This window comes from Lycorma delicatula, chromosome 9 (assembly GCF_047948215.1).
Source record: "Lycorma delicatula isolate Av1 chromosome 9, ASM4794821v1, whole genome shotgun sequence".
Taxonomy (NCBI): Eukaryota; Metazoa; Arthropoda; class Insecta; order Hemiptera; family Fulgoridae; genus Lycorma; species Lycorma delicatula.
Genome location: NC_134463.1, coordinates 79,459,199 through 79,719,029, shown reverse-complemented (window position 1 = coordinate 79,719,029; position 259,831 = coordinate 79,459,199). Strand labels below are relative to the sequence as shown.

The 259,831-nt window shown below is 30.1% G+C and overlaps 2 protein-coding genes and 1 non-coding gene across 4 annotated transcripts; 2 read left to right on the top strand and 1 right to left on the bottom strand.

Annotated features, from left to right (window-relative positions):
- Positions 1–62,850: 62,850 nt before the first annotated feature.
- On the bottom strand, positions 62,851–206,864 carry LOC142330105 (lipase 3-like). 2 transcript variants are annotated; one of them, XM_075375168.1, is made up of 8 exons: positions 206,436–206,864; positions 92,788–93,031; positions 75,395–75,509; positions 72,458–72,695; positions 68,841–69,005; positions 67,315–67,399; positions 65,572–65,714; positions 62,851–63,218 (listed from the first exon to the last, which is right to left on the bottom strand). In XM_075375168.1, the coding sequence occupies exons 1-8, from the start codon at positions 206,847–206,849 to the stop codon at positions 63,066–63,068; spliced, it is 1,557 nt and encodes a 518-aa protein (XP_075231283.1). In that variant the 5' UTR covers positions 206,850–206,864; the 3' UTR covers positions 62,851–63,065. The 2 variants fall into 2 exon arrangements, with proteins under 2 accessions (XP_075231283.1, XP_075231284.1); XM_075375169.1 differs by lacking the exon at positions 65,572–65,714.
- TRNAK-CUU (transfer RNA lysine (anticodon CUU)) lies at positions 103,479–103,551 on the top strand. Its single transcript has one exon. It is a non-coding gene; the product is annotated as a tRNA-Lys (tRNA).
- Positions 206,865–215,505: 8,641 nt separating the features above from the next.
- LOC142329987 (luc7-like protein 3) lies at positions 215,506–248,031 on the top strand. Its single transcript, XM_075374981.1, has 10 exons — positions 215,506–215,626; positions 217,426–217,671; positions 221,198–221,407; positions 223,203–223,364; positions 225,413–225,564; positions 225,845–225,985; positions 227,853–227,920; positions 229,654–229,844; positions 242,760–242,938; positions 246,975–248,031. The coding sequence occupies exons 1-8, from the start codon at positions 215,522–215,524 to the stop codon at positions 229,698–229,700; spliced, it is 1,131 nt and encodes a 376-aa protein (XP_075231096.1). The 5' UTR covers positions 215,506–215,521; the 3' UTR covers positions 229,701–229,844; positions 242,760–242,938; positions 246,975–248,031.
- Positions 248,032–259,831: the final 11,800 nt, after the last annotated feature.

Here is a 259,831-nt window from a genome sequence, read left to right as displayed (position 1 = left end):
TGTTTATTTATAAACATATTAAATAAATAATTTTCATTTTACTTTTTATATATTTTTTTACGTTTTACATTTCCCAGGTTGTGCAGTATAATTGATATCATAAAAAAAAGGGGAGTAGCTAATTATATAGAACAGAACTAATATTTTCCTTTTTTTTTATCAAAATGTTGATAAATAAAAAAATCTCATGTAGACATTACTTCCTTGTACGACTATTAAATTACATATGCACATATTTTTTTTTTTTTGTTATGTAAAGTACATAAAATTTTATTTCATTATAACGTCTGATATTTTATCATGTTTTTTTTAAATTTTTATTATTGAATTATTATTGCAATTTTATTTACAGTCAGAGATTAACAATTATTAATAAATCAATACATTTAAATTAAAAAAAGGTAAAAAAAAAAAATGGAGATGAAGTCGGATTCGAACCGATCTGCCTTCCCCTTGTAAGATCCAAAATTTCATTAATTAAATTTTATTTGTCTGTAACTCTGGAACTAATGAAAATAAGTATCACTTATGATATATCGTTGAAAAGCTCTCAATGAGGGCTTATTATTGCAGTTAAGAAAATCCAAAATCCAAAATGATTTTGGGATTTTTTTAGACAATTTTGGACCTGTCAATTTCAATCAAAATGAGATGTGCACATCTACATGTTACAGCAGTCCTAAATCCAAAATTTCAACATCCTACGGCTAATCGTTTTTCAGTTATGCCGTACGTATAGACGTCACGCCGAAACTACTCAAAATGGATTCAGGAATGGTCAGAATGGATATTTCCGTTGAAATATGGAAACCGAAATTTTTTGCGATCACAATACTTCCTTTACTTTGTTCAAGGAAGTAAAAATGGTGATAAATTCTGTTGGTGTCTGATTTAATATCACGGGATTAGATCATAAATCTTTAAACTGAAAATAGCCATTCTAAGCATGAGGTATTATTCAGTTTGGAATCGGTGTATCAAAGAGTAGGAAAATAGAAGAAGTTATCATGGATCATACCGTAGCTTTAACTAAACTTAGGAAAGATTAAATAATTTGATTTTTCAGTTTTTAAAAATATAAAGATTTTGGATTGTAAAACGTTTCTTCAAAATGAGTCCCAAATTTAAAAAAATAAATAAATAAATAAATAAAATTTAGTTGAAATTTTTTATTTTTTCAAAATGTTTTGTTAACTTGTTTGCCGTTTAATTTTGGAGTGTCGGTATTCCGTTGAGAAATATTCGAAAGGGTTACATATATTTTATATTTAATCAACAAATCGCAACAGTTAACTAGTAGAATATAATAATTTATAATTATAATAAATATTTTATCACTCCGAGACCTAGTAATCCATTTCCCGAGAAAGTTTAGCAATGCCATAGTTGATATTTTTACTTCATGATTTACTTTTATTAATAGCTTTTTATTTATGAATAATTAATTACTTAAGCTCATCAGAAAAATCTAAACAGTTTTAAGTTAGAAAAAATTATTCAGTTATATATTTATTTTTCCAGCAACTACAGACTTAAATCAAACTACATCCCAACCCCGTAAGGGGAAGACACCAACCTTGTGACGTTACCGGTCGCCACACCACCCCTTCCAATCCGAGTCCTGAGGGGGTTTACTGGAGGTCGTCTTTAGAACCTCTAACTGATTAAATCTCACAGTAATCAGCCAGGCCTCGGTCGGGATGACACCGATGTAAATGCCTCGGTAGACATTTGCATCAGTAAAATACAAATTAAATTTTGTCTTCACGTAGGCCTCAAATGGACATCTTCACATCCAACCTAACATGATTCCCTCAAACTAACTAACCGAGATGACGGAAGCGCGAACCCCGCGCTTAGTCTAACTTCAAACACGCCGTTCGTGACTGTGAATGTTTCAGAAAACAAAAAGTTGAAAGTAAATCAGTGCTACACCCACACCAATCAAAATTGTGTTTTACGCAACATAGAAATCCAGATCTACACTCAAATAAGTCAACCGAATTAGGTCACCTAACAAGGCAAACGTAACCTCATTCCGGTCCGCGCAGGAGCCGCTATTCAGTTTTGTATTTATTATTGCAGCAACTACAGATTTAAATCGAACTACAGTTACCTTTCTTTTTAATTTGATAAAAAATTAATTTTGTTTGGGCGTATGAAATATGCCAAAAAAATCTGGGAAAAAAGGTGCTAACATTATTTTTTAAATAGTCGCAACTACTTTTTCTGTTTAGCCTATGGAACCACCGTCAGATATTTCTACAAAGGATGAATGAGGATGATTTGTATAAATGAAAATGAAGTGTAGTCTTGTGCGGTCTCAGGTCGACCATTCCTAAGATATGCGGTTACTTAAAACCCAGCCACCAAATAACATCGGTATCCACGATCTAATAGTCAAAACCGTATTAAAGTAACTGCCTTTATTAGGATTTGAAACAGTCGCACCTAGATTAAATTTTCTAACAGTTTCCAAAAAATTAAAAATAATTACCAATATTAAATAAATCATGTTCACATAAAGATCCTGATATCTCATTTAACACCGCCGTTGGTGGCAGATTAGAGAATGCTCACTAGATATAATGGATACCGAGGAAATAAAATACCCGAGGTGAACTAAAATCAGGGCCGCTGCCTCGCAATAACTAGTAACAAGGAGAAATCTCCAAAGGATAGGGGAAGGAAACTCGTACAAAAAATAACTTTTGTTCCCTTGTTTGGAGGCTTTGCGTCAGACCAACAATCCTGTACACTTTTTTTTTGTTTAGCCTCCGGAACCACCGTAAGGTATTACTTCACAGGATGAATGAGGATGATGTGTATGAATGTAAATTCAAGTCTAGTCTTGTACAGTCATAGGTCAACCATTCCTGAGATATGTGGTTAATTGAAATCTAGCCACCAAAGAACACTGGCATACGCGGTCTAGTATTCAAATTCGTATAAAAGTGACTGCCGTTACTACAGTTTGAACCTTAAAAGTCTCGACTTCAAAATCAACTGATTTGCGATGACGAGTTTACCACTAAATCAATCCGGTGAATTAGGCCAATAATTCGACCAAATAAAAAGTTACTCGTTTCAAAACCAATAAATAAACCTTGGAACTGACTGCCTTATTAGGAAACAAACCGGAATTGAAATATGGATGGCGGAAAATATCAATAATAAAACTGGATATAATAGTGGAAGAATAGAAGGAGATGCCACTCGAGAATAAGATGAATGGATGAGGTTCTTGGAAGAATGGGTATGGGAGGTTACATGAAAATAACGATGGAAAGGGAACGTTAAGAAAGGATTAGCGATGGAGTCCAAGGCTCGCACTGGGCTGTGTTACCAAAAAAGTAGAAGAAAAAATAAAAGTTATTCTTAACTGTTACTGAAATAAAGTGTAAAATCAAGATTACGCTTAGAAATCGTTTAAAAAAAATTTTTTTAAAAGCTAAACATAGATGGTTATTTTGAGTATTAAGAAGACGTCATTAATAAATATTTCGGAAAAGTATATTTAAAAAAAAGGGTTAATAAATAAATGAAAAAAAAAATTATTTGAGGATAAAGAATACCTCTCTAGAGATCCAAAGAAGCTGATAACTTACGGTAAAATTTTAACGATGGTGAAATCATGACATTCACCTTCCCGCGGTAGAGAGAGAGCAACGGCTGTTTTTATAGCATGTTGTTTTGTGAAGGGGGCAAACGAAAGAAGGGACCGAGTATCTTCCGGGATAAGAAGATCCCCTCTACCGAGTGCTAACAGCTTCTTTGAGGGTGGATGAGGGGTAGAGATTAGAGCACTCTATTGTCCTTGGGTCCTAAAATCCATAATTGGTCAACGATATTAGAATGCAGAAGGCAACGGGAAACCACTGCATTAAATATTCTGAAGGATATTCCTTTCAGTTCACATGGCTTGGCTCTGTTCAATCGAAGCTGGCTACGTGGATCGCCAACCTTCCCTTTAGGAGAAGGCGCTTAAAAGAAGAAGAAAGAATACCTGCAAAGGTTACAAATCGGGTATTCTTGACAAGGAAGAATAAAAGTTAAAAAGTATAAACAACTATTGTCATTTTAGGGGAATCTAAGTAGAAAATTTAGTTTAAAAATATCTAAACCACTGAAAACCTTCAACTCAGACTACCTACCGTGACCTAAGTTACGTAGATGACTAAAGATAAACTATCATGCGTAGATTGGATAAGATAAAAATGTATCTCAAGAAAGATAGAGATAGTATGAATCTTAAACCAATCAAAGGTATACTCCCTTCCAATAAACAAAGAAATGAGATATTCTTAACGTTTTTATGACTGAGAAATTTATTACTAGTCTCCTCTGCTATTCAACACTGAAGTTTCTGCATCACTATTGATGAAGTAAGTTTCCTCTTTATTTCTATTATTGCAGACGCAGAGTGAGAGCGACTTAAAACCGTACCGCTACAGACCAAACATAATTGTAACATTTTATGAATGAAATGAAAACGTAAATTAAATTAGACTTTAAATTTATGTTAGCAAAAGTTAACATATTTGACAAATTTTTGTAAAAATGTTACTGGAATTGTAATAAGATGGGGCTTGTCGTATGCTAAACATGTGAAACTTTTTTCACATTCAACCTTTGTCGTATTGAGTAAATATGAAGTTTTTCTTAACGTTTAGGTGGACATCTTTTTTATCCCCTACTTAGTACCTGTGAAATCTATCTCCGCCTTCCTGCGTGCCGAAAGGGATTTGTAATTCAAAACATTCTTACTATTGACTCAGAGGGTGGAAAAAATGGGGTTTCGAAGAACAAAAATATCATACTTTCCTTAATAGGCAGATTATCGAATCGGTTTAATCGATAGTCCTTTAAACATTACCTAAAATTTTTGTCTGAAACAATTTTTAATATAATCAACCCTTACGGCAAGGGAATACTCTGCGGAATGAATTGCTTGACTGCAAACCCGGAGGTAAAACAACGCAAAAAAAAAATTTGTTCTTTATAAAATTCTTACTGCAGAAAAAAACGTGATTTTAAAAATATAATAATTTTTCCCATTCTTAGTCTTTTCAGTAATGAGATAGGACAATTTCGGATAAGGAAGGTTTTACTGCAATCCTAACTAAAAAATCTACGAAGCAATGTAGTGCGCAAAGTCAAGTGTAGGGATAAGGAGTTATGTGACATGACCGTATCGCACAAGAATTTAGCAAATTTTCCGCACGGTGTAGTTGTCTTGCAAGCCTAGCTAGAGTTTCTCAGCAAACTTAAAAGATTTATATTTTATTCCCTATTTGCAGTTTTTATTTTATACGTATATATAAAAATGAATGTTTGTCCCATACGCGTTCTTATACTATTCATCCGACTACTATGAAATGTTGGTGAGTTGTACGCACGCCCGCTAAGGTTTTTGAATTAGTTTGGACCCGCTTGGTGGCGCTGGGGGTCGAAATATTTCGAAAAATTGTATTTATGGTCCGATTTGGCTCATATTTAGAATATATATTAGTTTCATGAGAAGAAAAATTGTTGCAAATACTATACCCGCTAGGTGGCGCCGGTGTCTAGATATTTACGAAACAAACAATCAAATATACAAATAGATTTTCTTCTCCTATATATATAAAAGGCAATGTTCGTATTTATGTCCGCTATAGACTAAAAATCTACTAGATCGATTTACGCGCGGGGAAAATGGAAATAGAGGATAAGGGGGGAGGGAGAAAGGGGAAAATGGAAAAGGGGAAATAGGGAAAAGGTGAAAAAGGGATAAAGTGAAAAATTAAATTTTGTGAAGTTCCGTAATGTTCAGTTTTATCAAATTTTCAATTGTGTTTATTTAATCTATATTATATTGAATATATATATATATATATATATATATATATATATATATATATATATATATATAGCAATATTGAAACATTGCCGGGTCTGCTAGTTATTTATAATATTTTTATATAACATACAGAATGTTCAATAGTACGGCAACCTTTAAGTAACGTTTCAACAATTAGAAATAAAAAAATAACATTTAGCAAACCCTCCTATTTTTTCTATTTTTTATTTACTATTTTCAATGATTTATTTTTCTCATGCCATTAGCGAGGATAAGAATACATTTTAATGAACATTGATAGACAAAACTTCGAAGATAAAAATCTTTAATAAGACAGCTCTAATTAGAATAATAGTCATATAATCCTTTCTCACGGCTAGTTTTTAAAGTGGTCTTCCTTTCTTTTTCCTGTTTAGCCTCCGGTAACTACCGTTTAGATAATTCTTCAGAGGATGAATGAGGATGATATGTATGAGTGTAAATGAAGTGTAGTCTTGTACATTCTCAGTTCGACCATTCCTGAGATGTGTGGTTAATGAAACCAACCACCAAAGAACACCGGTATCCACGATCTAGTATTCAAATCCGTGTAAAAATAACTGGCTTTACTAGGACTTGAACGCTGTAACTCTCGACTTCCAAATCAGCTGATTTGGGAAGACGCGTTAACCACTACACCAACCCGGTGGGTTTTCTAAAGTGGTCTACGTAGCTCTTAAATAACTGTTCATTGCGTTCGCCCGTCCTTACACGGGTGGATGGTGTTGATGAAGTGCGGGGACTCTCGAGCCCCTGAGCTAAAAGTCTGAGTCAATGCGGGGCCGTCCCTCCGCGGGTGTCCCTGTTAGAGGCGAAGCACAAAGGTCCGAGTCTCAGTTGCTGGATGATGGAGGCCGGGAACAACATAGTCGGGCCTGGCGTTTCCCTCGTCTGGCGACTAGAGGCAAAGGCACCTCCGGGACCGTGTTCATGCTTAATTGGGGGTCTGGTTCCGGGAGGTAGGGGGGAAAAAATAACTGTTCACCAGTGACACATTTAAAAGAATAAAATTTATCGAATGCTCTTAACTAAAAGTATTTTTATTAGAATATTTTTCGGTACGAGATAATTTCTTAGGGTTCAACTTTTGAAATTAACTATGACAAATACTAAATGACCGCCATTTTGGTTAGGGCTATCATTTTTTCCCCATCTCCTTTATAATTGACTGTGGCATTTCAAATTTTATAGTTAGACTGGATGTAAACTTGGGAATGTGGGATCTGAAACCAAAAAATAGATCGGTTTTGAGGTAAGAACATTTGCTGAACTTTATTTTTCTGTTTGATTGAAAAAATATTTAAGGGAACCCGAACCTTGAAATAACTTATTTTTTTCCATTTTTTGTTTATCTAATTTGCTCACCAGTTTTTTTTTTAATTTAATATATAATTTGTAGATATTACGTTGTTATTTGCCACAAAAAAAATTTTAACATAATAAAATGATTGTTTTCAACTCTTACAACTTATAATTTTTTTAGAAATTTCAATACTGAAATCTTTGATTTGAATTGAGCAAGAAAGATAATTTGTTTTTCGGCCGGGATGTATTTTTTTCATTTTAAGAGTAGCATTACTGCCATTTTTGTCTTGCGCTTCTCTACAGTGTAATTGAGGTTTGTTGATTATGTTGTGATTCTCATTTCTGTTTTTGTCAAACGTTTTCTATTGTATTTCCGTAAATTTACTTTTTCAGGATATAAGAGACATTTCCTCAAAAACCACTAAAGATAATAAGATGAAATTTTCAGGATACTATAATCAGGTTAATACAACCTAAGACAAAAAAAACTTTAGATAAAAGTCAGAATGAATGATTTTATAGTCCATTCAATGGTGAAAATTCCGAGTAGCGGAACAAATCATAATAAAAATTTTTAAAGACTATTTGAATGAATATAATAAAACTCTTAGGTCACAATATTCAAAAGGATTCCTAGCCACGTGGGAATTCTAGGTAATGAAAGTGCAAATTTCTAAAGAGGCTTAAGGAACCTCTAAAAGGTTTCTTAAACCTAAAGAGGCCTGTAATCAACCCAGAAATTGCCCAGAAATATCCGTCAATTTTTGGGCAATGATAACGAAGTTTTAGACCGGATGTTGCTGTTTTTGCTTCGGGCTGGTCTTATATCTTAAATTTAATATTGTGGCGTGTAGTTTTTGTTTTGGTAAAGTTTTTTAGTATGTTTGTTTTATTTTTTATTTTTCTGTTTCCGTCAGTTTTTTTTTATTCTGTTATTCGAGAAGGGGCCCTTTACACCCCCTCTCGAATTTTGTAAAGTTTTATTTTTTGTTGAATTTTATGTATTTTTATTTTTGTTTTGTTATATTACGCTTATTTTAATTCTTTATGAACGCTTTTATTCCGGGCGATGATAACACGAAAGGGTTTTTTGCCCTTAAAAAAACAATATTCAAAAAGGAATGAAAAAACACTAGTGAAAATTTAATAGTAATTTAATATAGTAATACTAGTATTACAGTACTGAAGAAGAAGACCCGGAAGAAGGCACTTCCGGGTACTGAAGGCAGTACCCGGAAGAAGAAGTTCTTCCGGGTTCCCTTAAGAATTTATATATGTATTTATATATATATTTTTTATTCAACTTTTGAAAGTAACTATGACAAATATTAAATAACCGGCATTTTGGTTAGGGTTGTCCAATATTTCTTACATCAGTTCTTTTTTTCAATTCCCTTTATAATTAATTAATTGTCACAATTCTACTCTTTCCATTTAAAATTTTATAGTTAGACCGAATGGAAGCTTAGGAATGTGGAATCTGAAACAAAAAAATAGATCGTTTTTGAGGTAAGAGCGTTTACTCAATTTCTAGTATACGAGGTGTTAACCAAAAGTTCGGGGAATTTGAATTTCGCACGCGAACCAGTGCTGGTACGACCTGCTGCAGCTAGATGTGGCTAACAGTACTCTTTGTGAATCAGTGTTCTAACAGCTGTGACGGTGAGAGGCTGCATTGTTGACTTTCATGCGGTTGTGTAACGTTGTGTTTTACTGCTTCGGCGAAGTTCTAAGTGACAGATTTTAAAGAGCAAAGAACCTGCTTCAAATTTTGCTTCATGCTTAAAAAAAAATTGGTGCAGAAACCCATCGCATGCTTATGGAAGCATTTAGTGACAATGCTATGAGTAAAAGTAAAACTTTTTTGTAATGCTAACGATTCAAAGATGGACGAACGACAGTCGATGACGATGAGTGTTCAGGAAGACCATCAACAAGCGCAACACCGGAAAACATCGCGAAAGTGCGAGAGGCTATTGTTGCAGATCATAGACAATCCATGATGTTTGTGCAGTCGTACAAATGTCTTATGGGTCGGTGCAACGCATCTTGTGGGAAGAAATGAACATGAGACGCATTGCTGCAAAATTCGTACCGAGATTGTTGAACAGCGACCAAAAATAAAATCGCGTAGCTATCTGTATCTGTATTGAAAAATTCAGCAAGGGATGACCCTAATTTCATCTCCAACATCATAACCGGTGATGAGACATGGGTGTACGGGTATGACACTGAAACTAAGCAGCAGTCGTCGCAGTGGAAGTCGCCAAGATCACCGCGGCCAAAAAAAGCACGCCAAGTTCGCAGCAACGTGAAGTCCATGATGATTGTTTTTTTCGACGTCAAAGGCATTATCCATAAGGAATTTGTTCCTCTTGGTCAAACTGTCAATGGGATGTTCTATTGTGGAGTTTTGAAGCGGTTACGTGAAAGCATTAGGCGCAAACGTTCAGATCTGCGGGGTAACAACAGCTGGGTTCTGCACCATGACAACGCGCCCACTAGCCGTTCAGAATTTCTTGGCTTCCAAAAAGACGGTAGTGATTCCCCCCACCCACCCTATTCGCCTGACCTTGCCCCGTGCGACTTTTTTCTCTTTCCAAAAATAAAATTTCAATTGAAAGGCCGTCGTTTTAACACAATTGAGGAGATTCAGGAAGAAATGCAGAACGTGCTTCGAACACTTACACCTGCAGACTTCCAGGGATGCATGAAATCATGGGAAACGCTGGGATCACTGTATCAATGCCCAAGGGGATTACTTTGAAGGAGACAGTGGAAATTATAAGTTACGGTAAGCTATTTTATTTTTATGGTAAAATTCCCCGAACTTTTGGGTAGCACCTCTTTTATGTATTCTAGTATAGATTTATTACTAAATTTATAGTATTATATATTTTTAAGATAAAACACTATTCTACGCGTTTGAATGATATAGCTAGGCCAATCCTGTCATTGTATTTGCTTTGACCTGATGCGCAGAAATGTCATCATATACAATTGTTGCGTAACTTTCAAGATGCTCGGTATTATTTCATTCCCAAAGTGGGAATTTTATATTACCGATGTTTTCAACTCTTCATCCATATCCTGACTCCTAGATTTTAACTATTCTTTTATAAAAAATAAATTTAATGTTTTTATTACATTTCACCCACACATAATATTTACAAAATTTGGAAAATCTACGTACAATTAAACCGAAAAAAATGCTTCATGTTTTGTTTGTTTTTGTCTCTTTATATATATAAACAGACAAAAATTAATATTAATAACTTCTTATCTAGGTAAGTTCCTGAATCTACAATTGATAAACACAAATTTTACACAGTCTTTAAACAATATACCATAAACAAATAAAGTACACGTATTTCAAAATTTTAAAATCGCGGGCATTTTGCTATCAAATTTGTTAAAAAAAAACAGTTTTTTCTTTTAAGAAATGTTAATTCATCTTTTAAGAAAAAAATTAAATTTTTGGTCTTTTTTCTTTCCTTGTAATTATTTTCCAAATATCTTTCACAAAAAACGCTCAGAGATTTCTTACTAGCCGATTATCTCTTCTTGCAATATTAAATTTTCATTCAGAATATTAATGAAAATAATGGAAAAGTAACAGATACCTCTGTTACATCAAAAGTCTAAAAGAAAAATCTACATATATTAGTTCTATTATTCTTTCGTTCAACATCAGAAATGTACATATTTATTTAGACACTATCTCTTACTGTGTAACACTGAGATAGTATGCACAGTTGTATGTGTGTGTGTGTAACAGAATAACAGATAGTTCGTTCCTAAATAAATATTAATTTTTAATTTAATAATATCAGATAATTTAGAAATAAATCGTTTACATAAAAATAACTATTAATTTTCAATAAAATTGGAACATTAAAGATGGCTACCTATTGTAAATCTATCTTAAATACATCTTCAGAAAAGTATAGATAACAGAAGAGCGTGGAAGTAAAAAAAGATAATTACATATTTTTATTTTATAAATTTATATTTACGAAAGGTCAGGTAGGTGTAGATAGTATCTGCAGTAAATTTTAGTCTTTTAAAATTCATTTTCGTTATTATATATATATACAAAACTATACAGAACTACTTTATGTTGCTAATCAAAAATAATTTACGAAAAAACTAATTATACCGTTAGTCTACTATAATTATATAAGAATAATTCTCTTATACTGTGATAGAGATTCGACTTGAAAAATTATGTATCTGTTACAGATTATCATCTATCTATATGTTATGTTATTTAAATAATTTTAACAGGTAATACCGCTTAACTGAGATGAAGATGGAGTTAACAATGATGAAATTTTTATTAATTAAAATAAATAAAGTAATAAAATACAGTGATTATATTATTGTGTTTTAATAAAGTTAATATCGTTTTAGATGTAAAGACAGGGTAGCCACGTAGGACATATTTTCTAATAAGAGATAATCTTCATTAATACGTGAGTCCTAGATCACAAATATCTACGACGAAGAAACACTACTGATCCTTCTGCCCGTGAATCAGTTGTCAAGATATTATTTTTCAGATAGAATGTAGAATGTGATAATATTTTCACCCGATTATCTTGGCGAGATACGAAGTAAATAAGTAAAATTTACTTTTTTTACGTTGATTACTGCCCTTCCTTAACTATATACTTTTATCATTTGTTGACGCGTTTCGGGACCACTCCATTGTCAAAACTTATTGTATTGGTACTTTTAAATTTCTGTTAATCTTAATACAGCGTTTAGTCAACGCTCTTTCCTATATTTGACGTCATTCCTTATCTGGCCTTATTCTTGTTTATTTGTTATTTATGATTTTACTTATATTTTAATTTGATTTATCTATTTCCTGTTTTAAATAAATTGAGATTTTTGAAAAGAACCGCTTGATTATTTATCTGTTTATTTATGATCGTTTTATTATTACTTTTTAATTTTAAGATTTCTAGATATTCTAATATGTTCATTCTTCTTCTTTTAAAACATTTGAAAATTAATTTCATTAAATCTTCCATTTTCATAGGAGTATGTCCTTCTTTTATTAATTGCGTTGCGTAACTAGAATTTTTTTAAAAAATTTTTATAAGATCTCATGTGCTCGTTAATTTATTTTATTCATAATCACAATCATAATTTTAATTTTCTTCCTGTTTAACCAATTTATGTTGCATTGCATTTACATTTTATTTTGTATATACCACTACTGTTGTATGTATCTTTTTCCTATATTACTATTAAAACTCTGTTTTAAGGTATTATTTATATTTATAGCCAGTTTTACATTATATTTACTAAAGAATTATTTAATCAGGTAAATTTCTTTACCAGTAAATGTTAATTTACACTATTTAAAGGGTTCTTTAACGTTAGTTGTTTTTATTTTCATTTAATTTATTTATATTTTTATTCATTTTTCTGATCATTTAATTTTTGTGTGTTTAGATTCAGGGTTATTTAATTGAGTTATTTAATTTTTAAATGAAGGTTTCTCACTTTTTTTTACTCGTTTTAAATCTATACTTATTTTTTAAATGAATTTTTAATTATGGTCTAACGTTGATGGTCAGTCTCGTGCCAACCGTCAATGACTTAACGTGTGTTAATACAATCTCGGTATATATAATGTTATTAAAAGTTCAAATATTATAATAAGATTAATTTATAATATAAAATAATAAAGACTTTATTTAATTGAACCAGCAAAACCAAAGATTTTGAATAATTAAACCTCACCAAGGTAATAAACCAAGGCGGCAATTATTCGTCATCCAATATGCTATATAGTAGTAGCAGTAGTAACATAAATGAATATATTATTCTGATCAGTACATAATTATACATGATATAGATCATATCTTTATAAGATAAATTATTAATATAAAAACAAGTTATAAGAAAAAAATCCATATTAATAATTTAAATAGATTAATATATTAAATATAAAAAGGTAGCTAGCTAATAAACAATTCACAATTCAAAAGACTTATAAAAATTATTTTGTGCACATATTTATATACACGTTGTACGGGGATTTAGAAAAACGAAGGTTGTTTTATTTTTTTATATATATTTTTTAATTATTATTATTTAAAAATTCTTCGACGAATATTTTTTCCATAAAAGAAAATCTTTTAGTTCTATTTTAATTGAATTGGTGATAAGATTTTTCAAATAATTGAATAATTTATTAAAAATGATGACGGAAACATATTAAGGCCCTTTCTCGTAAGCCGAACTATTATGTTGATATATATGAAATATCTACCTTTTTTTGGTTTTTGGAGGGGAAGGATACTTTTGAAAATTTTGTTTTTCATAAATATAAACACAATAACAAACAAATCATTTATAATTTTATCATCGCAGGCAAAATGCAACTTCTAATCAAGAGAACGGTCGTATACTTAAATGAAACTTGGGTGCATACACATTATACGGTAAATAAGTGCTGGAAAAAAGACGATGTATGAGGTGTTTTTGTTAATAGTATTGCCGATGACCGTTTAATTGTGGCTCATGTGGGTGGGGGAACATGGGATTCATAGACGGTGCTTTTTTAATGTACGATTTCAAGAGTAAAACAGAAGATTACCTCATAAGCAGATGAACAATGAAAACTTTTTGAAGTAAATCAAGTAAAGCAAGTTATTCCAGGACTTCCGACAAATATTATTTCAGTCATAGATAACGCACCTACCATAACAAAGAAATAAACCTCCTTCATCCAATTCATTGAAAAAAGAAATTCAAGAATGGCTCCAAAAAAAATTAAATTAACTACAACCCAGATCTAACAAAAAAAGAATGTTTAGAAATTGTCAAACTATACTGCCCAGAATCGCAATATGAATTAGATTAAATACTAAATAACAAAGGAATTACAGTGCTTAGATTGCCACCTTACCACCCAAATTTTAACCCGATTTAACTTGTTTGTAATCTAGTTTTAAAAAATTCGAGAACGCAATATATTCCACATACCATTAATAGAACTGAGAGGGTTATATTAAATGAAATTTCTTCAATTGCTGTAGAAGACTGGAAAAAATTAGTCTCGAAAGTTCAGAAGATAATAGATTATTACTGGAAAACAGATGCATTAACGGAAAATGCCATTGAAAGCATAATGTAGGGATGGACGGTGATGTGATATCAGGTAGTGAAAACAAATTTGAAATTAATTTCGGTGGAAGTGTAACTGACTCAAGCTCAGAAATCGTGGGTTGTTGTCATATCACAGAAAACAGTTCTACGGAAACCACAGACGAAACTAGTTAAGGACTGCATTAAGGTAGTATTGATCGTTTAATTGTAATATAAACGTCGTTTAATTAATATAAAAATATTTTTTTTATTTTGTAACTATATCCAACTTGTTGCGATTTGGTAGGCCTTTATGTCCAAATTATTACTATCAGCTTTGAGTATAACGCCGTGAATTATGATACCGTTTTAGTGATAACGTTTACCTAATTAAATAATTGTAAATTTACAGGTAAGATTTATTTAATTTATGAATACAGAAATGTAAATTAATATTTTAATTGTGTTATTACCGTAATCAGAAAGAAATTACAGGTTCTAAACAATACAGTAACCTATTTTAAACGGACAATATTTCTTATTTAGAACGGATTGACAAGAACGTCATTTTGTTCAGTAGGACTAAGACCAGGCTGTACTGTTGCGTTAATCTCCCTCCATCTCTGTCTTTCTTTCTTTTTCCTGTTTATCCTCCGGTAATTACCGTTCAGATATTACTTCAGAGGATGAATGAGGATGATATGCATGAGTGTAATCTTGTATAGTCTCAGTTCGACCATTCTTGAGATGTGTGGTTAATTGAAAAGAATATCGGTATCCACTATCTAGTATTCAAATCCTTATAAAAATAACTGACTTTACTAGGATTTAAACGCTGGAACTCTCGACTGCCAAATCAGCTGATTTGGGAAGACGCGTTCACCACTAGACCAACACGGTGGGTTCCTCCATCTCTGCCTATAGCCAAGCAAAACAACAGTTTTGCTTGGCTACAGACAGAGAACTGTTTCGGTCCTCCACGAATATGAACTTCGCCTTGTCGACTTGTACATTTGTTGTTAACAGTTTAATTTACAATTTACTCGTAATTTACAGTTTCAGCAGGAAGACCCACATCATAACAGAAGATATTATACGAGCTCTGTTCAGAAAATGACCGAACATTTTTAATTACGCGCCAACGGAGATATTTAGTGATGTGCGGTTGGCAGCATTGTGTTTCGCAAAACCTCCTCTGTAATCACACTTCTAGGAGTGTTAATATCTCGTTTAGTTTTCGTATTATTGTTATTTGAGTATAACGTGTTTAAGTATTAGTAGCGATTTTTGTAATATGCGATTTTCGGGAGCAACTATACAACGTAAAATTTTGCGTAAAACTGGGAAAATATTCAAATAAACGTTTCAACTTTTGAAACAAGCTTACGGAGATGATGCTCTGAGTCGTGCACAGTGTTACGAATGTTTTTCGAGATTTAAAAGCGGTCGTCAGTCAATTGAAGATGACCCTCGACCAGGAAGGCCTTCGACTTTAACTGATGACACCCACGTTCAGAAAATCAACGATATAGTGCGTGCAAATCGCCGATTTACTGTCAGAGAACTTGCAGAAGAGATTAGCAGGCTATTACATTTTAATTGGAAAATTGAAATGAATCGAGTTGCAGCAAAGTTTATTCCTCGTTTGATGACCGAACAGCAGAAAGAACATCGAGTGGACGTTTGTCGGCAACTTCTTAACACGCCAATGACGATGAGACATTCAGGCAAAGGATCAAAACGGGAGGCGAAAGCTGGGTTTACGGCTACGACATCGAGACAAAATTTTAATCATTACAGTGGATTGGCAAAGGAAGCATGTCAGTCTCGATCCAGTGTCAAAGTGATGCTCCCTGTTTTTTTCGATTTTAATGGAATTGTGCATTTTGAATTCTTGCCTTAAGGTGAAACAGTGAACCGGGTGTACTATCACGGCAATTTACAACGGTTACGTGAAAGAATCCGCAAAAGGAGACCAGAGTTGTAGCGAGGCAACTCATGGTTCTTTCACCACGACAATGCGCCCGCCCGCACACACGGCTTTGTCAATTCATCAATTTTGTGCCAAAAATCAGATGACTGCCCTCCCTAATCCTCTCTACTCGCCAGATCTCGCTCCTTGCTTTATTTCTGAAAATACAAATTTTTATAAATATAAATTTCTGATCTTGCTCGTTTCTTATTTCTGAAATTAAAATCACTGATGAAAGGGCGCCTTTTTGAGACTATTGATGACATTAAAGCAAATTCGTCACGGACCTTAAAGTCAATTTCAAATGAAGCTATCCAGGACTGCTTCGCGAAGTGGAAACACCGCTAGGAAAAGTATGTGAATAGTGGATGGAACTTTAATGGGATAATGACAAAATTAATAATAAAGATTAAAAAAAATAAAGTTCGGTTATTTTCTGAACAGACTTCGTATAGTAAAATCAACCTACAATTCATAGAACTGCTTCCATCCTAGAACCTCATATTGCAAATTTCCAATTACAACGAAAATGCTACATACCTTACTATATATTTTTTTCATTTACAGTTAAACAAATAGATAAATCTTTTATTGTAATCGGTACACAGTAATACGTAGTATAGATCACGTTGATGTAATTTAACTGGTTTTATTTTTTATTTTTACTTCCTTGTACGAAGTAAAGGAAGTATTGTGATCGCGAAAAATGTCGGTTTTCAGATTTCAACGGAGATATCCATTGTCACCATCCCTGAATCCATTTTGGATAGTTCGGCGTGACGTCTGTACGTAAGTATCTCGCATAAGTCAAAAACGATTAGTTGTAGGATGTTGAAATTTTTTATTTAGGACTGTTGTAATATCTACTTGTGCACCTCCCCTTTTGATTGCAATCGACTGAACTAAAAGTGTCCAAAAAAGCCCAAAATCAAAAAAGTTTGAATTATGGCTTTTTTTAAGTGCAATAAATAGCCCTCATTGAGAGTTTTTACGATATATCATAAGTGGCAATTATTTTCATTGGTTCCAAAGTTATAGCCGAATAAAACTTTAATTAATGAAATATTTGGATCTTATAAGGGGAAGGCACATCGGTTCAAATACGACTTCATCTCCTTTTCTTTTTTTTTTTAATTTAAATATATTGATTTATTAATAATTATTAACCTCATATTGTAAAAATAAATTTACAATAAATAATTATTCAATAATAATAAAAAAAAAAAAATGAAAAAATCTGATGTGGACACCTCATGATTTCCCTTTATGCCTTTTAAATTACATATACACATTTTTTTAAACATGAAACGAACATAAAATTTTATTTCACTAATAACTTCTGATTTTTTTTATTATTATTACTGAATTATTATTTATTGTATTTTTTTTTACAATCAGTGGTTAATAATTATTAATAAATCAATATAATTAAATTTAAAAAAAATAGAAAAAAAATAAATGAATTCTGATTCAAACCAATGTGCGATTTTTATTTAAGATCCAAATATTTCATTAAGATCTTATTTGGCCATAACTCTGGAACCAATGAAAATAAGTACCACTTATCATATATCATTGAATAGCTTTCAATGAGGGCTTATTACTGCAGTTAGGAAAAAGTCCAAAATCCAAATTTATTTAGAGGTCTGAAAATACTCATTTTTGTTCCAGTCGATTGCAATCAAAAGGGGAGGTGCACAACTAGATGTTACAACAGTCCTAAATACAAACGTTCAACATCCTACGGCTAATCGTTTTTGAGTTATGACGTCACACCGCAACTAGTCAAAATGGATACAGGGATGGTCAAATTAGATATTTCCGTTAAAATCTGAAAACCAAAATTTTTCGCGATCACAATACTTCATTTACTTCGTACAAGGAAGTAAAAATGTGTATACATAATGTTTTTTTTTAATGATTACCACAAACCCTTTCCAAGCGATAAATCAAGAGTATAAAAACATCAACATATTAATATAATTTTAAATAAAATTTAAATAATTTTAATATTACTGCCGCGAGCTGTTATAGGGAATTTAACCGTTCAACAGTAATCAATTATTGGTTCCGGTCACGATTAATAGAAAAAATTGAAATTGTTTTTTTAATAGTAAAATCTATTTTTTTGACATATTTCCTCCTGTTAGATTTATGTAACACTATTAGTTGATGTTAAAAATAATAATAATAAAAAAACATTTCTCTGATAGATTAGTATAATAAAAACCTGATTTATGGGCCTCTACCAAGTACTTCCTTGGGTAAATTAGTTTCGTTTATCTATTATTTTTAATTCAAAAGCAACTCATTTGCAAATTTTCAAGGTCTTTAATCAACTTTATTTTTTATCAACCATTTGACAGCAGTGTATTGTCGTACTCCATAATTATTTTGATATGGTAATCTCTAAATATTAAAATATTTATTACAGCCTACATTTAAAAATTAATGATTATAAATTCTAATCTTTGTTGATTTTTGCCTAATACACTTCCTTTAATAACTAAAATTAATTAAACTTAAATTTGGATACCTGACCTTGATAATTTTACTATAAAATTTTGATTAATTTTATTACTCTTAATTAGAATATTGTACTAGAAAAACTCATTTCAAGATCCATTATTATTTGTTCTTTTGCCTTTCCTCTAATGGATAAACTTAAATGAAGTTTCAATGTGAAGATGTAGGGAAGGAAGCATTCTTACATTTATAATTTCTTTTCATATTTACAGCAACCTTTTTTTTTTCCTGTTTAGCCTCCCGTAATTACCGTTCAGATATTACTTCAGAGGATGATTTGTATGAGTAAAAATGAAGCGTAGACTTGTACAGTCTCAGTTCGACCATTCCTGAGACGTGTGGTTAATCGAAACACAACTACCAAAGAACACCGGTATCCACGATCTAGTATTCAAATCCGTATAAAAATAACTGACTTTACTACGACTTGAACGCTGGAACTCTTGACTTCCAAATCAGCTGATTTAAGAAGACGCGTTCACCACTAGACCAACCCGGTGAGAAATATTTACAGCAACCTGATGTTTTAGATAGCAACTTTTTTGGTACTCCATGAAGTAATGTGATTTGAATTGTATGTAAATTAGATTACAACTATATAAAGTTTATAGACGATTGGACACGAGACAAATATTTCCCAAACTTAGTTTAGCCATTCCTAAGAATTACAACCATCCTATGCCGGGTTAACTAGAGAAAGTGAAGGGGTTTCTCTATGATTTCATATAAGAACCAACTAGCTTTTTACGTATCAGCATGTCAAACTATAAGACTTTTTTTGGTACTTACGTGTTAACGCCACCGCAGCTACAGCTTTATTTAAAAACAAAGTAGTCAATCGGATTTTGGTGGAAAATGAACAGTCTCTTTATTAATTTTAATAAATGGTTATTTATATTTATTTATTTTATTAACCAAACTTAATCTACGCTCGCTTTGCTCGCTAACCTTGACTAATTAGCAGGAGTGTTTTGATTATTTAAATAATAAATAATTGCAATAATTACTGAATTTATTAAATAAATACTCAAAAAATTACTTTGTTAATTAGTCAAGGTTAGCGAGCGAAGCGAGTGTAGGTTAAGTTTGGTTAAATTATATTTATAAAATAAATAAATATAAATAACCATTTATTAAAATTAACAAAGAGACTGTTCATCTTCCACCAAAATCCGATTGTCTACTTAGTTTTTAAATAAAGCTGTAGCTGCGGTGGCGTTAATACGTAAGTACCCTTTTTTTTTACTATTTTGATTATTTTTGAAAAGTACTTTCTCAATGAACCAAATTTGAACCACTAGGCCTACATCTTAATTTTTACTAGCACTGTCAAATTTTGCCATTACAAATACGTTGAAGTAAAAAGGTGAAATGAGGAGTTAATAAGCTGCACTGTTTCAACCTAAATTTGTAATAGATTTTTTATGTAAGTGTTTCCAGCTGATTTGTTTCATTTACAATAAGTAACATATATCATTATATTTAACAATAGAAATTAACCTTATAGAAATTAATTAGTAGGGTTAATTTCTATTGAGAAAATAACATCAGTTGATGTAGCCGTTTAATCTGTTGTGTTGTTAATTATTTGTTATTAGCAATATTTTTGCACTGTTTAAAGTTCGTTATTGTATATATTATGAATATAAAATCCAATAAAATTGTTCATGTAGCGCGTTTTGCCTCGTTTTATTGTTTTTTTTTTTTTTTTTTTTGGTTAGAGTCCGGAACTACTACAAGAAATTACTTCAGAGTACGATATTTATGAATGTAAATGAAGTGCAGTCTTGTGCAGGTCTCAGGTCAACCATTCCTGAGTGTATGGTTAATTGAAACCCAACTACTAAAGAACACCGGTATCCACGATCTAGTATTCAAATCCATATAAAAGTAACTGCCTTTACTAGGATTTTAAACCTTAGAACTCTTGTCTTCGAAATCAGCTGATTTGCGATGACGCGTTCGCCACTAGACCAACCCGGTGGGTTAAAATTGTCGTTTTATTGGTAACACGATTTTTCCGTCATTGTAAGTTTGAATGCTTATAACTCGATAAGGAACGGATCAACAGAAAAACGGGTTTCGCCATTAATTTTCCTGTAAAATTTTAAATCGAAATCATATATCATACTTCCTTCCACCTTCTCGTTTAAAAAAAAAATTAACTTTGATTCAATACGGTGGTTCCAAGATGGCGGAAAAAATTAAAAACTTATCATAATGTAGATTTTTTAACTTTGTAGAACCCCACTTCTTTCTGCCTTCAAATACCTATACATATATATATTTATATTATAAATATATAATATAAAATATATATATTTCAATTTAAAGTTCACTGGGTACCAATTTTCATATATTGCTTGGAAAATTTTCCTATGATCAAAATTCTGAAAATAGTTTCCTAATAAACATTTTTTCAAATTTTATTTCCTTCAGTTATTTTCTCCTGAATTTTTTTACCAAAATTTATTCTGAACATTTACTTTATCACCAAGTTTGTGAAGGTCTAAGGTGCCATAAAAGTTTTCAAAATATTTTCCTATAGAAATTATTGTAAAATATTGCAGCCTAGTAATACTTTCCATATTATTATTATTATTTTTTTTTATAAAGAACTGATTTTCATCAAGAAGAGGAAACTGGCAAATATCAAAATTTAATCCAATTTAACATATAGGTTACATTTATTTAATAAGGATTAAAATAATATCATCAAGCAATTTTATATTAGGTTCAAAAGTTCCTGTACAATTTTTGAACCTGACATAAAAATGAGTAACGGAATTTATTCAGTGTTTTTAACTGCCTGGGTTAGTTTAGTGGTTAAACTTGTCAATGCAACATTAGCTGATTTTCAAAGTCAAGAGTTTTTAGGTTCGAGTCCTTGTAAAGGCAGTTGCTTTTACCGGTTTAGTTACCGGTACATTTACACTTACACTGCACTACATCTGCAGCCACTTCAAGCTTGACAAGCTGGTAGCATTAATTTTATTTACCTATTTACACAAACACACATCCAAACTTGGCAGTAGCTGAAAAACTGGTTGGAGAAAATAACATTCAGTGTTTTTATGAAGTAGAACTAATCAGACTTTTCAACTTACAGAAGTTCACCGCAGAATTGAAGTTGATATTAATTTTTAAAATCAACTAATGAGAAATTATTAATTTATGTCAGTTCAATGAAGTTATTATTACTAATAAATAAATATATTATATAATACTATTACCAACATGTCACAGCACCTTGGTAAGCAACATCTCAGTCAGTTTTTATAATTTATAATAATTAAAAAGATAAAATCTAGCAAGAAAATTATCTCTTCAGACTGAATTGTGTTTCCTTTTTTGAACTAAAAATAGCTTGAAAATTAAAAAATGATGGATGCAACTTAATCTTCAGAACAAAGAACAAAACAAAACAGATTATTTTGCACAGAACACAATCAAATTCAATTCCCATGAAATATTCAAATTAATTAGCTTTGATAACACATTGTTCTATATTATAGAAATGTGATGTACAGTCGCCACCAAGTAACGGTGGTGAGCTTGAAGTGGCGACGATTACTACCCAACATAGTTGCATCATGTTTATGCTATTCAGGTTTAACCATGTTTATGATTAGTTGTCTCTTATGATTAACAAACACACAACAATATTCTAAATTAACAGATACAATTTAAATTTTACACAATTTGTAATAAAATTCTAACTATAGGATTTCTAACTCGAGAAAATTGCCTGTAATAACATCAGTTGATTCTAGAATGAAAAACAGCAACACTAGTCTGAAGATGGCTGGAAAAGTGACTGAAAATATACGTTGGTAGAAATTTTTAAAAGTCTCATCTCATAAAAATGAATATGACTAAGAATTTATGCCAATATGAATAGAAAGTTAGTTTCAGTAGAGTTATAGAAGTATGGTTGTACTAGGTCTTTGTTAAGAAACTTCTAAATCAAAGGCAGAAAAGAATTCCTTGATCAGGAGATTACTCATATTTTGGTAGTAAAATTATGACATTCTATAAAACATAGACTGCCTATATAATGAACATTATTTATATCAAAGAAAGTATCACTAGTTATTTTTCAGGTACTTTACATGCTATACAGGTATAAGAAAAATTGGGAAGGATAGTGAAAAAACAAAAAAAATTATGGCATAGTAATGTGTGAAAAAATAAAAGGATGAAACATAATTTTTTTATTTAGTAGACACTTTCTAGGCCTACATATTCTAAATAAGAAACCCACTCTGATCAGCAGATATCCATTTTAGGGAAAGAAATAAACAACTTTTATCTTAACGGCTTTTTAATTAATCTACAATTTAAATAAAGATGAAGGAAGTTTCAATTTATTATTCATAGACTAAATGATAGTAGTGAGTATATGTAATATTAATAATCAATGTCATTTATGCAAAATGTTTTTTTTAATTTAATTTTAATATCTTTTTAAATGAAATTAAGTACTTCAGTAACCTCTTAATCTCTGTAAAGCAGACATTTGTTCAAAAAACTGAAATTTAATATTTATGAAAGAATATTACCTTTTAATGGTATTAAAGTTAAATAAAACTACTTTAATTTCCATTAAAATAAAACAGATTGACCTTGAAAAAGTTCATCAAATAAAAAATTAATGTTGTCATTTTTCACGACTGCTCAAAAATGAAGTGCAATTTATTTAGGGTGTATTTATGTAGTATGTTCCACCATAACAGCTCAACGGCTGTACCAATTTTGGGGTATGACCCCACATTGGAATTCTTATGTTATCAGGATTGTCATAGGCCAAATAAATATGTGTATATATCTATATATATATATATATATGTTTAAAAAATTATACGATTTTTTGACGGGCAGTTTGTTCGATCATGTAATCATGTTCTTTCTTCTTGCTCTTATTTGTTGTAGCTTCTTCTTACTTATTGTTTATAAACATTTAAGAAATAAAATCATATGATTTTTTTCAGATAATTTTAATTTGTCTAAATATATTTTTTATGCTGTAGAAGTAACAGGCATTAAGGTTGTCTAATGATTAAATTCTCACCTGGTCTTACATCAATAAGAAAATTTTGTCCTTTGATGACAATTTTTAAATGCAGTCGGCAGCCTCTAATAGTAATTATGCTATATTAAAGAGCTATGAATAGTAATTATCCTATATTAAAGAGCAGAAGTGTCATAGGCTATATATACAGAGCGCTTCATTTTAATCGCCTCAGACGATTTTCTCGTAAGCTATGCACAATACAAAAAAATTATCTAAACAAAAGTTATTCAAATTAGAGGGGGACACCTTATGTTGACCTTGGATTTGATCTTTACCCTATTTTAAGGTTAACAGGTTTTTTTCAAATGAAAGGACCATTTTTTTATCCCACCTATAAAAAGAAAAAAAATATTTTACATTGGAATATGTGATCACACATATGAACTTGGAACTTTTTTGAAGGTCATACAGTTAACCATCACAGATAGTGTTAACGGGTGCTGCATTCTTTTTGCAGATATTTACAGTCACTGGTTTCTAAGTTGCGAGAAGAGGATTGCTATCTGGTACTGTCTTGAATCAGCAAATTTTTTTAATCACATACCGTATATGATTAACTTCCAAACCAAATTTATTGTCATATGACCTTCAAAAAAGTATCAAATTCATATGTTTGACCACATTTTCCAATGTAAAATTTTCTGTTCTTTTCATTGGTGGGGTCAGAAACAAGTCATTCTATTTAAAAAATTTGTGTTAACCTTGAAATAAGGTCAAGTTCAAAGTCAAATTCAAGGTCACCTGAGGTTTTTCCTCCAATCTGAATAACTTTTGTGTAGGTCAGTTTTTTGTATTGTGCGTAGTTTACAAGAAAATCACCTGGGGTGATTAAAATGAAACACCTTAATAAATAAATTTAAAAATGTTATACTATATACAAAATTATCCACCCTCTTTAATTATCTTATATTAAGGAGCAATGTGTTTTTTTTCAGTCATGTGTTTTAATTATGAAATTTTAATTACAGATAAATATTAAATCTCTTGTTCCTCTTTATAGCTAAACTGCTGATCTGTAGAAAACTATAGAACTATAGAAAACTATACTACTATAGAAAATGCTATATAATAAATATATACGAGTATATAGAATATCTGTTTGATATAGTAAATATAACAAAGTAAGAAACATTTTTTTACAAGTAATAAATAAAAAAAAATAATATATCTTTATTTTTAGGTTCTTTAATAAAGCGTTTATAACCTGTCACTTTCCAGTTAAAAACTTTTTTAATTTTCCCTTTTTAAACCTAACGTAATAATCAACATGATGTAAGAAATATATGAAAACAATTGGATATTAATTATATTTTTATAAATGATTAAATATCAACCAGGAAACAGATCACATCACGTGTTTGAAAACTCATAATAGAAATTTTTTTATTACCTGATTCTGTTAGTAATCATTAAAGAACTAGTCAGAATTACTGTATACAATAAACTAATTGATGTACCAGATAATTGGATGAGTGTTACATTTTAATGTTTTTGTATGTGAATTTGAAATTAAATCTAGGAAGAAATCTAGAATCTTATCTAGAAGGAAATTGCTTGAATAACTCTCATGTCACAGTTTTCTTCCTCATATGATTTTTACTTCCTTGTACAAACTAAAGGAAGTATTGTGATCGCGAAAAATTATGGTTTTCAGATTGCAAATATCCATTTTGACTATCCCTGAATCCATTTTGACTAGTTTCGTCATGTCTGTACGTTATGTATATACATATGTATCTCGCATTAACTCAAAAACAATTAGCCATAGGATGGTGAAATTTTGGATTTAGGACTGTTGTAACGTCTAGTAGTGCACCTCCCCTTTTGATTGCAGTTGACTTGATAAAAAGTGTCAAAAAAAGCCCAAAATCCAAAAAGATTTTGGACTGCTGTAATAAGCTCTCATTAAGAGTTTTTCAATGATATATCGTAAGTGGTACTTATTTTCAGTGGTTCCAGAGTTATACCCAAATAAGATTTTAATTAACGAGATATTTGGATCTTACAAGGGGAAGATATAACAGTTCAAATCAGACTTCATCACCTCCGATTGTAAAAAAAAATTACAATATATAATTAAGTTATTAATGAAATAGAATTTTATGTTCTTTTCATTTTAAAAAAAATGTGTAAATGTAATTTAATAGGCGTACATGAAAGTCATGTGCTGTTTCCATCAGATTTATTTAGAAATAATTAATATGGATTTCAATTATACCCAAATTACATAACAGTATCTCTCAGACGTATGCTGTTAATTATGTAATTTGAAAAAATAAAGTCTGTAAAGGTTAAACATGATTTTAGGGAACTTCTGCAAACCCTGACTAGATATCGCCAGCCTCTGTGACACAAGCGGCAGTGTCTAGGCCTTTCATCTGGAGATCCTGGGTTCAAATCCCGGTTAGGCATGCCATTTTCCCATGATACACTGACATCCATCTCATCCTCTGAAGCAGTATCTAATAGTGTCAATCAATTGTACATGTACATGTTACCGAGTGGGAGTTTTTTTTACAAAGGGGAAGGGTCGCCAGTAGATACGGCAGGTGTCATAAATTATAAAACGTTTTCTAGTTTTCATCATTAAATGTTTAAAAAAATCTTAAAACCATTTGTAATTATATGATTTTTATTATATTTTGCCTTATGCTGTAATAAAATAATCTATCATTTTTTTTATTGGTTGCAAATTTAAATAAGCAATAAAATTCCAACTTCTGTACTACAAGATACTTATCAATTCTCAAAAGTTTGCAATAATCATATAACATATTAAATTGTTTTATTTTAACGCTTTGAAAAGTGTACTTTATTTCAGTGATAAGTGTAAATTTTTAAATTTACATTTAATATTATGTTGTGTTAATAACAACATTAAAGAATTTGGTTACCAAAAATGCTTTCCAACTGGGTTACTACATTTATGTTATTTTATAAGAAAAATGAAATGATTGTATTATAAAAATAATGGTCACATCCTTAATGTTTGGAACTGAAAGATATTTTGCAATCAACCAATTGCAAACTGACCAATGAAAAAGCTGTATAAAGTATTACTTTGCCAACCTTTTGCATGACAGATTTTTCAGCATGTAAAAAGATACAAAGATTAGAGCCCAGAACCTTCTGGATGAAAGGCAGAAATGCTATTAATAACTGTGGAGTTCAATGAAGTGGAAAAAATATAACAAAGAAAAAGGCACACTTTCTGAAAATAAATACACGTAGAAATGTGTAGTTTAAATTGCCTTGTTTTCTAATTACTTTCTTTCTTTTTCCTGTTTATCGTCCAGGAATTTACCGTTGAGGTATACTTCAGAGGATGATAGGTATGAATGTAAATGAAGTGCAGTCTTGTACAGTCTGTGTAGTTAATTGAAACTGAACCACCAAAGAACACTGGTATCCACAATTTAGTACTAATCATAGTGAAGAACAAGCTGAATTGTTTGGTGTTACTTTATGTATCAGTTTTAATGGAAGAGAAACAAACAGTCTTTGCTGAAAACAATGTCCACTTCACAAAACAAGACAAAGAAACTGTTGTCGTAAAACTATAAACAATAGTTCAGTATACAAGAAGGTTCTTATAATGATTCCGTTGCAGTTTTTAATGAATTACAAAACCTAAAATTTTCTTTTGTGTGTTAATACGGCTTCTGCAAAGTAAAAGTGTATTTTTAAATATATTTAATTCTTTTAAAAAAAATAATTTATTTCATTCTCTATCGTGAAATAAAAATTTTCCATTAAAATTAATAAATTGTTAAAGTTACCATAGTAATCGTTAAGATTAAACATATTGTTGAAATTATCATATCATAATATGGAAAACATTGTTCATTAATCAAAGATTTATTAAAGTAAAGACATAATTTTCATAACAATATTAGTCAGTATTTATTTCAATAATTTCTTATGGTGAAATTTCTAATTCTCATAACATCATGAGGTAAGTCAATGTTGAATTTTTAACGTATAAATCTTTTTTTAGAAAATCAAATTATTAGGTAATTAGAATAAGTTTTTCATTAATATGCCGAGATAAATTTTCAAATAAATACTATTGTAATAATCTTAGAATTTGCAAAACTCTATTGCGCTCTATGTGAACTGGTGAAAAATTTAAAAACCTTATTAACATAATGTTAAATAAAAAACTTAGGTGTTTTAGTTAGATGTGTGTCTAATATTTGGTCAACCTCATCTTGTTTAATTGTCTATTTGTAGTTGATATAAAATATAAAGATAAACTATCAGCAATTGATTATTATCTGAAAGCTCAGTTTGAACAAGTTGTTTATTAGTAGTACATTTTTAATAGTAATCAAAAAATTCTGTAAAAACATAAATTATTTCAAACAGTCTTATGAATGAATTCATAATATTTGCTTTATAAAAAAAAAAAAAATAATGAAGGGTAATAAAAAATTCTCAGTTTTAGAGTAATAGGCAAAAAATTTTTCAGTCTTTGGTTTAAATGTGTATATCACATCTTTCATATTTTTGACAGTTACATTCTTCATCACTCTCTTCATCGTACGTTGGATAGCCAAAAATTATTTCCTTGTACCACTGTCACTGTAATCATTCATCAGCAAGTTGTTCACCATCCCAATTTTCATCATACAGGAAGATTGTCGATGTGATTTTTCTTCTCACTACTGGTTGCATGACCAATAGAGACTTTTCTAACAGAATTTTATTAAAATTAATGTTTCCTTATTCCTTAATGAAACATTGTTTTTCTTCAAGTTGATAGTCCCTCAAGCATTAACTATAATAAATTTTTGATTTCTAACAGACTTTGTTAATTATTAATCTTTTTCCCTTTTAAAGTTCTTTTGACCTTACTGATAGTCAATAATTTAGTAATATATATTTAATCCTTTAGTTTTAGAAATATTTAATCTTTATCAAGTTACTTTATTTGTCCAATTGTTCTGTAGCATTCAAAATACCCTTCTATGGTCAAGATTATTTTTTTTCTGTAAAATTATTTCTTCCTTGCTAAGAAAAACCACCATCAGCAGGAAAGAAGCTATGGCCACACACAGGGATATTATATTAGGAACAATTTTGTTGTGATGAAATGTGTCCTGTAAATTCTAATAACAAAGAAGGATTTGCACATAGCAATAATCTGTTTTGAAAAGGATTAAACACGGTTTGAATGGTACCTGTCAAATTTAAAAAAAATATTTTCTTAATTGTTCAGGCTGACAACTTCAGTCAAATATTAACAAAATAAGGACAGCAATTAATCTGTATTCAATAAACTACTCTCTAAAAGGTATCATATATTTTTTTTATAAAATTAAAACTTTTTGTATGCAATCTCTTTCTTTTCGGTCATCACCTTTTATGAATTTCATTTTCTACATCCATTTAAGAAATATACAATATGTATGTTACTAATAGTCTTTTTATTTTGTTGTCTGTTAGGAAGAGCTACAAAAGTTATTAAATACAAGCTATATAAAATATCATTCATCATAATTAATTGAATGAAGACAGTTAATTTTACTTTCGGTTCAAAACTAAAGGAAAATGTAAAATCTAAAGTTTCAAAATTGTTTCAGATTTGCTTTATGGCTTCATTTTGAAGGATTCTTTAGTCTGACTTACTTTAGAAACAAACATTACACAACGGAACACAATTTCAACACATAAACCGGATCAGAAAATCTGTGTGTAAGTAATTAACAAATTCCGTAACTTAACAAGTAAAATAAATTCAACTAACTCCATGCATATATATATAAATAAAACCATATGAAAAAATAAACCTAAATATAAATTGTTGGAAATTATTTCGCAACATTTTAATGAAGTTACTACATGATATGAATTATAAAAAATAACAGTTAAATCTTTGTTTACAAATAGACATGTAATATCTATTTCTAACCAAAACTAAAAATAATAGTTACAGTAATTAATTTGGATTCATTGATAGTTAAATTTCTATTACCTAAAAAAAAAAGATAATGAACTACGTATTGCAAAGAAAAACCTAACTATGTGTATATGTATCAAATACAAGGTATTTTAGCTTCAAACATTTGGTAGCACTTTTTTGTGTAAAAATAATCAAATTAATAGATATAAATATATTTTCCAGTGAAAGGCAGTTTTTAATATGTCAAGAATCGTCAGACTTTTTAGTGTCACCATGTAAATGTCGTCGTACACAAGGTCTAGTTCATTGATCATGTTTGGAAAGATGACTGACAGTTTCTGTTTCTTCAGCTTCTGAAGTCTGTTTCTATCCATACTGTGTTAAAAGTGGTCAAACATATAGTCTGTTTACCTCTTATTTTATTTGGATGTGTATTTGGATGCTAATAAAAAGTAAGTAGAAGTACTTGTATTAATTAAAATTAAAGTAAAATTGTAATTTTTATATTTACATACCTCGTTTAATATAAAAAAAAAAACATTTTTATACGTTCTGAAATTTTCATAATTTTTTTTACCTTTAACTGCTCAAAACCAATAATGGAATTAAAATGTAAATTAATAGATTAAATTTCACAAATCCTAGTTGAAAGTAATTGTTTATACTGTAAAACTACTCATTTAAATACAAATTACAAAAGGCACACTAATTAATGACAAACTGTGATATACAAAAATGTTTTGAATATTTATGTTTAAGCAATTAAAATAAGTGAATATTTAATATTAGTGGTATTTTTTAACACATTTACAAATGTTCATTATTATCCCTGAATTGATAATAAATAATTCTGATTAAATTAATTTCCTTAATCTACTCCAAGCGGATGAAAAGGTTAAATCTGAAATAGGTTTATTTATTTTTCAGTGAAATAGAGTTAGTTTATAAGGCTTTTGACAATTACTTATAAGAGGGGGCTACAAAAAGTCTAGATTTTTTCCAAAATACTATGCATTATTTCTAGATATAAGAAAGGCTTTCGATTCTGTTGATCACAGACTCCTTCTAAAAAACTAAGAATTGCTAGTTTCAGAGGAATCTGTAGAGGCTGGTTTGCTAGCTTTTTGTCAGGTAGGACCCAGCAAGTTAGAGGTAGCAATTTTTTGAATAACAAATTCCGCATCTGTGATTTTCCTCAGGCCTCTACGCTTTCAGCAAAGCTCTTTTTAGTATACGTTAAAGATTTATGAGGTGTTCTAAACGGTGCTATCACACATTTGCAGATGACACAGCTTTAAGCTTCAGGGCAAACGATAAAAGTGAACTTCGTAAGATGATCCATGATGATTTCCAGAGGATTAGCGTGTGTTTTGAGTTCAACTCTTTGCAGCTGAATACAGTTGAAAAGCTCTTTTGCAGTACTCTTTTGCAGTTGAAAAGCTTGTAATTGGATCATTGAAACTGATCACATGAAATACTTGGGAATACCCGTCGATTCTGGACTTAACATGGGCAGCTCACATACAAAAATTAAAGAAAGAACTGGTATATGCGTGACGAAGATATACGTATATTTTATAAGGTCTCAAAAATCTTTTTTATCAAAATTGGATAAAAACAACAAAATTACTGTCGGTGGTTACAACCTACGATCATTTGGGAACATCATACCACCAAGTCCAAGTAAAGAGATATTTGTAGGTTTTACCTTTACATAGCTCATCGACATTACAACACTATACCTGATGGAATAAAGAATGTTACTTTTACAAAATTTAAATATATTATTAAAAGATAGCTTTTAGGAAAAGATAATCAGGAAGGTTTATTTTTTTTAAGCTGACATTGTCTTTTCTATACAGATATATATTCTTTTTTATTTTTTGAAAATCCTAATACTTTTTGAACACATTAACCGGTGTGTTAATTGATATAATATTATAAATTGAATAAATTAAATTAACACCAAAACACAGTTGAAGAATCAATTTATTAAACCTTCAAAGGTATTTTCGCAAACCACTCGTATCATCAGTTGATGACATTATGGCGATGTTGTGATTAAATGAGCAAATGAAAATATATATAATTTGTTGAGTAATAACCATAAAAATCAGCTGGATATGAGTTATGTGAATAGTTGTAATTTACTGGGGCTTTAATCAAAATATCGTCTTCAAAAGCTACTTGTTGGATGATCATTTTATGCGTCGAATTTATAAATGTAGTATTTTTCTAAGAAGTTAATTTTTTTATTGTTACCACGTGTTTCTAAAATTTCTAAGTCGGTATAGTACGATTATGTTGTAGCAGATGGTCAGCTATATAATGGTGGACCCAGAGGTTAAACAAAAAAAAAAAGAGAGCTTTATCCCACCGGGTTGATCTAGTAGTGAACATATCTTTCCCATATCAGCTGATTTGGAAGTCAAGAGTTCCAGCATTCAAGTTCTTGTAAAGGCAGGTAGATAGTGGATACTGGTGATCTTTGGTGGTTGGGAATCAATTAACCATACTATTCAGGAATTGTTATACTGAGACGGTACAAGACTACACTTCATTTACACTCATCATACATATCATACTCCGACGTAATAGCTAAATGGCAATTCCCGGAGGCTAAACAGGAAAAACAAAAAAAAAATGGTCAGCTGTATTAGAATTGCCTCTCTTCTGAAATATATTAGTAACGATTTATTATTATTCTGCTGTAATGTTGTAAAGCCATTGGAAACTGCTATTTGTTTTATCATATTTGTTTTGTTTTTAGTTTATCTGGGTTATTATTGTTTGTTTATTGCAACAGTCTAAAAATTAAATTTTTATACAAGCCAATTTTTTATGATCATGGATGATTAGATTCCTCGTGTATAGAGGTGTGATTTATGGTTGATTTCCTGTAAACAACTTTTTCTTTAATGTTTCAATTTATTTCAATTTCAATGCCCAAAAAGTATGTATTTTCCTGTTAATTTCCACTTCAAACTTGAATTTTAAGTCTCTGTTATAGTGTAAGTATATTTAAAATAGTCATATGTTGTCATTTTTCATTGGATTGTATATGATCAATATATCGTCCACATGTCTAATCCAGATTAATATTTGATACTTGTTCGAAATATCAATAATTGCAATGTTTTCAAAATGTTGTAAGAAAATTTCAGACGTGATTGCAGATATAGTTGAACCCATTCATGGGCAACCCTTTTGTTTTAAGCAAAAATTAATTTTTTACTTTATACTTTTTATTTAAAAACATTGAAACAAATAAAATAAATGAAATTTATGATGGCATTTTAGAGTGTTAAAATGCTGTAAACTTCTATTGTATTCAATTCTGATGTTAACAAGGTTTATTGGCATACGTTGGTGTTAATTCTTGAGTAAGTAATAATTATAAGTATTATTTCACTTATTTTGTCATAGACAGGTCAGTGCCTTTATATTATATAGTTTTTTTTATTCATTTATTGCAATCAAAATATTGTGATTGTAACTCCCACACTTATTTTTTTCTCGGGAGTACCTAATGTCTCTTCCTCATTAAAAGAAACTGTAACAACAAATTGTGTCGGACCTAGATATAGAAACTCTAATAATAAGAAACTTTTACTAGTTTTTAAGTACAATTAATGAGGACAAATAATGAATAAATAAATAAAATTTTTCCAGGAAACTGTTTGTGGAAGAAGTGGGTAAATATTAGAGACAACTGAATAAAATACCATAAGAAATAACTGACTAAAAAAACTGGTTTTGGTGCAACTAAACAACACAAAAATTTGTATTACGAGGAAACTACAGATTATAAGAAAACTATCGGCTTATCGATCAACTAAATCCAGCATTCCCGATGATGCAGGTATGTAGTAAGGATTATTTTCATGATAAGTTTAATTGTGATGTGTTAAATTAGGCTGACCAAATATACTGGAATTAAATACTTGTCTGTGTTTTGGGAATGTGTAACCTAGATACTGATTTTTCCTGTCGGAATTTATTTACTATAGAGTATTAGTCGTTTAATTATTATTAATAGTTCTAATAATTTGGTTATACTAGTTAAATTCCAATAGGATAGATATTTAATTTTATAAACATTATTATAGTGTACCAGCAGAATGTAACCGGGCTATTAAGCTGATAGATAATGAAAATGATTGTACTTCTTCCTTGGGACGACTAATCCAATATTTAATTATTTTTTTGTTGATTTTGGAAAAAATGAAACAGCTACTGTATTAATTCCGTCTTACTTATATAGTACATGTTTTTTTCTTTGACTATATTAGAAACGTAGTTAAATTATAAGCTAAGATTTTTCTTTAGTTAACTTTTGTACTGTACCTGCTTGAGGCATGCTTATCAAGCCGTACAAAGGAATAGTCTTTTATAACAGTTATTTAATAATTTTCTGTTACAGATTAGTCTACAGTAAATCATGTTGTTGCTGTTGTTAGCTTGTAGAAAGAAACAACGGACTGAAAAAAGAGGAAAAGAATATCTTGTGAATTAAGCAAAAAATACCTGGCCAGTATTGATTACTCACTAGACCAGGGCCAAAGCAGAATAATCAATTTCTTTAATGGAATTGTGCACCTATGGTGGATACATTTTTGGAACCCTATATAATAAAAATGTGGTTAAATCTCAACGAAATACACCGTTCAATCTCTACAAAAAACTTTAGTTCCTTGGCCACAGTATCCTGTTGCATCCTACAGCATCATACCGTCACCAAACTGTGGGAAATTCATCAACATAAAGTACATGGAGAAATCAAGAGTATTTTACAACCAGCCTACACACATGTCACAACACTACACAGAATGTTTATCAAATTGATAATCAACGTGATATATCACTCAATTGTTTTGCAATACAACGAAATGGTTGACACATTTATCGAGGTATGTAGTTAGCGCTACCTAGCTGGTTTATAACAAACATGCGGAAAAGATGACTCTGCCCAAGCGGTTGCTGGTACTTAAGAGATTCTTGATTGCATTGCTATAGAGGTTTGTTCCATAGACTGTTTTTTTATTACTGTTTTCAATATTTCAGTTTATTTTAATTTTTTATATTTCTTTTGCTTATATTTTTAATTAAATTGTAGCATATATTGTTTAGAATTTAACATCATTGGAAGAATAGAAAATAATTCTTGTATAATTCTGTGTAAGAATGATCCTTATTTTATTTTGTTTCCTTTTTCTCCGCTCAAATACAATCATCATGATCCTCGAAGTATGTAACACTACCTGAATACGCCGAACAACACTGCTAACAATAGATACTGTAGATAAAGAAACATCATTGTTCCAACTTGCAGAATCATAACGAACCACGATTCTAATTTGCCCCATATATACATTTTGACTTTATATTTAGAGTAAATCAATAAGGCCTCAACCAATTATCAAATTTTCAAATGCTTTAGATACAGTGCTAAGCATGCATAGTTTTCAATAAAAGTGATTTAGTAGTTTTGGAGGTTTTCAAGCGACAGAATTTTGCACACAAGTTTACAAAATAACACATAATAAGGAACCACAATTTAAATGAATTGTATTTTTGTTCTCCTCATACCTAAAAACGTAAAGAAAATTTACTCCCCCTATGCAACCGAAAATAATACTGTACTTTTGTTTGAAAAGTCAGTAAAAATGAACAGTAATGATAGTTTAATTATTTATTATTCATTAATGCATTTTCTTATATTTTTCTAATGATATTTTAATTCAACACGATAAATGTGCCACTTCTATTAAAGTACAGATCGATTAATAACTTTCAAAACACCTATTATGTAAATGACCATTAACAAAAAGTTTCATTCATAATGAAACAAGTCAACGCACAGAGCACAGCGAACGGTGCACAAGGTAGTACAATTAATTCCATCACTTGCATCAGTCCACTTAGCAAAACTGTTTGCTATTGGAGTACAAGCCTATACATAAAGTTTAAAAAGTTGATTATTAGTCATCAAAATATAGAAATATGAATATTATGTAGATTAAACCCATTCCAAATATTTATTATTTTTAGATCTAAACTCCAAAATTGAATAGCAGCAAAAATATCTCCTTGTAAGTTATACATCTGTGTATACCCACTAAGGTTCAACACAACATATCTGGAGAATATGAAATGTTCAACTAAAATTAATTTTTCTAAATGTCATCATACTTGGTGGCACAGCTGTCATAGCCATAGTGTCATAGCTGTTTCCATCCACTTCCGTCCCAAACTTTCTCCTTTATCCCCTTGCAGTTTCTAAAATGAACCATTTTGAGGTAAGAAAATTGAAAAAATCTTCTTTTTAAGAGTTCAAAACTCGTAATAGTAAAATTTTCATTAATTCAAACCCCAACATCTGAAATCAATTCAAATGAAATTCTCTTCCACATGGTAGTTACGACTTAAAATTTTAATAGCATCAGTTTCCTATATGTAGAAGTCACTCAGTCTATTAAGACCCAAGTAAATAATTAAAATAGACACCAACTATATACAAACTGAATCTAATCCCTCCTGCTTTAACTGTTTTTCTCGACATGTTGAGTTAAAAAATCAGTTTGAAACGATAACACATTGCTCATTTTTGTACTACATACAATACTGTGAATCAAATAAGAAGAAACAATAAAAATTAACCAATAGGGCATACTGCTTAAAATTATAATTAAAATATTTCTATAAAAATATTATATTATTTTTTTCAATTTAAAACATCATGTCTACGATTAATAAAAAGGTCAAATCTTAAAATTCTTGGTAAATCTAATGTAAATGACATTCAAAATTACATCTTGAAATGGATTTAATTTAACTAATTTAAAATGTTTAATTTAAGAAATTAAATCTTTTTTTTAAAGTTTCAGTTTAGTTTTAAGTTTATTTTTACAAATAGAATATCAATTACTCTACAGTTCGAGAAGTAAATAAGACTGTAAAACTACCCTTCTACAATTTGCTCTTAATGATATATTAAATTAACAGAAATATTTTAAGAGTAGTAAACCTCTTCACCTTTACATTTCATTAAGCGGGATCGTTTTAGAATTGGGATTAGAAATTGTTACCTCAGGCTAACCAACAAATCAGTAATAATATCCATTTCTATTAAGACTTGTTTTGTCCATACATTTACTTTACACTTTTTCTGTCTTCTGTCAACCAATATTTTTGAAAGAGCAAACTTTTTTTTTTACATTTTACTATTACTGGATTTTTTTAAATCGAACTATATATTATTAACACATCTGTAATTTTTTGAAATTTGAATTTTATTTATTTTATTTTTTTAATTTCATAACATGATATTTACATTGAATAACTTAAGCTATCATAATATTTGCAGATGGAATTGATGTATTATTGAACGATCACTCATTGCGGTTAAGTGGAAAAAAGAAAGTTATAATAAAAAAAAAAATTTAATTTTACCAAAGAAAATAATATTTGAAAAAAAAACATTGTAAGGTAAAAATTTATTACATATAAAATTAATAAAATTAATCAATTAACATAGAAGTGTAATTTAAGAAGAATAAGGGAAATTTAGGAATGAAAAAAATAGACACCCTTTTCAAGGAAGCAAAAGAATAATAAAAAGATGATTGTGCAACAATGCATTAAAAAAAAAATTTATTATATTTTTATGGTATACATATTTTAAATCACTTTACAAAATTAATATATAAATAAAATTAATTCCAATTTTTTAAATCATTATATATATATATATTTTACTTTTCAGATTTTATGGCAAATGTTAACCAATATTAGTCACGTTAATGACAACGATATGCTATGGATGTTAAAACTACCATGTTAGAATAAAAGGTAAGCAAGATCAATACATTTCTGCAGGTACTGGACTATCTTCAAATTATAGATACCTTTTTAGTGTACTTGATTATTAGATATAACTACAAGGTAAATATCAAAATAATTCAAAAAAAAAAAATTACAAACGAAGTTGAAAACGTAATGCACGTCAATCATAACTAGCAAATGAAAGGAATTTTTTTGTAACATTACATTATGCAATGAGCCTATAATGATAGCCATTAATCCTTTGTAACTCTTGCGAAGTTTGACACTCGTTTGGGTTAGTGCTTTCACATTAACCTCTTCTAGCTAACTACTAAATCGGATTAAAATCAATACAAAAAAAGAGATACATTAAACAATATTTGCTTCTTTAGAGGAGTATGTTTCAGTTGGTTGAACACGTGTAAAAAAAGGTAAGCTGCCTTGTCACGATAAGTTTCAGAAGCTGTTCACAATGTTTTTTCTGCAAGTTTGTTCTTTCCTGTGAGTTTGCATGACATCTACTGTGATAAGGTTGCCTAGTTGTGGAGTAATGTGTTCTATTAGCTCTTTCAATGTGCCTATCTACGTGGAGATGCTTGCCGCCTAATGCAGTAGTAATTTTGACGATTTCAAAACAAGCATATTGTCAGTCATGGTAGCAAATGACAGAAAATGAGTGGTCTTAGATCAGAAGTTTTGAAATGTTAGCGGTAGGGGAAAACCTACAACACAGCAGAACCTGTTGCTTTATGCGATATTTTATTTTCCTGATATGATCCCTGTATGTATACATTTCAGTCATCCCTCGTAATTTAGAATCTAATGTAATCTTTTAGATGAAGTTTTCTCAAATAACAGGAAAATATTTGCAATTAATACATCATTTAAATACATTATTATAAACCGATTATAATATATTAATATATCTTTAATTAATTGAAGATAGTTACTGTTGACCAGAGATGGCAGTCATAACTATCAAAGGTAATCAACAAACAGAAATTACATTGTTTTGAAACTAACAAAAAATTTTGTTAGGCTGCTCTGATTGCATTTAATACAATGTGTAATGCGCACTTAATACTGTGACTGGTAATGCACTTAATATTTGTGCAATATGCACTTAATACTGTAACTGACAAATAGGTAAAAGCGGCACTATTAGAGCAATGTTTAACTTGAGTTACCTTTCAGATGGCCGGTAAACTGGTCTGAAATCCTATCTTTGAGTGTAATAAAAAATGTAATCTTCTTAGATTTATTTATTTAATATGTTTATTACTTTAAAAGAGTTAAATGGACGATATGCCTCTAATACAGCTTTAACTGTACATGGTGTTAAACAACATTTTAGCATTGTCAGAAAAAAATTAGGAAAGAAATCTTAGCAGTTTTCAGGAGTCAAATTACGGTACCCATTACAACAGGTAGCTTTTTATGAAATCTACCTGAAAATATAAATAGTTGGTTTTTTAATTTTCTTTCATAATTTATCTGTGTAAAATAACTACAAACCTAGTTCTGAATATAAACCGAAGTGAAGAGAAAATCAAATTTTTTATTTCAGGTCTCACTCCGATATCAACCGTAAATGAAAAAATACTATCACATTCTAGGATTATACTTAATAAATATAATATAATTATTATAATGTTCATAATGTTATTTTTTTTAATTACTGACAGAATTATTATGCACTGGTTTTGTACACGGAATAAATTTTCAAAAACAAATTCAAAAGATAAAGAAACATGCTCATTCCTGTTTCAGATGGTACAAACATTATAAAAACAATGTACTGTTCAAAATTTAGCGATAAGCAGTTAGATTGTGCATTGATGAATTATATATATATATATATATATTTCTTTACTAAAATAGATTGCAATTGTTTATGGAATACAGAATTATACATAGTATAATCATAAGAATTGAAAAAACTGTAGTGTTTACATTGTCTGAAATATTAGTCGAGCAACAAATTAACAATATTTGTCATCGAATTTGAAAAATAAAACCATGGAGAAAGTGGATGGAAATAATCTTCTAGAATTAGTAATGCTTCAGAACAAGATGAAGTGACAGTTTTATAAAAGCGATGACCATCTAAAATTTTTCTTTTTCTATTTTATATAAGATTCATAGTTCATAAACAAATTATTCTGTACTAATAATTTTTTTTCTGATATGTTTTTTCTTTCAGAAATGTTAAGATAGCATAAGACAAATCGATTTGGATTGAGTTTAATTCTACCAACAAAATGTTATGTATTTGATGGTAAATGAATACGGTTCCAATAAAAATCAATTAGAAATCTTCATTGATAAGCAGTATGTGTATAGTTAGGAGGTTGGTAGAAGGCGGGAAATAGAAGATGACGAATCCTCAGTTTTGCCAACGTTTGAAATATTTGTTTATTGAAAACACTGAGACAACAATAAAAAAGTTTCATTCATCAATAGTAGGCAGCAGTTTAGTTAGCAGACAGTAGTACGTGGAAAATAGAAGATAGCATAAAATATTTGTTAATTGACAACACTGTGAGTCAACAATAAAAAATCTTCATTCATCAAAAGTAGGCAGCACTTAAGTAGGTAGTAAGCAGTAAAGTAGATATGTGATGTAAGTGAGGTAGTAGGCAGGAAATAGAAGATGAAACATAAAATATTTGTTAATTGACAACACTAAAAAAAAGCGTCATTCTTCAGTAGTAGACAGCAGTTAAGTAGGCAGTAGGCAGTGGTAGGCAGGAAATAGAAGATGAAACATAAAATATTTGTTAATTGACAACACTAAAAAAAGCTTCATTCTTCAGTAGTAGACAGCAGTTAGGCAGTGGTAGGCAGGAAATAGAAGATGGCAATAAAAAATATTTGAAATATTTGTTAATTGACAACTATGTGAGACAACAATAAAAAAGCTTCATTCAACAATAGTAGGCAGCAGTTAAGTAGGCAGTAGGCAGTAGTAGACGGGAAATAAAAGATGACAACAAAAAATATTTGAAATATTTAATTGACAGCACTGTGAGACAACAATAAAAATGCTTCATTCATCAATAGTAGGCAGTAGTAGTAGATGAGAAATAGAAGATGACGAATCCTCAGTTTTGCCAACCTTTGAAATATTCGTTAATTGAAAACTCTGAGACCAAAGGGAGTTTCCCACAGTGAAAACAGAAATTCCAAGGTGGCCGACACTGTGTATGCAGTACCTGTGCCCTTGAGGTTATGTTAACGCAGCAGTAGTGTCTTGGTAGGTTAGAACCGAACTAGATGAAGACATTAGCAGCGGTATGCAGGGTACACTTAAAACATATAAAATTCATTGCTGATAAACAATAGACTCTATACTAATAATGTTTTCCTGATTTCTTTTTTTTCAGACCTCTGATGCTAACAAATATTCTTACTTAATATCCATATAATACACTCTATACTAATAAAGTTTTCCTGATTTCTTTTTTTTCAGACCTCTGATGCTAACAAATATTCTTACTTAATATTCATATAATACCTTATATTAATATTTAATCATTAACATTTGTCATACTGTAATAGTTATGACGGACTACAAACAAGTTACCTCTGAAGAGAAACTCAGTCCATCAGATCAGACAATATTTCCCATTCACAAAGAACATGTAATGATAAAAAAAAGGGCAAATAACACACTTGTATTCTTACAACAAATGCTACAACACACAAAAACCTAGTTCATGAGTTCGGAGTCAAGATTATGTACAGTTAATGCTAACGGTTAAGGAGAAAAGTAGTAGATCCTGTAAAACATTAACTGCATCAGGGATTTGTGTAACATAGACACCTTGACCTGTCCTGTCCTGTCCTGTCTAGTCCTGACCTGTCCTATCATGACTAGGACCAGGTTCAGGTTCTGACCCAACATTATCTTAGGTAATATTTAGTCAGCACTAATGTACTGGGTTTTATTATGGGTAACATAAGGGATGGGTAATTTGGGCAGAGGTAGGGGTGAATTGAACATTTGATCAGCATAAGGATATATAGGGTTTTGGTATGAGTTAGCTAATAGGTGTTTAAGGAGTAGCAGGAGATGAAGTGTGTAAAACAAAGTTGTGATCGGTGTTATGTATAAACAAGTTTTTGATGTAGTTAATGTATTTGCAGCATTTGCTGCTTTTCAACTGACCCGTCAGTGTTAAACGTGTGCCGGTTACCTTGATTACAGCACTGTATGTCCTAATTTCACATTTGTTTGTTTTATCCGATTGCTTCGTCTGAATTTGTATACAATAACAATTGTAACAAACTAGGTCTAATAATTGCTCATCAATATGCGCATCCCCTTTTGGTCAAAACTGACAATTTTCTCTTGTATTTCACTTACATCTACTTTCTTGACTCTGAACAATTATCATCCACTATACTTTTTATACTACTTTTGTACACACGTTGATAGTTTCACATACCAACAATTAGTGATAGAATCAGTAAGTAAACGGGAAATATCACCGCGTACCCTTATCCGAATGTATATTATATACATTATTATCAAAAACTAGAATTATAAAAAAAAAAATAATCACTCAAAAAATAAGTCAATTCCAGAAATATTGTAACATCTTTAATTGTTACAGAATTTTAATTGTAATATCTCTTGGTATTTGATTGATCTAAAATTGAAGAATTCAATTTTGTTAGGTAACTATTTGTCTGTAGTCCATTATAATTATTACAGTTAAACGGTTACAAATTGAATATGGAAATAAAACATCTTTGACACACATCATCCAAGTAACAGTAAAAACATCAAAAATACAGTATCAAGATATCATAACGTTTTTCAGCATCAGGGGTTACCCGGCCATAACACTGATAATCTACACCTAGATTGGTTCTAACCCAACACAGAGCTAGAGTCACCAATCTAATTTTTTTAAAATACTAAATCCTTATACCAATCTAGTTTATTTTTTCATGTTTTAACGAATATCTCAAAAGTTTGAAAAACTGTGGAACACAATCTTCTATTTCGCCCTTGAACAACTACTTCAACTTGAAATGTTTAAAAAAAATTTATGTAAATTGTTACATTATTAAAAAAAAAAGATTACATTGTTAAAAAAAAGAAATCGTTACATAACAAAAAAAAAAATTGCTTTTTACTACTTTCATCATATTTGAAATAGTTACAAAGAAAATTTGCATAATTCATTAAAGAAATTTAAATAGAAAATACTACCATCAAAAGAAATTTTATGTAAAAAAAAAAAAAAATTGCTGCCTACTGCTGTCATCATATTCAAATAGTTACAAAGAAATTTTAAATTAAATGAATACAAAAATTTGAAAAAAGTGAACTACAGTCAAAAGAAATTGTTACATAACTAAAAAAAAAAAAAAAAAAAAAAAAAAAAAAAAAAAAAAAAAAATTACAAACAAAAAATTGCTTCCTACATACATCATATTGAAATAGTTACAAAGTAAATTGACATAAATATGATTACAAAAAACTGAAATAGAGATAACTGCAGTCAAAAGAAATCGTTATATAAAAAAAAAGTAACAAAAAAAAATTGCTTTTTACTACTTTCATCAGATTGAAATAGTTACAAAGAAATTTTACATAATTCATTAAAGAAATTTAAATAGAAAATACTACCATCAAAATAAATTTTTATGTAAAAAAAAAAATTTACAAAAAAAAAAATTGCTGCCTACCATCAAAAGAAATTATGTAAAAAAAAAAATTCATTACAAAAATAAAAATTGCTGCCTACTCCTGTCGTCATATTCAAATAGTTGATTCAAGATAAAACTACAGTCAAAAGAAATAACTAAAAAAAAATTACCTAGCAAATAAATTGTTACCTACAACATATACATCATATTGAAATAGTAGCAAAGAAAATTGACATAAATGATTACAAAAAATTGAAAAAGAAACTACAGTCAAAAGAAATCATTACATAAATAAAAAAATTGCTCTTTACTATGTCATATTGAAATAGTTACAGAAAAAATTTACATACTTCATTAAAGAAATTGAATAGAAAATACTAAACAAAAAAGAACAAAAAAAGAAATTTTTACGTAAAAAAAACTTACAAAAAAAATTGCTGCCTACTACTTTCATCATATTGAAATAGTTACAAAGAAAATTGATTACAATAATTCATTAAAAAAAATTGTAAAAGAAAAAACTACCATCAAAAGAATTCTTTACGTAAAAAAAAAAAAAAAATTGCTGCCTACTAGTCATATTGAAATAATTACAAAGAAAATATACATAAATCATTATAAAAAATTTAAAAAGAAACACTACAGTCAAATGTAATAAAAAAAATTAAAAGAAAAAACTACCATCAAAAGAAATTTTAGAGTTGAATGAAACAAAAAAAAAAAGTAATAAAAAAAAAATTAAAAAAAAAAACTACCATCAAAAGAAATTTGTAAGTTGAATGTAACAAAAAAAAAAAAAAAAAAAAAAAGTATACTACCGTCAAAAGAAATCTTTACGTAAAAAAAAATTACAAGAAAAAAGCTATCATCAAAAGAAATTTTACAGTTGAATGTAACAAAAAAAAAAAAAAAAAAAAAAAAAATATACTACCGTCAAAAGAAATCTTTACATTAAAAAAAAAAGATTACAAGAAATATTTACGTAAAAAAAATTACAAGAAAAAAGCTATCATCAAAAGAAATTTTACAGTTGAATGTAACAAAAAAAAAAAAAAATTACATAAAAACAATTGCTGCCTACTACTTTCATCATATCATCATTTTAAGAAGAAAATTTAAAAAGTTTGCAAAACTGTGGGTACGCCATCTTGTATTTCACGCTTGAACCAACTACTTTATATTGAAATTGTTACATACTTAACAAAAAAAAAATTGTTATATAATTATAAAAAAATACACACATGCTCATCACATTCAAATTGTTTTTTTATTATTATATATTTCTTAATATTATTGTTACACCATAAATAACAGAAAGAAGTTCACTCAACATAGACATAAAGATCAACTAAAAGTTCAATCTTAATAAGTATAACTGCTACTTTTTATTAAATAATATATACTACCTTTTTTGATTCGTTTTTACATCTCCAAACTTCCATACTCTTTTATTTGTTAAATTCTTCCTTATTTTAAGAGGATATTTCATTAATTCTGTTTTTCTAACATTACTCCTTTTCATCCATTAGTCTTCTTCCTTGAAATCGCAATTTCAAGATATGTACAGAATATCTGCTAATTGCCAGGGATTCACTTCTGGGGTGCCAGAATTACATTATGGTGTTATTTATTTAAACATTAAGTATTCATTGCTATCTTATCTCTTAATAAAGATACTTCCTTTAATGGTGTGTGACAAGACACACCTATTGTTTGGACATATCCTTCAATAACGAGCAAGTCCTGTATCACTGACACATTTCTTTACATTTAGCAGACAGAAAGCAGTATCTAAAAATGACAATTCATTTCAGTACCAATTTATTTGGAAAGGTTAGTAGCTATATGATATTGATACTCTATAATTTGATACAAACTTGTACAATTTTAATGAATAAAACATGTAATCCTGTAAGAATAAATAAATATATATTTGTTTACTGGTAAGGTATGAAACGAGCTACACAATTACAACAATTAATAGTATATTAACACAAATTAATACTGCACAATTTAGCTGGCACTATATCGCCAAGGATAGACCACCTCCATATCGTGGCCTTATGAAGAAAATCCTAGGATATGCCTGCAGTAGTCTTCCTCTTCCAGCCAATTCTATCATGTCCTAATCTCTTTGTTTCCATACACATTTTACACCCAACATACTGTATAATTTGTTCATTATTCCCTAGTATTGGTTATTCCCTCTTGTATTGTTTCCTTCAACTACGCCCTCTATTATGGTGTGCAACAAACTGTTATGCCATAGTACATGTCCTATCTGTGTATCTTGCCTTTTCTTTGATAATGCCCTGCTTCATAATCAGGGCACCTCGTCAATCCTTTGTAACACTTCTTCATTGGTTATTTTCAAATTTCTTATTGAATGCTAATTTTGCCAATTTTATTTTGCTAATTATGTAATTCAAGATTCACCCATCTAATGTAATTCTGCTTCCAAGATTATCATCTTTTGTATCACACCTGCTCACTACCATTATATTTAAGTAGTATTTATCAGTAACTATTATCGGCAAAAGTTTCCCCCCACCACTAGCAATTGTCATGTATAGAAGATAGTTTGGAGGGCACTACTGTTTGTATAAACAGAAAATAAATATAATCAGATGAATAAACACGGCACAAATACATAGGATGATCGATTTATCGTGCCAAATGTTTTTCAAACTGGTAAAATGAAGGGTAGTAATTTTTTTAAAACTGTAAATAATCTGATACAAAATGTAAAATTCAAAACCGCTCCACTGGAATAACAATCTGTAGGAAGTTTTATGTATGATAATGGTAAACTCTTATCCATATATTTTACATGGAAAGATGAACCACTTTATATAAATATGTATTTAAAAACATAAGCGCATAATATTTCCAAACCATCTTTTGTTAAATTAACGTATTGTTATTATGCGTTTGTCATATTAAAAAAGTTAGTCTTAAATTACAGGAAATTTTTTTGATTTCTAACAATTTAATTCATCTAACAACCGTAAAATCAGCAGGCTACACCACAAGTGAAAATCATACATAAGTTCCAGATCATAGAATGGGTAAAATATTGACTTCTTAAGCTCACCCCATGTATGGTGGAACTCATCTTCTGAAATATCCTCCAAGACCCTCGACACAGTTTTTTGGACATCTTGTGGTGTTTGAAAATGGTGACCCTTGACCGCCATTTTGACTCTTGGAAATAGAAAAAAGTCGCATGGAGCTATATCTGGTGAATAAGGTGGCTGTGGTAGTACTGAAATTTGTTTTGAGGTTAAAAATTGCTGTACTAACAGAGCAGTATGGGTTGGCGCATTATCGTGATGCAGAATCCAATTATCAGCAATGTGGCACGGACACGAAGAACTCGTTTACGAAGTCTTTCTAAAATTTTGTTTCTAAAATTTCCAGGAGGCACCCACTCTTTATGAACAATTCCCTTGGAATCGAAGAAGCACACAAGCGAGCTTTTTTTGGTCTGGGTGATTCCTTTGAGCACCATTGCGAACTTTGACGTTTTGTCTCTGGATCGTATTGAAAAAACCAACCTTCATCACCAGTGATAACACGGCTCAACAAATCTGGATACCAAGATCTTTAAACGAACCGTTTATTGATGTTGAGTTCTTTTGTAATAATTTTCACGGATAATCTTCGATCTGATCGTACGATTTCACGCACCCTGGTCAAGTTGAGATCTGGTCGTGAGGTTGATGTTCGTCCACCACGGTCTTCATCTTCAACATTCGTTCTGCCTTCACTAAAAATTTTATGCCACCGAAAAGCTTGAGCTCTTGACATAACCTCCTCTCCAAAAGCCTTCTGAAGCTTACCATAATTTGTCGCGTTTTCACCCGATTTAACACAAAAAGAAATGGCATACTGTTGTGCAATACTGAGAGACACAAACACGTGTTCACTTATTACAGCACAACTCACGACTGAGCAGTTGCATCAATGTGCCGCTTGGACTAGAAGTAGCTTATAGACCAAGGTCAAAGATGGTGTGCCTACGCAAGCTGCAGGGTTGCCACATCTTGCAAAGAAAAATCAGTCTCAAATATATATAAACTATATAAAACACCGAATACAAACATAAAAAAAGTTGATTTGTTTATGAAACTTGAAAAATGGTTTTTAATTTTCATCAGGGAAAATATATAATATTTTAATAAGTGTGCATTTGCACTGGTTCTCAACAGAAAGAAAAACATTAATTTTTTACTTTGTATTACTTGTATTGTATTACTTAAGATCAGAAGAATAATTATATCAGGAGAATATTGTTTGACAATATCAGAGAAGTAATGAACTAAAATATAAGAATGTTTTGCAATTTATAAAAAGATCAGGCATGTATGTCTCAGTGTATATGTTGTTCTTGTGAGGGTCTATTTTTCAGTCACTCTTTAGTTAACTTTAACGTAGATAAATTAAACAGAAATTAAACTATAACATCCAAAAATAATACGATTCTAAATTATAATCATCAATTAATATTAAATAATCAGATGTTTCACCAAATCTATTACATTTATATATATATATCAATACATTTAAATTAAAAAAAAAAATTAAAAAAGAAGAGATTAAGTTGATTCGAATCGATGTGCCTTTCCTTAAATACAACTCATGATATCGTAGAAAATCTCTCAATGAGGGCTTATTACTGCAGTTAAAATCTAGACTTTTTTTGAATTTGGGCTTTTTTGGACAATTTTGGTTAAGTCAATTGCAGTCAAAAGAGGAAGTGCACAACTAGATGTTAAACAGTCCTAAATCCAAAATTTCACATACTACAACAAATCGTTTTTGAATGCAAGATACATATATACATTCATACATACAGACATCATGCTGAAACTAGTCTAAATGGATATTTCCATTGAAATCTGAAAACCGACATTTTTCGCAATCACAATACTTGCTTTACTTCATACAAGTAATTAAAAACAATTAAATGATGGTAAAAATAATCTTAAATTAAGTAGAGTGAGAATAAACGAATTACACTTTCAACCATGATCTATAATAAAGTACAAACAGCGAAGTGAGTGAAAGAAAATCTATTTATGATTTTTTCACTCAAAATCTTAATTTTATGATGACACATCTATAGATTATCACTAAATTTAATGTAAATGTATAAATATTTATTCACTGAACACAAACTTCAGGTAATTGAGACAAATTAGCTAGAAAATCATAAATAATTGATAGAAAATTCTATGTAATGAAATTTTGTATGCCTTTTTTTTACCATTTGTTACTTAAATTATTTGAAGTTTTTGTTTAATAAAAGCATTTAACATCATTTAAAAATATTTAAAATCCTTGAAGAATTTAAGATAGATCGCAAGACAATAGACATTATAAAAAAAATCAAACACAAAATCGAAGTGAAATTCTTAGGGTAACTTTCAGAACCATTCAAAATTAAAACTGGTGTAAGACAAGGAGATGGATTGTCTCTAATCCTCTTTAATTGTGCCCTTAAAAAGTTATAAGAGAATGGAGAAAGAACCTAAAAAAGTTAAAACATATATTATGTTAATTCATAAATACTAACATTTTGACCTTCACAAATGATATTGTAATTTTTGCAAGAGATATAGATGAGGTTAAAATGGAAATTCAAAAACTAAGCAAATGCACAAACAAAATTATCTTCAAATTTCTTATGGAAAAACTAACTGGTTTTTCAATGACAAAGAGAACAGAGGTCAAACCCTTAAATTTTCCAACAACAAAGAAATGAGTCGAATTCAAAAATTTAAATATTAGGGATTCAAAAATGAAAAATAGAGTACAAATCACAAAGAACATTTAAAATAAAACACCCCTGTTATATAACTCCAAATTGAGGCACTATAAAACTGTAGTCCTACCAGAAGCACTGCATGGGGTAAAATGTCTTTAATCTTTTTCTGAAAAAAGAAAAACAAAAGTAGAAAAAAGGATTTTAAGAAAAATTTATGAGCCAAAATATGAAGAAGGAATTTATAAATTAAAAAGTGAGAAATTTATGAACATACAGAAAAAATAGGGGACTTAATCTGAAAAAGATTACAGTTTTATGGACGTTATGAAGAATGAACAACCAAAGAATGACAAAACAAATATTTAATTTCTACATAAACAGAGCCACAAAGACCAACTGGTTTAAAGAAATAGAAACAGAAATAAAAACATTAAACATTTCTAAGAATCTGTGTAATGACAGAAATAAATTTGGAAGAGTGATTCGAGAATCAAGTTTCCAGAGAGAAAGAAGAAGAAGGGTATAAACCTGAATAGATGGATGGAAGAAAGGTGACAACAACAGAGCAAAAGAATAAACACCTTTTGGGAAAAGAAAAAGAAGTCAAAACTATGTAAATGTGATCTATAGTGGTGGAACAAAAAGAAAAAAGCAATTAACTGCATTATGTATGAAAAATAACCTTTCAATGGATATTCATGTTTACATGTAATGCAACAAACTTTTATTCTCAGTAGTACCTTGGGAAAAAGTTAATGTTATTGACTGGCACACAATTAGTTAGCAAACACCACTATAACCAAATGGTTGTAGGTGAACTGATATGAGAAACTCTTGAAAATGGCAAACTGTTCTTAAGCATCACATGCCAAACACACTATGTGGAGTAAGAAGTGAAGCGATTTTCGCAAGCCTTTTTCACAAATATGAATTTTCTGTAGCATATCAAAAAGCTAAGCTCACCAAAATGGATGTGATACTCATCTATATAAATATAATACCTCAAAATAATTATTTTCGAAACAAACAACACCAACTTTTATTTTTATATCTATTTTCTGTATTTTACGTTCTTGATTTCTTGATCAGATCACCAAATATTAACCCTCTGCACTTCTTTTGAGGTTATGTCAAAGACAGGGTGTATACGACAAAAGTAGCAAACATCCACGAGTTGCGTGAGAGTGTTTGGAGTGTCATTTCAACCATCACATCAGCTGGATATTCTTCATGACTGGTGGGGCACATGTGAAAGTGATGTGCTGTGATTTTTTTTTATAACTTCATAGACAGGCTTTAATTTAATTTTTGTTTCACGTTGATATGTGTCAATTTCTAGGAGAAAAAAGAATATTTTTTAGGAGATAAGAATAGGGGATTACTTTTCCCTTCTTTTATAATTATACTCAAAAAGTAAAAGTAAATATTCTTATGTAATGCTAATGTGATATGACACCATATATACACCAATTTGAGTTTATAACATTTTATTATAAAAGATACTTTAAATATGTCATCCAAAGATATAAAAAATGAATTCTATTGTTAAAAAAAAATTACGATTAATCCATTTTTAAAATAATGTAATGAGAATATGTAAAATTAAGTAGGACGAGAAATTCCATTTTACGAGGGATATCTCTAAAGTAAAAACCGCTGAGAAATTTCTCTTCTTAATGTTGGCGAACCTTATCATTCATGGCCATGTACACACTGCATTGTTTGTAAGTTGTCGCGTTGTAGTATCTTTGATTACGTGTAAGTTATTACATTATAAAATAAATAGGAAAATCGATGTTGCCGCCGACTGTGAAGTACGTGGGGTCATACGTTTTTTACACCATCAAAACGTTAAGCCGGCTGAAATTCATAGGCAGTAGGTTTCTGTGTACGGTGATAATGTAATAAATGAAAGAAACGTCCGAAAAGAGTGGGAAAGGTTTAGAAAAAACAGGATTAATGTGCATGATGAAGAACGTTCGGGGGAGGACCTCGATAATCACTGAGGTCTTGTCGAAACGCGTCGATAATGAAATGAGAAAATATCGTCGCTCAACGATTTCCGATCTGACCCTTCTTTATCCTGATGCTTCAAGGGCTGTTATTGTTCGTATTGTTCATGACCATTTAGGCTTAAGAAAGGTTTGTGCACGTTGGGTGCCGCACGTCTTAACGGAACGTCACAAAAACATCCGAATGTGATTTACTTTGGAATTTTTGATGCGCTACACAGAAAAAGGTGATGAGTTCCTTAATTCAATTGTTACCGGCGATAAAACATGGATTTCGTATTACACGCCAGAAAGAAAACGGCAGTCTAGTTAATGGCGTCATCCTCAATCACTAACCAGACCAACAAAGGTCAAGCCACAGCAATTTGAGTGGAAACTGACGGCCACAATCTTTTGGAATCGGTATGACATACTGCTGATTTGATTTCATGTTACGTGGAACGACTATAAATTCAGAAGCATAGTGCAAAACTCTACGTAAGTTACGGCGCGCTATTCAAAATCGACGACGTGGGTGGCTGACCGACCGCGTCGTCCGACACCTGATTTACTGAGAACATTTGGATGGAAAATTTACGATCACCCACCATATAGTCCGGACTTAGCTCCTTCTGATTACTATTTGTTTGGGAGATTAAAAAAATGTTTGAGTGGTAAGCGATTCGCAGGTGACGATGAACTTAAAAATCAGTGGCTAAATGGACTAGCGGCAGAAGAATACGACGAGGATATATTGAAGTTGGTGTATTGCTACGATAAATCTCTTAATTCATATGTTGATTATATAAAGAAGTATTATAAGGTATGTAGGTTAATGGGCTGAGCTAAACTACAGACAGAATACATGAAAATATTCAGAGTAAAAAACAAAAAAATTGACATTAAAATGCTTCACTGGAACATCATATTTTGAACTTGAGGAAAGAATCTCAATACTAATCTTAGGTATATTGTTAATATGCTAATCTAAAATCTCAATTTAATTGTTTCGATACCAATTGTCATTGGTAATGCAGTTATTATTTCCTAAGAGAACCAACTGCCAATGTTCAATTAGGAAATTGGGTAAAATGGAGTTTGCTCAACTCTTATAACTCGATACTATAAATTAACTTACTGTAATATTTTCATAATTCCTATTTTTTATAATTTTTTTTAAGTTAATATATTTTTCTCAATTTGACTGAGTGAGGATCACATGAAGCAAGATTTTAGATTTATCTCTCTTTTTTTAGGCATATTCTTTCCTGGTCTCAATAATTCATTCTTTCGCTTTGTTTTTGCCTTCTTTCTTCTGACCAGATGTTAGTTTCTTTTTTCTCCTTCTCTTAGAAACCTTTAAAATCTTATATCAGTTTTCTGAATGTTGTTTTATCTTGTAATATTTTCTTAGATAAACTTCTGTGGACCATTTATTTTCATTATTTTTGTTGTAAATATAGTTGAAAATTTGTTCTATAAACTTGTTATCATGATTTCTCATAAGATGGGCAAAGAATTTGGTTCTTTTATTGAAAGAACCTTCCTTCTTTTTCCTGTTTAGCCTCCAGTAACTACCGTTTAGATAATACTTCAGAGGATGAATGAGGATGATATGTATGAGTGTAAATGAAGTGTAGTCTTGTACATTCTCAGTTCGACCTGAAAGAACCTGACATTTACTAAGTTTCACTGGATTTTTTAAATATCTTTATTACTTCTGAATTTGTTTATGCATTTGCATCTATTTTTGTTGGTCCTAGAATTTTTTTCAAGATTTGAATATTTTTTGTTTTAATTTTTACAAACATATATTTTTTAACAAAATTAAATATCTACAACCTGTCCCCTCAGAACAGTGAATAGATGTGTTGAATGTTTATAACTGATTTGAAGGCTAGAAAGTCTAACAGCAATTAATATCTGTATATAATATTTTATTCCGGGTGGTATCTATAACAATTGCTGATAGATGATAATGAAATGAATTTTTTTAGCAAGTGAAAAAATAATACCATATCTGGTCAAGACTTGAACACCAGAAGCTCTGAATAAGAGACAGAGATGCTAAAATTCCTGCCACAGACATATGCATAAACGCAGAAAAAGTGAAATTCCCACATCAGTTTTACATTTTTTATTAACCTAATTGTAAACATTTAATAATTTTCAAGGCCAGCATTTTGCTGCATTTAAGATATGTTCAAATTAAATTAAATAAAAACATAATATTCAGTCTTGGCATTTTACATTAATTTTATCCATAACTATTTGTTAAAATATATCTGAAGCACATATAAGATTGTAATAATAGTAGCATATAAAAAAAGAAAAATTATATCAATATGTGTACAAAAGTATTTCATTAAGTATTGTGGTAAATTTATATTCTCGTTTGATCAAATAATGTTTTTAAACTGGCTTTTTTTTACAAATTCGGGAAACAAATAAATAAGTAAAAAAGTAAGTAAAAATGTCAGAATTTAAAACATTAAAAATGTTAACGTAGAAAAACAATAACATCAAATGGCAAGTGTAAAATAACAAGTTTTTACAAATAACAAGGGTAAAATAAATTACAGTTAAATTTTTATTACAACTATATATATATATATATATATTAAGTAAATTTATAACATATCAAAACAAATACAAAATATGCATAATTTGTGTGAAGGTTATTTTTAAACGTTACGATTTAAGTCAATAGTAGTAATAAAATCTAAAAAAAACACTAATAATAATATTAGTAATATATTTAACGTAGTTTTATGAAGCTTGAGGAAGAGGAGGTAAAGAAGATTTTTGAGGAGGACATCGCAAGAGGTCTGAGTAAAAAAGATAAGGTAGAAAATGTAGAAGAAGAATGGGAGAATGTTAAAAAGGAAATTCTTAAATCAGCAGAAGCAAACTTAGGCGGAATAAAGAGAGCTAGTAGAAAACCTTGGGTTTCAGACGATATATTGCAGCTGATGGATGAACGTGGAAAATATAGGAATGCTAGTGATGAAGAAAGTAAAAGGAACTATCGGCAATTAAGAAATGCTATAAACACGAAGTGCAAACTGGCGAAAGAAGAGTGGATTAAAGAAAAGTGTTCAGAAGTGGAAAGAGAAATGAACATTGGTAAAATAGACGGAGCATACAGGAAAGTTAAGGAAAATTTTGGGGTACATAAATTAAAATCTAATAATGTGTTAAAGAAAGATGTGTTAACCAATATATAACACGAAAGGTAAAGTCGATAGATGGGTGGAATATATTGAAGAGTTATACGGAAGAAATGAATTAGAAAATGGTGTTATAGAGGAAGTTGAGGAGGATGAAATGGGAGGAACAATACTGATATCTGAATTTAAGAGAGCATTAAAAGATTTAAATGGCAGAAAGGCTCCTGGAATAGACGGAATACCTGTAGAATTACTGCGCAGTGCAGGTGAGGAAGCGATTGATAGATTATACAAACTGGTGTGTAATATTTATGAAAAAGGGGAATTTCCGTCAGACTTCAAAAAAAAGTGTTATAGTCATGATACCAAAGAAAGCAGGGGCAGATAAATGTGAAGAATACAGAACAATTAGTTTAACTAGTCATGCATCAAAAATGTTAACTAGAATTCTATACAGAAGAATTAAGAGGAGAGTGGAAGAAGTGTTAGGAGAAGACCGATTTGGTTTTAGGAAAAGTATAGGGACAAGGGAAGCAATTTTAGGCCTCAGATTAATAGTAGAAGGAAGATTAAAGAAAAACAAACCAACATACTTGGCGTTTATAGACCTAGAAAAGGCATTCGATAACATAGACTGGAATAAAATGTTCAGCATTTTTAAAAAATTAGGGTTCAAATACAGAGATAGAAGAACAATTGCTAACATGTACAGGAACCAAACAGCAACAGTAACAATTGAAGAACATAAGAAAGAAGCCGTAATAAGAAAGGGAGTCCGACAAGGATGTTCCCTATCTCCGTTACTTTTTAATCTTTACATGGAACTAGCAGTTAATGATGTTAAACAACAATGTAGATTCGGAGTAACAGTACAAGGTGAAAAGATAAAGATGCTACGATTTGCTAATGATATAGTAATTCTAGCCGAGAGTAAAAAGGATTTAGAAGAAACAATGAACGGCATAGATGAAGTCCTACGCAAGAACTATCACATGAAAATAAACAAGAAGAAAACAAAAGTAATGAAATGTAGTAGAAATAACAAAGATGGCCCACTGAATGTGAAAATAGGAGGAGAAAAGATTATGGAGGTAGAAAAATTTTGTTATTTGGGAAGTAGAATTACTAAAGATGGACGAAGCAGGAGCGATATAACATGCTGAATAGCACAAGGGAAACGAGCCTTCAGTAAGAAATATTATTTGTTTACGTCAAAAATTAATTTAAATGTCAGGAAAAGATTTTTGAAAGTATATGTTTGGAGTATCACTTTATATGGAAGTGAAACTTTTACAATCGGAGTATCTGAGAAGAAAAGATTAGAAGCTTTTGAAATGTGGTGCTATAGGAGAATGTTAAAAATCAGATGGGTGGATAAAGTGACAAATGAAGAGGTATTGCGACAAATAGATGAAGAAAGAAGCATTTGGAAAAATATAGTTAAAAGAAGAGACAGACTTGTAGGCCACATACTAAGGCATCCTGGAATAGTCGCTTTAATATTGGAAGGACAGGTGGAAGGAAAAAATTGTGTAGGCAGGCCACGTTTGGAATATGTAAAACAAATTGTTAGGGATGTAGGATGTAGAGGGTATACTGAAATGAAACGACTAGCACTAGATAGGGAATCTTGGAGAGCTGCATCAAACCAGTCAAATGACTGAAGACAAAAAAAAAAAAAATTTTTTGCAATTATTCTAACCACATATACAGAGTGTATCACGAAGTTGACTTTCATAATCTATTCTACTCGTGAAAATAATGGAAAAAGTTCATATAAATATATGTCCTAAAATGATTCGTTTGCGAGTACGGCTAGTGAAAGATTTCGCTCGAATTTCAGCTACCCCGGTGAAATGAGATCGTACTGAAATTTTTAGGACGTTATTTAAGGAGCAGAATTAGTGATTATTTATAATTATGGCTCTGATAAATCTAATAAAATAGGTCCCAAAACCATATCTGCAGTACTTTTTTAAAAATCTGTGGGGGGGAAATCAATAAATTGGAGTAAAAACCCTATTTTTTATGTTTGATCTACAATAACTTTGTTAAATGGGTAATAAAAACACAAAACTTGTAGAGAATTTCATTTTAAACAATATAGTTTAATATAAGTTGGATAAAACAAAGAAAGTTAAAAAATTAAAATTTTTATAGAAGCAGTACGTTACTACATTTATCAGAAAAGTACTTATTCTATGTAAACAAAAACCAAATTCTTATTTGGCGATTTGAAAAATTGTTAAAAACACAATTTACCGTTAAAAATTTCTGTTAGAAGATTAAAACAAAAAACTGAAAATTACACAACAATTTCGATAATTATTTTATCGAAGTAATTTTTATTTAATGACAAAAATACAATAAATTATTTGAAAAATTATTATTTAAAAGTTGGCAAAAAAATAACAACATAACAACAGCTGGTCAACAATGAAAAAAATATGGTATTAGTATTTAAATCATTCTGTAAGGTACATTAATCATACTGTGAACCTTGTGTACTTAGCGAAGATTTTCTTTGAATTTTAGTTTGAAAGTGATCGGTTTGCCATTGAAATAATGTCGTACTTAATTACAACAGAGGAATACGCTGATATGATATTCATTTTGGGTGTGTGTAATGGTAATACTACAGTGGAATGTGAAATACATTTTCCGAATCGCAGGATTTCAGATCCCAAAACAATTAGCGCGACTTTATGCGATCTTCCAAAAACAGGTTCGCTACCTAGTATTCGTACCGGCTACGAACGATCTGTGCCACACCACGTTGTTATTGATGAAATTATTAACGATGCAGTTCACTCCAGGCATTAGTACACGACGTCTTTCTAAGCGGATCGGAGTTTCGCATAACGATGGTTTGGAAGACAATTAAACAAAATAAGTTTTATTCTTATCATAAACAACTAGTTCAAGTTCACCCAGGAAACGGTCGTTTCGTTTAGAGTTTTGCAAATGGAGGAATAAAAATCTACAACTCTACAAGTATGTTTCGTTTATCGAGGGGTTAAATTTCACTATAGATGGCGTCAACAACTTACGCAATTAGCATATATGGGCAGAAGTAAATCCTCATGAAACGGTGGAAGGCAATTTTCAACACCGATTTAGCGTCAATGTACGATGCGGCATTCTTCACAATCAGCTTTTTGGACCATTCCATATTACCGGGCCGCTTAAATGCTGAATTGTACTTGCACTTTCTTCAAAGAAAAATTGCCGCAGCTGCATGATGGATGTTCCTCTCTAAATTATACTTCCAGCACAATGGTGCTCCGGAATTTCCGATACATAAGCCTTTACGGCTCGGTCGTTCGGCGCGAGGCTGGATCTTTCTCGGAAAGATCCGAACAAGTGACCAATTCGTCATGTTACAGCGGTGGGAGTACTGGTCGGAAATAGCGTGGGGGAATGTACTATTTAAAGGCCCGCAATGTTTGCTGCGTGCAGTATGAATTTTCCTAATCCACCGGGTTGGTCTAGTGGTGAACGCGTCTTCCCAAATCAGCTGATTTGGAAGCCGAGAGTTCCAGCGTTCAAGTCCTTGTAAAGCCAGTTATTTTTACACGGATTTGAATACTAGATCATGGATACCGGTGTTCTTTGGTGGTTGGGTTTCAATTAACCACACATCTCAGGAATGGTCGAACTGAGAATGTACAAGACTACACTTCATTTACACTCATACATATCATCCTCATTCATCCTCTGAAGTATTATCTAAACGGTAGTTACCGGAGGCTAAACAGAAAAATGAGAAAGTGAAAGAAAGTATGAATTTTCCTGAACATAACTACTTAGGCCCTGGAAACCCGATTGAAACAGGCCCCCGGTCGACATCGATGATCAGATCGCGCTTGAGCACGACCTCAGATACGAGTCGGCCACAGACATCATCATATATACATATCGTATACTGATAGACAGGCCATCGGTGATTTTGCTGGGGATTTCGATCGGACTGGGAATTGCACAGCCTTGTTGATGCCGCAGGTATTTCCATCAAGTACAGTATAAAATCAATTACTGGAATACTATATCCACAAATGTCAGGAAGTCGGACTGCAGATGTCGAGATGGCTGACGGACCTCCTGCAGCGAAGGTAGCAAAAACCGATTCTATAGGCACATCCCACAACGCCGGGGCATCAGGAACGGACTTTATACACCGTCCAATTTCCAATTTTAAAAAGGGAAGCTGGTTTTCAACCATCATCGTTTTATGTGGACATGCGGACACCAGTTAAAACATATCAACGGTAAGATCCAGTGGACGACGGCCGTACCTGCAGCCGATAAAACACCGGCTAAGCCTGCCGCCTATTAAAGCCGTTGGCTACGTAACCACACCATTCGCATTCATCCCAGTGGACATCGTACCTTAGTACCTTTCGAAGAACATCGGAAGTGAAAGTGGTAAAGTGCAGTGTAACGCCAGTAGGCTTTCGGTTACAGTTTATAACAAATAGTGCTCGGTTAAGTAATGCTAATAGTGAACAATTTTTATTATGTAGTTTAGCTTATGGGCTGTGTAACAAATACCAGGGCGTTAATTGTAAGTACACTTATACGATTGACAATCCTATGCAGCCTACTGAAGGAGATTTGCACAATCCTTGTGACGAGGTACCTAACTGGTATGGCAGTACAGCTACAGGAGCGTCAATCGATTATTCCAGTACACCCTGTTCTTTTATTAATCAAATACCCTTAAGACAGTATTATGTACAGCATTATTACAACAAGGCTGGCCAGGATACATTACCCTGTTTGAGTGAAAACTGCTCTTCCTGAAAAATGGATCGGTCGTGGAGATCCACAATTCTGGCCACCAAGATCACCTGATCTAACACCTAGGATTTTTGTCTAGAAATGGATGTAAAATATTCTATGAAAAACAAAAATACATTCTCTTGAGGAATTAATTGTCTTGTCTGAATAATTATGGATATGGTTAGTAACTTAAGGACAGCCCTAAAGAACAAAAAAGAGCAACAGAAGCACGCCAAGAAATGTTTTGAAAATGGTGGGTTCATTTTTGAACATTTCTTATAAACTGGGTACGTATAATGCACTTTGGTCTGTGTACTGTTTCTAAATAAAATGAGAATTTTTCTAACTTTTCTTTGTTTTATTCAAGTTGTCTTACACCATTTTGTTCAGAATTAATTCTCTACAATTTTTGTTTAAAAGTTTTACATGTTCATTACTCATTTAACAAAGTTAGTATACATCAAACATAAAATAAAAACAGGGCTTTTACCCCAATTAATTGGCTTTCACTCCAGATTTCTCAAGAACTACTGCAGATATGGTTCTGCATTCCTATTTTATTTGATTTTTCAGATCAAAAACCATAAGAAATCATTAATTCTGCACCTTAATTAACATCCTAAAAATTTCAGTAAACCTCATTTACTGTAGTAGCTGAAATCTGAGCGAAATCTTTCACTAGCCCTAACTCACAAAAAGAGCATTTTAGGACATACGTACATTTGATTTTTTCCATTATTTTCAAGAATAGAGTAGGTTATGAAAGTCACGGGAGTAATTCCCTGATGCACTTAGTACACATTAAAATAAATCATTAGCAATGAACAAAAAATGTTATGTTAGTTTTTCAAATTTAAATTTATTTTCTTTATTATATGGTACGTAATAAAATTCTGTTGTAATGTTAGTCTTTTATATATTAATCTTTTTTAGTATGTATTTAAAAACCCATTTACCCATTGTTAAGCTCTTTTTAATGACAGAAAATTTTCAAAATTAGTTGGGAAACATGTAAGTAAATTAAATAAACTGGAAGTACCTCATACAATTAATTCTTAAGTATTAAGAATTAATTCAATTAAGTATTATCAATTAATTCTTTACTTAATTAATTAATTAAGTAAATACATTTTTTTGGATAATAAATCATATTTTAAAAATAAAACAGTCATTAATCTATAAGCTAATCCTGGTCATCTTTATACACAACTAGCTGATATACCAATACTTTTCTAAACATCCCCTTTAAGAATAACAGTGCCAAATTTGAACTAATTTTTTATTTTCCATTTAAGGTAATTCATATCTGTACTACAATTTTAAATTCTTTTAAATATGTTAGAAATACCTACAGAAATGATGGAGATCTTTCTTATCTTGTTTCACTCTTTTAGGGGTAGTTTAAAGAGATTTTTTTCGGGAGTTACATTCAGAATTTTACTCTATATCATAATTGGATTGGTAAATATAGGAATTAAAAAATCCACTTTTTAATCGAATTTTTCTCCTTTCAGTCAACTTCAACCTTCTAGTTGTACAATTCATAAGTAAAACTAAATTAATTTTTATAGAATGTTAGAATTATTATCTGTGGTGAATTTCATATATCACAACGTCAGAAAATATATTGAAGTTAATAAATCTACAATCCTGATTTTCTCCATTTTTTTTTTTTTTTTTTTTTTTTTTTTTTTTTTTTTTTTTTTTTTTTTTTGTTTGAGGGTGAAAAAAATTTTTGTTGCCATTTTTTTTTTTGTTGCCTGGGCGTTAAAATCGCCCGAAATTTTATTAATAAAAGGGTAAAATAACTCAAAAATAATAAAGTTTAGGTGTAAAAGTAATATTAATCATATAACAAAAATTTGTTAAAACAAGCCAAGAAGGCAAAATAAAACTCAAAACTAATACCACAGATGAAGTCGTTAAAATAATCGAATAAAGAAACTATATAAAACTTACCTAGTTCCGATGGGTTGTGCAAACGGTTCCCTCCCGGCTAGTAAAATTAAATACATAGAACCAACAAAATCAAAATTGAAAGTAAGGGTTAAAAATTATTAAAAAACTCTTCTAACAGTAAAATATATATGATAATATTACATTTTTTGCAGTAACCTGGTACTGTGCAAAAAGAGAAACATCCGGTCCAAAATTCCGATTAAATGAATTTAACAACATTTTGATGAATTTAACAAAACACTTTACTTAGATAAGTTTTGGGCTCTTATCCAAAGAACAGTAGGAACTTTAAATGAATTAGATATTTTACTTAATAGGAAAGTTATAACAACATTTTGTTTTTTCGAAAAAGCCTTCCATTTCCACCCCCATGGGCTAATTTTGCTCATTAACAAACTTGGCCAAGATTTTGGGTTGTTATATTATAAATTTGAAAGTGATTAGCGGAAAATTACAGCAGTTGTCGTGTCCACAAGAAAGTGAAAGTGAAATATATATATAAATTTTTGAACTGACAGTGGTTTTGGGGTCTGGGGGATGTGAAACGCGAAGATATGTCAAAATTTTCCAGATTTCGAATCATGGTACCCATTACAATAGGTAGTTTTCTAATGAAATCTAGCTAAAAAATATCCAAAGTTTTTAATGAAATAAAATTATTGTACAAGATATCTCCCTTATGCATGATCTTAGGAGAAATTCATAATTTTACAGTAAATACTCCTTCAGCGTTAAATAAGGAAGGAATATTATTCTTAACTTTAGTTTAACTACGCAAAGGAAACAACTAGTTCTAGTTCTTTTGGTTTCAGCAAATTACATTTCTTTTTATTTTAATCCATTTGATTTTAAAATAATTTTTACTTACTTTCCCTGAAAGATTTCTTACAATTGATAAAATTATTTCCGTTGCAGCATATATTCAATGATTATATTGCAGCATATATAGAATGATTGCTTTATTTAGTAACTACTTATAAAGTGTAATCAATCATTCTATAGATGATTTTCTTTAATTAAATGTAAACTTACTTTGAAACAAAGACAATAGGTAATCTGGGAAGGGAAATAATAAATGTTTCTGAAATAGATGTTGAAAATAAGATAAATTTTGAAATGACAAGGTTTGAAGACAAGTAATAGAAATAAATTTATTTAATTTTGTTAAATGATTAACTAGTTTTTTGGTCATACCTTAAGACATATTGGTTTAATTAATTTGTTAATGGAGGATCATATTTGTTAATCAAGCATCATTTGTTAATGGATTAATCATTGTTAATAGAGAATGGAAAAAATAAAAACATTAGAGGAAGAAAAATATTTTTATATGTAAAAAAGATAGTGTGGTAAATATGTTTAGATTACTAAGATTAGTACAGAACAAAAGAGAATGGAGAAAGCATCCAACCAGTCAAGAAATACTGCCAAGTATAGTGCATTTTTCTTGATTAAGGGAACACAGAAAGCTGTGTCTCTTGATTATAGTGACTTGTACCTTATTATATCCATTGATTATCAAGGAAGGATATGTAGGTAATTAAAACCGAACAACAGAATGGTGAATAGGGTGTTGAGAAGCAAGTTAAATGAAAAATAAGTTATGACTAAAGAAAATAGTCTATTTTTTTTAATTTTCATAAGTATTTGATTTACTTTGATGTTTGCGTTCAGTAAATAGCACTGATACATGGATAATAAAAAAATTTAAGAAATAACTTCCCTCCATATTGCAAAATGTAATAAAGTTTACAGAGTATTTGACAACATTATATTATTATTAAAATAAAATAAAGATTTTTAAAAGAAATTAAAAATTTTTAATTTATAAAATAAAAATTATGAGGATTTGAAAATGTGATTCAAATTTTTAAACTTAACCTAAATATAAAGTGAAGAATTAAAAAAATTACTGAAATATTCTTTATCTTAAAAAATTCACATAAATCTTTATTTGCTTAATGCTGTATAAAGTATTAATTAAATATACCTAAATACTAACAAAACATTTCACACATAAAAATAAAGTAATAATATTAACATAATAGTCATCACAATTTCGTTCAGTATATTTATATCTTTGTATATACAGAATACAACATAAATATTCACCTGATTTATAAAATACACACACTTTATTCACTCTTTTCTAATACTGCCAGTACTCTTTTATAAACAAGTTCTTTAGCATCAACAGCGAATAAATAATCCATGTGATTAAACGATTCATGAGGTACTCTGTACATTTCAACAACGTTTTTTAATTTGCTTGTTAATTTTGAAATATCCTAAAACAGACAAAAATTTTAATAATGATAAGAAAATATTAAAATGAATATGAGTTTAAATTAGAAATAATTAAATAGCATACCTTCATACTACCTTGCTTCTTTTTATTAATTATTTTTTCTAATTTTAAGTAGCATCAATAGCCATGATCATTAGTTACTGATATTGATGACTACAGGAAATGGGTTTATTAAATGTGCCTTTGGTCAACATTCTACCTAATTCACACCTATTATATTAATTTCCTTTATTTTTCTTTCTAATAAATTTCAGGTGGTCTTTATGAAGCCATAAGGTTATAAAAATTAAAGTTATCTTATCCACGATTCTATAATTGCTTAATAAAAAATTTACACTTCAAAGTAAACCAGGTTTCCTTATGGTTGGACTTTGACAAAAACTATCATTTTTCACAATCTAGAGGCAGTCTGTTGTTAATAATAAATGTTTACATAATCTTAGAAGCAGCAAGGGCAAAATTTTGTAGTTCTACTAGCTGTGAAAGCAATACCAACAATTTTTTTACACAACCACCTTCAAATTCAATTATTAGTTCATAAGTTATCCATCAGAAAGTATGATGTCTTCTAAAGGTCAAGTTTATTTATATTCATTTAAATAGGTATTTTATGATAAATTACATTAAATAATATAATTTTAATATATTACAGTGATATCAAAAATGAGATAATATGGCTTGAATTTATTTCAACTAAATATTGGAATTATATGTCTACAAACAATTAAAGTGTAATTTGTTACACTCTAATAATTAAAGTAAGCAAGACAATTTTTTTTTCGAGTATTCAATGAAACTTTGATGATCAAAAAATTTGAAAAATGACAATTTTATAAACAAGTGAAGTATTATAATAATAAATTTCCATAAAATTTTGTTTGGCACTGTTTCCCTATCACAGAATATATACTGTTGTTATTTTTACATACTTCTAAATATACCACTTGATACTGAATTTTCTGATTTCAACAGAATTTGAAACTTCAACATTGGAATAAATATCAAAACTTTACAATGCTACTGTAATTAGAAATGTAAAGTGACAGAAATAGAAATACAACATGTAGAAGTAAAATACTCCTCGTAAAATATTAACTGCTGCTTCTAGGTAAACTCCTTTAATTCATTTGGTAAACTACAATTCTGGAAAAAACGTATTTATTACCACTTTGTAAATCTATACAGGTTCAGATTAGATTCAGAAAATTTATTAAATATTTAAGAGATCCATACATAGTTTAAATATCTAAATGTTAGATTAAATAAAATTAAAACGCTATAAACAATGATCATGCAAAACTTACATTACATGCCCCGTGTAAACAAATAAAAAATCTGCATGGTCAGCAGATAGTTGTTAATTATTATACCATAACCTGAAGATATTTTCATAATTGGCCCAAGAATTAAATTTAAAAATAACCTTAATATAGACAAATAATTTCACAACATTATTATTAAATAAAAGTGAACATGAATAAAAAAAACACTTATTTGCACAAAATATTTACATGTTTAAGTCAATTCTGCACAAATATATGCATGTATACATCAAGGGGTTAAAAAATAGATGGTACCAAACATTTTTAAATAAATATTTTAGCTCTATTATGTAAGTGTCATTTCATTAGTAAGTATGTTAGGCCAAAATATTCTATCTAGATACACAATCAGTGATTATGTTATCATATTTCTTATTATTATCAGTGATCTATGGAGAGTAAACAAATCAGGAGATATCTACATAACCCAAGAAAATAAATTTATTACAGATTACTAATTCGTTAATAACAACTGATGGTTCTGAATAAGAGAATAATTCTGATGAAAATATTTGAGCTAAACCATTGAAATTACTTGAGGCCATAATATAATATATAAAAAGAAACTTTAATATATTTTAATACTTAATAATTCATTTTAAAATAGCTTTGATTTTATTGTCAATAGTAAAATAATTTATAAGAATCTACTCACAAAAAATACAAAAAGGTTGAAAATGAAAAAAAATAAATAAAAATAAAATGTTGAAGTAAAAGTAGGAAAATAAAACCTCTTCAACAGTGGTAGTCAGTGATGTTAATCAGAATCACTAGAAACAATGTTACTATCAATACATATGTTATTACAATAAGGTTATTTTTGGCAGCATCTAAACTTTTCTTTTCAGTTATAAATGACAAGTCAGTGTTTTATTTTACTCTAATTTCTAATTAATTTATTGTAGTCTCATTGTATAGCACAATAATCTGTTTAATTCCATTCTAAATGAAGTCTACCAGATACAAGTGAGGTCTATGATAAACTGAAAATATTTATGAATCAAAACTTACAACTTTATCTGCAAGCCAGTCATTATCACTGTAGAATAGAGCTATAGGTGCTGTTATTTTACTTAAGTGGTATGCTGGGGGTTTAGCATCATTGTACAACTTTAAATTAGTCCAATAACCATAGTCGAACCACCTAAAGTCACCTGTAAAATAATTTTTTTTAAATAATTAACAGAGATGAAGCTAAAAATAATAACTGAAGGGAAATTGCTGAACAGAACTACAGACAATATCCCACTCCCCAAATAGATCACATCAACAAGGATGAACCAGCAATTCAGGTCATTCATACTCAGTTAACATGTTCCCAATAAGTGAAAAAGGAATCAAGGAAGAGGAGTGAATAGTCAGAAAACATATTATACCGACAGAAAACTACATCTTGGGACAAACTATCCTGAAGATTAGATTGCATTTTCCCTTTCAGGGATGGGTGCCTGTTCCACTTAAAACTCTTCAGGATGGGGTACCATTACCAAAATAGAGCAGCACACAATTTAACAGTTTTCTGTTGACCTGCTGCAACAGAATCCTTGTTTCCTCTAGAGATTAAAGATCCATGTAAGAACAGGTCAAGCTTCCCAAAGGAACATACTCACTTATACCTGGAATTGTGTAATATGTGGAAATATCTAAATAAACAGTACACTGTCCATGTAGTCTCCCAAGCAGAGGCTTATCATAGCACTTAATCTGACAAATATCAACTGTAACTACATCCATCATTTGATTATCTTAAAATTTTAATTTTTTTCATATATTTAAAAGACTGAAACTAAATTTAAGACTTCTGACTCAAATAACAATTTTTACATGGTTTATTTCTGTAGATATTTGGCCAATAGCTTATCTACAATGATTTCAATTGTGTATCAAGATACAGCGTGATATTTTGTACTTTAAAAGTGATTCCCTCCTCTACGAACTTCTCAAGTATTTTGTTACATTTTTTATTTCTATAAAACAAATTCAAGTAGCTCTAAATAATATTTCAAACTTTTTCTGGATATTATTAAAATTTAACATGATTAAGCCATTTAGCTTCTTTTACCAAAGGAGGACTTAAGTGTTTAACCAAATAAAATTTAAAAAAAAACATATGTATACTTATCTGTAATCTTATACATTACAATGAAGTCACAATTTTTTTGTTCAAAAGCTTCTTAATTTTGATATTGTAATAAAAGGTGCTCAATATTATTGAATATTTGTTTAATAATAGACTAGTCCATTATTTTGATTTGCATGTTTATTTATATATTGGTATAGCGCAACTGATTTTAACAAAACCTAGTGTGATAAATTTATTATAACTGACTGAAATTTAGTATGTTCTTAAATTAAAATATTTACTGTGGCCCCCCACCAAATTAATGAAAAAACTAATTGGCATTTATCATATAAAATCCACTTTAAAAATTAATATGACAAAGATTAAAGTGATCAAAATTTGTTCCCTAGAACATTTGTGAAAATATGTTTTGTTGGGAACTCCTACCACCTTCTTCAGGTAAAACATTTTTATGTGAATTACATGCTCAAAATACATAGAAGCAAAAAAATTCAAACAATAATAATAAAGGCATTTATAGCAACCTTAACTTTTGTATAAAATATTCCAGCTGGAAAATTCAGTTCAATCTAAACAAAACAGCATAAAAAAAGCAATATCAGTATGTGTACCGTGACAATGAAGTCTTTTGTCTAAGCTATATTAAGCATTAACATTAATTTTAAATTTACCTGTTTGTATACTCTGCCCATAATGCATTAAACTGTTAGTAGATGTACCGGCTGGTAAATGACCAAATATGACTGGAAGCATTGTCTATAAAATAACAGAACAAACAATTAAAATAAAAAAATAAATTAACAGAACATAAAAAGGTGTATTTGTGAATTGTAAAGAACAAACAAACTTTATTGCTAGCTCAACCTTTGAGTGCGCAATAATATCTCACAAAACATCTCTTCCACCTTGTTTAAAATACATCACTTTTTGTTTATTTATGCATCTTAGTTATTATTATGTAAGTATAATTTAATGAAAAGTATAATCTCAGTTTGTGTGTTGCATAGTTATGAAACAAGGATGTTAGGAAAAGAAGAGAAGAATAATTTTGAAACTTTTATGATGCGAATATGGGGGAAGGTGGAGGGAATAAACTAGGTGGATTACGTTAGAAATGATGAGATGCTTAGCAGAATTACCATAGAACACTACTAGATACTTATATATGTTTGGAGAAGGGAAAGGATTATTGAAAACAGCTCTTGACAGTATAACTAAAGGGGAGAAGGAAGAGATTAAAGCTAACAGGCAAAATTAAGAATAAATGGTATAAAATTCATTGAATAAATTTGGAATAAAGGGGCAGAAATGTTTCATGCTACTGCTGAAAAAAAAATCAAAATACCCAGCTGGATTATCAACAACCAGTAATGGGTCATCAGAGAAAAAAGAGAGCTATTTTTTTCAAAAAAAAAATTACCAAATAAAATTCAAGATAATCCTGTTTTGTGGAGAAAGATAATTTTGTATTCACATCAATGTTAAATATGGTAGCTGTTGTTAAAGGAATTATTTCAGCTAAAGAAATAGTAATTTTATGATTCTAACTAGTGCTACTGGTAACAATGGGATAAGTACACGATAATGTAACTAAGTAACAAGTTGATTTTGTATTATATTCATCTTCCATGTTAAAATACATGCAAAAGTAGTCTGAGTTCATATACACATATATATATATAAAACTATGTATCTCTGTTCCCAAGTCTATGACCTTTTACAAGTAGTCATCCCCTAATTGTTTGAATTACCAAGATTTAACTATGATTCGCTTTCAAAATACAGTTTCCTATCAAAGTAGGAAGCACCATTTCAGACAACTTCTCATCTGATGTCCATTTCACATACATCCGAATTATTCACATTTCTTTGTGGTCATCGTTTAAGTCAGAGATCTAATAATTTTTTATATTTTATTTGTCGATATAATCAGTTGTTTATACACTCTAGAAATACCCCATGAAAAGGATTGTTTTTGTACACTTTTAAATAGTGGTAATTCATAAACGAACAGAATAATTCGCTCTGGTTACAAAAATTATAGAATACTGTGTAAGACTGAGATATAATAGAAACATAAAAATGTTTAAAAAAAAAAATGAATACATTAAATTACAATTTTCACTTCTATTAAAACTTTGAAACATCATTTTCTAATAATAATATTATTCTTTACTGGATATTTTATTTCACTTACCCTGTTTAACTGATCCGAATCATAACCAGCAATTAAAAATAACACATTAGAACAAATTAAAGATGTTACTGCTTGCTCTTTGCATAATTGTCTACCGAGTGCAGTAACTAAAGATCCCATATCAGCAGGAATAAATTCATGCATTCCAGCAGTATTCATCATATTCTATAAATAAAAATATATTATTCATATGTAAAATATATTATTAAAAAATTAGTAAGATTATAGTAAACTGATATAATATTCAAAATACAAATAACACATTAAAGTTTTCATTTTTCTCTTATGAGAAAAAGGTTGAGTGTATTATAATGAAGAATCTGAAAAAGCATTTTATCATATTAGATAATAAAAAATAGAAATCAACAGAGTTTTTAGAATTTACTGGGGGAAAAAAATAATTTACTGAGCATTAAGATAAAAATAATTTTCAATAAGAAATGCAATGAATGTGTTTGAGTAGTATGTTTTTACATACATGTTTAACATACATACATACATATTTTTACATACATACATGTTTTAACATTTATGCTCCTAAAGAATGGCTATACTAATATTCATGGAACACATTTGAAACAATTCTTCTCATCCTTGTAAAGAGGGACTGAGTATGTGATAATTTGAAAATAACAAAATGACAGACAGTAGGTGCCACTCTTTGAGTTTGTAAAACCAAAATTGTTTGATATCAAGTGAAATATCAAAATAAAAGTACCTGAAAAATGGATTTAAAAAAAATACATACCATATTATAAAATTGCTTAAAAATGAATGTTATGAATAAAATTGGTTATAAAAACTATAATGAAAAAAAATTATTTCAAATAAACATAATAATAACAGAAATAATTAAAATTAATATGAAAATTAGATATCTTAAACAATAACAACTGATGAAAATATTGACAAAATAAAGGAAATTGTGGTCATTAATTGTTGAATCACTATTAGAGAAGTTACTGATGACATGGGAATCTTTTATGGCTCATGTGAAACAATTATGACTGACATTTTGGGAGTAAAATAAGTAGGTGCAAAATTTTCTGAGTCATTGCTTAAAAGTTATTCAAATAATAACCATTGTTAAAACATGGTTGTAAGGTTATGATATTGAAATGAAGGTCCAATCATCCCAATGGAAGCTTCCTCAAAAACCGATCGAAAAAACACCAAGTTCTTTCTGAATGTTAAAGTTCTCCTTACTGTTTTTTTTTCAATTTTAATGGTGAAGTACATTATGAATTCTTAGCAAAAGGTTGTACAGTCAAAAAAACAGTATTACTTTGTAGTTTTTTCAGCCAATTCTTGGATTTTACACCATGATAACACTCCAAGTCATACTTCACTAATAACTTATTATTTAGCGAAGAATAACACTGTACTAATGCTGCAGCTTCTATATTCTCCAGAATGGCATCCTGCAACTTTTTCTTGTTTCCACTGATTTAGAGAACTTAAAAAGACAACGATTTATGAAATAAAGAAAAAAAAATCACTAAATGAAGTTAAGGCTATACCAAAAGTTTCTTTTCACAATTTTTTTGAGAATTGAAAGAAATGCTGGGATACAATGTCACATCTCTTTAGACTACTTTGAAGGGAACATCACTATATAAGAATAAGTAATTATTTTTTATAAAAATTAAAATTTTCTATTATTTTTTTATTTCACTTTGTCTATTAATTAAAATGTGAAAAAATTGATGTAAATTTTACATAATGAAAACATTAGTTTTAAAAAACTATATCATTAATCGCAGGCTTAAAATTATAATCTACAAAAATTTAGTTAAGCAATCATATTAAAAAAATAATAATAAACTTTAAAATTCAGAAAACCTTCAATATTAGAAATTAACAATAACAAATTTAGAATCAAAACTCTTGAAAAATTACCTTATCTCAAAAATACAATTTATATTTTAATTTTTCCAGACTAGAAGGAATAGGATGCAGTTTGGATAATTAAATTTTTAATAATCCAGAAATAGCATACACCCTACTTTTAATAAATGCAAAGTATAAATTCATAAAATTAGGTGAAATCATTTTTAATGTAGGAATTTATAATTTATCTAAACTTTAGTACAATATAATCAATTATGATAAATATCATCAATAAAAATAAGGATTTTTTTTTTCTGTGACCACCATCAGGTACTGCTTCAAAGGATGAGATGAATGACTTGTAGTGTGTGTGTGAAAATGCCATGCCTGACCGGGATTCGAACCCGGGATCTCCGGATGAAAAGTTGAGATGCTACCAATCGCATCACAGAAGCCGGCAATAAATAAAAATAAGGATTAGACTCTTATATCATCCCTCATATTTCTTTAAACAAAGAAATTCTTTCAATGTTCTATCATGATAAAACGGCTTATGCTTATATGTTACCCAAGTATCTAACTAATGGGTTTAAAAGCCATGGCCTAATTTACTGTGGAGTAAATATGGTAATTTTTCAATTTGAAAAAGATTAAATTCACATTTATTTCATAATACTGTATCAACTTGAAATTAAAAAACAAACAAAATGATAAAAAAGGGTGTTGTAAAAAAATTAATAACGTTCATTCTTATTTAAAACAATTTGATGTCAAATCACTTTGAGTAACCTATATGTCTAAGTGAACAGGATCTGAATAAGTAGTATTATAGTGAAATAAAAAATATTAATGATAATAAAATAAGTGAACAAATAAGATCTAAAAATGAGAGCTGGATTAAAGAAATAAGATTATTAATAAATTCAAAATTATTAAGTTCCATAGTTCTTAGTTCCACCAACATATTGTCTTAATAATAATAATTTTGATAAATTATAATCAATTTTAATTTGTGACTTAAGAAAAATGATTCAGTATAACAAAAGGGAAAAATTTATATTTATTCACTTGAAGAAGAAGTCACATTGTAAAAACATTAGTGAAAAAGAAAAGCAGCAACTTCGTTTAATTACCTATGCATCTCTATTTTACCGCTACAATACATTCAGTATCGGATTCAGCCTCTATTGGACCCAAGACCAAATTTTAATTTAGGGGCCATTTTTATAATTTGTGGACATCTTCAAACAAAAATTAAGCAGTAGTTGGAAAATTCCCTTTTTGGCATTAGAAAAAATGAACAGGTCGCCTTCTTATATTTTTATTTGATTTTTAAAAAGAAGAAACAGACTTTATCATTTTTGCATTTTTTTTTTTAATTTTAAAGGTATTACTTATTTTTTATATTTAAAGAAATACCATGTTAACCTCCAAGGAGGAAGGAACCATGGCTCCCTTTGGATTTGCCAGTGGCACTAATCTGGTTTTATTACTTTGCCAGTTATTATGAACATTTATTTGTATTATTTAAAAATAATAACTTAATATTCTATATAATTAAAGACAATAATTTTTTTTTATTATTTTTTTTTTCCCTGTATTGAAGCTGGGCACCTCCAAATTACAGGACCTACACATTTGTCTATTTATGGTTCAGAGTCAAATGGTTAATCCAGCCCAGGATATATTTCAATAAATTATTTAACATAAATTAAAATAAATAAACAACTGGTTTAAATTAAACTAATTTTTTAGTGACCATTTATTAATAATTTAATAATACTTACACTAATTGGTCCATATAACATTCTAAAAACTGGTGATTTAATATTTGACATAAAAGCTACTGGAGATAAATTAACAACTAAGTTCAGTTTATTGTTATATTGTGGTCTAACAGATAGCAGCGCATACATCATTGTGGTACCCATTGAATGACCAACATAATATATTTTCTCTTGTTGTGTCTTATTTAACACGTAATCTATAGCTGCTGGTAAATCATAAACACCCATCTCATGCCAACTGAAATAATATACAATAAATAAATATACAAGTATTTAAGATAAGTAAGGTACATAAACGAAGCTTTCTTTCTAGTTAAAATATACTCTATTTTTTATATATATTTTATAAAAAGACCTTACATATATTTTTCCTCTTAAAATTTTACACATTGTCTCATAAAGATTCATTATACATCAAAACAGAGAGAATAAGTTTTTTTAAAATTATAATCCAGCTGAAGGCAATTTAATTTCTCCGTAATGTCTTTGAAAACTAATAAAATATTAATTTTTTTAGATAAGTCTTATAAAGCTTCCCTGATAATTTTAGATTTATTTTGTAGAAATATGGAAACAAATGAAAATAAAAGGAAAAGAATTTTTCTTGTGAGACACAGTTATGAATACAAATAGATTGACTAAAATTTACTTTAAAAATTACATACATTTCCTTACTGAGAAGAAACTGTATATGTAATTCATTGTTTCAAAACAAAAAGAGAAATATTAAATTTATTGCCAACTCATTTTTATCTGTTTTTTTCATCATGACAAGTGTAAACAATGATGCACATAAGCAACAATCAGAATTGTTTTCAATGAGCAGAATAATTCTTTTTACAGTAGTCTGAGGTGAAAAAAATTAAATATTACATTTGCATTCTGGTGGGCTTAGAAAGCCAATGTTCATCATTATTTTTGTTTCAGAGTAGAAAAAAATTGTGATGCCTTTATTCATTACATTTTATAGTATGCTACACCAAGGGTATTTGTTATTTTTCAGAATGATTATCATATTTTTGTGTATGATTAGTGTCTCATATAATTTCAACTTATTTTTTCGTCCATTTCTCAACAGAGTTTGAAGAATAAAAATTATGAACTAAAGCCAAAAATGTAACATAATTTTTAATATTGTTTGTCATTCAAATATTCTCTACTTCATTTTATTTAGTTCCTATGTTTTAATTTCATTATCTTTTTTTGCTAATTCTAAATCTTCTTCAATCTTATTACCTTATTTATGTAGTCTATTAAAAATTTCTTCGTTTTAAAATTGTTATCTTGTTTTATTTAAAGATTTTCCTGTAACATTAAGATTATTTAACTTTTTAGCTTTCCTATTTTCTATATATCACTACCAAACAGAAACAAAAATACATATTTATTTTTCTTTTGTATTTTTTTGAACCTGGTAAGCTTATTTCTGTCTGAAATCCTCTTTGTTTGAAATAAATCTTTGTTTATAATTTTGTTTTCTTTTTTTACTTTTTATTATCTTCATATAATTTTTCTATATATGAATTAATTAATAATTAACAACAAATTAACACTGTGATGTAATGGTAATAAATAATAATTATAGTAAACCTTGTAATTAGATCATTAGATACAAGGAGAAGCTAAAGTATAATGCAATGTAATGAATATAAAGGGAGTACAAAATGTTGCATAAAATGACAGCTGCTGCCATCTTGTAGTTTCACTCCTCTACTACTAAAATTCCAAAACTCATTTGCTCACCCTTTCACATTTTCTATCAGTTGCCATTATTATGGAGTCGAGTAGCCTGTTATGACAATGTGTCTAAAACAATATGCAGTAACTGAATTTTTTCACAAAAAAGTGAATGCTAATGAAATTCATTGTGTTCTTAAAGCTGTTTACAGTGAATAGGTGGGAAATAAGTTTTGTGCATAAGAGGTTGATAAAACAAATATTGAAGATAAACCTCGCAGTAGTTGACCAGTTTCTGTGACTAAAGAGAAGCATCTAAAGGAGGTGGATGAATTGATTCAGAATGACTGTTGCATCATATAACAACACAATACCACACAGACAAGCATAATAAAAGAACAAGTAGATCACATTATTGTACAACTGGGCTACTGTAAAATTGTTCGTTGTGGGTGCCTCACAAGCTCATAGAAAAGAACAAACAACAATGAAAGGAATGTTGCTAACAGCTTTGAAACATTATCATAGCAAGGGAACTAACTTCCTTTTCAATACTGTCATGTGAGATGAAACTTGGATGCATGATTACGATCCAGAAAAAAAGTGTAAGAGTATGGAATACTAATACTATAATTTGATCAATCAAAAAAATTCAAAACACAACCATCTGAAAACAGAATTCTCTTGAAAGTATAATCTAATTCTCTACAATAAACAGAAATGTTAAAACATTTTAGGAGATGTGTGTGTGTATGTGTGTGTGTGTGTGTGTGTGTCATCTTTGACAATCCATGGAAGCGATAATTCTGCAGCATGATAATGTTCAACCATACACACTGAATGCAACTACTGTGGCTTTTGTGAAGTTATAATCTGAATCTATTCCACACCCCCATACATACCAGATATGGGACCTTATAATTTTCACTTTTTTCCACAATTAAAGAGGAATATTAAAGGTATTCATTTCACCAAGGAGGATGAAGTAAAGGTTATAGTGAGGTTATGGATCTAGAAAGACTGCCAACAATCTAACATAGTAAGAAAACTGGGTCACTATTAGGGCAAATATGTAGCTGTAAGGGATGACTACATATAAGTTTTTGTAGCAAAAAAAATGTTCTTTTATGCCATATTCTTTTCATTTGAGTATCTCTTTTCATTTGCAAGTTATGAGCAAATGTGCATTTCATATCAGCCTCCCTGTGTAAATAAATAATTGAACTTTCCACTTATAGAAAATATAAATTATTATGGTACCTGAATTTCCAGAAATCTTTTGATCTCGTTGACATGTTAACATGATTTTTTGAGTAGCTTGTACCTCTAGAATTACCAATCCATACATCATAACCTTGATCTGCTAATAGGAAAGCTGTAATAAGAAATTAAATGTGATTATAATTTATTTTATAATATTTAAAAATGTAGTTGAGTTGTATGATGATAAAGACGATTTTAGATATATTTGATGCAGCTGCCAGTCAAGAGTATCTGTGGGTAACTTCATTTGTTTTTTCATGAAAAAAAAATGCATACATACATACAAGTTGACTGAAATGCTAGGAGTGCTGGTCTGAGCATATGCATTTGTTACCAAATGCCCATATATCCTTTTGAACTTAAACTTTAATACGTTCCAATAATATTAAAATGAAGTATAAAAAGTTAAGATAATGCATTATTGCATACACCTGTTACTGACTTGTTTATAATGCATATGACATGTTTATAATACAATAAATGTTTAATACATTTTTATTGTTCAGCCATTAAAATAACAATAGTGTTTATTTAAACTAGCATTGCTCCCATTTCCATTCTCTGTTGAAGTACCTACATGTACTTAGAACATATTATACCTCCTATATATCAGCCCACTATTCAAATATACTTTTTTTTTAATTTAATAAGCATCCTCAGGCATATCACACACGTATTTTAATAAGGAGGATGGTATGGATGAAATTATGTGTGAAAATATGGCATAAATTTGCCCAGAATTAAATCTGAAACTGACTGACTGATCTACTATGTAATAATCTAACACATACAATACATGTTACAAAAGCATAGTTTTTACATGACATTCTAACAGAATTTACATATCAACTACAACAAGATAACAAACACAAACAACTTAAGTCGATTAATGACTTGCTTTCTATATTTCTTCCTATGCGAGCAAACTGCATTTCCAAGAAGCACAGAGATTTATTTAATAGCATGACAAATTACAGATATATATATTTATTAAAAAATTATTTCATTTGTCAATAAATAGAAATGTTCTTCCAGAAAATATTTCAAAGAAATCATGTAGTTCCTGTTTCAGGGACGCAACACTTATATTAGTGATGAAGAAGCTACATAATACCTACAAGAATAAGTCAAAGTATATGTCACAGTTAAAAAAAGTCAACTTTTAATTTACTATAGTCAAAAATAAAATTATACAACAAAAAATAAAAATTGTTATTTGAGAAAAAATTTACTCTTTTGATATATATATATATATATATATATATATATATATATATATATATATTGCATAGATGAGATTTGTTTTTTTTAGTTGGTTGTAATCAGATGATATAATTATATTCAATTTTTCAGTTTATTTTTGTAACTGTATTGAGACTAATTAGCATAATTACACAAAGCAAAACAAAAATATTTTTTTTTACATTTCAAAAATAATGAAAAAAATAATAAGAATATTGCTGTCTTCTATTAAAAATTTGGTGCATAAGTTTACAAAATTACATTACCAGCCCATCAACATTTTTCTATACGGTGAACATAAAATTTGAAATTACTCGAGGCACTGAAAATATTCTGCAATTAATTAGGCCTAGAAGTTGCACTATAAAAAACAAACAACTTGTCTAGACATTAATAAAGAACTCTCAAACGTCAACCAGAAATGATTTCATTAGGCTGAAAATCTTCAGAACAAGTTTCTAAAAGATACTAAAGGAACTGACATTTCATTGTTATTGGCCATAATTACTTAATGCACTCCTTGAAGATGATTTTGATAAAAAGACAGAGTTTTATGAAGAATCTGAGTTTTCTGAAGTGTATTCTTATTTTTCTAGTTCAGTGATATGATCTAATAAAGCATGCTTCAACTGAATTTCCTAGTAAGCTGTTTTCACTTTGTTTATTGGTTGATGAAAATCTTTCGCTTATTATGGAGAAGAAACTTAATGTACCTGGAATTCATGTGTGGTGTAGGAATATTAAAAAAAAATAGTATTTTTTTGTACCTTTTCGTGTTTGAGTATTAACCTTATTTGTTTAAGGTAAGTATAAAAAGGTGATTTTCTAGCTATTTAACACACATTTGGTACCAAGATGAAGCACCTACTCATTACGGCCTTCAAGTTACAGTTACAGACTATCTCAATCAAACTTTTTCTGAATGGATAGAACACTAAGGAATAGCTAAACTGATGTAATTTGATACTTCACAATATTTTATTCTTGGGAATAGTCAAAGGCATGGTATTTTCTTAAAATCCAAATGATCAGAACATCAAGCTGTTCGTTGATAAATCAAATGAATTTATAAACCAAAGACAAAGATTTATTGAACAAATAATGTTATTCAATGTTTAAATGTGGCCAATAGTGTATAAAGACAAGGAAAAAATTTTGAATCTAATTTTGTTGTATATAGAACAATTTACTAACAACAAACTTCATTAACTTTTTCTTACTAGTAACTGGGAAAATTAACTTTTAGCTACAAGTTTAATGAATAGTTAGGAAAGCTATAATTGACTTGTAGTAAATACTCATCAGCGTGTAGCAAAAGGAATGAATAAATAAATAATTAGAAAATAAAAGCAAACATAAACTAATACGTGAAAACTGAGAAGTCATTTGTCATTTTACTATACCTAATGAAAATGAAAACAACTTAATTTAAAAGTAACATCATAGTGCAACGGTACCAACATCTCTTAGAAATTAAACGTACAATGTGTAGTATAACAATGAAAATGCATTTTACAATAAACTGCAACGGATCTAATAATTACACAGCTTATAGAGATATAATCATAATTCTATTGTTATTGTTTTACAATAGAAAATAAAATAACAATAACAAAAATACAGGTCAATGTTTTTAGTTTATATAATAGGAATATATGTGCTAAATTACATTAAGAAAAAACTGAAATGTTGCTATTATTTTGTTTATATTTTCTTTAATGAATACCTTTAACTCATTCCATTGTTTTACTGATCACAAATTATATATTATTTTGTTTAAAATTATTTTCTACCTAACTTATGAATATTACACAACAATATAAATTAAATTATTACAATAAAATAATAACATATTAGTGATTTCCATTAATTTACATTAAAAAAAGTCTGTACACAGTACACAACTGCAGCAGTTGGGTTAACATTAAACAATAACTAACAGTAAGTAAAATAAAAATGATAAATTACAAACTTCTATAACGTTGTTGTAACTAGTTTATCATTCTGCAAACAGTATGACTAACTTTATAAATAATCTAAGTTAACAGTTAGGGGTAGGGATGAATAAAGTAATTAATCATTAAAAGAAAAAAATACTTTTGGCAACCCCATCCATCAATCATCAGTAGCAACATACAAATGAGATACATTATTAATTTTCTTTAAAGATTTTAGACAATTATTGTATTTACACAAAAATCAGAACATGATGATAATCATTGCAAAATTTATTTTATGTGAACTTCATGATAACCCAATTATGCTTAGCATTCTTGCTTATAAAGGGTATATTATCAGCTCGTGCAAGATAAAGATGAAGATGACCTTGGCATGTTTTGGGGTTCAACTAAGACTTTTTTTTAGCCTCCGAGAGACTATCGTTAGGTATTGCTATAGAGGATGAGATGAAATGAAAATGACATGCCTGACAGGGATTCGAACCCGGGACTACAAGATGAAAGGCCGAGGCGCTACCACTCGCGCCACAGAGGCCGGCGAGCTTTAAGGCTTTGTTGAGAGCTCAACAGAATTTAGGTTAAATTAATGATGTTTACTGTAATATATTAAATACTAGGAAATGACGGGCCTACTGCCCCCCCCCCCCCAATGAAAATTGCTTGGAGGACGCCGTTTTCTTCGTTTAGTCGTATGTGTGCGCGCGCGTGTTCGTGTGAGATTGTGTTAGTTGCCAGGCTAGCTGCTACTCCTTACTCTGCTGCTATTGGTGCGGACCACGTGATGCACCGGATGGCTGAGCGCAGCCAACTCTCTCCCGCTCCCTGTGCTCTCTTAATCTTTCTTTCCTTCAGTACATTGTAACGTACTTTTGAATAAGTCGTGAAATAAAGAATTATTTTTTTTACCGCTAAATATTAACAAATAATCCCTTTCTTTTATTAATAAGTTTGAATAATAATTATACAAATAATTAATTTAATAACTTTTTAGGAAAACTTTATCTTTGATTTAAATTTAATAATATATTATAAATAAATAAATAATAATTACCTAATAAATTGTAATTCATACAGTATAAATAAAATAATAAATTATTATAAATTACAATAAATAAATAAAGTTAATAAATAAATAAAAATACAAATGCAAGATATAAATAAAAATAATCTACGTCTAGAAATTAAATTAAATAATCTGTAAATTAATTGGCAACGAACTGCTTCCAGCCCGTAAAATTTTGCCGTTTTTCTTGAGTTATGATTTGTTTAACACATAAAGCGCTTCATTCAAAATAAAGAGCACTAGTAGCAGGCCAGAGTCGGCTGTACGCAGTCGCCCGGCACACCACGTGGTCCGCTCTGCGCCAATAGCAGACAAAATAAAAATGTGAATATATAAAAAACTTTTTGTGAGCATCGTCCTTTTTTATTGGAGAGAATAAAATTATAAAGAGTGGACAAAGTAATACATATATCATGAATTGCTTTTTTTAATCTAATTTTTTTATAGTAAATAAGGTATCAGAAAGGAAAACGAAAAAAAAAATAGTTTTATAGAAACTTACGTAAGATTAGGATTTTTTGATGTTCTGAGAAAAGCAGTCATAATTTTGAAGCTGAATACTTTATAAAAAAATTGTTACACAGATTGTCTGATAGAAAAGAACCTTAATGTACGAGTAATACTGAATAAAAAAAAAAACGCGTTGAAAACCTATTAAAACAAAAGTTTTTATATAAGTGGTTCTTTTATTTCCATCTGCGCCATTATCTACCGAATTATGTTTGAATAATGTAATCCGTTTTAAGGAAGCTTGACAAACGAGCTTGTTGTAAACAGATATAGTATTTTACATCATTGAAATCTCATACTTTCGGCTAATTTTTCTTCACTTTAAATATATATATACCACAAGCTCCCTTGATTAAGAATATATTTATAGTATTTACTAGATCAGGATGCACTTTACAAATGATAGAATTAAAAATTAAATTTGATAAAACGTTTTTAATTTACATCCTGAGGATTCTTTTTAGCAACAAAATTCAAACGATGAGTACTAAACCAAATAAAGGGTTAAACGTAACGTTTGTTAAGGGGTAAAAAAAAAATCGTTTTTTTGGAATTTCTTCTCAGATTATTTTTCAATATTTTCTGAGTCGTCTGATATGATTCATAACAGTAAAATAAAAATAAATTTTGTATGATTTTTAAAAAAAATTTGTCATAGCAGTTTTGTAAACAACGTCGCTTTACCATTAACAACTGTTCTTACTCATACAAAATTTCTCACCCGGTATCTGTTCTTCAAGCTATAAAGTCAATATTCCAAAGTTTATCTAACGAAGATTTGTTGAAAAAATATCTCCGTGGACAGACGCAGAACTCCGACGAGTCTCTTAAACACATAATTTGGAACCGGTTGCCAAAAATATTTTAGCGGGAAAGGAAACACTTGGAGTACATGATGCAGTGTCAACATTTAATAATGGAAAGTATTAAAGCAAGTGTGAAGTTGAATTGAATTGTTCAACAGACTGAATTGTTGTAAATTAACAGCTGATAAGTAACAAATATCAACTGATATTAACACTGGAAGTTAATTTTTATTTAGAAAGTAATATCAGTATGTGACCGTTTAATTTGTTGTTGTCTTGTTAATTATTGTTTATTATTATCAGTAGCACTATTTAAAGTTCATTATTGTATACAGTATGAATGTAAAATGCAATAAAATTGTTTATGCAGCGCGTTTTACCTCGTTTTATTGTTAATACGATTTTTCCGTCATTGCAATTTTGAACGGTTATAACTCGATAACGATGCTTATAACTCATTGTTTTTCTTGTAAAATTTTGAATCTAAGTCGTATCAGATAGATCCACCTTCTTATTTTAAGAAATTAAGTTTGATTCAATATGGCGGACCAAAATTAAAAATCCACCATAATGCAGATTTTTTTTAACTACGTAAAACTCCATTTCTTTTTGCCTCCAAATACCTGTCAGAAATACAGTATAAAGCTGTTTCCATACTTCATTTCCCGGTATATTAATTCTATAATACAATCTTAACGGATTTTTAATAATTCACTATGGTATTTATACGATTGAACTAGTAAATAAATAGTACAAAACATTTTAGAGTTTAGTTTTTCCTTGAGAAATATCTGGGATAAAGTAAAATACAAAATAATAATAAAACCTATTTCAAAACAATCGCAGTAACACCTACAACAAAATTTTTAAAAAATCAACCTCAAATTAAAACTACCACAACTTTTAACTACGATTTCAAAAACTTTACTTTACTAAAATAACTGGAAAAGTATTATATTTTACTTTTTGACCGATTACTTTAAAGTCTACTTTATTACCGATTAATATCTTATATTTTTATTAATTTAAAACCGCTTACCGTAAGAAAAAAGCCGCTCGTAAGAAACGTACTGGTGAAATCGGCGTATCGATAAAAATACGAAAATTAATGCAAAAAATGATGTAAAAAGGTTGTTACTGACTGTCTGTTAAGACTGGGATGTCCGAGAAATCCCCATATCCCTAGGTAAATATATGTTGAAGATTTAGAACATATTTTGAACATTTACATAAATTTGAACTAACAAATTATTTATCCCGTAGGGCTGTGTGTGCTTAGATGTTGCGGTGCAAAGAACAGAGCTGCAGACCTCTAAATCCATCTCGACAAGTTGCGAAGCATCTCCAATGCATAGTTATAATTCGATATGCTTCCTTGATACTGCTATGCAATTCTTCATTTGTTATCGATCGATGTTAAATAAAATACGCCTTAATTATTCCCCAAAATAAATTGTCGGGTATGGTAAGGTCGGGGCTTCTTGGTGACCTCTGAAAATCAAAAGAAGATGAAATAGTTAACCCCGGCCAACAGCCTAGAAACTGTTCATTTAGGAAATCGTGCATTCCAAAAGCAGAATAAGCTGAAACCCCATCTTGCCGTATCCAGATACCGCGTCCGTTTTCCATACTTCCCTCAAAGCCGCAGTATTAATATCCTTTTTAAAATTTGAAAAATAAGAATCACCATTCACATACTTATCAAACAAAAAAATTCAAACAAAAAACAAGTATCGTCGTGTCACCCAGATCATGTGGTAAACTCCTTTTCGGCAAATGCACAAAATGAGGGTTCTCCTTAGCTCAGAAAATCATATTCCTGGTTGTTGAACTGCAAATTGCATATTCATCAGCTGTTCAATGATTCCGTCTGATAAATCATTCATAAAAGTTGGTTGAAACGGTTTCATAATTAAATCTCATGATCATTCACCTTGACAATAGAGTTATAAACAGCAGTAAACAGATTATTTCTTTAAAACCGAATATCAAGTGACTTTCAAAACAGTAGCAACATGCTAATTGGAAGGAAGATACAGGGACTTCTCGGTTAAGGTATAGCTCACACAAGAGCTAACTAAGATCGTGTATTAAACATTTTAATTAGGAAAAATAATTTAAAAACATACGATCACGAGCTAGAAGTAGAAAAAAAGGCTGTTCAATTCTACATTTTGACTCTTTGAACGCGGCGCCGAATAACTAACCTGAAATTTATTAAATTTTCATTTGGTATCATCTTAAAAAAGTTGAAATTTAAATACATTCTTTTGGCAAGTTTTAAAATCTATTTTATTATAAATTATCATCGCAGATTCAGTATTTTACAAAATTTAGTCGAAATGATTTCATACGCAAGTCTTTTTTAAATACGATCATGTGTTGTTGAACGTGGTATATTAATTTCATTTTATACGTACTAAGTTTACAACGAATATTTCTTTGTTTGGGGACACGGAGACTTAATGGACATAAACTTTTTTTATTTTTATTATTTTTTTTTTCTTTACAGTGTTTTGAAAATAAGATAGGGAATGTAGAAAAAATGACATTAAAAGACTCCTTACCGCGCGTAAACTAAGGTTCTCTGGAATGTGGTATTATCTGATTCCAATTAATTTTCTTGAATTTACACGTGACAACATTTCGAATTAACTTTATTAAGCATGGCTCGTTGGTATTAATACATTAATTATTTATATAATAGTTTCCGCTTGCCAACAATCTTTAATAGTAATGTTCGAGCGCTTTCGGATTATTAATCCATCCTCAGAAACAATGATGTGTTATACATTATAATTATTTATTTCACGTATCATTAATTATATAAAATTGAATTTTATAAAAATATAAAAATAACAATGATCGTCAAAAGGTAAAATAAAGTTAACGTTATCCGTCATGTAAGTATGAAGGTTTCAATAGTTATGAATAGATAACAATTAAGATCTTCATACTGACATGACGGTTATCGTTAACTTTATTTTACGTTTTGACGATCAATTGTTATATTTATAATTTTGGTTTTAAAATTCAATTTAGTATAATTAATGATATGTGAAGTAAATAATTATAATGTACAGAGTGATTTTTTAGTCCTGTTACCCAATTGTTAATGTCTGGTAATTTTTTTCTAAGAAAGGGAAATTTTGTTTTGAGAAACGAAGTTGGTAGCGCTACTCAACCGGTATAGATACGGCAGTGTGAGTTGATTCTCCTTGAACTGTGTAAACTTTTTGCCGTTTCCGGTCGTGTTACGAACAGAATGTCTTTTACCATAGAACAACGAGTTTTCATTCTTGAACAATATTTTGCTACGAAATCGTACAAGTGTAAAAGAATCATTTCAAATTAAATTTGTTTGTGTTCCTCCGGCAGAAAAAATTTCAATTTATAGGCTAGCAAACCGATTTCGAGAGACAGGTAGTGTTTGCGACAGAAAACGTAGTGGTCGACCGACTCGCTTGACAGATGAAGTTTTAGAGAATGTGAAAACAAGATTGCTCAATTCTCCTCGGAAAAGTTTACGAAAACTTTCCACGCAAGTCGGTTTGTCAAATTCGAGTGTTCAGAAAACCGCAAAAAAAATTGAAATTGTATCCGTATCGCGTACGATTAGTCCAAGCGCTTCAGCCTCCAGTTTTAAACAAGCGATTACAATATTGCCGTCGGTTTAGATCTCTCGTAAATGAAAACGGAATCGAATTTTTAAGCACAGTGTTCTTTAGCGATGAAGCTTGGATCCATCTCGATGGTTATGTGAACAGTCAAAACTGTCGAATTTGGGCGGTTGAAAATCCTAACGTTTTACAAGACAAATCTTTGCATTCTAAAAAAATTGGTGTGTGGTGTGTGATATCTCGTCATCGTATAGTCGGACCCATATTCTTCGAACAGACAGTAAATGGTGAAGTATACAGGAATATTGTGCGCCAATTTTTGTCCCTCCTGGTACCTCAAGAACGTATTGCTGGTTTCAGCAAGACGGCGCTACATGCCACACGTCTCGAGAAACCGTGGATTTTCTGCAAGAGTTCTTTGATGATCGAATAATAAGCAAGGGCTTATGGCCTCCAAGGTCCCCAGACCTCACACCTCCTGACGACGTTTTGTGGGGTTATATTAAGTCAGAGGCCTTCAAAATCGGTGATGTGGAAGAACCGTGAAAAAATTACGAAAAACTTTGAAACAAATTCTGTAAGATCAAAAAACTTACGGCCTAGACAACATAATGATATAGATCAAGCACTGTTAAAATTATTTAAATACCACAAGACTAGTAACATCCTTATTAGCGGCCCTAAGGCGAACGATTTTTCAGAAAAATTCGGAAATTAAATTATTTCTGAAATTCGGAAATATTTGAAATAATTAAATTATTATTACTATATTCCAATACCCGTATAGATGGCATATTAAAGTAATACCACTAAGCTACCTAAACATCGGTTATTATGACTATCGATTATAATGAGTTAAAATCGTCGGTCCTTGGAGGTCACTATAAATAATATTTACTGTATATATATATATATATATATATATATATATATATATATATATGTGTGTGTGTGTGTGTGGATGTGTGACATTTTAAATAAACATTTAAAAAATTTGTAATTCAGTTACCGACACAATCCGTACCTGGTTAAAATTTTAATGTTCATGACTCACGTTTAATTTATCAAAATCGAAACGAGAGATAAATATTTTGACACCTTAAGTTAATGCTAAATATAATACAACTCTTTATAATAATATTTCAAAACACGCTGTAATGATCTACAAACCGCATGACTTTAAGCAAGCAACCTCAGTTAGACACGATAAATTAGCTAATACGAAATGTTCAAATTCAGCATACATATGACGAAACTTTTTCTTTGTTTTTATATGGAATGAGATAAAACCAGAAGGTACGGCGTTAATGTTTATATATAATTATTTAGAATAAATTCTGAAATTCTGTCATTTATAAACCACACCTATTACGTGATACTAGGATCACCCGAATTGAATCTTGAAAATCACGAACGACATTAAATCTACGTAACTTTATTTATGAATTAGAGCTTTTGTATGTTTTTCGCTTGAAACTTAGCGGAATGATTATTTTATTAATGTATTTACTACACTTTGAGGAATGTTTTATGCAGTTTAGAAAAATTTTAACCGAGTGGGAGACAATACATAAACTGAGATAGCGTATTGTATTTACACAAAGTCATTTTTTGTTAATTATTTTTTTGAGTTACTAACTAAATCACATTCTTTTAGTGTTAACTATACAATCAAATGAAATTTAGAAAAGAATGATTTTTGTATTTCATTTATCACGATTGGATAAAATGTTTTCAAGAACATAAAATTCTTATTTTATAAATAATTAATGAATTTTAATAATTTTTTACAACATTTTATATTTCCGCTAAGATTATCGTAATTGATTAAAATATTATGTTCTGCCCTTCCTAGCATTGTCACTGTAACATTCATAGTTAGCGCGTTTCGGAGTACCTCCATTCTTTTTAACACTTGTAACATACATTCAAATCAATGAAATTTAGATCACGTTTTATTCTGTTTTCAAAATGTTTATCCTTTGCAGAAGTGGTTCCCAAACTTTTCCGAGTTGCGGTGTTTTCCATGGCGCCCTAACCTAAGTAGCACTATGACTATTCGTAAATAAGAGATAAAAATAAATTAAAATCGTGTATCTTCATTAGTTTTTTACTTTTATTACGAGTAAAATGAAATTAATAATTATAAATGTCTTGGTTCAATTAATTATGAAGGTTTTACAATATTTCTCGGCGCCCCTGTGAAGAGGCCGCGGCGCACAGTTTGGGAACCACTGCTTTACAGGATTAGGAGGAATGTTGGTGAACCATCCCTACCAAGATATGATCAGGTGACGTATACAGTATTAAAAATTATTCTTTTTTTATTGTTAATTTAATTTATGAGGATGTGAAAAGTTAAAAAATTGCCTGATTTCACTTCCTTAATCAATTGAATTTATTAATCAGTTTGAACAAATCAGTCGTAATTTTGTTCGCAATAAAAGGCTTAATATTTTATCTAATATAACATAGTTCGAGAAAAAAACTAATATTTATGAAGCTACTAAAAATTAAAAGATTTAAATGGCCGCCATTTTGGAATTTGAAGGTAAAATTTAATTTTTTTAAAAATATTTTATAGATGTTGTTGAGTACGTATACACCAAATTTCATTAAAATATTTTAATCTATTCTTAATATAACATTTTTATTGAAAAAAAGACAAAATGCGACAGGGAAAATGAAACGAGATAGAACATTTTTCCATCCGAATTTTTAATTTATTCTGACGTCATGAATCAGTCACCTCTTAAGTTTAGCCAACAATTATCGGGAGACTCTATATATCTAAAATAAACAAATAGAGAAACATTACTGAGATTGAAAAAAAGAAGAAAATTATACTGTTTACATTTTTGTTAGTAGGCAAAAGTGTAAATTTTGTTAATGAATTCAGCGTAATCTTAACTAGAAGATTCCCTTTTAACAAATTAACTGTTTTAAGTTTATATATACGCATTACTTAAATATAATATACTTTTTCGGAATATATAAGTATTCCGAAAAAGATTTATGCGTAGGCCTCTCCAAGAAATTTCTTTAAGTAATTAAACATTGCATAATGAAGGCTAAATTGACGCGTAATTGGTACACATTAAAGGATCATTTTCTGCATAGCGATATTTTTAGCGGACTAATTCACCAACTGAAATAGATGGCTACATAGTACCTACAGATTAAATTGAAGAATTGCGGTAATTTTCTTGTTTTATAAATTATATTTATTCAGAGTGATTCACGAAGAACGTAACAAACTTTCAGGACATGTTCTACTGATAAAAAAAGTACTTTCGTACAAACATAGTTTCGGAAACGCTTCGTTAGCAAGTGTCGGCTGACAAAATATTTCGCCTGATCTCTGCACCTTGATGTAAAATTAAGCCAGACTGTAATTTTTGGGACTCAGATTAAGAAATAAATTTATTGGTTTTATATGAAATTTGATCTTAAAAATAAAAAATAAAAAAAATAGGTCCGAGAACTGTATTATTAGTATTTTTTTCAGAAATCTTGGGTAAAAGACAAAAGATTAGGGGTCGGAAAACACAATATTTTATTTTTGGCGTAAAATAACTTTGTTAAATGGATAAGATTAATAATAGAAGGAAGATTACAGAAAAAACCAAAATGCATGGCATTTATAGACTTAGAAAAAGCATTTGATAACGTAGACTGGAATAAAGTATTCATCATTTAAAAAAAATTAGGGTTCAAGTATAGAAATATAAGAACAACTGCTAACATTCACAGGAACCACACTGCAACCGTAATAATCGAAGAACATAAGAAAGAAGCGGAAATGAAAAAGGGGTCCGACAAGGATGTTCCCTATCCCCGTTACTTGTTAATCTTTACACAGAACTAGCAGTTAATGATGTTAAAGAACAATTTAGACCCAAAGTAACAGTGCAAGGTGAAAAGATAAAGATGCTCCGATTTGCTGATAATACAGTAATTCTTGCAGAGAGTAAAAAAGATTTAGAAGAAACAATGAACGGCATAGATGAAGTCCTACGCAAGAACTATCGCATGAAAATAAACAAGAACAAAACGAAAGTAGTGAAATGTAGTAGAAATAATGTAGATGGACCGCTAAATATAAAAATAGGAAGAGAAAGATTAGAAAGGTAAAAGAATTCTGTTATTTGGGAAGTAGAATTACTAAAGATGGACGAAGCAGGAGCGATATAAAATGCCGAATAGTACAAGCGAAACGAGCTTTCAGACAGAAATATAATTTTCTTACACAAAACATTAATTTAACATCAGTAAAACATTTTTGAAAGTATACGTTTGGAGTGTAGCTTTATATGCAAATGAAACTTGTACGATCGGAGTACCAGTGAAGAAAAGATTAGAAGCTTTTGAAATGCGGTGCTATAGGAGAATGTTAAAAATCAGATGGATGGATAAAGTAACAAATGAAGAGGTGTTGCGGCAAATCGATGAAAAAAGAAGCATTTGAAAAAATATAGTTAAAAGAAGAGGCAGACTTATAGGCCACACATAAGGCATCCTGGAATAGTCGCTTTGATATTGGAGAAACAGGTAGATAGAAAAAATTGTGCAAGCAGGCAACGTTTGGAATATGTAAAACAAATTGTTAGAGATTAAGGATGTAGGGGGTATACCGAAATGAAACGACTGACACTAGATAAGGAATCTTGGAGAGCAGCATCAAACCAGTCAAATGACTGAAGACAAAAAAAATGAAGACAAAAAATGGATAATGAATATACAAAGTTTTTGAAGAAAACTTGCACAGAATTTGATTCTGAGTAAAATTGTATGAATAAAGTACACAAAAACTAAATGCAAACGTAAAAATTTCCAAGTTTATTAAAAACAAAATATGTTAAAATAAATTGCCTGATTTTAATAAAATAAAAAAAAAAAACAACAAAAAACAATTTACAAAACAAGAAAATTAACGGAAAAATTTACAGCCAACAGATTACTCCCAACGGTTAAACTTGAGTCATCGGCTTCTAGACAATGCTGATAAGGTAAATTCAATTTTATTTACTGGTGAAGCCACTTTTACCAAAATCAGACTCCTCAATTCTAAAAACAGTAATTTATGAAGTGAAGACAATAACATGGTACTGTAATAATCTATATAAGAAACTAGTATATATTAACATAGATTTCACATTAGTGTTTGGTGTGGCATTATTTATGACAAAATTCTGGGACCATTTGTTTTGAATGAAAATCTAACGGGAGATGCAAGTTCATTTCTTGAAAAATAATTTGCCGGCTCTTTTGGAGGATGTACCTTTACAAACTAGATTGGAAACGATGTTGTCACGCCACATTTTTCTTTAATAGTTAAAAATCACTTGAATGCTAATTTCTTAAACTGGATTGGACACGGTGGACCAATCTCGATTGGCCACCACGATCAACTGACTTAACACCACTAGATTACTTCATTTAGGGCCAAATGAAAACGATAGTAAACCAACAAAACATTGATACTAGAAAGAGTTACTCATTAAAATACGAAATGCTATTTAATTTATCCGATCCTGCTATTGATGAAACGATCCTGTGATGATACGGAAAGCCACCGGAAATATTTAAGTCGGGCGGAGTGCTGTGAAGTTTTGAAGGAGGGAATTTTGAAACAATTATTGTTACTGAGGTTTGTTATTCTGTTACCATATATCATTTCATGCATGCTATTTTTTTGTTTTGCAATATTAAGAATAATGTTTATTAGATACAGAAAGAATAATACTATTTTTCTGTCTATTTTTTTCTGTTTTGCTTCAATAAAAAATTGATTTTTAAAAGATTTTATTTACATTTTATTGGCTGTATTTACATTATTTTTCTCAGATTTAAATTCTCTACATGTTTTTTACTAAATCTTCTGTATTTATTAGTCGTTAAGAAAGCTATTGTACTACAAACCTAAAAAAAAACTTGTTTTTCGACACAGAAGTTTATGTTTCACGTCAGTATCTTAAAAACTACTGGAGTTATAGTTTTGAGACCTGTTTTATCCTATTTCTCAGCTCAAATTACGTAAGAAACGACCAAATTTACTCCTTAATTTCCGTCCTAAAAATTACATTAAGGCTTCTTTTTATCAGAAGAGCTGAAGTCCGGGCGAAATCTTTTGCTAGCCGTAACTCGAAAACAAACCGTTTCCAGACCTATGCGTATATGAATGAACGTTTTAAAATATTTTCACCAGTAAAACATGTCCTGAAAGTTTCCTCTCTCTCTCACTCTCTCTCGCTCTCCCCTAGGAAACTCTCCGTATGTCAATAAGCAGCCGCTTCTTTACCTGATTAAAAAATCAAATGTTAAATTTCTCACATTTTTACGCTTAGAATACATTTTACTAAAAAATAACTACTAGAAAAAGGATTACTTCCCTACCGTTTTCGTAAACTTTACTCTTTCAGGCATGATTTTAATAAATAAGTTCAACAGACCTTAATAAAATTTGGTTTAATTTTAAATAGTTTTCTCTTTCTCAAATGGAACAGGAAAAGTCCTCCTTCGAACAGGGTTCCATTTTCGTTTGATAAAATCTTTTTTATTATTTATTAACTGAAGGTGAATTTTAAAGAAAAAGTCCGACCAATGAAAATTAAAGTATGTAATTTTACATAAGTTTCATGTAACCATTTTTTGAAATTTCAAGATGAGGCTTTCTTTCTCAACTTGCGTGAATAAATTTTTTTATTCACTCATTATGGATGTATTTTATCGCTTAGATTCTTTTTATTTTTTCCTAATTGCGATCTGTTCAATTAGTGACACGACCCGATGAGATGAGTATGATATGTATGATATATAAATGAGGTGTAGTTTTATACACACTAAGGCCGACCATTTCTGGGTCATGTGGTTGATTGAAATTCAACTACCAAAGTACAACCTGTTTTTCCGCTGTCTAGTATTCAAATGCGTATAAAAGTAACTAACCTTTATTAAGATTTGAACCTCAGAACCTTCAACTTGAAAAATCAGCTGTTAAACAACTGATTTACGAGGACATATTAACTACGAGACCATCCCGGTTGGCTAAATTCTTTTCACGTGAAACGTCTTTACAGTCATCACCGAGTACCAGAACAGAAATCTGTAGCGTAACGAAAAGGTCTATATCGTCCTGCCTTAATAACTCCCTAACTATTAGTCTCATTTATAACTTACATGGTCAACTCACCCATACGACTTCGAATTTTACGACTGGCGAGCAGGGATTCCAGCGCAGATTGCCCAAAACTGGCGTTCTCACTTATTTCCATTCAGCGTAGCTCATGATTTAGACGTGATGCGCGGTGATTCGTGTGTTTCTGTTTAGAATTTGTCGAGATAGATCTATTTAAGTAATAATAAGTGTATTTTGGATAATATGTGTAAAAAATTAAAGTAAACATGTAAAAAAGTAAACATGTAAAAATTCAATATGCCAGCCTCAGCCCGGACAAAAGCCAGCCGGAAATATAAATTACGCATATGGTTGGAAAAGGAAGGTTATGGGCCACCCACATGTACCCCCAATGTCCGGTACCGAGCGAGCGAGACTGTTTCGGTAGCGTCATAAAGCTGGCACAGCGCGCTCGGTGAACGACGCCGAAGGCGCGAGTATCCCTGCTTATTATGCATTATGTCTCTTACTTCTCATATCTCAGACCGATGTTGAAAAAAATTATCGTCGAATATTAGTCGAAATAGATATCATATACCATTTAGCGCCTGTTTTATGTTAAAATTAAATTTAATAAGCAGTCAATGTCTCGTTTTTATTTCAATCCGATACACTAAAAGTGACTCGCTGACAAACAGACCGACCAATTTATCTGTACAGTTGATTAAATGAAGGAACTAAAGTTTCCCACTGTAGAGTTCCAGTTTTGTTCAAAAAATACGATGGTGACTGTCATTTAACTCTACAGATAAGTTGGTCGGTCTGTAGCTCGGAGGAACATCATCCAAGGTCTGTAACGTTTCACGTTAAATAAACGACCGTGCGCCTCGACACAACCCCACCCGATTTTTTATAACATTGTTTTCTATGAAAACAAAAATACAAAAAAGAATTTTTACTATTTTTAATTGTTGAAAGAAAGAATAAATGTTTCAATTGCAATGAAAGTTGTTAAAATTGACACCAGAGAATTAGCTTAAATACTTAAATAAATATGTTTTTTAATTAACATACCGAGACTTTTATTTGGTCCCATAAGAACAAAGACACTGGAACTACATAATATGCAGTGTTGTAAAAATATTACACGTCTTTTCTTCACTGGTTCCGTTACATTACTTTTCTTCATACCGTTAGTATTAGTATTTTTATTTGATCTGCTGCTTCCAGGAATTCTAAATATTGTTAATAAATACCCATCTTCAGTAACAACTTGATGAGTTTCAACATTGTAACCGTATTTTGATATTATCTCGGGCTGAAACAAAAAAAAAAAAATAATAATAATTTTACACAAAGATAAGCACAAAAAAAAAGATAAGTCCATATCTAAAAATATTTATTCCATATCTACAGATACGTCCGCAAAAGATATTTACTGCCATATAAGAAAAACCAGTAATTTTATATGGTACTGAAAAATGATCAGTCTCGATCTCGATAAATTAATCAAGTTCGAAAGAAGCGTAAAATCCATGGTCGAGGTAACCTCTCAAAGATATAAAAATCAAGCAAGACCTGCATGGAGATAAGGAAAAGAAAATTAAATTTCTTGGGCATATTATCAGGATGGGCCTGATTAAATAAACAAAATTTGACAAGTTGTGGAACACGAAAAGGAAATCAAATTATCTGCAATAGATGGAACAATACGTCCAAAGGATAGGCTTGAAAGAAGAGGATTACTGCGAAAAAGATAATTTTCGAAGAATAATTTACAAGATAAAAAAGTTCTTGTGGCAGAAAAAAGGATGACAGGGACATAATGGATAGATGAGCAAAGACGAAGCTATGTCGAAAAAATGAAAAGAGAAAAGAAGCTGAATAGAAGTGATATTTGTTGGTCTTTTTCCATGAAAAATAAATTGTACACAAATATCGATGATTAAATTTCATAATTTTTAGAAACTAAACAATCTTTTTTCATTCCATAAAATAATAATAAGCGATGAATTAATTTTCAAGAATTACGTAACCTCCTGTTATTACGTCAGAGAACATTACAGCAATAAAATTTTAATAACCTATTTTAGAACAATTTGCTAGTAAATTTAACCAACTTCCAATCTTTTAATTTTGAGAACAAAAGAATTAAACACTAAATCAATAAATAAATATCTTACTTATACTGCTACATTATAATACATTATACAGGTCAACTTGGGGATAAGTCGGTGTAAAACTCCATATTTAAAAAAGTATATAAGAAATGCCCACCACTGTCCCTCGATGAAAATATAGAATTAAGTTGACATAAAAAATAAATAGAAACGCCTAAGTATCATATTAATGAATAAAAATATAAAATATTAATAAAACTAAATATATGAGAATCCTATCCTACTAAACGGTATTTGTATGTGTGTCTATGTGTGCGACCCTTAGCTCAGCACCGAAATGGGTGCCGATCACTAGCGGAAAATCCTGATTCTTTAGTACATGTCTCGTGATGGTCAGGTTATATTATTATATATCGATATACCATCTATATATCGATATAAATACGAAATATATATCGAAGTTTCGGGAAAATTTAGTACTTTTTAACCGGATACGAATTTTCGGACGAAAATCGCAAATATCTCAAAAACGTCGGTCCTAGCGCTCTGAAAAATCGTTTCAACCGCCCAAGACGACACCTCAACAGCTTCCAGTGGGACCCATCGGATGATAATATTTTCAAGTGCCCCGGGGCGCTGTTCGGAAATTGTGGAGGAGGGTGCGATGGGTTGCCACCGTAATATCTCGGCAACCGCTCGTCCGATTTTCACGATTCAAACGGCATATGTATCAGCAGGTCGAACACTAACAGTTTAATGCCGTGGTTTCCAAACTTTTCCGAGTCGCGGCGCCCTTTTCAAATTAAATTTTTAGATGACGCCCTACCCTAAGTAAAATTGAGACTACTCGTACGTAAAAGATAAAAATAAATGTCTTGGTTCAATTAACTATGAAGCTTTTACAATATTTCGCGGCGCCCCTGTGAAGAGGCCACGGTCTCCGGGGCGCCGCGGCGCACACTTTGGGAATCACTGGTTTAACGCATCGGGTACATTCTTGATCGACCGTAACTTATTTGCCTGGAAATTAGATTGTTTAGCCCTATGTTTTGATTGCACTCACCCACCGTAAAACGTACCCATCCGATCTTTAGCTAAATACGCTCAAACCTGTGTGCTAGCGCACCTCTAAAGTACAAACTTATGAAGACTAAAAAGTAGAAAATAAAAAATATATAAAAAACCTCCACTCGTATATTAAATGTATTAAAAAGTACAAAATAAAAATTATGTAAAAAAATTTTTAAAACCACTCTTAAATTAAACGCACTAAAACATCAAAAATAATTTTAGAATGGTATTACAGAATGGATTTGACAACAAGTTTTGATGGTGATATGTAAGATTATGTGAAAGTCAGAGCTTCAAATTAAAAAATTTATTTTTGCTAATTTTTTCTTACGAGTGAAGAACTGTCTAAAGAGTGGGGTGCAAACACGCATAAGAAGAAATTGGCAGAAATATCAAATTGTTAATCTGAAGCTATGACTTTCACCTAATCTTACATATCATCATCAAAGCTTGTAAAATCGATTCTTAAATACCGTTCTAAAATTATTTTTTTACCCTTTAGTGCATTTAATTTAAAAGTGTTGTTTTAAAAATCTATTTTACATATTTTTTATTTATTTATGCGATTGTTTTTCTTCATGAAATAATGAACTATAGCCAAAACATAGGTACTGGAAAGTAGCGGTAACTAGAGGAAAATCCCAATTCGTTAGTACCAATTTCTAGAGTTAAAATTCTAATTTAACTTACGTTATATCAATTTTAATTATAAAAAAGAAATAATATTTTTACACAACTGATAATCAATTTTGGACACCTATTTATCCCATTCCGAGACGCCGCCCGCCAGGGCATCCTGCCCGGAGGGCCTGCAGCTAGTAATAAATAAAAAAAATAAGATCTCTCTAAATTAAAAGGGGCTGAAAGAAATTATTTGACCAATTATTATTTGTGTTAATCGAATTCAGAAAATTCTGATTGTTTTTTTTTTAAAATTACTATTATACAAAAACTCAACCACAGAACAATTTTGTGTCGCTAATAGAAAATATTTTAATTCTATTTTAAATAAATTAGTGGAAAGATCTTATAAATTAGTCAATAATTTATTAAAAAAGAAGACAACAGCAGAATATTATAAGATCTATTTTGTAGACTGAAATCATTTCCTAAGTTAAAATAACGTAAAAATAACAGTTAATTGGTCTGATTTAATTACGATTGATGCAAAAGTGTGTGTGAGTACACACGTACATAACAAGATTCTATTATTTTGGTCTCAGGGGATTTCAAAATGTATTGAAATAAAAAAAGTAAAAAAAAAACAGTGGTCCAATTTTTACCGATAGTATTTTTCCTCAATTTTGCGTTATAACAGATTGGAAAGTAAATCTATAACATTTTAAAAAAAAGGAAATTTTTAAAATTAATAAACTATGTAGAATAGAATGTTAGCATAGATAAATTGAAAGAAGAACATATTTTCATTTATTACAAGTCATCAAAAACTTAAATATTTAAATTTAGGGCTTACAATGAATGAAGAAAGTAATCTTCAATTATTCATATTAAATAAGAGACAAAAGATTACAATAAAAATAAATATTTAATATTACAGTGAAACTTAATTTAGCACTCCTAAATATCAAACCTCCCACTCAATATATAATAAAATAAACAAACCTACAGAACAAAAGTTACAAGTTTTATTTTGAACAAGATGACTATACAGGAAATACTTAAGTGGTACAGCGTTCTTAAAATAAAACTGCTCTTATAAAGATTATGCAGCTATTATAACAGCTATTATATAACTAACAAATGGTAAATAAAGCAAACGTTCGGTTTAAAAAATATAAATCAACATACGCTACGTTAGACAATGATACACAGAAATGTACCTCCACGTAAGACGGTCTTATAAAAAGAATATTAAATTATGAAACCGACACAGAGAAGTGGATAAATTAAAACACTTCTGCAGAACTGCACATGAGGAACGACTTTTCGTTACTTTATTTTGTATAATTTTATGCACAAGAAATATACAAAACAAATTAAATTAGAAGATTAAAAAAGGCATAATCATTTACTTTCCCGCCTAGCGCTATAGCTTTAGAAGGGAAAGTAATGTAATCGGTTGATTTTTGAAAAACATTTTAGATAATATATATATCCATTGTAGGTAACAAATTTACTTTAATAAAATATTCTAGAAAATACCTCTAAAGAAAATCGAAATTGCTTTTTTAACGATATCCCTCACCCCCTTAACGAATTTTGAAAAAAAAATTAATATGACTAATGCCCCATATAAAGAGTCAAATTTGAATAAAAACTGGTTTGGTCAATCCTGTGAAATAAGACCAAAACTAGTGCGACAAACATAATTACATGCGTATTTATGTACATACGTTTTGGTCTAAATGAACTAGTTGGACCCTAAACGTAAAACTTTGCAAAAAAAGAACCAATTTACCCACAATTTTTCCCTTTTAATATATACCTATGTTTTCCGGGAAAGTAAAAAGTTAGTTAAAACAATTTCAAATCTAACGATCTGTTCAAAAACAAGGCTACAATTATTGACGTTGAAAAAAAATCATTCTAATTAATTAAGGAAATACTTAACGAGATATATGAGTTTATTATTTTGACGTACAACGATATTTTTTTTTTGAAATGCTAATGATATAAAGAGATAAAAAAACCACCAGTAATTAATAGAAATGTTTATAAAATAGATTAAAAAGTAGTTTCTATTCATCACAGATTACACGCTAAAGCCAGTCTAACAAATCGTTTTCCGGAATTTTTTCTCAAATCAGATATACACTTTTAAAAGTGGTAGTCGTTAAAAATAATATTAAAAAACAGCAGAGTCTTTAAATTAAAGATAAAATGGGAAGAAAAATATAGTAAAATTAAACGACCCGTTCGCATTGTAATGAGATAAGAAATAAGCAAGTAACTGTTATTGGGACGGGTCAAGGCCATTATCAATGTTATAATACAAACACGTATTATTATTACAGAATAAGATTATCTAATAATAGAAATCGGTCTTTCGCTTATGTTGTTGACACCGCAGGTCATTCAAAAATAAATAGTATTCTTTTACGTCTTCGATAATAATAAATTCGCAACACCAAATGATGTAAATCAAAGCTGTAATACATTACGCATACTTATCATACATCATTTACTTTTAAATTTACTTTTAAAATTTCTATACAATAAAAAAATTTATCATAAAAAATGAATAAAATTAAAATACTGTATAAATTTTAATTAGTAAAACGGAATATATTTTGTTAAATTTAAATTTAAGAAAGCTATTCAAACTTAAAATACGAGTATGAAAGGCAGCGAATAATAACGTCAGTTCTTAAAAGGATTTTGGTAAATAATTCCGCGAACGAATGAAGAAAACGTATCGTTTTTTCCTACTCAGCATTTTGTGCGGTTTGTTTGTTTGTACTCCCTGTAAAGTCTTAACGATTGCACTTTTTTTCTTTTTTTTTGCTTTGAAGCGACTTAATAAAACGTTATCATAATTAAATATTTATTATGCTTAAGTATATCTCCTTTAAAATATAATTAAATTTCTTGAGATTCCCTCAAAATGTCAAAACTATTTTATTAAGTACAATTATGGGTTATCAGGACGATATACGGCAAGTATCAATCATGTATACCGTTAAGTAGAAAATTAATTTGTTAACTACCTAATGTGAATGTGCAGTCTTTGCTAAAAAAAACAAATTACTTATTTAGATAAAAGAATAATATCCACCTCTACAAAACCTGATAATTCCATGTAACAACACAAAATAACGGCTTACAAAAAAGGGCCTTGTTACGTTTCTCTTACCTTTTAATAAATTACCGAAACAGTTTACAGAATCTTCCACCGATTTGTTTAAAAGTAAAACATTTTCATTTGCAGACGCAATATTACTCAGCAGATGAATCTTTAAATAAGACATAATAATTACAAAAAAAAATTAAAAATCGTGTATTTTTTACAATCCACTCAACGTGTACATAAATATATGGTAAAAATAATTTTCAATAACGTCTTCTGAATTGTGAATTATTTTTATATATTGTACCTTCACGTATTTACCCTAATATTATTTATTAAGATTATATTTTAAATAATTAATACGGACTTTAAACCCATCAATTGTTTTTAACTTATAACTTATGTTTTCATACTTTCCCGTCGAGATTATAGCGCTATAGCTCGAGAAGAAAAACTATTGTAATCGATCCAATTCGGGAAAATTCGGTTTCACCGGATCTTGACATTTTGGCACCTAAGGAATCAAAAAAACCGGATGGAAATTTTCCTATGTTAATGTTCATATGAACGTGTGTGTGTTCGGAGTTAGCCTGTAAATCATCTTTCTTATCTCCCCAAAACTACTGGTCCGACTTTTACCAAACTTGGTCAGATTACTTCGACGTATGGAGCATTGATGCCATTAAATTTTCAACTAAAAAGGTCAAGGGGATGAGACTGTAGAAGAAGGTCACGATTTCGACTAATTAAGGTCAGATTTTTCTTAGGCACATTTGTAAACGATTCAAAAATAACAATAATTACAAAAGTTTTTTGCAAAATCGCACTCCGACCCCTAAAAGGTGCTATAAACTAGAGGTTAAGCGGGCATACTGTGTCAATAGTACCCCCTGCCACCACAAGGAGCGTTAGTTTCACAGTCCGCCATCTTGGAATTTCCCTTTTTCCCTGTGGTAAATTTCCTTTTCCCTCGTCTTCTTAGAATGAGAAATTAGAAATTCCACAGGGTTGCCAACAAAATTATATTTTACACTTAAAATATTAATTATTTATTTTATTTAGTTAATATTTCAAAGGTTGGTAGTACTGACGTGCAGCTGTTCGAAGTCGTCTGTTATGTTGCGATGTCACAAGTGAGCAGTAAAATTAAATAAATTAATATTATTTAAAGTGTAAAAAAATTAACTCGGTATGGCTGTCTTGAACACGATCGCCCGGTGGACTCGGTTCCTCCTGCTTTAAGCCTCGTGGCTATACCAGTCTGCCGACAAGCAAAATTTGTTCTTTGCAAGTTGTGAAATTACATTACTTTAGTTAGTGCCGACCGTCGCCGCTAGTACCGCCATACCCGCGCGAATTAAATACGGTATACGTGGGCGCTTTAGTTTGAATTACTGAATTAAAGAAACGCAAAAATATTATATTTAAATAAAATTAAATTGTGTGTGTAAGCCGAGCATCAGGAACAACCCACAGTTGTAGGAATTTCCTGGAACTCGGCTTTAGCCGCAGACGGGAAAATCTTACAAGTGTGTTGTCAGCTTTTTTATATTTATAATTTATTTTACAATGACGTGATCTTGTATCGTATTATTATGTGCCGATCACAATAAATGATTTATCTTTTTTACTGATGTTCATGAGATACATAACACAAATATATCATATAAATCACACTTGCGACAACAGGAAAATAAATTTTTAAAAAGACAAAGTAAACGAATGATGGACGCAATTTTCTACAAGCCGATAAAAGAAAATTGTTCTGAAACTCTACAGAAAAATCAAATAATTTTTTTAATATACGAATAACAAGTTCCAAACAGTATTACATAAGAAATAATTTGTTTTTTAATACACAATTTATTTTATTTTAATAATTATAAAATTACTAAAAATATTTTTTAAAATGAGGAATTTTATTTAATAGATCACAATGTATATTAAACTAATATAAATCTAAATTTAATCATTAGAAAATACAAATTTTACCCTTAAGTACGGGAAAAATTTTTAATTCAAGTGCAGTTTTATGAGTAACATCACTAAGCAAAACAAAAAATGGATTCCTACAGCCCCGTCAACAGTAGCATTTTCGAGAGCATCTTTAATATAATTTTCAAGTTTCCTTATTCCGGTCCAATAACTCAGTATGAGGATGTACATAAGTATCTGATGTTCTATTACAACTGTAGCGCTAATTATTTCACAAACTTCCAATGCTTTAGCATGACAATTTAAAATTCCAATTAATTTTTTTTCGACAAAAAAAACGGTATAAAAATAAAAATTCTTTATTTTTATGTTTAATTTTACTTGATGTTAAATTATAATTTAACATGATGTTAAGGAACAATTTAGATCTGGAGTAACAGTACAAGGTGAAAAGATAAAGATGCTACGATTTGCTGATGATATAGTAATTCTAGCTGAGAGTAAAAAGGATTTCGAAGACACAATGAACGGCACGGATGAAGTCCTACGCAAGAACTACCGCATGAAAATAAACAAGAAGTAATGAAATGTAGTAGATATAATGTAGATGAATTGCTGAATATAAAAATATTAAGAGAAAAGATTACAAAGGTAGAAGAATTCTGTTATGTATTTGGGAAGTAGAATTACTAAAGATGGACGAAGCAGGAGCGATATGAAATGCCGAATAGCAAAAACGAAACGAGCTTTTAGACAGAAATATGATTTGCTTACATAAAACATTAATTTAAACACCAGGAAACATTTGAAAGTATATGTTTGGCGCGTAGCTTTATATGCAAGTGAAACTTGGACGATAGGAGTACCTGAGAAGAAAAGATTAGAAGCTTTTGAAATGTGGTACTATAAGGTACTATATTATAAGAGGTACTATAAGAGAAGTGTGGTACTATTTTTTTGTCACTTTATCCACCCATCAGATAAATGGATGGATAAAGTGAGAAATGAAGAGTTGCTGCGGCGAATTGATGAAGAAAGAAGCATTTGGAAAAAATATTGTTAAAAGCCACTTATTACTTATAGGCCACATATTAAGACATCCTTGAATAGTCGCTTTAATATTGGAGGGACAGTTAGAAGAAAAAATTGTGCAGTTAGGCAACGTTTGGAATATGTAAAACAGATTGTTACGGATGTAGGATGTAAGGGGTATACCGAAATGACACGACTAGCGCTAGATAGGGAATCTTGGAGAGCTGCATCAAACCAGTCAAGCGACTGAAAACAAAAAAAAATTATTTTTCAAATATAAAAAAAAAATTCTGTGACAAATTTAATTCTCAATGATGAAGTTTGATTCAAATATATAACAACGTTTTTTTTAGTTTTTAGCCGATTTATTGTGAATGTAATAATTTTAAAGGCTTTAGCAACTTTCTGAAGCATTAAAAACTTCTTCACTGAAACTGTTATGGAAAAGTCATTTAAATTCTTTTTTGAATATTCCTAACAGAATTAATTACATGACAGCCCGAAGTTTTTATTCACTAAAAATCTATTTTAGTGAATAATTTATTTATTTACTAAATTGATGTAATAAACTAATTACAAATTAATATAATTATGATAAAAATAAGTTAATTAATTAGTCTAATTTTTTTTAAATTTATTTTAAAATAACTGAAAGTTATTTTATCTAATAAAGAAAAATAGAAAGAAACAATTTTTGTTTAAAACATATTTATTGTTATCTTCAATTTTATTATTTTTATTAAATAGGTCTTGTAATTCTGAACTATAAGCTAAGTTATACCTAACCGGCATAACTTAGCTTTTTGTCCGATAAATAATTCATCGGTATATGTAAGCACAATAATCGCAGTTTAAATTTAACTGGAACTATCTGTATAGAAAAAAAAAATTGTGGGTATTTTTTTTGTAGCTATTTAGGTCAAGCGCAATGTGTTGGAAATGCGGTAATGCGTTTTTTAAATTTCATATATCTACGTCATCATAAAGAACCATATTTGGTATAGGTTGAAAACAAGAACTTGCAAATTACATATTTAAGATCTGATTTTATTTACGTCATTTGAAGGCAACAAATAATATCTAAACAGACTGCCTAGCTGACATTGAACAAGACAATGGTATAATTTATTAAAAAAAAAAAAACTCGAACCAAAAATAAAATTAAAAAATTATAATAAATTAAGGCTTGATTAAAAGATGTAAAAGAAGAAAATGGAAAATTTTTTCGAACAGCATAATTTAATCTATGACATGTGTGCCAACTTGAACATCAGACAGTTTCAGTTTATTCTATTTAACAGTTTTTCCTCTGTTGTCATTTACTTTTTTAATTATTGAACGAGCTTCATAAAAAAAGGTTGAGTAAGATTGATTTTTTTTATCAAAATCTACTTTTTTAAAAAAGTAAAGCGATTTTAACTTCCATGTTATTTTTTACTTTATTTTACAACATAAAACAAATTAAAAAATCAAAGTGTTCAGCGTTCAACATACAGTCCAGGAAAAATGCATAAACGAGTTCTTAAAGAAAGGAGATATTGGACCCCTATTTTCAACCTCTTTGCAAACATCTATGTTACAATTAACTAGAACTGCCTCAAAAATTTCAGCAGCTGATAATACCAAATACTGAAATTATTTAAACCAAGTTATTACTGTGCTATTTCAGATCACAACTAAAATAACGCTAGCAAAAATTAGCATCGACTGACCCACATTCTAGTCTACATAGCAAGGAGGAATTTGGCGGGAAATATAGATTACTATATGTTATAAATTAATTGGTAGTATGTGATATTACCACATGTGGTTGTACTGTATATAGTTTGGGGTTGTTATATGTGCGAGCATTATTGTAAGCCTGGCTAGCTCAGTCGGTAGAGCATGAGACTCTTAATCTCAGGGTCGTGGGTTCGAGCCCCACGTCGGGCGAGGTTTTTTTTATTTAGTATCATAATTTTTAATTAAAAAAGAAATTATAAAGGTTTGATGATTAGTAACGAAATATGGTGAAACGTTTACTAACAAATAAAGATAAAAATATTAATAAATAAACAAATATAATAGTAAAAACTAACAAAAGAAACACCCATTTACGAAACCCGACCCACCTCAGACGAACTTTACTAAATTATATCCACATATTTAAAATATATATAAATAATTTTTATTCTGAATGAACTATATGATTTCTTTGGTAGAATAGATTAGTCTTCTTTTTCTGTTTAGCCTCCGAAACTACTATAAGATATTACTTCAGAGGATGATATGTATCAATGTAAATGAAGTGTAGACTTGCAAAGTCTCAGGTTGACCGTTCCTACCCATTGGATTTTGGTCTAGTGGTAAACTCGTCATCGCAAATCAGCTGATTTCGAAGTCAAGAGTTCTAAGGTTCAAATCCAAGTAAAGGCAGTTACGATTCCGTAGTAAAGGCACTTACAGTTAAGGTTCCGGAGGCTAAACAGAAAAATAAAGAAGAACCACCAAAGAACATCGCTATTCACGATCTAGTACTCAAATACTTACAAAAGTATCCTTTACTAGGATTCGAACTCTCGACTTTGATTAACCTATTAGTGGCTAATACGCAATCATGTCACTTTAGTATTTATCTAAATAAAAATAAAAAAATATTTTATATCAATCAGGACATTATTGAGATCATAATATCTAATCTGTTATCAACATTTAATAATTTCGCAGAACCAGTTTTGAATAATTTTTCTGTCGTTTCCAGTAGCCATTTTGCCTGAGTAGATGACCGATGTATTTGAATACCTCTCTCCATTCTGAAATGAAGGAAGGACCTGATTAAATCTATTTTTTTTAAATATTTAAAAAAATATATTTTTTTATCATTAAATGATAAATGTTTAACAATTATTTTAAACTTAATGATAATCATTATCGAATAATACGGCCATCATCAGTACAGATCAATCGGTTATGGAGTAGATCTTAATCCATATAAAGCAGATTTTAAAATATTGTATATATAGATTTAATGTTATAGATTTTAATATCGTTAAGCAGATTTTAAAATATTAAAGTCTAACTTGGGTCGTTTTAACTTGGTTAAAATTGCAATGCCTTATTTTATCTATTTTAATAATAGGTTTACAATTGATCATGTTCCAGGACAAGGAAAAGAACAAAATTTTACAGTGCAATTTTATGGTAAAGAATTTCAAAATCTGAAATATTGATTTCTGTTCATATTCAACGTTTTATAAAATATCGAATATCAAACAAAAACAATGATTATGGATTAAATAATGAAACTGAAGCAATGGTCTTCCATCCAATATTTTTGTAGGAGTACTGGACATTTCCCTGCTATTCGTAACAGATTTTATTATTATTTTTAAATTACAATGTTATTAATGTACTGGTACTAGTAATTTTAAAATAATATTGATAATTTTTGAAGTACAAAAAATTTGAAATTTAGAATATCCTACCCGAAAATTGAGAGCATTATAATTATTTAAATCTTCAAAGTTTGAAATGATCTGAATTGCACTTACATATTATTATAATTGTAATTACCAATTAATATTAATAATTATAACTTTACTAATAATGCATAGACATAACAAAAAAAGAAACGAAATTTGGTTACATAACTTGTTCCCACCGATTCAACTTAAATTTATTTTAAATTACTGGTTCATATTACTTTTCATATACATCGATTAAAATTACCGTATTTTCAAACGAATTTTTAATAGCATTATTTTTTTATATATACCTTACAATATTTTATAATATTTTCAATCACCTCAAGACATATCATCTCTTTAATAACTCTCCATTATTTTATTAATCTTTTTTAACAATATAAATACTTGTTTAACAATATAATTTTTACGCTTTTGGTACGTACTACTCACATAACAACTATACTTTTATGAATTATGCGACCATAAATTAGGATAAAATCAATTTTTTTAAATAAATACGTATGTCTCAACTTTACTAAGGTTTTACAGCTGCAAGTACGAGTTCTGCACAGTCGAATTCATAATCTACAATCTCTCCTTTGACACAGTTACCATCATCACGCAGATTATAATACATAAAGCTGGTTTTACCGTATTCATTGAAATTCCACAATAAAATAGAAATTCTATAATATCTATTCTTCAATTAATATTCTACAATGTTCTGAACGTCAGCCGTATTTATACAACATAAATTTAAGATAACGGTTCTTAGAAAATAATTGTCGTAATTTGTTATTGTATAATTTCTATTACTTCTTGTTAACCTTTTCTTTATTTCAGGTCATCTAAAATAAATTTTTTTATCTTCCTTTAGTTTTACCTTCCATTTGACACATTCAATAACATCGAAATATTTCCTGTTCTTCATGACGTAACTTATTCCGTTATTTAATTTTTTTTTTTTTTAATGAGTAATTAACTATATAATCTAATATTAATAATAGTCTAATAGAAAAAATAATAGTATATAGTTTAATACAGTAATGTATAATCTGTAACAGATTATACATGGGTATATGATAGGAACATATTGTTCTGATAAAATTCTACGCCTGTCCTGAATTGGAGCCTGGAACTCCTTAGGAATGAAAGGCGTGAAATAAATCGTTTTACGCCTTTCTGATAATATGTAGTGAGTTTTATTAATGAACGCACAGCAAAAACTACAGAAGATAAATTGATGTAAACGTTCTTCTTACGGTGTAAATGCACGTTTGAGGGGTTAAGATGGAGTAACAATGAAATTTATTATTATTTTTTTATTTCTCGCTAACAAATGTAGAAATCAACTTGACTTTTGGTGTGTTTAATTTTCATGAGAATATTTAAAAATCAATTTCTAGATTTTTTTGAAATTCCAAGTTTATCGCTTTTTAACAAACAAAGGGTTCAAGGGTTATTCGCCAAAGAGAATTACATACGCTTAGATGTACGGTCTTGTATATCTCAAAAGATTACTGGGTCATCTTTTTTTTTTGTAACCGTAACTGCTGAGTGATACTGGTATATGATTCAAACTTTTCTACGATTTTCTGTTGCTGACAATCGCATGATGCGGTTCAAACAAAATGGAACCACGTATGCACTTCCAGAATCATTATGCACCTCTTAAGATAAATTTTTGTAGAACAGGTAACTGGCCTTCTTGTTTACCGGATTTAACAACCCCAGATTATTTTTCATCTAACAATTAAGAGCTGAAACTGAAGCCGTTAAGTCTGAATGTTTTAACCAACTTCATGGAAAAAAGTCTAGAAAGAGCGAAATTGCCGGAATTCTACCGGCTAGATAGGCGTCGCAGAGACTTTGTGAGGTAGAAAGTGGGGGTTTATTTGCGCGACGTAGTGTTCCACCAGTTGTTTAAAAAAATGTTCAAAGATTATACTTTATAGTCCATCAATCAAAATAAATTAAGAATTTAAAGGTTTGCTTTGTTTAAATGTTAAAAACCGTTTGCTTCTTTTGCGCCACCTGTATTATATATACATATATATATATATATATATATATATATAACTACAGTAGAGTCAAAAATTTATGTTTGCAATACTTTCACTTAAAAAAAAAACCTTTAATACCGTCAGTCCCTTAAAACACTAAAAACGAGTATTCAAAAAGTGATGCAACCTTATGGGAAGATGAGTAAGTTACAATAGTTGTTTAAAGTTGCCTCCATTATGCGATCCACAATTGAATACGACAGTGCATGCTCTGAAACACAAGTTGTAACATTGGTTGAGGAATTGCAGCTACATTTCGTTCAATTTCGCTGTGAAATTCCGGAATGGTGTGAGGATGAGTATTGTAAACAACAACCTAAAGGTATCCCCACAAAAAAAGTCAGGAGGGGATAAATCAGGAGAACGAGAGGACCACAACCCCTTCGAAATCGCTTGCCCATGAAAACACTGATCCAAGAAAATCACAGTGTTGTTGGCTGTATGAGCCGTAGTATTGTCCTGTTGAGACCAAGTGTACTCTGCCGGTCTGCAGGAACACTATTTGCAAATTGTTGTACCATCTGTATGTAGCACTCAGTGTTCGCTGTGCCATGAAAGAATGTCATGAAGATTCGCCTACGTGAAATTTCACACCAAACACCTACTTTTTGTCCCTGCAGAGAAGACTCCTGCAGCTTATGTGGATTTTCCGTGAATTCACGTATCCATCAAGGTGAAACAACGCCTCGTCAGACCAAAACCAGTTCTTCCGCATCTGGCGTTATGGATGACATGAACCACTGACAAAAAGCTACACGATTTCCACGGTCTTCATTCATGTCTTCAACAATTCGTGAACAACACAAATTTTCTACGGATGCGTCTTTAAACACTTACGCGATGCGTTTAGTGCGGGCACTAAAAACGGGAGACCAGACCGGCTAGATAGGCATCGCAGAGACTTGTTGGGACAAACAGAATATGCAGTTTGCAGGTCGATCAACTTTTATAATGTTGGCGTTTTGGGTCGACCACATTTGAATGCACCTGCCACATTCCCTGTCTCTTGGAACTTGCCGCACAGCCGCTTAATGGAGGACTTATTTGGTGCATCCAGGGCATACTTTTCTGTGAAGGTATTCTGGGTCTAGGCATAACTTATGTATTAAGAGACAATGAATATTCTCTAATGCATTATGTAACCCATTTTTTCTTAATTAAACCGGCAACAAAAGAAGGATATTTCCTTCTTTTGTTGCCTCCATAAGTTTGCGTCACTTTTTGAACACTCTGTATTATATGTTAATTGTAGTTACCTTTATCATTTTAAATTAAAAATACTATTACGAAAGCACATTTAATAAATTTATTTTTTAGTACTTTATAACGGATGTTTTAATTTTTCCTAAATTATTATTTGTTTTTTGTAAAAATTATAATTCTGGCGGATTTAAATGAGTTCTGGTTAATAATGAACCTGTTATATTGAAAAAGAAAAGTAAAACGTTAAAATAAGAAAAAATTATTACACCGGAAATCCTATGGTTCAATTAGGGTTTTAATAAACTAAAGATTAAATAAGCATAACAAAAAGAAATATTCTATATTTTTGAAGTATTATGAAACACTATTTTGACAAGGTTTGCACTCTTTTGTGTCTTGGACCCAAACTGCTTTAAAAATGAACCTTTTTTGGATTTAAGAGATCTCAAAACTTAGATAAATTTAAAATCCAGGCGGATAATTTAAATGATTACTCTACTTTCTCGCAGCTCGACAATAAATTATTATAATCTAAACTACGTACTATAAATTTAAAAACATTACATAAAGATACTTTAATCAGGTTAGTTACATTATATTAAAATTTACCTTATAAAAATGTAAAATAATAGTAGTAATAATTAATTACAGTGTACGTATTATTGTACTATAATTATAATTTCGTATGTTACATTATAGCCAACACTGTATTATAGACCTATTACATAATAAAGCAAATCTTTCCGCAGTTATTTTTCTTTTTGTTCTTTTTTTAACTCATCACTACTATAATCATTACCATCAAGATTAAACACATACAAATTATGTTAAAAGAAATTTGTTAACTAAAAAAAAAAAAACTTTCTTTATTTTCAGTTTTTTTTATTCTCATAATAATAAAACATAGATTGCATTGACTTACACCAAAATTATGAAGTATTACTAAAAATATTTTTTTTTCTTTCTGTTGCAATTTAAAATAGAAAAAGAATATAATATAAAAAATGTCGTAATATAAGCGGTATCAAAAAATGTTATATTAGAAATTATTTTCATACTAAACTTATCTTAGTACATAATATTATACCTTTAATAAATTATAATTCATTATCTTTGATTAAATTAGTATAGTTTTCAAGTTTATGTTGAAAATTTGCGGTTTTTTAATATTTTATTTTAGTATTATATATGAAAGGATGCATTTCGTTATACGCGTAAACAGACTAGTTGCAATGAAAACTATATGCACGACTTCATTAATTAATTAATGGTTTCAAGAATTTTGTTTCTTTATTATTATTATTATTATTAACGTATAAAAAAGTCTATGACGCTTATATTGGTTTCATGAAAATAAAATTAGAGTATTAGGCAACAATATGCCACATGATGAATATAAAACTCATGTAAAATTAGGTATGATGTAATTTTCTTCCAACATAAAAAAAAATTAAAAAGATTTTAGGTTGATTTAAATGTTCAAAAAAAATGTTCATAATGACGTAATTTCATAATAATAATTTTACATTTACATTTACATTTGCAAGTATCTTACAGTCTTAAGATTAAATTTGTAAACTAAAACTTAATTACAGTCGCTTTAAGGTTACGTATAAAACACTTTTTTAGCAAAAGTGCTACAAAATAAAAATCATAATCGTTCTTGAAACCCCGGAATTCTTTTTCGGACACCCGGTATATATATATATATATATATATATATATATATGTGTGTACGTATAGACGTATGTGTTAATAAAACGTTTTTTTTTATAGATAAGCCACGAAAAAAATTCATAATATTTTAAATATCGTTTTGCTTATCTAAGCAACTCCGTCGAGGGGTGTTAGCGACTACGTAATTTGTAGAGATCGCGTCTCGGTCAATAATCAAATTATACTAATTTCATTATAATCCATCAGTAACTTTTATCCATCATCTGCAACTTCATGTACGAATAAATAAATAATTTTATTATTTTAAGCGACAATGACGCATACGAATGATCTTTTTGCAATGTATTACAATTATTTCCTAATTTTAACAGATATTTTCCATTAATTTTTCAATAAATAAATGTTTCTTTTTCTCATAAATATTCCGGAACTCTTCAAACACCCTGTGCAGCTTTCTGAATTCGGGAACCGTAGGCAGCCGCGTCCCTTGTTCATGACGTGATAAGGAGCTGTAGTCTTTAACAAATTCAGGCCGACCATACTTGAAACGTGTGGTTAATTGAAACTCAACCGCTAAAGAACACCGATATCCACGGATCTAGTATTCAAATCCAAAAAAACACAACTATCTTTACCAGGATCGAAGCTGAGAACTGTCGACTTCAAAATCGATAATGCTCTGTTTATGTGTGTATATTCTTTTTCGGACAACCGGAAATATATTTATATATATTTGTACCTATAAAGCAACCTGTCCTGACTGACTCGGCTGATTCATCAATGTTCAGCTAAAACTATTAAAGATAAATTCATGAAAATTTATATACATGTTCTTACAGTGTAAGTGCACTAAGGAAGGATTTTTTGATGTTCCTAATTTAAAAGGTTAAAATGGAGTAACAATGAAATTTATTATTTTTTTTTTTTTTAATTTCTCGGTGAGAAATAAATGTATAAACTTGGTTTTTGGTGTGTTTAATCTTCATTTAAATCTCTAAAAATCAATTTCTAGATTTTTGGAATTCCAAGTTTAAAGGGTTAACAAGTATTTTAAATTTTGTTTTTGAAATCCGGCTATTTTTTTTTTTTTTAATTTCACGGTAATAAATAAAAAAATCAACTTGATTTTTGATGTGTGTAATCTACATCTGAATATCTAAAACCCAATTTCTAGATTTTGAAGGTAGAATTTTTCGAAATTCGACCTTGAAAAGTAAAAGTCGACATTGAAAAGTAAAAAAAAAAAACCTGAACGATTGTAAGTTTTCCTCATTTCCGATTAATATATTCAGTATTTGGGCCTGCAAATACTCTTCAAATAAATATCTAAAAACCATTTTCGATTTTTTTAATTTCAAGTTTTTAAGGGTTGCTACGGTGTACAACGCGGCGGCTCAACCAACACAGCCATTGCCACTGTTACTGTATGTGCGACGGGATTGGCTGCACCTGCCTCCGGTTATCTGACTAAGACACATAAAAAAAATTGACTGCGTCGGAAAACGCAAGTAACCATATAGCGCGGCCAAAACCGCAACGGGGATGCTAGCATATATCTATAAATATACGCTTTAAATATATATCTATATATACGCTTGTTACAGTTACTTGTATTGATCGCCTGAGACAGCAGAATGGTACTCGAGGACAACCTAGAGGAGCAGTTAGCATTAAAAATGTTTAGGCAGGGTATCGATTTATTAAGCTCCCTCACGGGAGGGTTAGAGTAATTATCTGAGCCGATGCGTCATACATTTCCAAGATAAAATTTAACATAACATTCACCCTATAGCCCTTTAGGTAAGAACGTAATGAATTCATTTCTGGTAATAAAATCATGACTGATGTAGGTCGATAGCTAAATTCGTTGTTTAATAATATTTTAATATCTTTATTGAAAGATTTCCCTTACTTTTTTACTTTTATCCTTACTTTAACACATCATCAAAAGTAGACAGATAAACTAAAAAGGTAACAAACATTTCCTGATGATATTACTGTTTGCATATTATATTTTAGATAAGATAGTCTCGGATTCCATTACGATAAATGTCTGACTTCTTTTTAAACTATCGTTTTATCCATCACATATTCCTCAGTAAAAGACATGATTAATATCTCCAAGGTCATAATAGTAGAATGTGTATAAAAAATAAATACAATATAACTACTTACGATGAACTAACAAGAATTACGGATGATTTGACAAGAACTTGTTTGCTATCAGGGTAAAGGTCAAATCGCTGTCAATAATTCTATTATTAATTTAAATGTTTAAAAAAAAACAAATAAAATAATTAAGATAAGGAAGTTGTTAAATTATTGGACAAGTCCATGTCTTTATATAGCAGAGATTGTTAGTATATCGTTGATCAGAAGGTATAAAGAAAAAAGAAATAAGACAATTAACAAAAAAATACAGAAGATGATTTGAAAGAAAGAAAGTGTTAACAGGAAGTAAAATAAATATCAAAATAGGAAGAAGAGCTTATAGTAAATTTTGTTTACTATACAACGAATGTTGTAGAAAATGAATTACAGAATGTATTTATTCTGGACACATCCTTAGAGACAAATTAAAGAAATTCAAGAATGATTATTTAATTATAATACAAATAAATATTTATGTTAATTATCGAGATAAATTTCAAAGTAAAATTATTCTCAAAATACCATTTACAAAACGTTTAACTTAAATCTAAACCTATTTTGATTGTGATCACTAGTAGACATTGGGGTAAAAGTATTGTACAACTATTGCCGTACATTTTAATAGCTTAGCTAATGAAGCGTAAAAGATTTCCGGTTGCGTAAATAATGAAATTAAACGAAATATTTATAGGTTAAACTGTAATTTATTCAAACTTAAAAACAAGTTACTTTAATATTTTAGAGTCCGCGCACCATGTAAATTCTAGTAAAGATCTGATATGTTGTTTTAACTTTACATAACTTTTTAGGATCCTAATAAAGAAGAGACATGTTACCCGTTTGAAGAATCGTTCAAAAGAAATAAAGAACTTTATAAATAAATACTTTCGTTAATAATCAGATAAAGGATAATAAGAAATTATGCGGTCACAGGACTCTACAAAATAAAGGAGAAATTTTTACTTGATATCAAAAAAATATTAAGTAATTACTTCTCTTTTCTTTTATTTAATTATTTTTTATTTATACTGTTTCCGCTTATTAGCTTTTTACTTTTTGACGAATTAATTTTCTACTATATGATTAATTTAATTAATATACCATGCACCGACTAGATTTCTTGGTATTAAAAAAAAAAGTAATGAATATCTAGCATTATTATTATTAGCAGAGAAACTTTAAGAGGGATTTTTGAGTACCATTTTTACATAATAAAAAATATTTATATTAAAATACAATAACAAATTGTAAAAAAAAAGTGTATGGAATACACAGGAATCAGATAAAAAAATATCGATAACGGTAAATGTTCGTTATAAAATTAAGTAAATAAATGCTCTTGATTTCTTAAATATTTTTTTGAATAACTCAGGAATTATTTACGAATTTTATTCCAGAAAAAAATTGATCAACATCCACTTTTTAACCAGTTTTTATAATAAAAATACTCACTGGTGGAATTTCTAATTAGTTAATTACTATAACATAGAATTACAAACATAATAATATAACATAGAATTTCGATTAAAAAAAAAATTTTCAACTTTAAACAGGCCCCATCACTTTGTTTAGTATATAATTAGTACCTTGTAGGCAACCACTTACATAACAATTTACAGGTGTTGAAAATTATGTCCATCAATTTCGGAATTACGTAAAAACAATGCACATGTCCATTTTCCTTAGTATTCTTGTTAGCTATACCCAAGTCAGTCTATTTTCTGGACGCCATTGGTAATCTTTATCTTCAATTCCTGCAGGATGTGTGGATTGTTCCTACACACAATTTCTTTTAAGTAATCCCACAGAAAGAAGTTTGGACTAGTCAAATCAGTGGATGTTGGTGGCCTCAATCCTTTAGACGTGATTCTTCCACCGAAAAAATCCTGTAGCATCTCCATAGTAGAGCGATCTCTATGGAAAGTGGGCGCTGTCCTGTTGCAACCACCAGTCACGTTTACCTTCTTGCAATAAGGTTATGAACTATTTGATAATTTCTTCATATACGGCATCATCAAGTTTTTTTTTTCAAAAAATAAGTGTTCTGTTATTCGTAGTCTTGAAACCACACACCTTACATCTACGTTTGTGGTTGTAGGGGAAATTCAAAGAAAATGTGCGGGTTTTCTACCAGAGGTCCGGTAGTTCTGAAAATTAACGTACCTACCAAGGTGAAAGCATGCTTCATCTGTGAAAAAAAATTTGATCCAAAATGCCAATTTTCCCTTTAATCAAGTTTTTGAACAGTTTTCAGTAGTGAACCCTTTTAGCATAATCAGTATTAACTCACAGAAAACCTACATTCGACACGGATAATATTTCAGCATTCTCCTTGCTGCAAAATGGGCTAAATCTAGTGAAATCTTCTTTTCCCGCCTTAATCTCCGCAAAAATTTACGAGTAGATCTTGTAACTACCGCTTTAATGTCCTGTACGATCTGGGTCATTAAAACTGATCTGTGTCGGGTACATTTCTAGTCTAAAGAAATAAAAGTACATTTCTGGTCTAAAATAAATACTTCTGAATAACCCTTTTCACGGGTGCTTCCCTTTCAAATTTCTCCCTGAACTTTCGCCAACACACATGAGAATTTGTCTCTAAATACGTTTTCATCACGAATACAAGTTTCTTCAACAGTTAAACGCATTTTAACATACGATTATCCAACCTTGTTCAAAAGCCAATGCTCGATACAGGCGGCAATACTCCTCATATGTGCAGGCAATAAACAGTCCTCCCCAATTCAGTTCCAGTTGTACCAATATCTTCCACATTACTTTACCCATCTCACAACAATATATTCATTTTAACAAAAATTTGCATTTAGTATAAACTACTAAGTGATGGGCCTCTTTTAAATTGAACACTCTGTACTATAAGAAAATTACAAAAAGAACTTCCGTATAAGATAATAAAATTAAAAAGTTTTAAGGTCAACCTTTAATGCTGATTTTATTGAACGACTTCATTGCTAATAAATAAAAAAAATAAAAAAAAGCGAAGTAATTGCTGATTTTTTTTTAATTTATAATTTAAACAAAAATATGTTTAAACAAAACTAAAAAACAACATGTTTAAAATACCTAAATACTAATAAGATAATAAAAAAATATATATAAAAATAAATACTGTTAGATAATGTACCATTAGTCAAACAGACATTTTTCATTATATTTTAATACAAACGTAATAAAATAGTTCAAATAAAATCGGCTGAATAATGGCTTAAAACATTTATTTTTTTCATTTCATTATTTATTTGACAAACATTATCGATGCACTTAAAAGGATTATGATTAGTCATGATGTACGTTAAAATTCCTTCTCTTTTTATTACTTGTTAATTAGTTTACTTAACTCGTCTTGCATAATAAAAAAAAAGTTTTTAAAAAATTAATTGAGTACATTTATGTACTTGTAAATTTTACCCATGTATGTTTTAGTAAATTTTAAAAGTTAAATGGATAAACAGTCATTTCAACGAGCAAAACAGAATTCCCAGGAAAGCTGTTGCCTCATGAAGTAGATTTTCTAAATCGCATGATAACATAATAATGCAAAATTTAAACTTTAATTCTGACCTTATAGAATGATCCACTGTACTACTGCGGAGTTGCAGAAAAAAACAAAACATACGTGAAGTGCAATAATATCTAACACTTACGGAAATGTCCTGGAAAACGGAAGTATGTAATGGAAGCTATCTACGTTATTGTATTTATTTATTTTATTATTATGACTTAACATTCCAAGCACGTAAATTAACAACGAATATGAGATGGATGAAATGATGTGAAAAAACAAAATTCTTGTCGGGAATCTAAATGGAAACCACTTGATCTAGAAGCCAGCATACTGATCAGTATACTAACTTGCCGACCCCAAGCCAACTGGCTTTGCTAGACAACCAGTGGAATATAGAATTAAATTTACTTCTGCGTATTTTATTACTAGACTTTGACCGTTCATATTTTTGGCGGCAAGATGGAGCACCTTCTCTCTATTACCTAATTAAGGATTACCTCAGTCAAATATTTCCTGAATGGTTAGGACGCTTATGAAAAATAAGATGGTAACCTCGTTTTTGAGATTTGATGTCTTGCAATTTTTCGTTCTAAGGAATCAACAAAGACATGGAATTTTCTTGAAATTCAAATGACCTCAACCGCCTCAAGCTGTCGATTGAAAATTCAGTTGACTTTTATGAACCCATATCTCAGTTCTTGCAAAAAATTGTATGTTTCAGTGATTAAACACTGCCGTGAATCCATAATTTCAGAAAAACAATAATTTGAATACTTCCTTTTATGAGTATCAAATATACAAATCTTACTTTTTTTTTAATTGTTTCGTTATTAATAATAATTGGAGAAAATGGAATTTAGGCCATGGGTATTTATCTATATAATATAAAGTTAAGGATTCAAATTATTATATAAATAAAAATTGTATAATTATAATATTTAATCATTTAGATAAAAAATTAAGCATTGAAAATGCTTTAAACTGAGCGCAAAAAATTGACAGATTGTGATGACAACATTGATTTTTTTTTTACCGACTTTTCGAAGAAAAGTAGGATATTACTTTCGGTCGCACGGTGGGATTGAGGGATGAAAATGAATCTTCTTTACATTTTGAGGGGTGAGGAATACGAAAATACCATTCACTTAAAATGTAATTTTCATATTTATATATTTAGGCTTATGTATAAAGTTTTGTGGCTCGAGATTGTTCAAAATTACTAAATCAATTACATTAAAATTTAGATATGCTGAAACTTTTATAAAGATCGGTTGAGTTTTTCCCGAGTTACGCTAAATTTAAGGTAATAACCTAAATTTGAGGTTATGTTGACTGTATAGCAATGTATTTTTCATACGCGCTTCTGCAATGAGTCACAGCGATGAGTGGATTTAAACGTGATGCTTGTGTGTAGAGCCTACTCGTTAATCGAACGTACGTAGTGGGTTGTACTCTAAAAATCAGTGCGTTTCTGACTGTAAATTAGTGAGGGCGTCGTAAAGGAAAAGTCGGTCTACTTGAGCAGAAGTGTCAAGAAGTTATTAATCTTTCAAGGTTATTTGTTTTCAGTACTTTATGACAGATCACCATGGAACACTACACGCCTCAACAACGTTTACAAATACGAATAATTTATAGTAGAATAATTCATAGTTTGGTTAAAAAATTCAAAGAGAATTTTTCTCTACTCGATTTTGAAACAACAATTCACAAAAGGAATCAAGAGAATATTAATGCTGTAAGTGTAAGTGTTCGTGAAAATCGAAATTTTTCGATTTCCCATCGTTCACAAGAATTGGGCCTTTCTTCAACAACAACATGGCGAATTTTGCGTAAAACTGTTGGGCTACACCCATATAATATTCAACTACCTCAAGAATTAAAGCCACATTCTTGCGTTGACGGTTTGCGGACTCTAGAGCAGCTCGAAGTGGATCCAAATTTTCATCAGAAATTCATATTTTCAGATGAGGCTCAGTTTTTGGCTTGATGGCTTTGTAAACGAGCAAAATTGCCGTATTTTGGATGATTCCAATTCACAAATGATTTAATAGTGACCGTTACATCCGAAAAAACACCGTTTTGTGTGGATTATGGGCTAATGACAACATTGGCCATTTTTTCGAAAATGAGTAAGGAGATGCTATTAAAGTAAATGATGAATGCTATCGAGCTATGATTCCTGATTTTTTGTTTGGGTCAAAAGTTTGCTGATTCAATAATTTTACGAAACGGTAATGTTAATTGGCCAACCAGATCGTATGGTTTTACTCCGTTAGACAAATCTGGGGTTATGTTAAGTGAAAAGTCTATAGTAACAAACACGAAGGATTGATGATTTCAAAGCAAGTATTCGACGCGTTATTATTGAACTTTAAGCTAATTTTTGCGAACGTCACACAAAATTTTATTGATAGATTTGGCTAAGTCAAGCAAAGCCATGGAGTCCATATGAAAGATATTGTTTTTCGAAAATTTCATCAACCGACAATGTCAGGAAGTATGTTAGATTAAGGATGCAAGATTTGAGGACAAACATGAAAAAAATTGAAAATAACATTTAAATTAAAATAAAGCAAGTGAAAATTGTAAATTAAGGTTTCGAGTGTAATCGTTTTATTTGGTCGTAAATTAAACGTGAGATTAAAAAAAGCTGAAAACACAGTTTTAGGGCTTTTTGCATTACGGGGCTAAAACGCGTTCCAGGAAAGTCCACAACTGTATGTTGTTTCTGATGCACGGCTTACACACATACACACACTACTTAATTTGATATATTAATCATTTTATTTAAATATAATATTTTTTCGTTTATTTAACTTAATAATTCTAACTAAAGCGCGCGTGCATACCGTATTTAATTCGCGCGGGAGTGGCCGTACCAGCGGCATCGGTCGACACTAACTAAAATAATGTAATTTCATAACTTACAAAGGACAAATTTCGCTTGTACGGTCAGCAGATGGGTGTAGCCGCGAGGCTTAAAGCACCAGGTACCGAATAAACTGAGCGATCCACTTCGAGACTCAGCCAGACCGATTTACTTTTTTAAATGTTATTCATTTATTAAATTATATCGCTCACCCGTGAGGTCACAACATAGCAAACGACTACAAAAGCATTTTTGAGGGTGTGCGTGCGATTTTGCAAATTTTTTTTGAAATATTGTTATTTTTTATTGTTAACAAATGTGCCTTAGAAAAATATAATCTTAATTAGATGTAATCTCGAGATACTGAGGGTGACCTTGCTCTATAGCTTCACCCACTTGACAATTACTTCTATAGCATCAATGCCATAGAAGTAATCTGACCAAGTTTGGTCAAAATAGGTCCAGCAGTCCTGGAGATATAAGGTGATTTAAAGTTCAACACCGAAAACTTGCAAGTACATAAGAACATTAACATCCGGAAAATTTCCATCCGGTTTTGTGGGTTCCTTAGGTGTCAAAACGTCAAGATTCGGTAAAAAAAACTTGTGCCCAAATTGGACCAATTTCAATAATTTCCCTTCTAGAGTTATAGCTCTGCTATAGCGCTATTTAGACGGGAAAGTAAAATCATAAATTCAGCGTACGAGAGTAATCATTTTATTTAGCCGTAAATTAAACGTGATATTAAAAAAAGAATTATTGTTCATTAACTTTAAAAATAAATTTAGGTTTCGATAACCTGTTATAAAGTTGACAGAACCACTGTAAATTACTAGTTAGAACACCGTTATCTAAATCTACAATTTATAAATTTTTTTTTTACTATAATTTACCTTCAACTAGTTGAAAAATATATTATTTTTTATACGAAAACTTACTTAAACTAGTTGAAGGTCTTCGTCAGGATAAAGACAGGGCTAGTTGACCTGACGTCAAAACAAGAGACTTGACGTCACTAATTCAAGTTGGAATGCTGTTATTGAAATCTAACTTGCGCTGGAATGATGTTTTATCACTGCAACTTTATTTAAAAAAAAAAAAAAAAAAAATATTAAATAATATGATATTTATATTGCTACTTCGCTTGCACTGCACTGTACTGGAATGCAAATATCAAATTTTTACTTACAAAATAAGCTTTCTTTTACCCGTTAATAAATTGTGCTATTCATTTAAACCGCAACTTTGCCGTTAATATTATGTTACTATGAACATAGCTTGATTTATAATGCGGTTGTCGAAAATGAGTCTAATTAAAGGGAATGCTTATAATATTAACCCTTAAAATACAAACATGATTTAAATAGTATTTAAAAAGAATGATTTTAATTCTTAATAAAACGTGTTATTTTTAAATAGCACCACCACTTAAATTAATTAGAACGTTGAACTACTTTATTCTTTTTTCTAACTTTTATTTGATGGCTAATAAATTTCGTTTTACTACTCAACAGTTTAATCGACAAATATTATAAGTTAAGCTGCCAATTTCATACCCATATACAAGTAACATACTCAGTGTTTTTCAAAGTATCAGATTATTTATTACCTAGAAAGAAACCATCAATAAAAATGAATAAAAACATTTTTCCCAAAAATCTTTAAAATTCTATCTCCTGTAATCTTTTTAATAAAAATTTTCCACAGACCCCAAAAGTCACAAAATATTTATCCGCAAGAAATAAACCCCGATTTGAAAAATAAATAGTTTTTGTGAAACCGCTATACTTAGTAACAGTTTTTACTATAATATATTCTGAGGGTATAAAAAAGAGATAAGTTTTACCAAACGTATTAGCTCAGCCAATGTACGAGCTTCTGACGTCACGAAAGACTGCGATTACGAAAGACTCGGCCTAAAAACATCAACTCCACGTATCAAATCAAAGTATTACTTATTATCATATTGTACACGTATAGTATCATATTTACTAATTACAAACAATACATAATTAATCCTTTTATAACCTTTATTTGTACTATATTATTAATTTTTTTTAAATAAACAAAAGTTTATTGAATTTTCTTCATGCATCTAATTCAAACTTCTAGCAAGTTCACCATCGTCGCTAAATAAATCACTATCACTGTCACTTCCATTTTCACTTTCACTATCAGAGTCTACACGTATAATATCGTTATATTATACGAACTACTGATAGAGGAAATGACAGAACGTTTTCTGTCATTTCATCTATCAGTGGTTTCAGTTTTTCATACTCTTTTTCAATATGTTTTACTTTTTCACAATAGGGTTTCCAGTCATCTTCATTCATGGAATTAATTTTCTCCGTAGTTATTAATTTTTCAACATTTGTGCAAGAAAATTTTGTGTTATGACTCGCCATATGTCTTTTTACGGCTAACCATACCATCTCAATCGGATTCAAATCAAGATGGTACGGTGGGAGTCTAAGAACAACATGCCCATGTTTTTTCAAAAGTTCATCCAAGTGATATATGTTTGTACTTAAGTTTTACGTAACCTTATTAATTCATATAACTGTGGTTTCAACATTTTTGAACTATACGAAATATGGGTTTTCTCCAGCCAATCGATCATATCTTTTCTTCTGGAGTTAGAATTTGGCGCTTCATCAATACCTGTATTGTGATAAGGGGTGTTATCAACACTGATATTGGTGGAAGGTTTGGAATCAATTTTTTACACGCCCATTAAATGAAATTTTTTGTATTCATGTTGTAATGGTAGTCGCCACTTTTCGAACTGGCTTTCCAAGTTAGTAAAGCGTTCGGAATAAAACCGATTTCTCGTCCAGCATGAAATACTATTAAACGGTCACCTTTATTAATCGGTACATGAAGTCCCTCAACAATACAATCAGACCACGAACTTGTCGAGGAATACGAACTTAAAACGTACGCTTCATCCAAATAAACAAATGTAGCATAGTCGATTCACTTCCTTTAAAATCAGTAGATGACTGAAGTTCTTGCCTTATTTTATTTAAAGTAGGTAATTCATTCTTCTTTTAATGAAATTCATTAACTGTTCTTCTAACTACACCTAAATCAAAACTGCCCAGTCCACTGACAGGTTTCGAATGTCGTTTATACTCTTTCGGCAAGCTGAAAGAATACGACTGCGATTTTGATTCAAGAATCATGTGTTTTTTTCTCTGAGTTTTTGAACCTGTGTTATTGTTATCCCACAAGCAGCAGTAGCTCTTTCTTCGCATTTTTGAATGGCATTATGTTTGTCGTCAGTTAATTTACCTTATTTTAGAGTTCCTTTTTTTTTCTTAAAATTACAAATTTTCAAGCACGTAAGTGCTTGAATTCTAAGTTTTTCTCAACTACGGATTTAAATTTTGACATAACAAACCGCACTAATCAAACACGAACAAAAATAAAACAAAAAATAATATATTAAAAAAAATTTTCGAAAAACAATGAATAATTATAAAATAATATGACCACAAAACCGCTATCCGAATCCTTTTACTAAACACGATATAAATTGGACTAAAGTTTACTTCTTTATACACACATATTGTGTATTACGAATGACGAATCTAAATACAATCGTGACGAAAGACATCATTTCTAACTGCATATAAATTTTTATAGGCCTGTACATAATACCAATCAGACCATTAGTCATTGATTAAGGAATTGTTATTGTTTAAAAGATCGAGTCATTAAGCATTTTTATACATGTAATCAACTCAAGTGGAAAGAATTGAAAACATAAATAACAACATAAATGTATTGTTTGGGCGCCCGTATTGTTTGTAAGTCGAAAGTAAAATAAAAATAATAATTGCGCGCAAAGATAATGTTTTGGAAAACAATAATATAATGAGATGTCAGCACGTGACGTCACAGACTCAGATTCGCTGGGGCAATTATAGAGTAGGTTTAATTGTTGGTTCTATTACACAACTTTTTAAGTGAGTAAATGGCAAAGAAATTTTTAAAAACACTAAAGATGTCTTTCAGAATTTCCCCCAAAAGGTTTTTCTATTTATTTTTTTAAATATACGATTTGTCGTATATTTAAAAAAATAAATAGTATATCAACAAAACCTAACCAAACATAACCTACGTTCGCTAACCTCGTCTAATTAATGGTAAATATACAGATTACATACAACAATCATGCAATAGCGTTTGTTGGATTCTTATTTATGTGAATTTCTATAAGGATGATGAAGATTTGTTCAATCTGATACTTCAACATATTTGTGGGTTTTATCCTGTAATATAATTATTGTTTAGTAAGATAAGCTTTGTATTGCTTTATTGTAAATAAAGTAATTTTAATTTAGATTTATAATAATGTTATATTTAAAAATATATTATATAAATTTTTAATTATACTCTCGTTTCTCAAAAATAATTTAATTTAATCATTAAAATACATTCATTTTTATGAATTATGATATTACACAGTATTACAAAGTACATATTGTTAAAAAAAAAAAAAATAGAATAATTTTGGGGAGAAATTCCGAAAGAGTGCTCTAGTGGTAACAACTATTATTAAAAAAGTATTACAAAATCAGACGTCGCAATCTTCATATAAAATAATTACATTTTTCAATTTTTGTTACAAAAAATTGTCATTCATTCGTAATCTAAAAAAAAAATCTGATGTGGCACCACATGACTTCCTTTACTCCTATTAAATTACTTATACACATTTTTTTTTTTTTTAATGAAAAGTACGTAAAATTTTATTTCCCTAATAACTTCTGATATTTTTTCTTTTTTTCGGTTATTATTGAATTATTATTTAATGCAATTTTTTTTTATAATCGGAGATTAATAATTATTAATAAATCAATATATTTAAATTTAAAGAAAAAAAATTTAAAAAAAAGAAAAAAAGGAAATGAAGTCGGATTCGAACCAATGTACCTTCTCCTTGTAAGATCCAAATATTTCTTTAATTAAAATTCTATTTGACTATAACTCTGGAACCAATGAAAATGAGTACCATTTATGATATATCGTTGAAAAGCTCACAATAAGGGCTTACTGCAGTTAAGAAAAAGTCCAAAATCCAAAACATTTGGATTTTTTTGGATTTTTGGTCAAGTCGATTGCGCACAACCACATGATACAACAGTCCTAAAAAATTTCAACATTCTACAACTAATCGTTTTTGAGTTATGCGATACGTACGTGCAGACGTCACGCCGAAAATAGTCAAAATGGATTCAAGGATAGTGAAAATGGATATTTCCGTTGAAATCTGGAATTTTTTGTGATCACAATACTTCCTTTACTTCGTACAAGGAAGTAAAAACCAATTAAACAGACAGAAATTGAGATTGTGGATATAAATTTAAGCAAATAAATAACGTAGAAAGATACAGAAATTATTTATAAATTAATATAATTTATAATTATACATACGTAACGTTATTGTGTATACATCCGGTATATAGAAAAGCGTTCGCTACAAAAAAAATAACACATTACCTCACTCGACTACCAACAAAAATCATGATACGATCAAATTTTCTATTAAACTACCAATAAGTCGAGATTCTGATTTTGATAAATGACTATAATGAAATTTTTTGTATAAATTTCTTTTTTGGGAAAAGTGAATTTATCTATCGCAGAATGTGATTTAGTCAACGACTCAAAATATTACAACACGATAATGATGCCGTAAAGTACAAGACAGCTGTTGACTGAAGCTTTACTGCTCACCCAGTAATTCTGTTATCTGAATAAATTTACTTCTAAAATCATCCTAAAATTTTATAATAACAACGTAAGTAAAAACATTTTTGAGTCTATCGGTATGTAAAAAACCTATAAACCATATTTATTGGCACAATTCACATACCTGAATTTAATTTTTTTTTATTTTTTTTTTTAATATTTAAAAATAAAAATTCAGTCAAATAAATACCGTTTTATCACGACCACATTTTAGTTTCATTATAAACCTATGTAAAATCGTTTTCACCACGCATTAATCACGCACTAGCTTTTAAATAAAAAATTTTGATCAAAAAAGTGCTGACTTACGCGAGTAAGTACGAAATATATAAGGAGTGATAAAAAAGAATCCAACTTTATTCTGTATAGGAGTAACCAGCTGCAGCGGGAGAAGGGAACAGTCGTAAAATGTGACCTTGACTCGTTGGTTACATATGATTCATTGTTTTACTGCAATTGCAGCGAGACGCTGCTTAGCAGACGTAAAAATAAACTTGTGAAAGTAGTGTTTGTCGTGTTTTCGTTGCCGTTCAAACTGACTGATCAGGTTGAACAGAAAATCTGCATTAAATTTTGTAGAGCCAAAACAAGGATTAAAATCAACATTGTAATCAACTTTTGGGTATTTCACAAAGGGTTGTACCGCCGTTTCCAAGATTGACTTTCTATCAAAAATGACGCTCTGGCACACCTTCTGTCTACAAAAATTGAGAAAGTTTTGACAGACAGTGATCAATGATTGTCGAATAATAATTAGAAAGCATGGAGTTGAAGAAGAAATTTCATTTGGCTCAGTGCATTCGACTTTAACGGATGACCTCGGGATACGACACGTAGCATCAAAATTTATTTAAAATCTTCTCATTTATGAACAAAAGGAAAACCGACTGCAAATTGCACAAGAATTTCTGAAATATGTTACTAGTGATTCTGATTTTACGAAAAAAATAACAGTGTATTAATCATGAGTCTATGGCTATGACCCCGAGACAAAGGCGCTGTAATCCCCTTAGAGAACTTCAAGTTCTTCACGGCAAAAGAAAGCCAAGTAATCACAAAGAAATGTAAAGGTCCATTTGAATTTTTTTTCATTATCAAGACATGATTCATCGCGAGTTCATTCATCAAGGACAAACTGACAATAAAAAAATACCAAATAACCATTTTTTGTCAGCTGAGGTGCTGTTCGATGCAAGAACTTTGGCTAAATGGCGAATGAAGAATTTACCATGACAACCCTCCAGCTCACGAATTTTTACCTATTCAGAGATTCTTGGCAAAACACGAGATCAAACAACTTCAGCGGGCTCCTTACTCACCAAACGTCACTCCCTACGCTTTTTGGCTCTTTTCTAAGTTTAAATTCCGCTTAAAGAAAAGAAATTGGAAAATAAAGAAATCAAAAGAAATACGACAAAAAGACTTATGGTACGCACTAAAAATGACTTTGAATAATGCTTCTAACAAAGGAAATATCGCAATAGTGTTACATCTGAAGGGGACAAATCATTGAACTAAAAAAGAATTATTGTTTTTATGAGCAAAGGTCAAATATATTTTTATCATATCTCGTGTATATATATATATATATATATATATATATATACACACACACACATATATACATGTAAGTCGCTATAACCGAAATGTTTTTAGACCCACCTTATTATATAAGACACAATTTACTAATGAAATTTAAAAAAACACTTTCAATATAACATATATATAATGACAACTTTACTAAGAAAAATTACGATTGAAGTAAGTCCCATAGGGATCTATACTGCCCCAAGAATAGTATAGCACATCGGTACATCAAGCCCACGAAAATGTAGACAATGTTCATTCCTAAAAGTGATGTCTTCCTTCTGTTCTCTTCACTGGCAGGTTGTATAATGATTACCATTACTCCCAAAGAAATCAACTCGCAATAGTGTCCGAGTTATTAAAGCGGAAGAGGTGCATTAAAGAATCTCTAATGTACCCATTCCGCTGACAGATGCATTATATATACATTGTTTTTTCTTAGTTGATATAAAAAAGCTATATTTTACTGAAAAATGCAGTGTACGAAATAAAATTTAAAAATAATGTTTAATTACGAAGGGAACAATCAGTCATCCTTGACATTCATTTTACAATATTAAGCTACCGTTAATAATGTAATATATAATTGTTACAAGGTCGGTTAATAAGTAATCTATTACTAGGATTATATATTTTATTAAAAACAATTTCAAAGGATAATATCCTTGGTATTAACTATAAATATAATAATAGTAATACATATATCTTATATAAAATATATATTCATTACATATTACGTACTTTATTTACAACTCGTTAAAATAAACGTAAACCTTCACATGTTTCAAATACCCTCTTTAAAACACACGTAAATACTACAAAAAAAGAATAAATTAAAAAATAATAGTCATAATAATAATACAAAGATTTAATGAAAAAACCATAAGAATTATAATTTAATAACATTATTATTTACTTAGTTTTTATTTAAATATTAATAACAGAAGTATAACTAACTTCCGGCAATTATTTTTTTTTTAAATCAATTTTAATTTCCTTAATTCCAAATTAACTATTTAATAGAATAGCATATTATATTATATTACATAACATAAGAATTTATAAGTCCTTGCCCTACAAAATAAATGCAACAAAAACAAATATATGTGGTGTATTACTTGATTATAACAAATATTTTTATAAAAAAACAAACTTTAATAAAAAAAATACAAACAAACATCCACGAACTTCATTGACCGGTACAAATTATTAATTACGCCTCTACACAAGGACAAACATCCTAAGATTTGTGCGTTATGAACCCAAACGTTTATTTTTATAATCTTTATTGCAGAAGGAATTAGACCCGATTTAATCCTATGTACACTTTAACCAATAAGTTTATTTTGAACTAATGGATAAATAATAGACTTTCAGGTCGGTTTGCAGAGAATTGTTCCCAATAAAAACACACCACATGATTACTAGCTTAAAATTTTCAATATTTTCAGAGGTGCCTAGCAAGGTCAGATGTATACAAACAGAAACAGAATTGAAAAAGGATAAAGAATAAGGAAAATAATGAATAATCAGAAAGGATCATTATTCTTTAAGGAATTTTTGTACAAGAAAAACAAATTTATCTAGAGGAAACCCCAGAAAATATCTAACAGGCAGTGAATGTTCATCCGTAAGGAAAGTTTCCCTTCCAAAACTCAGATGGGAAACTTATTTAAAATTGATTACAATATAAACTGGAATCGAATAAAAATTACAAATTTAATATGAAAATATTTTTATTTATTATTATAATAATAACAATAGTAATAAATAAGAAAAATGTTAATGCTTATAATTAGTACTAAAATAATTTAAATAAATAAATCAAATTCTACTTAAAATTTTAGATCAAAAAAATTAAACCCAACACTTACCAATGTTTTTAAAAACATTTTACAATGAAAAACCTAAACGTAAATACTTCATCAATATTCATAAAGGAAAAAATCAGACATTAAGTTAAGGATTTCCCCTTCACTGAGTAGAGAAAATGGGTATAATGTTGTATTTCACAGATATTTTTTGTTTCACATCATCTCTCATGTAATTGTGCGATAAAAATAAAGATCTGAGGAATAATTTACACTAAAAGAGTAGCTTTCTATGGGAGTAATGATGTTCATTATATAACCGGTTACTTGAGGTAAACGAAGTGAAAGTGTTACATTTAGAACTGAATATTATCTGTATTTAAATGGGCTTGACACGATTGTATGGAATGATACATTTGAATAAGTCAAGAAAGCAACAGAAAACCACTTAATTCTCACTCTCTTTAGTTAGCCTGGTAAATATAAATAAGGTATAAGTCAAAATTGATTTTCCGAGAAAACAGGTATAAATGAAAACAGAAGACAAAACGATTTATTTGAATTGAAAAAGTCGCTACCAAACTGATAATCTTTAAAAAAATAAGACAAAGAAGCAAACCTCTTTCATCTGTTGAAGACTCAATCTATTCAAAATGCGACAGTTTCCATAAAACCTTTATTAAATAATTTATTCGAAATGTGACACTCTTCCATAAAATAAACGTAAAAAGGGATACATATTAAGATGTATAACAGAGCTAATTTTTCTAAGTTTAAAATAGTACTAGTTCCGAGGTGACTTATTCACCATCTAGCGGCTAATTTGTAAATGATAATTATTTTCCATATAAAGGTACATACCCAGTGATCATATGAAAAGTTACCGCATTTATAATTCAATAGCTATCAATCCCATTGTATTTATGTTTGTAATTATTTTCAAAGGGGTGGAACCGACCCTCCCACTACTACTTTATTTTTCCTGTTTAGCCTCCGGTAATTAACGTTCACATAATACTTCACAGGATGAATGAGGATGATATTTATGAGTGTAAATGAAGTGTGGTCTTTTTGTACAGTCTCAGTTCGACCATTCCTGAGATGTGTATTAAATTGAAACTAAACCACCAAAGAACACCGGTATCCATGATCTAGTATTTCTTTCTTTTCCTGTTTAGCCTCCGGTAACTACCGTTCAGATAATACTTCAGAGGATGATGATTTTTTTGTCTTCAGTCATTTGACTGGTTTGATGCAGCTCTCCAAGATTCCCTATCTAGTGCCAGTCGTTTCATTTCGGTATCCTGCATCCCTAACAATTTGTTTTACATATTCCAAATGTGGCCTACCTACACAATTTTTTCCTTCTACCTGTCTAATCTTTTAAGCTTCTAATCTTTTCTTCTTAGATCGTCCAAGTTTCACTTCCATATAAAGCGACACTCCAAACATATACTTTCAAAAATCTTTTCCTGACATTAAGATTAATATTTGGTGTAAACAAATTATGTTTCTCACTGAAGGCTCGTTTCGCCTGTGCTATTCGGCATTTTATATCGTTCCTGCGATATATAAATTACTTAATTTTCATAAATATTTATAATCAAAAAAGCCTTTTTATCTCTTTCGTTTTCCTGTTTAGCCTCTGGGAATTACCGTTCAGGTATTACTTCAGAGGATGTATGGGGATGATATGTATGAGTGTAAATGAAGTGTGGTCTTGTACAGTCTGAGTTCAGCCACATTCTTGAAATGTCTGGTTAATTGAAACACAATCACCAAAGAACACTAGTATCCATGATCTAGTATTCAAATCCATATTAAAGTAACTGCCTTTACTAGGAGTTGAATGCTGGAACTCTCGACTTCCAAATCAGCTGATATGGGAAGATGCGTTCACCACTAGACCCAACCACCGGGTTAATCAAAAAAGCCTTCCTTTTTTTTTCCTGTTTAGCCTCCGGTAACTACCTTTTAGATAACACTTCAGAGGATGAATGAGGATGATATGTATGAGTGTAAATGAAGTGTAGTCTTGTACATTCTCAGTTCGACCATACCTGAAATGTGTGGTTAATTGAAACCCAACCATCAAAAAACACCGATAACCACGATCTAGTATTCAAATCCGTGTAAAAATAACTGTCTTTACTAGGACTTGAACGCTGGAACTCTCGACTTCCAAATCAGCTGATTTTGGAAGACGCGTTCACCACTAGACCAATCCGGTATGTCTCCCCACTACACCTACCCAACCCAAAAAAAAATTTAATTGGCAATGGTGACATTTAATTACATTAATTGACAACCCGAAAAACTGATGAATTACGATAAAATAAAATTAAAATTCGCCCACCCTTTCGCTCGGTAGGTGCGAAAAACTATTTGGGATAGTATTTTTTTTTTAAATTTCAGTCCAACACAAATAAGTGCAAAATTACGTGATACTTAACCATACGTGATTACTTACACCATTTGAAATAATCATAATCTGTGGATTAAAACTGTGAAAATTATTTTTTAAATACAAACACAAAATTTCGTCATTAAATGTTTTCTAAATTTTCAAAGGTTGAAAACTTACTTTTTTTTAAATGAGACGATATAGTTAGTGACACTCATTCGAAGGCCCTTTGAATGACAAGTCACTTGGTACCAATAAAATAAAAATTGGTTCACTGGTATTGAAGTTATGATTAAAATGTGTTGTTTTTTTAGGTTATGTTGGGATACAGTGTTCCTGACCCAAAGCATTAAATCTGAAATCGTCCGTTCTTAAAAATACGGGTTTTAGGTTTCTCCAGCCGTTTATTAAACGGCTTTTTTTCAATATTCAATAAAACCTTATGTCGCTATCCGTTGGCAAATAATTTTCTTAAAAACAAAAAGTTTCTTTTATTTTAGATTTTAATGATAAATGAACAGTATCTGGACTGAGGCATTAATAAACACTAAAAATATTCTAAATAAAAATCGGTAACAATTTTTACCTCTATAGAAATAAAACGAAATTACTACATGAGAATTATATATTTTTATACTAGAGTGTCTATAAGCTTCCATACATAGCAAAATAAATATTTTTCTTTTTAATATAAACCATTTTTATTTATATAATATGATCTACACAACTACCATCGTTTTGAAAACACATTTCGATTCGTGTCCTCTACTACTGAAGAACACTTAACCTCATCAGTTTCCATTTTTTATGAAGGCCATGTTATATCAGTAAAAAGTTATAAAATATAAATCATTTCAAAAATCAGCTGTACTAAGCACAACCTGAGATAAAACAAAAATTTGTATTTTTCCTATGTATGGAACTTATGAAACACTCTGTATCTTAAGATAATAATGTAGGAAATACAATCGCTAATTAACTAATTACTAAAACCTAAGCAGCTAATCTTTATAAACAACATTAATTTGTCTTAATAAAATAATTTGTATTAATATATATTATTATTTCTAAATTTTGCAATATAATAATCAATAAATAATCCAATCGATTTTTATAATCCGCTCATTAGGATTAATAATTAAATTTAATAGAATGAAAAAAAATCATTCTATTTATAGGAAGTATACGTAATCATATCAAAACCGTAATAAGTAAAATAAAATTATTAAAAATTAATACAAACAACATGTCAGTTTAATAATAATGTTAACAATAAGAATTATTAATTATGAAATATGATATAGTTTATCTGTCACCGTGAAAAACCGATATCTGGCAAATTTCGATATTATATGTCGGTGAAAGACCGAAATATCTGGTTATTCGGACTTTCGCCGGATATGTCGACATTCAGCACGCACAGTTGGTGAAAGCTGAATAAAACTATTTTTATAAAAAAACTAACAGACCCGGCAATGCGTCGCTATTGCTAGACATGAGTATATATTGATTAAATGAACACAATTGAAAGTTTACTAAAACATTAAAAAACTGAACATTACGAAACTTCACAAAATGTAACCTTTCACTTTATAAAAGTCCGAATGAAAATAAATCCAAATAGCAAAACAACAGCACTACCTATCGGATTTAATTCACACTACTCTCTAAACACGGTATTTGGGTGAAAATACCCCTAAATTTCGTTCAACTGGTCAGATCTAGGATTTCAATAGCTTTAAACCTTCTCCAGACAACGCGGACCATTGTGCAAAAATCCGCACGTAAATCAGTCCATCTTTATATATATATTTCTTGTGTGCGTGTGTATGTCACTGAACTCCTCCTAAACGGCTGGACCGATTTTGATGAAATTTTTTGTGTGTGTTCAAGGGGATTCGAGAATGGTTTAGATTCACAATTTGAACCGATAGGAAATATTTTTTAAATTAATTAATTTATTTATGTGTTGCTGTTGATCTTGGGATGCTTAAGGTTCACAATTGGATCCAGTAGGCAGCGCTGCGATCGCGTTTTAAAAATTTGTTTTTAATTTTTGGCATATCAGTCAGACCCGGTAGTTGGTGCTGCGATCGGATTCTAGGAAAGTTTTTTATTTTCTTGCTTTTTCGCATATCAGTTACTTGAGTCGTAGCATAGTATTGTTATTAAATTAAAATTCTTATTTTTAACGGACTACTGTGTTTAGAGAGTAGTTTGAATTAAATCCGGTAGGTAGTGCTGTTCTGAAAATTTGATTTATTTACATTCTGACTTTTATGAAGTGAAAGGTTAAATTTTATAAAGTTCCGTAATGTTTTGTAAGTTTCTAAATGTTCAGTGTTAATTGTGATTATTTTGCAGCCATATCTCTTTTCGTTAAAAAGTTATTATCCACTGAATACTGTGATTAGAGAGTGGTGTGAATTAAATCCGATAGGTAGTGTGCTGTTGATTTGCCATTTGGATTTATTTACATTCTGACTTTTATAAAGTTAAAGGTTACATTTTGTAAAGTTCCTAATATTCAGTTTTTTAATGTTTAAACAAACTTTCAATTATGTTTATTTAATTTGTATGTATACTCAAATCTAACGAAGCATTGCTGAGTCTGATAGAATTGCGTGCTTATTGAGAATATTATATTATTATTTATTGAAATAACGTTTTAAAGTGTAATTAGAATATATACATTGTGCAAATTTGTAAGGTGCAGTATTGAAGTGAGTATTTTTTCATGAATTTTAATGATATATACACGTGCATTCAATAACAATCAACTTAACCTACAAATTTAAATTATCAGTTCTCATTTGATTCTATGCAACTTATAACAGTCCTAAATACATTTTAACATCCTAAAGCTAATCGTTTTTGAGTTATGCGAGATACTTGCGTACATACGCACAGATGTCACGCTGAAACTAGTCAAAATGGATTGAGGGATGGTCAAAATTGATATTTCCGTTGAAATCTGAAAACCGAAATTTTTCGCGATAACAATACTTCCTTTACTTCGTACAAGGAAGTAAAAAATCAACGTTAAATTCTGTGCCACAATAAAAGTTGGAAAAAGATTGTATAAATAGCAATATGCATACATCATTTTCAGCATTGCGTTTAAATTTATATTAAAGGAAACAGTTGGAGATAAAGTGAAACATAATAAATACGCTTGGAGTGTCACACTTCATTTTTTTAATTGAATTTCTATTTTTGATTCAACGAATGGTCTCATAAACATCTAGGTTTACAGGACGTTATGTAGATAATATTTCTCACAGTAAAAAAGAAACATTATATTGCCTATCGGAAGTAGCCCTAGCAGCGCTTTATATGGGTTTTAATTTTCTGAAAAAATATTTTAACTTCCATATTTAGATGCAGTATTTTTTTCTAATAATAATGAAAGAAAATATGTCGAAATTTTTATAGTATATTAATTAATAAACGACTTTTTAAACAAATAACGTTTTTATGTTAGAAACAAACCAATAAGATTGTAGCAGTAATTATCTTGCACAAAAATATTGCTCTATCCAGAATAAAAAACAAGTGTAAATTCATATTTATTAGATGACCTTATTAGATTTTTTTTTAATATTAAAAGTAAAATATAATCGAAGCTATTTCCTTATAACTTGTTCATAAATTTCTACACGATCCTAATATTTCGGAATATTTATGTAACACATACCTATATCAGATATATGGAAAGTAACCTTAATGGATTTCATTTAATTCCATTTATTTAAAAGGTTAACATAACAAAAATGAAAGAAAAGAATATAGAAAAGGAGGATTTTTGAAATATATATATATATATTTATTTATTTATCACAAATTTCTAATCAGGGAGCTCTACCCTCTGGATCTCCGACGATTTCGTTATCCTGGAGATTATAAGAATATTAAATATTTTACAGATATTTATTAAAGAAAAAAAGGATTAGACCTTTTACTTCATTATATTTCTGTTGCAGTTTTTGCAATTTTTGGGATCGAAATTAAGGAGTAATTTTGGTGGGTTCTAATGTAATTTGAGTTGGGAAATGGGATAAAACAAGTCGCAGGACTGTAACTCCAGTAGGTTTTAAAACATCCGACGTAAAACACAAAATTCGCTGTCGAAAAACAACTCGAACACAGGACCTCCCGATGAGACGCTACCACTTCGCCACGGAGATCAGTAAGATAATAACTTTACTGATCTCCTTAATTAACTAACTTGTAATTCAATAGAATTGCAGGTTAGTTATTCAGTTGAGACTGTACAAGATTACACTTCATTTACATTCATACATATGATCCTCTGAAGTAATTCCTTATGGTTTTCCGAAGGCTAAACAGAAAAAGAGAGAGAAGTCAGTTATTCAGCGCCAACTTAAAAAAAGCAGAATGTAGAACTGAATAGAATTTTTTACTATTTAGTTCTCATTCTTATGATTTTTTTAAACTTGTAATGTCAGCATTTGTAATTGTAATGTCAACGTTTTGGACCGCGCATTCCAATGAGATAGCAACAAATCTGTCCGTATGGTGAAGCAAGTCATGAAGGTGAGCCGTGTAGAAATCCTGCAGTTTGGGTCAACTGTAAAGAGCAGCACAACTCCCGTTCTACAAACTGTCCAATTTACAAAACGGAAGCTGCGATTCAGGAAGTAAAAACCCTGCAAAAGGCCAACTTTCGTGAAAAAAAATTAGTGGAGAGGCGAACACTTCGACCTACATCGATTTACGCAAAGCAACCGCTACCTTCACCAAAAGTTAATACAGAACAGATAATTTCAATTCTTGCAGCTATGAGAATCATCGATAGTAGGATGAAATCTTCTCTCTCAAAAAAAAAACCTGCAATACCTGCCAAGATGCAGCTACCAGTGGATTTTGTGCATAATGATATTATGAAAACATCCTTAAAATGCCCAAACACACCAGTCCTTTGACCAGTCATAAGGTGAAGGAAAGTATGGTAAGGACTTAGAAGTCTGAGACTGGTGCGATGCAAATCCAAGTAAAGGTAGAGAAGGGCCTGGATAGAAAGACTGTTCAACGTGTGGCTAAGGAACTTCCAAAAGAATAGAGAAGGCGAGTATTTCAGCCATCCCCAAAAATTTCAGCGGGGAGCACATCCAATCTAGACATAGATGCAGTGTTTCCCGCTCCACTTGGACTGAAATCATCCAATTCCAGCCATAAAGCACCCTCACCATTTCCAGCAGTGGTGTCGGAGGGAAGAAGATTCCTTCTCCGAGGTCTCAGACACATTGTCTTCAAAGGCGGAAGCCGTGAGGAGAATGGAGAAAATAAGTAGAAAAGGATGTCCTTAAGGAAAACCTAGACCATAAACGAATGTTAAATGTTTAATATCAAAATGTTAAAAAATATCAAATTAATTTTTTAATCTTTTTTGGGGGGTTCTATAATTTTTAAATTAACAAATTTATTTTGTAGGATGCGTTTTAAAAAATATCTGGCCCTTTTGGACCAGTTTTTATACTTTTTTAGACCTAGAATGTATGTTTATAACTAGCAAGGATGCGATACACTCTTGCCATCTTGTGTTATTTGGGGTCTTAATATTCTAAGTCTGTTTAGGAATTGACATGACCGGTCTTTTGACACGGTTGCTAGTTATTTTTATCTGAATGGGAAAGTTTTTTTTTATATTTTTTGTTTGGAACAATAGTTAATGACCGTAGCAGTCGATGCCCGTAATCCCGAACAAAAATAAATAATACGATAATCAGACAAGGCTAAATTAAAAAATCGATGTAAGTAAAATGTTTAATGATCTAAGAAGCTATTTTTAATGTAGAGTATGTAATTAATGAAAAAAAAAAAAAATTTGGCACAATATTTTTCAAAGTAACAATACTGTATTTACGTAGGATAGGAATTACCCAATATTACACAAGTATTTCTTTTCCTAATAATATTTAGTAAATACATGTGATTGTAGTCACTTTATTTTTTCATTGGCATGTAGACTGGAAGTAACTTTTTTTTAAAGTTGAACAACCTTAGATATGATATAATTAAAAGTACAAGTCTTTTACGTAATTTTAAATGGGACTGACTGTCAACTCGACCAACGAGTTGATAAGTTATACATTTTTTTTAAAATATATATTTCTTTTTACCTAAAGTTTTTATAAAAGTCTAAGTATGAATAAAAACGAGAAACACATCCGGTTGATTTTATTATTATGAGTAGTAATATGGTAATTCTTTTTTATAGTTCTACTGAACGAAGAATTTTTTATTCATTTCACGATGTAATAAATTATTATTAAAATCATTAAATTTTATTGTATTGGTTGAATTTTCTACAAACTGAGCTGTCGAACTATTTAATAAATATTTACATTAAATAAATAATAAAAACAAACATTTTACTCACTTTATTTTACTTATTTAATTATAAAATTGGACTATGAATTTATAATATGTAAATGAAGAAGAGGAAGTTGAGGAGGATGAAATGGGAGAAAAAATACTGAGATCTGAATTTAAGAGAGCTTAAAAGATTTAAATGGCAGAAAGGCTCCTGGAATAGACGGAATACCTGTAGAATTACTGCGCAGTTCAGGTGAGGAAGCGATTGATAGATTATACAAACTGGTGTGTAATATTTATGAAAAAGGGGAATTTCCGTCAGACTTCAAAAAAAGTGTTATAGTAATGATACCAAAGAAAGCAGGGGCAGATAAATGTGAAGAATACAGAACAATTAGTTTAACTAGTCATGCATCAAAAATCTTAACTAGAATTCTATACAGAAGAATTAAGAGGAGAGTGGAAGAAGTGTTAGGAGAAGACCAATTTGGTTTTAGGAAAAGTATAGGGACAAGGGAAGCAATTTTAGGCCTCAGATTAATAGTAGAAGGAAGATTAAAGAAAAACAAACCAACATATTTGGCGTTTATAGACCTAGAAAAGGCATTCGATAACGTAGACTGGAATAAAATGTTCAGCATTTTAAAAAAATTAGGGTTCAAATACAGAGATAGAAGAACAATTGCTAACATGTACAGGAACCAAACAGCAACAGTAATAATTGAAGAACATAAGAAAGAAGCCGTAATAAGAAAGGGAGTCCAAAAAGGATGTTTCCTATCTCCGTTATTTTTAATCTTTATATGGAACTAGCAGTTAATGATGTTAAAAAACAATTTAGATTCGGAGTAACAGTACAAGGTGAAAAGATAAAGATGCTACAATTTGCTGATGATATAGTAATTCTAGCCGAGATTAAAAAGGATTTAGAAGAAACAATGAACGGCATAGATGAAGTCCTACGCAAGAACTATCGCATGAAAATAAACAAGAACAAAACAAAAGTAATGAAGTGTAGTAGAAATAACAAAGATGGATCACTGAATGTGAAAATAGGAGGAGAAAAGATTATGGAGGTAGAAGAATTTTGTTATTTGGGAAGTAGAATTACTAAAGATGGACGAAGCAGGAGCGATATAAAATGCCGAATAGCACAAGCTAAACGAGCCTTCAGTAGAAATATAATTTGTTTACATCAAAAATTAATTTAAATGTCAGGAAAAGATTTTTGAAAGTATATGTTTGGAGTATCGCTTTATATGGAAGTGGAACTTGGACAATCGGAGTATCTGAGAAGAAAAGATTAGAAGCTTTTGAAATGTGGTGCTATAGGAGAATGTTAAATGGTGGATAAAGTGACAAATGAAGAGGTATTGCGGCAAATAGATGAAGAAAGAAGCATTTGGAAAAATATAGTTAAAGGAAGAGACAGACTTATAGACCACATACTAAGACATCATGGAATAGTCGCTTTAATATTGGAAGGACAGGTAGAAGGAAAAAATTGTGTAGGCAGGCCACGTTTGGAATATGTAAAACAAATTGTTAGGGATGTAGGATGTAGAGGGTATACTGAAATGAAACGACTAGCACTAGATAGGGAATCTTGGAGAGCTGCATCAAACCAGTCAAATGACTGAAGACAAAAAAAAAAATGATGCCTATCAACTTGGGATGTAGTCATCCCACCATACAGTATCATGATACTGCAGTCATTCTGCCGAATAACTACCAGGATAAGGAGATTCACTCCCTACCAAGAAACAACGACCTTTTTGGTACGTGGGTGAGTGGATTAAGGACACTTTCTTGCTCTTTAGATGAAAAATCATCCCTAGAAATGGATGAACCTTTCCTATTCATCAACGGCATCGGAATGGAGAAGGTAACGAGCAAGCATTGCATTAAAAGATCCGCATGGAGTTTAAATCATCAGGGTAAGAGTTTGGAAAATATTATTCGGAACCCTCAAGTTTTCCAATCGGATCTCTAGAGGGGAGGGGGAAGAGTTTATAATAACTCTTTGAGGACAATAGATATAAAAGGTCACTAAAATTAAACCTGGCATATGTAATGGGGGAAGTATATTTAACCGCTGGAAAGACCTACAATTAGAGATGACAAGAATGAAACAGATATTTTGAAGGGGAATTAATATACAAATATCCTCAATCAGATTAAGTGTAAACTATAATGGGAAAAAGCAAAAAGCGATGATCTTAGTAACAAACAAGGGATAGCAGTAATAATAGAAAAGATGATAAACATTTTACTGTATCTCAGAATAAGTAAGGCCACCACAATTGACGATTAGCCGTAATAAGCTAAACCTGATCCAAGCGTATGCTCCTATATCAAAAAAATTAGAATAGGGGCGTTTTTTGAACAGTTGAATGATGCCCAAAGATTAATAAAAAAAGAAAATTGAAACGTTATTATAGCAATGAGAAATTTCAATGAGAAAGTTGGAGAGGATAAGATTTTTAAGCTAACTGGAAAACATAGTCTATGAATGAGAACAATTTAGGCGTTTAGTGCAATTTTGTCAGGAATATAGTATTTTAATTACCAAACATACTCCTCATTTTACCGAAGGAAACATTCAATAATTGGAAACCGGCCCCCCCAGAATGATGGCAAACACATTAAGGAACCAAATCGATTACTAATAATTAATTAGGTCCAGATACTGCATAAAATCAGTGAGGATCCACACAGGTGTGGATGTGTCATCCGATCACAACCCTCTAGTTGCAAATATAAAAGTAAAGTTGAAAAAAAAATGTTTGAGCATAGGTAAAGTTGAGCGAAGTGATCTAAAATAAGCTACACAAGATAAGAATAAAAAGCACATCGTACAATGTAAAATTAATGAAAATATTAAAAATTTTAATTTATGTGATAAGGACATTTGAAAAAATCTTTTATTTTATCCACCAAAGAGTCAGAAAGCCAAGAGAACAAATAAGTGGATGAAAAATGAATTCCTGAAACTGCCTGAAAAGATACTACAAATGATGAACAAAAGTATAGAAAGAGCTTTATGTTAGTGAAACATGAACCATAGGAAAACCAGGAAAGACAGATAAATGATATTTTAAGAAATAAATCGGTTAAAAGGTAGCACACAAAATAGAAAGGAATAAATTTGAAGAAACTGATTAAAAAAGAATAATAGGGTAAATAATCGCTTTTATTTGAAACGAAGCAGGGCAATTCCAAGCTTCTTTAAGTTAACTTTACTTTTACGGAGAGAAAAGGACGGAGAGAAAACAGACCACACTCAGCAAATCTGAACTATAATTTACACAAAAAAGAAGCAATTCTCAAAACTAATTAAGTCATCAAATAGCTGTTTTTTTCTAGAATTTAAAAAAAGTATTCGATGTTTCTGATCACAATATTTTGCTTGACAAACTATGGAAAGCTGGAATAATAGGTCAATGCAATAAACGGTTGGAGACGTATTTGAAGAGATGTTAACAGGTCAAATTACAAGAAGAAATGAGTTAAAATACGTTATACCACAGGATTCTGTGGTTGAAACTATTTTATTTATTAGATGACTGACTCAAAATACTGCGGCATTAGAAATATTTAAATAATAAGAGTAATAAAAAAAAAGTGAGAATTTATGAAGGGCAACAACAATAGAAAAATTTTTATTTTAAAATTTAAAAGTCCTCCTTTTAATAAAAAAGGAGCAAATGAAATCCCTGAGTTTTAACACTTTTTCACAGTACTTTTTCTGACCACTTAATATAAAAATTTGTTAAACACTTATTTATTTTATTTTTTTTTTATACTTTCACTAATGCTCTTTCACATCCTTTTTCTGATCCTTAAAGAAAATTTTCAGAGCTTAGATACTTTTGCCTGCGAGATCTTCAGGTTTTTTTGCTTTAGATATCTCACGAACGAATTTTAAAAAAAATAAAATTTTCTATGTATCTTGTTCGCACGGGTAATTTTTTATCTTATATATAGAAGAAAGTCTGTTTGTATGTTTGTTTAGTAAATAAGCAAATCAGACCATAAATGCAATTTTTCCCAATATCTCAACCCCTGCCCCACCTAGAGGGTCAATTTTTGCAAAAGTATTTCTTTTCACGTAACTAATATATATTCTGAATATAAGCCAAATCGGACCACAATTTTACAAATTATCTCGATCCCAGCGCCAGCGAGCGAGTCTAAACTAATTCAGAAACCTTCGTGGGCGTGCGTACAACTCACCAAAGTTTCATCCCAATCGGATGAATGGTAAAGGAACGCATACGGGACAAACAAAAATTCATTTTTATATATATATATATATATATATATATATATATATATATATATATAATAAGATATATACTTGCAGACCCGGCAATACTTCGCTATTGCTAGATTTGAGTACATATATAGATTAAATGAAAAACTAAAAGTTTGATATAACATTAAAAAACTGAACATTACGGAACTTCACAAAATTTAATCTTTCATTTTATCCCTTTTTCCCCGTTTCCCTTTTCACTTCCAAACCCGCCCCCCCTTGTTAATCGTTCCAATAGTTTTTCAGTCTATAGCGTACACATATACGAACATTGTCTTCTATACATAGAAGAAAAAAATGTTGTTTGCTTGTTTCGTAATATCTCGCCACCTAGCAGGTATAGTTTTTGCAAAGATTTTTCTTTTCTTAAACTAATATATATTCTGAATTAGCCAAATCGGACCATAAATGCAGTTTTTCGAAATATCTCAACCCCAACGCTATCTAGCGGGTCCATTTTTTGCAAAAGTATTTCTTTTCACGTAACTAATATATATTCTGAATATGAGTCAAATCGGACCATAAATACAATTTTCCAAAATATTTCGACCCATCGCCACCTAGCGGGTCCAAACTAATTCAGAAATCTTCGCGGGCGTGCGCACAACTCACCAAAGTTTCATGGCAATCGGATGAATGGTATACGAACGAATGGTAATGGAAAGAATGTTTTCAACATTCTACGGCTAATGTTTTTTTAGTTATGCGAGATACATACGTACGTAAAGATGTCACGCTGAAAATAATGAAAATGGATTCAGGGATGGTAAAAATGGATATTTCAGTTGAAATCTGAAAACCGAAATTTTTCGCGATTACAATACTTCCTTTACTTCGTACAAGGAAGTAAAAACTTAACATATTGTCCTTAGGCTGTTTGTATGTTTTTAGAGTCCTAAAACTTTTTTTATAGAAGTTGAAATATGTACAAAAAAATAACGCACACATAATGTCAAAAGTAATTTAAATACGAGTGATACATCGGTATTACCTTTGCCAATAGTGGAACTGTATAGTCAGTCACTTTTATTCATTTGTGGCTCCGAATTTGTTACCTAATAATATAAAGAAATCAAGAAACATTAGAGAATACGATTCTTTATTATTTGTATGCTTGTTAGAAATCGATGAAATTGAAAAGTTATTGTTCCAATCTAATTACTGAAGAAATTGTTTAAAGAAATTACTATTTTAGGACTATACAGGGCGTTTCATAATGTTCTTAGGAGTTGCAAAAATTCAGTACAGAAAAAGTATTTCACTTAACTAAATGAAAGTTGTACGAGATGATGCAGGGACTCAAACAGTTTTTGTTAAAATCTATAAATATTCAATATGTGCTCCTCTGGTGACCGGCACAAATCAACACGAAAGTGTTTGCCAAAATCGTTCTAATATGTAATTTTCTTTTCTGTATACTGTTAACTCTGTAGGGATAATCTAATTCCACGATTTAAATTTAAATCGTTTTTATCATGTATTATTAAAAGAAACTATAAGAAATTTTTAAATAGCTCAGTAACAAAAGGATTCCATTTTTTCTTTGTTTTTCCGATCTCAGCTTTAAACTTTAAGCCTGTTATCATTATTATATATCTATTTTGCTTATCTATATTCCGGTCTGAAGTTCAACATTATCTCGTAAGATTTCCTTAATAAATTATAACGAATTTTTAACATAGAAAATCGGACTGCCACGTCATTTTTTGACGTGACGATCATGCAAACACTATGATATAAATCATGTTTTTTTTATTTTGATAAATTAAAATTACTAACTTATCTTTCCGTTTATGTTTATGAATATACTATTTTTGTTTAAAAAAAAGAGATAATTTATTCTTTTAGAAAAAGCAGTACTCATTTTTATTAAACCAGGCAACAGAACTGTTTTCGTGTAACGACCTAAATTTTCTGCACCTCCATTTAATGTGTACGTAAATATGCGCTCAAATGATTATCATTAATGACTTCTTAACTACTGTGATATATAATTTATTTTATAAGTATATTTAGTGTCTTCATACAGTTTTTTTTTTTTTTTTTTTTTTTTAATATATATTACTTCATATATTTATATTTTTAATTTTTAATGCGGACTTCCATGATTTAAATACCACACAACACTTTTCGAATGCTAAAAAAGCTTTATTCCATATTCCCACGCATAAGCTTCAGGCTTATTTAAAGAATTTTTTTTTTTTTACTCATCTCCTCCCCCGAACCGAAAACGTAGAGCATAAACACAGCCCGGGGGAGTGATCAATACTCTAACGAGCCTATCCGCCTACCGGCTCTAAGTCCGGCATGACAGGCAGGCACGCCGGTAGGATCTCAATTTCCTTGCCCTGCCTCTAACCCCCACTGCAAAGCCACCAGGTTCGACAAAGTCGTCCCCAGCGACCACACCCTAGGAGCCGGGACTCGGTCTTGTATTGCCTGCCTCAATCGGAGGCAACCCGAAGGTCACCTCCGCCTGGACTCGGTCTTTCAAGCGCCTGCCTCTAAAGCGCGACCCACAGGTGGCACCTGCCGGGACTCTGTCTATCAGCTCCGGGACACCCCCGGAGTCCCCGTGTTTCATTATTTAGAAAATTAATCGTTAAAAATAATACGGATCTATTTTCTTATTACCTCATCTATATATATATATTTTGCTTGATGAATAAATTTGCCAAAGAAGCTTACAGAGAAATACGTGGGAATATGGAAATGAAATTTTTGTGGTGTATGAAAAATGACATGGTTGATCGGGATTTGAACCCGGAATCCCCGAATGAAATCCTATAATCCCGCCTCGGAAATCGGCAAATCTTTTATCTTATAATTAATTGCGCATTTGTTTATGGTTTTCAGTGAACCATCCAGGTAAATTATGGGCCAGTTCCTTTTTACTTTAACATTGGGACAATATTGGGGGTAGGGAGCCGATCAAAGTTGCAAAATACAAATTTTTAGAAGTTTCCAGTTTTTTTTTTTGTTTTATATAATAAATAATAAACTTTTAGTAATAATACTACAATAAAATTTCATCATAATAATTCCCCCCCCCCCACAACAGAAAAGGAATATTAGGTAACTTTTTATTGATTGTATATTTTATAGTTTCCTCCATTTAACATAGTAAATCTAGAAAAATTTAAACAATTTATAAAAACGTTTCAAATCTTAAAATCTTTTACTAATATACTGCATACCGAGAAATTGCTAAATTAATGTACACGGATCAACATTTCTTAACAGGTTATTACTGTATAACATTTTAAAATATATAATAATTACTGAAGTAACAATAACTTATTTTAATCTTAATAGAGACCGTAATAAAAAAGATTACGTGACAGTCAACAATTTTACTTAAAGACTATATTTTGCAGCTATTAGCTACAGTAGGTTATAAAAAATAACAACCGATTCCACGCAATAAAAGCTTAATTTTATATAATCTATGTTTATTATGTAAGACATTACATAAGCTAATACTACCGGGTGATTCAAAAAGAAGTTCACAACTTTAAAAGCATATAAAAATTTATTGAGATAACTTTCATATTAAGTTGAGGTCTCATTTCATAGAAAAACACATCAAGTTTGTCACCTAACATTCACTTTGGTTTGATAGGGCTTCCATTTGTAATGCGACATACATTCCATCTGAAGTCGATTTCAATCTAGACTGTAGCCAGCAAATCGGGCGTTACCTCTGCAACTGCGGTGTTAATTCGAAGTTTCAGCCCAGCAAGAGCAGCAGCAAATGTGGTATATCAACCCGATCTTTAATAAAACCCCACAAGAAAAAATCTAGCGGGATCAAATCTGGGGAGCGAGGTAGCCATCCAACTTTATGACCGATCTGGGAATCGTGTATCAAGAAAATTTCGGACTTCTAGACGGCAGTGAGGTGGTACCCTGTCTTGGTAATAGCAATGGCGTCCACCTTGGTCATCATCGCCTTACTAAGGAATTAGAAAATTTTGAAGCATGTCCAGATAATCAAAACCATTTACGATTGCCTCCTGGAAGAAGAACGGGCCGTAAAGTCATTGTTTGCTTAGGGCACAAAAAAACTTTGGCCTTAAGGCTATCACGCTGCAAAGTTTGAAGAGTTTTCACAACCCCGTATTCGGGAAGGGGGCATATAACAGACCAACCTCAGTTGTACCCGGCGCTGACTTAGATGCCGTGCTGGAAAATTGGGATGGTCCCTTCATACTCATGGGCGATCTCAATTCTAAGCACACGTCTAGGAATAGCCACGTAAAAAATGCTAATGGCAGGTTGTTATGCAATGAAGCGAGGGTGCGCAGGCTTGTCACAGGCTCTGAAGTTTCCAGCTTCGTGAGTGCAAATGGTCGGTCGAGACCTGACGTGCTCGACATCGCGATTCTGAGAGCGGTACAAATGGCGTTCGCAATAGAAACGATCGAGGACCTCAGCTCGAACTATTTTCCGGTCATATTGGAGTTGGGCCTAGTAGGGGCCGGGCGAGATCCACCACCAACTCCCCGAAGGTCAGTGAACTAGAGAAGAGAAAGTTCCATGAGGCTCTCCAACAGGATTTTAGATCCAGAACTCCTGACCACACCGGAGGACATCGATGACACGGTCGACCATGTCATGTCGTTCATAAACGAGTCTTATAGCACTACGAAGAAGGCCGCACGGCCCCTCCGTAACTATCTCCCACATCACATCTCCGAAGCAATCTTGGAAAAAAGCCGGCTGAGGAGATATTGCCTCACTCTGTCCCTCGACGACAAGCGGGCATTATACAAACGGACAGGGTGAAAGTGTTGACAAAACATCGTGAAGAATCTTGGAGAGATTTTCTCGTCTCGATATCGGACGACATCTCTTCGGTGTTCAGGTTGAATAAACGGCTACGCGAAGGAAGAAGGAAAGAATCAGGTTCAGCGGGGGAAGGTCCGTGGCCGTGCTATTCACATGCAAGCGACGCGCTCCGGCCAGACAGCTAGAAATCTCAAAAGAAAGACTAACAACAATACTAATTACTACAAATATGACGAACTGACAAAAAACTTCTGGTTATAGGGAAAAGTGCTAAACCCCGATGTTTTAAAAGTTTGAAAGCGATCTCTGTTATGTACGAATGTAAGAAGAAATCTTGGATGACAAGTGATATTTTTACGTCTTGGTTACGAAAATGGGACCGTGAATTAAAAATTGAAAATTACAAAATACTGCTGCTCATTGACAACTATCCGGTGCATCCACACGTTGAAAATCTTTCGTATATAAAGTTAATGGTCTTACAACCGAAAACAACAGCAGTCTTACAGTCCGAAAAACTCCAAAAATCGCCTAATTTTATAAACGATAAAGTATTTAGATCAACAAAATGAAATACAAATAACTATTCTGGATTCTATAATTATGTTACAAAGATCGTGGGATGAGGTTTCTCAACTGACTCTAAAAAATTGCTTTCGACGGGAAGGATTTTTACCACAGGCTAGCGAAAGTTACTGTCGGCGCATGCGAAAAAGAATCTTTAGTGGAATGGGACAACAAAATTCAAAACTAGTTTTGGCCATTTCGAGTGCTAAATTGTTACCAGTTAGACACAACAAAACAACTGCTGTTTAACAACATAATAAAAAAGAATCACAATATAGTTTAAAAAATATAGTAAAATAACTGTAGTTAAAAACTATAAAAAAAGATTAATCGGAGAAAAAACAGATAAATATGGATTATTCATTCGGTAAACAAGGTTTAAAAAAAGACTTTGATGTTATATTGATCGTTCAGGAAATTAGCCTCAATACTACGAAACATTTAAGATAAAATTAAACGACGAAAGAGCGGACATTTATAAATTGATCTCTAAAAGCAATAACTGTAATTTAGATTATATAAGGAAAACAAAAAAAAAAGATTAAAATTAGAAGTATTTGACTAATTATAAATATATAAAACAGAAAGATAAGCTTTACATCTGCATTGCATAAAACTAATCCATAATTATTTAATTAGGAACGATGGTTTTAAAAAATGTATTTAATAAATAAGAATTTAATTTTTAGCTAACTCGCTTAACCAAGAATGAAAAAGAAAATTCATTGTTGAACAACGGCAAGCGATTACTAGTCGAATTTAATTTAAATTTGTTAAAAATTCTTTCGTGAAAATTATCAGTCGTAAGAACATGAAACTGTTATCTCCAACCTCATAATGTTGTTCATAGGCGGGGTTATTTCTCTGATTGGTTTAAGGGTCATGCTGCCTTTATCTTTCTTGACATAAGTTTTATCAACTCGACCAACAAGAAGCGTCGTGCACTAAGTCGTAATGGGCTCTCAGGATTGGAGGTTTTAACTTTTTAAACGTCCGGTATTGTCTAGAACAAAAATTATTTGTATTTTTGTTTTACTTTTATTTTTTATTGTCTAAAAATATTTCAGATAAAAATACCTGTTTTATATTTTTCCGAAAAAATATAAAACAACAAACAATAAATATTTTTCCGAAAATATATATATTTATTTGTCGGTTACACTGGTCAACATGATTTTTGTCTCACGAGTACCAATAAGGGTATTTAATACAGTTTTTATCCTGTTTTCAAATATGTATTCGGAATTTCTCCATCACCCACAGTTTTTTTGTTATTTTAATTTTTAAAAATATTTTAAAACTTTTTTATCTATTGTCAAGTAAAGGTTGCTAGAGCATTGTAAATATGATGGAACCAAATGAACTAACTGAAAGGGTAGCGTTGCTACTGATGTGCAGGTTCAGACGTGTACAGACAAGTACAAACGTGATCTAGTGTAGCACACATTCTTCAGAACGATGCAAGTTGTGAGATAGTAGTGAACCAGTAAACACGTCATTGCGTCATGTGCTTTGTGTGAATCAATTATTGTGTATTACATATTTACAGCTTTATTTCATTTAATTAGTCGTTAGTTACATTATGCCTAGAGTTTGTTTAATCATCCTAACATTTTTTGTTATGTATGTAGTAAAGTGACGCTCAAATTCCAAGGGCGAAACCTTACTCCATTAGTAAAAAAGTGTTATTAACTTTAGTTTAGGTGTAAAGTCGGGGATCAAACATGGGCTTCACATATCTGTTGTTTATCGTATTCTAGGCTTCTCTCTGTGTGGAAAAATGGCACACGCCACATGCCCTTTTGTTATCCCCGTGATTCTGAGGGAACCCAAAGATCACGGAACCAGAAAAAAACTTTTTTCTGCTTAACAAACATTAAAGGGATTACGTCAAAATCAAAACATATAATGTTTTACCCTAACTTGCAATCTGTAATGAGACCAGCTCCATACTGCGAAGAATTGCCCAAATCAAATCCTCCAGAACATGTGACATTAGATGAAGAGAGCTGATGGAGGTAAGGAAGAAAAAGAAACAGATTTTGGTGAAACAACTTTTGAACAAAGCAGTTCATATGACCTCATCTACTGACTCAAGAAAATCTTAACGATCTCATATGAGATTTAATTATCCAAAAAACAGTCTGAAATGCTTGTTTCCTGGCTAAAAGGATGGAATCTTCTTCAAAAGAATACAAAGATATGTACTTATCGTAATTGTCATTCTTAATTTAAAGACCATATTTCTGAAGAAAATGGCTTTGTATTGACACTTCTTCTCTTATGGAGACAATTTGTAATGAACATAACCCAACAGAATGGTGCTTGTTCATTGATTCCTCCAAAGTTAGTTTAAAAGTTGTGCTTCTGCATAATGATAATAAATTCCTATCAGTACTTGTTGCTCACTCTGCTAGTATGAAAGAAACATATGAAAACTTTAAATTTATACTGGAAAAGCTTCAATATGCAGTGTACGAATGAAATATTTGAGGTGATTTGAAGGTAATTGCACTTATTCTTCGTTTCCAGGTTGGTTACACAAAGTACTATTGTTTCTTGTGTGAATGGGATAGCAGGGTCAGAAAAAACCATTTCATTAGAAGAAAATGGCCTGAACACGAATCACTCATTCCTGAATAGAGAAATGTGAAACATAACCCATTGTGTAATCCTAAAAATGTGTTTCTACCTCTGTTGCATTTCAAACTAGGATTAATTAAGAATTTCGTCAAGGCCATGGACAATACTCTCCTGGTTTCATGTACTTAAACAGAAGTTTCCTAAAATTAGTGATGCAAAGATTAAAAAATAAATATTTGTGGGTCCACAAATACGATCACTAATACATGATGGAGTTTGAGAAACTATTGAATCCACTGGAGAAAGCAGCTTGGCAAGCATTCAAAAATGTTAAAAAAACTTTTTGGGAAACCGAAAGGCGGAAAATTACCGTGATATTGTCAACGATCTTACAAAAATTTTGGTTTTAATATGTCCTTAAAAATACACTTCCGGGACTCGTACCTAGATTTTTTCCCGGAAGATTTTATCGCAGTGAACGATGAGCACGGGAAACACTTTCATCACAAGATTTCGCAAATGGAATCCTAATATGCTGGCCAATTATTGTTGAACTATCAAGAGGATGCTCCACAGGCGAAATATAACAGAAAATCGTAATTTCTTACTTTCTAGGCGAGTCAAATGTTTGAATATTGAGTGGTTAAGATTGCAGAAAGTATTAAAATGTTTGAAATTATAAATTTCTGTCTCTCGGAAACATCGCGTGATGGGGAAAAACCAATATCATATTTGAATTCAGGAAAAAAATACTACCAGAATCACATATTTCTCTTCCTGAAACAAAAAAAACCTGTTTTTTTGTTCCGGAGTGTTATTATTGTTATTGTTATTGTTATTATTATTATTATTATTATTATTATTATTATTATTATTATTATTAAAATATTAATAATATAAAAATACTAATAACAATATTAATCGTTATTACATATATAATCGTATTTTCCCCAAAACATCTGCTGCTGATGATTGTTTAACATTCAAAATGAGGATTTAGGTTTAGATTTTAAGTAAAACGTTTTTGGAATGTATCTTATTTTCTTTTTTTATTTCAATAACCATTCTGCTAATTCTTTATTTGTAATATAACTTGTCTGTTTGCCGTCATAGACAATCGTGTTTAGGTGACGTAAAGCACGAAATACATATTAACTGACGTAGCCATTTTTTAGAATAAGAATATAATTCCATACACACTAGAGAAAATAAGAAGTTAAATAGTTTCCGATTGCTTTATTCCTAACCAGCCTTATAAGTGAAATCTTCATTACAGGGACTGGTCGTACAAGTAAAATCATCACTATCAGAGAAAGCAACTAATTATAACCTCAGTTACTTTGCATGTGTTAACCATAAGAAATATTGGAATAATTAAGTAAAACAATGAATTAATGAAATCCTTTTTGGTTGAGGTTATAAAATGTTTGCATTGCCTTCTATTCATACTGATATCAAATGTAGGTGTAAGAATTAGAATGAAATTCTACAAAAAATTTGTGTGAGTTATAGAGCGCTTTACAATAACAAAACATGAAAAGCAAAACATGAAAAAATAGAGACCTTTGAAATGTATGTTAGATAACAGTATTAAAAATTAGACGGGTCAATAAATTTCAAAATGAAAACTTTTTTGACGCGAGAAATTTGTAACAAAGTAGAGAAGAGAACTAGGTTGATGGGCAGTGTATTAAAACATCCAGGTGATATAAACTTCTTCTGGCTAGACGGGAACGGGCGAGCGAAACCAGCCCTGACCGGTTAGTTATACATTAAAACAAAAAAAAAACAGTATAAACTAATTACGTTGTATATTCTGTATAATTACAAAATACCATTTTAATGACGAACAGAAATAATATTATACTACGGGTTCCCTATCAATTCTGTTACACCACCTTGGGGTCGAACCTGCTTTTTAATATAAACACAGCCCCAAGAGAGAATCAGGAGAAATTATTCACCCCTACAATTCTTCTGTTGTCTTCGCCAAGATGATCTTCACCAACATCGCGTGCCATGCCAGTTCTATCCTCAGCATAACTCCATGATGTTATCTGGAGAAAGCACTCAGAATTCTTTCCGACATGCTTCTCTACGCTATAGAAACCGATCGTACACGAACATCGTGTATTCTACGCTGTTATTTTTCCCATAACAATCGCATTTCGCAGTCACATAGCAGTGTGGGCACAAAAATTAATCCTTTTAGTTCATTATATTTCTGTACGGCAACAGATATATAATAAAGTAAAATAATTAATTTTTTCTTTCTTTAATAAATATTTAATATACTACTATGTAAAGAGACAAGACTTATAAGCCACATATTAAGGCATCCTGGAATAATCGCTTTAACATTGGAGGGACAGGTAGAAGGGAAAAATTGTGCAGGCAGGCAACGTTAGGAATATGTATAACAAATTGTTAGGGATGTAGGATGTACGGGGTATACCGAAATAAAACGGCTGGCACTAGATAGGGAATCTTGGAGAGCTGCATCAAATCAGTCAAACAACTGAAGACGAAAAAAGTATATACTACAGCTCGCCCGACATTCTAGCCTGGGGATGGAAAGCGATTCCTGACCGGCTATAACATCATAAAATATTATAGCTCCTTTATAATTCATATGAAATATTATCCCCTACAAAGTCAGATAAAAATAAGATATTTCAAAATATACATACTTTCTTAATAAAAATTATATTTGCTTTAATTAAATGCCTTCTAAACAAGTATACAATATTTCTTACAGGCTATCTGGGTAAATAGAATAAAATTACTTTAGGCCTACGACCAACGTATATTATTTATTTTTTAAATATATATATATATATATATATATATATATATATATACATATTTTTTAGTTCAAGGTAACTTTTTAAGTGCATTGATTAAAAAAATTCAAGAAACTTGATTTGTTATTAAAATTAAACCTTAAAATCTTTTTTTAACAGTATTTACAATACGTGACCGTGAAATATACTACTACTACAGATGAGTAAACCTATTGAAAAAATACTTGTTCCCATAAGACCTAAATTAATAGAATAATTAACACTGTCGTACAGTAGTATGCCAGTTATTACGTAATAATAATAATAATCCAGTATTGTATTCAAATTACTCAATTATGTACACAAGAGAAGGAGCGAGGATAAATCATGTGAATGAATATCAACTATGATAACAATCTTTACTGAAAGGTAAAGTCAATTATTCTTAAAATAAAAAATAATTTCGATCCCTATCAAATCATGTAACATTATTTATGAGTATAATTATCAAAAAACGATTCGGCTTGCTAGAAAGGACCTTCTTATGCTGTATTATATTACCAGACCATTTAAAAATCTTCTCACCAATTTATATAAAAAATAATCAAAAGATTTTCTTTAGCAAGAAATAATATTTATTACTCTATCGATGATACAAATTAAACATTTTTAATACACTCGGAATTTTCTGCATCCCGTTCAACGTGTACTTAATTATGAGATCAAAATATTTTTCAATAACGCCTTCTGAATTTTGAATTTTTTGTAGTAATGTTTTTTATTTAATATACCTCTTGACCTTAGCATAATTTTACGATTTTTTTTTTATATTTTAAAATATTGATCTTACAATTTATATTTTTATATTGATTATTTATCTAATAATGACGTACCTACAGATTTTTTAATATGAGTAATCTGCTAAGGACACCAATCATAAAACTAAATTAGATTAATTTAAGCAGGACAAAAGAAAAAGCTTATGACACGTTGCCGGTGAAGAAATTGTTAGTAATTGTGGCCTTCATCTGACGTCCATAAGAACAATTTATGACTTTTATAGGAATCAAGTAAGCGCTGTTAAGGTGGGAAAACAACTGCCAAAGTTTTTTAAAGTTAATAAGGGTTTACGTAAAGGTCTTTCTTCGACTCTGTTTAAGCTTTACTTGGATAAGGTATTGGAAGAATGGCGGAAAAAATGTAGAAGGATGGAAGTGGAGGTGGATAACGTGTGTCTGTATATATATATATATATATATATATATATATATATATATATATATATATATATATATATATATATATATATATATATATATATATATATATATATATATATATATACATACACACACACACACACACACACACACACACACCCCCGTTATTCTTTGCCGATGATCAGGTCATCATAGCATCAGATCAGTTTGATATTAGCTATATGATAAGAAAATTGACGGAAGCCTTTATTAAGTGGAGTTAGAAGATCTAATGGCTGGTGCAAAAGGAGATGACTTGAATAGGAATGTCATCGAAGCATGTGAAGATTTTAATTACATTGACTCTATATTATCACAGGAAAGAAACAGTATAAAAGATAGAAATCATCGTATAGCAATTCTTTGTGGTGGTCTGAAAGGCTAAAGGAAAGTATCTAAATATAGGTAATACAAGAATTTTATTGAGAACATTTTATTGTACGGGTCATAAGCTTCAGAAATCAGAAAAATTGATGATGGAAGATTGCTGGCTGCAAAGATGGATGTGTGCGCAGAAGTTGTGGAGTTTCTAAAAATGCGGTGCGTGAGAAATGAGATCAGAGAAAGAATTGGGGCAACCGGTACAGTGACAGATATTTGGAGGAAAGAAGAATACAATGGTATGGGTATGTTCGGGAAATGGAGAAGTATAGATGGCCTAGGAAGGATGATTCAATGGACTACAGAAGAGAGAAGGAAACGTAGACGACCTTCAAAGCAGTGGATGTCTGGAGTAATGGATGCAACGAAGAAAAAGAATTTGGAGGAGGAAAGTTGGTGGGATAGAAGATGGTGGCTTTTATAGCTATAAACAGTCGCCTAGAAGAAGAAAAATAAAAAAAAACATCCAAAATATAAAGGCAAATTACGTGATGAATAAAATAAAAAAAATAAAAACCTCTTTCTATTTTCATACAAAATTCTTAATTATATAAAAAGTGCACTTCAATGAAAAGTGAAAAATCTGAGTAGGATGAAATACAAAATTAATGTAGATATATATATATATCTACACACACACACTTTCCCACCTAGCGCTATAGCTCTAGAAAGGAAAGTATTGTAATCCGTCCAGTTTGGGCATATATCCGGTTTTCACCGGATCTTGACTTCAACAATTAAAGAACCAAAAAACCGGATGGAAATTTTCCAGTTGTTAATGTTCGTAAGTACGTGTGTTCATTGTTGGTCACTGAATCACCTTATATCTTCAGAACTATTGAACCGATTTTGACAAAACTTGGTCAGATAGTCTATATATAGGGGATTGATGCAGTTAAATTTTCAACTTCAAACGTCAAGAGAGTGAAGCTGTAGAGTAAAGTCGCCCTCAGTATCTCGACATTTCGCCTAATTAAGGTCATTTTTCTTAGGCACATTTGTTAACAATTAAAAAAAATGCTGTTGTAATCGTCTTCTTTCTTTTCTATTTAATCTCCGGAACCACCGTAAGGTATTACTTCAGAGGATGAATGAGGATGATATATATGAATGTATATGAAGTGTAGTGTTGTACAGTCTCAGGTTGTAATCGTCTGCTGTGTTGTAACGTCACAGGTGAACGGTAGAATTAAATAAATTATTAATAATATTTAATTTGTAAAAAGGTAACTCGGTCTGGCTGGATCTGGAATTCGATTGCTTGGTTGACTCGTTTCCTGTTGCGTTAGGCCTCGCGGCTACACCGGTCTGCCGACCGTACAAGCGAAATTTCTTCTATGTAAGTTGTGAAATTGCATTAGTTTAGTTAGTGCCGACCACCGCCACTTCTACCACCACACCCGCACGAATTGAATACAGTATGGACATGCGCTTTAGTTATAATCATGTTAAATATTTTAAATTAAGTTGTTGTGTGCTGCGTGCGCGCGCAAGCCGTTCATCAGAAACAACCACAGTTATAGGACTTTCCAGGAACGCGGCATTATCCGCGTGACGGCAAAGTTTTACAACTATGATGTCAGCTTTTTTTTTTTTATCAGCATCAGTTCTCAGAAAACTTCTACTTGACTCAGTTATATAATGTACAAGGAAATTAAAGGTAATACATATCTGACGATCTTCTTACACTCGTCAGTCTTAAAGTAATAAACTTGGTGAAGGTACCTTCCATACAACTTTTTACTGACTTATCGAAGAAAAATATGGTATTACTTTCGGTCGCATGGTAGCAGTGAGGGGATGAAAATGAATTTTCTTTGTGATTTGAGGTATGACGAGTATGAAAATACCGTTCACTTAATTTGGGTTTCCTTATATATATTTTGACAGGCCTATGTATAAAATTTTGTGGCTCGAAAATTTCCAAAAGTAGTCGATAAATCTTATTGAAATTTAAATCGGCTGTAGTAGTGTTTCTGAAATTATGCATGTCAAAATTTGATGAAGATTGGTTGAGTCGTTTTTGAGTTACACCCAATCTGAAGTCGAAAAAATTGAGTGACTAGTTAGAAGCGTTGTTTGTTATGATGCTGCTAGTCGGAACGTTGTCGTTTCTTTATCTGCGGTATCTTTTGTTAGTAATATTAAACCAAATTAAAAAATATATAAAAAATCAAATTAAATTAACAAAAAGTCGGTTTGTCGGGCAGAACTGCGCAAACATTTTTTTTTCTCTCTTTATCGCTAAATTCAATGATTAATTCTTTTATTTTGAATTTATAAAAAAATGTTTTGAATTATGTTTGACGTAACACACCAGCGAAAACATTTTAAACATTGTAAACAACAGCTAACGAAGTTATCCAATCCCTGTCTACGTTGGGAAAAATAACATACAGATTGGAATTATGTTTCAAACTGCAATTTGTCTATGATATTTTCACTCAGACATACTGGCAGCACGTAAATGTATATAAACAAAAATTTTACACGAAACACAAAAATTAATTATTAAAAAAAAATGAGAAAATTCGATAAAAAAGACTGTACAGAGTAAACATTTTTAAAGAAAAATTGTTAGAAATTTAAGTTAATTATTATAATAAAGCACAATTATAACAAAGATCCCGCTAAGCAAACTTAAAAAATACGATTTTAACACCTTTGTAAATACGAGTAGTTACGCCCTGATCGTCATAATTCAAATAATACTATTTCCACAATGATCTACCCGAGTTCGATTAAGAACAATTCTAATTTAGACAACAGTTTAATGAAATAAAATTTAAATTTTAAAGAATATCTCTTTTTTAATAACCAATCATTAATTTTGAGTAACAAAATATGTTACAGAATATATTAAAATTTCAAACAAAGTAAATTGGTTAATCAGACATAATTTCAGTTACAAAAATCACTACCGGTGAAATGTCGTCCCGTCACTATTCTACAATACGCAGAAATTGAACGACTTAAAAGCATTTCATTGTTATTTCGTATCCGAAAGCGAATCTTGAATTAAATTAACATTAAGTAATATAGGTTGCATATGATTTAATTAAAACGATTTAAAGAAAGCTATGTAAACATTTAAGTGAATTAAGGTCTTCAATAATATGAAAATCACGATCAATTGCTTTAACCAATTAGTTAATACTTGAATCAACACTATGAATTTAACTAATAACAGTCACGAAAAAATGTAAAATCTTCATTTATAGATAGCGATGCTGGCAATCGTCATAAACTTATTTCAGAATGAGCATCAGGCCGTAAAATTCCTTCCTTCTAATCCCAGATAAACAGGAACAAACACAAGTTAAAAACCGAAAAATAATTTACATTTTGTGATACATGACGGCTGACGCGGATCGGAGAAAATAAAATAAGAAAAATTTGATTAATCGATTTTAATAAAATTGAAAAATTTTTTAAATGCTTGAGCTAAAAAATTATTTACAAAAAAAGTTTTAATTTTCGCGTAAGGCAATCTCTATTTATGGAAGACTGAGTTTAAATATGATCATGAAAGAACGTATGCAAATAAAGACAGTCGTCATACTAGTACGGGAATTAGGCGTAATGATAACTGATATATGTACAGTAATTTTGGTTACATATTTTTAATTAATTTTTGATAAAGAATGTTTATTTTTTACGACTAAAGCTACGGGAATTATTTAATTTAAAAGAATTATTGATATAATTCTTATAGTAGTAAAAAGAGTAATGATTCGTTTGTTTTGATTTTTGCAAGAACCAAATGGAAATCCCGTTGAGTCATTGAATCCTTTCCGGTTCATCCTGTATTATGACAATGAAATTTGAGGTAGATATTTGTTTCGGTCTGAGGGATCTACCTATAACCAATTTGCTTGAATTTACAGTGGAAATAAAGTTTTGGTTTAAAAGTTTTTAAGTCGCACTAGTACCGTTCTTCGTAGATTGTTTGATTCACACCATTCTTGTTCAAAATTTTGATCAGTCAACAAAAAAAAAATGCATTTTACTGAAAACAATTAAACTTTTTTAACTTAATTTCTATTTTATTTTACGTTATTATAAAAAAAAGGATTAAAAAAAATAAGACGAATCCCATCTCCGACCAAATAATTGAAATAAGACTATAAGCTATCCAAACAAAATATCTCAGCCAACCTCTATGGTAGAGTAAATAATCATCAAACATCAACTGGTGTTCGGCCTGGCGACAGGTCCCTTGCGCCACCGCTGCCTCCATCCACTTCTCCATCGTCGCTTGATGATGGAGAAGTGGATGGAGCCAGACGAAATCGTGTTATTATCGAGGGGCAAAAATCAATTATTTTAGCTGAAATGCAGAAGATATTTTTTTTTTATAGGTCTGTTTTAATTAAAGGCAAAAATTATATTTTATCATATTTAATTTTGTTATTTATAATTTATTGATATGTTTTTTATTGAATATTATTCTTCTTTCTTTTTCTGTTTACCCTCCAGAAACACCGTAAGGTATTACTTCAGAGAATGCATAAGGATGATATGTATGAATGTAAATAAAGTGTTGTCCTGTACAGTATTAGGTTGACCATTCCTGAGGTGTGTGGTTAATTGAAAACCAACCACCAAAGAACACCGGTATCCTTCACGATCTAATATTCAAATCTGTGTAAAAGTAACTGCCTTTACTAGGATTTGAACCTTAGACCTCTCGACTATTGAATATTATTAAAGGTATTTAGACAAATATGCAAAACATTACAAAAAAAAAATTATTGGAAGATTAGGAAGTTCTAATACAATTATAAAATTACCATTAAGTCAGGGCTCGCTTCGCTTGCCCTTCCCGTCTATCCAGGGGGCTTCGTCCCTGGACCCCCGATTAGTTCATTATTCTCATAGTTGTAACAATAGTACGGATAAATAACAATTAAAGTCTGAATAGCTCTCTTTCCTCCAACGTTTCCCTCGTTCTTGATGTAGCTCTGATACGCTCCTGCTGTAAACGAACATATTTCTTTTGGTCCCCCTTTCCATTACCTTATCTCAAGAAGGGCTCAAGATAGAGAAATGAAAATCGGATGTTATAAAACCCATAATCTATTATTTTTATGTCGAAAAACGAAATCAAAAACGTTATTAGGTCATCGTCTACGAGAAAAAATCCACAATGTCACTCCCAAGGGGACCAGGACCCCGATCTATGACTTCAAACCTCCCTGGGATAACATATATCTTTAAAATTTAAAAGCAATTGGTCGGTTGGTTTTCGCGTGATGCTGTTGCAGACGGACAGAACTGGCACATAGTTTCGCAATTATATACTCGTATTAGATTATTTTTATGTTAAATTGTATACATTTACGAAAAATGTTACCTAAAGTTTTTTTTAAAAACTACCGTAAACTTTTACACATCTTTTTTACATAGAACCCTTTATTTATAATTTTTTATAATATAGATTATATTACTGAAACTATATTCATTCAATTAAAATTGTAAATACTGATTGATATGAGAACAATTTATTAATTTTTCTTATATAAGTAAATATTTATCATATACTTATTTTAGCTGGAATTTTTAATACATCATTTTCAATGTTAAATAACAGTTTTATTAGTACATGATAAATATTAATAAAAAGTAATACATTTATTGTAAAATTATCGATTATCTTAACTCATCATAAGGCTGTGCTTTTTTGTAGAATATTTCAAACCCTACTTTCATGTGACTTATTGAAATAATATTATTTTAATATTTTATTATTTTAATAATTAAATATTTAATTAGATTATTGTTATTGAAATAATATTATTTCTTTGTAAAATTCTACTGTGCTTTTATTAAATTTCAATGTTTATACAAAAAAGAAAATGTATATACGAGTAAATCAAATTACATAATTTGTGACAAAAGTTCATAAGGCCTTTTTATTAATAAACAAATAAATTATAAATTTACTTCTTTTTTCATGTGAAAAGTTATTGGTTGTTATTAATAAAATTTATTTGAGAATATTGAGTAAATGTAAAAATATTACATAAAAAATGAGGAGGGAAAGGTTTGGTATTTGCTTATAACGAGAAGGAGATTAAATCACAAAAAGTACTTAAATATGCCGCAAAACAATAATTTAATTATTTTAATTTAAAAAATTATTAGACGAAAATAGTTAAATTTCAAAAACATTTATTTGGTGGAATCATCATCTAGAGACAGAAAAAATGTCAAGCAAATAGGAATAAGTGAATTGTGAATTGTATACATCAAACTATTTCTTAAGTAATTTTATTAAGAAAAATTATTCTAAAAAATCTGATGTGGTCACCACATGACGTCCTTGTACACCTATCGTATTACCTACACGCATTTTTTTAAAATGAAAAGTATATAAAATTTTATTTTATTAATAACTTCCGATATTATCTTTTTTTATTGTTAGTATTGCATTATTATTTATTGTAAAAACGTTTCTTACAATCTTTTTTTTTTTAAATAATTCAATATATTTAAATTTAAAAAAAAAACAAGATAAAAAAGGAGGAAGTCTGATTCGAACCGATACGCCTTTCCCCTGTAAGGTCCAAATATTTCATTAATTAAAGTTTATTTGGCTATAACTTTAGAACCAATGGAAATAAGTACCACTTATGATAAATCGTTGAAAAGCTCTCAATGAGGGCTTATTACTGCAGTTAAGAAAAAGTTCAAAATCCAAATTTTTTTGAACTTTTGGTTCAGTTAATTGCAAACAAAGAGGGAAGTGCACAACTAGATGTTACAGCAGTCCTAAATCCAAAATGTTAACATCCTACGGCTAATCGTGTTTGAGTTATGCAAGATATATACGTACGTACGTACAGACTTCACGCCGAAACTAGTCAAAATAGATTCAGGGATGGTCAAAATGGATATTTCCGTTGAAATCTGAAAAACCGAAATTTTCGCGATCACAATACTTCCTTTACTTCGTGCAGAGCTGAAAACACAGTTGTAGGACTTTTCCGTCACGCGGTTTTTTCTGATGCACGGCTTATACACACAACGTAATTTAAAATACTCATCATTTTATTTAAATATATTTTTTCGTTTATTTAATTCAACGATTCTAACTAAAGCGCGTGAATGCCGTATTTAATTCGCGCGGGTATGGCAGTACTAGCGGCGACGGTCGGCACTAACTGAACTAATGTAACTTCACAACTTACAAAGAACAAATTTCGCTTGTACGGTCGGTAGAATGGTGTAGCCGCGAAGCTTATCGCACCAGGCACCAAGCCCACCGGGCGATCGATTTCGAGACCCAGCCAGACCGAATTACTTTTTTACACTTTAAATTTATTTAATATTTTAATATTCATTTATTTAATTCTACCGTTCAGCTGTGACGTAATAACATAGCAGATGACTACAACAGCATTTTTTTGAGTTTAGGTGCGATTTTATAAAACTTTTTTTGGCAAATATTGTTATTTTTAAATTTTTAACCAATCAGCCTAAAAAAATACGACCTTAATTAAGTGAAATCTTGAGATACTGAGGGTGACCTTGCTCTTACAGCCTCACTTCCCTGACCTTTTAAGTTGAAACTTTAATGGCATCAATGCTCCATATATAGAAGTAATCTGACCAAGTTTGGTCAAAATCGGTTCAGTAGTTTTGGAGAAATGAGATGATTTAGAGGCCAACAAAGAACACACACACACACACACACACATCAAAATTAACATCCGAAAAATTTCCATCTGGTTTTTTGGGTTCTTTAGGTGTCAAAACGTAATGATTCAGTGAAAACCGCACATGTCCAAGTTGGACCGATTACAATACTTTTCCTTCTAGAACTGTAACTCTGCTAAAGCGCTAAAGAAGAGCGAAGAACCACAACGCGACTCACCGCCACGGATTGGAGTCTCGTAGAAGAGCCCAGCAGAGAAGCAGCAAGAATAGGAGTCAGATAAGAAGTTCATTAATTCTCCTTATCGACTACCCACCTTCCTTTCAAAACTTACAATTTTACTTCAGCCAGCACATGCGACTGCCTCCAGAGAAGGGAGCGCATTGTTTCCTCCAAAAACTAGCGCCCTTGGTAGGCGTATTCCAGCTATCCCGAAAGGCGCTAGCACCGAAATGACTTCAGCGGACGGACTGAAAGGGAATTACGCCGGGAGTACGAGGCTCAAGTACGCTTAGTCTCCTACCATCAGCGCCGGTAAATCAATTCACACTGGTCTTTAGGATCGGAAAGCAAATCACCAAATTCGTCCATAATTATATCATGAAAATCTATAGCCGCCACTAAAAACCCAATAACCCGCCCGGTAAAAGAAAGACACAGCAGCAAAGGACTTTGTCCAGATTCTGGGATAAGTAGGGAGACAATAAAACTCCCGCTATCCTTGCGTTCCGTTCGGTTCCGTAAAGCGCTATTTAGACTAAAAAGTAAAAATTGAACTAACTTTTAACGGAACATACTACCACAATAATTCATAGCTCGGTCGACGGTAGCGCTATGCGGTATAATCTGATTTAATTAAATTTTCAATAGTGTAAATGTTTGTTAATCTTTATTATTTAACATAAAGTAAGATTAAAAATGTTAATAAGGAAAAAAACAATTTACACGTTTCACTAATCTAAACGTTAAGAAAATAATAAAACTAATTAATAAAAGAAAACGAAAGAAACATTTTATTAAAATTAATGTAACATTACGAATAATTGCGCCAAAATGCGGGATTAAAAATAATTTATTTTATTTTATTTTTTTGTTAACGTTAAGACAAAACATTATTACGTTACCGAATGTCAGTAATTTATAGCGTGTTGCTTCGGCTGTCAAACGGCGTTAATATAACAACAATAGAACACAAAACAACATTATTTTTTATGTAACGGGTTCAAGGGGAGAGATGTTATTACTACAGATATCGCATATATACCAAGGCAAACAATTTTATAGAAAATAATTTAACGTATACAAACAGTACCACCCCCTTACTTTACATGTAAATGAACACTACACATTACACTAACAGATTCAATAGATATGGTAAATAACCTATACCTGCAAGTGTAATTTCACAACAGACACGCTATAATAATAGGTAAACACGTTATCACGGAAATCTTATTGAAAAAGAATAAAAACGAAAATGTTCACAAAAAAGATCTGATGTGGACACCAAATGACTTCCTTGTACGCCTATTAAATTACAAATACACATACTTGATATACTTCATTTAACCTTATTTCATTTGAAAGTGAGATACGATCCTCCAATTCTTTAATAGATTGGACAGATGCTAAAATATTAGTTTTTATTAACATCAAATATTAATACAATTATTAATTAATTCAACTACTGTTTTTCGTAAACAAACTATTTCTAACTGTGAAAGAAAATAATTATAGTGACCTCTTTCTATGAAATGTTACAATCAGTAAAAGGCACCTAGGAGCCTTTTAATTGTTAGCGGTTACAAAGTGGAAGGCACGGCTTCGGGACACCGATATGAACCATATTGCGTGTGTGAATAGTACACTGTTTACGTCTCTTCATCACAAGATACTACCACGCAATATTCAATTATACTCAACAAAAATGGCTCTAAAAATCTCCTAAGCATTTTATATTAGTTTATATAATAATTTTGCTGCACGTCGCTGAAGTAGTTACGTGGTGTAAATGAGAACGTGTCGGATCCGTAACCACGCACACATCGGTTTCTACTCGACTTCATAAACATATTTTTTTAACTTTTTTTTTTATTAAATATTTTTATTTATTAATAATTTGTAACCTCTTATTGTAAAAATGTTTGAATTATAATGAAAAGTACATAAAATTTTATTCCACTAATAACTTCTAATATTTTTTTTATTTTTTCATTGTTATTATTGAATTATTATGTATCGTAAAAATCTTTTACAATCAGAGGTTAATAATAATAATAATAATAAATATAGCTAAATTTAAAAAAAGGAGTTGAAGTAGGATCCGAACCGATGTGCCTTCCCCTTACATCCAAATCTTAAGATCCAAATGTTTCATTAATTAAAATTTTATTTGGCTGTAACTTTGGGACCAATGAAAATAAGTATCACTTATGATTTATCGTTGAAAAGCTCTCAAAGATGTTGAGAGCTTATTATGTTGACAGCAGCGATTTTGGAAGCTCTCAACGATGCTTATTACTGCAATTAAGAAAAAGTTCAAAATCCAATGTTTCAAAAATGAAATCCCGCTTTATTTAGAGGTCTGACTGTATGACATTTTTTTCCAAGCCAACTGCAATCAAAAGGTGAGGTGCACAACTTGATCTTACGAGAGTCCTTAATACAAAATTTTAATATGCTACGGCTAACCGTTTTTGAATTATGCGATTATACGTACGTATATCGCAGACGTACGTACGTACCGACGTCACGCCGAAACTAATCAAAATGGATACAGGGACGGTCAAAATAGATATTTCCGTTGAAATCTGGTAACCGAAATTTCTCGCGATCACAATACTTTCTTTACTTCGTACAACGAAGTAAAAATGACTATAAATATATATTAGTAAAACAGTGCCTATTATTATTTTTATGATTATGTTCAAATTCAAAAACTAAAATCAAAAAAACCCCTAACTGGATGTAATTTTTTTGTATGGTTGAAAAATTAATTCAGTCTCATTTTAAAAAATCTAGATTTCTAACGTTAATAACAACCATTATTATTTTTCTTAAGGCAAAAAAAAGCTGGTAAAGGATTGCATGACGTCCTCGGATATAACTAATAAAAATTAAAAGAGTTAGAGTCGAAAAAAAAGAAATGCAAAAAGAATATATATTTGTTAAAGGCGGGTACAAACTGTAAGAAAGATTTTTCTAAAAAGAGTTTTTTTAAGGTTAAGCTTAACAATTTTGCATAAGTAAAGTTTTCTGTAAATCTATAACATCCACTTCAATAAAGGCTAAAATAAGAAGAAAAAAATTTTCAAAAACTTTTCTGCATTTTAGGTTCTGCATTATAATTTTAAAAAATTGTATTTATTGATATTTCTTGATAGCTCTATATGTGAAGCATAAATTTTCAAAATTAAAAAAAAAGTAAGCCGATGGAAGATAAAACTAAAGAACAAAAAACATATATTTTTATTTTAAAAGGTAGGGTTGTTTTTTGAAAATATTTTTGAAAATATTAGCGTGGTCTAATTGTTGTTATGTCTGTGCAAGTTTAATGCTGCTAGGTTAGTTCCATTATCGCTGCCCTGCCGTTAACCATGGCTGTTCCGCTTCCTGTTTGCACCAAAGAAGAGCAACGTTCAGCCAACCGTTTTTTGTGGTCGGAAGGTGTATCAGGGGCCGAAATTCATCGAAGACTTTCGGTACAGTACGGGAACAGTGTGTTGCCGCAACGGATGTCTACGAATGGATTGAAAAATTCAAAAATAGTCGCACAAGTGTTACGAACGACGGAGCCGGACGACCGTTTACCGCCACAAATGAGGAAAACATTGAGCGTGCACGTGACATGGTTTTCTTAGACAGACGAGTGACTATCGATGAAGTGGCATATCGTCTGCAAATTAGTCACGGTTCTGCCTACGAAATCATCCACAACAGACTTGGGTTTCATAAAGTCTGTGCAAGATGGATCCCAAAACAACTCACACGGTTGTATAAACAAACGCGCTTGGACATCTGCCAAAAAAATTTGGATCGCTGTGGTAACGAACGGGACATCTTAGACAGAATCATCACCGGTGACGAAACATGGATCCATCATTACGAGCCGGAGAGTAAACGGCAGAGTATGGAATGGAAACATCCAAATTCGCCATGCAAAAAAACGTTCAAGACCCAACCATCCGCAGGAAAACTGATGCTTACGATTTTTTGTGTCTCATAAGGCCCAATATTGGAACATTATGAGGAAAGGGGCACGACAATAAGCAGTGTGCGTTACAGTGAGATGCTTACTGCCAAGCTGAAGCCTGCAATTCGAAGCAAACGCAGAGGACTGCTGTGGAAAGGTGTTGTGTTGTTGCACGACAATGCCCGTCCACATACTGCTGCCCACACTACTGAAACGCTCCATAAACTCAACTTTGAAGTACTGGTTCATCCTCTGTATAGTCCTGATCTTGCTCCTTCTGACTACCACTTGTTTGATCCACTCAAAGAGGCATTAAGGGGCCGTCGATTTACCTTGGACGAAACAGTGAAAGAAGCGGTGCATTCCTGGCTCGCAGCTCAACCGAAAACCTTCTTTTATGAGTGCATCAGGAAGCTTGTGCAACGATGGACCAAGTGCATTGAAATGCAAGAGAACTATGTTGAAAAATGATGTACCCGTAAGTTTCCTATTTGTATTGCAATAAAATTTATAACTACATTGCGGATAATAATTGACTTACCCTCGTATAGATAAACTTTTAAGTCTAATCATGGTACCCATTCCAATATTTCTTTCCATAAGAAAGAAGAAGTAGCTTTCTTATGAAATCTACCTAAAAATGGTTATAATAAATTCACTCATCAAGTTTTGATATAACCAGTGTCATACTTGCTTGTGATATGAACAAATAAATAAAAAAACGTAAGAAAGGCAATTTTTCTGTTTCCAGTTTGTTTAAAATAAATAAACATTTTATTTAGATCAGTAAACAATTCATTGTACACTGCGTACTTCACAACGAAAGGGATAACAGCGATTGGTTATAAAAAGGATCAGGAATTCTGAAAAATCTGTAAGAGCATGAAGACGTGTCAAAAAAAAAGCTAAAACCAACGTATTATAATCTGCGAGAATACGAAACAGGAATACACAATTGAAAATGTGTAATAATTTTTCTATACATGCCAGTTCTCAAAACTTTATTTTTTTAATACAAAATTTTGGCCTTAAATCTTTAACAAAATTTATTGGATTTAAAGTTTTGTATAAAAAATGTTAAATGTTTTCAATTAATAGATTAATTTTTTTTAGTGTTGAAAGATTTTCAATCTTGTAGCACCGATAAAAACTAATCGATCTTACAATTAGTTAAGAAGGAGTTTTATACATCAACTAGATCCCTTTAACCTGGAAAACGTACAGTTTGTCCTGGAAAACTTGGAATTATCAAGAAAATTCATCCACAGATTTTGTTAGAGTCATGGAACCTGACACTTTAACTCATTTGTATTTTATTATTTCAAAAAATCATCAGTAGAGTAATATCGTTTTTGCACTTTTAATTTTCAATAAGTTAATAAGATTTTAGATCTTTAGGTAATTTATTAAAAATATTAACAGAACAGAGGACTTAAAATGCTATAATATAAAAGTATTTTTTGATAAAAGTACATTACTTTACAGAGATACTTTTTTTTTGAAAACACAGCAAATCAAGTTGGAAAAGACAATAACAAATAAAAACGTAAGAAAATGTAAGGACTTATTATAATTTACTAAATATCGTTCCTCAAAACTCATACTTATTCTTATTAACCAAAATTTTGTCAGCCCATTTTTTTATTATGAAATCTGCCATACCTTTTTGACTGATCTTTTAACTTGTTTTAAGGGATTGGTTTGCCTGGCATTTCTCCCGCCACCTTCCCATTTGGTCGCTGTAAAGTATAAGACCGAATGTCTGTCCCACAAACGGCTACTGAGCCTCGAAACAGTTTAGCGACCAGTGTCCTAAATAGCTCCTAGAGCTTATCTAACAGCGTGAACGGACCAAGCACGGTGCCATACACCACCGGCTTACGTGTCCCAACCGCTCATATATTTACTTATATGCGTGTCACTTGTCATATATTTACTAAAATGGGTAGGCACACCCCTTCAATTACTAGAAATATATATATGACATCCGTAAATTAAAATTTACTTTGTCTAGACAGCAATTCACTGCCACGATTAGGTCTCCGAATTCCAGCAAGTACCTGTCCACCATATTAAAGCGCTTGAAGCCCTAATTGGCTGGTGGTCAGCCATATATCTCAAGGCTAGCTTCCCACAGCAGTGCGTTAGGTGTCCCTAACGAGTGTTCCCTTAAGTAACCTACTGATGTCGGTTGAACATACCAACCGCATCAAGGAACTCCCACACGGTCCAACAATGCGGCTCTCGACACACTAACTCGCCGCTTGTGAGTGACCAATTTTCTCCTTGACCTGTAAGTTCCAGGTTGGCCCGGTCTCTGCCCCCTCACCACCAAGAGCAGAGTAGTCAAACATCATGTGTTCAATTGATTGGACCTCCCCGCAGACGCACACCTCATCAGCTGCCAGGCGGAACGGAAACAGATATTGGTTCAAATTAACATGGTTGGAAAGCATCTGGGCACCCGTTTCCCTTAAAAACGAATTCGAAGCATATCATCCTCCCAGATCCCGTATAAACTTGTACAGGGATCTTCCCTTAGTCGTGGTGTCCCATTCCAGCTGCCGTGTTTCCATCGCGAGGCTCTACAGCCTCTTGTTATAAGTTGTTGAACTTGTTATAAGTTGAAGATACTATAAATTTACGTAATCATTATTAAATATTCCATTAATTACCTACTAAATAAATATTCTAGTATTTAGACTCGCACCGATTGCTGCGGTTTACATTTAAATACTACGGGAAAGGGGAAATCTCACAAAATTTTACGAAGAATATTTTTAACTTTTACCTCCCTTAATATGCAAAATTAAAAAACTATTCTTATTATTTACTTTTTTTTTTATATTAGCAGTCATGAAAAAAAATCAAATCTTTTTGGTATAACCAGAATTAAAATACGCTGCAATGAGAATGTACTTAATGGAAATTTTTTAATTTGTGAAATAAATATAATTTTGTAAAACTTGTTTGCATATTTTCCTATGATACCTTTAAAATTAAAATTCTTGGAAAATTAAATAGCTTCTTGCCGATGCAAGTCATTATATGCGGTTGTTTGCTGAACCGGTTGTAACCGTCACAGACGACTTCAACCGGAATATTGGAATTTCCATGACGCGATAGAAGAGTAAAGCCGATTCAAGTCCTAACATACGTAATGTTAATATTTATAATTTTTTTAAATAAAATTCTTAGAAATATAATTAAATCTGATTATTAATCAAATTAAAATCACAATATATTACACTATATTTCTAAGAATTAATTCTATATGACATTTATTTATGGACATTCATTTAATTAAACTCATTCCATAATATTTAATAAACTTCTTTTTCCTGTTTAGCCTCCGGTAATTACATTTCAGATAATACTTCAGAGGATGAATGAGGATGATATGTATGAGTGTAAATGAAGTGTAGTCTTGTACATTCTCAGTTCGACCATTCCTGAGATGTGTGGTTAATTGAAACCCAACCACCAAAGAACATCGGTATCCACGATCTAGTATTCAAATCCGAGTAAAAATAGCTGGCTTTATTAGGACTTGAACGCTGGAACTCTCGACTTCCAAATCAGCTGATTTGGGAAGACGCGTTCACCACTAGACCAACCCGGTGGGTATGATCTAGTATTCAAATCCGCATAAAAGTAACTGCCCTTCTAGGAGTTGAACACTGGAACTCTCGACTTCCAAATCAGCTAATTTGGGAAGACGCGTTCACCACTAGACCAACCCGGTAGATAATTAATAAATAAATTTAAAATCCTAATATTTTCACACTTTTTATTTATGATTGTGCTGGCTTTTTCAAAAAAAAGTATTCGTTCCTAAAAAGTAACACTGAACATTTATCATAAAATATTTTGACATACTAATATTAGTTTAGAGTCTTCTGTTCTATTAATATTTTTACAAATAATCTAAAGATCTTAAAAATACTTCGACTAATTTATTGAGAATTAAAAGTAAAACTCGAATATTCAACGGATAATTTTAAAAAATAATAAATTACAAATGAGTCAGGTTGATTTACAAAAAAATATTTTATTATGAATATAATATACTCATTTATTTATTACCTACAGTTTTCTGTGGTTCTTAAAAGTTCAATGTATATTATTTCGAAAGAAAAAAACAAGAATTTTACATTTTAATTCCGGTAACTTTTATTAAAAAAAAACAATTTATTAAAATTAAAATGTAAGCGAAATACTTTCATGATCGTGAATGAAGCAATTCCGGCTGAAAATTGCGAATCAACTCCCAGTTTTCCGGTAGCAGATTAACCGGTTTACCGTTTATCCGGAGAGAGTATATATATAAATTAAAGAAATATAAACAAATTTTAAGAAATATATTCAACTTATTTATGAAATAAAATTTAACACATTATTACATGAGTAGAGAAAAAAGTATGTAAAAATCTCATTTCTCATTTGAAGGAAGGCCAATGTATTGCGTATTTTATTACGATATTAACATAAAACCTTAATAACAGCCGTAATACAGCTCAATTTATATTTAATCTGCCTAAAAAAAAATTATCTCATTAAAAAATACACATTAAACCAATAACATACAAGTCCTGTTACAATCCAATAACCGAAAAATATTTTTAAAATACTTCCCTCCTAATAAGACTGATATTTAATAAAGCCCATTAATCAATGATCGATCTTTTCTATAAAGTTGTTGTAGGTTACTGGTAGAGTTTATTTAAGAAACATATGCACTGGATCAGCCAATAAAACCGTGATTTTTTTACAACTTATTATTTTTTATTTATTTATTTATTTATACATTTGACTCGATGTCTGGTATATTAAGCCTCGCGGCTACACCGATATGTCGACCGTAAAAGTTAAATTTGTTCTATGCAAGTTGTTAAATTACATTAGTTAGTGCCGACCGTCGCCGCTAGTACCGCTACACCCGCACGAATTAATCACGGTATGCGCACGCGCTTTAGATAGAATCATTGAAGTAAATAACCGAAAAAATATTATATTTAAATAAAACGATAAATATTTTTAATTAAGTTGTGTATATGTGTTTGTAAGCCATGAATCAGAAACAACTGTGTTGTCAGACTTTTGATTATTACTTCACTAAATAACCTTGAAGTATGCATGGAAATTTGGAATAAAGCGTTTTTATCATTCGAAAATTGCTGTGTCGTATGTATTTCGTGCCAGTCCATATTAATAATTTAGCCGCGTTCTGGAAAAGTCTTACAACTGTGCTGTCAGACAGATTTACTGTAATCAGGCAATCTATTTAATATATTTAATTGATCTTTAAAACATTCTAAATTTTGTACGTTACAATATGAAGTAGGCCACCATTTTGATACGTTTAAGTCGAGTTTTCAAGTCTTCTTCTATCACGTAACTAACGTATCCAAGTACGTGTAATTGTAGTAACCTCGTCACGATTTTTTTTTTAGTTCTTTAAAGTTTTGAAGGAGGTAACTGAATATATTATTATTTAAATAGTCCAGCAAGAAAAAGACGTATGCTGGGAGATGGGCCAACATTTTGGTCATCCCTTGCCATAAGGGATGTCATATCAAAAAATTGTTTCAGACAAAAGTTTTAGGTAATGTTTACAGGACTAACGATCACTTTAAACCGATTCGATACTGTGCCTATTCAGGATATATTTTTTTGTCTTCGAAACCCCATTTTTTCCACCCCCTGGGCCAATGATAACTTTATTTACGTAAGTTTTAGGCTTTTATCCAAACAATAGTAGGAACTTTAAACGAATTCGATATTTTACTTAATAAGAAAGTTATAGCGATATTTTGTTTTTTCGCAACCCCCCCCCCCCCCAAGGTCCAATTTTGCCCATTAACGAACTCGAACGAGATTTTTGGTCTTTATATTTTATGTATCAATTTGAAAGTGATTGGCGGAAAATTATGGCAGTTATCATGTTCATAAGAAAGTGAAATATATGTAAATGTATATATAAACTTTTAGACTAACGGTGGTTTTGGTCTGGGGGATGTGAAACGCGAAGATATGTCGAAATTTTCCAGAAGTCGAATCATGGTACCCATTACAATAGGTAGCTTTCTTATGAAATCTACGTAAGATTTCTTGAAAAAAGTTTTTGGGATAATTTATATATATGTTACGGTAAAACCTCGAATACCGGTAAATCTTAAGTTTTACCGGTAAATTTTAACATTTGCCAAGTCACTTGGTAAAAGTCCGAAAAAATCTTAAAAACACATTTATTTCGAACTTTTACCAAATAGTTTTGGTCATTATTGAGATTTACCGTAGACTGTTGGTAAAAGTTGACAAATCTGTAATGAAATCACTCAAAAGTATGAATTTAAAAATGATCTTTATGAACTTTGTACAAGGTTGGGTAAACTATAAGCGATGTACACGAGAAACCAGATTACGTTGTGCAAAGAAAATTTTTTGAGTGTTGAGGAAGTTGGAACTAAGACAGTGAGCATACGAGAAGTTGTGAAAAAACTGTATTTAGTTGGTGGGCAGGGATTCAGAAAATGCTACTGCGTGAAAAAGTTTACGACGAACAGATGTTTGTGAAAATCTGCAAAATTACTTAGTAATTCTAAATGCCATAATAGTCAACCTTGCTGCAATAAATAATAACGTGTGAATTACAAAATTTCGTACAATTGGAACACTAAGTTTAACAAAATTTTTCATTCAAAAAGTAATTAATATGAAGAGTAAACGAGTTTCTTGCATACGAGTTATTATCTATGACTTGAGATGGGCATTATTTTTAGTTATAGAGTTTTTTTGTTATTTGTAGTCTCCAAAGGATTCATTTAATTATAACAACGAACATATTGCTATTTACCATTGTAGAAGTTACTGAAAATTATTCATTCCTGAATATTAGTGTATATGAATTAATTACTTGTAAAGTTTTTGAAATGTCTTAGTATGATATAGCAAAATAAAGTTTTCTGAAATCTTTTGAAAAAAACCTGTTTCATTTTTCACTCGCAGTGCACTGAAATTCCGAAATTGGGAAGAGCATTTTTTAATTCATACTTTCGGGTGATTTCATTACAGAATTGTCAACTTTTACCGACAGTCTATGGTAAATGTCAATAATGACCAAAACTAATTGGTAAAAGTACGAAATAAATGTGTTTTTTAAATTTTTTCGGACTTTTACCAAGTGACTTGGTAAATGTTTGAATTTACCGGTAAAATTTCAGATTTACCGGTATACGGGGTTTTGCAGTAACATATACAATACAGGTAACAAATCTGCCACAGTAAAGCAAATTTTTTCTAAGAAAGTACTTTATTTCAAAGTAACTTTGGCTTGACAAATAAGTAAGATTTCATAGATCGAAATTGGTTTTTCTGTTATATCTCCATTCCCTAAATGAATTTTGAAAAAGAAGTAATATGATCAATGTACCATATATAAAAACATTTAAGCCAAATTTGAAGAAAATAGGTTGGGTCAATCCTGAGCCATAACGCCAAAAGAAGTCTGATATATATATATACACGCATATGTGTTTTGGTCTAAATGAACTAGTTGGACTTTAAAACATAACGATTTGCAAAAAACCTGATACCTCATTTTTTATATGATCACTCTACCTATATTTGCCAGAAAATTAGAACAGACTGAAATTTTTCAATTTATAAATGGATAACCAGTTCATTAATATATCATTACGTTAGAAAAAGAGTAAAAAAAAAAAAAACACAAATATGCACTTAAATGCAACAATAATTTCATTTCATATTCAATGAAGTATTATAACACCAAAACTAATTAAAAAAAAATACAAGGAAGTTTGTATGTACTACCTCTGTTTGAATAAAAACAAACACTATGTACACGTACAATTAGAGTGTAAATTATAAGTTAGAAAAGTAATAATAATGATGTTTATATAAAAGTAAAAGCACTAGTATATTACTGGAATTTGAAAAAAAACAAGAGAGCTTAGAACAAGAAAAACAAAAATTTAACAGTAAAGAAAAATTATTCTAAAATTATTTTAACATTAAAGAACAATTAAATTAAATTGTTATATCTTATGTATATACAAAATATTTTCAGAATAATACTTGTCACAAAACAGAAAATAATACTGACTGAATGAGATAGTCACTTCATATTACATATATAATCTATTAAACTGTATTTCCTATGTAATAAAAACAGCAAACTTAATTTACATAAATTAATTAATTAATAAGAAAATAATGTTTTGTTTAAATAATCAGTAAATGATAATTTTATTAAAGGTAATTTTCAACATAAAATTTCTTACAAACAATTTTACACATAACATAAGGAAAAGAAATACTGTTTGTTACGTTGAACTCATAGAAAAGTGCAATGTAAATAATTTATAAGATAATTTTATAAATAAATTATTTAAAACAAAATAACTACGATGAGGCTGAAACACGAAGGAAATAAAATGAAAATTAATTAATTAAATACAGTAAAAGTAGTAAACATCGAAAATTTAAATATTTTCCCGCCAAACATAATCATAAATAATTTTTTATGCACACTTGTAATCTGATTGATAATAAATAATTATACAACAAGGTATGCTTCAGAGGGGTAAGGCGCCATTGGCACAGATCTCTAGGCCAATCATATCTCTCTGGTATAATATTAAGCTTATAAGAATGATTGAAGTTCAAAATAAGCCTTCCAGGCTTTTTTGATTACACCACCGGGTTGGTCTAGTGGTGAACGCGTCTTCCCAAATCAGCTGATTTGGAAGTCGAGAGTTCCAGTGTTCAAGTCCTAGTAAAGCCAGATATTTTTACACGGACTTGAATACTAGATCGTGGATACCGGTGTTCTTTGGTGGTTGGGTTTCAATTAACCACACATTTCAGGTATGGTCGAACTGAGAATGTACAAGACTACACTTCATTTACACTCATACATATCATCCTCATTCATTCTCTGATGTATTATCTAAAAGGTAGTTACCGGAGGCTAAACAGGAAAAAAAAAAGGAAGGCTTTTTTGATTAACCCGGTGGACCAACCCGGTGGTTGGTCTAGTGGTGAACGCATCTTCCCATATCAGCTGATTTGGAAGTCGAGAGTTCCAGCATTCAACTCCTAGTAAAGGCAGTTACTTTTATATGGATTTGAATACTAGATCATGGATACTAGTGTTCTTTGGTGATTGTGTTTCAATTAACCAGACATTTCAAGAATGTGGCTGAACTCAGACTGTACAAGACCACACTTCATTTACACTCATACATATCATCCCCATTCATCCTCTGAAGTAATACCTGAACGGTAATTCCCAGAGGCTAAACAGGAAAAAGAAAGAGATAAAAAGGCTTTTTTGATTATAAATATTTATGAAAATTAAGTAATTTATATATCGCAGGAACGATATAAAATGCCGAATAGCACAGGCGAAAGCCTTCAGTGAGAAACATAATTTGTTTACATCAAATATTAATCTTAATGTCAGGAAAAGATTTTTGAAAGTATATCTTTGGAGTGTCGCTTTATATGGAAGTGAAACTTGGACGATCTAAGAAGAAAAGATTAGAAGCTTTTGAAATGTGGTGCTATAGGAGAATGTTAAAAATCAGATGGGTGGATAAAGTGACAAATGAAGAGGTGTTGCGACAAATAGATGAAGAAAGAAGCATTTGGAAAATATAGCTAAAAGAAGAGATAGACTTATAGGCCACATATTAAGGCATCCTGGAATAGTCGCTTTAATATTGGAGGGACAGGTAGAAGGAAAAAATTGTGTAGGTAGGCCACATTTGGAATATGTAAAACAAATTGTTAGGGATGCAAGATACCGAAATGAAACGACTGGCACTAGATAGGGAATCTTGGAGAGCTGCATCAAACCAGTCAAATGACTGAAGACAAAAAAAAGTAATTAAATAATTAATTAATAAATTAATAAGTAATAAAATTCATAAGTAATTAATAATAATAAGTAATTTAATTAATTTTACACATTCAAAATGTCGCTACCTTAAGTAAGTTGAGAAGTAATGCATACAGCATATATTGTTATACAACCGAAACAAATGCATTAATTTGTAGTTTTGCAAAGCCTTCCTGTACCAATCTTTCTTATGTATAGTTATGATACATGTAAAATACTCTATTGGAGGTACTGGTCAGAATTGCTTTCATTGGCAATAATTACATTCATTACAACTTCTGAGTTGAACAAAGTGAAGATCTCACATACAGATAAATATCATCTGCAGCCTGTGATTGTATGCTTTTAAATCTTGAAAATGTCTACATCATTTTCACATGAATAACTTTTGACTTATATCAGGTTTTCTATCACCAGTACAATTAAAACATTAAATATACAATATAAAATTTAAAAACCAAGGTCAAGATAGTCTTGCTTGTTAATTTAGGATTTGGACAGAATAAAACCAGAAAATAATTTTTGTCAGAGATGCAGGTTAAAGTGTGGTGGGCAGTTTAACACAACTGATAATGGTAATAACTGAAACGTGACAGAGCTATAAGAGTAATCGATATTGAAATAATGAAGAAAAATTTGTCTAGTAGCTGTACCGACCATACAGTTGACTAGAGAGTAATTAGCAGTAAAACTTAAGTCAGCCCTATTTTAATATGGAATCCTTTGTTGAAGAATAATATATTACTTATGTTAATATATCCTTATGTTACTTCAATATTATAGAAAAATTATAGAAACTCATAATCATAAAATAATTCATAAATGACATGAACGTAGTAATCTTCCAGGAATAAATAATGCTTTCTACGTAAGTAAATTCATAGATTCCTTAAAAATAATCTAATGCTTCAAATATAACTGAAAGTAAAATCATAAAATACAAAAAGTTGTGAAATACTAACAAACAATGACTTATGTTTAATAAATCAACTTTTCACTGATTATTACGATGGAGTATCATAGGAGGTAACTACACTTTTAATGAATGATTCCACCCACGAGATTATGGCAGCTGATGCCTATAATATACAATGAGGCCTACAAAAATTCACTTCTTTGTTAAATTTAGTAAAGACTATGAATGGAATAGGGTGACAATCAGGAAATACAGATTGTAGGTAGATGTATAAATTTATTGGGGGAGTGGAATAGTTCCCCAAAATTCTGAAATATTTTTCTAAATAATTATAACTTGAGCAATATGAGAAATGAGTAAAATAACTGGTAAATATAATCTACTCTAGGGACTAAAATACAGACCTTAAGTATATGATATCCACAGTAAAGTAAGTAAATGGATAGATTAAACAACTATGTAAATAAATAATTTTTTTTAAAGAAGATATTGATGAATTTTAGAAGCAGAAATTATCATCAAAAATTGTTTATACAAACAGATCTTAACGTTTTATGGTTTTACTATTACGAGAGATATAGAATACGAACAAGCAAAATATAATCCTAATTCAGTAAATACAATATAAAATTAAATTTCTATAAAACTAGAAATATCTAAAGGGAAAACAGCTTTTGAAAGATAAAAGAAATAACAATTTAACTGAGGAAGGAAATTACTAAAAATTTTGTGTATAGTTACTGAATGAACCAAAATAAAAACTGACAATCAGTAAGAAAGAAAGAAGGAAGCGGCTTGGATAATTTTGAAATGTAGGTATTGAGAAGAATGGGGAAAGTGCACTGGATGGGGAAAATAAGAATTAAGCTAATATTAAAAATAACAGGATGAAAATTAGAACTTAATGGAAGTGATAATACAAAAGAAAACATCTTGGTTGGAGCACGACTGATGCAGAAATTTGTCTTTAATGATAAATCATAAGTGGGGAAGATGACAGAAAGGAAAGGAAGAAGAAAAATGACTGATGTTACTGACTTAAAAAGCGAAAAATCTATAGGGAAATGAAGGATGATAAAGTTTAGAAAAAAGAAAGATTATCACTTGAAACTCTCCTGAAAGGCAAATTCACTGAAAAAAGCCTAAGTTTATTGAAGACCCTTACTTTTATCAATTAATTATGAAATTAAAAAATATGCATGAAAGCTGCAAAAGCATGAATTTTCAAGTAAAATAAAATGCAGTATGTATAAAATAAATAGAACTTCAACAGCAATCTTCCATCAATAATACTAAACAAATATATGGCTAACTGTTATTTTAAATAACAGTTATTTAAAAAATATAGACATGATTAAAAATTATTTTTCATAAATGTTGAATAAAGTATTGGTAACCTTTCGTAAGTTTCTTAAAAAGCAATTTAATAGAATTATATAATATGCATAATTACAAGTGTTTACAAATTTCTATTCACTGTTATTAACTTCAAAGTTTAATAGAAAGAGCAAATACAATAAACTTACAGATGCATTAAATCACAATTAAACTATCTTCCTAATATGTAATAGTTAATATTTACTAAAATTTTCAACTACATCACACATTATTACTATTATATAATAATCATTTATATGCATCTTAAAAAATGTTAATAGAAAAGAAGAAATGTAATTATAAAATATTTCTAGATGTTTTATAATGTGAAAGTTTGAAATTTGTATAGGCTAAATATTTAAAACAGCAATGTTATGCTTCATTAGAAACATATTTTGGTATATTAATAACATGTTTAGCAAGTTTTATGTCTGGAGTACAATATTAAATGGGCAGAATGTTTATGAACAAAATTAATATTTATGTATGAATTAAGAATTCAGCCTAACAGTTGGATTACAACATAATTTATTGATGTGATCTATATAATGTATTATTTTATATCTATCAAAATTTATTTATTATTAAATTAATGGAGATTGTTGAATAGGTAACATAATAAAGGAATATAAATTAATTTTTAATGGTTGTTACCAGTCTGCTTTGAATAACCATTGACTCCAATTGGCAAACTAAACCAAAACCTGAGATCAATTCCTCACAAGAGTATGAATTTTTACAAAAGCAAGAATGAAATTCTTTTTGAAGACCACCAAAAAGAAATACATAACAGACAGTAAAACCAGAGCTATGTCATCAATTATAGAAAGCCTAGAAACAATTGATGTAAACAAGTGCACACTAACAAATAATGTTACTGTAATCTTTTTTTATAATATATAATAGTGAACGGGTTTTTTAACCTGATTGATCTTATACTGTTTTAAGTAAACATAATTATGTAAATTGTCCACTAATACACAAACAGAAGAAATGTGTGGGTTTTCTAAATACACGTTTATGGCTTAGCAAGTTACTTAGTTCGTTTAAGGATGTGTTAATTATAAACATTTTAATCCAGATTAGTATTAAATCAATATCAGATTGGGTACACTTATGAGGTACAAAGGAAGCAGTTACCGAGATAACTTAGATAAAGTTAGATAAGTTAATTAAGTCCACCTCCAATCAACATAACTAAGCTTTATGTTGATCCTCATCAATGAAGAAAATCAACAACACCAACCCTTAAAAGTATGAAGAACGGTTGCTTATTTGGTAGAAATAACATAGTAGTAGCGGCTGAATTAACCTAACTTCTACAATTGCCGGGATCTTCTTCATCAAAACTTAAAATGTTTTATAGTTTAATGAAAAAATATTAAACATCAGTATCACAAATATATCATCAACAAGCATGCAAAATTCTGTGAACCGTGAAGTAACACGGTTGTGTAACAAAACGTTAACTTTTAAAACAAATAAACAATAATCATAAACATAGAAACTAAACTAACCGAAAATTCTCCTTTCTTGACGGAATTAAAATAGTATTACACCATTATTTAAAGGAACTACTACCACTAATTACTTTTAGTTTCGAGAAATCTAACAGATTTTAAGATGAGTCTGAACAATGTAACAATCACTGAAAACAACTTCAATACAAATATTCCATCATCAATTTACAAACTGCTTCCTCGACTGCGCTTCCTTCCGCGATTAAAATACAGTTTACTGCACTCATTAGTCGTTTTGAAGAACTAATTAAGCTAAACATATCAGATCATACAAACAAATTTTATTTTGTTAACGAAGGCATTTCCAAACTACATTGTCGTAGCATTAAACCGAATACTAATTTTGTTTATCACAGTATTAATTATAGTAATAAATCGTATAGTAATTATTTTTATTACTCCGGATAGTGCACACTTAGAAAGGATTTTTTTGAAATTCTTAGTTTAAAGGATCAAAATGGAGTAACAATGAAATTTACTATTTTTTTAATTTCACGGTAGCCAATAAAAATATCAACTTGTTTTTTGTGTGTGTAATTTTCATGTAAATATCTAAAGATCAATTTACTGATTTTTCGAAATTCGGCCTTGAATGGCATGAAAAAAGGTAAACAAAATTTGAATAGCGACTGTAAATGTTACCCATTACCGACTATACTAAACGAGATATTCATTAGATTGGGGCTTGCAGATCATTCCTCGGATAAACAAATAAAAATTATTTACGGGTTTTTTTAATTTCAACTTTTTAAGGAGTGCAACTGTGTTCTCTTATATTACTCTTCAAACACACCAACGCAGTATATACATACATACGTATCTACGTACGAACATTACCCCCCAGGTTTTTTGTTTTTTGGAATCCGTGGGTCCTGAAATGATGAGAAATGCAAAAAACCCATACCCAATTTTTTTTTTTTTTTTTGACTAGTTACCATACTTTTCTTGTTGCAGCATAGCTCTGGTGCTGATGATGCCAGGAAAGTTAAAATGAAGTTTTTATGTAGAGGAAAGAAGCCCTGTTATAGATTATAACAATAAATAAAGATTTAAAATTCAACGTTGGATTTAAGCTCGGGTATTAACTGTACAAAATTCCAATTTATATAATCTTCTTTGTATAGATTTTTTTATTTTTCTCAGGATATCCTAATTTTTAAACAGATTTAAATCTTAGATTTAATTCCCGATAAGAGATTATGTATTTTTATGTTTTTTTTTTTTTTTTTTTGTTTTTTTTAGTTTAACCTCCGGGTCCACCGTTAGGCATAATTCAGAGAGGATGAGATGAATGATTTGTAGCGTGTGTGAAAATGCCACGCCTGACCGGGATTCGAACCGGGGACCTCCGGATGAAAGCCGAAACGCTACCACTCGCGCCACGGAAGCTAAATAATATACCACATTTTATTTTTAAGACAAGTTATAAGCATTTTCTTGCTGTTGATATTTGTGAGGTCCGATAAAAAGAAAAAAGAAACAAAATATAGTATTTTATTAATATATTGATTGTTAAAATAATTTTTTCCTTGAATAATTAATGAAATAATAATAACAATAATGGTAGTTTACATTGAAATAATATTTATTCTGTAACCGGCAAAGAAAAAAAAAGAATTAATAACAATATAAATTAAAAGGAAAAATAATAGATTTAAACTCGTATAAAATTAACCGTTTTATTTCATTGTTAAGGTTAAATTATCTACTTAAGTTAAAAAGTTGATAGACATGAAACAAAAGTTATCCATCCACCTTATCCACCTTGAGAAGTAATAGTACACATTAAATGATATAATTTAATTTCAGTAAATATACCTCTATTAATCATCGTATTATGTATGCAATTTTAGAATTGTACAAAAGTTTCCCACCAATTACGCTCATGAATATGTTCAGTACAGGTTTATTTAATTCAATAATAAACATTCAATGTCATTTTTTAGTCTCTTCATATCCTCCATCCAATCATCTCTACTTAAGCACACGCACTTCAAAAAATAAAAATAAATCCAAAAATTTGAGGATAGTAGATACCCGTACAAAAAAGTTAAATATGATCAAATTTATTTTTAGTTAAGTAATACTGATATAATTAAATCAGTATTTAAATACTGTAGAAGTTAAATTTTTAAATAAGGTAATGAAAACCTAAAACAAATCTTACAACACAGTTGTTTCTGCTCCACGGCTTACATACACACACACACACACACACACACACACACACACACACACACACACACGCGCGCGCGCGCGCGCGCGCGCGCACACACACACACACACACACACACACACACACACACACACACACACACACACATACATACATACACATACATACACATACACACACATACACATACACACACACATACAACTTAATTTAAAATACTTATCTTTTTATTTAAATATAATATTTTTTAATTTATTTAATTCAATGATTCTAACCAAAACGCGCGCGCATATAATATTTAATTTGCACGGTTGTGGCGGTACTAGCGGCGATGGTCGGCACTAACTAATGTAATTTCACAACTTACATACAACAAATTTCGCTTGTGCAGTCGACAGAGTGGTGTAGCCGAGAGGCTTAAGCATAAGGTACCAAGTCATCCAGGCGCTCGAGTTCGAGACGGAACCAGACCAAGAGTTACTTTTTTACGCTTTAAATATTATTAATTTATTTAATTCTACCGCTCACCTTTTTTTGCTTTTTCTGTTTAGCCTCCGAAACCACCGTAAGGTATTACGTCAGAAGATAATATGTATGAATGTAAATGATGTACATTCTCAGGTCGACCATTCCTTGAGATGTGTGGTTAATTGAAATCCAACCACCAAAGAACACCAGTATCCACGATATTTAGTATTAAACCTGTGACCTCGCAACACACCAATCGATTTTTTGAGGTGGGGGTCGATTTTGGCAAAATGTTTTTGCAAATATTGTTATTTTTTAATTGTTAACAAATAAGAAAAATATGACCTTAATTAGGCAAAATCTCGAGATACTGAAGATGACCTTGCTCTACAGCCTCACCCCTCCTTGACCTTTTAAGTTGAAAATTTAACTGCATTAATGCCCCATATATAGAAGTAATCTGATCAAGTTTGGTAAAAATCGGACCAGTAGTTCTGGAGATATAACGTAATTTAGAGGCCAATTCCGAACACACACACACATACATACGAACATTAACATCCGGAAAATGTCCATTCTGTTTTTTTGGTTTTTTGGGTTCCTCAGGTGCTGAGGGGATCCAGAGCTCTGCTTGGATTTCTCTTATATTCTGTGTTTGTTGATGTTTTGTTTTATAAATTATGTTTTTGTCCTATATTTTGTTTTGTTTCAATGTTACTGTGTTGTTATTGTTCCGTGTAATAGTTTTATGTTTTATTTCTACGTTTCGTGTTGTGCGTTGAACTCACTTTTACGTTATACGGGTAGGTAGTTCAATTCCTTTGGTTAGTTAGGTCCTTTCAGTCTTATTTAAGACTCAGTGAGCTATATTTTGTTTTGAGTTCATTAAATAGTAGTACACCGATGTGAATGTCTCTCGTGGCATTTGCATCGGTGACATCCTGGCCGAGGCGGACTGGAATATGTCAACAGCCGAGTTTTTGAAGATGACCTCCGGTCGGGCTTTACCTCGGGACGGAGGGGATGACAGAGAGTGTCTTCCGGATGTCAAAACGTCAAGATCCGGAAAAAACCACATATGCTTAAATTGAACCTATTACAATACTTTCCTTTCTAGAGCTAAAGCTCTGCTATAGCGCTATCTAGACGGGAACAAGGTAATGAGGCTTTAGAGCAAGGTCACCCTCAGTATCTCAAGATTTTGCCTAATTAAGGTCCTTATTCTTCTTAGAATCATTTGATAATATTAAAATATAATAATATTAGTAAAAATGCTTTTGCAAAATAGCACCCCACCCTCAAAAAATGCTCTAAATAAACTAGTGACTAAGTGGGTATACTACGTCAAAAGTCCCCCCCTCTCATCATAAGGAGTGCTAGTGTAGCACTGACGTACAGCAGCTATAGTCGCCTGCTATGCTGCGACGTCACAATGGTAGAATTAAAAAAATGAAATAATATAAGAAAAATATAATTGAATAATATTTAAATAAATCAATAATATTTAAAGTGTAAAAACGTATTTAAAGTGGTCGCTTGTACCGCAACACTCGCACGAATGAAATACGGTATGCGCGCACTTTAAAAGAATAGAATTTTATTACTACATGAACTTCCTTTTTCTCAGTTTTTATCAAAATCACTGATAGGTATTAAATTACATCTACGATTTGATCATTTCAACAATGAAAGAAACCAACTGATAAAGAATGTTTTTATAGTGCTGCCATCTATGCTTAATTTAACTTGCTTATCAAACGTCTTCATGGGTTAATACTGATAGTATATATACGAGTATAGAACTACATCATGGAGTTCCCACACTTACATTTAAAATTGAATAAACACTGAAAAATATATTTTTTTTTAGAGTTAAAAAAAGATCATTCAAAAGACCTGTTAGAAATAATATGGAGGCGAGTTAAATTTATTCATAAATTTCCAAATACAATGTTTTTATAAAACATTGTAAAAAATGAAGATTTGTTAAAAAGTACATTTAATTATCCATTCTATGAAACTAATGAATTTTTCCCTTAATATAACTTCAGTAATATTATTCATGTAATGTAATTATTTGAGTAATATGATATAATTATTCCCAAGATTGTATGTTAATTTTTTCCACAGCTTTCTTTAAAGATTTGTGGATAAAAAAAGTAAAAAAAAAAAGTAAATACAAAGTAGAAGAGTAATTTGTGGTTAGAAATTGAAAGCGGAAAGTTCATGAAAACAGACTGGCTACAAATTTTTTTGTATCATTATCACTTAATTCGTTGTGAAATTAATCGACGGTAAACATCAACAATTGTTATTTAATAAATTAATAAATATTCCCAGAACTTACAGAAAATTATGATATTTTTATTTTCTTAATGTGTACGTTGCAATGTGTTCAACTACTGAACAATAAGAAACCCCTCCCACGGCCCAATACGATGAAGATTATATGTATGACATGTAAACGAGGTGTAATCTTATATAGAATCAGATCTACCATTCCTTTCCACCGGGCTGGTCTAATGGTTAACTCGTCATCGCAAATCAGCTGATTTCGAAATCGAAAGTTCAAATCCTAGTAAAGGCACTTACATTTATACGGATTTCAATACTAGATCGTGGATACCGGTGTTCTTTGGTGGTTGGGTTTCAATTAACCACACATCTCAGGAACGGTCGACTTGAAACTGTACAAGACTACACTTCATTTACATTTATACATATCATCATCATTCATCCTCTGAAGTAATACCTTACAGTGGTTGTGGAGGCTAAACAGAAAAAAAGAAACGTCAATTATTTCTGAGACGTGTACTATTTAAATCCAGATAAAAACAACTAACGTTTACTAGCATTTGAACCTCAAAACCTTCGACTTCGAAAATCAACTGATTTCGTCATAAATAATAATATTATTTTTCTTTCAGAATCTTTATTTAATTATCTTATGTTACATTATATGTATTTAAAATTCATATTATTTTTAAAATTAATCACAAAAGGAACTTCGTGACCAAACAGTAATCTCTCTCTCTTTCGTCCGAAAGCTTCCGAGTTCGATTTCCAGGTTAGATTATTGGACATTTTTTAAATATGTTAAAAAATTCCACATTTCATTCCAAACTCAAAGAAGAAAAATCGAAACAATGGACGTAAAAAGTGAATTCTTAACTGAATTTGACTTGTTAAATTATCGTTTAAATATATTGAAATTACGTTAATTTAAACAGAATTATTTAGCAGATTTACATTAATGTAGTGCTTTAGAACTGTCTGCTCAGACTTTCACTTGGATGCGTCACATTCAGGGCACCTCTGGTACAAAAGATATTTGTTAGTGTTCTTTTCTCCGAAGGTAATGGTGTTAACAAAACGGGCAGCCCTATAATGAATAGAATGACAGTATTACGTATAGATCAGAAGTAACCAGGAAACTATTTTATTTCTACATTCCTTAGTATGTTTGGCATGAGATTTTTGCTATTCTTCAAGATTGGTATTCTATTTTATTAATGACTTGTGACTCAGGACTATAACCGTTTCTGTTACGACGCCTAACATAAATAATATAACAGTAATGAAGACATTACGTCTCCGTATACTATATACCCGTTTTTTACTTTCTTGTACGAAATATAAGGAAGTACTGTACGCGAAAAATTTCGGTTTTCAGATTTCAACAGAAATTTCCATTTTGACAATCCCTGAATCCATTTTGACTAGTTTCCTATCCTTTTTCCTGTTTAGCCTCCGGTAATTACCTTTCAGATAATAATTCAGAGGATGATATGTATGAGTCTAAATAAAGTGTAATCTTGTACAGTCTCAGTTCGACCATTCCTGAGAAGTGTGGTTAATTTAACCCAACCACCAAAGAACACCGGTATCCACGATCTAGTGTTCAAATTCGTGTAAAGGTAACTGACTTTACCAAGACTTGAACGCTGGAACTCTCGGCTTCCAAATCAGTTGATTTGAGAAGACGCGATCACCACTAGACCAACCCGGTGACTATGTACGTATTTATCTCGCATAACTCAAAAGCGATTAGCGGTAGAACATTGAAATTATGGATTTAGGACTATTGTAACATCTAGTTGTGCCCTTCCCTTTCGATTGCAATCGATTTGACCAAAAATGTCCAAAAAATTTGGATTTTGGATTTTTTCTTAACTGCAGTAATAAGCCCTCATTGAGAGCTTTTCAATGATTTATCATAAGTGGTACTTATTTTCTTTGGTTCTAGCGTTATAGCCAAATAAACTTTAATTAATAAAATATTTGAATCTTACAAGGGGAAGGCAGATCGGTTCAAATCCGACTTCAGTTCCTTTTTTTAATTTTTTTAATTAAGCATATTGATAAATTTCTTAAGCATTGTTTCCACTGATATTTTAATAAAAACTGAAAAAAATATATATAAAAAATTAATACAGACCATATTGTCAAAACTGTGAAAATTTAAAAATAAATTAACATAACACCAGCTTATACTACAAATAATAAATTAATTAGATATATTAATAATAATTATAATAAAGCATTATATAATAATGATTCTAATTTTAATTAACAAGGTGTACATAATCTAAATTGTAAAGATGTGTGACCAATCGTACATTTTCCATACGCGCAAAATAACACATAATAGTATTAAAAGTAACAAACCCGAAAATTCTAATTTTGCTAAACATATCTTAGATAATGGTCACACATATAATCAAAATACTTTTATAAAAATGATATTTCTTGTAATTATTTTAATACAGAAGATTTTGAAAAGTGTCACATATATAATATCCATAAAAATTGAATTGATGAAAAAAATCTTTTTAAAGGTGATAAATTATTTAAATATGTCCTAAATGAAAATATAAAGAGATAATAATCATAAACAACTAAATTATCATACTTATAACATGGGTTCCTTCAATTATATTTTATTCCACCAGAATAAATTATATTATCTTCAGTATACTTTTGAAATTCAAACAGTCACTACTGTATTCACATTTTAATTTTTAATTTATTATAATATTTTTAATTTCCTGATGATGGTTTGAAAAAACCGAAAGATCTTGAGAAAATACATCTTTTTTGTTGGTAAAGTGGATAAGCCGGCCTCCGTGGTGCGGGTGGTAGCGTCTCCGCCTTTCATCCGGAGATCCCGAGTTCGAATCCCGGTAGGATGGCATTTTTACACGCTACAAAACATTCACCTTATCTTCTAAAATAATATCTAACGGTGGTCCCGGAAGTAAAAAAATTTTTATTTTTACTTCCTTGTACGAAGTAAAGAAAGAATTGTGATCGCGAAAAATTTCGGTTTTACAAATTTCAACGGAAATATCCATTTTGACCATCCCTGAATCCATTTTGAATAGTTTCGGCGTGACATCTGTACCTATGTATTTCGTATAACTCAAAAACGATTAGCCGTAGGGTGTTGAAATGTTGGATTTAGGACTGATGTAACATCTAGTTGTGCACCTCCCCTTTTGATTGCAATCGACTGGACCAAAAGTGTCCAAAAATGTCCAACATCCCGAAACATTTGGATTTTGTACTTTTTCTTAACTGCAGTAATAAGCCCTCATTGAGAACTTTTCAACGATATATGATAAATGGTACTTATTTTTATTCGTCCCAGATTTATAGACAAATAAAACTTTAATTAATGAAATATTTGGGTCTTAGCACATCGGTTCGAATCAGACTTCATCTCCTTTTTTTTTAATTTAAATATATTGATTTATTAATAATTATTATTAACCTCTCATTGTAAACAAATTTTTACGATGAATAATAATTCGATAACAAAAAAAAAATATGAAAAAAAATCTGAAGTTATTAGTGAAATAAAATTTTATCTACTTTTAAAAATATGTATATGTAATTTAATAGGCGTAGAAGGAACTTATGTGATGTCCACATCAGATTTTTTTCGTTGAATATCTAATATTTTGCTCAAATAATGTACACAATATTTTTACACTCATGATAAAATGTTGTCGGTTGCAATACCATCATTTTAGATAATATAAGATTCTGAAGAGAAATGAATTAGCCGTCTATTCCTTAATTTTTAACGAGATAAAATGCTGCATTGGCTTTGCATGGTGTTGTAAATTATAAGAAAAAAAGCAGAAGAGAATCGAACAGTCGGATGGATGATATTTGTTTATGAAATGAGAATCTAATTGGTATCCTATAATTGATCTCTTTATCTATAAAATTTTATTTATTTAAAGTTTAAATTTAAATTTCGCATTAGTTTAAATTTTAAATGCTTATGCTGTAATATTTTTTTAAATTCATTGCGTATGTGGTCATTTCATTCTAGTAAAAATATTTCTTTTTCTTTTTTATAACTTCTGTGTTATGCTTGTCATAGTTAAGTTCTAGTTTTCTAATTTCTTATTTTTGTTTTTAGTCTAAATAAACCTCAAGAAAATCCATATTTATCCATCAAAATTGTTATATTATGAATAAAAGTAATAAAATTATCATCACTATTCGAAATAATATTCACACTATTTCTAATTTTGTTATCTAATTAACTCCGTTATATAATGAAGACAAAAATAAATTAATGCTATCTAAGCTTTCTATAGTATTTAATAATAATATCGAAAAGCGAGTGCATAAAAGAACGAATTATTTAATTAAGGTAATAACTATATTATATAAGTTAGATATTATTGTATAAATTACATAATGGAATTTTCAACAAGATAAAAAGAAGTTTAATACGCACAGGAATACACATAAAAAACGTAAGGGTAAAGGACAAAGTGTAATATGAAAAAATCTGATACAACTGAATTTTTTATCTAATTGAATTATAATGATTTATTTATTTATTTTTTTTTTTATTACAAGACTTTTACATTACACACTAAACAATTTAGTGTCTACAACTTTCGCTTCGCGAAAGTACCTCGTTTACTTTCTTCCTTGTCTACATGTTATCCTGACTAGATGGTTCGCTGAACTGATCCTTCTGTAGTCAACAGTTCTAATTCTTGATATTTTTTCTATATATATATATTTTTTTTCCTTCAGGCAGTCAGTAAAATTATTCTCTCGTTAATCTAATGTGCGTTTCTTTTAGGTATTTTATGTGTTGTTATGTAATGTTTTATATATATTCTTCTTTCTGTTATTTCCTGTCTTTACCATATTTAATATAATAAATCTCTTTTTTATATATATATATATATATATATATATATATATATATATATATATACATATAAAGAGATTATACTCGTTTATTTATACACACACATATATATATATATATATATATATATATATATATATATGTATGTATATATATATATATATATATATATATATATATGTATGTATATCGCACCTAAATTATCTCATTGACCCGCATTTTATTAATTTCCTTGATTACTCCATTTTAACCTCGCCACTCTATTTTAGAAAAAAATTTGTGTTTTTTAAATAGAAATTAGACAGACATCACGAAACATGTTTGTAAACCGCATAAATTAATAAATTATTTTCAAAATTAGCGTTCAATATGGTATATGAGCTATACTTTAACTTTTTATTTAAACTGTCCCGTGTTCGATTCCCAAAAAATCTGACTTTTTTACTTCCTTTTTACGAAATGAAGGAAGTATTGTGATCGAAAAAATTTTGATTTTCAGTTTTCAACGGAAATATCCATTTTGACTAGTTTCGGCGTGACGTCTGTACGTACTACATATGAATGTAAGTATGTACCTCGCATAACTCAAAAACGATAAGCCGTAGTATGTTGAAAGTTTGGATGTAGGACTGTTGTAACATCTAGTTTAGTAGCTTCCTTTTTGCTTGCAAATAACTGGACCAAAAGTGTCCAAAAAAACCCAAAATACAATTTTTGGGGATTTTGGACTTTTTCTTACTGGAGCCCTCATTGAGAACTTTTCAACGATATATTATACAATGGTACTTATTTTCATTGGTTCCAGAGTTACAGCCAAATGAAATTTTAATTAATTAAATATTTGGATCTTGGAAGGGGAGGCCACCTGTTCGAATCAGACTTCATCTCCTTTTTCTTTAATTTTTTTTGTTTTTAATTTAAATATATTGATTTATTAATAATTATTAACCTTTGCTAAATGAATGGATAATAATTCAATAATAACAATAAAAAAAAAATATGAAATTAATCAGAAGTTAATAGTAAAATAAAATTTTATGTACTTTTCATTTTAATTTAAAACGTTTTACAATCAGTGGTTAATAATAATCTACATAAATAAAAATGTAAATGTTCGTTTGTTCAAAATCTTAAATCTCCGAAAGTTCTTCACCGATTGCTTTGAAATTTTGACATAACGTTGCATCCGAATACGCGAGTGTTTTTGTATACCTACTATTTATATACCTAAGATGTCACACCTGTGAAAGATAAAAACATGCTTTTTTGAGATAAAAACAGCGCTATCTGTTGGACGTAAAAGCAACACACGCTATACTAAATATTTTACGATTCCATTTCAGTGTTTCCGATATCTGTGTCCGCTATAAACTAAAAAACTAGTTTTATCAAAACATTTTAATGGTCAAATATAAAATAAAATAAATTTTATAATACAAAGTTTCTTCTATAAATTGAAGGAGAAATAGCAAAAACGGGATAACTATTTAATAGAACCAACCGAAACTGTCTGATCTTTGCTGTCCCTAGCAGAAAATATCAGCTGCTTTAGATAAATTTCCATTATTTTTTTTTGTTGTATTATACGGACATCGCCTTTACGGGCAATTATAAAGTCATTAGCCCTCGTCACATTCTTTAAAAGGGGTTTAAATCACTATCAGGTTCGTCATATGTAAGGGTGTAAAGGACCCATACATTTTATTTATTTGAAAAAAAAAACATTTAGACACATATATTGACGACACTGTAAACACTTACAGAATGTAAAGGACCCCGATATTAAAATGAAAAAATAAATAAAACAAAATAAAAATGGAAAAGAAAGTCTTTTCAATACCACTTTTTTCCTTTTTTTTTAAGCACCCCCGGGACAATTGAATCGGCGTTAAGCAGCACATCAGTTGCCCTAGGATGCCGTGGCAGTTGACTCCCCCCTACAAATTGTACCGTAAGACGTAACCCGATGGGTCCCTCCCGCGTCATAGGAGTAATTCGACCACCTGTTCAGGACGGCCAAAGAACCTCTTGGCTGGGAGGCTGCCCTTCCCGGTCCTGACCTACCTGGCTCTAGGAAAGCCTTTGCCTCGCGCCATCTGTCCACCCTCGAGGGATCCCCATGCCATCATCGGATACGCCCCGACTCCCCCAGTCTTGCATGCAGAGGCGAGTCCGGGCGCCCTAGGCAAGAGGGCTACCTCCCTGCCCTACACGTGCCACACTTCAAGACTCCCCCTCTTTTTTACATGGAATTAAACTAATTCGCTTAGAGATTTCTTACATAACTTGAATTTCCTTATAAACTTGTTAATAGTCCACTGGCGTGCAGATACGTAACTATTTTTTCTTCATTTTCATTTCCCAAATCAGCAGCAACACTCTCTTTTAGACCGAACTTCTTCCTGAGGTCCTCATATATGGTACACTCTTCCATTTAATGCTTGATTGTAAATGCTTTCTTGTACGTAATTGAATGAAACCTTTTATATTAAAAGAACCTGACAAGGCTTTGTTTAAATACATGAAGAAGATCATAGTGCTTCATATTTATCTCTCTCTGGTAACATACCCCATGCTGCTAATCTCTCGTATTTTTTTAATAATCAGTTTTTCATACAGAGTGTTCGAAAAGAGACGCAATGTTATGGAAGAATGTTTCCATCTTTTTTGCTGTTTTAATTAAAGAAACTGAAGAAAAATGGATTATACAATACACCAGAAAACATTCAATGTCTTCCAATATGTGCCAGTTATGCCCAGAGTCAGAATGCCTTCACACAAAATTTCGGTGTTTATGCACTAATCAAGTCCTCCATCAAGCGGCTGTACGACAAGTTCCAAGAGACAGGAATGTAACAGATAAAACGAAGAAAGTGGTCGACCTAAAATGCTTACACCAGAAAGGTTGATCGACGTGTAAACTGTATATTCTGTTAGTCGCAAGAAGTCTGTGCGATGCCTATGAAGCCAGTCTGGTTTCTCCTTTCGTAATGCCCACACGGCATCACGCAAGTGTTTGAAGATGCATCCGTACAGAAATCGTGTTGTTCACGAGTTGTTACCTGCACACACTGGAAAATGTATAATGTCTGTCAGTGGTTTTCTGCCAGATGGGGAAGAACTCGATTGGTTTCGGTCTGATGAGGCACGGTTCCACCTTGATGGACACGTGAATGCACAGAATTCACGCATTTGGTGTGCGAAAAATCCACATCAGCTGTACCAGTCTCTTCTGGACGGACAAAAAGTGGTGTGCAATTTCACGTAGGCGAATCTCCATGACATTCTTTCATGGCAAAGTGAACAGCCAGCGCGACATACAGATGGTGCAACAATTTATAAACCCTCTACCTGAAGACCGGCTGGAGTACACGTAGTTTCAGCAGGATAATGCTACTGCCCATTCAGCCACTAACACTATGATTTTTTGGATCAGTGTTTTCATGAACAAGTGATATCGACGGGGTTGTGGCCCCCACGGTCCGCTGATTTATCCACTCCTGACTTTTTCTTGTGGGGATATTTTAAGGATGCTGCTTACAAAACTCATGCCCACACCCTTCCCGAATTACAGAGCGAAATTGAACCATGTGTCGCTGCAGTTTCTCAAGAAAAGTTACAACGTGCGTTTAAGAGCATGCAACGTCGTATTCACAATTATGTGAATCGCATAATAGAGGTCACTTTCAACAACTATTGTAGCTTAAGCGGTATTTTTCCATAATCGGTATTGCGTCACTTTTTGAACACTGTTTATAAATATTTTTGTACAGAAAGACTTAGATAACGACATGGCGAGTAAAATGTGATACTGGCATACCGCATCGCCCGCTCAATATGTTTTTTAGTACCGGGTTGCTCTCTACAGCGTTTTGTGTATTTTTACATTTAAAGAGCAATCAAATTCATTTCGAAATGGATTTTATGTGACGATAATACTATCTATTTTTGTATATAATATATAACTATGCGATTATGGAAAGCTCTGTGATAACAAAAATTATTCTTGCATGATTTTCATCAATAAAAATGTATATATAATTAATTCATTTTTAAAAAGTAATATTAAACGTAAACATATAAGCCTACTGTTCGTAGAATCATAATAGACATATTTTAATGTTTTGATGATGATTCAGGGTTGAAAGACCTACTTACTGCTTTTACTCACTTTGTTAATGCGGTTTTCGAAATAAATACTTAGTGAGAATACTTAAATACCAAGGTAACTTAAAGAATAAACCATGATTATACTAAGAATCCTTGCATTTCACCGTAACTTGATTATAAATTGTTGGGCAAGTAATTATTTTCGAGTTAAACTTATTTAAAAATCGACTTAGCCTATATATTTAAGTATTAGATTAATTCTGAATGAAATTTTTAATAATTATTATTATTATTATTGTGTCTTTCATACTTAGAGAAATAGTGAGAAATAATCTTTCAAATTATTTAAAAAACTTTAAAATAACACTTAAAATAAAAATAATATTAAAAAATCTAGGAAATAATGATTTTTAAATTTATTTTTTATTTCAACTATGTGAAGTCGATGTCAAATTGAAAAAAACAACTATCAACAACTTAGCACTTATTAAATTGATACCAACTACAAAAATAGAAATTTAAAAATGTAATTATAAAACATTATTTTTTAAATTCTAGTACAGTTTTATTTTAAATTTTTAAAAGTAAAAAAAAGCAGGCATAAACCTCGTTCGAATCCCGGTCAGACATGGCATTTTCACACGCTACAAATCATTCATCTTATCCTCTGAAGTAATACCTAACGGTGATCTCCTGAAGGTTAAAAAAAGGCATAGTTTTGTATAACTTTCCCGGCTTTCTTCTTGATAAATTTTTATTTCAAATACCTTACAGGGATTTTAAATATTAATGACTTAATTATGCAATATTTAGAGTACAATTACGAAAAAAACAAAATGTTCTGTAAAAAATATTTGGCTCCGATTTGATCCTCATAATCAAGTAATTAATTATTTTATTTTTTTTTATTTAATTATTTTATTAATTTTTTTAATCAAGTAATTAAAATTTTAAATGAAAGAAAATTTGAAATTTTTAGTAAACTTTTAGGTCCCCCCTCCCCCCAATTGATTCCCTTCACCGAATTATATTTTTCTCATGAAATAGTGTAAAATTACTAAAAAAAAATGTTAATAAAACAATTTGGGTCCTATTTGATTTCCTGCTAGACAACTACATCATGTAAAATGTTTAATAACTGCCACAAATTGAAATTTGTAAAAAAAAGTTTTATTTCTAAATAAACGGAAATATCCATTTTGACCAGTTTGGTCGTGACGTCTGTACGTCTGTGTTTCGTATAATTCAAAAACGATTAGCCGATTAATTTAACGATTAACGATTAATTTTGGATTTAGGACTGCTGTAACATCTAGTTGTATACCTTTCCTTCTGATTGCAATCGACTGAACCAAAAGTGTCCATAAAAGCCCAACTTCCCAAAACATTTGGATTTTGTACTTTTTCTTAACTACAATAATAAGCCCTCATTGAGAGATTTCAGCGATATATGATATATGGTACTTATTTTTATAGCCAGAGTTATAGCAAAATAAAATTTTAATTAATGGAATAACTGGATCTTACAAGAGGAAAGCACATCGGTTCGAATCAGACTTCCATATCTTTTTTCTTTAACTTTTTGTTTTTAATTTAAATATATTGATTTATTAATAATTATTAACCTCTGATTGTAAAAGATTTTTACGATAAACAATTCAATAACAATAAAAAAAATAATGAAAAAATTTAAATGTTATTAGTGAAATAATTTTATGTACTTTTCATTTTAATTCAACAATTTTTACAATAGGAGGTTACAAATTATTAATAAATAAAAATATTTAAATTAAAAAAAAAGTTAAAAAAAAATGTTTTTATGAAGTCGAATAGAAGACGATGTGTGCGTGGTTACGGATCCGACACGTTCTCACTTACACCACATTTTTACTTGAGTGACGTGCAGCAAAATTAATATATAAACTAATATAAAATGCTTAGGATATTTTTAGGGCCATTTTTCTCGAGTATAATTGAATATTGCGTGGTAGTATTTTGTGATGAAGACACGTAAGCAGTGTACTATTCACACACACTCAATATGGTTCATATCGGTGTTCCGATGTTCGTGCTTTCCCCTTGTTAGCTACAATTATATGGATCTTAGGTGCCTTATACTGATTTAACCTTTTATAGAAAAAGGTCACTATAATTATCTTCTTTGACAATTAGAAATAATTTGCGTAGAAAAAACAATTTTTAAATTAATAACTATATAAATATTTAATTTTATTAACTAATATTTTAGCAATTGTGTAATTGTCCAATTTATTAAAGAATTGGACGATCGTATCTTGCTTTCAAATGAAATAAGTTTAAATGAAGTGCAACAAAAAATGTGTATGTAATTTAATAGGCGTAGAAGGAGTTATGTAGTGCCCACATCAGATTTTTAAAACAAAGGTTCCCATTCGTCAATATTAGCGCTAGATAGAGTTAGATTTTCTATCTTGAAAATTATAATTTAAGAAAATGTTAATTACTGCCCCATTCAGCCTCCTTCCTTTTTGGAGCTTAAAAGTTTCTTTATTAGAGTAATTATTTACTTAAAGAAAAGGTAAATAAATAAAAAGTTAGTGCAAATTTGGGAAAAATTTGGTGCGTTATTCATCAAGACAATAAAAATATTATAGTTTATTAAAAAAAAAAAAAAAAAAAAGAAAGGATACCTTTGAGGTACCCGTTCCTTTGAAGTCAAAAATCATATATATCCCGGGTTTGGCCTGATTATATATATAGCTTGCATACAAATATATCAATATATGTGTATTGAATTGATAATGTATATATTAAAAATATGTTATTTGATCATATAGGGCCTGCAACTTATTAAATCACAAATATATTCAGAAAAAAATTGGTGTACAATTAGCATATAAAACTAGTAATTCCTGAGAAATGAAAATTAACACAAATATTGATTAAAAAGATAAATACAACAGTTCTGATGTATAAAAAATGGCTTGCGAATTGTGTCATAGTAATGGCCAAACAATAGATTTTAAAAATAGGTACAACAAACAACTGCTATAAGATTGAATCAGCCAGTACAATCAAATTATATGCACGTTTTATTTTGAACAAGGGACATGAATATAATGTAATTTATAAAACAATGAAAATAATAAAAGTTTGTAATGAAGGCTACTTATAATATGAATGCGTGTAAAAGTTTACAAATATGTAAAAATAAAAAATCGCTCGGTTCAAAATTCACGAATAAACAAACAAATTTTGAATGTGATAACATGTTTTCTCCATTGTTAATAAAAGATAAAGATTAATAAAATTTTAATCAGTTGAAGCCAAGACTTAGACTGGATAACACAGCAATTAAGCTTGCAGTCTTCTTGTAAGACTGATGAAACGTAGTTGAGGATATTTTTATTCCCTTTTGGATACTGATACATTGATGCATGTACAAACCGTGTTGTTTTTGTAAAATATATATATATATATATATATGTATATGTATATATATATATATATTTTTTTTTATATAAAGAGGAAGAGGGTTTTTGTTTGTTCGGAATAAACAAAAAACTGCAATCAATCACAATCAAATTTTTGGTTTGCCAAGAAACCAATGTTTCTTGGCATAACTGAATAGTATTTTAGGTATATTTCATCACGAAAAAAGTATATATATGTAATAATGGAGATCTGCCGGTTGAATCACAAACTTTAATGAATTGAATTAATGAACTGTGAGTCTCTATAATTGTGTGAGCTGGGTTTGAAATGAATGAATCGAATCAAACGAATGAAAAATATTACAAAAATAATAGAATTAAATGTACGTTAAATAAAATAATATTAAATAAATTTCAAAAATTTCTGTTAAATGGGCTTTCTGTTAAAAACAATAATAGGCTTTCTCTGGGGACTGCGTGTGAGCTAGAGTAGTAAGGTATGCGAGCACCTCGTGGGAGGCTAGACCAATCACCATCAACTTATCTACCATTTGACATAACAAATGGGGTGCCCCTGAAGCGCTGTTTCGGGAGGTGAAATGAGTGCTGTTATAATATCTTTGCAAACAACTGTCCGATTTTCATAATTCAAACGGGATATTTGTTAGTAAGTTGAAGGCTAACTTTTGCACTCATCAGGTACAGTCTCGATCTAACAAATCATGATTATTCGGAAATTTATATATATATATATATATATATAAAGTTTGTTTGTTTGTTATCGCTTCACAAGAGAACCAACCGACCGAATACTTTCAAATTTTCAGGATACATTTGTGTCATTCCAGGGAAGGTTTTTTAGCCATCGACCGAAGCCCTAGCTAGCTCCCTTGTAGGTTAAGAAGGTATTAAAAATATTCATTACTTCTTTGCCTCCAAGACGGGTGTAGTTGTGAATTAAAAATATTCATTAAAGAAAAATAGATTAATCCTTTAACTTCAATATCATATTTCTACCATCACGGCAAAGAAATAAAATATGAATTTTTCGTCGTCAAAGGTATGTGTACTTTCGTTATCATAGTTACTATTATTCTATCTTTTGTAATTTAGTTCCTTTTTCAGGTTTCTTCTAAAAAGATTGAATACTATGATTATTATTTATCAATATTATTTTCACAATCATAAGGATAACGAACAGTGCGGCGATCCAGCGGGCGGAGCCATCTGGGTAGATAAAAATGGCGACCGAAGCAAGATCTGCAGGTGTCCAGGGCGCCGATCTCCCTGGCAAATCGGAAATGGCCAGCGAAGTGAGCTCTCCGACCATATAGTAGACCCCTTGGCCCCGGGAAGCCCCTGAGTTGGCTCCGGGATTCGCCTGGGCTGACCTGATCCCCGAGGGTCCAGTTCTGGCTGACGGGCCGGCTAACATATATATAAAGCTAAATATTTATTTCAACCTCTTTAGTCAACGGATTTTCGAGATACGGGGCAAAAACTATTTAGAAATAATCTTGAGTATCCTCATCCCTAAATACGATCTAATTAAAACTCTGGAATTTTAAATAACTTAATAAGTACTTTCATTGCAGTAAAGATCAGTTTTCTATGAATTTTTTATAATGAAAATGGTGGTATTTTCATTATACAAAAAGTCAAATATTACAAATGGCCAAAGTATCCCTCTAGCTTTTTTCAAAATTTGATTCCATCATTGTCTCTTATATAGACATTTTTTAAACCATTTATATTGAGAAAGTTCGAAAATATTAATTAAAATACAGGTTATCACACCTTCGTACATTTTCCGAAAACTTCTATAACGTTTTTTTTAACGGGTTAAAATCTCGATATTTGCAGGCAAAAATTCAGAAACTCAACATTTTGGCAGTTCGCTATACTTTCCCTTTATACCTATGTTACTGCATCAGCAATGAAGCTACAACCTGCAAAGAAATATTATTTCACTTTTTCTTTAAGTTTCGACTTTTTTTTAAGAATTTCTTAATTAAAAATTAATGATTTAAAATTAAAATTGGTGATTTCTTTTTTAATGTCTCATCGACGTCACAAAATCAAAATTCAAATATTTCTATCTATATTTTTACTTTTGAGTGCATTTTTTTAATCTACATTATTTATTTACTTTTTTAAATTTATTTTCTGCAATTATAACAATCACCATAAACAAAATATATCAACGAGCTTACACATACTTAAAAAATACATAGATAATTAAGAATTTTTATGGGTTTTATTTGCAACAAGTCATAAAAAAACACTGCTTCATTATACTTTGATTACACGTACACGCTATATATTTTTGTATTCACGTCATACTATTTATCGCATCCTAAACGCATATAAACCCAACTCATAACCTAACTTTTCGATAAATTTTTTTCAAATTAATAATTCACCACATAATTTTGAAGCTTATGTATAATAATACAGAACGGAGTAGAAATTTTTTAACGTATTAAAAATGTCAAGGTGACTGGGATTTGAACTTGAGACCTTCCACATAAAAGGCTGAATCATAAGTGCAGTTCGGCCACGAAGGTCAGTGGAATTAATAATTTAATTATTTTATTGAACTAATAAGTGAGAAATATCTAATCATCAGATTAATCATTTATTAAACGATGGAACAATATTCTGTTCAATATTGTTCATAAATTTGTTTAATAAAGAAATAAAAACAATACTACCAATTTTAATAAAATATTACTCCTCCAAATGTTAAACGTACGGTCGGAAAATGTGAATACTGTACTGTTCTGCGAGTACTGTACCGAAAACTTTTAAAGGTTTATATGACCGGTATTTTGAAATGGATTGAGGAATGAGGTTCTTTATTTTTATACCAGTAAACCTGTAGGTACCCTAGCACCATACGAAATTTCAGCTCAATAAGATTAATCATTCCTGAGAAATAAATTTTTATGTTAAAAATATAAAGTTTGTAAACTAAGCGTTTTCAGACATACGAGTATGTTGATATAAAGTTTTTTTCTTTATTTCGATGTGAGGGGACCATCTTCTGAATTCTTGAATCGGTTTTTGTAAACACCTGTATATAAATGATACATGTATAATTTATATATATATATATATATATATATATATATATATATATACATAAATAAAAAACAGAAATTACATAACAGGAAAGTATTTACCAACACCTAATTACATTTTATTTGAAACAACTACCTTCACAACGCAATGAACTAAATATTTCCTACAATAATTTGATAAATTAATTTTTTATTTTTTTATTTTAATACTAATCAGTATTCTGCAACATAATCAAATGATTTATGTTAAACGTAATTATTTATCTTAATAAAATTAAACAAAACATTTTAATTTATTAAAATTAAAAAAAATAAAAATACATAATTTTTTTAATTAAAATAAAAATGACTCACATAATAAGCACCTAAAAAAAATAAATATATAAAATTTATTTTAGAGAAACGTACTAAAAGTAGAAATTAAAATTTTTTAGCGTTTTAAAATCTTTTTTAAGTTTATTTTATTTTTCAAACAGAATTTTTATTAGTTTGTCTTATAGAATAATATGTAATTAAGGTTTTTTTATCAATCTAGAATAAATTACATGATTTTTTAAGTCGCATTTTTTAAAAAATCTAAAATATTTTTCAGCGTTTATTTCGTACAGATTTATCTGTAAAATTATAGTTATATTTATGATATTGAGGTATTAATAATTTATGGAATAATAAATTAAGTAATCGGAAATTTCCAGCATCTACTATTTGATGTTACTACGAGTAAAACGGGAATTGTCGATCAAAAATGGAAAATTTTTCCTATAGAGGCTGTCTAAAATCTTATTACGATTTAATTCTCATTTTTTTTATATTTTTTCTAAAATTTTAAATAGAAATAATATACTTTTTTTTAATTCTGCCAAACGTGGACTAGCTCGTTAAATTACAGAAAGTTTTTCCCCTGTAAAATCGTTAAAAGGTTTTAGGTAGATTCATATGAAAGCTACCTATTGCAATGAGTACCATGGTTCAACTTCCGGAAAATTTCGATATATCTTCGCGTTTCACATTCCCCAGACCCCAAAAACCACCATCAGTTCAAACGTTTATGTATACATTTATATATATATTTCACTTTTTTGTGGGCACAATAACTGCTGTCATTTTGCGCCAATAACTTTCAAATTGATACATAAAATATAAAGATCCAAAATCTCGGTCGACTTTATTAATGGGAAAAATCGGATCATGGGGGTGGAAATGGAAGGACTTTTTCGAAAAAACAAAATATCGCTATAACTTTCTTATTAAATAAAATATCAAATTCATTTAAAGTTCCTACTATTCTTTGGATAAGGACCTAAAACTTATGTATGTAAAGTTTTTTGATATCATCAACCATTGGGGTGGAAAAAATGGGGTTTCGAAGACAAAAAAATCATACCTCCCTTAAAAAGGTACAGTATCGAATCGGTTTAAAGTGATCGTTAGTCCTCTAAACATTACCTAAAACGTTTGTCTAAAACAATTTTTGATGTGACCAACCCTTACGGCAAGAGATGACCAAAATATTGCTGAAATTGTAAGGTTGTCGTATGCCAAACATGTGAAACTTTTTTCACAAGCAACCATTGTTGTATTATGTAAATTTAAAGTTTTTCTTAACTTTAAGGTGGAAATCTTTGTTATCCCCTACTTCCGAAAAGGTGTACCTCCTACGCCGGAAGGTGGAGGTAGAAAATCTACCTCCGCCTTCCGGCGTACCGAAAGGGATTTTTTTTTACTTTTGATCCCTTGAAAATATAATTAATCAAGTAATAAATGCTTTGAAAATAAGAAAAGCTTTTATGTAGAAGATTTTATTATCTTGTAAAACGTACATTGTTGATTTATAAGAAATTCTTAAAAACATTTGTATGGTGTATGCTTTACGGCAGTGAAAGATGAATAAAAGTGAAGGAAAAAACAAAAACGTGAGTTTAGTGTTGCAGAAGTTTAAAAATGACATAGGAAATGAAGAGATTTTAAAACAAAATAGTAAAAACGAAAATTAATGGCATAATCCAGCAGAATGAAAACAAAAATGATGGACATATATTAAGACAATCAGGGTTAGTAAATTTGAATCTAACCAGATTTTGCAAGACCAAATGTTAGAAGGTAACAACTGTAAAGGAAGAAAATGTAACAGATAATTGAGGGCATAAATACGTGATGATAAGAAATTTGTACAGAATAGAACGGAATGAAAGTGCATCAAAACAGTCAAACAATTGATGACACGATGAACTCCTTTCGAGATTTTTTAATGTAATTCATTATTAACATAACAAGTTTTGAATCTGTTAAAAATTAAAAACACGACCTCCAAAAAAAAATAAGATGCAGATCCGGCCATTACAGGCCTGCACAGTTCCTAAATTTTGGACCATTGTCATTAGATCCGTGAAGGTTTTATGCCACTTTAACCGAGTCCCTCGAATATTACGCATCACAGGCGAACGTTTTGAAACACATTATTAGTCTCAATTCCATCTTGGCGTAAGCGACCACAAACAGGAAAAATATTGCTGAGATTTATGTAACTATACAGTTGAGAGGCTGTACAACAGATTTTTTTTGTTCATCCGAATCACTAACGATCACGTTTACATAATAGCTTGAAACTTCTTTTTTTTCTCAAAATGTTTTCATTTTTTCACTTTGTTGTGTTCCTTCCTCAGTCCCCTTTCTTCCTATACTCCTCTTATCCTTCTTCTCTGGAAAATTACATTCTTTGATTAATTTTCTAAACTGATCGCAGTTTAAACAGATTTCTTTAGAAATTTCTAAAGTTTTAAGATCGTTTTCTACTTCTTTAAACCAGCTAGTTTTAATAATTCTACAGTTTTAAAAATTAAATATTTGTTTTGTTAATCTGTTTTCGCTCATTCTGTATAAATGCCCATAAAATTGTATAATCTTCTTTTCAGGATGGTGTCTTTTATTTTTTCTGTATTTTTATAAATCTCTGTTTCACTTTTTAGTTTATTAGTTCCGTCCTGGTAATCTGGTCCATATATGTCTCTTGAAATTATTTTTTGTATTTTAAAAAAGGTCTTCTTTATCCGAATGATTTTGCAAACACTCAGCGTTATTAACGCCTCCAGAATCATAACTGTTTTGTAATGTCGGAGTTTAGCATTATACGAAAGTGATTTTTTATTATATAAATTTCGTGTTTAGTTGAACGCTAACTCCATTTTCTGCATTCGTTCTTTTAACGCTTCCTTTCCTAGAGCGTTTTCCGTTATTACTTCTCCGAGAAGTAATAACGCCAAATGCTAGTTTTGTATATTATATACAAAACAGATTTTTTATATAGTATAATTTTTTTTTTTCTATTTTTTTAAATTTATTTAAATATATGGCTAGTCTCCCTCTATGAATCATGAGACCATGCCGTTGGTGAGGGGGCTTGATGCTTAGTGATACAGAACAGCTGGACCGAAGGTGCAGCCATATCGGAGAGGTATCTGTTGAGAGCCAGACTAAGGAATGATTCCTAAAAGGGGGCAGCAGCTCTTTCAGTAGTTGTTAAGGACGTAAGTCAGAACGACTTAAACGGCCATATCATCACTCAGTCCTCTGAGCACTGCGCAGCTGAAAACAATGAAAAACTACAGCTGTTTTTTTTCTAAGAAAGTGTAGCTCTCTGCATTTTCATATAGCAATGATGGAGGCGCCTTCCTTGGTAAAATATTCCGGAGGTAAACTAGTCCCTTGTTCGGATCTCCGGGTGGGGACTACTAAGGAAGGGGTCACCAGAGAATTAAAAAATAACATTCTACGAGTCGGAGCGTGGAATGTTAGAAGTTTAAACGACTAGCACTAGATAGGGAATCTTGGAGAGCCGCACCAAACCAGTCAAATGACTGAAGACCAAAAAAAAAATATGGCTAGTATCACAGCCTACATAAATATATATATATATATATATATATATATATATATAGCGTTTGACACTTCCAGTAATGTAAGGATTCCAACCCGGGGTCAACAATCTAAATCGGTTCCGTCGTTGACGTGCTACGGTGGAACAAGTATACGTACACCCTAAATACAGTACATTCCTTTTTGGCAGTCGTGTAAAAAGGGTTTCGATGACCCCCCAAAAAAAGTAAATTTGTTAACCAGCATATGACATTAAATAATTTGTAAAAGAGGCTCGGTTTCTAAATTCATTGAAATTTATTTCAAGCTCTTTTCCTGTAATAAAATTTGGATGAAAAGCTACAGTTTTCAAAATATGGTAAATAAATACGAAATTTTCGCAAATAAATAATAATGAACTAGATACATTCAAGTAACCTCATATACTGTAATTCAAACATGTATATATATATATACATATATATATATACATATATATATATATATATATATATATATATATATATATATATATATATATATATATATGTAGAGAGAGAGAGAGAGAGAGAGAGAGTGTGAGAGAGAGATCCTAATAACCAAAAAATATTTTGAAAGTTATGGACATGAAATCCATCTTTCAGTAAAGAAACTATGTAGCGAAGTCGTAAGAAATAATATTTAAAAAATAATAATAAACAACTAAATCTTACATTACATGAATGACAACTAATTTAAGGAGAAATTTTAAAGAACTGTCCTAAAAATAAAAAGGAATTTAAGAATAAATTAAACTTAAATAAAATTATAACTGATATCGAGAATTTGCAAAGATTTTCAAGATTTTTCTGTTGAAGAACTGTTAGAAAGCGATTCTTATATTTTGTTAATTTTTTAAACAAAAGGTTTTCTTGAAATTTTTTCAAATTTTTTATTTAAGTATTTTACTAAAATATTTTCTTAGCGAGTATTTTTTTTTTATTGGCGTAAAGGAGATTGTTCAAATTTTATCGTCTTCAATAAACTTTATACGTTTTTAGGTTTTTTCTTATATATATATATATATATATATATATATATATAAGAAAAAAATCTTCACGATATTTCATTCCGGTGAATATAGTTAAGTTAAAACACAATTTTATTTTCAATAAATTTTAAGATAAACTTATCCCGAAACGAAGCTTAACAACTCAGGAATGGTCGACCTGAGACAATACTTCACTTACATTATTCATACATATCATCCTCATTCACCCACTGAAGTAATATCTTACAGTGGCTCCGGAAGCTAAACAGAAAAAGAAAGAACTAGTTTAATTGGTGTTCCATGATACCTAAACGATTGGATATTGAGATATCATCAAAATAATGAGTTAATTTTTTCATTTTGTCTCTACTAAATATAGATTTAGTCTGTAAAAGGATTAAGACCCATATATATATTTTACTTTCCCGTTTAGATAGCGCTATAGCTCTAGAAGGGAAAGTATTGTATCGGTCCAATTTGGGCATGTGCAGTTTTCACCGGATCTTGACGTTTTGACACCTAAGGAACACAAAGAACCAAAAACGTAATAGAAATGTTCCGGATATGTACGTGTGTGTTCGGTGTTGGCCTCTAAATTACGTTATATCTCCAGAACTACTGAACCAATTTTGATTAAACTTGGTCAGATTACGTCTATATATGAGGCATTAATACCATTCAATTTTTCAACTTAAAAGGTGAAGGGGTTAGGCTGTAAAGCAAGGTCACCCTCAGTATCACGAGGTTTCGCTTAATTAAGGTCTTATTTTTCTTAGGCACATTTGTTAATAATAAAATTTCCAAAAAATTGTTTGCAAAATGATGGTGTTGTACCCACCCGAAAAAGATGGTGTTGTAGTCGACTGCTATGTTGTGACGTCACAGGTGAACGGTATAATTAAATAAATAAATAATATTTAAAGTGTAGACAAGTAACTCGGTCTGGGTGGGTCTCGAACTCGATCGCCCGGTTGACTCGGTATCTAGTGCGCTAAGCCTCGCGGCTACACCAGCTGCCGACCGTACAAGCGAAAGTTGTTCTATATAAGTTGTGAAATTACACTAATTTAGTTAGTGCCGACCGTCGCTGATAGTACCGCCACACCCGCACGAATTAAATACGGTTTGCGTGCGCGTTTTAGTTAGAATCATTGAATTAAATAAATGAAAAAAATATTATATTTTAAATAAAATGATAAATATTTTAAATTAAGTTGTGTGTATAAGTCGTGCATCAGAACAATCCACAGTTGTAAGCGAACACAGGTGAACGCGAGTTTAGTCGCGTGATGGGAAAGTCAACAACTGTGATGTCAGTTCTTTTTTAATAAGAGCATTCGAACTAGAGGATTCATTCCGTTCTTGTTCCAGTCACGCACGGTCAACTACATTCACAGAAGTAACCCAGGAACAACAAGAACGGTTTATAATTGTTTTTTATTACTGTAGTTAATAATAAAATAATAAATACATACTACTATAAAATATACTGATTTTAAAGTGCATTCCCTCTATTGCTGTAATACTAATAAAAGCAGCCGTACTTCACATGACCAAATACTGAATTTCTAAGCAACATCTTTTTATATATTTGTCATTTTAAAATTCAGAAATCCTTTTCTACCTGAAATTCAATATATAACTTGTATAATCGCTTTGAAGTTCGATCTACGATCAGAATTTATGTCAATTTTTTATAGCTCAATTTTCACTCAAAACTTCATAAATCAAATATTGTAAAAGATCAGGAAACATCAAATACAATTGGAATACGGTGAAGCGCCGGCTTTCTCAAATATTTTCAACTTTTTCAATCAAATCATTCGGTATCACCGACGGCCGGCTTCTATTATTCATCATGAACATTCGTTCGCCTTATCTCCCTCTTTTTTTCTGTTTAACCTCCATAACCACCGTAAGGTATTACTTCAGAGGATGATATGTATGAATTTAAATGACTCAGATCGACCATTCCTGAGATGTGTGGTTAATTGAAACCCAACCATCAAAGAACACCGGTATCCACGATCTAGTACTCAAATCCGTATAAAAATAACTGCCTTTACTAGGATTTGAATCTTAGAACTCAAGACTTCGAAATCAGCTGATTTGTGATGACGAGTTAACCACTAGACTAGCCCGGTGGATAACATTTTTAGCAAAATACGTATAGCAGCCTTGGAAATGTTGCATTTTTTAGTATGGCCGTTAACCTGTTTTAAAAGTGATACTTGAACAGAAAATAAACAATCAATTTGAAACATATATAATATATAGCGTACATGTATTAATTTATAGAAAAAATATATATTTGTATGTATATATATATATATATATATATATATATATATATATATATATATATATAGAAATATTTTACTTACAGTTGTTAATTTACCATCCTCCAATACTTTTTCTCCGTTGTTAAAATAAGTAGCAGTTTGTCTTAACGTTAAATTTTTATTTTTAATTTTAGAATTATTATTATTATTATTACTATTTTTATTACGTTTTATTTTATTATTATTATTCTTATTAGTTCTGCTATTGTTATTATTATTATTATTTATTTTAAAATTATAATTATTTTTCAAATTATTATTACCACTACTGTTACCATGTATCGTACTTAAATTAAAGTTATAACTTCTTGGCCAAATAAAATCTGTTATAGTCAATGAACGAGGTGAATAATAATCATTTGAATAAAATGAACTTAAAAAGGAATCAATTACATTACAATTAACTGTAACTGATAAAAATAATATTATAAATAAATTAAAATATATTAATAACATATTAATATGATTATAATTATTATTGTAATAATAAAAATAACATTTTTTATTATAAAATTTCATAATTAAAAATAAGAAAATTTAATTTTCATAATATAATTGTAATTGGAAAATATATCTATTCAATAATAACAATAGTAATAATAATAATAATAATTTAAAAAATATATATACAAAAATTTATTTCACATTTTATAAGTCAAAATAAAAACACGTAACCGCACAAACACAATTTGTATTAATAATAATAAATTTAACGATCAAATTTAATTTAAATATTTAATTAACGACACCATTAATCTTAATAACACTGTATTACAAATTTTATATTAAAAAAATATATAATTTTTTTAAATTAATAATAAAATATAAACACGTTTAGTTTTGTTTTTATTTTATTTTATAAGATATGAGTGTACTACTTCTGTGCCGGTTAAAAGCGAAATGAAGTGGAAGTCAAGTGGGATATTATAATCAGTGTTGTAGAAGGTCCTGCTCTCTTGTTTTCGTTGGATAAGCTTATATTGTTGTTAGCTTCCACAACCTACCTACCACTTACTTGTCTTCCGCCTACCGGTAACTAAACATATACATACAAGTACATATACATGCACGAAACTGCGCGCGAAAAAAAAAATTTATAAAGGATAAAAATTTATATACAACTACGATAAGATTATACTAATAGAGTAATTATCATACAAAATTATGTGTAATAGTTAATTATATGTATCAACTTTATTCTTAACACAATAAAATAAATATTATACGTTGAATTTTGTACAACGTTATTATCATTATGTGCTTTTTTTTAATTATTTGAAGTTAGATTAAAAAAAAAAATAATATTAGTATTTATACGGCTCATTTAAATTTTCAAAAGGAAATAACTTGGTACTTATGGTAAAATTAAATCATAAACAATTACATTAACTTAAAATACAATAAAACTGGCAGATGACCAGTGGTCATCCTCAATTCTGGGTTCGACATTTCCTAGTGCTTTAATTATTTATCTTCTAATTTTTTTTTTATATTGATATAAGATGTAACATTTAACTATTATTGTAATTAATATGTAACATTGTAAATAAAAAATTATAATTATCTTCTTTTTTTTTGTCTTCAGTCATTTGACTGGTTTGATGCATCTCTCCAAGATTCCCTATCTAGTGTTAGTCGTTTCATTTCGGTATACCCTCTACATCCTACATACCTAACAATTTTTTTTACATATTCTAAACGTTGCCTGCCTACACAATTTTTTCCTTCTACCTGTCCCTCCAATATTAAAGCAACTATTCCAGGATGCCTTAATGTGTGGTCTATAAGTCTATCACTTCTTTTAGCTATATTTTTCCAAATGCTTCTTTTTTCATCTATTTGCCGCAACACCTCTTCATTTGTCACTTTATCCACCCATTTGATTTTTAACATTCTCCTATAGCATCACATTTCAAAAGCTTCTAATCTTTTCTTCTCAGGTATTCCCGATCGTCCAAGTTTCACTTCCATATAAAGCTACGCTCCAAACATATACTTTCAAAAATCTTTTCCTGACATTGAAATTAGTTTTTGATGTAAACAAATTATATTTCTGACTGAAGGCTCGTTTCGCCTGTGCTATTCGGCATTTTATATCGCTCCTGATTCGTCTATTTTTAGTAATTCTACTTCCCAAATAAAAAATTCTTCTACCTCCATAATCTTTTCTCCTCCTATTTTCACATTCAATCTTTGTTATTTCTACTGCATTTCATTACTTTAGTTTTGTTCTTTATTTTCATGGGGTAGTTCTTGTGTAGGGCTTCATTCATGCCTTTCATTGTTTCTTCTAAATTCTTTTTACTCTCGGCTAGAATTACTATATCATCAGCAAATCGTAACATTTTTAACTTTTCACCTGGTACTGTTACTCCGAATTAATCAGTAATAATGATTATTGTGATTATAGTTATCAGTTTAGACTTATTCAGTCAAAACTCATTCTATTATCTGCTATTGATAAAGACTCGCAGTCAAAAAAAAATTCATGTTTCTGGAATCGTAAATGCTGATTTTAACTATTTTTGGGGGACTGAATTCGAAACTGTTTTCAGAATTTATGTAATACGTCACGTTTTTTAAATACATACGATTTATTTACCAATAAATGCATAATCACTGTGGAATCAATATTTAAATAAAATTATTATTTGTGTATATGCATTTAAAATTTATATAAATCAACTAAATATTTTTTTATTTAAACACAGATAAATTAATATACATTAATACATTTTAAAATAACAGTTTCTAAAAGTGTTAATCATTGGAAACGTCTTTAAAATAACAAATTTTAAAAGTTTAAATCACAGGAATTGTCTTACCTTTAATTTTTTTAATATGTTGACAATTTTTTTCGCTTGTTATTATATTTGATCAGTTTCTCTAAACAAAAACCAGCAATAGTCACCCATAATTCCCATAATCCCATAAATGGGATTCCAGGATCCCGTCTTCCTTGGTACTGATACTCATGGTAAGAATATCCTGATAAAAACGCTCTTCTTGCGCATCGCTGACAGAGGCCAAATTTTCAGGAAAAAAGTCTAGGTTGGAGGAAATGAATTTTTAATTACATCCTACATTCTAAACTTTGTAGTTTTGTAACAGCTTATTGACCAAAAATAACGTAGTTTTTACCTTTTCTGTTGTCTAAAATACCAATTTTGAAGGGCTTCCGTGCAACTAATTCACATTCGCTAAGTTTATCGTCAAAGTTAAATCCTTAAGCAGTTTCTTGATTTGCGGAGCGATAAATATACCCTTCTTGAGCTTAACGTCACTTAATTTAGAAAAACTTATTTTTAAATGATTACCTCCTAGTCCATCTTTTTCTAGTAACTTTACAAAATCTTTCATGAGTCCGAATTTTATGTGGAGTCGCGGCAGTATTATTTTACCACTCTTAATAATAAATGCTTTACATTTTTTCACCAGCAAGAAAGTCCTGCTGTAATGGCCAGTTACTTGTAATGAATTTTTATCGCAGCTATCTAAAAAAAAAAAAAAAAACAATATTTCGTAAACCAAGAAGTAACGCAAAAACTTTCAGATCATTGCAAATTTGCCACTTATACTCTATGTATTTTATTACTTCTAGTATTGATGCCATATTTCATACGTTTCTTTCACGTCGACTGCATGAGCTAATGGAATGGATGGCTGCTTTTTATCATTATGCAATAAACCTGCTTTCAAGCTAACTTTAGAAGAGTCAATAAAAAGACGTCATTCTTCAAGAATATACTGAATTCCAAGCTCTTTCATCAGGCCATCTTCAACAGTACAAACGCACAATAATTTTTCATCGTAAAATAAGTTTGAAAGAGTTTTATTTTGTGTTCTAAACGTAGTAGATTTTTTTCCGCTAAAATATTCTACTGTTGAAGTCTAGACCCAGAAGTTCAGCTTGCTGGTTTCCTAACTTTAAATCGCGAACTAAATCATTAAGTTCATGTTGTTGAATTAAATGAGGAGATTTCTCGTTAGATACAGGAGAATTCTTCAACATTCTCTACATCATCTGCTTCATTTTCAGATTTTTCTTCTAGCAATGTCGGATTAGATGATGGTACACGTACAGGTAACTTCTCTACGTGTAGTACCGGCTTTAGAGCTGAGAACAAATCTGCATATTTTATGAATTTTCTATTTTTGAATGAAAATCTAAATATATTTGTCATATAAAAATAGCAGTCGGTGAAGTGGACCTTAGGTTCACACCAAATCATTGATACATTGGTTCGTCGTTTCCACTTCAATTATTCAGTTAGAGTTACTGAGCACAATATGCAAATAACATGAGATGTCCAGATTTTATCTTGATCCCCGAGCGTACAATCAAAATAAAATTTATAAGCTGTTTTGATCAATTCACAGATAATCTTTCTTTGAGATTTAGGCGTAAATTTAGCACAGACATAATAAAATTGTCTGGTTGATTTGAACATTCATGAACTTTTGCAGAAGCCATGTTGTAGCAAATAAAAACGAGAAAAATCACTTTTATATTATAAAGAACAGATGAAAATATAGCAAAACACTTATTTCTCTGTGAAACACAACACACAATATCGACAAGTGAAGCTAGACTGAATAAGATTTTAAGTTCTGTAGTAGGCAACAATAGATGTCGGTATGATGTCATCATACAATCTTTGTACGTGTCTTCTTCTCATGATACAGATAAATATTTATTTTAATGTAATTTCACAACCTACATAGAACAAATTTCGCTTGTACCTTCGGCAGACTGGTGTAGCCACGAGCCTTAACGCACTAGATACCGAGTCGATGGGGCCATCGAGTTCGTGACCCAGCCGAGTTACTTTTTTGCATTTTAAAATATTACTAATTTGCTTAATTATACCGCTCACCTGTGACGTCACAACAAAGCGGGTGACTACAACAGCTGTATGTCAGTGCTACCAATCTTTGAGATGTTAACTAAATAAAATAAAATAAATAATCAATGTTTAAAGTGTAAAAAATAATTCGAATGGCAACCCTGTGGAATTTCAGATTTCCCGGTTCAAGAGGAAGTGGGAAAAGGGAATTTACCACAAGGAAAAAGGGAAATTCCAAGCTGGCGGATTGCTATACTAGCGCTGTTTGTAGTGATAGGGGGTACTATTGATGCAGTATGGCCACTTAGCCACTACTTTAGTACATTTTTTGAGGTGAAGGTGCGATTTTGCAACAAATTTTTTTTAAATATTGTTATTTTTTAATTGTTTACAAATGTATTATGAACGAGGGCTGAGAACATAAGAATTCGGGTTTAGAATTAAGAAAGAAAGATATTGTAGTACTGAAAAACTTGTAGTACTGAATAAAATTTATTTATTTTATATGAATAAATATATGAACTTAATTAGGCGAAATTTGGAGATACTGAAAGTGACCTTGCTCTACAGCCTCACCCCCTTGACTTTTTAAGTTGAAAATTTAATAGCATCATTGCTTCATAAATAGAACTAATCTGACCTAGTTTGGTCAAAATCGGTCCCGTAGTTCTGGAGATATAAGGGATCAAACCACATATATATGGAGATATAAGGGATGTGGTTTGAGATATAAGCACATCATTGACTGGAAGATCATTGGCTCTATGTACGGATGAGATTAGTTGATTATAGGTACATATTTTATGACTTCTATATCTGAACAAGTTTGAAACAGGAGTGACTTTTCTCAACAGCACCTTCTTCATTGAAATTACTGGTAATGCTGATTGTGCTCCTGTTGCTGATCGTACTCTGGTTGGTGTGAAAATTGTATATCATAAAAGATTAGAAGACCCCTTAATAACTATAGTAGCTAAATAATATATTCAATTTATGTTGTATTTGTTCAATTAATACAAAGGGTGGCTGACATGTAATGCACAGTTACTCATAAGTCGCAAATGAAATGAGACAGGCAACTGAAACAATAATGGCATACAAGTTTTAAATATAATCTTGCATCACTAAAGAAGGTGCTGATACTTAGTTCTAAAAATCCAGTTTATAATTCATCAGTTTGTAAAAATTTATTTTTATTTAATTTAAAATTATTATCTCTTTTTCTTAGTCTGTCAAAATTATTTTCTTCCAGTAACAAGTAATATCATTCTTCTTTCCTTTATAAAGAATTGTCTGATCTTTCTTTGTAGCATTGGAACAGAATGTAAGGGGATGTCAGGAGATGTTTTATCTTCCTCTTTACTGCAAAGTCAGGACAACAAAGAACTCAGTCTTTCTATTTGTCTGGCAGGTATTTAATTTTTAATGATGGTTAATTTAAGATGGACAGAATTTTGAAATTTCATTCCAGTCCTTTGTAGATTGTATTTGTAAAAATCATTAATACCTAATGGTATTAATGATAAAGACCTCGATCAGCTTTATCTGATCACGAAAATTGTCCCGAAGTAAATAATAATTTAAATGGTGACAAACCACACCTGCAATATGCAAATGTCAGATTTTGGTTCTACGCAATAATCAGGAAAGTGGCTCCCTTCATAAGGTTTCACCATTTTTGATCAATACGGTAGTAACTGCATCAAGCGGCTCCCCCAAGAATGTAAGAAATCTGACAGACAGATACTGAGAGGTAATGCTGATAGAGACTTTTGGTGATGAGCAGAGTCGATTGCTCTTTCTAATCAATATGGGTGGTAAAAGAACTAGTGCGGTATTTCATAAAACCTTGAATATTACAGAGAGTAATTTTTTGCCACAAACTTCTTCAGATGGACGCTAGCAAATTGCCAAAGAGCTTTGTCCTCAAGATATTACAGAGGTGAAGAGAATTATGAAATGTCAGAGTGGAATGGAGGAACCTACTCCCTACCTTATTTTAATCTGCAACCTTGCCACACCACTGGAGAAAATTAAGTAGGATACCTGCCGGTTAGAGTATGACCATTCATCCCTAATTCATGGCGATGTTTTCAGTGTCAAAGGTATGGTCACACCACAACTTCTTGTCCAAACATTGCAATGTATGCTAGATCTGCCAAAGAAGGGCACAAAAAGATACTGACTGTCAGGAGGAAGGAAAATGTATTAACTGTGCTGGATCACGTTCAGCTCACTCGAGATATTGCCCAATTTTATAGGAGAAAGAGCAATTCTCAAAATCTTTACCAGCTGAAACTACCATTTCCGGCTGCATGAAAAGAATACAAAAACATACTGAACTCCCAGAATCTAATTAAATCAAACGTCTCTTTTGCTACCGCTACATCAAGCCAAGCCCCTGCAAATGCAGGTAATAAATAATGTAGAACCTGCAGTGAATTAAAGCAGCACTTTCAGATTTTATCTGATCAAGTTGCCTTGCTCACAGCAAGGTAAGACTACAGGCAAGAAAAAAGGTATTATTAGTGAAACAACTGACAGTGGTTTACCAAAAACAACTTTAATCCTTCACCACCAAATAAAATCTCCACTACAGCAAACTAAAAAGATCCCTTTAAAGAGATCTATCAGAAAATCAACTCGTGGTATAGTATTTCCAGCTTCCCAGGCTTCCAGATCTCCACCACAATCCTGAAGTCTCCTCAAGGATATGGTAGTGGATGAAGTGTTCGAAGAAGCCAAGCAATTCATTAAAGTTATAATATAAAAAGAAAACTCAAATAATATTTGACAAATAATTTTCACACGGCATTATTTACAACAGAAAATCAGAATCACCTATAAATAAATTTTATATAACTATAATTGTGCATCTATATATATATATATATATATATATATATATCTACAGATACCTCCATCTATGAACATTATCCAATGGAATGTTCGAGGTGTTCATAGCTGGATTGAAGATGTTAAGGTATTGATAAGTGCAAATTAGATAATATAAATAACAATACAAAAATATTAGGAAAAAATATAAATAAAAATTGAAAAAATATATTAAAAAAATGGCTTAACACCTGCAGATGCTACTAATAACAAATTAATTAAATATATTAATAAAAAAATCATATGATAATGATTCCAAATTTGATAAACAGGGAATATACAATCTTATTTGTGATGTTTGTGACTTGATTGATATACATGGGTATGACCAATCGCAAATTTTCCACATGTGCTAAAGAGCATATAAATAGCACTAAAAATAATAAAACAGAAAACTCTAACTTTGCCTAACATAAAAAGAATACGATCATACATACAATCATAATAACTTCATGAAAATCTTAGATATTTCTTATAAATATTATAATACTTCTAAATGGAAAAATATCATATATACTGTAGTAATAAAAATTTAATTAATGAAAAAAAAGTTTTTAAAGACAATATATTATTTAAAAACTTACTAAATATAACTATAAACAAGTAATAATTTAATATTATAATTATCTCTTTGATAACATGGTTCTGTTTGATTTCATTTTAATCCATCAGAGTTTATGTATATTCCTTCAGTATACCAGTAGGACCGACTGTCATAAACGTTTTAAAATTTTAACTATGATTTTTTAAACTTTTGACTTTAATGCATTAATTTTAACTCCTGATGATGGCTTCCAAGTAAGCCAAGAGATCTAAAGAAACATATCAACATGGTGGTAAAGTGGATTATATTAATTGTTAATTTATTTAAACAACATAGATTAAAATTTCCCACTATCATCTTACGAGTTACTACTGCAAAGTCGCACAGAGTTTGATAAGTCATTGATAACAGAAATGTTAAATATCCCGCCTTTTCCTACTTTACACCCTTTCTGCTCGTATACTTCCATCATAAACGATTTGAGAAACTCAAATCATAATAAACTGTATACCGAGAACGTGAAATTAAAAATTACAAAACTGCCTACCTACAATGAGATTTATAAGAGGCAAATTACATTTTTTTTTTTAAATAAATAATAAATAAGGTACACGTTATTAAAGATATATAATAGCTTAAAGGTATATATTAGTAAATAGCTTTTAAATATTTAAAGTAATCTTGTCAACAGCCTACATTATTTGTATTTACTGATTAAGAGAGAATAACCTATTGTACATTATTTCCATAATATACTCGTTGGCCAAATGTGTAAACAAAACTTTAGAATATATTTGATGTCTTTGTTGCATAGTAGAATTCCACACCGAGTTCAGTTAAAGATGGCGGTCTTAGCTGCTGCGGCTCTTCTTGATGAGTTAATGGGAAGAAATCGAAATGTTGCGCCAACTGAAAAAACTAAAGAAGTTAATTGGGAGGATCCTGAGGTAACTCATTTTTTGTTTTTATTTTTACATATTTGTCATTATAAGTAGATGTTCTGTTGATAGGAAGCATTGTTATCCTGTCGTAAACAAATGGTGTAATTGCTATGAATTTTTGCGTTATATCTAGTAAAATTTAGGTCAGAATTGAAGTAGCATAATTCACCTCGTTGTAGTATAGCGGAGCAATTAATAATATTTTTGTGCTAGACTTGACCAGTATGCTGTCTCGTGGGAAGCAGTTCTGAATAGGCTACGAACTTCATTTCCCGGTTAAAACAAATTTTATTGAGATATGAAAATGTGTGAATTTTAAACATATCTATTCCTTTTTAAGCTCTAATTAAGTTCATAACACTGTCTGATTTTTTCCAGATAATAGATTTTTGAAATGTAGTTTTCACTTAACATTCTTAAAATTTAAACTTAATGAAATTACAAACTCGCCAATTAATTAGCATACGAACTGATGAAGCCGTTGATTTTCTAGATTCAGCAATATTTTTCTGGTGGTGAATTTCTTTTATCAGAAATATACGTGTTTTATTAGTAATCTTATTTAAATAAATAAGATATAATAAGATATCCACAGAAAGGTAATATATATATGCTGAACCCAACAAATTATCACCACAAATATATATGATAAATATGGTAGGCGACTTAATTTACATAATCCCCATTAAATAAACATAACCTTTATTATTACAAATAAGAGAAATGCTTTGGTCTGAAATGTCAGTGAATTTTTTTTATATACTACTTGGTTATGCCATTTTAAGAGCTGCCATTGCTTTATGTACTTTATTCTTACTAATGTAATTTAATTGAATTATTCTTAAAATGATTAATAATTCTCTAATGTAAAAAGATAATGTATATGCTCTAATCTCAATACTCATTACTCAGACAAAATGATTTGGTTTCAGTGAAATTAAGCATGAGATTCAATTCACATAAGATTAAATTTACTTACATTAAGCTTAAGTTGTGGGTTTTGGTAAATGTGCAATATACATTATTTACAGAGTAAATAACTTAAGTAAAATATGAGTTAAGGTTAAGATTAGGTTAGGTTACTAACACTTTTGTGGAATGAGCGATATTAAATTGGTCGATTGTTAGGCCGAGTCCATAATGGTTTACAATAACCAATTATTTAATCCCAAAAATAATGTATATTATATTTTGTACACTGTTGATTGTGAAATTTTTGGTGGTGGTACTGCATTATTTACAATGACATAACTCAGGTTAGACATTTCTGACAAATAGTTTCACTTGTAATGAATAAACTTAGGTCCTAAATAAGGTATATTCCAATTCTTTTTCAAAATCCGAGATGAATATATATATATATATAAAATTGCGTAATTGTACTATTTTATAATGGCTAGAAAATATTAAATGTAGAAAAACTGTAAAGTATGGGTTCATCTTTTGTGTAAATTGTAAATCTGTATTGCCTGAGATAAATCAGCTTTTAATTTAAGTCATATCTCCAGCCTTGTAACTTTGTTGTGTTAGCAGTATGAAGAAGATATTCATTTTTCTCATATGTGTCTGATTAGATACTTTATGAATTTTCCTATCACACATATTATATATATGGATGACCACTAACCTTTTAACCTTTGCTAACTAGTCTCAACTGAGTTTTTTTTTAGTTAATTTTGAGACGGCACATAATGTGTTTATGCTTGTAATTGACATTAAGTGCTGCCACATTGTTTTGTCCATATTTTACTCTATGTAACAACTATTTTATATTTTCATTTAAACGCTGATTTTCTTTTTTTCAGTATTGTAAATTCTACATGGTGAAATTTTGCCCTCATGATTTGTTTGTCAACACACGTGCTGATTTGGGAGCATGTTCTAAAGTACATGATGATGAAGCAAAAGCATTGTTTGAAAAATCAAACAGTTATAAAAAACAAAGTTATGAAGATGATTTTATACGATTCTCACAAAGTATGCTTAATGAAGTTGAACGAAAAATCGCTAAAGGAAAACAAAGACTTGCTCTTATTGGTAAATCTGAACCGGTAAGATAGATGGCATTCCTTAAATTAGGATGTTGAAAAACTTTTATTCTTGATAAACAGTTATACTGTAATGTCTTGCTGGTTTCCATTTTAATTCAACAGATTTTCAAAAGTTTTATTTTTTGATTTTGATGATATTAATTGATTTTGCGATATCTTTTGTTTTTAATTTTATTAATTAGAAAAATTTTCTGTAGCTATAGAGAAACTGGAATAAGACAAAGTGAGGTGCAATTGGTAGTTTTATAATGTATACTAATTGTATTGTTATTGTAAGAATCCTTGCATTTTATAAAAACAAATTGTAGAGTGTTTAATTGGCATTCATACTGAAACAGTATGTCACAAATTAACTTACAATAGATCTTCAGTATTGCACGATATTTTAAGAGTTTACTGAACAGCAAATAACATTGATATCTTTAAGAAGTGGATGTACGGAAACAAGAAATATCTGCACTTATCATAAAAACAAATATTTAGATAAATATTTTCATATTAATGGGGAAAGTTGTTCTGGTCTTTTTAACTGTCACACTAAACCGGTTAAGAAATCTCTTATAAATTATTTGTCACTCAACAAGCAATCCAAATTTAAAATTAATTCCAGGCAGATCATTGGGTACAAAATACAAAAACCACAAGATGATACAGAAAGTGAATCAGAATGTCAAGATGTGTTTGAGCTTCAATATGTTATAGTTGAGTTTGGCGAATAAAGCTTGTTTTCAGCACTTGGCATGCAAAATGTCCAGGCACTAATGAAGCGCATAGATTACTGCAAGAGAGCTGGAATGATTTTTATTCTGAAATTATTTTCAAACGGGTTTCTGTTAACCATCGTGAACTAACTACTCAGATTCTTTCATTTCAAGAGTACTTAAATAAACTTACTGAAAATTTTAATAATCAAAAAAGGTATCATTTTGTTGCAAAGAAACAAGCTAATTTCCTCAACATTAAAAAGGAAAACTTATTGAAGAGTGAATTTATTGTAATTGTAATTTTCTTTTTTGATACAGGATGAAGTCTAGTCATGTCACTTGTCAAAAACTTATGCATATCCATTTCTCATATATTTTAAAAAAGGAAAATTACAACGCCAAAGCTACTTGTGATTAGTGAGTACTTGAAGCACAATAATATTACCTTGTTCTTCAGTTTCCAAGAGCAAATTATAAATGAAGTAAAAACACTTACCACAACTTAAACATTTTTTTTACTTTTCTGATTGCTCCTCAGCCCAGAATAAAAACAAACAAAAAGTTTTATAAATTTGTGCTACCATCAAGAAAATTTTTAAATCGCATCTGAATAGCATGTTTTTGCCTCATACCATGTGATCGTATTGGTGGAACTGTAAAAAGGACTGTGACTAAAACAAGCCTTAAAAGGACAGTCAACAATCAAATTGTTACATCTACTGAAATTTACAATTATTGCAAAGACAATATTAAAAATATAAAATTTATTTTCTGCTCTAATAAAGATTTTCAAGAGACTGAATAATAGCTCGGTTCTCGTTATCAGGTAATCACTAGAGTCCCAGAAACAAGAACCTTTTATGTTCCAACAAGTCAGAAATGTATTCTGAATGTCCGGGCAATCTCTGATTTAAAACATTTACATTAGTATCAGTACATATATAAATTTTATTTGGTCTTAAAGTACATAAAAAGTACTTAACTGCTGTAAACATTTCAGATTTTTGCCACCTTGGAAAAGTGATGAAAATGGCTGTTTTTACCTGTTGGCGAGTTAGAAGATAGTTTATACTGAAGAAAACATTTTTTTTTTAAATATAAAAAATGTTTTGGCTACTACAAGGTGGATAGTTATATACCAAATATCATCAAAATCAAAAATTGTATTGCATTGATCACTTGTTGATTTAAATTAGAAATACCCTGTTGGTTTATTGTTCCTCTTGAAAGGTGGTTGTAGATATATTGGTTATCAGTCTTTTATTAAACTGTTCTTTTTCTCTAAATTCATTTACATATTTCTTAGCATTAAGTATTGTATGTGTTTGTATGTGAAAGCAGTGATTCCATTTAAAAATTAATAAAAATCTCACTTTATTTGATGTAAATTGTGTAGTTGTTTTAAAAAGAGAAATAATTGTGATTAAAATGTAAACTGTTGTATAAAGTTAATATATTTTTTACTGTTGAAGAATTTGCTCAATTTGCTGTCAAAGTTCAATGTACTTGGTTGACCATACATCTTCATTACAAGATTTTTTGTCTTATTATCTTGTAGTATTACCTCATATTTTGTCCTACAATTGTTAAAGCAAAAAATATTTTAACACTATAAAATGACCTTATAAAATATAAAAGATATTAAAATAAACTTAATCAGTTGCACTTTATGAAAAATATATTCCCACAATAGATACCAATATGAGATTTTTTAAATTATGTTTCTACTACGTGTAGCAGTAGGTAAAATGATTAAAAATTGAAGTAGCTTATTCAATTTATAGTAATAAAGATATATAGAACTTACTTAGTAGCACTAAGTGCATAGTTCGAATTCTTTTCATACATAATCTTTATTTTAGTAAATTCATGTCTATTAGATATTTATTTTTTATTCATGCATGATGTAGGGTAAAGTTTGTTTTTTGTCGTTAATAATACTTTGTTAATTAACTGTCATTAATAATAATTTTTAACTAGTAATATTTCTGCTGTTTAGAGGTAAAATTATTAGAAAGTTGACATTTTGTGAAATTAAGTTTTAAAGATTATTAGGATTTAAAGAAATCAAAATATAGCTTTCTACAGCTTTTTATTTAAATCTTGATTGTATTATAATTTTTTGATGGATAATACTGAGCATTGCTGCTGATTAAGGAAACTAGCAATTTAATCCAGTTACATGTGGGAGAGATGCTCTTAGTTTGCCACAACTATTCTTGAAGTTATACTAGCTGTTGATTTCTGCTAATACTGAAAAAAAATTCAATGTCTGTTGAATTCCTGAACTGAATTAGTTTCAAAAGAATAGTTCTATCTATATTTATTTATATATTAAACAGCATTTTTAATTTATTCTTAATTGTTTGTATATGATAGCTTATTTTTACAAATTAAATTTGTTTTATCAAAGTTGGGTTTTATCATTGTAGTTTCAATTAATAAGCATTTGCACACAGAACTTACTGTGGTTTTCAGCTGAAAATAGTTGTATTATTGTTACCATAAAATTGTTTTATTTCCTTGTTATATCTTCTCTCACCATAACCTATTGTAAAAAGTTAATTCCTTGAATTATATATAATAGAATATAATTTTTTTTTTTTTAATTTTCTATTTGTAATTCATAAACCACATTTAAATTGGGAGATTAAGTTTAAAAAACTGACTGCCTAATTGTCATTAGATCTTATGTATTTAGATGTTTAATTAAAAGATTTTGTTGCTTATAATATAAGAATGTCTAATAATGTGGATCCTCTTTATTTTTAAAAATATTTATTAATTTATATTACATGTTTTTTTTTTAAATTTTTTTTTAGCAAAGTGCATTAACTCCAGCACAGACACAGCGTAATATGGAACAGATAGCTTTGTTGTCAGAAAAAATTAATAGTTTGGTATGTGAAGCAGAACAGATGGGAATTCAAGGAAATGTTGAACAGGCTCAGGGTTTAATGAAATTATGTGATCAATTAAAAGAAGAACGTGAATCATTACGTAAACAAAATGACAATAGCCATTGGTCACAGGTAATTAAATTTTGTTCATTAGTAATATAAATTAGCATTTGTTTCTTTAGATTTTACTTTTTTTAAAAATAAATTTAAATCTTCATCAAAAAAAATTCTGGTTTCATCTTTATAATGACGGCAACTGCTGTTGGTCTTGGAATAACGGAAGTAATATCCAAGATTAAGAGAGACCAGTTGTCAAAGTCAGTCAGGTCATTTCCTTGTTTTATTTGCGGATTGATGATGTGTAAGCTAGAAAGAGATATACAAAAAAAAGCTATGAGGTCTGTTCAGAAAATAGTAAACCTAACTTTATTGTTTTAATCTATTATTAATTTTACAGATTATTGGTCCTTGTCCTGTCTCTTCAAAGTACTTCCCTTTCCTACTCGCACACTTTTCCCAGTGGTTTTTCCACTACATAAAGTAGTCCTGGATAGCTTTATTTGAAATGACCTTTAAGGTCTGTGACAAATTTGCTTTAATGTCTAAAAACAGCATTCTTTCATCACTGATTTTAATTTTGGAAATAAGAAAAAATCGAAAGGAGCCAGGTCTGGTAAGTAGAGAGGCTAAATGAAGAGTGTCATCTGATTTTCGGCACAAAACTGACAAATTGACAAAGCTGAGTGTACAGGTGCATTGTCGCAATGAAGGAACCATGAGTTTCTCGCCACAACTCTAGTCTCGTTTTGCAAATTTTTTTCATGTAACTGTTATAAAATGCCTTATAGTGTGCACGGTTCACAATTTCACTTTGAGGCAAGAATTCAAAGTGCACAATTCCATTAAAATCTGAAAAAACAGAGCATCACTTACTTTAACATTGGATCGAGACTGAAGTGCTTTCTAGGGACGTGGAGATCCTTTGCCAATCCATTGTGATGATTTGAAACATTTGTTTCAATGTGATAGCCGTAAACCCAGCTTTCATCTCCTGTTATGATCCTTTGCATGAATGTTTCATCATCATCGGCTTGTTCAAGAAGTAGCAGACAAATGTCCACTCTATGTTCTTTCTGCTGTTCGGTCATCAAAAGAGGAACAAAGTTTGCTGCAACTTGATGCATGATTTCCATTTTTTAATTTCAATTTTTTCAGTCAGAATGTTGACATGATCTAACTGAGATCCTAACCTCATCTGCAAGTTCTGTGACATTCAATTAGCAATTTGCATGCCCCAGAGCACTGATTTTCTGAATGTGAGTGTCATCAGTTGGAAGTTGAAAGCCTTCCTGGTCAAGGGTCATCTTTAATTGACTAACTACCACTTTTAAATCATGAAAACCATTCATAACATTGCATATGAGCCATAACATCATCTCCGTAAGCTTCTTTAAAAAGTTGAAATGTTTCTGTGAAAGGTTTTCCCAGTATCACATATTACAAAAATCACAATTATCATTTAAACATGTTGCCTAAAATAACAACAATAAAGAAACTAAACGAGATATCAACAATCCAAGAACATGTGGTTACAGAGGAGTTAATGCAGTACACACTGCTGCCAACCACACAACTAAAATCTCCATTGGTGCATAATTAAAAATCTTTAGTTATTTTTTGAACAGACTTCATATAATATATTAATAAAAATGGTTAACTATGTCCATAACTGAATAATCGCTAGTAGTTTGGGGATAATGCTTTTTCTCTGAAATTTGTGGTAAGTAATTCAATTAATGATTCTGTAGATTATTTATGTTAATCTGTATTACTGCTAAAGTTCATTTTACCTAAAAATTTTTATCTGTGATGAATGTCAATGGAAAAAAAGAATTAACTTTAAAACTTTGTGGTTTTTTCCTTCTAGACTGCTGAGTTGGCTGCTGCTCAAGAGAAACAAATGGAAGTATGTGAAGTGTGTGGTGCTTTTCTAATTGTTGGTGATGCACAGTCACGTATTGATGACCATTTAATGGGCAAACAACATGTAGGTTATGCTAGATTAAGATCTGCACTTGAAGAAATTATGGTAAGTTAATTTTAATATTTAATAAAATTACTTTTTTTTAAATTTATTTGGTTTGGGAATGTCTAATGGCTTCCTTGATTAATTTTTTTTTCACGTTGGTTGAATCAAAGCATGAAATGAAAGCTGTCAAATATCTTATATATTTTTTTGTCTACTGTACAATTTTCAGACGTTCAGTGTCATCACTTCCCATGGAACTGACACAAACTACCTCATTGCATTGTTAGCCGTAATACTTGTAAGCCAAATCAGTTTCAGAGTTTACGTATGTATTAGCGTCTATTTCAAATTCTATAGTACTGCACAGTTCTTTTAAAATTCTTATATTTTCCTTTGCTTCATCTAAGACAGCAATGACAGTTGTTGCATCGGGAAGTGATAAGAATTTAGCTTTAAACATTTTGTTATGTTTCCTCTATTACATTCTTTACTGCCATATGAATCTAGTAGACAGCATCAAGTATTGAAATTGATTTTGCGAACTCACTAGCATTCTCATTTTCATTTCATTAGCACCATTCATTTTCATAATCGATTGCAACGCCATTCTTCTGCAGAGGATTTTCATGGTGTAAATCACTCCCTGATTCAATGGTTTTGTGATGATAGTAGTGTTAGATGGAAACTAACTTTCCATTTTCATGTTCCCATTTCCTTTTAACCACTGCTCCTTAATTTTTTCTTATTTTTGAAAGTGTTGTAGATCTGAGTTTTTCCGTACTTAAATTTGCTCTTTAACTGACATAATCAATTTATTTTTTTTATTTAGTTCAACTTTTAATTACTTTTTTAATAACGTCAATTTTTTTCATTTATTCTTTAAGCAGTATTTTTATGAGACTATTAGTAAATTTTAAAACAAATTTATAAAATTACGATAAACCAATACATATAATATATATATACCGTACCTTACTATATATACTGTACGGTACAGTACAGTAATAAGATAGACATAATACACAAGAATATGTTAAAGCTCAAACACCGTAATTGTTAACAGTAAAAAACTAACACGAACTTCAGGTAACTCAACATACACTACTAGTTCACAAGCAAGTAAACCTGACTGCAGTATTGATAGAAAAGAAGAATAGACAAATTGTCACACAGTAAACAATGACATCATTTTTGTGGAATGTGTATGGCACCACTATAGGTGTTCTCTGTTTGCGTGTTCAATCGCCAATTCATATACATCTGTCATAGCTTCGTTGTAGGCTACTGTTATTTTTATTTACCTTCTAAAAAAATAATCAATTTTCCTTCCTTAATATCCAGAGCTCATACAGTATATTTTCCTTATTATTGAGGGAGCCCAACTTATCGTTTCCATGCTGTGGAGGTTCCATATTATATAGGATGATTTACATTGATTTTTTTACAGGAGCAGTGTTATTTTTCCAAAACGGAAATGTTTCTGTCTTATTCAGGATCTGTTTTGAATAGGTTTTGGTGTATAACAAAGGAAGAGATAGAAATTTTGAGTTCATTTTATAAATGCTGATATCAGTTTTGAAATTGTCATCCTACTAACTTTTTACATTAAAAAAAAAAATCATGTAAAAATTGCTTATAATAAAGCTGATACCTTTCTAAGTTTGCTTTAATTTTGTTACTATACCATTACTGTTCATACAATTAAAATTTACCTAATACAGAAAAAATTCTAAGGTTCATTTTTTTTTCCATAAGTTACATTGATAATTAAATCCAAGAAAACCAAAAATTGATTGTACCTGATGAGTATTGTTCCTTCATTTATTTGTTAAAAAAGTAAATTCATAATTTGCAGAAGTGAAGTAAAATATTTTTATGTGTGTTACGTAATATTTTATGGCCATGAAAATACATATCTGAAACAAAAAATTACAAATTAGGCTTAATAATTAACTTTAATTTGTAAAAATATTGTTAAATATGAAAAAATTAGACATTTTATTAGAAGAATGATAAAATGTATAAAAGTAATATATTTTATTCTATCATACATGCTCTATTTTAATCAGTATTTTGATCTGTTTTCATTTTAAAATTTTTAAATTTAGAGTATAAGAGCTAAACAGAGAGATGAAAAAGAAAGACAACGAGATGAAGAAAGAAGAGAACGCCACAGATTAAGAGAAGAAGAAGAAAAGAAAAGAGAACGAGAAAGGGAAGAAAGGCGTAGAAGGAGGGATGATGATGATTCATATAGAGGGTAATCTTACACTTCTGATTTTGAAATTGTTTTAAATTCAGTTAACATTTAATTGATATTAACTTTTTATACAGATATATTTTTTTTTAGTTACAAACTTTCTGAAAAATTTTACTAGTTTATGTAGAATCTTGTAAAAAATTAATTGAATTTGCTAGTTTTGTATATGTTTGTTCCTAATGTTATATTAGATTTAATTACTAAGAAATTATTTTTCTTGTAGTTTGATTTGTTCTATGTTAGTAATTGAAATATTATTTCAGTTATTTTCTGTTTTTAGGGGCTATCGTGACAGACATCGTGGTGGAAGAGATAGAGATAGGGATCGTGATAGGGACAGAAGAGATAGAGACAGAGATCGTGATTGGGATAGAGATCGTGATCGAAGTCATCGCAGCCGATCTCATAAGGATGATAAAAGGTTGGTAGATTTACAGCAGTTTAAATTTTTAATAACTTTATTCTTTAAAAATAAGCAAAACAGTTATTGATTTTGTGTTAAATTAAACTTAATTTTGAAAAAATCCAACTAAATTAAACAGTAAATGCAATTTAATTGAATTATGTTACTTAGAAAATATTGAAGTGTAAGAGAAATCAGTTAAGTAATAGTGTGCAGTGATTAGAGTTTTTATTTGCCAAAAAGTTAGCTGTCAAAGATTTTTAAACTTCTGCTGAGTGCATCTTTATGATCCAGAAGAAAAAAAGCAGAGCATCAAAAATCTGTACGTTTACTCTAGTCCAAGAAATTCAGTACGTAACTGTCCGTAGACATTGTTTTGGATGTCAAACTTGTGTGTCCAATGAAGTACTGAAATCTAGCCAGGATGTACATGAATTTTGGGCTATAAATAGAGATATTAAACTGCTGAATAACAGGTTCAAAATTATAATGCTTGGCCATGCACATCACACGTTTACCACCAAGGCTCTTTTGAAGTTTAAATTTAATAGATTTGGTGCCCTGTGATTTTCACTAATGTCTGTTAATTCTTGTGAAACTCAATTTTACCCTTCTGTCTTTTTTAGAAAATGAAAACTTTGTTTTTGAAAGTCTTATATCAGCTGGCTTTAAATTTGTGGGATACTTAGAGCTTTAATAAAAGCTTGAACTAAATATTAATACTCATATATTATATACATTTTTTAATGATATTATATATATTTTTTAAATTAAATTGATCTTTTTTTTATGGTATAAAAATGCATTGCCTTAGTAGTCATTTTGTCCTTCAGTACAAAATTACTTACTGTGACAATATTATCACCAGTGTCATGAAAGGACGGTAGTTACGTATTAACACCACTGCAGCTACAGCTTTATTTAAAAACAAAGTAATCAATCTGATTTCGGTGGAAAATGGGCCGATATAGAGTTTAACATAAATAAATAAATATTTATTTTATAAATATAATTTAACCAAACTTAACCTACGCTCGCTTTGCTCACTAACCTTGACTAATTAACACCGTAATTTTTTGAGTATTTATTTAATAATTTATTATTTAAATAATCAAATTGCATAATTACTGAATTTATTAAATAAATACTCATAAAATTACGGTGTTAATTAGTCAAGCGAGCGTAGGTTAAGTTTGGTTAAATTATGTTTATAAAATAAATAAATATAAATAACCATTTATATTCTGTTTTAAATCTGTATCGGCCCATTTTCCACCGAAATCCGATTGACTACTTTGTTTTTAAATAAAGGTTTAGCTGCGGTGGCGTTAATACATAAGTACCAAGGACACTTATTTACAAAAGAAGATACAACTGCATAATCAAAAAACCAATGTTAACAAAAAAAAATAAAAAAAAGATACAATTCCATGTGGTGGTCAATATATTTATTTATTGCCCAAATTTTAATTGAAATAATTGTGTATAATACTACCTGTTACTGATTGTTTCTAAAATAATTATTAAAAATGTCACTGAAATAAAAATGAAAAATGTGATATTCTTTACTCTGGTGTTATTATGCTGCTAACAGCATGAAGTGAAACTTCACTCAGTAACTCTGAACTACAATCTATTATATATTTATTTAGATACCAACTATAATACAGTTTGTAACTATAAATACTGACATTGACATTGACATTTCATCATTACTTCATATTCTTTAATTACAGAATAGTAAACTTAGAGAGATATTTTGAATATCTTTACACATAATTTATACATTTGAATAAATTATATCACCAGTTCTGTAAATCAGATTCAATAATGTAAATGAAAATTTTCCAGTATTTTCTAGTAATTATTAAATTGTTTTTTACAGGCATAGAAGTCGATCACATGATAGAAAGGACAACAGAAGCAGTAGATATGATGATGATTGGAGGAGAGGTTAGTAAATCAGATTCACATTTATCAGAACATTGCTGAATAACTAAGGGTTATATTCTCTAAACCCCCTATATCTAAGCCTTAAGAAGTGTAGGTTTCCATTATGAACTTTACATAAAATTCTATCACATATTGACATCAGCTAAGAAGGTATTTTCAGATTTATTAGTGGTTGAAATTAGGGTTTAAGTTTACTCTAATGATGTAAAATAGAAGAAAGAATAGTTTGAGAAATTAATTCCTACCTTCAATTTGTCACAACATAACAAATTGTTGCATCGTTACATTTGTGTAACAGTACAAATGTGTTATTAAGATGCAGTGCCTATTCATTTTTTGTTTCTCTTGTCAGTGATTCAAATAGTTTTTTTGTAAAATAAAATTGAAAAGAATTTTTTTTTAGATATGATGATAATTAGTTTTAATGTTAATTTGGGTTCAAAAATTATTCATACATACAGTGTGTCCAAGTTAACATTGTGTTGAAAAAAAAAGTTAATTAATGACTTCAGAACTACCAGTTAACTGAGCAGTTGAGTTACAAGTACAAACAGGTTACAACCATCTATTACACGTTGTTCATGTATTGCTATGAAGAATTATTTTTTTATTATTACTTTTTGTGTTCCGTGTGGATATTAATATTTAATTTTGGATTGTTTATTTAAGGAATTTTCAGCAATCGTTAAATTGAGTGTATAGGTTCTTTTGCTATTTTATTGTCCCTTTGTCTGTTTAGTATTTATTTTGTAACAGTTAAGAGTGTAACGAGGACCAGTTCACAAATGTGAGAAAACCATTTCATCTTTAAGTTTGAATGAATTTGAATGTTATGTTTCTACTCTGGCACTTCAATTCCTGCATGTTCAAAAAAATACATCTTCACCCTTTTCTCAGTAAATTTACTTCTCACTGGGGACCTTTTGGTAGAAAATTGATTATTCTTACCCAAATTATTCATTAAATAAAACAACAGGATATTGCAAAGTAAAATCATGCAAATAAGGAAAAACCGTTGATGCTGACCATAGAAATTTTTATTTAACTATTTCCACAAACAATAGTGCATTCACAATTTTAAAGGAAATTAAAATTGTAAAACAAAAAAAAATATGAAATACTCTTATATCAAACACTGAAACAAATTCAAAAAAGTAGAATGTCCCTTAACTATAATAGTTGGATATGTTACCTAGGTATCCCCTGCATTAAAAAAAAAATGTTGAGGCTACCAGCGTATTTTACTTTAACAATGAATTTCATTAAAAGAAAAATATACATGGCAAATAGAAAAAGCAGCAATTGCTAAAGTAGAAATGACCAAAATATATACTTACTATTAATTAAAAGAAAACAACATGTAAGTAAATATTATTAATGAGTGATAACATTTAAAATCAAAACCAGTTGAGTATGTAGGTGAATTGGCTATTAATGACAATATCGCAAATTTCCAGTTTGCTAAGTGCAGACTGATGGATTATCACAGGGGTAACAAACCTGTAAAAAAAGACATGCTACATTGCTAGTAAGTAATTAGAGTAACAATTAGTTCAGAATATAAAAAAAACAACATTGTGTAATACATAAAGGATTAATTCATATTTTATAAAAAGATAATAATAAGTTTTTTAAAATATGCATATTTTCTTGTAAGTGAAAATACCAAAGAATTAATATCAGATGAATATTTTTGTAGATTTTTCTTAGAGTATTATTTGTTTTGTTTATAGGTGTTAATGGAGATGATAGAAGAAGTTGCAGTCATCGGCGAGAATAACATGATTCATTTATTTACCAGATAATTTCATTATTATATAGCTTAAACACAGACTATTTATTCATATTATTCAGTATATGATTTAAAAAATATGCAAATATAAATATAAACTATAAGACCGGTTAGTTCAGTCACGGAGACCAGGTAAGTGTAGTATTAGCCAGATAATATAACTGGGAACACATTGCACCCAAATTTACCGTTATTATGGTTAATTGCTTTTATGATATGTTTGTAAGGCACAATATATAGTGTAATCAAAATAATGTATTATTGTTATTAAAAAATACCCATTTGTTTTAATAATATTACATTCTTACTGTACAGTGTGAGTAACCAGTTACCCAAATGTTTGTTTAAACTTTTTTTAATAAGCTAAACCTCCTGGTGTTCCTCTTGAGTAAGCTAAATATTATCTTGAAGGAAACCCTCAGTTAAAATTAAAAAAAAAAAAAGTCTTATAAAAGTTTCTCTTTTCACAAGAGAATTCTTGATAAAAAGATTCCTGATAAAGTTACACAAAATTCTGCTCATATTATTATCATCATGTGAGAAATGTTATTTGCTAAATGCATTCTGAATATAGAAATTTAAAAAAAATCCTAAAATTTTAACTAAAATGTAAAATACAAAAAAGAGAATGGTTTTTAATTTTTGCCCTATTAACTTTTTTCACAGTTCATCTTGAATGATATACCAAAAATCTATTTTTAATCAAGAGAAAATAATAAATATCTTTTATTTGTTAATTTGAAATATTAATAAGTTTCAATAATGTAAATAGCTGTTGGTAGTTAAAATATTTTAAAAAATGTATAACATTAGGTTATATTGCTCGTACAAAATCCTTTACAACAATAAAGCAGATGCAAATTAAGAAAGGGACACAAATTGAAATAATCTAATCCATTGTTGCAAAGCCCTTACTTTAGTTTGATATAGAATGGAAGGATAACATGAAAATGATTAAATATATCTTGAACAATAGATTATTATTAAATAGTTCATGAATTGAAAACATGCAGTGGTTAAGTTTACTAAATGAAATTACATAAAAAAGAAAATCACCTTTTTCTAAATTCCACTTCAGGGATTTATAGAATTTTTATTCCATGAAATACATGAAGGGTACTGTAAAATATAACCTGCTTTCTATTTAAGGTTTACTGTTCACCTGATAATGAAAAAAATTATGTCTAAACCATCCCTAACATTTCAGTAATTTGATTGATGAAATATGAATTCTGAATTAATTATACATAAATAGCTTTTTTTTGTATTAACTTATTTTCAGTTTCTTATTTATAATTTTTTTTTTTTCATTTCAATGAGCATTGATTTTGTTTAAAGTATAGTATATCACTTTTCTGTTTGTGTATTTCTTTGTTGATATGTTATGTGTAAATAAATTGTTCTAGAGCACCAAAAGTTCATAACGGCTAACCCATCTGTTACATTGGATTATAAGTTAGATATAGGCTGAAGTAATTTGAGGCAGATCAAAAAGTTCCCAGAATTAGTTTATTTTTCGAAAAAATGTTTGTTAAGAAAATTTTAGAGTGCTTTACTTTCAAACTAGTTCCTCTTGGGAATTACATACTTATGCCGATGTCTATAAAGTTGTTAGAAACATACCTGGAAACCATTATCAGCATCTTATTGCTTTCGCAAGCATATCATTGTCATCCTTCTATCTTTGTCCTTTCAGAGCATTTTTCAATAGAAGAGATGAAGTAAAACTCCGCTGTCACAAAGTATGATGGATATTCTTGAGTTATTAATGTGTGTAGTGGAAGGAACTCTAACAAGCATGGATCAATGTGCCTTTGTTACTATCCAAATAAAATGTCTATGATGTTGATTTTCACTTTGACAGCAAATTTTTCTATGATTTATTAAAAAAAACACCATCTACCTTGTGGTACGATCTTGCTTTGAAAATTTTGATTTTAATCAGCCAAAGTGATAAGATTTCTTGCTAGTTCATGCGAGTTTCTTTCAGATTGGCAGACTTTTTTTTTTAATGTGTTAAGCACAATGCTTGTTTAATGTGATTGCTATTTTTAACTGTATGGTAACTCTGGGAACATTTTGAACCCACCTTGTATTTTATTTCTTCTTTTGTCTTAACTGTTTAATATTATAAACTTCATCTTGTTTATTGATTCTCATCTATATTGCTCTGGATAAGTTCTATTATATTTTATCCTATCTCTGCTGTATATTTTATTAGATTTTTATGATGAATGTGCTACAGAATTATATAATGCCTGCCTATTTGGCTGAGTGCATAGACCTCGATAGTATTCTTTTCTGAATTTTTCTATAGAGCTTTATGTTATTAATTTTGAGAAAAGATGGGTCACATTTGTTAAAAAAAATATTCTGCTGTATTGTAAAATGTTTTTGCCTGCAAGTAAAGTGTATATGTAGATAATTTTTACTTCTAGACTGTCTTTTCTTTATGTCTCATCTGGTCAAATGTCTTTTAATGGCACATATGATCTTTATTTAACGGCAGTAGTGCACAATTTTTTTTTTAATTTCAGTAAAATATTAGTATTTATTTTCTACTGAAATTCTTAATTTATTTTAATTAATAATTTTCTTTTATTTAGAGTACACATAATGTATTCTGAAGAAGTGTGTGGTGAAAAGAAAAAGACTAGTTTAATGCCTTTTTTATGACAAAAAAAAACAGTCCAACCATGCAAAAACCCATGCAATTCAGTCTGCATACTGATGTACTGTTATAAATTTTTTTTATGCTTTACCACAAGTCACCACAAAGTTAGTCTTGAAATTTGCGCACCGTGCCCAAGAATAACAAGCATCTAGTTATGCTTACTAGGGGAAAATAAAGATTAAAATGGTTTTTTGTTATTTTCTTCACAGAATTTAAATGTAATATTTTATGTCAGCTTGTCAAACCCTTGGAAATGTAGAGGATATATAGTTTTAACAGGCAGTTGACCATTTATGCAATGAATATGCGTTGCATTCATAGATTGCAACTCTTACCAACACCACTTACACCTCACTTTGTTATATGTACATAACAGCCATAAAAGAGACAGGCAGGTTGTACAAATAAACAAATAATTGGTTACTAGTTAAATGTTTTCAATATGCTCAGTAATTTTATGTACTCTTTTCACTCGGTAGGGCAAATTTCATTTTTATAAAATATGTAGGTTTACAGAGTGTTGAAAAGAGAGTTAATGAATTAACTTATGAAAAGCTACTTTATAAGAAATTTTTTTTTAATGCACATTTTTGTTTTTATGCGTCTTGAGTTCATTATTTTATTATTCACTATCTTCAGGTTTAGTGCACCTGAATTATATAGGTAAGTTTAACCACCTTTCTCTATTATTAATATTTTATGGCTGTACATACTATGTGAATATCTATCATAAAACTTTGGTGTGTTAAACTATTGGTGTGGTTAAAAAAAAATTGTGCCCAAGATATTTAGAAAGTAGTGACAGTGTTTAAAATATGAACTGTTTTGCCTGTGCCTAACCTTTGATTTGACAACTTTTATTATTGAAAATCAAGCAGCTGCATAAATATAACTTCATTCTTAATCAATATTTTTATTAATTAAAAAAGATTGCTTTTTTATTCAATCTTTTTTCTTAGACATGGAGATTTTAAAAATTACAAAAAAATTGTGCCTTACGTCATATCTGAATAAATAAAAATTGTATTAAATTGTAATAGTAATAACGTTGATAATAGTGTATTGTGTTCTTGGCTCTGATTATATTTTTTATATTATACTAACAACGATTATTTATCTTCACTTCACAGGTGGATTATTTCAGGTAACGATTACTATTATAATTTGTATTTATTACGATATGATAACGTCTGAAAACCAAATACTTAAACCAAACTTAAAATTTATTTATATATATTTTTTTCTTTATTGTATATGTAATCCATAACTATTTCAGTAACATTAACATTTATTTATTTATTTTATATAACTTCATATTTCTGTTTATTATTTATTCAAATGTAGTTTTTATAAGGATGTTTCCTTTTTATTATGTATAGGTTTTTATCTTTATTTTATAATTCACGCGGCTTGAGTGATTTTAGCTTAAATTTCATTTTAAAGAAGTTAGGCTTCTGCAAATAATTTTATAAAGTTAAATCTCTATCTTAGCACATTTTTATTTATTTTGTTAGTGATGAGGCAACATTTTTATCAATTTAATAAAGAGAATTCAGACTGTATTGAAGAATACAATTTTTTAATTTTTTTTTTAATTTCGTAAACTTAAAACTGATCAAATAATTAAAGATTTCTGTTTGGTATAATTTTAATTATTATTAACGATTTTTCATTTATTCTGTTTTATTTTGTTTACTTTTTTTAATTAAATAACTAGTTGAAAATATTAAGCCTTAATTTGTTTTTGTTTTTATATTAAAATGTAAATTATGTATTACTGTTAGTAGTAAGCATCTTTTTAGATCCATCCGTTATTAAATTAATTAAATGTTTTTATAAGATATAATAATCTGTTGGTGTACGCCCACACTTAATGCATATATCATTTACTAACACAAACACACAAACAAATTCATGTTAACAGACACTCACTTAATGAGAATAGAAGGTGCATTAATATTATATGCAAAATTTGTCTAAAAACATTGTAAAATAATTTTGTATATATATATATTTTTACTTAAATTCTTGCTAAAAATCTGATTATTTATTTTTTGTAAGTGGCATGGTATTATTTATTTTTATGCGCGAAGTGTGAGTTAATATGTTATGTATTATAGTAATTTTTATTTTTTTGAAGATTAATTCCAGCATCAATTTAAGCCGATCAAAATCATTGAATTTTCTTGTCAGGTAATTTTCTTGACATCTTGTTCTTAATCTCTTTTCTTAAACCCATGTGTTACCTACCCATGACGCAGTGTTTTTACTCATATTTTTTCTATATCCAGTTAATGAATGGATTCAACTTCATGTAGCATTACTTGACTTTGTTAATCTACACAAATATTTTTTATGATTAATTTGTAGTGAATAAAAAGTATTATTCATAAACAAAAGTAACCTGTTTATCTGTAACAGATTTTTTTTTTTTTTTTTAATTTACCTCACGAGTATTTTTTAAAACAAAGGATTTATCCATTTAAAACTGCTCATTAATATTTAATTTCATCAAGTTCTTCTTAGAAGACTAACTTTTAAAAATAAATTACATTGCACCTCATTTACCTATACGTACACATATACTCAAAAATAATTTTCATATACACGGTATTTTTTTTTTACACTTAATAAAACAACAGTCACTCATTCAGATGCATAAACATTCCTTGTTTGTCGTCAATTTGGTCCATCTGTTATTGAAGCGGAGACCCGGTTGCTGCTAATACAAACAACAACGTATCGAAGATTCTGTTAGTGTGAATATCATGAATGTCGTACGATAACAGAAGGGGAGCCCTTTCAATACAGGTGACCTATGATTGTAATTATAGAATAATTAATAAATAAAGATACATAAAATATTGTAACTAACATAATAATTATTATTTTTGTAGCGTTCTACTATGCACACTGTGAATTATTAATATATCTGTATTTATAAATTGATGGCATCTTATTAACATAAATACATATGTTTAATTTCGGTTATATTTATCAACTGTAACTATGCAATTATATGAGTACAATTTATTCTCATTGGTTTTGTCATGATATATTAATTTTGAACAAATTTAGTTATAAGATGACAAACCAAATTTTAATCCCAAAAAAGAGAGTGTACATTAGGTATTTGTTTACAAATTTGTAAATATTGAATCTTTGTTTTAGTAATATTGCTTGTTAATGGTTAAGACGTATTTAATTTTTTTTTTAAACTGAATGTTTTTTTTGTCTTTTTCATTGATAAAATATGTTTACTTTAATGCCTCAATTAATCAGTAGCAAAGGATTCTAAAATTATTGAGGGATATTTAATAGAATAATTAATTTCATACAGTTATTTCTGATTTTAACCTATCAAACTTCCAAGACATCTAGTCGCACTCCCAAGACACTTAAATTTCATTATCTACTGTGATTTAATGACACAATATTTCTACTGAAAGGAAGTAAATCAGCTGTTTTAATTGGTTTTCGTCCTCTAGAATTGAGCTATGTACATTTGTCTTGTAGCTGTTGATGTTATAATTTGTAATTATTGATGACTTTCTTATTACTGTGAGAAGGGCTTACTAGTTTTCTACATTAAATGTTTAAATTATATTTCCTTTTTTTAATAACTTTTAATGGATGAGCATGTTTGTGGTGTTAGTATTCTTTTAGCAATTAAAATTTTCAGAAGGGGTTGTAGTATAATTTGAATATATCTTTATTGTGTTAATCTAAATGTTGAGTAGATAGACATTGGATACTCTGTACTATATGGCCGTAAAATTATATATTTTTTTAACTTTTACTTTATATGTAATTAATGATTTTATTAATTATATGTATGAGCTACCCAGAAAGTAACTTAGATCTATTTATTTAAAAAAATACAAATACAGTTACAACATTTTTATTATGTAAAGACTTTATCTATTTTTCTTCAGCAAAATTGGCACCATTACAGTATTCCTTAAGTTATCAAATTCTTCCCATTAGATTTTTCGGTCTGATTTGATCTATCCTAGACCAGATTGCAATTCGTCAAAGCAATGGGATGCAAGCTACCTTCATGAGCACGAAGTAGTCATAAATTATAGTGATAACAGTATGAAATCACTAGTGTCAAATCTGGTGTAAGGAGAATGATCCAACACTAGCAGCTTAAATTTTCATAACGATGTCAATATGCAGACATGGATGTCATGCAAGGAAATTATATTACTGCTCATGCCAGATTTTTTTTTATGGTATCAACTTTAACATTTTATAATACTCTTCCTAACTGGCTGGTGCCATATCCCATGAAAACGATCAATCAATCAAGACTACTCTGTTCTAAAATATAGTTGTTACAATTTTCCTACCAGATAAAGTATATTGATAATTTTGTTAGCGAGTGAGCACTGAACCAGTCTGTAGATTGATTTTTTTGACTGAATTTAGACTTGAAACTGTAGTTTTATCATCTATAACAGTTATACATATATAAAAATACCTTTTATCAATCCATCCATCCATCCATCCAAGTAAAGGAATCGCTTCTCCAATTTGTATTATAAGCCTAACATTACTGCGCAATTACTTAGAGAAAAACTGATAAAATGAATTTGCTCTGAAATGGTAAATTCTGGTTATCTTGAATTATATATTAATGCTAACCAATGACAGTTACAGTAAAGCTTGGAAGAGGAGTTAGGTGTGGCTCCTGCATGTTAGCAATTTGGCTTTTTTAACATTTATGGAGACCAAATAATGGATAGAATAAGCAAGATAGGAGAAAAATATAGAATGAGAATAAACGCTGTTCAATTCAAAGCAATGAGAATATTGAGGGGATATGATGCAACAAAGGTTACTATAGAGGAGAAACAATTAGAACAGCTTGGCAGTTTTAAATACCTTGGAAGCACAGTAAAGTTTGATGGGAGTTGCACTGAAGAAATTAGAAGTGGAACTGCGAATGGTGAAATGGCAAAATTGAATTCAGTGTGAGGTTAGAAATCCGTTTAATACAAAAAGTATACTTATTGATCTGAGAAAGAGATTTTTTGTTTGGAGTGTGGTATTATATGGTGCAGAAACATAGACAATGAAGAAAAGAAAAACTCAATATCTGGAAAGTTTTGAAATGTGGCGATGGAGGAAAATGCTAGGTATCAACTGGCAAGAGTGAGTAACTAATGATGAGGTCTTGACAGATATAAATCAGCGTAGGAGTTTAAGACAATTCAATGAAGAATAGCTAATTGGATAGGCTTCATCCTATTATATAATTTTATTCAAAAAGTAATTGAAGGAAAGAGGGTGTGAGGGGAAGTGGAAGAAGGAGGTTAGGAATTTTGGATGATTTGAAATAAAGACAAGGATATTATAATTTAAAAGAAAATTTCAGGACAGATCATCATGGAGAATGCTATTTCTTTATACCTGTCAGTAGACAGTTCCACTAAAGAAGAAGAAAATAGTTGGCACCACTTTTCTCTTCATTGTCGTCATTGATCCATGCATTTCTAAACATACCACACTGTTTTCTTATACCACCTCACATATTTTCTCTAAACTTTGCAAAGCTGATGATCATACTTCAGAGCTGGTAGAATTCTCATTTGCAGCGCATATTTTTATTACTTTTTATTGAGTGACAATACATTTTTTTCTATCTGATAGTTGTGATGAGAGTCTAAGAATGCTACTGGTCTAATATGGCATTCCCCCTCATGCACTATGTTAACTTTCCTACACTAAAACGTAAGTTACTTTCTGAATAGCCCACATATATATTATTAATATTATATCTTATTTTAATATTAAAGACATAAGTCTTAAAACAAAAAAGGATATTGTTTTATTAAGAAATTGTTTTCATCATTCTCAGATTTATGGTCATTACATTTATATGACTAAAATCTTTGTATGAATTACAGTTGATGATAAATGAATAGGATATTTGGGTGTTACACTCATATCTATATAAAAATGGAATAGATGTATGTTTACATTGGTAGCTTATAAGGTTGTCTCAAATTATTCTTAATTTCCATATTGTTTATTAATTTTCATCTTATTCTCTTTGTATATTTTTCAAAATCTGTAACTTAATAAAGATAAATATAGAAATTTTCCTTTATGCTTAACAGCATATGTGTTTACAGAAATTGCTGCTAAATTATCCATTTCAAGATTATGCAGTTCTAATAGTTCTCCAGATGTGTTGATGCAAATACCAAACGACAGCCTCCAGTGAGAATCAGCTGTGCAACATATGTACAGTACATTGTAGTATCACTTAAACTGACATTTTTTACAAACTATAAATCATTTCTCTCACTTGACTGTTCACAAACCACTTCATGTGTTAAAAGTTAGTGCTGGCTTTCTCACACACCTCTGATAATACTGCTTACAAGATGGTGTATTTCAATGATTTTCCTTGTGCATTTCAAATTTAAATCGTTTTTTTTTTTTTGGCCAATTTAAATTGGGGTATATATAGCTCTTCATCTAGAGGAGATGAAATAAGTTAGTTATTTATATCGTTTACAATTTTTGAAAAATTATTTGCCTGTTATGAAAAAGATTTATTGAAGTTTCCTTTATATTCTATAGAGCTTATTTTTTCTTCATTTTTTTCTCTAATTTATGATTAGAATGTTTCAACAGTAATAACGTTTAGAATATATCAGATTATATTGTTGCTTAATGACTAATTTATTTTTTTATTAAGTACAAGGACTCTGTCAAAAGATTCAATTTTTACTAATTTATAGAAGGCTTAGAAATCTTAATAGAGAACCTTGTACCCCTCAATATATTTTGCTTCTGTTTAAGAAAACAGAAGAAGCAAATTCCCTTTGGATAGAGCTCATTATCTAGGTTGTTCAGTTACCCTTAAAAATTGGACTGATACTTTTTTCCATAATCTCCGCTTTTGGTTTTGGGAACATAATGATGCCACTAAGAACTAGATCTTTTCAGTAAAGAGCTGATCAAAAGTTGGAAAGCCCAATAGCAATAGGTTGCTGGAGAAACAAAATATCTTCAGTCAATTAAGGTAACTCTTCCTTTTGATGGCTTCAGATAACTGTGTATATGAATTTGATATAATATTGTTTCATTATTGTATCACTTTTTAAAGAATTTTACTGTGATTGCATTACCTTATTGGCAGAACTGAAAGTACACAACCTTTTTTTACGGCAGATTGAAGCCAGCATTTCCTTAAAAGGAAATGCTGGTTTTTCCTTTTTTATGAAGTCTTTTTTTTTTATGAATTTATGTCTGTTGAATGCGTGATGAAAAGTGTTTTTGTCTTCATGAGGGCTCATGCAATCGTTTGAATTATACTTTATCAAAATCAACATCAAGTACTAAACTTTCTCATTAAAAAATTATATCCCAATAAATTAGCCGAGGGAGCATGTCTTGTGGGAAGAGATTCTTATAATTACTGTAACATTGATTTTGCATAATTTTCACTAATATAATGCTTTAAAAAAATATCACTGAAACTAAAATTTTGCAAGGTGTGTGGATAGAACATGAGGGATGTCTAAAGTAAAGACTGTTGGGAAATTTCTCTCCTTAAAGTTAGTGAACCTTTGTCTTTCATGGCCATGCTAGTAATGTACACACTGCATTTTTGCCTGTAAGTTGTCATATTGTAGTATCTTTGATTATGTGTGAGTTTATTACATTATAAAATTAATAGGAAAATTGATGTTGCCTCCAAATCTGAAATACGTGAACATTTTTTAAACCATCAAAATGTTAAGCCGGCTGAAATTCATAGTTAGTTGGTTGCTGTGTATGATGATAATGTAATGAATGAAAGAAAAGTTTGAAAATTGTGTGAAAGGTTTAGAAATAACAGACTTATTGTGCACGATGAAGAATGTTCAGGCAGGCCCTCGATAATCATTAAGGACTTTCTGAAACACATCAATGATGAAGTCAGAAAATATTGTCGCTCAACAATTTCTGATCTGGCCCTTCTTTTTCCTGATGTTTCAAGAACTGTTATTTGTCACATTGTTCATGACCATTTAGGCTTCAGAAAGGATTGTGCATGTTGGGCACTGCATGTCTTAACAGAGCGTCACAAAAAATTTGAATGGGATCTGCTTTGGAATTTTTTATGTGCTATACAGAAAAAGTGATGAGTTCCTTAATTCAGTTGTTACCGGTGATGAAACATGGATTTTGTATTACACGCCAACAGGAAACGGCAGTCAAGTGAAGGACGTCATCCTCAATCACCAACCAGACCAACAAAGATCAAGCTACAGCCATTTGTACACAAATTGATAGCCACAGTCTTTTGTGATCAGTATGCTAATTGATTTCATTCCACATGGAATGACTTTCTTTTTCCTGTTTAGCCTCCGGTAACTACCGTTTAGATAATTCTTCTGAGGATGATATGTATGAGTGTAAATGAAGTGTAGTCTTGTACATTCTCAGTTCGACCATTCCTGAGATGTATGGTTAATTGAAACCCAACCACCAAAGAACACCGGTATCCACGATCTAGTATTCAAATCCGTGTAAAAATAACTGGCTTTACTAGGACTTGAACGCTGTAACTCTCGACTCCCAAATCACCACATGGAATGACTGTAAATGCAAAAGCCTACTGTGAAACTGCATAAGTTACAGTACACTATACAAAATTGGCAGCGTGGGTAGCTGACTGACGGCATTGTCCTGCTGCATGATAATGCACGTCCACATGTTGCGGGGCCGATACGTGATTTACCAAGAACATTAGGATGGGAAATTTATGATCACCCACCATATAGTCCGGACTATAGAGAATTTCTGAGTGGTAGCAATTCGCAGGTGACGATGAACTTAAAAATACTGTTAATCAGTGGCTAAATGGACTGGCTGCAGAAGAGTACGATGAGGGTATATTGAAGTTAGTGTATTGCTACAATAAATGTCTTAATTCATGTGGCAATTTTATAGAGAAGTAGTATAAGGTATGTAGTTTAAGAGAAATAAAAAATATTTGTAAAGTTTTCAGAATAGATTTTTTTACAATGAAAAGGTCTTTACTTGAGAAATAACCTCTCGTAAAATATATTCACACAATTGTTGCAAGTTTCAAGCTCGCCTCACTGGAATAAACTCAGAATATTTAGTATGTTATTGCAGTAAAAAAAAATAAAAAAAGTTGTTTAAAAGAACAAAATTCAGTAATATTCTAATCATATTGAAAATCAAAAGAAGAAGATAATAGAAGACTTATTTTGTAAATAGTGTCACAAAGTCTTGACTTAATCATGTCAGTTTCTGTTTCCTGTTCTCATTTCTCTATATTATAAATCAGTGAGAAAATTTGGGTATACTTTTTGAAGTTTGGTAGAAATCAGAAAAAAACATTTTCATAAAATCAGAAATTTAATATTTTTATATGGAAGGTTACAATGACTAAGTTTATTTTTTATAACAAGCTTATTTATATTTGGTATAAAGGCATCAACGTTGTTTTATATGCACATTTCAGCTAAAATGATTATCAGGTAACTGGTTTTGCTTGGTGATGAATTTATTTGTTTTAGCCTTGACAATTCTGAAAATTGTAGCTGAACTTCATAAACCCCATAATACAGAAGCAGATTAATCTAGATTTTAATTCCTGTTTTATTCTTGGTTTGGTAAATTGTTAGCTTTTGAGGATTTGAATCTTTCACAGTGATTGAATCATTTAGAGAAGAATTCACTTTTGTCTGATAGTCTTATAGTTCATAGGATAAAATCTTTTCAAGGTGTTTTCTAACATAATAAATTTGTATGATGTATATTTAGAGGGGGGCTACATATTTGTAGTGTTACAAAACAGTAATTTTGAGGAAAGTATCCATTTTATAGTTATTTCATGAAAGGTTGATTATTTTGTGGTGTAATTTTTTTATGCCGTCATTAATATAATTACAGAAAGGTTTTACTTCCTATTACGAGAATTTTTGCAATATTTAAAAAAATTAAATTATTTAAATTTAAAGTTAAGTATGTAAAATAAAGTGAAAATAACTAAATTACATTTAGATTTTATAATCTAATAAAGAATTTTCTATTACTTTACACAGAATTTTATAAGCATATGATTAGGGAAGAAATTAGGCATTATTTTACTTAGGGGTTAATTTTATTGTGGATTGCATCATATACAAATATAATTTTTTTTTTCTAAAGTGATTGATGTATCTTTAATAATGGTTTTTATTTGTTTTATGGCTTTGTGGATTTATTTTGTATGGTGTGCTCTGGTTTTATAATAGATATTATTTATTAATTATATATTTTTCTTTTGTGTAACCATTATCACTGCCAGATTAATACTGTAATCTATTATGTGCACTGATAATTTTTATAATTAGTTTGGCAGCAAGCGGAATATAATCAAGTCTCTCGGATGATACAATTGACCATGAATCTGCTACAATGAATGAGTCACAACCAAAATATTCAAATGCGTTGTTTTATACTCAAAAAAATGTGCCTAGTCGCAATCTCCCTTCTCTCTGTTGTATATATACACTCACGATAGATTGTCCAGGTATTTTATATAAAATATAAGTTAATAATGAAATGCAGATCATATTAGTAATACAAAGTGATGTAACAATAATAATAGTATTATTTTTTTCTTTATTCATTAGCTGTACAAGTAATTTTATGATATATGCCTGTGTTATATGCAAATGTTTATTTATACCACATCATAAGAAGTTTTTTGGTTGCCAAATTTTTAATATTTCATTGTTTTTTTAATCTCTTTTAACTTTTTTTTTTTTTAAGTTTATTTTATATCAGTTTTGATTTCATCTTTTTTTTAAGAAATTGTATAGAGATTTTAAAATTTATTTATTTATTATTATTATTTTTTTGTTAATGTCTTTAGCTCAAAGAGCTTAAAATTTAATTTCTCACCCCTGTTATATATACAACTTTATCTTGATCCTTTAATATAATTTTTTTTTTATGAAGAAAAATAAGTGTTTTAAATGTCTTATAATAGCAGAATATTATAAAACCCTATGATAAGTTTCTTTATTGGAACATCAGAAAATTTAATTAAAACAACTCATATGACAGTATTTTTTCTTATTTAAAGAAGGAAATATCTGTTAATTAAAAATAAACTTCCTAACTCTGTTAAAAATAAACTTTCTAACTCTGTGATTAAGTTTGAAAACTATTCTCATCCTAATAATACTTTGCTTAGAGACTAATAGTAAAGTATGATGTGCATCTAGAAACTGGACAGTAAAGGTAGAAAAACATTAATTTACAAATCTAAAGTAACCACTGAAATCATAGTAATGATTTTCATTGAAGTCTGTGTTTTGATTTTTTTCTGTGTCATTGCAGTGATTGTTGTTCAGGAACATGGTAATAAATGCAGTTTCATCCCCAGTCACAGGAACTCGAACTCATGCATTATTCAAAAAACATTTTGAGCACCCAATCCATTCACAATTTTTTAGTCTAATTTTTCTTCACAACTTAATGAGTCTTAGTCTTGTGCACTTCTAGAATAATTTCATTCATTTCTCTTACTTCAGTTTTGTGGTGGATGTCTGAGATCAACCCGACTTACCACTGTTTTTTGTCATTTCCTTTTGTTCAAAAATTTGCATCACATTTTGTTGAATTCGTAATATTAACTTTATCAGTCATTATTTAGAAAATGTATTACAGAACAAATCTTACAATTGGGGATTTCAGATCTTAATTGTCATTTTTAAAATGTATTGCAGTGAACTATTTGGTCAAAGTATTCTTTGCTGAATAAGGCATAGGCTTCAGCATAGACTAATAAAAACAAATGTTACCAACTTCACCTAAAATAATTCCCCTAGTAGCATAGTTGCACTGTATCTGTACTTTAAAGACCCACCTTTTAATATAAGTAGTAGTTGATCACATGTGACGTCTCTTCATGTGTCATGAACTACAATTAACCACATTATTTATTGCTTCTGAATTAAAATTCATCAGATTGTTTTGGTTAATGTCTTTCACATTTAAAATTACATTAATAAATTCAACGTATTATTAGATGTCAATTAAAAATGTAAGGGGAAGTCAAATAAAATGTTTGGCATGACAATCAAGACAACAAAATGAATATTATATTTTTACTCTAGGCTATAGAAAATTTTTATTGTCATTAAATTAAACAATAAAAGACAAATCTTTCACTCGCTTGATAAATATTTTCTGTTAATGAAAGAGATACTTTTTGTTTCAGTGTTACGATGCCTTCCTTGTGCTAATTTTAAAGTTAGAATACATTGAGAATTTTTATTAAGTTCTGGATATGATAAGATAAATAGCAGTTTTTTAAATTCAATTTTTTTTTTTTTTTTAATTGTCAGGTTTTTCCAATTCTTCATTACCAAGCTCAGAGATCTAAATAAATAAATCTAGTGGGTGGCTTATTGTAAAAAATCGGCCACCCTCTATAATGAAAAAAAAATTTATATAAGATATGCATACAAAATTATAATATTTTTTCTACATTGATCCTTATAAAATTTACCATGTTTATTTTAGTTGAAAGTTATGAATGAAATCTGGGCAAGAAATACATGTATGTATTTGGTTTGGCATTACTTGGGCTGGTATCTGATAGTTTTTTTTCCACAAAGTAGAGCTTTACAATAAATAAAGTTAACTAGTTACAATTTTTTCTTATTATCATTGATCTTATACTGTTCACTGTATTATGTTTTGTTGTATTGTGTCTATATATATATAATATAAATATAAATATATTTCTCTGTGAACAGCAATTAGAAGCAAAGCTCTCTAGAGAAGATAAGTTAAAATTTATTTTATGGTGTATAATTGTTTAAATTTTTTTTATCTTAAAAAATCAGATGAACAGTATTTAAAATCCAGAAGTGTTGTGAACACTAGAATTATGAACTGTAAAATCATAATCAAGTGTGTTTATATTAGGAACTGAGGCTACTTGGATTTAGGTAGCTGAGATTCTTATACTAACTCAGTTTTCACGTAGCTAAGGAAATTAGTTTTGTTTAATCCTCTGTTATAGTTTGAACATATGTAATTTTGCTTAATTTAAAAGAATATGTATATTTATTGAATTGATTTTGTTATTTTATTCATTTTTAACTTTCCTAACACCTGTAAAAAATTTTTAATTTTTTTTTTCTCTTTAATTTGTATTTAATTGCCATCTGCATAATTGTGAGTATGTATTGCACAATATCAGTGGGATAAAGATAGAGAAAATTTAACTCTTTTATTGAAATTATGGTAATGTTGCTTGAAAGTAGTTCTGCCATCATTAAGCTTTGAATTAATTTGTATAGTCTGTCCTCTTAATTAAAGAATTGTTGATTTTAGTTTAGGTGCTACATAGAGCATAAGAAAATTGTGTTAAGTTAAAAGAGTTTTAATTGCATATTCAGATGAAATCAGAATTGATATAACATTTTAATTACTGGGTTTTTTTATTGTGGATAAATATGTATAATGTGATTGCTTTTACATAGGTTGAAACACTGTAATCAATTCTCGTACACAATTTTAATCCTTATTTATAGCCCTGATGTTCAGAATATCTGTATTTGAATCTTTGAAAAAATTATTTGGGGAAAAATAACAGATCACATTTCAGACAGTGTTTAATTAATTCATCAACTGATTAGTAGTGATGAACTTTATTAACAAATTTTTATAATGATTTTTATTTTTTCTCAAGAATCTGTTTGATATTGTGGTACGCTTCTCCAGCTTTTTAATTGTAAAATTTTAAAATAAAATAATTTATTTTGTTAATTGTATCATTTAATTAAATCATTTATTAATCATAGTTTTATAATTGTATTTGGTGTTTCTTAAATCATAATTTGTTTTCTATATTAAATGCTATTGTAAATCAGATATTTTACAAAATCATTGTTAACAACAGTTATGACACTATAACATCCAGGAACAGCACCATTACTGAGCTCTGTAAATATGGCAAATTTCTCAGTCATTTATTAGTTTTAGCTGTGGAAAGAATAAAGAAAAAGGGTAAAAGAAAAACAGCTTGTGAATGTTATTAACTTTATATTAATTAACTATTTAATGTTGGGTGTTATAAAACCGTTTGTAAAAGCAGTCACATTTTAAAAAAATTCCCTTGCAGAAATTTTCATCACTAATCAGAATGTTTTATAATAGAGAAGAAATTGTTTAGCTTCAATAGGGAAAAATTATATCCAATGATGTTCACCAACTTCCACCGTCGTACATGTCGTATCAGTGTGTCATTATCAAAATAGTAACTGAACTGCTGTTGCAGGTATTCTTATTACTCTATATATAGACTCCTACTACTAGTACTACTACTATTATTTTTTTGAATATTATGTTGTTAATAAGTATATATTAGTTATAAGAATAACATAATGCAGCTTGTCAGAATGTTCTTTTTTTAACTTTTTTTTGGTTGATTGATGATCGGTCAGTGTTTTTTGTTTTCATGAATTGTATTGATGTGTTGAAATTGAAATATGTTTTTAAATCATTAGGTGACATATTTTCTCATTATTTTTGTTAACTGTTTTTAGGTTTACCCACAGTCATGTATTGTCGTCATCATCATAGATTGCTGTCATTGTAAGATGTGTCACATGATTTACACACCGTTGTCATCATTGTAGAATTTTCTTTTACGTCGCACTTGATGTTCAACCTTTACTATGTGATGCAAGGTTCTCAGTTTGATGCTATTAATCTGCTCATGTTTATGTTAGGTAACACACATAGTCTTAAATACATGTTATACTACACTCATGTTCACGTACATGATATATTTTGTATTTTACTACATTATTTAGATTTGTGTATAATATTATTGTATTAGTATGGTGAACAGTCTGTTTTTATCTGCAACAATATGAAGGTTTTTTTTTCAAGACACCATTGCAATCATCAACAGCATATCGTTTCATCATTGGCATTATTCAAGATATTTTTTGTTTGCGATTCAAATGTGAGGTGGGTGCAACTTGAAGTCTCTTATTTATGATATTTTCATACTCCTTTCATTTTACTTGATTAATATATTTGTAAAAAAACAAACTATTTGTTTATTTATTAATTTTTATAATATATTTAAAATGTGATCATTGTAAATTTTTTTTGTATACAATCACAATTATGGCTTAACAGTTTTTAAACATCAAGTATGAATTTGATGTAGCAAAGATTCATCTTTTATTTTATTTGCTAAAATATGGTTTGTTTTTTTTTTCTTTTAAATATTTCACCCCTTTATTATTTTCTTCTCTGCCACTTTTTCTTATGTGTAGAAATTCTCTTGATTTTTTTCTCAATGCCTTAAGTAATTATGATTATGAATGTGTATTACAGTTGAGAATTAGACCGGCTTAAAATAACAAACTTTTTAGCATAAAATGAATAGTTTAAGTTATTAGTATGAAATTGATTAATAATGAAAAAAATAAATAAAAACACTGTTTATCATTGTTGTATAAAAAGAGAATAGCCATTTGTGTTGTTTTTTTGTTTTTTTTTTTTTTAATTAATGTCTATGTTTTCTTGTAAATTATTGAATATCATGGAATTGTAATAATAAATTATTACTATTGTATATTATTTTGACTTTATGTGTAAAATTATATTCTTTTTAATGACTTTATTAGTAAATCAATATATTTTTATTATGTTTGTTATAATTTTTTTTTAGTAAGATTAACACTTTGAGTCCTGGTCAACAGTTGCATGTTGTACAGAATCCTGGACTTTTTAGATGTATAGTCCAAAAACAAAAAAAAAATCATCGCTATACCTTTATCTTAAGCTTAATTGAAGATATTTCACTTTGTTGAAAGATAAAGAGATTTAATGTATGATTTAAAAAAAAATTGCAATGGTTTTTTTATTTATAGTTTACTTTTCCCTATAAATAATATAATTAACTAATTTCTTAAATCAAAATAACAACTTTAGAGATACTGATTTAATTGTAAGAAACCTAAATTATCCATGAAAAGAGTCACTAGTTTTAGAAGAAAGAAAAAATGTTATTAATAATATAATAAAACATTAATTCCACAAACACAATAAAAATACTCTGATTTGAATAACAAAGCTGAAATGACGTAATGGAAAGCTTGAAAACAATAAATATAAACAAATGTGGTTATTTCAACTTCAGTGCACTATTAATTGGTTCCATCATTTTCACAAAAACTATCAGAATATGGTTAAAATGTATTGAATCATTCAAAATAAACTAAGGAACATATTCAAATAACCGTCTCCAAAAATTATGTAAAAAAATTCAATTTGTCAGCCTAAGTAGTATTCAGGAAATTTGGCCAAAGGAGCATTATGGTCTTCCTTACCTTGGATATATATGGGCACAGGGCTCAAAGTGTTATACTTCAACTTGAAATTAGTCCATTTAAATTTTATAAACATGCTATCCAAATTGTTAAAACTTTAAAATTGCTCTATCGAACATGAAAAACAGTATGAATGATTTTAGACTATTATGATAACCACTTATCCTGCTTTAGTAATATATTTGATGTTGAGAACCAACAAAAATGTTGATAATTAAAGATATTACCTGAAATTTGGAAGAAAATCCAGACAGATTTTAGATTCTGTATTTGGCTTTCCAAGTTCAATTTTGGTGAGACTTAAATTTAAAATTATGATTCAGTATTTTTCTCTTATAATCCATATTTAATAGAAATAAATAAAAAAAAAATAGTCTTCAAAGATGAAAAATAAAATTTTGGTTAGAATGAAAAGACATTTCCTTTATTTGTTAAGCAGTGAATGTTTGGTTTTTGGGAGTACTATTGGATAGATGCCTTCGTGTCAAATGACCAGATCAGCTATTTTTGCATTAAAATTATTAGAAAGGATATAAATAGTAATATAAGTCTCCTCCTTAATTTGGGTATACTGACTTTCACATTAACCATACTTTCATTGCCCTACATCCGAATCATTTTTAAAGGTACATAAGATGAGTCTTCCTATCTCAAGTAAAGGTTATAACCTGAGAAAACTTTTTATAGCACTTCATTTAAAGATGTATGAAACAGTTTTATCAAATTACTTGAAAAACTTGTCATATACTGTGTTGTAACATTTTGAATTGAGAAAGCTATTGCAAGTTGCCTCTGTGTGTGATTGATCATTCCTGGTTAAAAAGTGATTTTTATTTTTTAATCATCAGCAGATAGTACACATACATCATTATGTTTTAATGTTTAATTTTTAATTAGATTAGTCATACTTTCTTACACCTTCATTTTATGTTTTTTTTAAAAAAACATAAAAACTATTATTGGATATACAAGAAAAAATATCAAGGTTTTAATTAGGCATATCACTTGGATGAGGTATACAGTGTTGATTTAAGGCTAGAATCAAAGAACAAAAAGTACAGTTTCAGTTTCATGCATAGTCATAAATTGATTTCCTACCCTTCCATATGTCAGCTCCAATAGCAAAGATTGCGACTCCTGAGCAGAAAGTCTCTGTATTTTGCTGTTTGCTAAATGTGAATCTGAAGATACACTCCAATGAGCATTCCATAGAAAGTTTAATTGTGATCCTCTAAGCATCAGTAACATTCGCTGATATTATATTCAGTTTGAAACAACTTTGTGTAAAGGGAGGAGTGTGGGAGACCAAGGGTGTCTGAAGTTAAACCTTCATTTAAACCTTTGAGGCACAAGGTTGATGCCGCTACCATTTCATTTATCTAAGCTAAGGATTTTATTAACATTTCTGTAAATTATGTAAGAGATCATAACCAATAATATTGATATTTAATTTTATAGATAAATAAACTTAGCAAAAAACTTAGAGTTGTAAAAGTGCATGACGATTGATTGCCATATTTTTTCTTTGATAATAAGAATTTTTTTTTAATGTATAGTGATACAATTTCGTACATCACTTTAAATAAATATTTTCCACAAATTGAGCTAATGTGGTAATTACCATGGTTGTCTAAGAAATTGAAGATTAGAAAAGGAAGATTATCCACAGAGAAACTGATGATAACTCCTCAAGTGATCAAGATAATTTATTTCATTATTCTGAAGACTTCAAAAGTGCCAAGTTTTGCCCTGAAATTAACAATGTATCTGTATATTACATTGATTAAGAGTAGCTTTTCAAAATGTGGTGTAGTATGATTATTAATGCTTAAAATTAGCTGAAAAATTTAAATGTTTGATGACTCGTATAGGTGATGCCTCTAGGAAGAGAGATGGTTAAATTTACAATGCACACACACACACGCACACAATTGTATCTGTAAATTACACTGTTTTAAATAATTATAACTTCAGAACAAAGCATTGTAGAGATAAACTGTATATTAAATGAAGGAAAAACACTTCAAGTTTGTGTGTGAAAGTTAGTGCATGCGCATTGTGTTTTCAGTACACGCAAGCATGCGTTAAGTCATCAAGTTTACATTGCAGAGGAAGGTTCAATGTGTGTTGTGGCTTGCTGTATTTGAGTCAGTTACAAATGTTCGGCATGAATACTGTCATGTGTACAATGAAGACCCCCTACATGAAAATAGCATTTGGCAATGGGAGTAACAACAAGAAACAGGCAGCTTACTGAAGCAAACACTTCCAGGACAGCCATCACTGTCTGATGAAACAATTGAAGCAGTACAACCAAGTTTCTTATATAGCCCAAAGAGATCTGTGCAGAAGTGTTCTAGACAGTTGGGCATTCCTAAAACAACTGTTGACAGTATGTTAAAAAAACTGTTATGTTTCACTGCGTATAAAATTCAGGTGTTGCAACTTTATCTGCAGGACAGAGTGAAATGGTTTAATTTTACTGTACACATTCTGGTTATGTTAGAGCAGGATGATTTTTCTTAAATAAATTCATTTTCAGTGATGAAGCAAAGTTTCATGTTTTTGGATGAATACATTAGCATAATGTTCATATATAAGGTAATGAACATCCATATATGGGCCGTTGTTGAACATCAGTTTGTTAGTGAAAAAGTGAATATATGTGCTGTGCTATTAGATGAGATGAGTTATTGGCCCCTTTTTACTGAAAAAGTAGTAACAGGAACATCTTCCCTGATGTGTTAGAAAGGTATGCAAAGGTAAAGGTATCCCCCAAATACTGGAGAATTCCATTTTTCAATTAAGAGTTCCTCCACATTTTGCTGCAATCGTGCAGGATTTTCTTGACAAAACATTTCCTTAGCGATGGGTCGAACAAGAAGGGTGGATTGCTTGTCCTTCACGGTCTCCAAACCTTACCCACATGGATTTCTATTTTTGGGATTTTGTAAAAACACAAGTGTATACCATTCAAGTTCAAAGTCTGGATCATTTAAAAGAAAGTGAGGATGAAGCTGCCATGGGATATTCTTTGCCATATATGGCAAGAGACTGAATATCATCTTGACATTTGCAGAGCAACTAAGGAAGTATACATTGAAACCTACTGAACAGGTAAGAAAGTTGGAGTATTTTTCTTTCATTTAACGTATAGAGCTCATCTCTCTATAATGTTTGTTTTGAAGCTATAAGCATTTAAAACCCCACTATTTTATGGACCACTATATATATATATATATATATATATATATATATACACCATGATTTTTAATTATTTTCTGATAAATATTTAGTTAAAAACATATAACATTTTTCAGTATATAATTTCTTTAATTCTGCTTTTGTATCTCATTGAAGTTTTGAATCTTGTTAATTAACATTTAATTTGAGAATTTGCTATTTTATAGTATATAGTGTTAAAATTTTTGTAAATGTTATTTTATTCACAGCAGTACACTGTTGTGTTTGAATGAAATAATTTTATGATGCTTTCAAAACTGTTTAAAAAAATTGTTTTTTGATTCCCAAGAATATGTATCTGTGATACAAATTAGAACTTCTTTCTATATTTAAAACAACATGGAACAATTGATCATTATGTTAAATAAAGGTTTATTTTCATTTTAAAGAATTACTATCCAGTAAATAATTTGTTGGCAATATTTATGAACAAAAACATTATTGATTACTTTCATAATCAATCCTTTTTTTAGTTTTGTTATGTATGGTGATATAAATAATGCAATGTTTTTTGTTTTTTTTTAAGTTTGTCAGAAGATTAAATTCTGAATATTTGTTATTTATGTAAATAAAATAAAAATGTTTATTGTAATTACAAAATTTAATAACATTAAAAGTTTATATTTTTACTGATAATTTTTTGACTTAACTCTACTTATCTTAATAAAATGATCAAGATGGGTTATTGTAGTTCTTTACAAAATTGTTTTGTTGATGAGTTTATAATTATAATCACAAGAACACAATGTTTTTGGCACTGCTACTAACAATGTAACCTCAACCAGTTTTAAAAAGCGAGAGTAATTTTAAACAAAACTCACATTGAAAAATTGAATATAACTTGTGCTTCAAACAAAAGGTATGTTAATTAAAATATTTGAATAGAAAATCTGTAAGTTCACAGTATTTCTTAATTGTCAATAGTTACTTTTACCTTCTTTATCACTAGCATTATTATACTTTCTACATTCATCCATCAGCTGCAATATATCTTCTAATATCCAAGGTTTTCTACCAGTTCTCTTTGTTCCATCTAAGTTGGCTTCTGCTGATTTAAGAATTTTTTTAACATTCTCCCATTCTTCTATATTTTCTACCTTATCTTTTTTTACTCAGACCTCTTGCAATGTTCTCCTCAAAAATCTTCTTTACCTCCTCTTCCTCAAGCTTCTCTAAATTCCACAGATTCATCTGACACCCTTTCTTTAGGTTTCTAAACCCCAATTTACATTACATTATCACTAAATTATGGTTGCTATCAATGTCTGCTCCTGGATTGCTTTGCAATCCAGTCGACGAGTTGATTTCTAAATCTTGGTTTAACCATGATCTCTCTGATATCTTGAAGTATTGCCCAGCTTTTTCCATGTGTATATTCTTCTGTTATGATTTTTAAACTAGGTGTTAGCAAATAATAAATTATACTTCATACAAAACTCAATAAGTTTCTTTCCTTTTGCCCAGCCTGTATTCACCCACAATATTTTCTTCCTTGCCTTTTCCAATGCTTGCATTCCAGTCTCCAACTATTTCTAAATTTTCATCCCCTTTTATATGTGTAATGATCCGTCAATTTGTTCGTATACACACTACCTCATGATCATCGTGGGCACTTGTAGGCATACAGACATTAACAATTGTTGTCGGCTTAGGTTTTGATTTTATGCTGATTAGAATGATTCTATCGCTAAGCTTTTTGAAATTCTCCCTATCTTCTTTTGCATTACGAAACCTACACCTGCCTACCCTTTATTTGACACTGAGTTAAATATTCTAAAATCACCTGACCAAAAGTAGTTTTCCTCTTCCCACCAATACTCACTAATTCCTACCAATCTACATTTTTTAACTTAACCATTACCCTCTTTAAATTATCTAACTTGCCAACCTTTTTTTAGACTTCTAACATTCCATGCTCCAACTCATAGAATGTTATTTTTTAATTTTCTGGTAACCCCTTCCTCAGTACTTTAGTAGTCCCCACCTGGAGATCCGAACAGGGAACTAGTTTACCTTCAGAATATTTTACCAAGAAAGGTGCCTCCATCTTTGTTTTTGTTACATGAAAATGCAGAGACCTACATTTTCTTAGAAACAAAAAACAGCTGTAGTTTACCATTGCTTTCAGCTGTGAAGTACTCGAGATTGACTGATGATATGGCCGTTTAAGTCCTCCTGACCTACACCTTTACAACTACTGAAAGAGTTGCTGCTTCCTTTCAGGAATCATCCCTTAGTGTGGCTCAATGGATACCTCTCCAGTATGGTTGCACCTTCAGTTCATCCACTCTGTATCACTGAGCACTCAAACCCCTTCACCATTGGCAAGATCTCATGATTCATAGAGGGAGCTTAACAAAAATAACCTTTAGTAATGAAAAAAGGAAATAACTTACAAAAATGTTTGATACAACAGTGAATACAGAATATCTTCAAAGTTTAATTTTCAAATAGCTATCTTTTGTAACATAGTAAGATGTCACATATGTAATCAGTTTCCTGCCAAATCCTAAGAAACATGTCTTGATCTATGGTGGCTACTGTTTTGTGTTACCCAGTGCATTTTCAGATGCAGAGGAACCAACTCTTTAACTTAACCCCATATGTAGAGAAGTCCATTGGAGTTGAATCAGGTGATCAAGGTGGCCAGGAAATTGTTCCACCATGTCCAATCTAAGTCGGCACTTTGCTATTGAGATATGTGAAGATCGGCAACTACATGAAGATAATGTGGTGACAACATCTTGCTGGAAAATGAATTCTGTGCCCTTATCCTGTTGTAATTGTGGCATTAGATAATGTTCAAGCATGGCCAGGTATGATATGCCAGTTACATTAAAAAGAAAGAATCATATATTTTGTGTTTGTTTACAGCACAAAAAAACATTTACCAGGCAAGTCCTATACATGTTCGATTTTATGACGTGGATATATCTGAACATTATGTCAAGTCACTTTACTGCTGGTTGCTTTATCACAGAACACAATTTTTATTAAGATAATATAATCTTCAATCTCTATTTTTTTTAACATGTTTACACAAAACTCAGTTTTGTGTACTCCTTATTGTAACACTAGGAATATTGATATTCTAAGCTGGTGTGTACCATTGATTTACCTGGACTACAAATGAATGTCTACCGCACTTGTTCAATTGCCACTTCAGAAACTGAAGGTCTACCCAATCTGGTGTCCTATGTGATAGCAACCTATTTCGATGAAACAATTTTACCATGCAATAACAGACTCTTTGAGGTTGTTGCTTGCAATATTTGAATTGTCTCTGAATGGTAGTAGCCGATTTGGGTTTATAAACCATAAACAACACTGAGCATGCTCTGCACAGTATACAACTTCATGATGACTGAAGGAATTACGCATTTGTGCATGCCACCTGATGAGAACATCAGGAACCAACAGTGTTAGGCAGAAATGATGCTTGAAGATATACCGTATTCAGTGATGTATCAAACAATTCTGTAAGTTGTTTACGTTTTTCATTATTTAAGGTTATTTTTGTATAATTAAGAGAAATATTAGTATTTTTAAAAGAAGAATACCAGTGTAAAATCCAATTTGGTTTTCTTCAAATTAAATATATATAAATATTAATTGTACATAAACAATATACATTTCAGTAGTTGCTAGTGAATATAACAAAAAATTGAAATTACAATGTCCAGCAGCAATGGAAACTTGTAGCTGCAGTGGTACATGTAGCAACAAAGTGTAATTTGTTAAATTTATTTAATGTTAGAGTGACCTTATGAGGTTATATGCAAGACAGTAATTCATTTAACTGTTTGATGTAAAATAAAATAATTTTCCTGAAATTTAGTCAAAGATTGTCCATGGCGTGCTGTAGATAATCTTTAATAATTAAGCTGTTGAAAATAGCTTTGCTGTAGCATAATATTTACATTTTAGGAATTTATTATATCTTGATTTGAACATACATATGTTGGAAAAACTGTTTGTAAGCATTCTGTTCTGTGAGTGAGTAAAGAGAAAATGTGAGCCTTAAGGAAGAAGTGCGTACAATCTTTAGTTACTTTCGGTGTGCTATAAGGATTCTTCAGATTTTACTGTGTTTTTAATACTTCTTAGAATTAAAATATGCTTTCATTGATATATGTACTTTGAAAGCATTGAAGCAAATTATAAATTTGTGCTTTCATTGAAAATAGAGCCAAACATCTATTGACAGAGGTAGTGTTTCGCCCACACATGTGACAATATATTGTTATCTGGAGATAACAAGATGTTATTGTTGTGAAATTGTATTTTTATTCTTTTGTAGTAAAACAATTTATAATCTACACAGTGTACAGTAGAATGAGCAGTTCTTTTCCATTAATTTACTACCACCTAAAAATTTTATTACAATATATATTTCTCATATATTTTTTATATTGTATTTATGCAATGATTTGTATTTATTCATAACTTTATTTATTAAAAGTTATGTATTTATTTAAATGCATTATCTAGTCTAACTACTGCAAGAAGGTGAATTAAATTAAATTTGGTGAATACAGAAAGATTTACTTCTATAAAACACAAATGGACTCATAGACAATTCATGGATATACTTTTCTACACAAAGTTGACGAGAAGACATTAACTTGAGAGATGTGCTGCAACATTTGTTCAAAAAGGCCTTCACTTTCATAACATTTTTGATGCATATATTCCACAAAATAACTTTTCAGCCTTAAGTGGTTTGTAATGCATTGCTTTTTATTACACAGTTGGACTTGACACAAAGTGTTTTCAATGGTATTAGTATAGACTAATGTTTAAATTTACTGAATGACTCTCATTCATGTGCTTGCTCATAATTTTCTGGTAATTATCTATGTGAACACTATTAATCTGTTATATAATGGTTATGCCAGCAATGACATTTTCAATAATTATAGACAACAAAGTGGAACAGGTACAAGAAAATTTTTCCCTGTAAATTCCCTTTAAAATCTATTGATTGGGTAACAGTTGGCACCTATTATATTTCCTTCACCTAAGTGTATTTGTTTTTTCCAACTATGACAGTCTTATTAATAATTTCTTACTTAAATACTTCTCTTCGTGCATGTTTCCAATAAGCTGTTTTATAGTGATCGATATTATACGTATTAAATATCAACGATATAGTGAAACCAATGATAAATAAACAAAATTATTCTTTTATATTACAATTGAGCAAGTATGTGAGTAATGGTTTTCACTCGTAGTATGGTTTTTTCTGAAATTATGCAGAACTTTTGAATGTGACAAATTTGTCATGCGTCTTTTGAATGTAGTTTACAAGCTAAAGATAACAGACTTAATTTTAAATTTGATGCAAATACAGAGAATTAGATGGAACTGAGGGAGTATCGTATAGCATTAAGATAACACTAGAAGACATTACGTTTGAATCCAGTTAATTGACTACTTTGTGTGAAGTTAAAGATAACAGTGCTGAGATTGCTGGTCGAGTCTAATAAGGAAAACCTCAAAAATACTACTATGTTGTTAGTGAATAAATGGTTTTCAGTCATTTTTTTAATTTTAGTGAATTGCAGAGAACTAAACAAGCTTTTCTCAGAGGCATAAAATTAAAAAATTTAAATCAGTTTACATCTTGCAATTTTGACTTTAAGATGTCTGCTATATTCAAGAAAGCTGCGAGTTATTCAGCAGTGGTTAATGTAAGCCTAGCAGTTATGCATCTCATAGCTTTTGTTAACACAAAATTAAACTTCAGCCGATTTGTTAATTAAAGGAAAATTGATTTTGAGAAATTCACAGTCAGTGGAATTTTGAATTGAGAAATTTAATTCTGAATATGCTTAGTCTTTGAACTACATGTCCTAATGGTGACAACTCTCACATAGACTTTAAAGTGGATGTAAAATGTTGTTTGTAAAATCAAAAAAATTTCCATCCGATATAACAATACCCACCCAGTATTGAAAGGTTTGATTTTGTCTTCTTTTATTTTTCAACTTTTACAATAAAAGTGGTTAACCTTATTTGATAACTTTTTGTGTTAATTAGTTTTAATTGTCACAGATTTGTTAAGAAATATTGTTTTTGAAGCACTTAGTAAACGTTTAAATTAAATGAAATTACAAATCAAAAAAAGATTACATTGTAGTACATTTGTTTTTTTTTTGCAAGTTGTAGTTAAAAGTTTTTTTTTTAAGAAAAAGGTAGATGCAGGATAGGCCAAAAGTAAGTTATCAACTATTTTTTTTTTTTTAATAAAACATTGCAAAAACTCAAAATTAATTTTTTATCTTTAAATTACATTGAATCAAAACATGTACTGAATTATGTTTTGAAAATTTTATCTTTTAAATGCTGACACTCTTGAAGTGTACACAAGTCTAGGCTCTTTTTAACATATTTTGCATGGTTAAAACTAATGTTTCGTCTGGTATTTCTTCTTGAATGCTGTGTTTAGCCCTTCTAAATTTTTTGGCTTATTTTATGGCTTACCTTTTCTTTCAAATAGCCACAAAAAAAAATCAGAAGTTAAATCTGGTGACCTTTAAAGCCAATTTAAATTTCTCAAAATTATATGATTTTCATCCAAGGAACTCCGCTCCGGATGTGCCAGCAGAGCCACAACTCCGATTGTGGCTCTGCTGGTGTAAGCCATGACTCCATCTTGCTGGAATCAAGCCTCTTTAAAATCATCTCAAAAGATCTGGAATGAAAAATTTCTCAAGCGTGTGGTGATTTCTATCACTATTCACTGTCACTGAAGCACCATTTTCTTCAAGAAAATACCCGATGCATTGATGTTTGATTAATGCCAAACTGAGTGGGACGTTTTCATGTTGATAAAGTAGCATCCTCTGATAGAGAATCAATATTTTCATTTCAGAATAGTGTCTTCCTGATCTGCTAGTATCTCCCACTGATCTAGTTTGTTCAAATTTCATAACCATTATGCAAATGGCTGCACTAGACAGTGATTTTCTAGTTTTGTAAAACTTTTCAGAATTTTAATTGTTTCAGAAATATGTCTGACTTTCCAAGTAAAATGTGTCTTTATTTTTTCTTGAAGTTTGTATTTTTACATAATGAATCTTGTTTTTATTTCATTATAATCTGAAAGAAAAAAATTTAATAATAAAGAAATTGTAAATTTTTTTCATAGGAAGTAATCTTTAATGTATATATAAATTTATCACTTTTTTAACTGACTATCCCAATCTTTCTTACAGTTATAGTATATGCTGGCTTTTAAATCATACGGTTTCAGTTGTTAAATTGTACTAGAAAACATGTTGATGGTATCTGGTCTGATTTCCTACAAGATTGACATTTTTGTACTAGTTGCTTCATACATTTGATGTAAAGTAATTGCTGATGTTAAAATCCATCCAGATATATCTCTGAGATTCTAATAATAAAAATAAAAAATTTACAGAACCTGAAGTATACCTATGTGAGGTGACTGCAGTGATTTGTATCATTGAATGCAACAGGAAACTACTTTACTCTTCTCTTTTCTTAAGAAATTTACAACTCATTTGTAATGAGTTGTAAATGAAAAAATACGATATAATAATGAATTATTTATTTATTTATTCACTTGTTACATCGTATTAATTTAATGATCTAGTGAGTTATGTGTTCACCCTCATGTTGCACACACAATTCTATATGTCGCCCTGTTCTCTGTGACTTGCGACAAAGTATTTCTGGTGTTATTTTATGGAAGGCGTTCATCACAGTGTCATGCAATTCTTAATTTGTGGTGTAGCATGTGTAGTTAGGTGTGCCTTGATAATTACCCATAATGAATTGTCTGG

What these genes read in the sequence shown, in the direction of transcription:
- LOC142329987 (XM_075374981.1), top strand. Translation starts at nt 215,522, where the DNA reads ATGGCGGTCTTAGCTGCTGCGGCTCTTCTTGATGAGTTAATGGGAAGA. An exon ending in TTAATTGGGAGGATCCTGAG is followed by an intron (nt 215,627 to 217,425) that starts GTAACTCATTTT and finishes TCTTTTTTTCAG; the next exon opens with TATTGTAAATTCTACATGGT. An exon ending in TTATTGGTAAATCTGAACCG is followed by an intron (nt 217,672 to 221,197) that starts GTAAGATAGATG and finishes ATTTTTTTTTAG; the next exon opens with CAAAGTGCATTAACTCCAGC.
- LOC142330105 (XM_075375168.1), bottom strand. Translation starts at nt 206,849, where the DNA reads ATGTTATTAATATATTTTAATTTATTTATAATATTATTTTTATCAGTT. An exon ending in TGTTATATGGACCAATTAGT is followed by an intron (nt 69,006 to 72,457) that starts GTAAGTATTATT and finishes TTTTATTTATAG; the next exon opens with AATATGATGAATACTGCTGG. An exon ending in ATTCGGATCAGTTAAACAGG is followed by an intron (nt 67,400 to 68,840) that starts GTAAGTGAAATA and finishes GTTATTTTATAG; the next exon opens with ACAATGCTTCCAGTCATATT.